General features: G+C 40.9%; 1 protein-coding gene across 2 annotated transcripts; it reads left to right on the top strand.

The window, feature by feature from the left end:
• Nucleotides 1–7579: 7579 nt before the first annotated feature.
• On the top strand, nt 7580–211209 carry LOC126185223 (plastin-2). Of its 2 annotated transcripts, none has more exons than XM_049928103.1 (12): nt 7580–7698; nt 102390–102554; nt 118037–118299; nt 120650–120857; nt 136367–136521; nt 136677–136782; nt 151192–151405; nt 163739–163877; nt 177235–177374; nt 178677–178828; nt 187622–187723; nt 206335–211209. In XM_049928103.1, the coding sequence occupies exons 1-12, from the start codon at nt 7636–7638 to the stop codon at nt 206506–206508; spliced, it is 1881 nt and encodes a 626-aa protein (XP_049784060.1). In that variant the 5' UTR covers nt 7580–7635; the 3' UTR covers nt 206509–211209. The 2 variants fall into 2 exon arrangements, with proteins under 2 accessions (XP_049784060.1, XP_049784059.1); XM_049928102.1 differs by lacking the exon at nt 7580–7698 and adding an exon at nt 98891–99016.
• Nucleotides 211210–219132: the final 7923 nt, after the last annotated feature.

Here is a 219132-nt window from a genome sequence, read left to right as displayed (position 1 = left end):
CTGTGTTGAGGCTCTTTCACTCTCTAATTTTACCCTAAGACAGCGAGAATGCTCTGTGACTCTCATACGCAGAGAGATAGATAGTAAATTAAACACTATTCTTCGCGCTATCAAGTGTATTATTAGAGTACATGGATGGTGTCTTTTCCATCCTATCCCTGCATTGGTTAGCAGATAATGATTGATTGATATGGCTTGTTTGAGTTGGGTAAAAAGTTTTGGTGGATGGACAGCAACTTCTGGGGGTTGCTAGCAGTGAAACAGTGATCGCATACATGAGTGCAATATGTGGAATGAGAGGAAAGGGTACACATAGTCGTCACCTATTCCATCAGTGTGAGAGACTAGTCTAAATGTAGAGTTCATGAATCAATTTTGGACTATAGTTTGGAGACCTATGCCAACGCCGTAAAAGTCTTTGAGTTTGCTTATGTTGTAAGTGTCTTTTAGTTAAAATCAGCAGATGTGTGGCGTGTTATGGTTTTTTGTTGTAAGACACAGGAGCCAGTAGCAGCAGCAGTTTGAGTTGAAAATTCGCAGAGGGACTGTGTATATCGCTAGGAATGCTTGGCTGGCTGCACCCTGCGCTATTCTGGGGAGTATTGTGAAATCTCTTTCTCTGTGCTAGACCGCAGCACATCTGTGCGTCAGTGTGCCAGCATCGGTGCCTAGTTGACTTCTAAATGAGATGAGCTTTTATAGTTCGCAGTTTTTCTCTGTTGGGAGGTAGAGAATAACGATGACAGCATATTGGGCTGACTGATTTGAATGGGCGCGGATCTGTAGTACTTGTATGTAGTTTGGGGATGTACCACATTGCGCACATTTCCAATTTATAGATTAACTTAATTTTTTACATACTCTCTAAAAAGTGTGCTTCATACCGGAAGTCAGATGAATTCAATTGTCTTGATGATTAGGAGTTTAATTCAGACAGTCAGGAAGACATATTTTCTGTATAAGTATGTGAGTAATATACTTTAATTATCATTTCTCTCCAATGGAGAAGTTTACAGGTGAAACGGTAACAGAACGCTAATACCAAAGAGACTGCAGTGTATGTAATTTACTGAAATGAAAGACTCTAGGAGAGTATTCTAATTTATATTTAAAAGCTTATGTACTGTTACTGGTTGATGTGTTCAAAAACTTTTGTAGCCTGTGTCTTAGAATATATTAACTGGTTGCTGCTCATTACATTACTTCACCTGGATTGGCATTGGATACTCTTCCGAAAATTACTAGAGCAGAATTACTGATTATTACCGATATTGAACAATTGCAGTTCAATGAATGAGGCACAAGAAGTGAAACTGTTCACTCCTCTTGCAGACAAGCTGTTGGAGACAATAGTTTCATGGCTAGTTATGACGATAACACTGACGAATCTTACATTACATACACGGTCCACTCACATAAATGTGACCACCAACTATGTTCAACATCAATGTGCTCCCCACTCACAGATGGCAGGAGGCAGCACTAGTGTTGAAGGGTATATAAAACATGTTGGGGGACATGGAAAACAGTCAAGTCATTGATGTAATGTGGAAATGGAGTGATTTATCTGACATCTAAAAGGGCATGATCTTTGGCTTTCAGGCAATGGATGGAAGCTTTTCCGAAACGGCTAAGTTTGTAAGCTGTTTGTGTACCGCTGTGGTTGAAGTATGAGGTGGATAGTAAAGTGGCGGTGTTCAAACCCGGTGCCGAGGCAGCTGTGGTGCACTACAGACCATAGACGATTCTGGTGAATGACAGTTGTGGTGATGTATATCAACGAATAGATGTGTAGATGTTGAGCAACTGACTACCCAGATGAACCAAGGGGCAACCAGCAATGTCTCCTCAATGACAGTTCAGTGGACGTTGCTGTGTATGGATTTACACAGCGAGCGCCTGGTTCATGCATCCATGCTGACTGCTGTCCATCAGCCGTGAAGGCTAGTCTCTCACAGTGACGACTATGCGTACCCTTTCAGCTCATTCCTCATATTGCACTCATGTACGTGATCACTTTTTCACTGCTAGAAACCCCCAGAAGTTGCAAGCCAGTATCACAGCTGGATGTCTACTGAGATGCGACAGCTGACTTTTCAGATGAATCACGTTTTGTACTCCATCAGACATAATATGAGACGTCTGAAATCAAACTAGGAAAGAGTGTAATGGTCTGGGGAATGTTTTCATGTCATTCCCTGTGTGATCTTGTCATTCTGGAAGGCACAATGAATCAATATAGTATGCATCTACCCTTGGGGACCATATCCACTCCTAGATGCAGGTTTTTTACCCTCAGCATCATGACATTTAGTAGCAGGGCAATGCAACGTGTAACACAGCTCACAGTGTATGTACTTGGTTTGAAGAGCATCAGGATGAATGTACCATACTACTCTGGCTACCAAACTCCCTGAATTTAAACCCAACTGAGAATCTGTGTCACCAGCTCAGTTGGGCTGTTCACGCCGTGGATCCTCAAGCAAGAAACCTAGCACAGATGGCCATGGCACTAGAGTTGACATGGTTCCACAGCTATGTCAGTACATTCCAGAACCTTGCTGACAGTCTTCCTGCATGTACAGCAGAGGTGGGCACTGGAAAAGGTGGATATTCAGGGTTTTGACAGGTGGTCATGTTGTTGTGACTGGGCAGTGTATCTGGATGTGAATAGTCTTTACAGCTCAGCAGTGTTACAATGCCTGTAGTGCCAAGTTTTGTATGGTTTTCTACACAGAGAGATGAAACTTTTGATATGAAAAATGTACTAGCTGCTTATGACAATGAATACATTTGTAAGTAGAATTCGAATATCCTGAGAGTATTCACGATTTTTATTCATTTTTGCCGATATTTCTTGAAAAAAAGAAAAAGGTTTCACTATCTGAAAGTAGCAAACCAAAGAATTTAATTTCGATTTTATATGATAAGAACAACTATGTCATTCACTAAATAAATTTAAAGAATGTCTGCATCATAAATTAGTATAAAAAGCTTCATAGAATTTTCTAATTTAGGCAAATTCTTTGGGTGAAGTCATACATTGAGATTAATACACATAAATATATGAATGCAAGCAATGATTTTGAAAAAAATATTTTCAAACTGATAAATAAACTTTTGTTCAGAACAGTATGAAAAATGTGCAAAAGCTGAGGAACATGATACTAGTAACATCCTGTGCAGGTAGGTAAGAAGCAGCTGCACTGATTGTAAGCCCTGATTTATGAAGGAGTGTTATTTTAACGAAAATTTAGTTGGTACTGAATTAAGCATGATTAATGTAGTGTTTGATAAGTGCATAGCAGTAGAAATGGCTATTTTATATATTTCAAAGATCTTCTTATAGACATTCATTATGGATACATACTAAACAAGTTTGCTGGCAAAGTATGGAAGACATTGTTCCACACAAAGCTATAGCTTAATTTATCATATTTAAACTTCAGATATTTATGAATATGTCAAATGTGATTTACACACATGCTCTGTTAATTTAGGTATCCTTGTAAATAACAGATATAACACTCCACATGTAAATAAAACGGAAGTTGATTAATGAAAGTTGAGTTGAAAGGTGAACCTATTACCGGTATCGAATTTGTTGGTCTATGAGCTATAATTTATGCACTCGAGCCTGTTTCAGGATGTATAATGTAGCTTGGAAGTCGCTAGCACTGGAAACATGACGATCACTAATTTTATTATGTATGTGTGAGATGTAGAGCCATTAAGTGTGATTCATAACTGATTTTATTGTAAAAGCATTATACGATTTAAACTCTGAATATGTTTCATCATAGCTGGTGTCTGTAACAGGCTATAGTGAATGGCATATGTAAAGGTGCTTAACTGGAATGCAAACCAGAGTTACTACTTTGACTTCAAGTAGCAACTGTTTCAAGTATGCTTTCCATATCAGGAAAAATTAAGAAAAGGCAAATATAGTTTGCTGCTAAACTTGGTAAATGATCTACCCTTCCTTACCACTGGTTCTGTTACAAATGATTAGCTTAAACTGTGTGCAGTCAACCAAATGTGCTTCTAAATTTTCTTTGTAATGTAATGATGTTGTAAAAAATGAAATTTGTATAGAGAGTATTTTTGTTCGGATTTTTTCGTATATTTCCCTCTGTAATATCTCATATTGTTGATGCCTCAGTCAAGTAACTATTGATGAAATTTATTTCCAAGGGACTGCAGTATTTGTTATAAACATTTTTAGAAAAGAATAATACATAGGAGAGTGAGACGAAATTAACTGAGCTAGAACAGTACTTTAGTTTTTTTAGTGATGTATAAAACAGAGAAAGGTGAAATTTACTGATCATGAAGCAGATGTGGAAATGCTGTAAGTTACACATTTACAAAAATTTTTATGCCATGAGTGTACGTGTGAGGTGTGTGTGTGTGTGTGTGTGTGTGTGTGTGTGTGTGTGTGTGTGTGTTATGTATTTTTGATATAATATCAAATACTTTTCAACAAAGAAATTCAGGATGTTCAGATACTTTTGAATATGGCGCCACCTAGGATTGTAGCATCAGTGTTCTGTCAAAGTGTAACTGTGCATATTATGCCATCTTGGAGTTTTTTATTTTCCTGCCATTGCCATCTTGCTTTTTTAAAATTTTCCCACAAATATGAGATCATTTGATGATTATTATATCACTGAGAACGCAGTGTGGCTTGTGATGTCATGATCATTACATCACAGATAAGGAGATGACTTATGACACCATGATAATGATGTCACAGATAAAGGGGCCATCTTATCTTGATGATTTTTACACTGCAATAAAGTGAACCAGAGTCGCCATAGCCATTCTACTATTGTTCATTCATCTAACGACCTAGCGATTACAATTACAAACAATTTGAATTGTAACAATCACACAGAAAAAGTTGTGGGAAAGTAAATCAAATACTTTGTTTTCTTGGACAAATTGATACATGGAATTCACAGAGGACATTGAAAACCTTTAGAGAAAGTTAGCTCGTTTCGTATTATTGCGACATATGGGAAAGAGTATCACGAATCTGATATGCAAGTTGATGTTGGAGCGACTAATATGAAGGCGTTTGTAGCTTTGTCGAGATGTTTTTACGAAATTTCGATCACCAAGTTTCTCATCCAAATGCGAAAGTGTTATGCTGACTCCCAACTACAAGGGTATGATGAACAGTAATGTCGTAGAATTTATTTATTCTTTTCAATATTGGTTGATATATACGCATATTGCTCAGTCAACTTTTACGCTTTGCTGTTCCAAGCTGTAACCCTCTGCTGCTAGAGGACTCTGAACTGTAGGGTAACATGGCGGTGTAGAGCATAAATTTGTCGATGCATGAGGAATGGCGTCCTCTAATCCCTCAGAAAACCGAAAACCTAACTTCAAAGAGTTCATCCTCACATGGATCACTCTCTCCTTCAGCATGACTTTGCCTGAACACAAACACGAGCACTTCGACATCTGCAACAATACAATTTTTTGTGTTCACTGCCATTGACCATCCTGCATACAATCCCGAATTGGTCACATCAGATTTTCATCTGTTTCAAAAACTTAAAGAACACTTTGATAGTGATGAAGCAGTGAAGGCAGAGGTGAAGTTGTGGCTCCATCAAAAAAATCAACATTCTACAGTGATGGTATCAACAAACTGGTCTTTAAATTGGGAGAAATGTTTTCATTGCCAGGGTGACTATGTCCTGAAATAAATATGAAGAATAAAAATGTAAAATGTTAATACACTTTGTTTTATTGAAAAACTATATGTGTTCACATGGAAGATTCTGAGGCATTACTTTTCAGCACATCTTCATTCAAAGGGAGAAATGACCATAATGATAAAATATGAGAAATCGGAGATTGCACGGAAAGATTTAGGTGTTCACTTTTCCCAGATGCTATTCGAGAGTTGAATAGACGAGAAATACGCTGAAAGTGGTACTATGTATCCTCAGCCAAGCACTTAAGTGTGAACTGCAGACTAGTCATGAAGATGTAGATGCTTATTTAACTTTAAATAAGTTTTGATTTCAACTACACAAAAACTTATAGCAGCCTCTGTATGTTTTTCCCCTCATATCAAGAGAAGTGGTGGCTGAAATATTAATGAATCAATGCAGGTAAGTGGAGCAGCTGGAACATCGTGCTACCAAGGTCCCACTTTCTCTTCAGACAATCAACTCAATGTGCAATTGCCACAACACAAAGAGCGATGCCCTCACTTTGGCTACTCATACTACAAGGTGGTCATCCCTGAGCACCTCCACCAGTAGATGTTGAAGCTGTATCACATGTCACATTGAGCATATGGAGTGGTGGTATCCACATTTGTCAGGCATCAATTCAGCAATTCAAAAGAGGAGTCATGCAGGCACAAAGTGTGCATGAAACTAGTCCTTACCTCCATGACACTACTCACCATGCTTCACCCTTTTAGTGAGGTGATGTAGTAGACACTGGACTCGCATTCAGGAGAACGGTGGTTGAAACCTGCGTCCGGCCATCCTGATTTAGGTTTTCTGTGATTTCCCTAAATCACTTCAGGCAAATGTGGGATTGGTTCCTCTGAAAGGGCACGCCCGACTTCCTTCCCCACCCCTCGCTAATCTGATGGGGCTGATGACCTCGCTGTTTTTATAACATAATCTTCCAGTCAATTTTTCTCACGACGCCATTCTGTGCATTCCATCCACATTTCAGCCTTGACTTCTTTCCTTAGTACAGGTTTGTCATTGAGGGTCTTAATTTTCATAAAGGGGCCTCTGTTTCCTACAATGGTTTCTTTAATTTTCCTATACGCAGCACCTATCTTTCCCTGTAATTATACATGATTCTGTAGCTTTACAAATTGATAATGGATGATATATGTCATGAGAGATGCTGCAACTGAATTAATGTTTAACAACATTTAATGCAATTATATACTTTGAAACCAGAGACAGCGGTTATGTGTGTGTGTGTGTGTGTTTTAGTAGAAGGTCTTGTGGCCGAAAGCTCTAATGTATAGCTGTCTTTTTATTGTGCCTATTTGTGAGTCAATGTCTCCTCTGTATGGTGAGTAGCACTCTGTCCTTTTCATAATACTGTCGTTATTCCATCCTGCCATTGCCTATTGTAATTACTTAATAGATGCTTATTAATTTTTTGATAATTAATTCTTATGAACGTTTTACTTTTACTTTTTGATCTGAAGATTATCGTTGAGTGAACAGAGCTGGCTAGTTGCCGTTACATAAATAGAAGTTCACCTACAAAATAGATGGGAGTTTTCAAGGAGAAACTTTTTCAGTTTGTTTTTAAATTTAATTTTCCTGTCTGTCAAACTTTTAATACGATTACAAATTTTGGTGGAAGCAATGGGCACCCCTTTACGTGTTAATACGGAATAATGAATGTCGTAAGTACGTATGCGCTTTTCGTTCACTTCACGCTACTACCAGTCTTGACTGTGTTGTGCTTTTCAACGGTTAGGATATGACTGTTCACCCGGAAACTGACTACAGTCTGTTCTGGATACGGGTTGGTAGTTGCTGGAATACGTTGTGGTACATCGTTGCCTAAGAAACGCGAGGAATCTTTGGTTCGAGGGTGAAGAAACAGTGTTACAGTAGTAGTGAAGTAGCTATGGCGTCGCGAGGTCCGTTGACGGAAGAGGAGCGATCTGAACTGCAAGAACAATTTACTGCCGTGAGTTATCTTATCAAAAAGAATCCAGTAGCTGTATAATCTCACAATGTTTGTGCTTACTTGTGGCGCGTGGTTCAAACATTTGTCATTTGGGTAGATTTTCAGAAGTTGCGTGAAGGGATAGCCTCCTCAATGTCTTGTGTGTGTGTATGTGGATACGGTGTCGTATTTACATTAATAAACGTGTAGGCTGAGTAGTGTACTGTGCAGTTTTCGGATGGTTTTTGTAGTGCATAAATTTCACAGAAATAACATTTTGTAATCAAAGTCTTACGGTAAAGCAATAGAGTAGTTTCAGGCATCTTATTTGTCATCTTTTAGTGATTTTTGACGTTGCAGAATTAATGCATATCACTTTCTTCGTATTGTTTGTCGGCGTTCGTCTCTTTGATTACGTATTAAAACTATATTATTGTATTCGTTAAATATAAAAGCAGTGTTGTGATCAGAATTTTGGCTCGTCAGTCACCGAAGTTAGGTAAAGTATTGTACAGCCTGAGAATACTTAATTTTCGAAAACGATGCAACAATCTGTGATGTATGTCCGTCAACCACTGTCGTTTCAATGAAAAGTCCTCCCAGGAATCAAAGCGTTTTTGTGCGTACGGCATTGATTCGTGCCGTAAAGACTCGTGTTCTAAATATTGCTATATCTTCAGTGTTTAGGGTGCATTTGAAATTAGTATTGTGTACTTTCTGATAGATACTTTTTAAGGTTGTATCTACATACCTTGCTTGGTGTCTGTATTGTGAATTAAAGAGAGGGGGCGTTGGCCAGCGTATGATACAGTAGTTCAGCAGGATCCTCCACTTTGTTAATAAATGGAAGTGTGAAAAGCTGTTCTGCCCGTGCTTGATTTTAAAACATAACTTTGAAAATATCGCACAATCATGAAGTTTTCATTGCGCAAATGTGGTGTGTTGATGTAATGTGTGATATTAATGTGTTGGTGATATGTTTGGAACTCTTCAGTAAACATTTCTTTTGATAGCAACTGATATGCAATGAAAACAATATTGTAGTTCTTCTTGTTATCCTGGTCAAAGAAGCAGTTTGCACTTGGAGGCTACCTTCTGTATCAGGGAAGTAGTAAAACAATTTTGTCAAGGAATTCGTAGCCTTATGTGAAACACTTTGGCATCATACACTTTATAGAAGTATTTTGCATTGGTGTTTCCCATTGTGATAAGATATCAGACGACATTGCTTGGTTTTCTGGTGTAAATTCTCAAGACGACATTTTAAGCACAGTCTTACTGGACAGTGTCACTGAATTTTTCTGTTAACAAGGACTCGGACCTCAGAAAATGTAAAGTAAAAAGAAAAGTACTGAATTGTTTTTTTGTGCTTTTGACTGAACTAGAAATTTTCAGGTTGATGACTGATTTATGATGCCTGCTTCTTTATGTCCCCCTAAACTACACTAGGCCTGCTTTGTTGTTGTTTTGCCTCACACATGTGAAGGTGTGACACTGTGATTGGAACTAGAGAAATCCGCAATATTTATATATCATAAGCTTTCACCCCTATAAATGTTCAGTATGTCGACAGAGGACTGAGTAACTGACTGGTTCTAGGTGTCAAGTTTGCTATTGTACAAATAGTTGAAAATTCCCCCCCCCCCCCCCCCCCCCCCCACACACACACACACACACGGAGGATGAGTACAGAATGGTGTCATTATTTGGACTACAAAGAGCCAAAACGTACCTATAAGAGCAAAAGAGTTATAAAAGGATATTGCATGCAAGTAGCACACTTCGCTCCAACCATTGATGACATTGGACTCGCATTCGGGAGGATGACGGTTCAATCCCGCGTCCGGCCATTCTGATTTAGGTTTTCCGTGATTTCCCTAAATCACTCCAGGCAAGTGCCGGGATGGTTCCTCTGAAAGGGCACGGCCGACTTCCTTCCCAATCCTTCCCTAATCCGATGAGACCGATGACCACGCTGTCTGGTCTCCTTCCCCAAAAAACAACCAACCAACCATTGATGTGGAAAGATGGTTGTTAAAGAGAGAAGGTGACAAACTTCAGATGGAGCAGATCAGCAGAGACTTGGGTAATACCTCACATCAAGGAAACTTAGTTTTGACTAGATTCCATGATGGCTCTAAGTCAGCACATGTCTTCTAAGAATCCTAATAGTTTATTTCCATGTTTTAATTATTTCAGACAGTTAATAAGTGCAAACGTAATGGGGTCTGGAACATTTCTTCATAAGTTTGTACGTGTTGAAACTGTGACATTGTTACTGTTATTAGCACACTTGAAGGAAGTGCCATTGCTTGCGCAAATTTCTTAAAATATTCTGTACTATGCTTTTTTTCTAAAACAATTGTTTCTTTATGAATTTGTTTTCATTTGGTTTCGATATTGTGGCATTTTTTCCGTGAGTAGATTAATGTCTGCAGTTATTGCAACATGCAAAATGAACAGTTTAGGTGGAAGATGTGGCTGAACCAGAAAAAAATGCATCACAAGAGCAATTGTATTACTAATGCAGTTGCATTGGAGGCTTTTACAGTATATTCAGTGGTTAAGTTTGATGTGGAAATTTTCTGAGTAGATTGGTAACCAAATGGTTGGATTTTACAATTTTATTTGTAAAGTCATGTTAATTCAGGGCATTTTCTGTTATATGGCTTCAAATGGAACAAAAATTATGAAATAAATGAGCACTCAACAGCCAGTGTTAGATGTAGTAGTGATGTCACTGGAGAAAGACTTGCTGTATCCTTTGTGTGCTAAGTGGCCTGTTGCTTTGGGGATAGCTGTACAGTTCTTGTTGCTGTTATCCAAGACCAAACTGTCAGCGTTTCAGACATGGAATCCATGCTGGAAAGCCTTACTATACTTCCAAGTAGTGACAATAAGATTTGGAAATAAAACCTGTGGGAAGCATGAGTAAAAGATCTGCATTAACATTTAACTTGTTGGAATAGTGCATGCATAAAGTAATTACAGAAAATTATTGAAAAATGTAGGTAGGATCACTACATGATGAATATACATAGTGAGCAAAGGTTAATTAATTTTCGTGGTGGTGGTGGTGGTGGTGGTGGTGGTGGTGGTGGTGGTGGTGGTGGGTGTAGGTATGCTCTTGAGGTGGTGGTTTTTCCTAGTGCTGGTAATGTAACAAATCTTCCTTTCCTTTTTTAGCTGGGGATTCCTTTATCTTGTGATTCAGCAGTTTTTTCCCCAATGTTGTGCAGGCAGTGCCACAAGTTATCAATTGCATTATGTTAGTAGCACTTTTTCATCTGACATTTGTTAAAGGCAAAATATAAATTCCTCCCTAATATCAAGAGTGAGGTAGGAAAGCAGGCAGCATTGTATCATTGAGACTGCTGGAATGGACATAGTTTTATTGAAGGAGTAAACAGTGTTTACACCTGAAGTTTACATATTTGGTGTGTGTCAGGTAATTCCAGTGTTGAATTGCCATTCTCTAAAAGCTATTATGAGAATTGTATTGGAACATCTTTAAGTCTTGTTGGGTTAACTAAACTTACAAATATCGTGTGTAGGCTTTGTCCTGGGTGGTGGTGTGTGACGTCATAGATGCGCAGTCAGGAAGAGAAAAGTGTACTAAAAGTTTATTTTGGGTCTATATTATTTTTTGTAATACAGTTTGTTGGACACTGATATGCAGTGTGAACAGGGGTCTAGATTAGGTTGATAGGTGACAGTTTGGTTGTGAGCTGGCAAAGTGGTATCGAACGCTTCAGTAAATCCATGTCGTGCTGTTGATTCAACCTGTATCCCGTCCTATGCTAAAGTTTTGTAAACTCAAAACTAGTGGAAGGAGACATTTGTTTAACGAATGGTAAGTGAATTTTACTGATGTTGACATTGTTGCTCGTAAATGTTTGCTGTACCTTTGTCTGTCTGCTACTACGTCACTGAATGGTGTGAAGTATTGGTTTCGAGTCGTGGTTTGGACAATTGCAGGATTCGAATTCGCTTTAGTCGACCTTGATGTAGGGTTTACGCCTACAGCAATTTCCAGCCCCGCCACTGTTCAAATATGCCTTAAATAATGCCTTTTAACTGTAGGTACCCCTTTGGATTTTCTGGGAATGTTCTTTCGTGACGTTTCATCAGCGTAACCTGGGAAGATAATCCCGCCTTCAGTCACCTTTACTATTATCTCTCCCCCCCCCCTCCCCCAAACCACGATTTGTAAACGATGCTTTAAACATAACAAGGTCTTGCATGGAAACGCTGCGTCACTCTGTAGCTTTCGTAGACACCGTTTGGAAACTGTAAGAGGTTCTCAAAGTTGTTCCCATGAAGTCATTAGAGCGAAGTACTGAAAGAAAGAAGTGAGTTGTAATGTAGTATTCGAAGAAAAAAAGATAGGGTACCACTGTACGTTCACTTGTTGCTGATATATTTATGGTGTCTCGTCTTAGCTGATTTGTCCTGTATAAAGTAATATTAAAATATGCTGTTTAATTCGTGAGGAGCTTATTTAGCCATATCTGATGAACAGTTCAACCGGAAAGGGTTAGGTTGCTGTAATTTGGTTTCTCCATAGTGGCCCGACCGAGATGGGGCAGTGGTAAGACACAAGAGACCCTCCTCGGTAGTTGCGCGCTCAGCTCAACGGAATGCTAAGCGAAGGGGCCCGGGTCTGATTCCCAACCGGGTTGCATAGTTTCTTCACTCGGGGACTGGATGTTGTATTCATTACTTTCGTGTTGTTATAATTGACATACCACTATTCAGATGGCTGAATGGGCACGTCCTGAAGGCCAACAAAAAGGAAATTCCATTCTGGATGAAAGCAGTTTAAATCCTTGTCAGGCCATCCACATTTAAATTGTGCGATCTTCATGCACCTCACCGTCGTTAGTTTATGGCACTGAGACGTTGCTCCCCTTCGTTCCCCACAGTTGACTAATTAGACCCGCAGTCTTCTACATGTGAATGATGTGTATGCTACTAAAACACTGTTAGATTCATTGTCATGTTCGCCAATAGCCTAACATTAAAGTCAACGCTTTCGGATCTAGTCATAATATGACGTGATCTAATTGTAAATTAACTTTGCGTGCGGAGTGGTGCAGCATTTGACGCTGGCCTTGTTATGAAATAGCGATTTCAGATTTATGGCTGGTCTTCGAGGTTTTTTTTCCGTAACTACGCTAAGTAAAAGAGACGATAGTTGCTATAATACTGCCCGGGCCAATGTACTTCCTCTGTCTTTGCTGGTGCTCAGTCAGTAGTGCCATCGACTACTATGCAAACACATTTTGGTATCCAATAATTATGTTTATGTGGAAGGCAAACCAAAGATGGTGCTTTATTAGCAAAAGTCTTAGAAGATAAAAAAGGTCTACTATATACCTGTTCCATCTTCTAAATCTTTTGCTAATAAAGCACCTTCTTTGGTTTGCCTTCCACACAAACATAATTATTGCACTGCCAACACTACGCTTGTCCGTTCTCTTCTGGAGTTTTGCTGGGTGGTGTGGGACCCTCATCACCTCATCAGATAATACTGACGGAGGACATAGAAAATTTCAGAGAAAGGCACCTCGTTTTCACGATACAGAGGGGGGGGGGGGGGGGGACGAGTGTGTGCGACGGATATGATAACGCGAATTGGAGTGGCAATCATCAAAACAAAGGAAGTTTTCGGTGTGGCGGTATCTACTCATGAAATTACAGTAACCAACTTTCTGAAACTTCCTGGCAGATTAAAACTGTGTGCCCGACCGAGACTCGATCTCGGGACCTTTGCCTTTCGCGGGCAAGTGCTCTACCATCTGAGCTACCGAAGCACGACTCACGCCCGGTACTCACAGCTTTACTTCTGCCACTACCTCGTCTCCTACCTTCCAAACTTTACAGAAGCTCTCCTGCGAACCTTGCAGAACTAGCACTCCTGAAAGAAAGGATATTTCCCGCGAAAGGCAAAGGTCCCGAGTTCGAGTCTCGGTCGGGCACGCAGTTTTAATCTGCCAGGAAGTTTCATATCAGCGCACACTCCGCTGCAGAGTGGAAATTTGATTCTGGAACCAACTTTCTCCTCTGAATGCGAAAGTGTTTTACTGTTGCCGATCCACATAGGAAGAAGTGATCATCATACTAAATTAAGGTAAATCAGAGCTCGTACTTGTAGATTTGTGCTCATTTTTCCCACACGTCGTTAGAGAGTGGAATGGTAGAGAAAGTTTCAAAGGAGTTCGATGAACCCTCTTCCAGGCACTTATGTGTGAATTGTTGGGTGTCATCTAGATTTAGACCTAGGGAGACTGTCTCAATAATAATATGTAAGAAATGTGCTAACTGCGTTGTTCGTTTGTGTACATAACTTCTCTTTATGGAGTGTACAAAAGTCAAATAATAAATATCGTGCCTGTAGCGGATAGGACAGGCCTCGGCTTTTCACGGCGAACAAGTTGACTCAGTGGTAACACATTTTTGGAGGACAGTTTTTTTTTAAATCGTCAACCGGCCATTCAGGTTTAGGTTTTTGTGTTCTTCTTTAATCGATAAGAGAAATACCAGGGTAGTTAGTCTGAAAAAGATATTGCAGATTTCCCAATCCGAGCGTGTGGTTCTTCACTAATGTCCATCTCTTTGACGGGATATAAAACTTAATTGATCTTTCAGTATTGTCGCCCACAAATTATAAGCAGATATTATGAAACATTTTTGGTGTAATAGTGTGGTTTTACCCGAAATATTAGTAAAGACAATGCCTGTATTTCGAGAACGACCACCACGAGAGACATTACAAAGTGCAACCTGAAAAGATTCGTATCTGGTTCCTTGTTTTGGCAAATTGTCAATCATGCGTTGCTAGATAGACACTGCGTTATTAACATCGTAGTAGTATTTCTATACACAGTAGACATGGCAACCAGCTATAGGGCCTTCCACAGCAAAGTTGGAACAGAAATGCATTACGATTTTTACTGTCAAAATGATCTAGCAAAAACGAGTGTATCATACAGAAAGCATCTTTCTCAGGCGCCATAGAAGGAAATGCAAAATTGCACGGTTCCCCAAATCTTTAGGCAGGAGCTTTTTACACGAGAGTAGTAATTGCAGTGCACGTATTGTCTGTAAACTTACCAGAATCGCCTCCAAGAATTATAGACTGTATCGTTGCAAACACTGAAGTTACAGTTTTGAGAAATAGTATGGATACATGTGCTTGACACGTCAAAAGTTAGAGCGGAATGAAGTCGAGGACTCGAAGGGAGAATGAAATCGAGGACTCGAAGGGAGGTTGCTTCTGAGGCTTGTCGGTGGCCTATGAAGTAAGGCCAGCAGAAGCCTTGGCAATTGTTTTCCACTCGTATGCGACAGCTCTGTAGGTTAGTAGGTAAGAGGACATTGTACTCTCTGTTGGCTCAGAAATAACAGCCTGGAGAGATATATGGGTGTAGTACCAAAAAAAATTATAAGCTAAACGGAGATGTTTCAGCAGCAGCGGACATAAGAGGAACCGGGAGAGTATTATGTAGTGGAACGCAAAAAAAAGTGAAACAACAAACATAAACATGAGAAGTGACGAAGTTCTTAAAGCAGAATGAATGTTGCCCCACATACTTGTACAGAGTTTTGGACAATAAGCGTCAAAGTACTGTAGCCTGACTAATCTCTTATTACGAATGAGTGTTTAACATAACGAATCTCTCTTCTAAGTTTGTTCCTTAAGTCGTCCAGCAAGTGAAAATTTTGTTTTTTACGTCCACGCAAGCAATTGCTGATCTGAAAACAGCCATTCATGAGGTCATCGACAGCATCGATGTTCCGACACTTCAGCGGGTCATGCAGAATTTCACTCTTAGTCTGCGCCACATTATCACCAATGATGGCAGGCATAACGAACATGTCATAACCTAAGTCCGAATATCAGTAGTGACGTTAACATGTCGAAAAAAGTGTGACTGTGGTTTGTAACTAATTTAAGTTTTTTCATGTAGTTAAGTGTCCTGTATATGTCAGTTTGTCAAAGTTCTGTAGAATTCCAGTGCGGTATAGGAAGAGCTGTTAAGGCGAAACCATTTCAATCTGTATTTGAAAACAAAAAATTTAGCCGTCTGTCAAACTTTTTATTTCCGTAGCTACATTGTTATACAACTGCGTGTTTAACTCCTTTCTTTGCTGAAGTTAAATACACTAGAGTTCACTAAAGGTAATTTATTCCTTCTAATAATGTATTTGTTAATATCACTTTTTATTGTTGTACCACTTTTTACATTTCTCAAATACAAGAAGTTTTAGAAGTTTCGTGACAACGTAGGCTAAACAGCAGAGAGATCTCTAGAAAACTTAGTAGACGAATCTAAATACCAGCCAAACATCAAACCAGTGAAATATGGGCTGAAGAAAAGTATCCAGTTAGCTAAGCAAACGGGAATTGATATTGTCAGGTCAGACCTTTGCTGAAAGGACCTGCGCCTTTAACTGTACAGATTTTCTGTTGTGCAGGGCTGACGCATTCAGACCAATCTGCATGTGTTCAGTTCTGTTAGTCACTTTTGATCGACGTGCCATCAGATCATTGGGCTCTTTAGTTTTTCATGGCTTCAGGTGAAGCATGGTTTAGTCAACTGTGGTATTAGCACTCGCAGAACACCAGTCATTACGCACCAGAAAATTGACATCAATGCTTTGAATAGTCGTGGCATTATGTAGAGATTTGTATTTGGTGTGCAGTTTTTAGTGCGGTTTTATTTATGCCATCCTGCGCCGAACTGTTGGCTGGCTATGGCGAAACTGAGGGCTATTTCGTATGTTGTTTGCAGTTGCTTTTATTCATCTGTTGCTAAAAGTTCTTACGCGATTTCATATATTGTCTTAAATAATTCACATGTACCGGGTGATCAAAAAGTCAGTATAACTTTGAAAACTGAATACATCACCGAATAATGTAGATAGAGAGGTACAAATGGACACACATGCTTGGAATGACATAGGATTTTATTAGAACCAAAAAAATACAAAAGTTCAAAAAATGTCCAACAGATAGCGCTTCATCTGATCAGAATATCAATAATTAGCATAACAAAGTAAGACAAAGCAAAGATGACTATCTTTACAGGAAATGCTCAATATGTCCATCATTATTATTACAATAGCTGTAGTCGAGGAATAATATTGTGAACAGCAGTGTAAAGCATGTCCGGAGTTATGGTGAGGCATTGGCGTCAGATGTTGTTATTCAGCATCCCTAGAGATGTCGGTCGATCACGATACACTTGCGACTTCAAGTAACCCCAAAGCCAATAATCGCATGGATTGAGGTCTGGGGACCTGGGAGGCCAAGCATGACGAAAGTGGAGGCTGAGCACACGATCACCACCAAACGACGCGCGCAAGAGATCTTTCACGCGTCTAGCAATACTTTTTTTTGTTCTAATAAAACCCCATGTCATTCCAAGCATGTGTGTCAATTTTTACCCCTCTATCTACATTATTCCGTGGTTTATTAAGTTTTCAAATTTATACTGACTTTTCGATCACCCGGTATTTTGATAGTGGTGTCATCGCACTTTGGTTACGTTAAATTTCATTCGGGATGACATAGAACTTTGCTTTTGAAGACAACCTCAGCCTTGTCGCCAGATTTCCCAAATATGTCAGTCGTGCGTAATGCATCAAAGTATAGCTTCGTGGAAGTAGCATATAAGGGGACGATCAAAAAATGTGCTATAGGGCGTTGCAGCAACGCATACGCAACGTACCGCTACGTGTATATAAGCACCGACATGTAGGCAAGGGATTAGTGTGGCATTCGCGTCTTTCCTACGTGCGTGCCGTTAAATGCGGAAACGTGAAATATGGCGGTGTTAATACCAAAGGCGTTCAAACACGACCAACGTGCTGTTATTCTTTCCTTAGCTGTCGAAGGAAAAACACCGGTAGACATACATCGGACAATGAAGAATTTGTAGGAAGTAGTAGGTCTGTTAAAAAGCACTGTTGTGAAAAAGTAAGCGTTGCTGCTGCTTCATGAAAACGCACGTCTCCATATCTCAAATGTTCTGCCAACTCAAGTGGGAAGCACTCGAGCACACGCCCTTTAGCCCTGATCGCTCCCCATGCGATTATCGCGCCTTCGATCTCTTAAAAGAAGCCTTGAAGAGTCGACGATTCCTGTCGGACGAGGATGTGCAGAAGGCAGTTAGCGACTTCTTGACGCCAGCAGGACACGATGTTTCATCAAACGGGTGTCTTCAACCTGGTGCGTCGGTGGGATAAATGCCTCAATGCTCACGACGATTTTGCCCGATTGGTATACCGATTCTGAACTGTACAGCTTTCGATGGGAAACAATTTAATCGCCCCCCTTGTGCATATATATCCGTTACTCCACTGCTACTAGCCTCCCTACGATGCCCATTTTGATTGATTTTTGTTTTGAGCCCCAAAACAAGTCACCATATTATGGATCAAAAATTTTCAGTAACTGTCCATGTAAGTGAAGTGGCTGTATAAAGCTTTAAATAGCACAGACAGTTCTAGAGGCTACTCGTATTTGCCAAGTTAGATATGCCATGGGAGGTACCAGTGAAGGACGTTAAATTCTACCCGTCTCAAGGTAATTTAATTTAGGTACAATTGTACTTTCCTTAAACTTCTTGACCTTGACTGCTTAGGACAGTTTAAATTCAGAAAGTCAACAAACGACAGTGTCGTCGTACTTCTGTAAGGTTGCAGGGATTATTGTTAGCTCAAGTTTGCACGTGGCAGTCTAAGCAAAAGCACTACAGCTGTAGATGGCAACCCAAAATTTGTGATAAATTCCAGCTGTAACATTATGAGCAGTTTATAGTAGCGAGTGGGTTTTAAACGTAAAAACCGCTATTGTCTCGTGGAAAAGTCTGCGTGGTATGTCTGCACGATGGGACCAAACTTTGGTAGAAATCTCATGTTGAGCTGTAGCCTCTCGGGCACTTCCCGTCTTCTGGGGGCTGCGGTTATCTTATCTTCAGTAGCTGAAACGACGCAGATGGAGGATATCCTCTTTATCGGGAATGTCCCCAGTTCTGTTTTCTCGCTATGCAAGATGGTTGAGTCATGGCTGCTTGTACTGTTCTGGGAAGTACTTGAAATGAGTTGGGAGCATTTACATCTGTGGCGCGATTACTTGCGTGTAGTTGCTAGACGTAAAGAATTTACCATCATTCATTTTGGTTATTATGTCCAACGATCACAAAATTTTATGAAGGACAAATAAATGAATATAAATTAAGAATATAATCATACCGTCAGTCGGTGGCTGTCCCTGTCTTCATGATAGCTTTGCCCTGCAGATAGTAACTTAGCTGTGGATTCTAAGTGTCGATGAAATCTGTCGATTTGTTGTAATTTCGAGGTTCAGTAGCCTCTCGCCTGTTCCACAAAGGTGCCAGCGCGTCTTGCTTCCTTAAAAGGCAGTGGTTTAGTGCCGTGTTCATAGGTAGTGTAGTACACGGTACACCCTTCCCGGTGTACAGGTGCACATTGCAACTGGCCCCCTGCGGGTCCGGGGATTAGAATAGCCCCGAGGTATTCCTGCCTGTCGTAAGAGGCGACTAAAAGGAGTCCATCCCCCTCACGGGGGTAGTTAGCGCCTGCGTCCGGAGACGGACGGTTCCACGACCTATAATTGTGGTCTTTTTGGTTTTTCACTTCTCGTTTCTTCCTTCCTTTGGTTGGTTCCTTTCTTTGCTCTTCTCCACCTCACTGTCTTCCTTACTCTTTCCCTTGACTTCTCCTTGCCTCCTCATTGCCTTCTTCTCCTTGCCTCCTCATTGCCTTCTTCTCCTTGCCTCCTCATTGCCTTCTTCTCCTTGCCTCCTCATTGCCTTCTTCTCCTTGCCTCCTCATTGCCTTCTTCTCCTTGCCTCCTCATTGCCTTCTTCTCCTTGCCTTCTCATTGCCTTCTTCTCCTTGCCTCCTCATTGCCTTCTTCTCCTTGCCTCCTCATTGCCTTCTTCTCCTTGCCTCCTCATTGCCTTCTTCTCCTTGCCTCCTCATTGCCTTCTTCTCCTTGCCTTCTCTGGTCTCCGCCTCGGCGTTTGAGACAGTCTGTCCTCTTTCTCCCTCTCTCTCTTCTTTTGCCTCTTCTTCCTACCTCCCTGTGCGTGCCTGAAGGCCGACCCACGCGTTCGCACACGTAGCCGGTGACGGGGTAACGCGTAATTCCCCGCCCTGGGTAGACAAGTAAGGCACGCGCGTACCCCCTGGTAAAGGCCAGGCCCGGGGAGGGGTGATTGCCTGAGCTGATACCTTCTGACCATGCCGATTGGTCCCTCCGTCTGTTTCTCGGGAGGTGTGACCTGAGGTGTAAACATTCACCTAAGGCGGGAGTGCCCTCTGAGAGGGTCTCCACAAGGAAGGAGCGCGCCATCGGAGACGCTGGCAATCATGGGGGATTCCTCCGCAATGGATTCTACTCCATCTCTTTCGACTTCTGCCCAAAAACGGAAACGTGACCAGCCACCAGTGACAAAAGTACTACCCCCTGCCCCACAGTTCCTCGTCGTTTCTCGATCTGAGGACGGAAAGGATTTTTCCTCTGTCAACCCTTTCGTTATCCAGAAGGGCGTAGATGCCATAGCCGGATCTGTCAAATCTTGTACCAGGTTGCGTAACGGTACCTTATTACTAGAAACTGAGAGTGCCTTTCAGGCACAAAAACTGCTTCGGGCCACACTCCTGTACACGTTTCCTGTCTGGGTGGAGGCCCACCGAACTTTGAATTCGTCTCGTGGTGTAGTCTATACTAGCTCCCTCGACGGATTGACTGACGAGGAGATTCAATCTTTCCTCGCTGAGCAGGGCGTGACGGCTGTCCATAGGGTCATGAAAAAGGTCAACAATGACCTTGTACCGACCCGGACACTTTTCTTGACCTTCGATAGTGTTAAGCTGCCATCGCGCATCAAGGCGGGCTACGAGGTTATTTCTGTTCGCCCCTATGTCCCGACACCTACGCGCTGCTACCAGTGTCAGCGTTTCAATCACACTCGACAGTCTTGTTCCAATGCGGCTAAATATGTCACTTGTGGCAGGGATGCCCATGAGGGTGACTGTCCACCTCCGTCTCCTCATTGTGTGAACTGTCAGGGTGACCATGCCGCATCCTCCCGCGACTGTCCTGTCTATAAGGAAGAACGCTGTATCCAAGAAATTCGGGTCAAAGAGAAAGTGTCCACCTCGGCTGCTCGCAAGCTATTGGCTAGTAGGAAGCCCGCGCTGCTCCTGCGCCACCCAGCGGTTGCCGCCCCAGGCCGTCATCCGTTTCGCCTGGCCGCACCGCTGGTAGCCGAACATCTGGCCGTTCACCGGCGGAGGAAGCTCCCCCTCCCGGCCATCCTCCCGAGATGGCCGATGAACCTATAGACCCAATGGACGATGACTGTCCGCCTACTGATAGCGGCGGCAGTGCTCGCTCGAAGCCAGGCCCTCAGCGGCCTTCGAGGTGACCCCTTCTTTCATCTTCCTTTTCTTACGATGGCACTTATTCACTGGAATATTCGCAGCATTCGCTCCAACCGAGAGGACTTGAAGTTGCTGCTCCGCTTGCACCGTCCGCTCGTCGTAGCCCTCCAGGAAACGAAGCTACGCCCATGCGATCAAATTGCCTTGGCACACTACACCTCTGTGCGTTTTGACCTACCCCCTGTGGTAGGTATCCCAGCTCATGGAGGGGTTATGTTGCTGGTCCGGGATGATATTTACTACGATCCCATCACGTTGCACACCGGCCTGCAGGCAGTTGCCATCCGCATTACTCTCCCCACTTTTACATTTTCCATTTGTACCGTTTACACTCCATCGTCATCTGCCGTTACCAGGGCAGACATGATGCAACTTATTGCTCAGCTACCTGCACCATTTTTGTTAACTGGAGACTTCAATGCCCACCATCCCCTTTGGGGCTCTACAGCATCCTGCCCGAGGGGCTCCTTGTTAGCAGACCTTTTCAACCAGCTCAATCTTGTCTGCCTCAATACTGGCGCCCCTACTTTTCTTTCGGACACATCTCACACCTATTCCCATTTAGACCTTTCTATATGTACTCCCCAACTTGCACGCCGGTTTGAGTGGTATGCACTTTCTGATACATATTCGAGCGACCACTTCCCGTGTGTTATCCATCTCCTGCAGCATACCCCCTCTCCGTGCTCCTCTAGTTGGACCTTCTCCAAGGCAGACTGGGGGCTCTTCTCTTCCAGGGCGACCTTTCAGGATCAAACCTTCACAAGCTGCGATCGTCAGGTCGCCCACCTCACGGAAGTCATTCTCGCTGCTGCTGAATATTCCATCCCTCACCCTACTTCTTCTCCACGTCGCGTACCGGTCCCCTGGTGGACCGCAGCATGTAGAGACGCTTTACGTGCTCGTCGACGTGCTTTACGCACCTTTAAACGCCACCCTACAGTGGCGAGTTGTATCAATTATAAACGATTACGTGCTCAGTGTCGTCGTATTATCAAAGAAAGCAAGAAAGCCAGCTGGGCTGCTTTCACAAGCACCTTCAACAGTTTTACTCCTTCTGTTGTCTGGGGTAGCCTGCGCCGGCTATCTGGCACTAAGGTCCACTCACCAGTTTCTGGCTTGAAGGTCGCGAATGACGTCCTTGTGGCCCCTGAGGCTGTCTCCAATGCCTTCGGCCGCTTTTTCGCAGAGGTTTCGAGCTCCGCTCATTACCACCCTGCCTTCCTCCCCCGCAAACAGGCAGAGGAGGCTAGGCCACCTAACTTCCGCTCCTCGAATTGTGCAAGTTATAATGCCCCATTCACCATGCGGGAACTCAAAAACGCACTTGGCCGATCACGGTCCTCCGCTCCAGGGCCTGATTCTATTCATATTCAGATGCTGAAGAACCTTTCTCCTGCGGGTAAAGGTTTTCTTCTTCGTACATACAATCGCATCTGGATTGAGGGACATGTTCCCGCATGCTGGCGCGAGTCTATTGTTGTCCCGATTCCTAAGCCGGGGAAGGACAAGCACTTGCCTTCCAATTATCGACCTATCTCGCTTACCAGCTGTGTCTGTAAAGTGATGGAGCGAATGGTTAACTCTCGATTGGTTTGGCTGCTCGAGTCTCGACGCCATCTTACCAATGTACAATGTGGATTTCGTAGGCGCCGCTCTGCTGTTGACCATCTGGTTACCTTGTCGACCTTCATTATGAATAACTTCTTGCGGAAGCGCCCGACCGCGGCTGTGTTCTTTGATTTGGAGAAGGCTTACGACACCTGTTGGAGGGCGGGCATTCTCCGCACCATGCATACATGGGGCCTTCGCGGTCGCCTCCCTCTTTTTATTCTTTCCTTTTTAATGGATCTACAGTTCAGGGTACGTGTGGGTTCTGTCCTGTCAGACACCTTTCGCCAGGAGAATGGGGTGCCACAGGGCTCAGTTTTGAGCGTCGCTCTCTTCGCCATAGCGATCAATCCAATAATGGATTGCCTCCCAGCTGATGTATCAGGCTCCCTTTTTGTGGACGATTTTACCATCTATTGCAACGCGCAGTGTACACGTGTCCTGGAGCGCTGTCTTCAGCGTTCTCTTGACCGTCTTTACTCCTGGAGTGTCTCCAATGGCTTCCGTTTTTCTGCCGAGAAGACGGTCTGTATTAACTTCTGGCGCTACAAAGAGTTTCTCCCACCGTCCTTCCGACTCGGTCCCGTTGCTCTCCCAATCGTGGAGACAACCAAATTTTTAGGCCTTACATTTGACAGGAAACTTAGCTGGTCTCCACATGTGTCATATTTGGCCGCCCGTTGTACCCGTTCTTTAAATGTCCTCCGTGTTCTCAGTGGTATGTCGTGGGGAGCGGATCGAACCGTCCTACTTGGTCTATATCGGTCGATCGTCCGCTCCAAGCTGGATTATGGGAGCTTCGTATACTCCTCTGCACGGCCATCCATCTTACGCCGCCTCAACTCCATACAACATCGGGGTTTACGACTTGCGATCGGAGCATTTTATACTAGTCCCGTAGAGAGTCTTCATGCTGACGCTGGCGAATTGCCACTCACCTACCGGCGCGATATACTGCCTTGTCGGTATGCCTGTCGGCTACTGTCAATGCCCGACCATCCGTCTTATCGTTCCTTTTTTGACGACTCTCTCGACCGTCAATACGGGTTGTATGTCTCTGCCCTGCTACCCCCTGGAGTTCGCTTTCGTCGCCTCCTTCAACACCTTAATTTTTCACTCCCTGCAACCTTTCGAGTGGGCGAGAGCCACACGCCACCTTGGCTCCAGGCTCAGGTCCGCGTTGACCTTGACCTCAGCTCGCTCCCAAAAGAGGTTACCCCCGGTTCGGTCTACCACTCCCGTTTTTTGGAACTTCGTTCGAAGTTCATCAACATGACTTTCATTTATACAGATGGCTCTAAGACCAATGACGGGGCCGGGTGTTCCTTTATTGTCGGGGCACAAAGTTTCAAATACCGGCTCCATGGCCATTGTTCGGTCTTCACAGCTGAGCTCTTTGCCCTCTACCAGGCTGTTCTTTACATCTGCCGCCACCGACATTCTGCTTATGTCATCTGCTCCGACTCCCTGAGCGCCATCCAGAGCCTCAGTGATCCGTACCCGGTTCACCCTTTCGTACACCGGATCCAACACTCTTCAGCAGCTGGTGGACGTCGGTTCTCCGGTTAGCTTTATGTGGGTTCCTGGCCATGTCGGTATCACTGGGAACGAAGCTGCAGATGCCGCGGTCCTCCAGTCTCGGACAGCTTCTTGTTGTGTCCCTTCGTCCGATTTTAGCAGGGTCATTTGTCGGCGCATTTTATCGCTGTGGCATGCCGATTGGGCTGCACTTACAGACAACAAGCTTCGGGCCTTAAAACCTCTTCCCGTGGCTTGGACGTCCTCCTCACGCCCTTCTCGGCGGGAGGAGGTAGTTTTGGCCCGGTTAAGAATTGGACACTGCCGGTTCAGCCATCTGCTGACGGCTGCGCCGGCGCCGTTCTGCCCATGTGGGCACTTGCTGACGGTTCAACACATTTTAATGTCCTGTCCAGATTTTAACACACTGCGTCTAGATCTTAACCTGCCAAGTACTTTCGATGCCATTTTAGCGGATGACCCACGAGCAGCTGCTCGTGTTCTTCGTTTTATCAATTTGACAAACCTCTCTAAGGACATTTGATGATGCTGTTTTTTAATCCTATGCCTGTCAGTCTGTCTTTTATCGTGTTTTCCCTTTTAGTTGTTGTCAACTTGTGCCTCGCGGTGCATTCTTAGAGTAGTCAGGGCGCTAATAACCATTGAAGTTGTGCGCCCTAAAACCACAAAAAAAAGAAAAAATTGCAACTGCTGATACGCATATCTACTGATACCTAAAAATGGCCTTTAATGACACGGTTTGGGCTCATTGTCAAACTGCTGTAACCACCACTGTAAACAAGTTTAATACAGTTGCAAATCATTGCGTCACGTGTGCATAACTTTTGAGTAGTTTTTAGGAGGGCTTCGCACACTTTTTTGCATGACGTATGTATCAGGTAGCAACAAGGGGAAGTGAAAATTCAGAAGTTTTTTGGTCTAACGCGAACAAAGGTACTGTTGTGTGAGTGGCAGGGCCGAAAAATTGTATTTTACCTAAAAGTACGTTGAACCACGCCTTGGACTTAAATCCTTCGTCATGTACGGGAGGGGGGGGGGGGGGGCGACATTGTTTGTGAACATCACCTGTATCATATGATGCATTTGATGTACTAAAATGTCCAAATAATAATTGCCTTCATAATCATCTTCAGTTACAAATAGGTCATCGGAGTGCCATGAAACTGTGGCCCACAGCATCGGTTACTCCGTGTTCACTGTAATACGCTGGCATATGCTCAACGGCTCACTTTCGCGACATAGTGTCCCTAACCTACTCCAGTTAGCCAAATGGGGAAAGGGGGCCTACAATTAAACGTGGAATCCGAACCACATGTCGTGTCTGGAAAACCTTCACGTAATTTAGAGGTGATGGCTGAGTTAAAAGCAAACTGAAAAGAAAACCGTCGTCGGGCCATGATTCGATTCCGTGCCCTTTCGGTTTCCAGACTCGCGTTTTACCGGCAGACCACCAGGTCAGACAACGTAGCTTATTTGTAGATTCGCTTTCCATAAGCCATGAGCGTAGGTGGAATCAGCGGATATGACTAATCGGATCGTACTAATCTTAAATTATGCATGAACTCTGTACCATTTACGTACGCCGTGTCGGTGCGTTCTTAGGTCGTGGTCGGTAGATGGGAGAGGACCTCCTAGTCGCGGGTGCTACTGTAATTTTGACGTCACATTTGCTCACCAGTTGTTGGCGACAGTTCTCTTCATAGTCCGCAGATTCTAGTTAGTAATCTTCCAATATTAACCTCCCCTTTTATTTTGTTAAGTTTGAAGTTTGTCTCAATTGCGTTAACCCCACACCGAAGTTGTACATTCAACTGCTTGCGCCTAACCACGCTGCATCACTGTTCTCGTTGTGTATCAGTCAAATCTCTCTTAGAGTTCATTGGACACACGAGTAAGTATTTTCCCCTGTTTAATGTATTGTAGTCTACGCAGTTTCATTGCAGGATTAGACGAGAGCCGCAGTGTATGAATTATACAACGTATCAATTGTGCTGTTTTCCAGAATATAAGTATTTCCTTCATTTTGACGTCCAGTGCATTTGGTAATAGCGTTTCTTCGCTAGAACCGCTCGTGACTTCGTTGTAATAATCATTGTAACATGTGCAGTTCGAGGCTTCAATTGATTCTCAGGAAACAGTTTTTCTTTATGTAACTGCATCCGCCAGTTCTGCTATGTGAATGTGCGTAATTCTAAACTTTCACTGGATTTCAAAATATCAGTATTCCGGCCACTCTTCAGGTGTAGAACCACTACTTTGGTTCTGGTGATAATGGTTTCACAATCAACGGCATCATCTTTAATTGGTATAATTAATCGCATTGTCATTTATAGTGCTTATAGTTCGTGAAAAGGCCGCCTTTTATATGAGAGATATGGTTATCACGTTTTAATGCATTGATAATTACTTGGGATAAGACGCCGATATCATAGGTACTGACAGGTGTCCTCTACATAGTTTTCCTTGTGGTGAGAGCTGATAGCTACAAGAAGCTCGATAAGCACGTAGCCATCTGTCAGCGTCTGATAACGAGGTGATTCCTCTAGGTCACAGTAGTGGAGCACGCTGAGATTCAGTGCTATTCTTTCGGTCTTTAAACTTTACCTGCCAGAGGTATCGTGGCGTGGGAACTGTGCTTCCGCACATTTACAGGAAGTGCTGTGTGTGTGTGTGTGTGTGTGTGTGTGTGTGTGTGTGTGTGTGTCGCGCTCTCCCGTTGAGTCGTCACTACCATCATGGTAGTCTGCTGATAACAAGAAAGTTTCGCGTCATTAGTGTAAGGAATCCCCATGGGAGTTTGGAGATATTTAAGCACTTTTCACAAGAACGTCAACCTGTATAGTCTTGGATACCACATGGCGTACCTTAATCTTTTGAATTCTACGGCACGAACTACTACTAAAATAGAAGCGTAGTTAGGTTTATACTTATTGAACGTCACTTTAATTCGACAATTTTCGTAAGCTTCAGTGTACCAAGCCGGCAGTTGATGAAGCGTTTGTGAGAATAACTGGCGTGTACGCGGCAAAACTATTATTTCAGTGCAAATAATTGAAAAGTGTTTATTGCAGTGAGATACACTCAACGAAATATAGACGAGAATATTAGTTTGAAGGAGTGGTGATAGCGTGCAACAGGGGCTAGTCGCCAGGATGAGAAGGGTCCCTGTACTGTGTTACAATGTTGTTTCACGTAAAGAGAATATAGACGTTACTGGCGGAGAGATCATTTCTTATTATAGCTCGCAGGACCAATCGTGTGATTTCTTTGTATCTTAACAGATCTTCCAAAATCTTTTGAAATTGATGGGGGTCTGCCCACTGTGAGGACAGGAGTCCGAAGTGGACGTTGAATGGTTCCTTTTTGGCAGCGCCCTTCCATATGGCTCGGGCACCGTTAAAATATCTCTTTCTCCAAATGGAGCCACATACGTTTCTGGCGTGTTCAGCCACATTTATAATATTTTTATGGGTTTGAGATCACGTTCATACGCTCAGTCGAAACGCATTCTATTTTGTAAAGGAGTGAGTGTAGGCTACTAGCCTCCATGTAATCTACTTTTACATCCTGTGTAGTATTAAAAGTGCACCAGAAGGTAGCTGGCAGACTGCTATAAGCTCACGTGCGCCAGAAATGACTAATATTTAGGGCTAAAACAGATAACCTGGCACCATGTATACACGTAGTCCGGTCAGAACGAAGATCTGTCGAAACGATACATTTCCAGTTCCGAAGTTAAGTTCCAGTGGGAGCTTTCGTTGAGGGCCGCACGTTTCGTTTTAGCACAGGTGTTCGAAGCCAGCCAAGAAACCCGAGTAGCGTTTATAATACGATCTGTGCTTAAGAAATACTTCGGTTATGGTATATTCAGTAGTTCCGTATTGGAGAGTGTAATATAATATCCAGAAGTCCACTGCCATGATGAAAGTGGCTGGACTTAAAACGAGGTTGTGCATGTATGTGACTGTCTTAACTTAGGTTGAATGATGTGCCTACAATAATGAGCCATCGTATTCTTTGTCACTTTGCGCATCTAAGCAGTCATTTTATGTGTTGTTATATCTAACATAAACATTTGTATTTATGGCAGTTGTCTTCAATTACTGGATGGACAGCAGAAGAAATAAACGAGAGAATAAAAATGGTCTACAATCTTTAAGAAAAAACTAAATAGTTTGATCTCACAAGCAAATTAAGAACGTTTGTGTCTTGGGCTATGTAAATATCTTTCAAAACTGCAGAGTGATGTGGCGTAGAGGTAAGCCTTGCATCGCATTTGGGAGAATGGCGGTTCGAATCCATAGCCAGCCAACCAAATTCAGGGTTTTCGTGGCTTCCGTATTAGTCTATTGAGATAATTGGAGCGATGGTCACTTTGAAACGGACGTAGCCATTCCCCATCTACATACTTTCCCTGTCCGTGCTTTGGCTCCTTTTCTAATGATCTCTCCGTCGACGAGATGTTAAACCCCAGTGTCACTTCATTCACATCGGCGAAAAAAAAGCTGTCCGCCCCCGATAGCTGAGTTGTCAGCGCAACAGAATGTCAATCGTAAGGACCTTGGTTCAATTCCCGGCTGGGTCGGAGATTTTCTCCGCTCAGGGTCCGGGTGTTGTTGTCCTAATCATCATCATTTCATCCCCATCGACGCGCAAGTCGCCGAAGTGGCGTCAAATCGAAAGATTTGCACCCGGCGAACGGTCTACCTGACGGGAGGCTCTAGTCACACGACATTTACATTTTTTTTTTTTTTTTTTTTTTTGCGAATAAGGTAAAATAGTAAGCACACGATATGCTGTACATCTTCAATCATAGATTACTAAACTCTCGTAAAATTTAAGATTGCGGTTGGCATCTCTTTGTGCTTATTGCCAATATGGACACGTTACTGACACTTCCTTAGTACCTTCATGGAAAACATAGTAGTAAACAGTGGCTGAATTATTTGACTCCAGCGGTCTGCTATCACTGGCACCCTTTCTTAAATATTACGAATATTTACTAATGGGGTGCCTGTTTTTTAATAGTCGGCATATTTGTTTTATCGCGAAGAATTTGTGTGGCATTGTAGATGTAATATCAAGCAGTCACAGCGTTAGCTTATATCGTTACATTAGCCCACTTCAGTGCTAGTATTATTTGCTACTGAAATTAGCACAAATCAATGGACTATTTAATGAAGAGGAAGATTTTCAAGAAGTCATTGTTGTGTGTGCAGATGACAGTGATGTATACCCAGACTTGAAGCAGCAAATAAGGAGTCGTATAAAGAATCCCTGGGTGACCATGGAAGAAAGTAATGGCGCTCTACTCATTTTGTGTGTAAAATACACTTGGAGTCATAATTGCAATAATTTGTAACTAGTGCATAGCGTAACTTATGTCTTGTTTTCCGATAACATTTTGAGCAGTAAAATTGTCAGTATGGTGTATAAAACAGGATTTCTGTACTTATTTTGTGTGTAGCATACCACTGGAAGTCTAATAGTTGTAAGTAATAAGTGCATAAAGTATAAATTATGACTTCCTTTGAACATAATTTGGAGCAGTAAAATTTACGATGGTTTAGTAGGCTTAAAGTACGTCAGGACAAGATAGCCGTATGGACGCACAGCGAAGGACAGCATGTAAATCTGTTGGTAATACTAGTATCTCTGCAACCTTGTAGCAATTGTACAGAAATAACTAAAGAGCGACGAAGTAGTTCGGAACACGAGTGCAGCAGCATTTCAGACATTGGTATGAGAGTGTTTGGTGTACTGACGCCGGACGCGAAGAAATAATGCTACATCATAAATTCAGAGACTTGGTTACTCAAAACTACATTTTCAATATTAAATTTATTAACATAAGAAGTTAGTACAGATATTAAAATAGTATAGAGTAATGGTTCCAAGCTGCTTAGCCGTTTTTCCCACATAGTCTTCAGTCTCCCTAATGTGTTTCATGCTCTTGATGCATACATTTGCGTAATTCGGAAGGACGTGATCTGATCAGGGGCCGAAATTGCTTACATGTATATATTTGTGGAATTTTCTCCAGACGATTCAGCACAGATACCCAGTAGGCAAAACAGTCCATAATATCAAGGACACCCTTCTCCAGTTTGCCCTCCTGCTGTATGCTGGTACACGTTGGAATGAAGCAAAGGATACTGCAGCTAAGGAGGTATATAGAGTAATCAGTATGACTGTGTACTATGCATCAGCGTGATCTAATGATGAATAGATCCGTTTTATGCTTGTAGCGTGGAAAATGTCTAGAGGTGATGGATAACAGGTTTTCGGTAAAACCTGCTTAAAGGAGGCGCTTCTCTTTCCGGCCTCTTGACACGATGAAATCATCTTGACACGTCTCCAAGTAGGACACACCTCAGTGACGCATCTTCCCTTCTCTGGCCTAACGCCCTTACCAGGCGCACGTTCTTGCGGTGTACTGATACCAGTACGGCACATTTTGTGTATACTTCGTATCCTAAGAGGGCAGCTACTGGGTCATCGTCTCTATTCCAAATGACGTTTATTGACGTAGTTCAACATTGCTAATACCGAAACTATTAGGTGGAAGATCGGATTGCATAATTCAGGCGGCTACCTCATCTATTTATAATACAAGAGAGAAACTAGCAATCGCTTTGTGAACATGAGTTTGAGTTTGTATTTCAAAATTGTAAGAAAGAAATTGTCTGTTCCAAGGGTTTCTGTCTCATCAACGTACTAACTAACCATATTTCTTTTGTAATTATATGAACAGTACATTTTAAAGTAACGACTACGTTTTATACGGGAAGATAATTTTTTACGAATATGAAGTTCAGAGAGTGAACGCGATTTTACTTAATTTTGTATGTCATTGTTTTAATTTTAAATGCCGTAACCATATTACTCGTGAAAGTAGTTGTAAGGCCAATGATAACTAGCCGGTTGAGCGACCCAAACAAATATATCAACCAATTTTATATTGTTTACAAATAAAACGTGATTGAGATGAATTTTTTCTCATATGTGTACGTCTAATGGTAAGTTATTCCAGTGGCAAGTTTCCATTACATTTTTCCAGAATCCAATAATAAAATTTTAGTGTCAGAATTGAGAAGCTTCTCATCAGTTACCCCACAATGATTCACCAATTGCAGAAGTAGCCGCACCCTGACTCTTTAGTTTCTAGCCAGATAATGATCATCGTTATCATCTGATCATGGATTAGTAACAATACGTCGTAAAAATGGAGGAAATGTTTCATGTTGTAGAATTCAGGTGTTTGGGCATCATATACACTCAGTTTTTGAACGAAGACATCGTAACGCTTGTACCAGAAGACAGTCGATTTAACCGGCATTAAAGTGCGGGGTACTCCACAAACTTCATAGTAGATATGACAACGACCAGTCATTAATAACTACCCAAAACTGCATCGCAATGAAATTACTGGTACTCGGAGCCGAACTAGAATTGTCATTTCACAGATTAGAGCACAGGAGTCATAGATACATCTTTTGAAAGGGTAGTGTTGTACCGCTTTAAAAGATTGTATGTTGTACACAATGCCAAAACACTGAAGAAAACATCTTTGTGGTAGAACTGAATCCAAAATTGACCACACCACTAATTCACGATTTTCCTTTGAAAAGTTTTGTTTAGTTACTGCAGAGAGAACACATGCACAATTTTTGTTACAATCCTCCAAAGTAAAAAAAAAAGGGCAGAAATATAACGTTGCTTATTAGATTGCGTGGGAAAGGTGGCAGCCTGAAGAGTCCCAGTCTGCACCTTCTGTTAAAAATAAACATCCACTGAGGATGATGATCCAACTGGTACCCAAAATTCGTCCATGTGTATAAAGTTTGGGCAGTACACATCTTGTATACTTTATTAGGGTGGTGTTGTGAGATAGTCAGTACAGGGTGTATTAAATATTTTTAGTATTATTTGGCAATTGCAAACTTTTGACAGTTATGCTACGGTCATGTATTAACTTTGATATTCCAAAAAAGTTCCTTACCCGGGTATGGCTTACTGTCTCGTGATTTACTACCATGTTAATATTTTCTGATTGCGAAGTTCATTTTCTGGATAGTTAAGAGTTACTGTGGCACTTAATTCCATATCAGTCAGTTGGTTTATCTAACAAATTACAAATCTTACTGTTGTTTGGATGCCGTTTTACCCTCCGCCTCCCATTTCGAAACGCTCTGCTTGAGTCTGTTCTCACTACAGAGGAAGATAAGAGCGCATACTCTAGTAAGACCACATCAATAACTAATGTAGTTTTATAGTAAAGCGACGTACAGTTTGACTCCAGATATTCGTGCAGCCCGTTGTGACAAGTTAACATCTCAACTGTTATGGTTATTTGCTGTTACGGCCTGTTTGATCGAATTTTCATGTGGCAAAGGAAAGATTTTTAACTCTGCGACATCTCAACAGTAAATGACGATAAATTTGCAACGGTCATCATTGGAGCTAGCTTACGTTGATAGCAGTCAGTACGACGATGGTGGTGGAGATAGGACAGTCAGTTTCTTGTCGTTGTCGTTGTTCATTCTTGGTGTCAGATTCGGACCTTGTAGCCTTCTGTCTTTAAACCTAGAGGAGGAGAGGTTCGGAATTCAATACCGAGAGGTATGGCGCATAAACGAGGAGCGTTCGTAGCATATACGACGGCAGTACACGTTATTGAGCAAACAGATTTCTACGCATTAAAACACAATAATTTGAAACGAATGCCTAAGCCCAACGATAGTTTCGGATCAGTACACTAGCATATATAGTAGTAAAACTGACTCAGCTTTCTAGTGCTCGGGTAGGCTATGTTTCTTCGGTACTCAGTGGTCTTTGTAGGCAGGAATATACTTCAGCTGATTATGAGGGTAAAAGCCAGTTAGGGAGTTAATATGTAGTCGTTAGGAGAAAAGTTTCAGCACATGAATTTCTGAAACTACAGTCAGAAGTACAGAACTGGAGTTAAAAGAAAGGGGGGGGGGGGGGAGAGAGAGAGAGAGAGAGAGAGAGAGAGAGAGAGAGAGAGAGAGAGAGAAAATGGAGTTGCAAATTTTCAACTGACAATGTCGCTGAGGTGACATAAATTCAGCAGTGATTTATTTTGACGCTATTTAATACATAGTTTGCAATTTGATTTGATTGCACAAAAGAATCTTGAAATGCATATAGTATATATACTTGAAACTTCCTGGCAGATTAAAACTGTGTGCCGGACTGAGGCTCGAACTCGGGACCTTTGCCTTTCGCGGTCAAGTGCTCTACCAACTGAGCTGCCCAAGCACGACTCACGCCCCGTCCTCACAGCTTTACTTCTGTCAGTATATCGTCTTCTACCTTCCAAACTTTACAGAAGCTCTCCTGCGAATCCTGCAGAACTAGCACTCCTGAAAGAAAGTATATTGCGGAGACATGGCTTAGCCACAGCCTGGGGGATGTATGTATACTGGTAATAAAAATGATAAAGAGGCGACAGATACTTGTATGAAACACGCAATCTACAAACGCTCTTAAAGTGAAAATTGTGTAGGCTGATGACAGTTGATACTTGTCAACCAGCAATTTAAGGGTTTTGGGAATTGTGCAACACCTTCGGTGCAGCATTGAGGAAAAATCCAGTGAGAAGTCAATTGTAATGCGAATTAGCAACTGCTTTACACGAATTATGTTTTGACTGAATATATACCATGAGATTACGTTACTTTATCTACGCATCTTGCCAGAGATGGAAGGGCTCCCTTAGTTTCTTTCGTAGTAAAGTGTATTAGTTTCTCGGCCCACCAACCTAAAATTTAGTTGACTATTTGAAGCGAATAAGGTTTCTAATCAGTGCATAGCAAAACAGAACTTGGGTACGTGAAGTACAGTAGATCTTGCCCAAAAGTTGTCATCATGAAGTATTTGGTGAATTTATATTCCTCACAAGTGTCTTCTAACCACACTGCGTGCCTATGGAATATCGCCTCAGCTGTCGACTGGATTCGTGATTCCCTGTCAGAAAGGTCACAGTTCGTAGTAATAGATAGAAAGTCATCGAGTAAAACAGAAGTAATATCCAGCGTTCCCCAAGGAAGTTTTATAGGCATTTTAGTGCTTCTGATCTATATTGATGACGTAGGAGACAATCTGAGTAGCCGTCTTAGATTGTTTGCAGATTATGCTGTCATTTACAGTCTTGTGAAGTTATCAGATGGCCAAAACGAATTGCAAAATGATTTAGATACGATATCTGTATGGTGCGAAAAGTGGCCCTGAATAAGAAAAAGTGTAAAGTTATTCACATGAATACTAAAATAAATCTGCTAATTTCGAGCCGCGCGGTTAGAGGCGCCATGTCACTGATTGCGTAGCCTCTCCCGCCGGAGGTTCGAGTCCTCCATCGGGCATGGGTGTGTGTGTTGTACTTAGTGTAAGTTAAAGAGTGTGTTAGTCTAGGGACCGATAACCTCAGCAGTTTGGTTCCTTAGGGATTCACACATTCGCTAATTTAGATTACGCGATAAGTCACAAATCTGAAGGCTGTAAATTCAACTAAATACTTAAGGGAATACAATTACAAATAACCTAAATTGGAACGATCATGTAGTGTTGTGGGTAGAGCAAACCAAAGACTGCGAATCACTGACAGAACACTTAAAATGTGCGACAGGCCTACTAAGGAGACTGCTTACACCACGCTTGTCTGCCCTATTCTGGAGTACTGCTGTGCGGTGTGGGATCCGCATCAGGTGTGAGTGACGGATGACATCGAAAAAGTTCAAAGAAGGGCAGCTTGTTTTGTATTATCGCGAAATAGGGGAGATTGTGCCACAGACATGATACGTGAATTGGAGTGGCAGTCATTAAAACAGAGGCGTTTTTCATTGCGACGTAATTTTCTCATGAAATTTCAATCACCAGTTTTCTCCTCCGATTGCGAAAACTTTGTTGGCACCCACCTACATAGTGAGAAATGGTCATCACGATAAAGTAAGAGGAGGGCTCGCATAGAAAAGTGCTAGTTTTTTCCCGCGCGCCGTTCGAGTATGGAACGGTAGAGAGACAGCCTGAAGGTGGTTCATTGAACATTCTGCCAAGTACTTGATTGTGAATAGTAGTTATCTTGTAGATGTAGTTGAATGTTATGCAAAATGTGTTGTTCTTGCTTTGCTGTTACCCGTGTAATAGCCCACCGTTACGTTAGTTTGTTTGGGATGGGTGGTGGATACTGTATTACGGTATTAGATCTTCACTTTGCGAATGAGTACTTTTCAAATCTAGAAGTTTTGACAGAGGTAAAAGTTGTCAGTCCTACTTCTAGCTGTAAAGTAATTCCAATGGATTTATCAGAATTAAAAAATTGTGAACTAACATGCTCCAAATATGAAGCATGTTAAGGTAGAATTTTGCTTTGAGAGCTTTACAGATTTTTGTAACTGATCAGTGAACAATAAGTGTACACTATGGCTTAGCTGATCCACGTCGTATTTTTAGAAGGGCGAAGACTATGTGATCTTCACATACCAGTTACTTTTGCAAAGTGGATTCGAAGTGAAGCGTTAAAAATGAAAGAATTCGTCGACACCTATGATAATTCCTTGTACCAGTAACGTTAGTCAGGCCCCTAATGTGATTTTGCTTGGAACTCTTCCTTACATTCGCGCCTATCTTGTGACGGACGTATCTTGAAAACTGTTCGGTGTTAAGTCTTCCTGTTCCAGATTTCGTAGTTGGAAAGATTGCGATTTAGGCGGCGGCGTAGTAGTAGTACCCTGTGTGGTTTGAGCAGTGCTCCACTCTTAGTAAGTCCTGGAATGCAAGCGATAAAGATAACCATGGAATGTTCCCAACTACAACCACCTCTCTCATAGTGGAAATTTGAAGCTGCCGCCTAGTACAAAGAAACGAACACGGAAGCGAAGCGTAGTGAGCTGGTGACACACAGCAGCGTTCCCATGACGTATGCGCTGCGCGGAAGTGCTGCGGAATGAGTCAGTACGGCAGCCATGTATGGTGTTAACGTAGCATGGGCGGGGTCAGCTTACATAAATAGCGCGGTCGCTCTCCGTCCGCGACGCGCTTTTCAATTAATTACGTCAGTGTGACTGCGGTGGATTCATTATTGAGGGAACGCTAAGCTTCAGATGGTTGTGGGCATTAAAATTGTCGGGCGGTAAACAGCTTTGTCATTAGCGCTCCTCCACATGTTCGTCGTACGCACGGAAAGCAAAGATCATATAACGATAGTCACAACCTACACAAAGACCCGACAAACAAAGTAGCTCGCGCGAGTTACTAAATGTTGCTGTTCAGTAGCAAGCGAAATTGCGCAGCTCTGACAGTCAGAAAGCGTATTTCATAGGACTAAGCTGCAGGTATCAGCCCGGCTTTTGTGACTGACATTGAGGGTTCTCATCGCTCCTGTATTGCAACTGCAAATAAGAAGCGGGAAGACCGGTTCTCTAAAAATACTACCAACCCGCCTTGCCCCAGAGAACGTTCAGTGAAGAGAACACCCTCAGCGGTGGCTGTCAATCGACCTGCTACAATACTTCAGTGTTGTGCGCATTTCCAAAATGGCTCTTGATGATTTCTAATTTATCGAGCCGCGAGAATGTCGAAGCCTGTGAACTCAGAAATAATTATTTTCTAAAACCATCACAATGGTCTGCACTATCAGAGGGCGTGTGTCAAAGTGATGTTACAGAATTCTGGTAAAGATTCGTCATTCTCACTCATTCACTCGAATGAACGCAAAGTTTTCGAATGTTTCCTTCTCCTCAGCCACAAACGAGTGAAAAAACTTTAAATACAGGGGCAGTCAAATGAAAAGACAGATGGAAAAAGCAAATAAATTTAGTATTTCAGAAGTAATCGCCGTAACTGTTAATACATGTACCCCACTGTGACACAAGACTGTCAATTCCTTAACGGAAAAATGCAGTTGCCTACGGAACCTTGTTTGTACCGAGGCATGCACCTTTCGTCCCAAGCAAATTGACGGCCGCGAATGTCCATTCAGAGAAATCGCATGGGAGAGATCGGGACTGCATTTAGGATGTGCGAGGGCTTCCCATCGAAACTTCTGCAGCGTACTCGAAACGGCCTTGGCAACATAACATTATGGACGTGCATTATTCTGAAACAGAATGACGCCGTCCTTCAACCTTCCTGGACGTGTGCACTAAATGGCGCTCTTAAATATTTGCAAAGTGTCCATGTACCGCTGTGCGTTAATGGTGGTGCCGTGTCCCAGAAAGTCAATGAGCTGCGGGCTCTTGATGTCAAAGTCGTCATGACTTTCCTGAAGTTGGAATGCCTGTTGTTTCCACTACGCTGCAGAAGCTTCGCTGGGAAATCCTAACACATCCTACATATTGTCTCGATCCCTCCCTATGCGGTTTCCATATTTTTGGATGCCTGGAGAAAGGCGTCAGTGGCCGTAGATTTGCTTCGAACGAAGAGATAAACGCCTGTACTCTCTTGTTTGTGTAAGCAACCGTAAACATTTTTCCATATACGCATTGATCGTCATGTCTCACAGTGGGAAAATATATATTAACAGTTACGGCGATTACTTTTGAAATGATAAACTATTTATCTTTTTCTATCTGTCTCGTTTTCATTTTACTGTAGTTTATACAATGTTTCATGATGCGTCCCTACAGGCATGTACGCCATGGCATAATGATTCGTACTTACGAAGATACAGACTCAACGCTGGCATGAATCTTTATCGATGCAGGCTTGATCGCGAGTAAATTGTGTTTTGACAATTGTGGGGGACTAGGTGACTGTATTTGTAAAGACTGTAGCGCATATAGGAAAAAGGCAGAAATAACTTGACGTAACGCTTCCTCATAGTTTAGTACTGGAACACAGGTACTCAGGTGAAGTGTCATTGGCGAAGTACTATATTGATGCGTATTGGCGACTTCTGTTTAGTTTGGTCTGTGGTCTCTGTCCTGGATGCCGTACGATGCTCGACATTGCAGTGATGTGTTGTTAGAAACTCGGAAGAACATGTGGACACATCAGATGACAGATTACTTCCCTTCGGTACGATATAGAAAGTAGTTCATCTACTGCTGATACGGGTTTGGACCAGCCTGACATTGAACTCTAGCCGTGCCCATCATACCGTTAATTGTGCGCCCACAGATAAACGCTCTTAAGATTCGTAGTGGGCTTCATGGATCTACGTAAAATCTAAGCTTGTCAATACTTTGTTCCTGATTTTGTAAATGGTACGGTCTTTCTTGGTTGTAGGGATTTCGAAACAAAGTTCATATAAAAGGGTTATTGGCGTTGGCCCTGGAATTGGTGAGACTAATTAGATTTGATGGATATCTGTTGATATACATAAAAATTCGTTCCAAACGGGGCATTACGACGGCACGAATTTGCCAAAACGTTTTTCTCAAATAAATTTACAAAAGAAGATTGATTTGCGTAAACAGGCGCAACCCAATTCCCATAATATATTATGAAAACACGGCTGCTGTTGGAGCATAAAAAACAGAAGGGTGTGAAATAGGATTCGACACTCCTGCATTCATTATACAGGGTGTTCGGAAATTCCCGTTGCAAACTTGTAGGATTTGTAGAGGGGAGTAATACACAGTTACAGGCCTTGTCGCCTGTAGATGTATGTATATACAAGGTGATTCGGAGGAGGTGGTGGTGGTGGTGGTGGTGGTGGTGGTGGTGGTGGTGGTGGTGGTGGTGGTGGTGGTGCAAACTTTCTAGGATGATCAAGGATAAAGTATCAATTTGAGGTAAGGATCCCTGTACCGGAAACGAACGAATCGGAAGTTATAAGCAAAACCGTTCTGATGTCTGACGGTGGAATCCATGTACTGGTACTGTTGTTGCTAAGACTGTAAGGTAGGCAACTTTCAGAGGTGGTGGTATGGACCAAAATAAGAAAAAACTGTCCAGTTAACATGGGCTCTAAAATGCATACGTTGATAGCTATGAGCACTTCTTCAATAGAATAGATGTTTCACATTAGCGAAGATGTAGTGCTCATAGCTCCACAGACATGCATTTGAGAGACCACGCGCACTAGACATTTTTTCCACGTTTTGGTCCATGCTAAAACCTCAGAAAGTTGCCTACTCTACAATCTTAGCAACAACAGTACCAGTACATCCATTCTGCTAGTCGCAGGTATCAGAAAGATTTTAGCTTATAACTTTAGACTAGTTAATTTTCGGTACAGGGACCTTTACCTCAAAAACTGATACGTTTATCCTTCTCCGTCATTCTAAAGTTTGTATCATCTTTACAGAATCACCCTGCATATACATACACCTACAGACGGCAACGCCTGTAACTTCGACGCTCTGTAGTGTCGTTGGATTACGTTTCCAGACACGGGTTCCTATTCAAAATATTATGTACTCGCTTCCCTCTACAAGTCCTCCATGTTTCGGAACACTCTATAACTAACGGCGGCCGCACATCATGGGGGTGAACACCACGCACCACTGAAACTGTTGGGGAACTAGCCTGATCAGTGTCCACAACTTTTTGGGGGTTATGGATTGTCTTGCTAAAGGTACGAGTTAACTACTGTGCTGTAAGTAAACAAACGTACAAATGATTAGACCGTAGCTTCCTGTGTTGTCAACCAGGCTAAAAGCACACCAGAGGCTCCATTTAATCTCATACAAACAAACCGGCCGCCTCTGGTCCCGACACAGGCCACTGCCCAATGCGTTGCGAAATTTGGAGGATTGACTATTGGTTTGCTCTTCGACGGAAATTGTGTAGGGTAAGCAGAATAAATACCATGATGTACACGTGAGATAGAAACACAGGCGCACGATCCGCTTTTGAGGTCTATGAAGGGTTTCACGAATAGTTTCAGCTGCCTGAAAAATGTAATGAACTATATTTTTCCACAGTTGACTGAAGTTTCTTAGTATGGAAGAAAATTCGAACTTAGTTTGAATCACCCGTGTCAGAAAAATTTCGAAATGCAGTGACAAGGTGAGTAACGTTGAGAGTTGTTCGTGCAAAGTGTTATGTAAGTAATATCTAAATGTATAACTTGCGATCACTTCAAAATTAGAATAGTGTCCTCTTATTAGCTTATGCAGTGTTTATTTAAAAAAAGGAAAAGTAACGACAGAAAGTGTGCTTGGAACGTCATGGAGTAGCAAGAAATTTACTCTTTGAATGTAGAAACTGTATGTTCCTACATGTAGGTGCATGTAGCATTGCAGGACTAAAGCGGAAATATGCAAATATGACGGTGAATCAAATTGCGTTTCACGAAAACAGGAGGCTGTATCGGCTGCTGTGGAAACAGAAATCCAGATATGAGTAATTGCGCTATTGCTGCTTATACATGACATTGAATGGTGGTTTCCAAAAGATCTCTGAATTGTATTCAAAATCAGATGTCGCTACAGGAAATTACTCGGTAAAGCGAGCCTCGCCCATGAGTCATTTAGCTACAAACTGTCTTTTGAAGCAGTCTGTTCCTATAGTTAAACTTCAATAATTGTATAAATATTGTTAACCTAAAATGAGTCGTTGGTATGAAACTCCTAGCGATTACATTAGAGCAAACTCTACTGACAAAGAGATTGCGTAGGCTTCTCAGTTTGACATATCTCAGTTGATGGAATAGGTTGCCCTCACTGTCTCAGAATATTATTCCAAGCTAGACATTATTGTAGCTTTGGATAAAACCCGATGCTGTAAATCTTTTAGTACTCGTATTTTGTTTCTTCAGCTTCGGGTCTCATGCCCAGTGCTGGACAGCGCGGACTCTGCTCAGCAGCGCGAGCCACTATGATCCGCGCAAGAAACAGAGCTGCTATGGAAACTTATTCTTCCTGTTTGAGGCATCTTGGGGCAGCTCTGACATTTCTCACTAATACCCAGGTGTCACTGAATTATCTGGCCACTTAATAATTTTTTGCCAAACAAATAAAATATTCAGAATAATTGTAGCTTCAGGCTCTCATTGAGTCGGTAAATATTTTTCCACTACAGGAAGGTCGTTTCACACGTAAATTAAATTGATCCTTTATCTTTCGCATTATCTGAACATCCAGTCATCTCTTATCACCGTTCAAACAATTCATTAGCAATAGGCACTCTGTTCGCCTTCTTGTACGAATGCTATTTTAATAGTCGATAAAATCTCGCAGGAGGCCCCAGTACTCTTGTAATTTCTTTCTGTTCTTTTAACTAATTGCAGTAATTGTTAAAGAATTTCCGGGTCCAGTGACTTGAGGATTTGACAGCGAGTGAAGATCAATACACTGATGAAGATACAGCAGATTGAAGGATAAATGCGTGTGACCAAATATTTTAAGGCCCCCTTGAATGCAAATAGAGGCGGAAAAGTGATGATTTTGTGTGCATGGAAAGGGGAGAGTGGCCTTAAACGAATGAATCACCACCTGGACAGAATAATTGATATTGCCTGTAATAGAAAACGAAGAAAATGTGATGGACTCAGTTAAAAGTAAGATATTTCGACTTCTGAGCATGAACACTAGGGTCAAACTTAAAAAGTTATCAGTTAGTGTGGAAATGTTTTTCGTAAAAAGTCTGTGGGCGCAGTACACAATACTAAAAACGTTCGTTCGCGTTGAAAATTCATTTAAATGAGAAACAGTTGTTTACTTCATGATGGCTAGTGATTATTGTAATTAGATATAGAATCTCTGCAACCACATTGGAAAACGGGCATATCTCGAGTTGTTAGTCCTTCGCAGTTCTTGGCCATTACTTTGACATCCTCAAATTTATATTGCATCACTTAGTCGCAAGTTGAATTGATTCCATATGAATGAGAACAGTAAAAGAGAATCCTGTATGTTCCTGTATTTGTATCAATGTAAACTCAAAAACCATGGTCTGAAATTGTGCATATACTGCAGCCCATAGCTTAAAACAGTAATGAATAATTGGATAAGTGGCTGAGATTTAATAAGAAACGCACCTTCTCGTTCTTGTTTTTCATAATGACGAGTTTTGAATTGAGAGCTAAAAACTCTCACATTCTGGTAATTTTTAAGTCATTTCAGCCACTTTCACACTACATGGCCTTGAATTTCTGGAAAAGAGAGAAAAACAGCAAATGGAAGTACTTGTTATCATTCAGCAATATTCTGTGGAATTACATACTAGTATAATTCATTTTTAGGAAAGGTAAATCACAAAACATGTTAAAATAATAAACTCATCTTAGACAACTGCCAGGCCTTTAAAGAGAAGTTTGTAATATGTAATTTTTGTTTCGGTTCGGTGTTTCAATTAGATTCAGAGAGGATAAAAAATAAATGTAATCTTAGAAGGGAAAAATGAACTTCGCTGAAACGGAAATTACCTCTAAATCGGAAAGATGGTACTATAAGTCTTAGTAACTCGGCTAGTATGAAAGGCGTAGCATATGGTACAAAAAGGTAAGAAAATGCTCCGTGTGAGAAGTCACAGGATGAGCCAGCCACTTTAAACGCTCAGATTCCTGCGTTTAGAGCCATATTCCGTTTTGAGTCCAGCTTGACACAGTCAAGTCGTTGAAATATCTGGGTGTAACGTTGCAAAGCGATATGAAGTGGAACGAACATGTGAAAACTGTGGTAGAGAAGGCAAATGGTAGACTTCGGTTTATTGGGACAATTTTAGGAAAGAGTAGTTCACCTGTAAAGGAGGCCGTATATAGGATGCTGGTGCGACCTATTCTTTAGTACTGCTAGAGTGTTTGGGATCCGTACTAGGCCGGATTGAACGAAGACATCGAAGCAATTCAGAAGATGGGTGCTACATTTGTTAACGGTAGGTTCGAACAAAACGAAGTGGATCGGGCACTCAATGGGAATCCGCGGAGGGAAGGCGGCGTTATTTTCGGGAACCGGCTCTGAGATAAAATGTTCTCGTAACTTTACCTCTCTTTAAAAGCTTACTCTACTGCTACAGACACGAGAGACAGATAATATTGTGATATCTTCTGGAAATTATTCCTCCAACAATTACTGCTGCGATACTTTGAAGATTACATATATGAGCACAACACATTCATATGGCACGCATCTTTCTGAATTCGTCTTCCAATGGTGGAAACATCGTCAGAGACTGTAATGACTCAGAAGATAGTTATAATCTGTCAGTTTGGCTTGCTAAGCTTGTTTGAGGTTGTAACTGCTTTGTCATCGTAGCCTCTGATCATTGGAAGACGAAACGTTAGCCAGAGACCTATGCCTTGGACCACGGCTTAATGCCCATAAAATAAAGTCACCAATATAGCAAACATAATTGAGCCTTGCCTTTTAACCCACAGTGCATCATAACTCTAGTATGTGGGGTGAGATTGCCGCCCCCCCCCCCCCCCCCCCCCGTGATTGCAGTACTACTTCTTTTCAAGTGATGCAATCATGCTCTCCGAATGTGTGGTGTGCTTACTCAGACTTGATCTCTAGGATAGATTCCTTGCTGTCAACCTAGGTAGCTCTTAGGACATAGATTATGGCTTTTCCCACTTTTTTCTATATTTTGCACGTTTCCGTTAACTCGTGTTTCGTCCTCACATCTGGGTTTTACCTCACCGTTTCAAACACTTCTACAACAGGGTGGGCCATGGAGGGATAGTCGCCCGTTACCCAGCATTTTAGCTAAAATGTCCGTTTCCTGAACTAAAGCGTAATCTGTAACCAAGCCGAAGTTGTCGTGAGCTGGGTAGAAGGAATAAGAAAGTCTATGGAACTGCACACGCTTGTAATTCCGTTCCATTGTGTCCAACGGGCACAATGTTTTGGCGATCAGACATGTTGCCATCGTTATGTGCATTGACAAACTGAGCTCCTGAGGGCGCGTGGCCAACTTGCATCCTCTCCAGCCGCGAGCCGTTACCGACACGATCCGCGCCGACGGCGCGCATCGGCAACAGCAGAGGCGATGGCATCGGTATCTGTGGTAGCGGAGGTGTAGATACTTTGCCCGCCCCCAACTACCAGATCGTTGTTTTCTGTCTTCTTATTTAGACCTGGTGCTGGTTCTCAAGCCTTGTTGGGACTACAGTTTGTTGATGAGTTTGTCCCTAGTGCGAATTTCGATGGTCTCTCTAACGACGCTGCTACAGTATTTCATTCTACGCTAAAATCCTGGTACGTTCATATTCTACTGTATAATTTTCCGACAAACAATGCTGTTATACCGCCGACTAGTTTGGACACATTAGTAATGTGTGCCACTGGTGTTCTCGACATCGATTTTCGATGGTGCACACTATTTGACCAATATGTCTTGTTACTGTGGCATGGAGTCTGATATACGCCGGCCTTTCGCAAATGGGTCATCTTTGGCGCACTCCAGTACTTCTACCGGAGTTTTATTGGGAGGGGAAAATACTGTTCTTACCCAGCACTTTTCACTATGCGTCCGATTTTTTCCGAAAGTGCGCCAGTGTTCGGTATAAAGGCAGTGGCTACCTCTTCATCCGTGATTTCTTGCATCTCCACAGTTTATAGTGTAGTGGTGGGGTGGAGAACGTGCCTCATGTGCCATTCTGAGGAACTGTTGTTTTCTGAACACAATTGACTTGTTCTAGATCGTGAAGCATTCTGTGCATCTGAGATGGTGCACTCGCAGGGAACTAGTGTTTTTAGTACCCCATTACTCCATGCAGGATGGTAGCAGCTGTCTCCATGCAAATAAAGGTTATTGTGCATTTTTTTTTTTACATACGCTGTGGCCCATGGTTCCATAAGCTCTCACGATGACTAAGAATGGTTAGTTTTCTTGTTTTGTTGTCCATAGCATATTTGATGTTGGGATGTATGGAGTTCACTTGTGCAAGGAAATAAAGAAGTTCGTTCCTTCCGTGGGGCCATTTGATGAACGTGACATACATGTAACAGAAAAATCAGATGGGTTTCCATTTGGACGACTTCAAGGCTTCTTCCTTAAAGTGCTCCATATACAAATTCACAACCACGGGCAAAAGTTGGCAGCCTATTGCAACTCCCTTACTTCGTTCATAATATTCTCCATTAAATAGGTAATTGGGGGGTGAATCAGTCGTTTCCTCCATTTTTATTAGCTGAAATAAGGTTCATACAGGTAATTAGAAATATATGTACTATTCTATGTACCTTACACTATTTTTCCACATAGTCCCCCTCTTGGTTCAGGCACATGTCCCATCACGGCACTAAATTTGAGAAGCCCTGGTGATAGAATCTGCCTCACGTACTGTGAAACCAGTCAGACTGTTGTCTCAGCTTCATCATTGCCCATGAGTCACTGTTGTGCCAGGAACTCTTTCAGTGGACTGAAAACATGGAAATAACTGGGGTTGAGATCCAGACTGTATGAAGGGGGAGGGGTCCAGACTATTCCAGCAAAATGACTGGAGCTTGTCACTTTTTATGAATGCCACATGAAATCTCACACTGTGGTGGAGGATAACTACATTGTCCACATCTAGAATCCCTCAGTGTTACTTCCTGATAGCAGCCCTCAAATATGATGGTGTGGAGCAATAACTGTCACAGTTGATGGTTGCATCTAGTGACATGAAATTCAGGAGGATGGTGATCCCAGAAGACAGCTAACATTACTTTCTCAACAGATGGCACCGAACAGAATCTTTTTGTCACTGGTGAACTCAGATGTTTCCACACCATGCTTTGCTGCTTAGATTCAGACTGCAGCATTGTCAGTAACAGTGTGGTCCAGAAACTCGCACTCCTCAGCATACTGTTCCAGGTGATTCAGTGAAGCAATCATTTGCTTGTCTTTCATAATGTCATCCAACTGATTAGGCACCCACCAACATGAAATCTTCTGGTGCTCTAAGGATCCATGAATGATGTGAGCATTTCCATACGAAATAGTAAGCGCCCAGAAATGTCCTTGAGCTGCACATGCCCATTTGCATTCACCATTTCATCCATGTGGGAAATGTTGTCACTCATCAACGAACACAGTCTCCACAAATGATCAGTCGCACAGATCTTCAGGTCCTTTTGTGAACGTGCAACAGCACCACCTCGCACATCGCAAAGCGAGACATGTTACCTCACATGTGTGATGCGTTTCTCCTCTGGATTTCTGAGGGTTCGTCACTTTCTCTGTAGAAAACGAACCATGCTTCATTGTTCGTTTGCTGTGTATGTGGGAAGCACAACCACCATCTTCAGCAACTGACAGCAACACTGTCTGCAGAGCTACTGGCAGGTAAGGCTGGACTGGTCCAAGAAAGAGCAACTCCTGGAAATGTGTATTTTTAGTTTGCATTTACAACCATAATTTGGCTAAAAAAGTAGGGGCAAAGACTTTATTTGCCCTCATACATATGGGCCAGGACATGCCTGAAAAGGTTGGTGGTCTTCCCATCAAATTTCAAAGTTCTAGTGACTCTCGTGGAGGCAGTCCGGTGAATAACAAAATGACAACCAAATGTGCCAGGATATCTGAGTCTTTCAGCATGAAGTCTTTCGGGCACTGATAACCTCGCTGTTGTGCGCCCTAAAACACTAATAATCATCATAATGAAGTCTTTGAGGCGATTTACAAAATTGCTGATGTGATGCATTCATTTACCTGTATAAGGACTTAGTCTTTCTATTGGGCATTTTGCCAATAATTGTATAATCCCTTAATGGTGCTGACAATGGGGTGTAATGGCACCCCACTTTGTGGACATTGGGAATCTCTTAAGCCTTGACTGTGCGGGTCCTTGTAGTAACAATTTCTTGATGACCCCCTTGTGGCAAATCAGTCCTTGAGAAGTGCCCTGGTCTTTCTCTCCACATTGTTGGTGGTTTGAACTTAGGGGTGGGAGCAAAGTTAAGTTCCCTTTCTATTGCCACTCAGCTGCGTCTGTCAGATTGATGACAGCCCTGCTCAAGGCCTTCAGTGATGGTAAATTTTGTACAAAATTTGATCTTTGATGTCTGTGGCCTTCCTGTGTACAGAATTGGCTGTCATTCATGTAACACCATCAGTTGAGGTTGTTTAGAGATTAGTTATTCACCACCTGTAAATGTACTTTGAGTTGTACTTAAGGCTCTGGCAGGTAAAGTATACCCACTCATGTACCAAGGCAAGGCTGGCCCACTTCTCAAGTATCCTGGCTGCTGCTGCTGAATGGATGTGCCAAACTTCGCCATGGTCATGTGTCACAACCTGCTCGGCATGACACCTCTTCAGAAATGCAAGAACATTCAGCATATGGCATTTTCAGTGGGATAGCTTGTCAAATTTCTTCATGCTGAAAAAGCACCAAGTCAGAACTGTCTTTTACCCACCCAATAAAACTCTGGCGTACTTCTGGATCATTAAAGCTGATCTCAGTTTGCAGATAGCTGGATTATATCGGATACATGCCACTGTGGCAAGACATATACTGGGCAAGTAATACACACTGTCAAAGAAAATTGCTGAGAACACCAGCAGCACACTGAATTAATCAGTCCCAACAAGACAGTTGTCAAAGTTTGTCCCAGAATTGTGCAGTGGAATATGAATTTGCTTGGATTTTAGCACAGACGTCCAAATACTGGGGCAGCGTCAGTAGAGGCCATTGAAATTCACTCCAGGGACAGTCTCATCAACAGGAAAGGGGTTTATAGTCTCAATAAGACCTGGGAACCTGCACTGTGTCTAATTTAGAAGCCACTCAGTAAAAACGATGACCTGTAAGTCAGGATGGAGCGAGTACATGCACCTATGCTACCACAGATGGCAACGACATCACCTCCACCTCTAGGGAAGAGACCCGTAGGGGAGGGGCGACTGATAGTAATGTGCTGCAGCACACTGTAAGTATTGCACTAAAACTATACCATTTCTCTTTGAATGTGAGCTGGAAATTGCACTAAAATTATGCCATTTCTCTTCAGTATATTCAGTTCTCGCTAGTATGCAGACAAAACATATGAAAACATGGTTTGTCGCACTCTCTTCATGATAACTGGAAACTAGTGTTGAGTGCTGAAATGCTTTCAGCTGCACTGTGTTCCATTCAGAAAAGAGAGGCAGCTGTCTGTGAATGACTGCGCATACCCCAATTTAACTGTGCTATAATCCTTGCAGTGCCACGGAAATAGCATGGTGTCTAGCAATATCCCCACAATGCCAATTACCCACATGCCTGCCCCCCCCCCCTCCTTCCACCCACAGTTAGGGGTCTTAAAACTCTTCTGTGAGTACGTACTTGGCTGCCATGAGCTTCCAGCCTTCGCAGTGCTGATTGTGCAGGGAAAATTTCCCAGTGTGATGTATGTTCCACCTTTGTGGCTTTGCACTGTGATAATACACTAAAAACCCAGCACAGCTGCTATCCTGTTGTGGGTTGGGGGGGATCATAAAGTACCTGCAGGGTGGCTGCCACCTGACCATGCGGGGATCATACTGTTTGTGCAGGAGCTGATACCTCCCCCTGTATGCTGAGTATGTGTACATTGTGCCTGGCCAAAGGAACTCTAAGCAATGGATTATTGGCCATGTAGCCATTGCTGAGGCTGGATGGGGTCCATGGGGAGAGCTCCTGTTCGGACTGGGTGGCTGCATGGCAGACGACTTGCATATGAAGTGGATGGAAGCTCTCTGCCACTGGTGCTCATGGAGCCCCAGCAATCTCTTCAGGAGGAAAGAGCATATTCAACACAGACATTTGACCCCAAAATGTTTCCTTCCCTTGCTACATTGTGGGAATAACATAGGGCTAAGTGACAGAAATGCTACCTCTCCCCCATACATGTTTGTACAAGGGGAGATGGAGGAGGGACCACAAAGCTTGTATTCATTGTAGAGAATATAGAGGACAAGTCTGGGGAAGTGGCAGCCATCTCCAAAATAAAGAGTGGGTCAGTTTTGATAAAAACAGTACCCCCTGCCCAGTTATGGGTGTTCCTTGCTTCTGACAAGCTGAGTAACATTCTGGTGACTGTCCCTCCCCATAATACTCTAAACATGGTTCAACACATCATTTCCATCGTGACCACCTCTTAAAGTCTGACTTGATTGGTCGCGTGTTTTGTCCATAGTGTCCCTAGAGCGCCATAGTACAATAGGGTTGCTACCCGGACCTTCATCTTGGCCTTTGAGAGCTATTCACTGCCTGAAAAGGTCAAGATGATGATATACCGATATGATGTGAAACTGTATGTCCTCCCCTTCCCATATGCGGTGCTTTGAACATTTGAAATTTAGGCACATGTCTTCATGTTATGACACCAGTCCAGTCTGTAGGGAAGGTGGACAATGGTTGCACATGAATGCCCTTTGTGCACCTCCCCATGTCTGCATCAACAATGGACAGCACCATTTTCCCTACTCACCAGACTCTGCTGTCTTTCACAGAGGGAAAAAAAAAAACAGGAAAGTGAGACTCTTGAGTGACTGAAATACCAAGAGTTCAAGAAAAAATAAGAGCATCTAAACGTATTGACAGTGTTGTAAGCTACAGCTACGACATCCTCCCCTCTGATGACAGTACTCTCACCCCTTACGTGTCCTACAGTGAGCCCTCAGGGCTGCCCCCTGATGGCTTGGGGGCTCTCCTGCTGCTTCCCCCACACCTAATTTTGGAACAATTGTTCCCCATCCACTGGGGATACCAATACCTATCTTCAGCCAGAGATGAATCACCCTCATCTGGCTTGGTCCTTTCTCGTATCACTTACACTGTTGAATGATTAAAGTTCCAGAGTTTCTGATTTTCGGTCTGTGTTATGTAGCCCTTTTAGATATTCTTCCCCTCTCTGGAAGACATCGTCACAATCTTTGTACACTACCTCTATGTCTTTACTCAAAATTTCCATAGTAGCACTTCCTGCTCTGTTTTGATCCAGTGTCATAGTCTTTACTCTGTTGTATAGTAAGTCGTATCTTCTCTTCCTGCTGCATCACATTCCTATTTTAGCCATTTTTTTTCCTAGCCTGCTCTTTCTCTTTGCAGTTCGTTATTTAACCTTGGGTACATCTTTCTTGCATCTTCAGTGTTCTTGTTTTTAAATTTTCTTCTGTCCTCCATCTGGGAAATCATTTCTTGTGTGACCCATGGTTTTTTTTGCCCTTTTCCCTTGGATATATCCTATATTTTGGTGTCCTGCTTAAATGATTCATTCTTTCAGCATATTCCAGTGCTCGTTGATATCATCAGGTGGTTCTTTGTCTCGTAATGTGTTTAAGACCTCAAGTGACAGCATTTCTGTAATTTGTTCTTTGTTGGACCTTCTCTTCTCTAGATCCCACTTCTTCACCATGGTCGCCTACCTTAGTTTATTCATTCTAATTTCTGTTTATGCCATAAGTAAGCCGGCCGCGGTGGTCTAGCGGTTCTGGCGCTGCAGTCCGGAACCGCGGGACTGCTACGGTCGCAGGTTCGAATCCTGCCTCGGGCATGGGTGTGTGTGATGTCCTTAGGTTAGTTAGGTTTAAGTAGTTCTAAGTTCTAGGGGACTTATGACCTAAGATGTTGAGTCCCATAGTGCTCAGAGCCATTTTTTGAGCCATAAGTAAGCTATGGTTGCTATTAATATCTCCACCTGGTAATGTGTGTACCTTCTCGATTCCATTCCTGTATCTTTCTTATACCAGTATAAAATCAGTTTGGTTTTTGTATTTATCCCCTGGTGATTTCCAAGTGTGGAGCCCCCTCTTGTGGATCTTGAACCATGTGTTTGCCACTATAAGCTGCCTTTCCCTGCAGAAGTCAATTAGCCATTCACCTCTATCATTTCTCTTTCCAAGACTATGACTGCCTGACAACGATAGTCAGTCAAAATATGCTGTACCTCTGAATGGGGATGGGTATCCACCATTGGTGGAGATGCTGGTCAGTCCATATGGTAGCCCCCAACATCACAAGGAATACGCTGTTGATGCTCAAACTGTTACTTCCTTGCCAAGGATTAGATGCCTGTCCATTTAGGGACACCAGGATTGTGGGCAATGGTGATCAATCTGGCCATTGCTCTGGCTTTGATGGGCTTTGCTGGCACCTGTGAGGAGAGCCCTCAGTATGAGTAAATGGCATAATTACGAACATCTGGTGCAGTGAAAAGACCAAAATTACCAGTGGCAGTGAGGGTCTGGCAGTCTCTTCGGATACACAGGAATTCTTCGGTGCAGGTTATTAGTACTGTACGAATTTTCACTTCTTGGTCATAACATTGAGGTAAGCAAATTCAAGCAAACTGAAGAAACCATACTAATCTCTGGTCTTGTTTGCAACCAGACAGATGATCATTATCTATTGTTGTTTGTTATTTATGGAGAACATTAAAAGTTTAGTTGGAGAAATCTCATCCCTTGTTAAAGTACAAAGTGTTTCCGTCTCTCTTAAAATATCAAATCCTACCCAGTTGCAGGCATCAGTCATGGATAAAAAAAACTTCATGATGTACCTGTTACCACAACACCCTGTAAGAGACTGAACTTGGCAGAGAGTTTAATTTTTCACTGGGACTTAATGCTGCAGATGACTGAAGAACTACACAAACACTTGGTTAAGCAGAGGATCCTCTTGGTATGTTGTGTATTTTAAGCCTGCCAGACAACAATTTTCTCACTGCAGCAATCCTCATAACGTTTGATGGGTCGCACTTCCTGAGAGTCAAAATTGTGGTTTACTGTTTTCATGTGTGAACCTTATTTTGCACCTGTGATATGGTGCTCGAAATGTCAACGCATTGGGCATGTCTTTCCAGTGTACTTGGGAGAACTGTGCTCAGCCACTTCATGAAAACTTATCACATGAGCTTCCATGTGTCTGTGTCAGTTGCAGAGATGATCACCCTCCCTGAAGTGTGCCACTGTAATTAAAAGAAAACGCGTGCGAATGCGCGCGCACACACACACACACACACACACACACACACACACACACACACACACACACACACACACAAACTGAATATCTCCAGTCACCTCTCGTATTTTGAAGTCTGGTGAAAGTGTAATACCTTATATCCCCTATCAGTGATATCAACTTTCTCCACTACTGTGACCAAATCATTAGCAGTATGTCATGCATTTACTCTCACTGTCCCCTAAACATCAGCCTCTGATAGTCGTGCAAGTAAATTAGCTTATGGATCGAGTAGACTCACCAATTGAGGTTCCTGAAGCACCATTTTCAGAGACCTCAACTCGCATCCACCCAGAAAAGCAGCAGTCTACTCCAGAGTCTGTCAGTGATGGGGCTCCCTATAGACAACTCCTCATGAAAACAGACCAATGACCCAACACCAGCCAGTGGCTGAATCATGGAATGTGGGTTCCAGGGCTGCCTACTCTTCTTAAGTTCCTTCTGCCACAGTGGATAAGCTCTTGCAAGAGGCCTGCCCTTCTAAAGTAATTGAAGAAAAAAAGAATAAATTTTGGGATGAAGCTACTCCAGTGAAACGTGATGCCATATCTCGTGCCATTGGACTACAGTCCATCAGTATCGTTCCACCCCACTGATGACAAAGTGATCCTCACACATGATTTGCCTGGTCCTTTCACATCTAATCAGGACACCCTTAACATGATAAAAATGGAACTGTGCAAGAACGAAAACAAATAATTTTCTCCTGTTCTTCCATCTCTGTTGATCTCCAGGAATCGCATTTCAATGATGACCATTCAACTCCTGGAGGTGCCTTCTGTCAGAACTGCATTGGCCCTGAGAGCATCTGGAGGGGTCTATACTTTGGTTCATACAGATGGTGTCAGTGAGTGGATTCCGTTCCATGACAGCGAGAGTGTAAATGACCCCATTGATAACCATTTGTAACACTGATCTCTCGCTAAGCAGGGTATTTACTTTCTTGAGATGGGCACCAAATCGGACAACTTTTGCACTCATCCTGCCCTCACCCCCTACCATTTTCTTCTACTTCAGAATTTCAATGCACACTACCCCCTTTGGGGAGTACTACGTCCTCTCGTAGGTATCTTCTGATTGACACACGTTATGATAGTATATGTGTCTCATCAATGGAAATACCCAGACTTTAGTGGACCTTTCCTGTTACTGATCTTTCAATCTCTTCCCCCAATATTATAGCTTCCCTACGATGGATGCTAAACAATAATCCTTGTGACAGTGACTGCTTTTCAGTGATTGTCACTTTTCACCACCTGAGGGACCAATTACTACATTCGGCAGTAGATAGCCAGCTAGCATTTGTTGACCTCTGCTATCGCTTTTGTACCTTTTCTGTCTGATTGCATCTACGAGGTGACGTGATCACTTGCTACATTGTAACTGTTGTCGCCCTTTCTGCAGGTATCCCTTCACCAGCGACTGGTGCTGTGGTAAACCAAATGCAGTGTGAGAGGTAGTCAACACTCTGAAGGGCTTTACAATGTCTTGAGTGTGACCCTTCACATATTGCCCTCATAACTTCTAAGCAGTTCCATGGAAAGTCTTGCCTGTCTCCTCCTAGGGAATGTATGCCCCTTCATCCCAGGTCTGAACCATACTCCGTAGACTACTGGGTTGCCATGAATCTGGTATTAGAGACTTCCTACTGATTTTCATTAGCCAGTTTTTATTCCACAAATTGTTTGTGGCTACAGTTAAATCAACTCAGCTTCCCACAAGTCGAAGAGAACTCTGTGATGAGTGTGTCTCTTAATCTCCATCAGTGGGCTTTTGACCTCTGTCAGGCAAGTGGTTAACATGTGACATATGTCAACGACCTTTTCCCTTGATATAGTTCGCGATCTGTAGGCTCAGCTGAATGCCAGCACCAAGGAGCCACCCGAAGGACCTCAAGTTGGACAGTTGTCCACTGAATCTAATTTTCTTGTGAAAACACAAATTGTGTATTTGTAGCACAGTTCATCCTAACACAGCACTGTATTTGTATACTCAGCACTTGGCTGTTGTTGTGAAATATCGGTTTATGGGACTTTACTTTGACAAAAAGATTCGTCAACTGAAGACCAGCTTTATGTGAAAGTTAAATGCTTATTGTTTTTCACCCATACCTCTTGCACTACATATTACACTACTCTAATCCATATTTAGTGTGCCCAAATCCCATACTGACATGGGTATGGTTGTCAGGTTTATGGCTCAGTGACACCTACAGCTTTGAAATTGTTGGACCAAGTTCATCATTGTGGAGAAAAATTGGCACGATCACTTTCCAGGCTGATCCTGTAGACTCTCCTTGCTCAAGTGGGGTTCTTACCTGTTCAGTGCCAAATCTTGCTCACTTTTGGAAACACCATACAGTATTCTAATTATCCAAATTATATTATTATTATTTTTCATATAAGGGGCATTTTCTCTGGGTCCAAAATCGTGTGGGTATCCTGGGAAATGAACTACAGACTGGTTTGATTAGAAATAAAAGTACTCATCCGATGTTCACTTTGAGAGTTCCAGGCACAGATTTGCAGTTGCGAAGCAGACTTCTACTTATTTGCAGACGGAAGAGTAGATGATGGGCTACGCCCCTCTAATAAATGCCACACAATGAGAGACTAGGGTCACATGGTGCTCCTCCTCCTGTTCCTAACAGAAGGAATCCTCCATCCTATGTTTTCCACATTAGCCATTGCAATAACCCGGAGTTTAATCTTATGTAATGAGCCTTCCTCACATTTCGTTTGCAGAGACTTGCAGACAGTAGCTCACATTCTGGTGTAATGCCCTCTCGTCCTGGCTCTCCATACCAAGCAAGGCCTTCCAGATTCTTGGCCAGTAATATTGGCAGAGAGTTGAACTGGTTCTTCGTTTCCTCTGAGAAACCTTTTTTTTCCCCCTTCAGTTTTAAACTCGTTTTGGTGTGGGAGCAGTGTGGTTGGAGCTAGTGTGTCTCCCACTGAATGGGGATCAGTGGTGCCCTTGACCCTATCTTCACCATCACATGCCTTGATCATCTCCTTTTCTCTTCTTTAATGTTTTTAGATGCAGTTAGCATTTTTCCTACCTTATCTTATTTTACTTCATAGGCGGAGAACACCAGTGAAGACATGAGTGTAATGATTCCCTGTCCTTGACACTGATGGCAAAAAAACACAGTTAAAAAGGTGTTTAAGGTTTCTCTCTGAGTGGGTTCTATTCCCATTGGGTTGGGGGCTGCAGTGATTGTGGAAGGGATGCCCTTCCACTGCTTGCTGAATCCTGGGAGACATTAGACTGCACGCTTACTGTCCTGATTATTTCTTTCACCTTTTTTCTGTTGTCAGTCCTACTTACATTTATTACATTTTTAAGCTTCTCACTTCTGCTATTATGTAACCCTCAGCTAGAAGGATTTATTTATTGCATTTCTGTCCTAGCCCTTCATTAGGTTGTTGGAGGAACAGATGTGGGAGAGGTCTTTCTCGCCACAGATCAGCGCTGTTGTGTAGCCCTTGTCTGCTCTCTGATACGCATACTGATACAATCCGTTACTTAAAACTCCGTCAGTTATTGCTCTTCTCTGGCATCAATATTACTTGCAGTGCCTCAGTTTTCTCCTTTCATGTAGTAGAGGAACGGAGCTGGTTCAGTAACAGTGGGACTATTCTCCTTATGTAAACAAACCAGCCACATTGTCTAGCTTCTTTATGTGAACAAACAGCACCCCAGTAAGCTCCTCCATTGTTTAGGACAATTTATAGCTTTAGTCTAGTGTAAACAAACCACTCACTTGTGCTCTCAAGTTACGTTTATGCTACGTTAATTTATGATCAGATACTTTTAGCATTATCTTAGTTATCATAATTTGACCCAAAATGGCCACCTTCAAAATCCCCACACTCCTAGGCCAAAATTGGTTACCCCATCTGTGGGATTTGACCCCCGCCACCAGTCAAAGTTGTCTTACCCCCACCACTCATCAGGGCATAACAGCCATAATCACAAGCTGGACTTGTAATTTGTGCTCTGTATGTTGGTCGATCAGCATAATGTTTTGGTAACAACAACAGAAATCGGTTTCGAGGCAATTTCTTACAATTTTTGCCCAATTTTTCATTTTCAAATGCTTCTCAAGGTAGTCACCCTAAGACCACATAGATTATTGTAAATGGGAGACTTCTACTGTTTAACACATTACTACAGTGCATTAATCAAATACATTGTTGCGATGTACAGATTACACTAGTACACAAAGTTTAATCAATTTGCCACACTTGGGCCACCACCACCACCACCACCACCACCACCACCAGTATAAGATACGATGAAGACAATTATGTCTTCATCTGAAACAAAATGTGGGAAGGATTCCCAACAATCCAGATTGCATTACGTTGGAGAGGTGATAGACACATTACTATACTATTTACACCTACATCATCAATTCTATGACACAGTAACCCTATACTGGTTTTAGAAATATATGGCTTCAAAGTTTTACAAAATTCGTTTTCAATTAAAGTTTTGCAGTTGGTATTTTTCCCTCATTCCAACAGAATGATTCTCAATGAATGTATCAATCTAGGTACAAAGACTCCTTTTTTCAACTGTCGCATACCAATTCTTTCAACTTCTTTAGTGTTTGTTTTTGTAGAATTAAACATTAGAGCTATAAATTATAGCTTAATATCATCTTTAGTCAGGGTACTTAATAAATTTGGTAATATGATTAGCACATGATAAATAGTGTTGTTTCCACATAGTCTATGTGTAAGTTAACCACTCTAGCAAACAAATTGCTGGAAACTTTAATTATTCCACTAGTTTTTATACCACTTAAACTTCCTCACACCCACTGCCGTATATGGCCACAGCTTGGTCAGCATCAAATATGGATCACACTGCCATTAATCAGTGGTTAATTATTGGTGTAGCTATTAAAGTGTTGTGGAACAAATATGCTAATTGGAGGCAGACCATTTTGTCTTATTCACCAGATGGTGCTATTGTCTGTACTGGAAATAAGACTTGCAACACCTGTGTACCACTTCAGTGTATGGTGTAATTTCTTGAAGTGGTCATTTCGTAAGACTTATGTGGAAGTAAATAATATATTGCCTGGAACTTAGTCCCACAGATTTTTCAGTAGTAAACATCTGAGTGACAACACCTATCTTGTAGTATCTAAAACTGGAGTTTGTTGGTTATCATCTCCATAACAATCTCACAATGAAGTGTGCTACTATTTGTTATCTCATCTCATTTATTAATCCAATATCGTAAAGGTCCCCGGCTGATTAGCAGTACTGACAAATCAGTTGAAAAAGTGTTCTGCTAACATACTTATTTTTGTGAATTAATTTCATTTCCCTAAGATTCTCCCAGTGAACCACAGCATAGAATATGTGTTTCCTCCAAGTTGTCTTATAAGTCATTCAAATTTAGGTCGATCTGGACAATTACTATTAGGTATTATAAGGTAGTTACTGTTCTCAGTAGCGTGTTGCCAATAGTGTAAATGTTCAGTACAGGATTTCTTCTCCTGTGTGTATGATGTATTATTTATTGATATCCAGTCTCTGTACCAACTGGCATTCCTCTGAAATTCACTGCTATTCTCCTACAGACAACCACATCGTCTCTGACCAGTCTCATGGAGCTCTGACATTTAGGTGTACAACTTCCAATCCATTTAGATACAGTGTAACAGCCATTCTTTAAGCAAATCTAAATATTAATGGGATATTTATAAAAACAATGTGTTCTTTAATATAGTAAATGTCCATGGATGCACTGACTTGTGAAAGTACTCCATTATATGTCCACTTTCCATTGGTATTAACAGTAGACACTTGATATTCTGTATTCCCAAGTCATAGCCAAATTTTTTAGATACACTGTATTCAATATGTAAGCTTCGCTCGCACATCTGCAGTGGCTTGCTCTTTTACCAGTAGTAGTTTATATCCTTCCATTATGGTGGTTACTTTCGCTTTATACTTCAGTTTCAATTGTTTCCTCTATTTCCAGTTTCGCGTATGCATTACACTTTAACTGCACATAAACGTCTATGGCAGGGACGCTGGGTTGGGAATAGACTTGTGGGAAACTTTCCTTGCATTACCCCCGTAACTCTTTCAAGTTTCCATGTGCCCATAGCACAGTTGATATATGTTTGATCCTTTTTGTAACTTCGTAGTGGTACGCTAGAAATTTAATCAATGTGACTGATTCTTTTCAAAAAGGCCGACGATGCGCTAATGAGACTCAACATGTAAACGTAATTTGTACGTAGCATGAGTAGTATACCTGTAACTGGGCTATACTCACTAGACACTGTAGTTTCTGGAGAATACGATTTAAAAATGGGGATGTTTGCCTTCCGTTAATGAAACGCAAAGTTTCGTAGGAATGGGATATTTCTTAAGAGATCGTTTAACATAAAATGTCCCATTTCGGCTGATGTCATTCATACATTTCCGCATTCTGATCGGTGGAGATAGTGGTGGGGAATGAGGCGGATATATATCGTTACTACTAGGTTGACGCGTAAGCTTTTGCATGTTAGTATTCCGTTTTCTGTGTGTTTATTTATACATTGCAATTTTTTATTTGTAGTTCTGTTGCCATTTGAGTTCACATATTGTCATTTGGTCGATAATGAGTGTAGCTATGGACGCTCCGAACATTTCAGACATATTCTTCTGTTTGATAGAGGGGTGACAGCGGAAGCAGCCAGAAATATTTGCATCGTGTATGGGAATAATGCTACTGGACAGAGCATGGCAAGAAAATGATTTTCTCGTTTTAAGGAGAATCGTTTCGGCATTAGTGGCTCTACACGTCCAGGAAGACCTTCGGGGTTTGATGATCGTTTAAACGCATTAATCCACAATTATCCACGAGTGTGTACTCGAGGATTGGAAAATGTGTTGTACTGTGATCATTTCGCCTTCGTGCGACATTTGCATGCAGTGGGGAAGGTTCAAAAATCGGGTGTATACGTACCCTATGCTCTAAGCCAAACACACAAAAATCAGCGGGTGGCCATATGTGCATATCTGCTTGCACGTCATCAGTTGGTGCGTGAACAACACCGACCATTCCCGTACTATATCGTTACTGGTGACGATATATGGTGCCTTTATGCTAACATAAGAAGGAATGGTTGAGCCCAAACAAAGCAGCAACTTCCCATACATAGCCTGCACACATACTCAAAAGATAAAGTTATGCATCTGATGGAGCAATGACGGTATGGTGTACTGAGAATTGCTTTCCCGAGGTGTAACCATCACTGCTGACATTTATTGTCAATAGTTTAGACATCTTGCCGACGAAATCAAAGAACAACGACCAGGAAGTGATGCTACTCCACGATAACGTCCGTCCGCATTCTGCTAGACTGACAAAAAAACACTGCATAGGAGTTGGGGTGGGAAGTAATTCCGTACGCACATTATTCGCCTGATATTGCGCCTTCAGATTTTCACATTTTCCGCCCTCTGTTGAACTACCTTCAAGGAACTTTCCGGATGAAAATGCACTCCGAACATTGTTCGACGAGGTCTTCGCCTCAGAACCATGCGGTTTCTGCAGTCACGGAATCGAGAGTTAAGTCTGCTTTGGCAGACTGTTGTAAGTAGTAAAGGACAATATATTATTGATGACGAAAGTCTGTGTTATGTGTATATGTCGTGCTTATCAAACTTACGGAAAACGCTACGAACTTATGCACCAACCCAATAGTATGCGAGGTTCAGGTATGCAGATAAGCTGTTTCTTCATGAAATTGAAGCTTTACGACAACTCAACAGTAGCAAGGAAAATAAGCAAAAAATTTAGACTTACTACAGTAAATAAATGGAACAGAAACTATATTTACAAGAAGAAAACGGTACTGATATGTCCCTTCAAATCGGATAGCTTGCATTGTCTGTGTTCTATGCTTCCATAACTACTGAAGCTTATAAGTGCTTAAGTGTTTCCTTTTGCGTACGCTTCGGTCACATAATAGCCATGTTACTTGGTTTCCCATATTTTACTAACATAATAGTACTAAAAGTAAATTACCGGCGATGAACTATATTGATTAAAAGTATCCGTATACTTGTTAGTGGGCATTAATATGGAGTGTGTAGCTCCCTCCCCTTTATGAAGGCCTGACAGTGAGTTTTGAATTTTTGTGGAGGTGGTAGCCCATTATTTGTAAAGAGCCGAAACCAGAAAAGGTAATGATGTTGGACGCTGGCGTCCGGAGCAAACCGTCGTTCTGACTCAACTCAAAAGTTTCCTTTGGGTTCAGGTGTAGACTATGAGCAGACGAGTCCATTTCAGGAATTTTATCGTCCAGAAACCATTGCCTCGCAGATGCTGCTTTATGACAGTGTGCATTGTCATGATTATAAAATTATAGTCTCCGAATTGTTCCTGCGCTGTACACAGTACACAGTGCTGTTAAATGTGTTCATATCCATTCCCATTTAGCGTTTAATTAAGCGCTGTGACTACACCACATGTTAACTACGAAAACTCCACAAATCTTCCCACCGGATTGCCACTGGTTACAACGTGATTGATTACTCCAGATCACCAGTTTCCAGTCATCCACTGTATAGTGACGTCGCTTTTCAAGCGTCGCATAGCATTGAGTACAGAAATGTGCGGCTTATGAAGAGCTGCTCATTCTTATTAGCTCCCTACGCAGAGTCATTGAGCTAGCTAGACTTCCAGCTCAAAAGTGATTCCTTCCGCTGATTTCGTGCCATTTTTACGATCGTCCTCCATACTGACCGACGGTCGCTGTCCGTCAGTTCATGAGATCTGCCTGGTCTTGATGTAACTGTGTATCAGGAACTACAGAATTTGCGCCACGAGATACTATGCCTTAGCTCGATATCTATCAAATATTTTGCTCGCGGAGTGGATCATTATAAGCTTGTCGACCACTTTCTGATAGGGAAAAATGTTTGATTAGTGATGCAAGTACTGCCGTAATGCCTTCGAAGAATTACTGATAGTAAGACAGAAACCAGCCACTGTTACTTACTACTTTTATTTGAACGCAACAGAGCAATCACCAGTTTCGAAACAGAATTGTTCATCTTCAGAGGATAGTGCATGCTTTGTATGCAGCCTTCATCGCGCTGTTGACATGAAAGTCCGCAGCTCGTGGTCGTGCGGTAGCGTTCTCGCTTCCCACGCCCGGGTTCCCGGGTTCGATTCCCGGCGGGGTCATCTGCCTCGTGATGACTGGGTGTTGTGTGATGTCCTTAGGTTACTTAGGTTTAAGTAGTTCTAAGTTCTAGGGGACTGATGACCATAGATGTTAAGTCCCATATTGCTCAGAGCCATTTTTTTTGTTGACATGAAATGTTGATTCATTATACAATTTCCCTCCACTGTGAATAAAGTTTTATGGAGTGGCTGCGTCGTACAGCAAATAGTGTCATACGGTTTTTTAACAACCACTGTGAATAGGTTACATTATAGGACCCGGTAAAAAAGAAATCTTGCATATTTTCTTCGTAGGAGTTGCACAACTATAAGTAGAAAATGACCACACTGACGAAAGAGTTTACGTCCCACTTAGAAACGGAAGAAAGCGAAAAGTAGATCTTTATCCAAGATGATTCAAAAGTAACCGTACACTGAAAATTGCTTTGTTTCCGAGCTATGATACACAATGTCATTTGTGGTAGGCATTACACTCTTGACCAGTGCACCGTTTCGGTGTGTCTTATTCGAAAATCGACTGATGTTACTTCGTACACCCCTCTACACTCCTCGGTTGATTCTGGTACGAAATGCCGTTCACTTCGGTGTGGTCCATTGTACTCTGTGGCACTGTGGGGCACGTGTGGGTATAGGAGAATCCTCGCGTAACTACAGTACGATGATATCTATTGCAGTGAGCATTGTGTTATAGTGGACAGTCAGTTTGTCGGACCGCACGTTATTCCACAGCGCCTGACTGGCAGAGTATATCGACAGTTTTTGGAAGACGAATTGGGTGGTCTGCTTCACGTCACACTCGCTACACGAACGAACTTATGGTTGATGCACGACGGTGTCCCTGCACCTTTCCGTTGGGAGGCAGGAGTGTATCCCAGTGTTGCTTATCCCCGATAAGTGGATAGGTCGTGCGGGCCCAGTTGCTTGGCCCACCAGATCACCGGGTCTTAACCCCTGGACTTCTACCATTGGGGCCGTCTCAAGGAGCTCTTTATGGCGTTGGAAGCGATAATGTAGCACAAATACAGTAGTGAATTGAAAATAGTTGTGCAGCTGTGCCGAATGAGATGAACAGAGCTTGCAGCATTCAGAGAGCTGTACAATGTCGAGCACTTCACTCTCTTCGTCAACATGCACATTATCATGAGCACGTTCTACGGTAAATGTAAATAGTTGTACTGTATTTTGATTCGTTTCGTGTTGTTGCTTCCCAAGAATAATTAATTTTGTGTTTGTGAGGCATTTGTGGTTCCTACTCTACAGCATAACTCTGAAATAAAGCAGTTTCAGACAAAACTTAAACGTTTTATGCTTATTTAGATGCATGTATTACACCCAACTGAGAACTAAAATTTCTGATATGTGGCAGCAAAGTTTTCGACAATAAGACCTTTAAGGGAATAGTTTCAAACCAGAAAGTCGAATCTCTTCTAGGGTGACATTAGCGCATCATCGTCATTTTGGGAAAAATTATAGCCCATTTGTGCCGTTATCCATTTTGATTACTAAAATTGTCCTCTTAGATGAACGTATTTTTGAAAATTTGATTTTGTTATTATTGACCCTGTTAGCAAATATCGTAGACCTGGGGCTAATGGGGAGAGCAATCTGAGTTACAGTGGGTAGTCTCAAAGTGACCCATGTTTACATTTAGTGATTTTGCTGTTTCCCCTTCGTTTACTCTCACGTCAAATGAAAACAAAACGGATATCTGTGGCCGGGAACTATCAAGTGAATTAAAATACTTTCACCTAATTACGGAAGGCTAAAATATGTTATTAGTTTCAGATTTTATTTCCACCTTTCTGACAGGCAAGCATTAATCGCCTTGCAGAACAATGAATTTATTTTTGTCTGTCTGTTAAAGAAATTTGACTTTTATTAACCTTTTCCGCAGAGGCCGTCAATGTATTTGAAACGAAATGTTTAATTTTACAGTACTGCCCAGTTTCAACTATTTGCTGCATTTCAACACGTTTTCATCTTCTAGCACATATGGCATTTTGCCATAATAAAGAACCAAACATGATAGAATACTGTACTGGTGCTCCAAAAAAATTTACATCCCGAAAACCACACTGAAAAGCTTAATATCAGGTCGAGGTCTACTTCATAGGGACTCTGGATATACGAATGTGCGTTTTAAGTATGCACTTTAAATGTGCAGATTTTAGTATGGTTCACGAAATTCCGGTGCTCTTGTAGTACCCTCTGATGTCTTGTTTCTTTTATGACATAATATATGACCTTTCATGTTTTACACGTACGTACATACGGGCTTCCTACGTCATGGTAGCTGCGCAAGCGTTTCGTCACAGGGTTATTTGGTAAGCGTGATAGCGTTACGGAGATGTTTAGCAAACTCGAGTGGCAGACTCTGCAAGAGAGGCGCTCTGCATCGCGGTGTAGCTCGCTGTCCAGGTTTCGATAGGGTGCGTTTCTGGATGAGGTGTCAAATATATTGCTTCCCCCTACTTATACCTCCCGAGGAGATCACGAATGTAAACCTAGAGAGATTCGAGCGTGCACGGAGGCTTTCCGGCAGTCGTTCTTTCCGCAAACCGTACGCGACTGGAACAGGAAAGGGAGGTAATGACAGTGGCACGCGGAGTGCCCTCCGCCACACACCGTTGCGTGGCTTGCGGAGTATAAATGTAGATGTAGATGCAATTTGAAGTTACACTAGTAATTAGTGATTAACTGTGCAGCAAGTTGATACATCGTCAGAGCTGGGCTTGCGTTGAGACGAGAGACGGATTGTGTGCGTAGTTTGGAGGCCTGAGCGCAGACAGCAGCAGCGCTGTGCGGCCGGCCGGGCGTGACGCGCATGCCTGCAGACGGCGACGCCCAGTGGCGACGCACTCCGTTGTCACCTCTCGCCTCGCCTCGCTGCACTGCGCCGTACTTGACCTTGGCGCACCTTTTTTATCGCGCTCATTACTGATACCAGCCCTGTATAAAGCCTTCCGCCCTTTTCTATTGAGGAACCGTTTCTAGCAGGGAACACTTGTTGCCGCCGCCTTTTTTTTAAATTTTGGCTCCATCCGCGAGGCCAGGCGGCCTGTTGCTTCATTACTCGTTCTGTTTTAATTATCCTTAGTCACAGAATCAATTTCACACGCTTCTATCACATTGGAAAATAAGGTGTATGTGGAAGAAAGTAGAGTAACATTATTTGATGAGGCATAGGCTGACCATACTACAAACAGAGAAACCGGATACTTATGCTAACACTTACCTTTCTTATCGATTATAGTGATATTTTGAAATCGATAATAGGCCTATGACGATACCCCAGCTGAAAAACCCGTAGCAAGAATGTATCTCCGTTTCGTGAATTGGAAAGGAAAATGTAGGTACGTTACACAGGAATAAAATTCATTTTGCCAAAAAGAAAGGAACTGATAGATACTTCTGTATTGTAATTGCCTGGAGGTGTTAGGTGCTATGTTTAGTCACTTGCCAGGTTCTCAGGTACAATTTGTTAATCCTAAAAATTATGTAATGTTACTAACCAGTAATCAGATGCAAATTATACATTTCGTACTAAAATTTAAGTTTTCCTTTGACTGTTAGGGTAAGCGTGTAGACATGCCAAACAGTATTCAGTAAGCACTGGTAACACAAGCCGCATCAATCACATTCCTCACAAAGTTAACTCCCAGATGGCTGCATTTCCGTTAGAAGAAATGATTAAAGTGATGCTGCTTTGTACCTCCTTTGGTTTTGTTTTTGCTTGTCTCCATGGCCATAAAGTGGAAGATCGGCAAGTAAGAGGCGGTAGTAGACAGTAGCTACTTTTCTTTTCAAAAGATCTTACTGTTTCTTTAAGCATAAGATGAGATAAACCAAATGCGGTCGGCCTACATATTGCGAAAAAGTGTGTTTCTATAACGTTCTACTTCCAGGAAACTTATCTTTCACAAACATTTAATTAAATGAGAAATATTGTTGCACCCATTTTGTTTCTCGATTAAAAACGGAGACAATTGTGTGTACCGAATGATTTTTCTCAGGACACGAGCACATTCATGTGAAAACTGGGACGTCTGGTCAGCCTAATGAGGCACGAAATGATTTCAGGAAGTATATTTACGATGATACCGAAGGAAAGTGTGTGGGGGACCTTTAGTAACGCTGCGAAGTTCTGTAAGAGGTAGACTGTCTAAATTGGAAAAAATAGTAAATTAGACACCTTCCTTTACGAAGTGTTAATATGAAATATAACTATTCAGAGTGATGACGGCATAAATTACTTAGTACTGCATTTCTGGTATTGGTTTTTTTTCATTTTTAGGGCGTTGACCACGAGTCTGAAGCATTCATCGTCTCTTACCAATGTCACACGCTCCCATTCAGACACAAGACAGAGATATTCGCGATTTAACCCAGTACCTGTGATGAAAGTAACTTCACGCCATCGCGTTTCCTCGCCTTGCCGGTGAAATACTGACGTTAGACGTGTCTTCAGTGACGAGGTTTCGAATCTGCTATCTCAGAGTAGAGCACTACCGCATTAGCGGGCGTTAAAGACTTCCGCAACTGAGTCGCGTAGTAATGTTGGGCGTTGGAATTAGCTGTAATTTATGATCCATCAGCTAGTTTTGTTATGCCTCCTGGTCGCTCTGGCAGTATACAGTAGTCTTAACCAACCTCCGAATGGGGCGTTGACCGATGACTCATGCATTCCTTCTCCAACGAATATAGCCACCAGTGCTCGATGCCTGTGGCGTAAAATTTCGGTCAAATATACATTCAGTTTATACACTGACATGATGGCAGCCACCAGATTATCTGATATATGCGTTGTATTTTAGATAATGATGACACATGAATTAGTGTTTGACCTAAACACTATCCTTAATTGCTGGTGATAACATTTCCACGAACGCTGGTTCTTCGTCGTTAGTAATCGATGATTTTTTCCCTGATTTACTATTATCCTGTTACTCTGACAATATTTTATCAGTATATTTCACATAAACAAATTGAAAATTTAGACTATGAGTAAGACATGAAGGTGGCTGGGGGACGGGAAAGACGGGAAAGGTGTTTTATAACGAAGGTTTTAATCTCGGGTTATTGTCTTGGATTTACAAAACTTGGGTCTCACATTTGGCGCAAATAACGGTGCTGTTGAAGGCGTTAGTACAGCCACAGTCAACATAATCAGCGGTACCATGTGGGTGAAGTTGCGTTTGTCAAATGGTTTGCCCACAACCACTGGTCCACAAGACCTGTTTTAAATGTTGGCGACGTGAACGCAAAGTGACATACAAAAGTTACATTTTAAAATCGCTCAGTAATTAGTAGCAAATGGATATGGCACTGTTGATGGAATTTCGAAATGGGATGCTGTTGTAAACAGTTACAGTGTATTAGGCACAAGCACTTCGGCTAAAAGTGCTATATTCATTGTTAATAATGCAATTTTTGACAAAACCATCCATATGGTCGAAGTGCTTTTTTTTTTTTGTTCCATGGGATATGAACTTCTTTAGCAACATTCAAATGTCATAAAAAGACGCAGGATCTTAAGATTGCACGTGGAACACCCAGGAAACTTTCTCCACAGCCGGAAACAGCACACTTGTTGCGTGCAGCACAGTTTAAATGAGAAAGAGTGATCGTGTGATGACCCTGTCGGCTCGAAATTGCCAACGACGCTATTTTTTAAATAAATACTATCAGTAAAAGGAGGGGTTTGCAGTTATTTTTACTTTGGATTAGAGTTAACGTGCATTTTGACTTTTTTTATAGAAATTAGTTTTATCAAAACATAATGACCACCAAATGGTTTTAGATATTAAGGCTGCAGGGACACAGAAAACTTACGTAGGTTTTACCAAAAACTGCAGAGTGTAGTATTAAAATCAGAAATATGGACTTTTTGGGGATTATAAAAGCAGTCGCGAATCGTGACAAGACTTCAGTTTGGACGGACACTGTCTTTCTCGATAGTAGAAATCGGGAGGAGTTGTGTTCGGGCATGCGAAACACACATAAGGTACGTAAGGTTTCGCGTTCGGTCCCGACGGACTGCCGTGTCATCCTCTGTCCATAGCATTATCGGGTATGTGATGTGGAGAGGCATGTGGCCAGCATACCGCTCTCCCAGTCGACATAACTTTCACCGTTAGCCCAACGGAGAACTGAAGAGGGCGCGAATTAGCTGGGACTGCCCTACCTGTTAAAATTTTTTCTTATCTTTACCACAATTAGCAAATCTGAAGTGCGGGGCATTCTCGTCTCCTAAACCACCAAGTGGCTGAGGCATTAGAACTGTAGTGAGACAAAAACACTTGCGTTAATTTGATCGAAAACTGCAGACTGTAGATCTAAAGCTGTAAAGGCACATTTTTCTCCATTGACGAAAACCTGCGCCTTGTAACGGGACATCCTCCTCTAACATTACTTTTCCTCAACAGTAGAAGTCGATACCATTATTATTTTTCGTATTTTGGACAGGTCAGTATCTCAACTGCTTTTCTGAAAACTTTCATGTAATTTTATACACAATATGTTATATTTGAAGCTAAAATTTATAAAAAGGAATTACTTTATTTTCGATGTTACAATCGGTACCTAGCTCTGAATGTACAATTAAATTATTTAGAAATATTTGAAATTACGAATTATTTGGCACACTTAAAATTTCTATTAATAATTACGCAATCTAGTACTGTTTACTATGTTTATTTCTGGGTTCAGTTATAAAATAATAATCGAAACTAGTCAGAGATTCATTTGTCAGGAAAACTTTTAAACCCTTTGGAATACGGTTACTACAGCAGAGTCAGGTGGTAGTAAGCATGCTTCTGATGTGATCGGACATATTTTTGTATTTTTGTAATTTCGGCTTTGTTAATGTGAAAATTCAAAAGGCTTTAATATACTAAAATGTGACAAAATATATTAACGTAAAAACAAAAATTCTGCAACAACAATCTTAAAATTTTAGATCAGTTCAACCATGAGTACCTAAAATGTGAGAATTTCAGCTTCAAGACTCAGAACCCTAGACAAGGAGAACTGGAGCCAACCTTACATGAAAAGCTGAGTAAACTAGAAAGTGTATTGTAATCTTCGCTCCTTTCAAATTCTTTATAAAGGACTTTGCTTATTGTGGACAGTAGCAGGAATTAGGAAGGAGGGGGGGGGGGGTGGATATTACAGCATGTACCAACAAAATCGGTGATACAGTATTAACGCCCTCCCTTTTACAGTTGTGTCGCGCTTGGGTCGCATACTACATCCACCCTTACCTTTTTTTTTTTTCAGTCCCTTTCACAGCAATCGGCAATACGAACCACACGATTATTTTAATTTACTACGCTTGGTTGATCGTAATTCCAGTCACGAATCGTGACAACACTTCGCGTGGACACTGTTGCTCTAGCTACACCGAAGACACACACAACCTACGACGCAGTCGCTCAAACTTACTGTCAACTACGGCAGCTTTTTGAATGTATTTGCCTCATCTTTATCTTCAGTTTCATAGATTACTGTGTAATACATTGCTTAGCGTACTATTAAAGGTTACCTCACTCTAGTGCCGAAGTATAGTCAATGCACGAGTAGTCAGATTGTGGTTAGCAGTAATACTGTGTTGTATGTCATTGGTGTTCCTATTATTTTGAGAGCTTCCTACACGTCCATTCCTGAATAAAGTACTCGATTACACTGACATTGTAGATGGATTTTGTACCTGAATTCTTGGAAGCAGCTGGAGGATGGACCTTACGACTGCTCTAAAAGCAGCCATTGGCGCAAGGAAACCGGTTATTTGTTGGACAGTTGAATTAAGGAATGCCTTACGTAAAAGAATGATGTAATGATCACTAAACGTACGCATTGCCTCCCATCCCCTGAGAGGCTCAACTCTTTCGTGAGTATATGGGTGGCGAGCATGGGTTCCCAAGCCATTCCAGTACTTCCATTTCTGTGCAGCGGTTTTTACTCTCTATCTTTTCTCCGAATTTTCTTCTAGGACATATTCTCCGATGACAACGTAACTCGCTCGTTGCACTTTATTCTGGCTTCTCCCACTTTCTCTCTTATTGCACACCACATATTTCGGTTAACCTACGTTCAGCCTTCATATCTAGGTTTGACCTATACTATTTCAACTTTTACTTACCTATTATGTGGGCAGTGCTGGGAAGGTCGCTCAATATCCAGCATGGTAGCCAGTTCTTGTAGGGAGTGGGGGAGGATGGGGGCGTCAGGTACTCGTACGGCAGTATCCCTTTGATCACACATGGGTTTGCACTATTGATGCCTGAGCTGCTACCTCTCCGCGCATGCTGAGGGGTAGGTGCCTGCCTGCTTGGGAGCGCTGCGACTCCGGCCACTGGCCAGCATGCCAGATGGCCTGTGCTCTGGCTGGGTGGCGCACGTGGGGACGGTCGTCGTTCAGAGTTAGCGGTATCGTGGAGGAGGAGGAGCAGGAGATTTGATGTGATGAAACGATCAGTTATCAGTCGGGTCTTTTCTCTCTGCTAAACTAACATTTTTGTGGAGAATGTTGGAAACGTATTTGGTGAAAGCTCTTCACTTAGCAAATTATGAAATTGTACGATCTTCGTTCTGACCGCAAATCCTACCCAGTCTCAGGCGGTATCCTCTTGTAAAGAAAGTGGTGATGCACCCCAGAACTAAACATGATGCAAGGTTTTTCACCGGAACCTAACGCTGTAGACGGATGAAGAACCACGTGAACAATTGCCCAAGTGAGGGATCTACTTCGTACTTCATGTACGTCTAGGCCCACCAGACGATATGGTTGAGAGCGGAATAGGCATCCTCGTTTCTGAGAATATTTGGCGTCCAGTGGTCATGATTTACTGTTGAGACGCGAAGCGGCATTACCCCCCGCCGATGCGGTGCTGTAAATTCCAGCGCTTTGTGCATGAGTCTTCGTGGTGTACATGCGACCTGATTCGTCTAGAGATTTTGACCGGCCACTTCACGAAAATCTACCGTGTACACTACTACCTGTCTTGTGTCAGTTGCAGGAACAACCACCCTCCCAGATCCCTGAAGTATTTTGCCATAATTAATAACGCAAAATTCAGGAATTGAAGGTCGCCGATCGCCTGCCGTATTCTGAATCTGGGAGAAAGCATGATATTTAATATCCCCTCTGTGGCATAGACCTTTGTCACTATTGTGACCAGATTGTCGGCAATGCCTGGCGTATTTACTTCCTCCACGTCGAGGGCGATAGGCTCTCCCATCTCGTGGTTCCTGCACCATCATCTTCGGTACCACGTCACGCACCCAGCCGAGAGGCTGAGGCTGAATGAACCAGCGACTTTGGGTCCAAGCGCTACCTCCACCTCTGCTGCTCCATACCCACAGCGGATAAGCCGTCGCAAGATTCGCGACCGCCACAAGCGCAGAGAGACAGCGACAGAGAGAGAGAGAGAGAGAGAGAGAGAGAGAGAGAGAGAGAGAGAGAGAGAGAGAGGGGGGGGGGATGTCGGGAGAAGGCTACTGCAGTCACCCCGGAGACACTTGAACTCCCCACGCCATCAGACGGCGAACCTATGTTCGCCATGTTGTTCCACACCCACTGGTGACAATGATCCTGGAGCGTGACGTGACCACCTGACCCCTTCAGGCCTAACCAGGACAGCCTCAACGAAAGAATTAAATGGATATGTTTTGGATGATATTAAATGCCAGAAACACAAAAACTAATATCCCCCTGTTTTGCCGTCTGTGTCGATATCCAATAAACTCACTTCACTGTTGACCATTCCCCAACAATTCATGGTTACCGTGCATTCTGTCGGAATCATGCTGGCCCTGGGAGGGCAACTGGAAGGTTCTGTTTATTGCTTCGCACAGATGTCGTTAGTGAATGGATTCTCCTCTGTACTATATCGGAAGCAATAGTAATGAAAATGAAAACCACCCCAGCGATCACTATTTGTAGCTGTAAGTTTACACCCAGGCAGGCGTGTCTTAAGACCTTAATCCAACGACCCCCCCCCCCCCCCACGCATTTTCCTCCTACTTGGGAACTTAAGTGCGCATCACCCTCTGTGGCAATGTACCATGACCTCTGGTAGTGGCCTTATGATTGACTAGCTTCGTTCCGATTTTTGTCTCCTCAGTGACTGTACTTCACTAACTTCAGTGCCGCTAATGGTGCATTTCCGGCCAAACGATCACTCCCCCTAATTTCACGGCTTCCCTACAGTGGCCGCTACATGACGATATTTGTGACAGTGACCACTTTCCAGTGATCCTTTCACTTCCTAATCATCGTTTGTTATTCAAGAGAGATTTTGAGTATTTATGTATAAACGACCCGTTGTCTTCGGTGTCTCGATGTAGAGGAATAATATAATTGATTTATTGGATTTTTTTATCCGAGTTATGTTTCATTCTGTGAGAATGACTACACAGCAGATAAAGAGCCAGTAGTATGCAATACAAACTGCGTTGGGAAGTCGCGTGTTCTGAGGCACCTTGCCACGGTTTGCGCGGCTCCCCTCGTCGGAGATTACAGTCCTCCCTCGTGTGTGTGTGTGTGTGTGTGTGTGTGTGTGTGTGTGTGTGTGTGTGTGTGTGTGTGTGTGTCTTTGTTTTGTTCTTAGCGTAAGTTAGTTTAAATTAGATTAAATAGCGTGTAATCCTAGGGACCGATGACCTCAGCTGTTTGGTCTAATAGGAATTTACAACGAAAATGCAATCCTAAAACGCAAGGATCTGGTTTCTCGTAGACATGTGTACAAATGCAAAAGTACTGCGATGTTGTTGCCGTCGCTGTGGGAAGGGCTCAAAATAGCTTAGTCGTACTGATTTCCAATTTAGTGAACCCCTTCACAAGGGGTGTTTGCCGGCCGGTGTGGCCGTGCGGTTCTAAGCGCGTCAGTTTGGAACCGCGTGACCGCTCCGGTCGCAGGTTCGAATCCTGCCTCGGGCATGGATGTGTGTGATGTCCTTAGGTTAGTTAGGTTTAAGTAGTTCTAAGTTCTAGGGGACTGATGACCTCAGTAGTTAAGTCCCATAATGCTCAGAGCCATTTGAACCATTTGAAGGTGTGTTTCTGCCACCTAACCTTATTGCTGTGTATGTCTGTTAACGTAAATCTAACACTGCGGGAAAACAAACCATACCCGAGAAGTACTGAAAGAAAGGAAGCCTGAGGACGAAAATTAAAGTAAGACATTTGTCTCGTGAATAAATGTAAAAAGCTTGTTTGCAAACAAGACACAGTGCATCATACTATCGACATTTGTACTGTTGTGCAGATATTTTCAATGCAGTACAGATACAAAGATAAACGAGTAAGTCATTAATTCTATCTATACCGACGTAAAACGAGCATATTAGAAGTTGTCAGATTTTGGTTTTTCCCCGGGGAAAACTGAGTTGTGCGCGCCGTCCGACTTGCGTGGCAGCGTAGCCAGTTGCCGCAAATGGTAAGCGCATTGAGAACGACGTGACCGCGGCCATAAACATGCGCAGAACCGTCAGCGTGATTCACGCTGGCCTGCATATGTCATTTAAGCCTGTTATTTTTAGGTCGACTCAACAGCGTTGTATCGTGTCTCACCGGTGCCGTAATATTTCGCCTGCCCGCTACAAATTGTAACCCTAATAAATTTTCCGTATGAAGGTTACTTAAGAAAGGCATACTGACCTATTAATGTTTGCTATTCTTGTGATAAACTATTTCGTGCATCTATATTATAGAAATGAGTGTTCATTTCCCTTTAAATTGTCTTTGGGATCGCAGTTTCGTTGAATTGTTCATTGACACCTACGCCATCGACTGCACTGTTCATTGAAATTTCCACAATTGCATTTCGGCTTTTACATGATTTTCAAGTGACACGTGCCATTGTTGACAGCTGATGTCTTTAGCATCATAACGACTTGAAAATGACTTGAAAGTCGAAATAGCAACTGTGGAAATTTCGGTAAATAGTCAACTTTGATTCCATAAGGAATTGTTGCGCACAGCGACTGTAGACTATTATAAGAAAGGATAGGAACACAACCGTCAGTCGTAGTCCCACAGAGTTTTTTAGTCTTGCATATCAATATTTCAGCTATAAATAGCCATCTTCAATGCTAAAATACAAGGACATTACAGAATCAGAATTGATTTATGAAAACCACCACGTTACCCAATAGCAGTGTTCCATTATTGTCGACATACCATTTGATCGAGTCATAATACAACGAACTCGCAGCAGTTAATGTCGCCGTATGCTTCTCAGTTTGCGTCGTATAGTGTCAGTAACGCGCTCAATATTGCAAGCTAATCACCTTGTTTCTTTCCGATGTAGTAGGCAAAAAAAACCGGTTTTAATAAAATACCATCAGCGAAGATAGTCGCATATCACCTTTAAACTGCATCAAGAAATGTTTGTTCAGCTTGAGGGAGTTATCCACCAAATTTTATGCAAAAGATCATTAATTGGCTCATAAAACTTACCTATACAGAACTGTTAAATCACAATAAAAGTAAAAAAAAAGAAAATCGTCGTGATAAAATATGGCTAATACGTACCCATTTGGTAATCAAGACGCTAAAATCTAGCGTAGTCGCTCGTGCCGTACTGGTTAAGCGATCCATAAATAATCAATATAAAAGAAATACAAGAATTCATACATTGTTTTTATGTAGATCTGTTAACATCATGGTAAATTACGGAAGGTCAACATGAGAATGCTAATTTAGGCAGGTACAACTAATAAAACCGTACTATCGTCCTCTACTGACGTATATTCCTTACAAAACGTATGGTGTAGCTCCAGTTACTATGTACTGTTTCCAAAGAACGATATAACAAATATCCTTATACTCAATCGCTAAGGCTATTCGTTCAGTAGTTTCATATTTCGTATGGTAAAACCGATATAGCACTTTACAGTACCAACAAAGTCGAATCGATCCACTGATAACACCCTTTACTTCTCTTAGTGTTTCGTACTGGCCAGTTGTCATAATGTTTTGGCCCATCAGAGTATCTTTACTATAATACTCGGCATCTCATTTTAAGTATTTAAGGCCTTAAATTTCATAGATTCAGTTATTACACCAGTTTGCTTTCAATGTCCGGTGGCCTCATCTCCTTTTCACTTTAGAAAGCGTTCTGCGAAGAATCCATGAAGATGATTTTGCACAAGACGTTTTGATTCAATTTCTTGCAGTAGTCAGTCAAAATCATCAGTGTTAATCTATTGCACCAGTAGCGCCAGCAACATCTTTGCTGTTTAGTCAGTGAACTGTTACCTGGACCTTAGTTGCTTCTGTGACACGCCTCACAATATCTCGTATTTATATTTTATTCCGAAATTCGTGTAGTTAAGCTGCTAAGCCCATACTCGTAGCTTCATAAGACCTTGAGGTAATTTCTGTTACAGATAACTTGCAGAACGCCTTCTTTTGCAACATAACTTTTTTTAAATATATTTGTATCGGTAGAGAACTGTCAGCTTTATCTTTTATCTAATTGCTGTAGTTTTTCATTCCCTTCATTGCACTTCTTCATAGTTTCCGACACATTTTAAGCAGCGATTCGCATCGATTTCATGACATAGTGATGAACACAGACCGTTTCTGTATAGAAATTTCGTACTCCAGCGTGTTAAATTTGGACTATACCTGTACGACCAACGAGACTGAGAAATAAAAAAATTCTGGTGACTCTGTGAACTCCTAATTATTAGACTATTAATAGCAGCAGAGTATGGACTGTTCCGTGTAGCGTTTTATTTTTCTATGGAGACGTGAAGTGAATTCAGAATATTAAAGGTGCGTGCATGCACGTAAATGTTCTGGGGCTTAACGGCCAGTAGGTGGCTAGGAAGCATACGTATTTTGTGCATCTGACCAAACTAGCACACATACTGAAGATTTGTTCTAAGCAAGAGAACCATGAAACGATTTGCGCTGATGTAGATGTTTCACATATCTCGCGTACTGGAATAGAACTCCCAGCGTAACTTCGTCTGGATATTAGACTTTTTGGGTGGTCTGCTCTCATCCGCACTACTAGTGTTAGAATTTGTGTACTCTGGATCCCCGATAAATCTCACCACGTATTTAAACACTGGGTGTCCCAGGAGAAATGGTCAATATTAAAGGATAAGACAAGAACGATCGTCCGAATCATAAAGTCTAGTAAACATGGGCTTTTGTTTATCTTGCTACTGTGAAATACACCACTTCTACGGAAAAGTTGTTTATAGCTCGTAAAGAATGCATGCCCATGTTTATTTGACTCTTTTTGTTTCGCGTGATCGTTCGTGTCATATCCGTGAATATTGACAGTTCCTCGCGGACCAACCTGTGTAGGTTCGGGACCAGTGTATGTGAAGTATCATACAATAATAAAATGTGCAAATTATCATTCCATAATTTGTCACTGATAACACACAACTGAAAACGATTCATAGACGCAAGCACGTCTTTTACAATTCACCTGAAAGCCCCCCCAAGTACAGCGTCTAGAGATTCCATAAAGCGGTGTTGGAGACTGTCATCGCTGAAAATGTTAAAGTTCGATGATATGTTCCTCTACTTCAGAAGTGAAGATAGTGCTTCAGAGAACGATATCACAGCATTCATAACATTGGACTGGAATTACAAGAAATAAGAGAGCAAAAAGATATTAAAGAAACAAATTTTGACGCACATCATGTTACAAAGAAGAGGAACTTAACTTGATTCACGGATTCAGACTACAGAAATAAATCTTCATATGCAGTTATATAACAACCGACTTTGGGATTAGGGAAATAAGCGATTTTCACGTACAAAGTAAATTAAGATTTTCTGCGTAAAGTTGTACAATTTAATAAAAAACTTAAATTATTACGATGATGTAATTAAATATAGTATTGATTATATCAATCGTGTATTACGAACTGCGACTGGTTGCATATTACACGTACACAAACAGCCAGAATATAAGATAGTGTACTTACTCGAAGGAATGTGGCTGTACGTTACCGAAACGGGCGCATCCTATTCCAGAGGAGTTTTTTTTTTGCATGGAATTGAAGTGAAATCGCTCTGATAAATTTCATGACTACACGACCTCTGCCTGTAGCCAGAAAACAAAATTTCTTAGACTGCCGTTTCATCAGTAGTGGTAGTCCACGTGTGCATTTCTTTCTTTTACGGGGCGTATCATTTATTTCAGTTAACCGTTGATTTTTTTGTCTGCAGGCTCTTGAGCCGTAAGGTATGCAACATCTTTGCGAGGCAACCTAAGTCTTTCTCGTAACAGTTCTTTCATTCATAAGCATCCTTTATTTTCGTCTTCATTTAAACATAACACCAGAATTTCCCCTACGAATTCGTGAGAGATAAGTGGCGCCACTTGACTGGGCACATGATGGGGTCGGTCTGTCGATCCGTCTCTCTCACAGCCAGACGGGTTAGGGCTGTGGAGAGGATGGTTGATGCAGGCGCTGTCCCCCTTGTGAATGGGCCCGGCAGACCGGTTTGACGGCTGATCGCTTCGATCGTCGCTGCGACCGTGGGGCCACCGCCGAGCAGTTGGCTATACCGTACCACAGCGAGCACTTCAAAAGTCAACATTATCGAGCGCTCCTTCGAAAGGGCTGACTAGACAAAAGTCAACATTACGCGAGCGCTCCTTCGAAAGGGCTGACTAGACAGACTTGATACAGACGCACGTCCAGCTACACGCTGTTCGAACTGGTAGACCACTTGCACCGTCTGGTCTTCTAGACATCCGCGCCCGTGAAAAGGCACCTTAACGCGGAAGGTACACATTGCGGCACTGCTGCAGGAGCTGAACTGATTGTGGCCATAAGTTCTTGACGAGTGGTAAGTTCACGTATCAAGCATTCCTTACGAGAACGCCACTGGGAAACTTTTTTTCTGGCGATTATAAGATCGCTCGGCATAGACCTATCTAGTGTATCGGCATTTGCTGCCGACTAAGGACAGCACGGATAGTACCTGCTGAATTTCCGTTTTTGACGTAATGTAGTTTTTCAAAGTTATTTTAAACCTATGAGTCTTTCACTTTGCTCATGCATAGTTTTATCCCTAAGAAGTAATGAAGTGACCAGTAATCTCTCTTGCAGAATGGTTGAAAACTGAGTTAAGTAATCTCTTTCAAATATCATAGTCTGCACTACGGTACTCCGTAAACAAGAGTCAGCCAATATACAGGGCTATATCCCGATAGTAAATCCCCAGTCGCAGGTGGGAAGCAGTCTTGCCAAGGATATGCCTGGTTCAGTGATACAATCAATGCTTTCCAGATATCTGGTGACACCTGGTTGTAAAAAGACTCGGAGCTACTTGCGAGTTTGCACATGTCGAAAAACTAGAAGGTACACTAGTAGAGACGCTCCCGACAAAAAGCCTCCGTTAATTGGATTTATCTGTCTATCGAGAAACACATTAGTCAGCAGCCAAGAACGATAAACAATTCGTCGTAAAACCCAGTCGACGGAAGAAGGAACTAAAGTATCACCTGCGACTTTATCTGCCGTGATTGCTCCCTCAAGGTTGTCACCTGCTATCATCCACGTATGATTAGACGACATTGAAAATGGAATGGCATCACAATCAAAGAAATATTATGTGCTTAATTTATATTTATTAGTAGAGGACGAAGAACAGCTGGATACGTGATGATACATGCACAGTTCACAAGTTCATTTCCTGAATTTCTCGCAACTGGTACTTCAGACTTGCTAGGAAAAACGATAAGATTCCTGAAGCTAAAAAGTATCAGAAATGGAAAGGACGCTGCTGTCAGATGAAGACAACCTTTCATTTCAGAACAAGGAACAGACTGACAAATGTGACCACATTTGTCGATACGGCTGCATCTGGATCAGATCACTTCAGACGACAGAAACTGGAGACACTTAAAATCTGCAAACTGAAATGCCTTGAGCGATAATTTGATTCGAAAGAACAGATGCCACTTAATGACCATTAATACCTCAGCAACATATAAATGCCGGTATAATGAACAAAGATATAGTCATACTTGAGGATCGGCAACCATCTCGGGACCTGCATTTTGTAGTACATTGCGATACCGTTGCTGCTCGGAGCTCAACGCGAGTGACCAGTGGAAGAAACTGACACCTAGGAAGATCAGTAGCTTTGTGCCGGGTGGTGAAAGAGGTTACAACCCTGAGAGGGGAGAAATATAAGGGGCGTTCAAAGAGAAACGAACCGGAGGCATAATTACACAAAGCAGTACCTATATGTTAAAGTATTGACCCCGGCTGGTGAATGTCTGTCTCATAAAATTCCCGGGGCTGCGATGTTAACTAGTTCCGCATGTACGGCTGGACGTCGCCGTCCACACGAGTGCAGGAAAGGTTATGTTGACGTTCTTCATTGACAAAGATGGCCTCCTTCTGATTCAATGCCTGCAGCACGGACGGGACAACAGTGAATGCCCAGCGTTACTCGCAAACCTTGACCACCCTTCGCCAAGCGATCAAATCAAAACGACCACACAGTCTCACCCTTGTGGTCATTCTGCTTCACGAAAATGCAAAGCCTCATACGGCCAATACAGTCGCGGCACTCCTGCAGAAATTCAAATGGGAGGTTCTCGGCCACATCCATACAGTCCGGACCTCTCTCCCCGTGATAACGCCATTTTTGGTCCCCCTAAAAAGGCTCTGAGGGGCAGACGATTCACCTCGGACGACGTCGTCCAGCTGTACGCGCGGAACTGGTTAACATCGCAGCCCCGGGAATTTTATGAGACAGCCATTCACCGCCTTGTCACAGTGGGACAAGTGCTCAACAGTCAGTGTCAATACGTCTAACATATAGGCTTTCTGTAATTATGCCTCTAGCTCGTTTCTTTTTTGAACACCCCTTATATAAGGCTGGAAGCACGTGTGAATAGTAAGAATTCAAAGAGGATGAAACGTTATCAGGAAGTACAGAGTACACGCCCTGCGACAAGAGCGAAAGGAAACACCGAAGCAGACTGAGTATTCTTTAATAAAAACTGTCTGCATTATGCGCGGACCTCCAGACACAAACCGGAGCGTTGACCTTCTTTCGATTTCTACTAGCCCTGTAATTCGGAGAAAAACTTGCATTAAGAAAGCAAGGACGGCAGGAAAAAAGTAGCTTTCTAACAAAAGAGCGAGTAATTACCTTTTGGAACAGGTAGCTGGCAACGTGACATTCATCATTAAACACTCGGATAGCTTAGGTAAGAACAACAATTAAAATGCGTTTAGGAGGAACTAATGGATCTGATTATCATTAATCTCGAGAGAATCGAAGAAAGGTACCTATTGCCTGACTAGAGGCGTGCACGTTGCGCTGTCCGGTGCGCTCACGAAATTCGCGGCGCTGCACGAGGCTTCCGGCGTCGTCCTTCGAAGCAATGTCATACAGAAGAGAAAAAAATGGCCAGAATTTTCGGCATCGTACAGCTACAGGTCTGGAGATGTCTTAATGCCACAGTGGCGAGTGACAGCATCCCCACCAGAGATGGATTGTCTGCTTCATCCTGTCTTTTAACACTTGCTTTCTCAGAACTTTCCGTACATACCTAGCTCCCCCCCCCCCTTTTTTTCGAATCAGTATGTACATGCTCGTACGTCCCAGCACAAAGAATGTATTGTGAATGAATAGAGCATCATGATAGTATTTTGTACAGATCACCATATTGCACCAGCAATTAAACCCTGCAGCATGCCCTACATCTAGTCAAATACGGAAAGACTCTCACTCAATTACACTGCTCTCTCACTGAGGACAGGAGCTTGAATATTAGAACACGAAACAGATCCCCAACCCGTCAAAATATCACCACATACCGTCTCAATGTAGTAAACATACAAAATCGCCCCTTTTACATCATTTGTATATATACCACTAAGACAGACAGCATTGTATGCACTCCTTACAGCACTAGGTATTCCCCTGTGAGGTCGGCGGCTATCCATCCCCGGCAGGTGACCAGAGCGCCCTCAGAACTGCTCCAGAAATTCGGCCTCTCCCTCTCCCCAACCTCCCCCTCTCCCCAGCACATATGCGTTACTGTTTCTGGTCTGGACATGCTTCCCTGCTTGCTTGCTTGCTTTCCTACACCAATTTCCAGACTCTGGGATTAGAAGAACAAATATATTTTCGCATAGTTTGCACACAGCAGTATCATACTGATAGTTCCCAAGATGTAGACTGGAAATTTTCTCTAGAAACCCGAAACATTAGCTAGGTGTGTCATTCTGTAAACCACTGACTAACTAGAAACTTATCCCGTGTGCAAAGACATTTACTCGGAAACTCGGAAAAAAAGAGAAAACGAATATTTCTACTCGCGAATGCCAATATTGGTGATCTAGCAGATTCTAAATCATCCCTAAAATTTACTAGGTCAACTAAGGTGTTTCTCATGTCTAGAGAACTGGAAAACGTGTCTTCCACATGCTAGATGCACATACCTCAATCGATATTCTCTCAACTAAATAAAGGCGCGAAATGTGCAGAAGCAGTCAACCAAACAATTTACATGGGAGGGAATAATGGTTCAGCGCAAACACACCTCCTTATTCAATCTTCTCAAATTTCCTCGCTATCACGAAAGCTATCCAACACATTCTAAGTATTAGTTCGCTATTTGGTCGTCTAGAGGACAACACGGTTAATTCATCTACATTCGTACACTCCAGCAGGCCTCTCCACTCTGACAGCTCCAACGGTTAACGGAAAACATGAATAATTTGTGCACAGGTCACCTACTCTGCACACAGAGGCAGAACCATCATCCTAAGAAACCAACCTCACAAATATTTTATGCATGTACTTACAACTAAATGTCAGGATTGCGGTCTCAATTGAAGGACATTAGACAATGAGCGAAGTATCAGAAATACACCCTGCTGAGGGCAGTGGCTCTGGAAATAGAAATATCTGTACCATCGTTATCAGTTTAGATACTCTTCCCTCTGCTATCACAGTATTCCACAGTCATCTCCTTTGCACATGTCTGAACTCTCACATACATTATAAGCCTGGTGCTCAAGATGAACCTATCACGCATCCCCTATCACAAATCACAGCTACCAATTATAAATTTTCACCAATCACCAGAAATTTTATCTCCACCAAGTTGTATCTCAGTCCTAGGTAATTGCATTGATGAATTAAAGTCACCCAACCCAGTTGACATAATCTGCCTCTCTGAACACCATGTGACCACTGGTATAGGAACTAGGCCTAAGCACAATGAGAAACTCAGACAGGAGAGTACTGCAAATGTTAGAATAAGGAAAGGTTCTCATAAAAGTATAATTAAAAATAATGTAAGTATATTTCCTCAAAATATTGGGAGTTTAAAGAATAAAGTAGATGAGCTTCTGGTTTGTTAAGAAGATTTAGAAGCTGAGAATGAAATAGATATACTATGCCTGTCTGAGCATCACATTGTTACTGATATGGATCAGGTAAATGTAAGTGGTTATAAGCTCTCTGCACATGTAATGAGAGAAAATATGGAGAAAGGAGTAGTTGCCATATATGTCAAAAGTTATCATTGTGCAAAAAGTAGAGAAACAAAAAAGTTTTGTGTAGAGAAACATATAGAAGCATGTGCCTGTGAGCTTAAATTAAATAAAGGCACATTTATAATTGTAACTGTATATAGGTCCCCATCAGGAAATTTTCATCTATTTCTGAAAAATTTGGACTCCTTGTTGTGCTATCTGTCAGACAGGGGGAAGCAAATTATTATTTGTGGGGACTTCAATGTAGATTCTCTGAAAGAGGGTAATAGGAAAAATGACCTTGAAGTATTACTCGGTTCTTTCAATGTGACACCCGTTATTGATTTTCCTACTCGGGTGGTAAAGGATAGCAGCTCACTGATAGATAACTTCTTTGTAGACCAAGATAAGTTTAACCAGATAAATGCTCAGCCTGTTGAGAATGGTCTTTCTGATCATGGTGCACAGCTAGTTACAATATATGAAATAGCTCCATTCAGCAATACTAAACAGTCCTCCAAAGTAGTACGTTCAGTCAACGATTTAACAATTGCAAATTTCAGGGAAAGCCTACAGCAGTTAGACTGGGATGAGGTGTACCGTGAACCTGATGCCAATTTAAAATATAATTTATTTCATGACATTTTTGTAAATGCATTTGAAAACTGCTTCCCCAAGAAAATAGTTAAATATACTCGTAAGAAACCTTGTAACAAACCATGGCTTACTAAGGGTATAAAAATATCTTGTAACCGGAAAAGGGAAATGTATCTGACAGCAAGAAAGAGTAGTGACCCAGAAACTATAAAATTTTTTAAAAACTACTGTGTTATATTAAGAAAAGTTATTAAAAAATCCAGGAGTATGTGTATCATGTCTGAAATCAGCAACTCTGATAATAAAATTAAAACAATTTGGAATATTATTAAAAGAGAAACAGGTCAACCAAGAGCAGAGGAAGACAGTATTACCATCAAATTGAATGAAAGCTTTACGAACAAAAAGTCAGAAGTTGAAAATATTTTTAATAATCATTTTCTAAATGTTGTGGATATAGTAGGATCCAGGTGTTCATTAGAAGATGCTAGGCTGTTAATGGAAGAGGCCATACCTATGCAATTTGATACAATTGAAATCTCACCCACTTCTCCCTCTGAAATTAAGAAAATAATAAACTTGCTTAAAAGCAAAAACTCACATGGAATTGATTGCATTTCCAGCAAAATACTAAAAGCTTGTTCTCAACAGATAAGTAAGATTCTCAGCCACCTGTGTAATAGCTCTCTGGAACAGGGCATTTTCCCTGATAGACTGAAATATGCTATTGTTATACCTTTGCATAAAAAGGGGGATAGATCTGATGTCAACAATTACCGCCCAATCTCCCTTCTAACAGCTTTATCCAAAATTTTTGAGAAAGTAATGTATTCAAGAGTAGCTTCACATATCTGTAAAAATGAAGTACTAACAAAATGTCAGTTTGGTTTCCAGAAAGGTTTTTCAACAGAAAATGCCATATATGCTTTCACCAGTCAAATTTTGAATGATCTGAATAACCGAAAACCACCCATTGGGATTTTTTGTGATCTCTCAAAGGCTTTTGATTGTGTAAATCATGAAATTCTGCTAGACAAGCTCAAGTATTGTGGCATGAGTGGGACAGTGCACAAATGGTTTAATTCGTACCTAACTGGAAGAGTGCAGAAAGTTGAAATAAGTAGTTCTCGTAACATGCAAAGATCAGCACATTCCTCAAACTGGGGAACTATCAAGAATGGGGTTCCACAAGGGTCAGTCTTGGGTCCTTTGTTGTTCTTATTATATATTAATTACTTGCCATTCTATATTCATGAAGAGGCAAAGTTAGTTCTCTTTGCTGATGATACAAGTATAGTAATCACACCTGAGAAACAAGAATTATCTGATGAAATTGTCAATACTGTCTTTCAGAAAATTACTAAGTGGTTCCTTGTAAACGGACTCTCACTGAATTTTGATAAGACACAGTACATACAGTTCCGTACAGTGAATGGTATGACGCCACTAATAAATATAGACCTTAATCAGAAGCATATAGCTAAGGTAGAATATTCCAAATTTTTAGGTATGTCCATTGATGAGAGATTAAATTGGAAGAAACACATTGATGATCTGCTGAAACGTTTGAGTTCAGCTACTTATGCAATAAGGATCATTGCAAATTTTGGTGATAAACATCTTAGTAAATTAGCTTACTACGCCTATTTTCACTCGTTGCTTTCATATGGCATCATATTTTGGGTAATTCATCACTGAGGAATAAAGTATTTATTGCACAAAAGCGTGTAATCAGAATAATAGCTGGAGTCCACCCAAGATCATCCTGCAGACATTTATTTAAGGATCTAGGGATATTCACAGTAGCTTCTCAGTATATATACTCTCTTATGAAATTTGTTATCAACAACCAAACCCAATTCAAAAGTAATAGCAGTGTGCATAACTACAATACTAGGAGAAAGGACGATCTTCACTATTCAAGATTAAATCTAACTTTGGCACAGAAAGGGGTGAATTATACTGGCACTAAAGTCTTTGGTCACTTACCAAATAGTATAAAAAGTCTGACAGATAACCAACAAGTATTTAAGAAGAAATTAAAAGAATTTCTGAATGACAACTCCTTCTACTCCATAGAGGAATTTTTAGATATAAATTAAGAAAAAAAAAATAAAAAAATAAAAAATAAATAAATAAATAAAAATAAAAAAACACACAAAAAATAGTTGTTATATTAACTTAAGTATGTTGTTAAATTAACCTAATTATGTCATGTATTGGAAAATTCGACTCGTTCCACATCATTACGAAATATCGTATTCATGATCCATGGAACTAGTATTAATCTAATCTAATCTAATCTACTTCTACTACTACTACTACTACTACTACTACTACTACTACTACTAAGTATAGTACTTTGCCAATAAATGATTACATATGATACAAAATAATGCTGACTACCACTGTGTCTTAGAAAGAGAGGCATAATCAGACAGATGTTAAAAAAAATCGCAACGACTTTTATATGTTACTGTCACAAAAAGTCTTGGTTCTACAGGTGCACACAAGTATCCATGTTAAAAACTATACTGGCTTTATAAATCAAGGTATGGCATTACCTCCAAATGAATTGGTTTCTCCAGACAAATACCGGGACGGTGATTGTAGGAGTGTGTGTTATCACACCAGCAGTGCGGTTACACATAGCCCCAGATGCGCCCTCGTAATAAAATTATCGAATTTTGAAAGTGATTCGGCTAAGGAGCGTGGTATTAAATAGGTATTTGCAGCCCCCCCCCCCCGCCCCCTCACGTCACCGCCACTAGATATTTCTCCAGTATTTGTTATGCATTCTGTCTCATTGCCATATCATATTTCTGGGACTTCCATATCTCGAAACGAGTCACCTTTCTCGAACCTATCTGCTACAGTAAAATTCCAATGTGGTTTCAATCAGTCCCTACGCATCCTGCAACTGCTCCCATTTCTGCAGCTTTGCGCATCTGATAGTTCCAATTTAAGTCTGAACTGAGCAGAAGTCGGAGAAAGCCATATCCAGCACCTTCTGCAACCCGTGTAGAAACAGAATGACGTGAGTTAGTGCAAGAGGACAGTGTTTCGACCATTCGGTGGAAATGTGCACATTGTGGTGAGTCTTCAAACCAGATACAGATACTACAGTCAGAAGAAGACCAAAGGCCATACACATCTATCAGCCCAACATGCTATCATCGTTATTCTGTACCATCCAACAGAGAAAAATTATGAACTATAAAAGCTCCACTAACTTCATCTGATATAGACCTCATCTAGGCGCTGTTACTGACGCGATGACGCGTAGTTGCGACGTGGGTCAAGTGGAGAGAGAGAGAGAGAGAGAGAGAGAGAGAGAGAGAGATATGTTGCAATGCTTCCCAGAATAGCATTCCTCTTAGCAGTCCTAACAGTACACCCTGTCCGTCATTGAATTTACCTGTGAAACTGCTGCTGCTGCTGCTGCTGCCGCTGCCGGTGCAGAACGATCCTATTAAATATACAGCTTTTGATCCACTGCAGAGGCTAGTTAAAGGTTTCATCGCCTGTACTGCAGGAGGATGATCGTATCCCGTAGACTATACTGTAAATAGTAACAGATGCTTCCTGTGGCCCTGTCTCGTTGTTTGAAACATTAGTTTTTCTGCTGTAACACGCTTTGTACACTGCATTACATTTTGTTTTTCTGCCGTGACTTCGATGTCTGTGTCACGTTCTAAACTGACATTGACATTCTGATTCACAGCCTCTCGCAGGGAACTAGATGTCGCACAATGTAAATCATATCGTTACTATGGCTACCATAACACACCACAGACAATGGATGATTTTAAATAATAGTGTTACAATATAAGCAAATTGGAGTTTTTGCAGTCTTGTGGATGGTTTCAAAACTACAGTCTGAAAGTGATTCACGAGCTCTACATTTAAACTCATCTGTCAGTCATGGAATAGCTGATGACTGTACGTTCCATTTCGACTGATTCATCATATTGCAGTCATGTACGTGATCCTGTTTCGGTGCTATCCACCCCAGAAGGTGTTCTCCATCCCCCAAAACTCTTTCTTCTAATCAAAGAAGCGATGTCAGTCAATCATTATGTTGTAACCAACAGCATGCCAGTGGACGGATGGGATGGAAAAGACACCGTCGATGTACTCTAATAATAAGCATCACAGTTGATAGTGCGAACAACTTTAGCACTTTTACAGTAATTTCAACACAGGCTAATGATGCGACAGCATGTTTCCCAATTCCAGTATCATAGCTAAACCACCCCTTCTCCACTTTGCGAGTATCATTGCAAAGTTGATAGATGACTATGCATTACATCTATTCATTGTTAATTCTCGAACGCATCCACCATCAAAGGATATCGGGCAGCACTCTATAAATTAAGCACTATGCTCGAGGTGTCAGAAATATGTAATCTCTCTCTCTGCGTATGGGAGTCACAGAGCATTCTCGCTGTCTTGCGGTAAAATTAGTGTGAAAGACCCCCTCACACTGTCACTGACTAACCCGCCGTGCAGCACCGTTACCGATTAATCTGCAACCAACCAGAAGTAGGCTGTTACACTCAACGTCTCGTGAATGAATGGAGCTAGCAGAGTCTTCACCCATCAAAGTACACAAGATTTCTCAAGATGTGCCCATACTGAGGAGGTTAGCACCCCTTATCAGTGTATAGTAACAGATTTTAAAGTGTCGTGATGTAATAGCAGACGGTTAAGAACAACAAGAAATACTTTATTTTTATGCAAACAGATGGAGTTCGACGCATTTTTATGTAAATCAACCAAGCTATCAACTCTAAAAGTATTGTTCTAGAGTCTAGGATTATTACCTGGAAGGTACTGGTAAGAGAGAACATAAACACATGCACTCCTAAGGCTACAACTTTCTGCACTTAAAATGGGCCATAATATTAGATCGCTTTCATTTCTGACCTATCAGTCGTATGGAATGTAGCGCTGTTCCAGTGTAAGACATACATCCTTCTTGCAGGTTTCTCTACCATAAACTATGGTAACGAACTGTAAAACAAATAAAGTACTTCCTTAAAACAGTGGCTCTGTGTGGTAAGAGTACAATATAGCTTTCCGGAGAAGTATAACGTCCACTGTTCACATCCGATCACATTTCGAAAATTATACTATGCCTGCATCAGCCCTATATAAAATGATCGTTAGTAACGGCGAATACCTCTTACGAGGAAACAGATAAATGCATAGCAGCAGCGTCCGACATGTGAATATTAAAAGTACTTGCGCCACTAAGTCTGTAAATAGCATGTCTGTTGGCAAATGTTTACACGGGTATTGCAGTGCCTCACAAGCACATTTTGCTAACTTAGTTATGAAGCTGAAGTCCCTATTTTACACCCAAGTTGCGACAGTGGGATGGAGTACATATCATAAATCAAAGTTCGTTTAGAGGAAAATGTCACGTTTCATCACACATGAGATGGAAGTCCTCTGATGAACGACAGGTTTACCGTTAAGGATCGCAAATACAGTGCTTTAAATCAGATACAAAACACATGACTGCACGTAGGCTATGTCACGTGACTGACGCATCTTGACAGAACAGTGGAAAAATTGACCTGCAGCAACTTCCCCCTGTCTAGAATGCACCATCAGTCTACCATTAAAATGGGGGGGGGGGGAGATTTGTAGTGCTGTAAGGAGTGTGTACGATGCTGTCTGTCTTCCTGGTGTAGGTATGAATGATGTAAAAGGGTCGATTTTGTATGTTTACTACATCGAGACGGTACTTCGTGATATATTGCTGGGTTACTCCTCCCTGCCGGCCGCGGTGGTCTAGCGGTTCTGGCGCTGCAGTCCGGAACCGCGGGACTGCTACGGTCGCAGGTTCGAATCCTGCCTCGGGCATGGGTGTGTGTGATGTCCTTAGGTTAGTTAGGTTTAAGTAGTTCTAAGTTCTAGGGGACTTATGACCTAAGACGTTGAGTCCCATAGTGCTCAGAGCCATTTTTTACTCCTCGCTATTTTCGTAAACAGTTTCTGTTAGGACAAGAATTTCCATGCATATAAGCGGAGACATCAAGAAAGCGAGCATTAACTATTTCTGGGACACTACAATTTCCGAGAGGTCGACTCTGTTCGTATTTTACATAGCCATGTGACATCAGAATAACATTGAAAACCTTTTACATGGAGATTCGCCACGCGGACGTTTTGCGGTGAGGTGTGAGTCATACTGGGGCAGGTACGCACGGCTGGTCACGTCTCGTATGTTTCGTTAGGATCACTAGGGAGAAAGGGAGAAAGCAACCTGTGCTATTCTGGAACAATTTCTATAGCGCGGTCTGTGATGTCAGTATCGATAGGTATAGCGTCAGCAACAAGAAACACTTGCTGCCCATAGGCGTTTCGTGTGTGGGATCTGTGAGAGCCCGCCTTGGAGTTTGTGGCGAGGTGGACCGGGGTGTGTGCTGTACCTTACGTGATCGGCGAGAACGTGATGGCAGTGGCGGAGAAGCTGCAGAATCGGGTTGCTGCAGCCCTAGCCCGCTAGCCTGTGGGAGTGCGGTCCGTGGACGCCAGAGCGATGCTGTGGCGGCGGCTGGGATGGGGTCAGGGTCAGGGCCAGGGGCAGCGGCGCGCCGGGTGCCGAATAGTGGGATGTGTTTTTTTATTAGCGATCTTTTGTTTAAACTGTATTCCATTGATTTCACCGACCAATAAGATGCTGCGAATTAAAAAAAACTACCCCATGCAAGTGAAAAATATCGATTTAATTAATTTGCATAAATTTTTTACATCAATTTGGTGTTAGGATTACAATTGTTAAGGGGGAAGGTGTGCGTGATTAGGGAAATGGAGCAGAACAGCAGCTTAAGTGCAGAACACTAGGCTAATTTGCATACTTTTTATGTAAAACGCAGCACAAAAGTTTAAGGGGTGGGTGACAAAGAAGAATTCGCCAGAAATGGCTTTCAAAAGCATGTGAAATTCGAAAAGTGTACCAGAAAATGGTGGGAGGACAACTAATTACTTAATTTGGTATCAAAGGCGCAGAATAGTTTAAGGAAATGGGGGTGACATGGGGGCTCCATGTAATTACTTCTTACAAGACCTACATATTTCCTAATAGCAGAGAATGATGAACAAGTGAAATCCAACCCCCACAAGCTGATTTTTTTTATAAATAAACAATATACACTTGAATTTCCTGTTATGAGACCCTTCCTCTCCACCAACAGAACGCCATCTTGGATTAAATCATGGAAGGGATGACAGCGCCCTCTGGTGGCGCTTCCGTGTACTAGGTCGGTTGGATTCCGGAGCCCATGGTGATCACATTGTTTCTTGCCATTTTCCCCGCCGTCTTGGATTACATCACAGAACAGGCGACTGCACCCTCTGGATGGTGGTACTGCCTCTAATTGTGTAAATAAAGACTGGTGAATGCAAAATGGAGTAAAGTCCATCACAGGTCAAGTTCTTCCCCACCTATCGCTAGGAAGAGGTGGCAGTTGGGTGACTTAGGTTAGTGGAGGTAGCCCAAGTGCCCTTTCTTTCCCGCCATTTTCTTAGGTTTGTAGAGGTTTCCAACCTGATGGAATTTGAACTTCCCTCCAGGGGGGCATGGCACTTTCCCACCAGAGAGATTAATTAATTGATCAACTTAATTAAGTAGCCAGTCAAATTGATAATAGTGAGAGTGGAGTCTATTAAATAACTGACCTGAAAGTGTACCTGTAGCAATGAGGGGTGGGGGTTTCCTGAGGGGATGGGGAACAATAGATTAAGTGCAGTGACATGGAAAACCACTTAACAGAACAATAGGTCAATGACCTGTCAATCCAACGAGAACAATAGGTTTGCCTCTGAGTGCATACCTGCCCCAGATGTAGGCAACCCGCGCAAACAAAATGTGCTCGCACCCCTGTAGCACTACTACTGACGTCTTACCGCTTGTTCCACCCTCTGGAGACACTGAGTCAGCTCCACCCCAGTGTAGATATAAACTGCAAGTCTTACCTTACTGTACTAGGAATCTTAGAATTTGTCCTTATCACTTAACAGTGCATTAAATTTTTCTTTTTTTACGAGTTCGGTGGAAATGTGGGAAAGAAAGTGAGCTGCCTGATACATGTTCTGCACCACCTGTTAATGTGGGGAAACCTGTACCCACAGTCTACTTCCCATTGCTGTATCTTCTCCTTTGCATATTCTTTTTTTTTTATTGATTCTCTCTGACTTCAATGTTCTCTGTAGGTCATTATTTGTGACATGCACTGCTCTTGATCAGACTGTGTATTACTCGTGAAACTTTTCTTTTGGGTGATAAAAGGATGAAGATGAAGGGACTAATGACAACGATGTTGAGTTCGTTGGATAAACCGTCCGTCATCTTCAGCAGAATAAGGAACAGGCTGGTCCGGCGAGTAACCACAGAGTGTGACCCACTGACCTCAGGAAACTACTTGCCAGTGAGGCGCATCAAGCTGCCCGGACTTGCCCTGAATGCTGTGCTTACCTGTATCGTCCCGCCAGCCTGTGTATCGCATGGGCATGGAGGGCTGAAACTCTGGGTCTGATATAAAGGCGCCACACATCTGCTCCTCAAAAATACACAAAATCATCAAGGTCCTCCAACATACCTTCTCAGTACCTGTCCACGGGCTTACACAAGATAATTACTACTTCTCCTCCTCCTCCTCCTCCTCCTCCATCCCGCATTGGCGCTGGGTCAGCATGGTTATAAATGGATTTGCCATGTTTAATTTAAGGGGTGGACGGATACCTTTCCTATCACCCACCCCTGTTCCCTCCCTCCCCAGGACGGAGTGTGTGTACCTTAAAAGTCTGCCTGTCGTGTTATTCATGTGAGTGTGAGCATAAGTTCCCTAAAAACTGTTAGAATGTGTAAATTCCTAAGAGACAAACAGCTGAGGTCATCGGTCCCTAGACTTCCACTCTACTTAAAGTACACACAACCATACCCGAGGGAGGACTCGTACCTCCGGTGAGAGGAGTTCCGTAAATATGTATCAATCGTGCAGAATTTCGGAAACTGCCTAAAATCTACATCCAGGCTGGCTGGCATACCGACCCTCGCCATTTATCCCTCAGGCGGATTCGATCCAGGGTTGGCGAGCATCCCTGTCCAGAGAGCGGCACGTGACCCACACAGCTATCCAGCTAGATTTTTCTGTGGGATTATTACACCGTAATATCATTATGTCTAAACTACACAAGCCACCTTATGGCATGTGGCAGAGGATACTCCTGGTACCACTATATCCCTTCCCTCCCTCCCACCCACACCAACCCTTCTTCCCTGTTCCACTCCCACTTGTGTGGGTACAATGATTGTTGGTAACCCTCCCTGTTACTTCTAATTTTTCTGACTTTTCGTTGTAGTTTCACGAAACGTACATGACAGAAGTAAAATATTGTCTTAATCTTCCCGTACTGTCTTAAAATGTCTGGTAAATGTCTCTGTGATGCACAACGGCTGTCTAACAACGTCTCTCTCTTTCTCTCTCTCTTTCTCTCTCTCTCTCTCTCTCTCTCTCTCTCTCTCTCTCTCTCTCTCGTATATATAAACCACTTCTTTCGTGGATGAATTATGTTTCCTTAAGATCTTTCCAATGAATCTCAGCCAATCAGCTCCATTTCCTACAGTTTGCCGGATACTTGACAAAAACTTTTACCAGGCCATCTGTTTGACTGGATTGAAGAGTGCTTAGGGAACAGAACTTAGTATGTTGTTCTTAATGGAGAAAAATCATCAGAGACGTAAGAGCAACTTCGGGTGCATCCTAAGGGAATGTTATACAATCGTTAATTTTCAAAATGTAGATAAATGACCTAGTGTAGAATGTCGGATGCTGTACGGGTCGTTTCATGGATGACGCTGTTGTCTGCAGAGAAGTCACAATGCTAGAAAACTTAAGCCAAGAGCAGGAAGACTTGCAGAGGACCGACACCTGTTGCAGGGAGTTGTAATACGTAACATTCGTTTACACTCAGGATCAGCTGCTACTCACTGCATCAATCATCGATGCTGAGCATGTCTTCCTGCAGGTTTGCTTCACTTTCTGGCGTTTGCTACCTTCTTAGAGGCAACTGTATCGTGTGCGAACAACCTCATGGAGCTATCAACTAGCGCGCGTGCGCTTTTGTGCGCGCGCGTGCGTGCGTTTTCCCCCCAAATTAGTCTAGCCTATATATGCTTCATTGATATGTATTAAAAGGGGCAGTAAAACACGAAGACTCCCGCTGAGAGTCTGCGGGTTAGAATAGGCCTGGATAGGCGTCCGTGAGCATGACGCTGGGGGAGTGACAGGAAGATGGGGAAGTGGTCGCTACCACGCAGGTCGTCATGTGCTCTTCAATGCATAGATGGGAGGAATCCTGAGCTGCAAACTGAAATCAATAGCCGAGTAACCTCGAGCCACAATGAAATGTGTGGCGGCCCCAGTATTTAAGAGGCAGAGGTCGAGTTGGGCAGTAAATTATCGGCGTATCTGCCACGGCCAGTAAGCATGGTGCTGCTCCACAAGGGGTTATGGGCGTTAAAATCTCCCAAAAGTAGGAAAGGTTTAGGGAGTAATTGTATCAGTGCAGCCAATACATTCAGGGGTACCACACCATCTAGAGGGTGCAGACAGTTATTTCCTGCGACGTCCGTATCCTGACAGCCACAACTTCAAAAGGAGTTTGAAGGGGTACAGGTTCACTACATACCGAGTTCAGGACATAAACGCAAACTCCACCTGACACGCTATTGTATTCGCCACGGTTCTTGTAATTCAGGATTCAATCTCCCCCACATGGTGCCATCGATGTTATGATTGAGCAGGTCACTACAACGATAATTTCTGCGGCGGAAAACGCGATCCCTCGTTCTATAGAGTGCCTGCGGTGAAAGACAGTGCCTTGGTGGTCGCCGGAAATCGTTGATGCAATTAAAGAGCGTCGGCGAGCTGTACAGCGACATACGCGGTACCCTTCCCTAGAGCACTTCATAGCCATTAAGTGGCTCCTTGCCTGCGTTCCCCTGCTTATAAAACGACGGAAATAGGAGTGTTGGGAGAGTTACTTGTCGACCATTGCGTGCCATAAGTAATCTTCCCAGGTCTGGACGAACAGATGTCTTTTTGGGTACCAGACCCCAACAGGTGTCACTGGCGTTATCATCAGTGGCGTGCTCTGTACCGACGCAAACGCGATTGCCAAGCACTTTGCTGAGCACTGTGCTCGAGCCTCTGTGTTGGAGAAATACCCCCCAGCCTTCCACACCCTAAAACAGCAGATGGAAAAGAAACTCCTGTCGTTCACTACACACCGCAGTGAACCTTATAACGCCCCATTCACAGAGTGGGAACTCGTCAGCGCCCTTGCACATTGCCCTGACACAGCTCCTGGGCCAGATCGGTCCACAGTCAGATGATTAAACATCTCTCGTCTGACTACAAGTGCCGTCTCCTTGTCATCTTCAACCGCATCTGATGCGATGGCGTCTTTCCACCGCAATGGCGGGAGAGCACCATCGTTCCGGTGGTCAAATCCGGTAAAAATCCGCTTGATGTGGATAGCTGTCAGCCTCACCAACGTTATTTTAAACTGCTGGACCGTATGGTGTGTCGGCGGTTGGGTTGGGTCCTGGAGCCACGTGACCTACTGGCTCCATGTCGGGGAGGCTTCTGCCAGGGTCGCTCTACCATTGATAGTCTTGTGTCCCTTGATTCTGCCATCTGAACAGCCTTTTCCAAACGCCAACACTTTGTTGCTGTCTTTTTTGATCATACGCAAAGTGTATGACACCACCTGGCGACATCATATCCTTGCCCCATTATACGATGGGGTCTCCGGGCCCACTACCAATTTTTATCCAGAATTACCTGTCGCTCCATACTTTCCGTGTCAAAGTTGATGCTCCCGTAGTTGCCCCCATATCCAGGAGAATGGGGTTCTGTAAGGCTCTGTATTGAGTGTATCACTATTTTTACTGGCCATTAACGGTCTAGCAGTAGCTGTAGGGCCGTCTGTCTTACCCTCTCTGTATACAGACAACTTTTGCATTTCGTACTGCTCCACCAGTACTGGTGTTGCTAAGCGGCGCCTGCAGGGAGCCATCCACAACGCGCAGTCATGGGCTCTCGCCCACGGCTTCCAGTTTTCGGCCGCTAAGTCGTGTGTCATGCACTTCTGTCGGTGTCGTACCATTCATGCGGAACCAGAACCTTACCTTCATGACGATCCACTCACTGTAGTGGAGAGACATTGATTCTTAGGACTGGTTTTCGACGCCAGATTGACTTGGCTACCTCACCATCAGCAGCTTAAGCGGAAGTTCTGGCAGCACCTCAATGCCCTCCGCTGCCTGAGCAACACCAAATGGGGTGCAGATCGCTCTACTCTGCTGCAGCTCTACAAAACCCTTGTTCAATCGCGTCTTGACTATGGGGGTGTGATTTATGGTTCGGCGACGCCCTCAGCGTTGCGTGTACTCGACCCAGTGCACCACTGTGGCGTTCGCCTAGCGACGGGAGCTTTTAGAAAGAGTCCGGTGACCAGTGTCCTGGTGGAGGCCGCCATTGCAGATCCGACGCGCACATCTGCTCGCCAGTTATGTTGCACACATTCATAGTTCTCCTGCCGAATTACTTTCACTTTGTTCCACCCACAGCAGTTCATCTTCCGCATTGGCGGTCCAGGTCAGGGCTAACGATTATGGTTCGCGTGCGATCCCTTCTGTCTGAACTGAAGTCATTCCCTTTGCCACCTCCCATCCAGGTCTGTCTGCATACACCTGCATGGTGTAAACCTAGGCCGCAGTTTCGTCTGGACCTTTCGCATGACCCTAAGGACTCAGTTACACTTGCCACTCTCCACTGTCACTTCCTCTCAATTCTTGACTTGTTCAGGTGCTCTGAAGCGGTTTACGCCGACGGTTCGATGGCTGATGGTCATGTTGGCTTCGCCTACATCCACAAAGGCCATTTTGAACAGCATTCCTTGCCCGCTGGCTTCATTGTATTTACTGCAGAGCTGCTGCCCATCTCATGCACTTCAGTATATCCGTTCATGCCGCGGGGAATAGTTTTTTCTGTGTACTGACTCCTTGAGCAGCCTACAAGCTATCGACCAGTGCTACCCTCGCCATACTTTGGAAGCGTCAATCCAGGAGTCCGTCGATGCCCAGGACCGGTCCCGTCGTTCAGTGGTATTTGTGTGGACCCCATGACACGTCGACATCCCAGGCAACGAACTTGCCGACAGGCTAGCCAAACAAGCTACGTGGAAACCGCTTCTGGAGATTGGCATCTCTGAACCTGTGTTCTGACTTACGCCGAAGGGTTTTTCGGCTTTGGGAGACGGAATAGGATAACAGTACACACAACAAACTGCGTGTCATTAAGGAGACTTACGAATGCCTTCCATGTGGGCTTCTCGCAGGGAGTCAGTTGTCCTTTGCCTGCTCCGCATTGGCCACGCTTTGGCGACCCACGGTTACCTCCTGCGCCGTGAAGACCCGCCTGAGTGTCAGTGCGGCGCCCGGTTGACAGTGGCCCATATTCTGGTGCACTGTCCCACTTTGACTGCCCAGCGACGAAATCTTGGGTTACCGGACTCGTTGCCGCTACTTTTATCTGACAACGCCTCATCGGCTATGTGTAGCGGCGGCAGCAGCTTCGACCAGTGGCTGTATAAATGTGTTTACAGGAGACTAAAAAGATCAGATGGGTTGATTGTTTGCAGATGGCGCTGTCGTTTATTGACTAGTAAAGTCATCAGAAAATCAAAACAACTTGCAAAACGATTTATAAAAGATATGTATATGGTGCGAAAATTGGCAGTTGACCCTAAATAACGAAAAGTGAGGTCATCCACATGAGCGCTAAAAGGAATCCGTTAAACTTCGGTTACACGATAAAGCAGTCAAATCTAAAGGCCGCAAATTCAACTAAATACTTAGGAATTACAATTACGAAGAACTTAAATTGGAAGGAACACACAAAAAATGTTGTGAGGAAGGCTAACCAAAGATTGCGTTGTGTTGGCAGGACTCTTACGAAGCGTAACAGATCTTCGAAGGAGACTGCCTACACCACGGTTGTTCGTCCTCTTTTTTAGAATACTGCTGCGCAGAGTGGGATCCTTACCTAATAGAATTGACGGTGTACATCGAAAAAGTTCAAAAGAGGGCAGCACGTTTTGTATTATCGCGAAATACGGGAGTGTGTCACTGTAGTGATACAGGATTTGGGATGGAAATCATTAAAACAAAGGCGTTTTTCGCTGCGGAGGAATCTTCTCACGAAATTCCAATCGCCAGCTTTCTCCTCTGAATACGAAAGTATTTTGTTGACGCCGATCTACATAGGAAGAAACGATCGCCATGATAAAATAAGGGAAATCAGAGCTCGTATTGAAAGATAAGTGTTCGTTCTTTCCGCGCAGTATATGAGATTGGAATAATAGGGAATTGTGAAGATGGTTCGATGAATCCTGTGCCAGGTACTTAAATGTGATTTGCAGAGTATCTGTGTAGATGTGGAGCTAGGAATGAAGCTGTCCTGGAACGCTTTAATTAGAAAAAAAATGGCTAATAAAGAACACAATGACTCGACCAGATAGAATGGATGGACACTGATAATTGCACGAGTCGTTTCTGGAAATGCTTGTAGATGGGATAGGTAGGAACCACAAGAGCAGGTCTGAGTGAGAGTGCGTTGGGACGATCGTTGGTGAAACAGCATGCAGAAGTTACGTTGAAATGAGGATAGCTGCCAAGCTAACTGCATCTAACCAGTATTAGGGTTAGTAATTTTTGAGAGAATTTCTCGTAGAGAGCATAGGTTTTCGTAGTACTTCAAAATGATCGTAAACAGTCAGCCGCAAGAACCCTTTTTGTAGTATTGGTGACCGCAGTAGTTACAGACGAGTTTGTACGGTAATAAATATTTTCCTCTGTACGTTACCATAAAAATTCGTCTGCATACATAGTCGAAGTTGTTAGGAACAAAAAGTTTTCAGTTCACTAGTTTCTGCATATTTTCGCACAACCGTTCACAAAATGCGTAGTCGTTTGTCTTAGGGAGTTGTCACTAGCACCGCCTTAGCATTTACTGGGCTCTCACATTTTGCTGTAGGCTGACTGGTTCCAGAATTAGCAAGGTTGCTCCCTTAATTTCTTCCGGCGATAAGATTTACAGCTTACTGCAAATGCCTAGCTAGCTAAATGCCTCTCTGCTCTCTCGATGCACAGTTTACTATATGAGGAAGCTTTAAAAATGTGTTTGTAGCTATCTTCCGACGTTGTACACAATGCGTGCGTCTTAGGAATATATATTTATGCACACGAAATTAATTTTTCACTTTTTACACTCGCTTACAGCGGTCGGGGATCCAGTCGTGTGCAATATAGCGGCTGCAGCGCGACCCTACAGTTCGCCCAGCTCGCGTCTTGTTAGACTGCTCCTAATTGAACATGTACTACTCCCTTCAACATTTTCGAGCATTCGTGAGCGCCTGTGCAATCCGACGCAGATACCGTCCCCTATCATTGCTGGCGGAAAGGAGTCTAGCACTGCATGACGAATGATGCGCATTTCTCCTGAAAATAATTATGCACGCTATACTCGTTCGTTCAGCAATGAATCGGAGCACATTATTTTAATCATGTTAATTCAGATGTTTACATCTGGATGTATTAAAAGCCATCTATGTGTTCCCACATTAACAGTTAAAACCGAACACAGTTATGCCGTCATCTTTCAGTCATGCTTCCGGGACAGCAATATTTCTTCTTCCAGCGTTTGGGCTTAATAATCGTGGAGCCATATATAAGGTGAGTCGGTGACATGACTCGAGGAGTGTAGTTAACTAAATAAATAAAATACCGGAAGAAGAAATATTATTGTCCCAAGACATCGGAAAAAGTTAGAGAAATACATCACAAGATGGTTAGTTGGACTGCTGCTGTCTTTTTTTTTCCATAGTCGTTTTAGTGGATGCTCCATTTTTACGCGTATTCTCATAGCTTTCCTAGTTTATCACTTACTTTATGATCAAGCTAGAACCAATTTAGTTCCACTGGTTACTAAATTATTTGATTTAGTCTTCAGTAACTGAAATTATTCTGTGGATTCTAGCAAATGTATTTTTCCTGGTTGATGTTATGTATCTTCAGTAATCTACGCAGATCTGGAGAGAGAATAACAATTTGATTTGTAGACTACTGAGACAGCCTCTCATAAATTAGCCGAAATATTAACACCTACTAATTAGGGAGAAACAGTAATTTCTCGTAGTGGTACTGCCGACAGTCGAATTATTTCTCAAACAAATTAATTTCCATTTAGAGTTGGCAACGGAAGGGACAGTCTGTAATCGTTCATAGCTATAGCGGAAAAAATATGAAAGATGCATTCCGTACAAAATCTGCTATCGTGACGTCGCCTTTATCAGCTTACGTAAGTGGTTATCAGCACGGGACGAAATACCTGTCTCAGAAGCAAATAGGTGGTAGATGGCAGTTCGTTGGGCACGATGGAAAGCAACGGTTACGTTTCCATATTCGACGAGCTAGACGAAGACGCGTACGAATTCTTTTCTCGCGTGAGTTAATTTTATTACTCAGCGCACGGAAAATGCGTGGGAACCTTTCGGTTCAGATCAGGAAATGCGTTCACATAACGTTGTCGTTAAAATCCTTCAGATGGTTCAGTCATATTTACTAATTGACCCTTGTTCATCAGAACCAGTTTAAAATTTATTCCTCACACATATTATATGTGGTACAGTCATGTTTCGTTCTTGATATAAGTTGTGTGGCAGAACTAAAACTTGGTATCGTTTTAATTTGGACTGCACTTCAGATATTAGTTTTACCATAGTCATCACTAACATTCTTTGCAATGTGACTAGATCATTTTTGCTACTACGAAAAACAACACTGTTAATCAGAACGTGTGCAGTATGATAAATAACTGTACTTTAAGTAACATATATCATCCACCAAAGCCTTTAAGAGTGAGCTTGACACTATGATTGATGTAACATTTTTGTGTCACATAATGTATTTTGGCTTGTGCAAAAGACAGTCAAAATGTGGTTATTAACCTGTATAACAGTATACACCCACTACAAAAAGAGCATTGTTATTCATAACCAAATTGAAGTAAATGTATTTCCCACTACAGCAGTCTAGTACAACTTTTATGTAGACTTTCATTTAGTTACTCTTTGTATTCGTGCTTTTAAATCTTCAGTTTTGATTGTTGTGTGTAGAAAAATGTCAGTTACTGAGAAAAATTTTGGGAAGGATGTTAGATAAGAACAGTTCATATAAAATTGATACACAGTTCATTGAGAGGAGAATGGCAGAATTGTGGGAGGTTCTTCAAAATCCTTAACAAATGGTGGATTGGATCAACCAGTAAAACTTTAAATGTTTGTTAATATGGGATAACCACCCTTTCATGACGGGTATCTGTAAAAACTGGATGCTTTAATGCTGCTGTCTTATTCAACATATAGTGGTATCATCTGAAATATTTGTCAAGTTTTCAGTGTGTATGCAGAAGTCAGTTTGTAAAGAGATTAAAGTTTTTAATATTAAATTTGTGACAATTAACCTAAAGTTATGTTATTGCTAGAATCCTTAGAAGCATTTGTGAGGTCTGTGAAATAAACGTATTCTTCTAGTGGCTTGAGTTCGAGCTAAGCAAGTCTTATGTGACTTCAGAATTGAGTTAGCATGTTGAACCACTTTGTATGATGCCAAAGAATGGGGACAAGAAGACAATTTCTGCTGACTGCAGCTGATGAGTATCTTCACTACTCTGATGATGCTGATCTTCAGATGATTTTAAATATAGCACTCCAGTGTAACCCTCCTATGTATAGTTAGCTGAAATAGGGTATTTAACTTTACTTTTAACCAAACTACACTAGAGGAAACAATTAATGGATTTGAAATGGTTTTGCACATTTTTAAAGATTATCTTTTAATTAATTTTATGACTCCTAAAACACATTATATTCAGCTTCAGTTCTATATACTAATAATTTCTCAGATAGTGTATCTGAGACTTGCTGCAATACTTTACACAAGCAAATTCTAGGCATGTTGGTAGGAATCTCTTGCTCTCTGCTCTCATTCTGTCTCTCACGTGCAAATCTATACCTCACCAACCTGATTTAATAAATGTTCCTAAATCAGTTGGGGCAAATTGTGGAATAGCTCAGGCAATGACATTAAAAAGGCTAATTGTAATTGCTTATGTGTGTTTCGTTCTGATCCAGTACTCTTTCTGTGACAGTGTCACGGATACATTTGCTCTGTTGTCATTTCACCTTTTCTTCCAGGTGTAAATGTATGTGGTGTCAGTATTATTACTTGGATTTAGTGAAGCACTACTACTTTCCTTGTAAATTGTACCCACTAGTTAGATATAAAAATACATCTTGAAGGTAATGCAGACTGTGCAAAAAGGATAATGAGGTGACACTGTAATAAGGTCCACTATTTCGAAGGAAAGGAAAGGAATTCGGGGAAGTGAAAAGGCTATAAAGTTAATTTCACAGAAAACCCGTTGTAAACACGAATGATTGGTTCTGTGACACAACTCTTGCTGTCTTAAAGACTGTAATAATCTGAATGGATATTTTCAGAATTTTTGTGAGACTGCGTAAAATATCAACTTACCATTGTCACTGTTGCATCATCCACACTTTGACTTACCTGCAATTTCTGCCTCAAGCTTAAAATTCTTCTGCCAAATAGTGATTTCTGATGGCCCACGTTTAAACTTCAGGTATTAAATAATTCCAGAACTCTTCTATAGATGGTGTTGTGATAGCCAGTGCAGACCATAAAAGGCATTCACAGTAATTTTGATGTGTGTTGCCATCCAGAACCTGGTCTTTGAATGCGTTACTGTTCCACGAACCATCAGTGAAATAGGCAGCACAGAATTATATTGTGATCCATATGTGCAGCACTCCATGAATGCTGTTCAGCTTCATGAGCCCTACAGTGCAACCCTATAAAATGTACCTGTAATTGTGTAACAGGAATAGGTATGCTTTGTTCTGGTGTGATTATATGCTATTGTGACGTTTGACTCAATCATTCAATCATTCCGATCAGGCAGAAAGTGTCGGACATGGCTGTTCTGCAGCACTTAAACTCCATTTTGTATAATAAATGGCCAAACTTTCTCAAAAAAGGTGAAGGAGAAAGTCTGAATGGAAGTCACCGCATCTTAAAGTTCGTTTCTTTCTGGTTTGTGACAGAGTGAAAGTTCACAGTTGTGTTTATCCATTAACCAAAATTACTTAAAATGTTCAGAAAAACATTAGTTTTTGTCTACTGGAGTTTAGCCATGGATGCTTCAGAAGCAGTGCACTTTGCTACTAATCATATCATGCTTACACAATTATGAACCATCCACAAATTTATTGTGTTTACTGTATTCAAAGTATGGTTAAGTTCACTTCCTTGGTAAATATGGTTTCCTATCATTTAAGGAGAAATAATGAGCGTTGAAAATCAGGACTACAGAAAGATTTCTCTTTTATAAGCAGAAGATAGCCGGAAACATTCAGAATAGGCTAATAAAATAACAAATGTATTTTTCAAGAAGCATGTATGTAAGTCAGCCAATCAGACTTTTTAGAAAGAATTTAAAAATTTAAAATTCTGTCTGTGGTTTGAAACTATATTGCCTTCATATTATTATTAACTAAGTGCTTTATTTCTGAAACACTTCCAGCCAAACTTAAGTAGGTAAAAACAAGTAAAATGTAGAGGGGAACAGATTAACCTCACTGTCATTATGCCTTAGTAACAGTTGGCTTCATTGTCTTTCGGAGTTGTTGTCTTGTTCTTGTTTTGATACAAAACAAAGTATTACATGATATATAATTAATCATTAAGTTAAGGTTTGTACATTAAGTGATTTATAATTTTTTGGTGTTGTTACAGATCGACAAAAATGGAGATGGTTTCATTGATTTGTCAGAGTTACGAGAAGCCCTGGAGGTTTGCGGATTCAAAATTCCTGGATGGGAAGTTAGAAAAATAATAGCAGAATTTAACAGCCGTGGATCTAACCATTCTGGCCGCCTCTCCTTTGATGAATTTGAGAAGGTATTTGTACAACATCATTATTTGTTTGTTGCTGTGATTAGGTGGCTTGTGGAAAGTCGTTCATAAAATAATGCTACAATGCAGAGTGATAAACTATGTAGTTGCGACAGTAGGCAGGTACAAGCAGAAGTATCCTCCCAGTCAGACTGTTGTGACATTTCATTCCTGGTTATGCAAGTTATAATCCTGTGATTTAAGTGGATAGATATTTCCGTAAAAACGCATCTGTGACATTGTTCTTTTACTCCATGCTTAACCACAATTTAGTGCCCTGGTTGCTCTTCGTGGTTTCATAAGGCAAATCTGCTGGAAGACCTGAAATTAATTGTAATTTAATTAACCATGTAACTTACCTAATTAATGAAAGGTAATGCAATTTTTCTGTGGCTACTTCAGTTCATAAATAAGTAAAAGTTTGCACAAGAAATAGTGGGAGTTTGAACCCAATAGAGGTTACTTGATAACTGTAGTGTCATTTCTAGCGTTATGTATTGAACAATTCGTGGCAGAAATATAAAGATGATACCAATCACTGGTTTGAAAAATGAAAATGGTGTTTTTTGGATTTCTTATGTATTTGATGTTCATTTATTGTTTTAAGAATTGTCATAGGGAGTCACTGGTACCTATAGTCGGCAAGGAAAGGTGACTGAGGTTGTAAACAGCGTTCAGTTGCCTTGTGCGCTCTGAATTGATGCTCTGATCTTTTAATTGTAGTTTAGGTGCAGTATCTGTAGAAAACGGTGGATTCCAGTGTGAAAGTGTTAATGCTTGTTTCTCACTTCACAAATTGTGCGCCAAATGACATTTATGACTGGATGCCAAGTGACACAGTACAAACAATTCAGCAAAGTATGGCTGGTAGATGCTTATTAAATTCAATCTCTGTACATTTTGAATAACACACCACCCTTGAATGATGCTGTAGATTCATCAACAGCTGAATACCTATATGGTTCATAAATTTTGAGAAACTTCAGAGACAAGTAATCGCATTCTTCACTTGACTCGGAAGTGACCGAACCTAAGTGTTGACATGTGTAGCACTCTCTAGATTAGAAACATGAAGTGCCCAGAAAAATTGCATAAATCATCTGCAAGTGAAACAATCTGAAAATAAGTCAGATGATTATAACCACTGTCTTGAAAAAAGTCCTGCAAGTTCTTACACTTCTGTTCATTTTTATTTTACGTGTGTAGTTCCATAGGACCAAATTCAACAGCAAATCTCCAAGTTCATAAAATGTTCAAGTACATGAATTACAACATAAAAGTAATAAGATAAAATAAAATGTTTATGAACCCAAAAAGAGACAAGTGATAAGTTTAAGTAAATGCAATCAACAATATAACATAAAAAACAGCTTAATTTTTCAAGGATCTCCTCGATGGCATAGGAGGACTGATGCATGAGGAAACGCTTCGCTTTTGATTTGAAAGTACGTGAATTACTGCTAAAATTTTTGAATTCTTGTGGTAGCTAATTGAAAGTGGATGCAGCAGTATACTGCACACGTTTCTGCACAAGAACAAAGGATGTGCAATTCAAATGCAGATTGGATTTTTGTCTAGTATTAACTGAGTGAAAGCTGGTAACTCTTGGGAATAAGCCCATGTCATGAACTTATAAGTATGAACTGCACTATTTGAAACAGAGCCAATGTTGCACTCAACATCAATAATGACGTTTTGCTGTCTGTTGCTAAAGTAAGAGGTGAACCAATTGTGAGCTACTCCCATATTCCATAATGGTCCAACTTCCGGAGTAATATTTTGTGATCAACACAATGAAACAACTTAGTTAAATCATAAAAGATGCCTTGTGTTTGAAAGCTATTGTTTAATCTGTCCAGTACCTCAGAGAGAGAAGAGAATATAGCACTTTCAGTTGTTAAATGACTTCTAGAGCTGAACTGTACATTTGATAGCAAATTGTCATATAAAATAATCAATTATCCTTACATATACAGCCTTTTCAATAACTTTAGCAAACAATGATGGCATAAAGTAGGTCTAAAATTGTCTACATTATCCCTTTCTCCCTTTTTATAAAGTTCCTTTACTACTGAGTACGTTAATGGTTCAGGAAACTGACCATTCCCAAAGGAGAAATTACAAATATGGCTAAGTACAGGTCTAACATGTACAGCGCAGTACTTCAGTATTCAGCTAGGCACTCCATCGGATCCATGAGAGCCCTTAGCCTTCAGTGTTTTAATTATTGACTCACTTCCCCTTGTCAGTATGATAGAGGAATATTTCAGACCTCAATCTTGGTAAGGCATTTTCCAAGGGAGTTATATGATTCCCTGTAGAACCTTAAGTTTTTATTTAATTCACCAGCAATGCTCAGAAAATAATTGTTAAATATTGTACATATATCTGACTTACCAGTAACAGAAATATTTTTACTACGAACTGACTTTATATCATTGACCTTGTTCTTCCTTCAAAACTGACCATATTGTTTTAATTTTATTCTGTGAATTAGCTATTCTATTTGCATTCCATATACTCCCTTCCTTCCTAATAACATTTTTGAGCACCTTACAGTACTGTTTGTAATAGACTACTGTAGCTTTATTGCGACCATTTCAAAAATTTTGATATAATTCCCACTTCATTTTGCAAGATATCCATATACCACTAGTCAGTCACCCAGGCTCTCTATTAGTGCTAGTATCCCATTTAGAACACTCTAATGGAAAGCAACTCTCAAGATCATGAGAAATGTGTTAAGGAAAGCATTATATTTGTCACCTATTTCATGGACATTATAAACATCCTGCCACTCTTCTTCTGTAATGAGGTGTAAGAAACTCTGTTGCCATTGGATTAGCCTTCCTACATAGTTGGTAATTATATGTGACATTTGTTGGAGTATAAAAGCCTTTTCATATTAAAATATGTGCAGCATGGTCTAAAAGGCCGTTCTCCCTTTTATTAACAGAATGGCCATCTAGTAATGAAGAATGAATGAAAATATTGTCTATGCCTGTGCTACTGTTCATCTGCACACTGGTTGGAAAAAACACAGTCTGCATCAGATCTTATGAGTTTAGGAGGTCTTCCAACATCCTTTTTCTTGCACAATCACATAGAAAATTAAAATTTAAGTCACTATGTATAACTAATTTTTGGTACTTCTTATAAGGTGAACAAAGAACCCTCTCTAGCTTGGACAGAAATGCTCTGAAATCAGGGCTAGGGGGCCTATAAAAAAAAGAACAATAAGTAGTTCAGTTTCACTAAATTCAACTGCCCCTGCACAACATTCAAATACCTGTTCAGTGCAGTGCCGTGATACGTTTATGAACTCAAATGGAATACTGTTTTTTACGTACATGCCCACTCCCCCATTCTGCAAAGAACTCCTTGAGAAACAGCCAGCTAATCTGTATCGTGGTAAAGGAAGCATATGAATTGTCAAATTATGTAAGTGGTGCTCCAATATACCAATAATGTCAGTCATCATCTATAAGCAGTTCACTAACTTTACCTCTAATACCTCTTATATTTTGATGAAATATGCTAATTCCTTCTCTACTTGGATACCTGACCTCCTGTGAAAGTGATTCCTTTGTTAGAGGGCTTCTTTCAAGCAGATATACCTATCAGCTGACTTAAAGCTAAAAAAGGTGCAGCTCTAACACAAATTACTACAGGATTTTTTCAGTGAGTGCTCCCACCACCACCCACTACACTGTCATCTATGAGCTTTGCCAGCTTCCCCTTCCCATACCTTTTGAGGTGCAGGCCATGCCTAGTGAAACCCGATCTATTGATAGACGCAGCTGGCACCCTCTGCCATCTGTCCTTTCTCCAGCCCCATGTTAATACACCTAACAGCAGCATTAAGATTAAGCCAATCATGATGCTGAAACAGTTGGTTGAAGTGCACATTAGTGCCACCAGTTTGAGTAGCTATCTTTACCAGGTCACCACCTAAATCATATTCCCTGTCCAAATAAAGACAGTTTCTCACTCCATCCACAGTCGCTACCTGATCCTCTTTTGTAAAATTCCTATATTACTCAGCTATGCTGTCAGTCACCTAAGCCAACCCTACACTTGGCTTCACAATGCTGGTCACCTGGTACTCACTACTCAAGACTTCCTGCAACTGCTGGCCCACACCTCTGCCATGCGAAGTACCTAGCAGCAGAACTTTCTTCTTTCTGTTAGAAATTGCAATTGACTAAGGCTTCCTAACTGCTGACGACTGCTACAGGTTTCTTACAGCTACAAGAGGCTCTTCCCCACTCAACTCTGACAGTTGGTCAAATCTATTGGTTATACGCAAAGTACAACTGTCTGAATAACTCCTCCTAGCTGCCTTCTTACAAACTGCCAGTTCTCATTCCACAGCACCCTTCACCCTCCTCGACCTATCTAGTTCCTCCTTTGTGTCTTGTAACTGCAAGTGAAGGACACAGATCTTACTCTCCTGCTCTTCTATCAACTTATTTCTGCTACAAATTGTACATTTCCAGGAAAAATCTTGCTAGGATGCCCATTGGCTTCCCGACTGCATTCCCCCCCTCCCCCAAATGAAAATTCTTTGAACAAATCCCACACAATAACCCTTTACTCACAAACCTACAAGAAAGCCCACACTTCTCACTCATGAAAAAATTTTAACATTTACTGAAAAAAACTGAATCTGTTACCTATGTTCAATTACAACAGTAGAATTGTTTAAAGAACTTACAACAGTGGTCTCAAAATTCTCTCTACTAAGAAAGCAACAACTTCTATAAATACTACTAAACCACAATTAACACCAGTATCACCAAAACTTCACACAATTTCTTAGCTACAACCAAAAATTCAAGGTGCCACTGGAACACTCAACGAAATTAAACACAGTGAATGAAAATTTTACCGAAATATTTGTAATGCCATATTCAGTAGCGCACCGTGGCAGAATTTTATTTCTTCCTTGGTTACACCACTCAGAATGTTGTAGAAGTGGTCATGTTATGTATTTTGGTGTGCTATGCGTTGAAATAGGTTGTCTGTAAAAATTAACAGAAACGGACTGGCAGTGATGGAACATTATCAGTTTCAGTGATAAAACCACACTTTGAATTGTCAAAAGGCAAAATCTGTAATGTTGGAATCATTTTCGCCTCACATTTGCCACAAATCTTCTGCTGAATTACCAGAAAAATGCACATATTCAATGTTTTCACTGTCATCTTCTCTAGAATTGTTTAGAAATGAAAAACTCTCATCATCAAAATCACTGTCACTATCACTGTAACTTAGAGATTCCTTTAAAAGCTGTAAAATATCTTCTTCAGAACTGAACATGAGCAATTAGCCACTGCACGTAGGCAAACTTGAATGTAATAATTCAAACATTCATTTAAACATAACTGCAGCAGTTTAACTCATAGTTAACAGATTCCCCTACATGGCAGCACGAAGCACCATTGATAGATAGTACTGTCAGCTTCGAGAATTGAGCACGTGAGAACTGCAAACAATCATGTTGAATGAAGATCAACATCGGAGCAGAAAACAAAATTCACAATGTGTAGCACCACTCGATGCTGGAGTGGGAAGAGTTATATGTAAAAAAAAAATGTGGCTGTCGGCGAGGGGCAGAAGACTTCCCATGGCAACACTACCGGACAGTCCAAACGTCTTAGGGTTAAGTAAAGAGAGAGAATGAGTGAGCGAGTGAGTGAGTGATCCACCATCTAATGGACAAATAAACACCTCTGTTATCATATCTCTCTCACTCCATGAGACTCTGCAGAGAGGTTTGGAATTTAGAGCAGGGCATTGGAACCTTGCCAGGCCAATACTTTTGATGAACTTTTTTTTTCTAGCGCAAGGATTTGAACTGTGTGCCTCGTAGTGGATCGCCACAATGCAAGTGTGCATGTGCTTCAGCAATTTGAGCAACTTCACAGCATAGAAACAGTACTAAACAGCAGATGTAGAATTACACTGTGACTGTAGACAGCAACTAAAGATGTACCCAAAAAAATTCAAATGCATTTGACATTAAATACCTTTTTATGACTGAAAGTGACACCTCACTGGATCCAGATAGTTAAGGCTCTAGTATCTTCCATCGTGACAAATATGTGAAACAATTTTTGATTTCAGTTCTGTTCATAGTGGAATATGAGTATAGCAAGAGATATTTCTGTAAGTGCTTTTGTGCAAGTTGATGAAGAAAAATGAGTGTTTATGTGACAGCAGTTCATATCAGTCACTTAAAAGTAAAAGAAAATGACAGTGTCCATTGACATATATACAAGGTGGTGACTACTGTGTGTAAATACAGAATTCTTGCTTGTCAGAACTGGTTGGCTTCATGTTACAGATGTAGAGGACAGCGACTTGAACCCCAGTTGATGCCATACATGCTCCCTTGGACTGATACATTTTTCCTTATGTAGAAATTTTTCAGCTCATCTCCTTCAGAGCATGAATGACATACCTCACCTGATGACTTTATTTCTGGTTTGAGGGGGGTTCCAGGTATCTTGAATAAAGCTGGCAGACAAATGGGAGATATAATTGAATATGTAAAAGAACTCTGAGCAACAGTATCAGTCTGAGTACTGCTTAAATCAGAGAAATAAATTAAATATACCTGCCCAAATAGGGTTTTCTTGTAGGATGTCATTCATGATTTTCAATGGAGTAAATTTCTTGTTGGAGGTTTAGCACTTCAGAGCTTTAAGTTGTACCAAATTTGGTCCTCTCTGTCTTTGATGTTGAATTCATACTGTTTCATTATTATCGACTGAGTGAAGTAGTGGAGAGGGCTACTACTACTCGGTAACATGTGATCGTGATCAGTTATGGCAACAACCGTCAATTGATGAAATTAACCACAGGTGGTGTAATTCTTGTATTAGAACAAAAAGCAGAAACTCACATTTTTCTGTGCTCCTATTGTGTTCTGGCTGAATAAACCACTGTGTCAGTTATTTGTAGCAACTGCTACTGGATGCAGAGGGGAAAATTCCATGTTGTGCAGGTAGTGAGAAAGATAAAAGTGCAAACAAGATAAATATGATTGAGGAAGGATGGGTTGTTAAGTGACATGCGAGGACAATGGAAAATGTTCAGTATGATACTAAATTGTAGGTTGAAGCATTACAAAAGTAAGTAGAATGGCTAGCCAGACAACATTGCTAGAGTGAAAGCACTTGGTTCATATTATGCAACCATCTGTAGGTCATGTGCTATGTATACAGTCTCATCGGGAATACTGTTAGAGAAGAAGAAAGTTGATGCACTAGTGCTTGTAAATGATTTACTATACTGATTGAGATCATATTGCCTGTGCTATGCAAATACCTCGATCACATAAAAAATTAAAATTCGAGAAATGCAAAAATCTGTGGAAGAATGTGAATCATTGAATCTGTATGATCGGTCCATGAGTGCAGCAGTAACACATGCAGTGTTCTTGTCACATACGCCACTACTGGATAGCATGTTTTGTAAGACAATATGTCGTGGTCTGTCATTATAAATGTCATTTACGTGTGACGTGTGGTGTTGGTATTTGGTAACAATGCATTTGCCAATAGGCAGTTTGTCAGTGCATTTCTACATGATCACTTATTAAGGTAGAAAACCAACTCAAGTGAATCCTACATCTAATTGTCCTACCTTGTTTATTCATGAAATATTTATCATGTATGTAACATTTCTAATGAATTGTAACTGACCAGCGAAATGTCGTGTACGACAGATACAATTATATCAGTGGAGCTGTTAATGTTTACAGTTCATTCTTTGTATGTGGTTCAGTTTCCCCCTTAACAGAAGAAAGACCCTCCCTTCAGAGGTAAACGGCCATTATAGATTATCAGTGAAAGATTTAAAGGAATTTTCTTGATGGTGACTGTGTTACTAAGTGACTATCCCAGAACCCATTACCAGTTGCAAGTTGCCTACCCAAAAGCTTCCAGGAGCAACAAAGATTTGATTTTCAGTATTTCACATTACTGACCAAATTTAAAAATTTAAAATGTTGTCATAATCTATTCATTAAGAGGTATAATCTTATGTTAAAAGTTTCAAAACAATAAGACAAGTATTACAGCCAGAAACCATTTGTTGTGAGGCAGCATAACTGATGGCATGCAACTACCTGGACTTGATTCATCCAGTATTTGAGAATGAGGGCACTTAGTGATTTCCAACAAACTTCACACAAAATTTGAAACCTTTATCAAACTTTGTGTCACTGACATCTTCCTCAGAATGATGAAAGGAAAAAGATTTTATCACTTAACACATTTTTTTTGCTGTTCATTCAATAAAACTTCACATCAGACACGTTTTAATTTTTTACTTCTCTATTGCCAACTGTGTTCATAACACAGTTTGCAGACAGTATCCACATATACAACTGAATATATCTGCAAAATTAGAACTTCTTCCAATCCATATGTGGCATACAGCAAACCAGTGCTTAACAGTATTGGTTAAAAATAGTCTTGGTTGCAATTTTAGTTTATTTTTCAACGATGGGTGCAAGAGGCATCAAGATCTGCATAACGCATTCCCATTCACAGGAGCGAGTAACAGAGTAAGATGGGGGCTTAATCTGTTACTTGCTCCTGTGAACGGGAACACATTATGCAGACCTTGGTGGCTCTCGCGCCCATCTAGAAAAAATAACCTAAAGATGCCTGAATAAGGCAAAATGCATTGTTGAAAAATAAAAACCTAAAATTGTAACCAAGATTGTTTTTAACCAATATCTGCAAAATTATGTCACTGTAAGATACCTGGTGCAGGAACTACGATGTCCTGAACACTGACGTGCATGAAAAACTTGGTTTTGCTTAAAATGGAGCGCAGTGAGGGCACTTAGCGACTTCCAATAAACTTTAAGCAAGCATAATTTCAAATATTTTTACGAATTTTCTCACTTAAATGGTTAATGTCGAATATTTAACACATTAATTTACATGTAAAGTAATCAGACATTTGAAGCTGTTTTATGCATGGTAGTTTGATTCTTTAAAGAAGTGGGGTGTATTGGTTTTTAGTTCGTATTAATAACTCATTTCAAAATCATTATTTTCCACAGATCTGATCACAAGGTGATGATTTTTTTAAAGTCATTAATATGGAAGAAAAAGGATTGTAATAAAGACATTTGCATGTATCACTGAGTGCAAAACTTTTATTTACCCAAATACGCTGTTTGATGATGTAGTATAGGACTTGGAATGATGTATTATAGGCCAAGTTCTGTCATTGAAATCTGGATACATAACATGGGCCAGGAAACTACTTCAAACAGTTCTTATAAAAAGTAAAACATTGTAACAACTACATAGGACTGCATTTTCATATAGTTCTTCTTCAGTCAACATATAATGTTTTTGGCTCTGGTATTTATACAGCAAATATCATGCGAACCATTGTCATGCTACTTGTAACAAGTATTACCAGTACTGCTGTCTTGGTAAGTTCTAAGCAAATACACTCCTGGAAATGGAAAAAAGAACACATTGACACCGGTGTGTCAGACCCACCATACTTGCTCCGGACACTGCGAGAGGGCTGTACAAGCAATGATCACACGCACGGCACAGCGGACACACCAGGAACCGCGGTGTTAGCCGTCGAATGGCGCTAGCTGGGCAGCATTTGTGCACCGCCGCTGTCAGTGTCAGCCAGTTTGCCGTGGCATACGGAGCTCCATCGCAGTCTTTAACACTGGTAGCATGCCGCGACAGCGTGGACGTGAACCGTATGTGCAGTTGACGGACTTTGAGCGAGGGCGTTAGTGGGCATGCGGGAGGCCGGGTGGACGTACCGCCGAATTGCTCAAAACGTGGGGCGTGAGGTCTCCACAGTACATCGATGTTGTCGCCAGTGGTCGGCGGAAGGTGCACGTGCCCGTCGACCTGGGACCGGACCGCAGCGACGCACGGATGCACGCCAAGACCGTAGGATCCTACGCAGTGCCGTAGGGGACCGCACCGCCACTTCCCAGCAAATTAGGGACACTGTTGCTCCTGGGGTATCGGCGAGGACCATTCGCAACCGTCTCCATGAAGCTGGGCTACGGTCCCGCACACCGTTAGGCCGTCTTCCGCTCACGCCCCAACATCGTGCAGCCCGCCTCCAGTGGTGTCGCGACAGGCGTGAATGGAGGGACGAATGGAGACGTGTCGTCTTCAGCGATGAGAGTCGCTTCTGCCTTGGTGCCAATGATGGTCGTATGCGTGTTTGGCGCCGTGCAGGAGAGCGCCACAATCAGGACTGCATACGACCGAGGCACACAGGGCCAACACCCGGCATCATGGTGTGGGGAGCGATCTCCTACACTGGCCGTACACCACTGGTGATCGTCGAGGGGACACTGAATAGTGCACGGTACATCCAAACCGTCATTGAACCCATCGTTCTACCATTCCTAGACCGGCAAGGGAACTTGCTGTTCCAACAGGACAATGCACGTCCGCATGTATCCCGTGCCACCCAACGTGCTCTAGAAGGTGTAAGTCAACTACCCTGGCCAGCAAGATCTCCGGATCTGTCCCCCATTGAGCATGTTTGGGACTGGATGAAGCATCGTCTCACGCGGTCTGCACGTCCAGCACGAACGCTGGTCCAACTGAGGCGCCAGGTGGAAATGGCATGGCAAGCCGTTCCACAGGACTACATCCAGCATCTCTACAATCGTCTCCATGGGAGAATAGCAGCCTGCATTGCTGCGAAAGGTGGATATACACTGTACTAGTGCCGACATTGTGCATGCTCTGTTGCCTGTGCCTATGTGCCTGTGGTTCTGTCAGTGTGATCATGTGATGTATCTGACCCCAGGAATGTGTCAGTAAAGTTTCCCCTTCCTGGGACAATGAATTCACGGTGTTCTTATTTCAATTTCCAGGAGTGTATTTAAGTGTTCTGTAATGCTAACTGATATTACCAGTGTTTTGAGGATTTTGGTACTGAAGGTAAGCAATTACTGGAGGTAAGCAATGATGTATGTGAAAACAGTGCTGGAAGTGAGTGGGAGGGAATAAATTGCACTGATTAAGAGCTGATATTATTAAGATGGAGTGTTCAAATAAAAATATAGTGACCCAGTAGTGTGAGGATTACTGCAAATGAGTCATTTTAAAAGAACGTTTTTCAGAAATTGATTGGGCCTACAATCCTTCCTCTGCCTGATTTAAAATACACTGAAATATGTACCATTACAGGAATAACAACTTCAGGAGCAGAAAAAGGGGCATGAGGGGAGGGGGAGGTATAATCAGGTTTCTTAGGTCAAAATTATGTATAAATCTTATTTTCATACTTTTTTAAAAGAAAGCAAAGAGGTGGACATGCCTTTAATATATCTGTGTAGGCTCTGCTCATTCATATATATGTCATTCTCTTTTTAACACTTCGGTAGTTAAAAAAAGTACTCTGGCAGTGAAGACTGGCATGTGTAATGTCCTTGAATAGTGTTAATTATCTGAACGGTAAGTTAATTAGGTCATCTTCCAGTAATGGCTACATTCAGCTAACTACACCTGTAACTCTGGTGTCTGTTATTTCGGACATGTCGCAAAGAACAGACACCATTTTGATCCTGCAGCCACTATGAATTGAGACGAAAAGGAATAAAACAAATTAGCTGCCAGTGGCCATTGACTGTGAGTCAAACCCAAATCTTCTGTTCACCAGGCAGATGCACTGACTACTATGCCATCTGGACACAGTGTTCACTATAACTGAGCAGGCAACTCTAGCACGCCTACCGTCAGACCCAAATTCTCAACTTATACCATACACTACTGATGCAGTGCCCCTGCTCATGAGCCTCATTACTTGTGGCATCTCGTTGATTCCCTTAAGAATTTGAGCTTGGTGTGCATCTACACTGAAGGCCAGTGACAGCCAGTGAACCCTTCTGTGCGTGTGCACACAAAGCTCGAACTGCTTCAGGAATTGCTGAGATTCTGTTTTTTGTTTTCTTGTTGTGATATTGTATTTTTGGTCTACATTTACCATCTTTGAAGTTCCAGTATTTGTTGAGTACTACTGCAGGTTTGACTGTGAATGTGCTTCAATATACGGATTTTAACCCTCTATTTACTGGAATGCTAAAAAATATAAAATCAGGGCTCAAAATTTTTACTTAAATACTTCAACTGCTATTGAATTAATACGAAATTAATTTCAAAAATCATACAAAGTTATTAAAACACACAAAAGTCTTGACAGGATTATACAGGCGGAAGTCCCAAAAAATCATACGGCTAGTGGTATTGCTTTTGGTGATACTTATAAAAACATTATTATTATTATTATTATTATTATTATTGACACACAAGATGATATTACACTTTGAATGAGGTAGAAATTCCACTTTTGTAGATTGAACAAAGGTCACATCTGCCTCTCGAATTGACAAATGTTGGCCAATGAGATCCAGTATTCTGAAAACATATGTCATTTGGTACTGAAAATGCTACCTTTCTTCTATTTGGAATGGAAAGAGGAGAAGTTTGATCATATTTTGGCCTTCCCCATTTTTTGGACATTTGCTTTCCAAGTGTGAGTAGCCCAAGTGTAGTTTTATGTTTCAAGCCAATCAGTGGAAGTGTCCCTTTTGTGTCACAGTATGAAATACAGGAATTCACAAGGGTCATTTCTACCATTGCACAAAACAATCCGTACAAATACTTTTTTGACTTTGTCTTTTTCATAAAGACATCTAAACATGTCAGCTTTATCTACACCACCCGTGTGTTCATTATAATCTCGTACAGCTATCAGTGCTCCCACTTAAATCTTTGTTCCCTCTTTCTGGGTTCTGGATACAGTGCATATTTCATTTCCATGCTAATTTGAAAGAAAGTGAACTGCACGATTGTCCACCCACTTGACAATCAAGAGGTCCGTGTCTGAGAATCTAAAATAAAACTCTCCTCTCTTCAGACACTTTCCTGATACAAACTCTGGAAGTCCTTCACGTTTTGGTCATACAGTACCACAGGAATAAATGCCAACATCCTTCAGCTGCTCAAAAAGTATAGGAGAGGAAAAATAGTTATCCATCATAATGACTAGCCTTTTCCTTCTAAAGATTTTGTCAAGTTCAATACGACAGAATCCTCTAAACCAACATTATTTTTGGAGATTTTAGTAGAATTTATTCTGCTTTCCTTGGTATATTTCAAATTCATAAATATACTGAGACATGTCTGATGATGTGCACCAGAGTTCATATCCTCTTTTGATGGGCTTCATGAGATTATATTATTTGATTGGAAACCTTCCTTTGAACACCACCATACTTTCATCAATACATTGTACTCTTGCTGGATCCCTAAGTTTCATGAAATTCTTGTTCAAACTCAATACTAGTGGGCACACCTTATACAGTTTATCAGAGTTGGTGACTGGGATTGAAAGATTGTCATTTACGTGGAGGTTGTCAAGAATTTGGAAATATTGCTTGTCATTGTATGCTTTACTAGTGGAACACCTAAATTTGGGTCACATGACCAGTAATCTCGGATTCTGGGTAAACGTTGGTAACCAAAAAGAAACTGTAGGCCAAGGAGTGCATATATGTCATTGGAGGTTATTACTGGTATGCATCTTTGTTTCTGCTGGGAATGTAAACTGCTTTGGAAAACAAGATTTTCCACAATGTCGATGTCAAAATAACACAGGAAAAAGTAACTGATGTATCAGTCCTCAAAGTATTCTAAAACTACTCCTGAATGTTAACTAAAGATGGGTATTTTTGTGGAGAAATTCCTTTTCTTCCACTGCACAGCAGACACAGGTACAGCTTGAATATTTTCTTTTCATTCTCCTCCTCTTCTTCATTTGCATTTACTGTAGGTATTGCTGTATTTTGTGCAGAACTAGCACATGCCTGAAGAGTTTTTGCATTATTATTCTTTGAATTACTAACCATTGTTTCATCTTCACTGCCATCACTACATTCAAATGGTGTCAATATCATCTGGAAAATGTTCTAGTTCAGTAAGAATTTCGTCGTCTGTAAGACCTTTTCTGTAATAGGTTGCCATAGCCTAAAACAAAATAAACAGCATTTTTATTTTTGTATATAAAATGAATTGCCTTACTGTCATCATCAACGAAACATTTTTATTTTAGAAGAATATGAAACGCGAAAAAGCTACATATGTCAAAAGTAACCTAACGTCAATACAACCTCAGATTGTGACTCCTAAGTACCAGTCATATTTCACATTATGATTGAGTATTACAATGGCACTGTACAGATATTTTATCAGAATTAACGTTAGTATTTATAAAAGTTACTAAATCAATATTTTCACTCACATCAGTGTATCAATAAACCTAATTTTTATTTTCATAACTTCACAGCATTATTTCACACACAAAGCAGCCATTTGCAGCACAGACATTCGTATTCGAGTCTGCTGTGTACGCTTTCAAATGGCACGTAGTCTGTGCTAACATCTAGTGTAGGAAGCATGAACTTTTAGGAATGTGACCTGTGTGTCCCTACAGGTCTAACGGGCTGTTGAGTTACATAATTCTGCACAAAACATGCCGGGACAGCTAAGTCCTGCAAGTAAATAAAGGGTTAAATGACTACCAATATCACCCCTAAAACAGGAAAGCGTTCTCTGTAGCATGTGTTTGTAATAAGAAATGTCTGTTTTCTGGACACTTCTAATTTTTAATTAATAACAAAAAATGATACCGTCATTAAGTTGGTGAAAAAGTCAAAGGATTGTATAATTTACAATCACATATTTTAACAAGATATTTTGGCATTCTTGAGTTCTTATTTCCAATTTTGTGATTATGTTGTAACTATATGTTGTCCTTCAATTTTTCTTTGTCACATTCAATCAGGAAATGAAACGTGCGACAATTATAAAGATGGTTTTTTAGGTCACAGAAATGACTTGTCACAATTTGTATAAAACCTTAAGAATTACTTCATGGTATTGGGGGATGAAGTAGCTATATTCCAAGAAATAAGTGCAGCTGTTCGTCAGTGATAGCTGCAGTCCTTGTACTACAGTGTCTCGCAAAAGGCTTTAATCGAAGTCCACTGTTAAAAATTGCACAGTCTTGGACTTGTCAGAATGCATTTTGCAGACTTTTACTTTTCCACAATTTACTTTTCCACAATGATCTTCACCCTTGCTACACTAAAATGTGTTAAATTTAAATTCTGCTCATTGGAAAGCTTACCTATCTGATACGCTCAACATGTACATTCCAGATAACACGAACACCATGCAACCTGCCAGCACCACAGATCTGCTCAAGGGCATCCATGGACTAGATTACATTCTGAATAAAAAAGATTTTCTGCTCATTCTTGAGACAAGAAACTTGACTTGAATAATCAAAAATGCCATGAATTGTTGCATATGTTGAAAGATTGTCATTTGCCACCTGTATAAATTTTACTTTATGTAGTATAAGATTTTATTAAACAGCATGTTATTTGTTTTCTGCAGCTCTGTTTAGATCTAAAATCAAATGAAGTTGGAAACACATTTAAGAAAGTTGTGTCAAAAAAAGAGAATTTAGAAACACTTGGAGGAATGTCAGATGCATCTAGTGAAGGTACAACACATTCAGTGAGGTTGGAGGAGCAACTGGCATTTTCTGATTGGATTAACACAAATCTGAGGCTTGATCCTGATCTGAAGCACTTACTACCAATTGACTCAGAGGGCAAGACACTTTATGAGAAAGTAAAAGATGGTATTTTGTTATGGTAAGTAATGTCCTTTGCCATTTTCTGATATTATTGTATATTTGCTGTGGTGTGCTTCTGTTTGAACACCAATACATCTTCACTGGTAAGATAAGTACTCAATGAATAATTTGAGATATAGTTCGAAACTTACTCTGGTTACATAAGACTGTAAATCATTCCTTGATGGGAAGAGACCAATCGCCTTTCATGAAAATATGGCTGTAAAGTACAACCAAATGATTATTGTGATTTGATTGTTGTTAGCTTTTGTTATTGCTATTTGTAACATTTGTAAAGTAGTTTGTAACCTTTATGTGTAAACTGTTAATGATAGTGTGCTTGCAAAGATGTATGGTGTGTATTTTCTTTGTGTTTTCTGTTCTTGGTGTCATGCATCCCCCACCCCACCCCTGCTCGACCATCACCTCGCTCCCTCCCTAGATTTCGGGGATTATTATTAAGAGGTTAGCTGAAACTCTTTGCTTGGGTATGATAAAAATGCACTGACTTTACAAAACTTAATTTATACAGTGGTTGGTAATTACATCACCACTTGACAAATCCTGAACATGGTTTTGGAAGTTCAGTGTTTGGCATCTTGTTTCTCTCGTAGTAGTAGTAGTAGTAGTAGTAGTAGTAGTAGCTGCAGCAGCAACAGCAGTAGCAGTATTATTCCTGATAGTTTCATTTTCCTAAGTTCGTTGAACTAAATATCAATAAATTGCTACAGTAAAATATATTGAAACTATATTTGAGGTGTACTGAGGGCTTAAAAAACCCTGCTAGCTAGCGTTTAATTATAGTAATATAACTTCTATGTCAATAGGAGGTTGCAGATTGGAAATGTGTAAAAGTGGGCATTATCTTGTTGGCTGGAGCATTATGTGTGACCAGCAATGGAAGTTTGCATAAGAACACGTGGATTTCATCATATAATTCTGCAACCACTGCCTTGTGGTTGACAACCAGTGTGAATTGTGTCCTTAAGTAGAATGTTATAAAAGTTTTAAATTCTCACATTGTTAATTGCAGTGTACACTTGACTACAGGGCAAAAGCAAGTAATCATGTTAGTAGAAATGTTTAAAACTGTAATGTGTGTTCTCAAAGTTGCAGTTAATTGGTCATTCATTCATTCAGTAATGTCTTCTCAAGAGTGTAGAAGACACTTTCCGAGGGTTCCGAGTAGAAGTCCAAAGATGCTGCTGTTGTTTCTAGTTGTGAATGTATTAGTCTAAGATGAGAAAATCAGTTACTATGCTCCTTTCTTATATTTTGTATTGAGATTTACCTTCACAGTGTAAGTTTTCAGTGCCTTACTATTCTGCTGTGTGACTGGACATATTGTTCTTGTAAGCATTTATGTAATGGAGCATTCGAGAACTCTGTGGGGGTCGGGGGGGGGGGGTCTTGAGTTAGACTAGAAGATGATGATTCAGTCATCATTTTGGTGGAATAGTTTCATTATACTAAGTGAAGTGAAATGTTAGTGCTTTGATTGTTGTCATTGATGCAGCAATATCTTAGATCACAATGATTTTAGCTTGCTGCACAAATAGTGAATGCATTATTTTTTCTTTGTGTATTTCTAGTCACCCATATCACAAATGAAAGGAGTTGCCCTTTCTTGTTGTTCTAATAAAAGAATGTCATGTTCATTTACATTGCCAATCCAATTTGTCTGTTGACTGGAGTGACACAGTGGTAAGACACACGAAGGTGGGTTCATATCCCCATTTAGCCATCCATATTTAAGTTTTTCATTACGTCCTTAAATTAATATGTATGGGTGATCTACTAAGGCTGTGTCTGATTTGTTCCTCATCCTTGCCCACTTAAGACAAATCTCAGTGCCTAGTGGTCTTGGGGAAGGGATGTTAAGATTTTAACCTACCTTCCTTCCTTTCAGTCTTGTGTTGCAGTGCACTGCAGAAATCTGAATTATGTTGTATCTGAGAATAACTGCTCCCTCCCTTCCTCCCACCCCAATCCCCTATTGTATGTTGTTATCTTTCAAGTCCATGTGAAACTTTAATTGTTTGTTCAGCTACTAGAAAGATGTTTGTGTTGTTGTAAGGTGTGAAATAATTACGTTAACATGAAGCATTCATGTTAATTGTGAAGTATTCATGTTAATTGACTTTCATTGTGGAGATAGCTTGCTTTGTCCTCAGTTGTTATTAACAGCTTGATAGTTCTGTTAATGACCTGAAGGATAGTACTTAGTGTTAGATTTATTAATCACATAGATTGATAAAAATGTCACAGAGAGGTGTGCAGTGATATAAAGCTTGTATTTTAAAGATTGTGCATGTTTTACTCAGAATAATGGTTTCACTAACGTAGCATGTAACCTTTCCTGTTTGCAGTAAGATAATAAACCATTCTTGCCCTGATACAATTGATGAAAGAGCCATAAATAAGAAGAACCTGACTCTGTACACAAAGCATGAAAACTTAACTCTAGCGTTAGTATCATCCCAAGCTATTGGTTGCAATATAGTAAACATTGATGCACATGACCTTGCTAAAGGAAAACCTCATCTGGTCCTTGGTCTTTTGTGGCAGATTATAAGGGTATGTACAATATGTTTTTGTTTCTTTCATGAAAACTGTTGTAGAATGTGAACTATATGTAAAAGATGTGGTGTTAAGACTGTGAAAAAGTACACTACTCATAAAAATTAGAGGGACAAAATTTTAAACACCTGTGTCATTCAGGAATGTTTGGAGTGAAATACATTTGTCATGGAAAACGAAACCTTTATTTAACGGAAAAATGCGTATCCCGTTCTCTTCTCATCACACAATTCGCCACTGTGACCACAAATTCAGTATACTGTCATAAACGAAGTGGAAACTCTTTCAGTTAAGTCACGTAAGGCATAAAAAGAAACATTTCGGTATCTGGTGGGCCTTCCACATGCCACTACTACTGCCTCACGTATTCAAGGCGTGCACCTGACAAGTCTGAGAACATTTTCTTGCAGAATTTTTTTCCCACTCCTCAGGATGGACCTCTGCAAGAGTTTGAGGTGCTACAGGACGGAATATCCCATAAATATTCAGTAGAATTGAAGTCGGGACTGAGAGCATGCCAGTCGAAAATTTGAAGTGCGATGTCCTGTGATGTTTGCATGGTGGCTGCTGGTGAGTATCATCTCACATTGTCTTGTTGCAGGATAAACTGGGGACACATTACAGCTGCAGTGGGCACAGTGTGACCCAGTACAATCTCATTGATGTACCTTTGAGCACTAAGTCAGCACGTGAGTATCTGAAAGTCCAATCGCCTACGAGTTCTAGTGCCCCTTCACACCATGACTGAGCTGCAGCTAAATCTATCAACTTCCTGGACTGCTGCTTCACTATAATGTTCACCACGATGGTGACATATATGTATATGCCCATTACATCATGTTAGACGAAAGCAGGACTCATTTGCAAACAATACATTGTGCCATTTCTGCAGCTGCCAGTGCCATGCCTATGTACCTCAGCAAATCAAAGTTGATCTGGCGTGTGCCGATCAGTTAAGCGAGGGATGTGATGAGGTCTTCTTGGTCTTAAACTGGCTTCATGGAGTTTTTAGCATATTGTTTGGCCACTCCCACTGCAACTAATTGCTGCTCTTAGATTATTTTGTAGGTCCTGGCCACGCTGTGTACTGGCAGAGAGAACTGTTAACCATACATCAGTCATCTCTTGTTGATATTTTTCCCGTGCCCTGGCTTTGTGTATATACAGTGAAACCCTCCTTTAACACTTTTCAAGGGACTTCAAAAAAATGATTGAAAATGTGGGAAATAACGTTTTAAGCTGTAAAAGTTATATATAGGATACCCCCTTGCACTTTATGCATGATATATGTACATAACAAGCATCAAAAGACTTGTCAGGGACATGTTTATTATCTAATGGAGGTTTATTATCGAATAAAAACTGCAGATGTAACTGGCACTTATAACTGTCTGGGAAGTAGGAACATTGGACTCAATTTCATATGTAATAATAAATGTTTTTGAAAGCCTGCAGCTGTCATTCATTATTTAAATAATAAAATATTGCACTAGTTACATGTTTTTCTATGCTTAGCATGACAAGTTTTGACAATTTTTTCTCATTGTCAAGTGCAAATATGTAAATAAGTATTTTGTGTGGTGTTTGAATATGTGTTGTTCAGCGTCTCTTGCACTGTAGTTGTCTTTTTGAGGTTATCTGCACTTGACAAAAAGAATAAATTCTCAAACCACGCTTTGCTCAGCATGAATAAAATACATAACTGACGCTGTGTTAAAACTAAAGACATTTGAGTGATGAAAAGTATATGATGGTGTCAACTAGTGCTCCAAGTGGCCATACGCTGAAACATGCTAAATATGGTTCGATAAAGGTGTCACAATGATCACAACCAACACGAAACTGCATTTGTGCAGTAAACACAGTTTGGAAATGGTTGTAACTGATCATGATATCTTCATTCGAACGAACCTAGTTACTCCCATCAGCCACCGTGCCAAGTAGAGCTTGGCGGCTGTGGGAGATACGTCACGAATTTGTCCAACTTTTACACGTTTACCAGTTCAAATCTGCTGAGTAGAGTGGCCCGGTGTCAAGAAACTCAACCATGTAATACTGGGAAACACTACTGGACGGCCAACATCATTTTTTTTCTCTGCAAACATTTCCTGCCAACATTTTTTTCTCTGCAATCTTTTTCTTTTTCCTTCCTCTCTTCAAACGTTTTTCTTTTTCCTTCCTCTGTCCAAACGTTTTTTTTTTTTCCTTCCTCTCTTCAAACCTTCCCCCCCCCTTCCTCTCAGCAAACGTTTTTTTCCCCTCTGCGAACGTTTTTTTCCCCTCTGCGAACGTTTTTTTTTCCCCTCTGCGAACGTGTTTTCTTTTTCCCTCTCTGCGAACGTGTTTTCTTTTTCCCTCTCTGCGAACGTGTTTTCTTTTTCCCTCTCTGCGAACGTGTTTTCTTTTTCCCTCTCTGCGAACGTGTTTTCTTTTTCCCTCTCTGCGAACGTGTTTTCTTTTTCCCTCTCTGCGAACGTGTTTTCTTTTTCCCTCTCTGCGAACGTGTTTTCTTTTTCCCTCTCTGCGAACGTGTTTTCTTTTTCCCTCTCTGCGAACGTGTTTTCTTTTTCCCTCTCTGCGAACGTGTTTTCTTTTTCCCTCTCTGCGAACGTGTTTTCTTTTTCCCTCTCTGCGAACGTGTTTTCTTTTTCCCTCTCTGCGAACGTGTTTTCTTTTTCCCTCTCTGCGAACGTGTTTTCTTTTTCCCTCTCTGCGAACGTGTTTTCTTTTTCCCTCTCTGCGAACGTGTTTTCTTTTTCCCTCTCTGCGAACGTGTTTTCTTTTTCCCTCTCTGCGAACGTGTTTTCTTTTTCCCTCTCTGCGAACGTGTTTTCTTTTTCCCTCTCTGCGAACGTGTTTTCTTTTTCCCTCTCTGCGAACGTGTTTTCTTTTTCCCTCTCTGCGAACGTGTTTTCTTTTTCCCTCTCTGCGAACGTGTTTTCTTTTTCCCTCTCTGCGAACGTGTTTTCTTTTTCCCTCTCTGCGAACGTGTTTTCTTTTTCCCTCTCTGCGAACGTGTTTTCTTTTTCCCTCTCTGCGAACGTGTTTTCTTTTTCCCTCTCTGCGAACGTGTTTTCTTTTTCCCTCTCTGCGAACGTGTTTTCTTTTTCCCTCTCTGCGAACGTGTTTTCTTTTTCCCTCTCTGCGAACGTGTTTTCTTTTTCCCTCTCTGCGAACGTGTTTTCTTTTTCCCTCTCTGCGAACGTGTTTTCTTTTTCCCTCTCTGCGAACGTGTTTTCTTTTTCCCTCTCTGCGAACGTGTTTTCTTTTTCCCTCTCTGCGAACGTGTTTTCTTTTTCCCTCTCTGCGAACGTGTTTTCTTTTTCCCTCTCTGCGAACGTGTTTTCTTTTTCCCTCTCTGCGAACGTGTTTTCTTTTTCCCTCTCTGCGAACGTGTTTTCTTTTTCCCTCTCTGCGAACGTGTTTTCTTTTTCCCTCTCTGCGAACGTGTTTTCTTTTTCCCTCTCTGCGAACGTGTTTTCTTTTTCCCTCTCTGCGAACGTGTTTTCTTTTTCCCTCTCTGCGAACGTGTTTTCTTTTTCCCTCTCTGCGAACGTGTTTTCTTTTTCCCTCTCTGCGAACGTGTTTTCTTTTTCCCTCTCTGCGAACGTGTTTTCTTTTTCCCTCTCTGCGAACGTGTTTTCTTTTTCCCTCTCTGCGAACGTGTTTTCTTTTTCCCTCTCTGCGAACGTGTTTTCTTTTTCCCTCTCTGCGAACGTGTTTTCTTTTTCCCTCTCTGCGAACGTGTTTTCTTTTTCCCTCTCTGCGAACGTGTTTTCTTTTTCCCTCTCTGCGAACGTGTTTTCTTTTTCCCTCTCTGCGAACGTGTTTTCTTTTTCCCTCTCTGCGAACGTGTTTTCTTTTTCCCTCTCTGCGAACGTGTTTTCTTTTTCCCTCTCTGCGAACGTGTTTTCTTTTTCCCTCTCTGCGAACGTGTTTTCTTTTTCCCTCTCTGCGAACGTGTTTTCTTTTTCCCTCTCTGCGAACGTGTTTTCTTTTTCCCTCTCTGCGAACGTGTTTTCTTTTTCCCTCTCTGCGAACGTGTTTTCTTTTTCCCTCTCTGCGAACGTGTTTTCTTTTTCCCTCTCTGCGAACGTGTTTTCTTTTTCCCTCTCTGCGAACGTGTTTTCTTTTTCCCTCTCTGCGAACGTGTTTTCTTTTTCCCTCTCTGCGAACGTGTTTTCTTTTTCCCTCTCTGCGAACGTGTTTTCTTTTTCCCTCTCTGCGAACGTGTTTTCTTTTTCCCTCTCTGCGAACGTGTTTTCTTTTTCCCTCTCTGCGAACGTGTTTTCTTTTTCCCTCTCTGCGAACGTGTTTTCTTTTTCCCTCTCTGCGAACGTGTTTTCTTTTTCCCTCTCTGCGAACGTGTTTTCTTTTTCCCTCTCTGCGAACGTGTTTTCTTTTTCCCTCTCTGCGAACGTGTTTTTTTCATAATACGTAAATCCTGCTAAAATTATAAATATGTTGATGCGAAATCGGGTGCAAATTAACATTGTGGGCATAGGAAATTTGATTGGACCAATAAAAAAATCTCGTAAATGGCAGGAAAACGTTAATTCCGGGATCGTAAAAGTGGGGTTGTACTGTATCAGTTTCATGAAATCATTTCCAAGCACTCCCAACAATATATAAAGCCACATAAAGTCCAACCTTCCTGCCGTAACGTCACTGCCCACACATTCTGCCTCTGTCAGAGGCCTAATATTGACTGATGAAACAAAACAAAGAGTATAAAGATGAACTCGTTACTTGCACTCACTAGATGGCAGAGTGAGACATTGCTCGTCCACGTTATTCTTAGGCATAGCATGATACATTTTAATACTGCCACTAAGCTATGGCTTTCAAATGTATTGTGGAGGATTGTTGTCATTATTAAAACTCATCAGAATACTAAGAGCAACAGTATATATCTTAATCACAAACTAAATACGTGCTACTCTCTGTCAAATTTTTGTCCTTCTAATTGTGTTGAGCTGTGTATATCTTTTTCTTTTTTATATTTTCTTCTTATGTTTTCTTATATAATTTCATAAATGCCTGGATGCCACCATCCTGTTATCTTAATTTAGTTTGTACTTAGTAGATATTAGTTTCCTGTTATTTTAATTCACAGTAAATCACTGATTTGAAACATGGTTCTTAGAGAGCGGACATCTTTTTAAGGTGTGGAATTTGACTTGAACAAGTTATTCACAAGCAATGATATTCAAATCTTAAATAAATCTGGTCACCTCATCACATTCAGGCAGCTTGAAGTAAAAAAGAACAATACCAATTTAAACTCTAAAAATCAATGTAATATGTGGTGGTGGGAGATGGTGGTGGTTATTCACAGACTGTGCCAAATATCCAACAGATTCTAAGTCTCTATAATATAAATATGGTCAAGTTGAAGTACCTACATGAATCAGTCAGAAAGTGATGAGCACCCACTTAATAGTGAGTTCCTCATGCAAAATATCTGTACTTTAAGAGGAATGTGAAGTAAAAAAGTTGTATTTGTCCACTGGTAAATGGTGAGGTATGGCAACTGCTGATTTATGAGTGAGTTTGTGACCACCTTGCTGGCAGTGATCAAATAAACCCACTGCATCTTACCAGCATACTCACCATTCACCATTAATGCTTGCCCTATGGCTTGTTATGATCAACACCAGGCATTGATTTCAAGCTGGTTTGTGTTTCATTTTGCAACCATCGCTGTTAGTCCTTTAACTTTTGCCTTGAGTAGCTGCTTCAAGGTCATTAGAGTGCTGCGTGAGGCTGCTCCTGACTGTGCAGTTTCTCACACAGCATATATATGCTTTACATCTACAGCTACATTTATACTTGGGAAACTATTGTGAAGTGCATGGCAGAAGATAGTTTCCTTTGTACTATAGATTAAGTTACGGAGTTTGGGAGAACTGACTTGTTAAATGCCACTGTGCAAGCTGTAACTAGAGTAATGGTATCTTTATGATCACTGCAAGAGCTATAGGGAGCTGTGTCGTGTTCTAGATTCCACACTTAATACTGATAGTTCAGACTTTGTTTGCAGTCTGTTGTGGGAGAGTTTGTGTGTAATTTCCCTGTATCCTACCAATGAAACCACCATATGCAGATAGTAATGTTCTGAGTACTGTAAGTGATGATTTCAAACGGGCACTTAATTCAGTTGTTTCTAGACACAAAGCTATCTGGGACCGTAGAACATACAGATTGTCATAACCACTTCATGATAGGGCTAACATCAGGAGTAATAACTTTCAGAAATTTGTTCCTAAAGTGGCAGTTGTAATGTACAATGTAGGTGTGGATAAAAACTGACAAAATATTGTTTCGGAGTGAAGAGGACTATGAATCGCTCTTCAGCAGCAATTACACAAATATTTTTGGGTAGAATCTTCATATTTTAAACATATTCTGTTTCAGTAATATGTAAAATAAACCAGAAAATTTGTTAAGACATTCATAACAGTCTGAAAAATGCTGTGAATAATTTTTGAATTCTTGATCGAACTGGGAAAACTATATGCAGTGTGGATTATCTACATTCAGAGGGTGCCTTATTGTCTATAACTACATTTTTGGCAGAAGCAAACCACTTACTGTCATCAGACAATGCACAGAACATAGTTTTTGATTTATGCACTACAATTAATCCACTGCACTAGTGATGTGAACAGCAGCAGGACAAAGGTTCCTGGGAGGAAAGTGAGGTGCTGTGTGAGCAGTGATGTGCCGGCGGCGAGCTTGTAATGTAAATTTAACAAGGCTCCTAGGAAGTAAGGAGATGTAATGTGCTAGCAGCTAGCAGCAAGGGTGCAGCATAAATGTACCCAAAGATGGTCCTTCAGGGTGCTGCCATATATTGAGTCACACAAGTAGTTCTGTCTCTTAGTGTCAACCACCCACTTGGAACTAACTCAAAACACCAACACAGGGAAGGCTCTGTGCTCATAATACTAAATGTGACCAGCTGAGGCAGCTGCATTCCTCACTTTCCTCACCGTTCTCATAAGGGTATCAAAGCATTGGTAGTGAAGTCACCTGGTGAACACGGAGGTCTCAGTACTGTTTTCCAGAAGTTTCCCATGATTATTTGGGGCCAGTAAGTCATTCAGAGGCAGAATTGTCTTAATAGAGGACGTATTAAGTGTTTTAATGTATGATGAAGGGTTCACTGGCATCTTGAAGTGTTGGAAAGGTGACAGCTTGATGTGGTAGAGTTGCTTCTTCCAGTCCACCACATAATGTGGATATGTAGTGTACATATAGGAAGCACATATTGTAACCATTGTCACTGGTATTGATGCCAGATAGTTGGAATGGAGAAGAACAGGTGTAGAAGTATCTAGGATTTGACATGTGGAGAAGTTCTACTGAGCATTCTGTAATTGTCCTGTAAAACCTTAAAAATAAGAACAGCGGAACTCCTCGGTCCTAAACTTAATTTGCAATATTAACAAGTGGGCTAACTGCTCCACTTCCTCATTAGATTGTATGTATGATTATTGGACAGTTTTGTTTCATGTAATTGCAGGCACAGAAGCCTTGAAGTAACGCAGAGATCATTTGCGGGCTGTAGTTGGTGATACCAAAAATTGTATATCACAATGTTTTTGGTAAAAACCAGTGGAGTGGTTTCTGTATATGTGGATATTTGGCTAGAGCATCCACCATCACTATCTATTTATTTAATTTTTTTTAAGAAAGGCCAAAAATCTACGTAGACATAATCTGTTTATCATCTGGAAGTACATGTTTGTGGGTGAGGAATTGTGCTTTTTGTTTTACACTCTTTTTTTTTTTTTCTTATATGTATCAGGTGGCAATCTTGTTGTTGGTATCTTGTCACTGCAAACAGTAGTATGAAGCCCTTCTTATGGGTCATTCTCTAGTGGCTTTTGTATAATATATAGGGTGTTCAAAAAAAAAGTACCTATATTTGCACTAGGGATAGCACTGGTCAAAACTAGAAAAAAGTGTGTAAACATACTTAGTGAAACATGACCCACTCTACTTCTATCAAGAAAGGCCAGTACTCGCTCATGGCAAGTCTTCCTACTACCTTCATTGTTCATTTCTTATTTGTTATGTTTGGCTCTGTACTTATCCTCTGTGGTGCTGTTGTCAGAAGAACTTAAAATGGTCTTCTAAATCAAGCATGTTGAGGTTGTGCAGCCATCAGTATAAGATCGGTGATTAAGTGTGAATAATGTAAATAGTGAAATAGCCGTATCATTCCACACAATAAATTGCAGACAGTGTTTTGCTGTGGTTTAGCCAGCAGTGTAGATAGGAAGGCACATGTTATGTACACTAAATAACATCCACAGTACCACAGACTCGGGGTGAAAGAGGTTCAGAAGGTTGATCCAGCAACCCACAGACATAGGATCATTCGCGACAAGGACAAGGGATGAAGTAGGTTTGGAGGAGCAAGTGTTAAGATACTAGAGGATCTTCCTGAAAACAAATGTGCAAAGAATTGACAAAACATTCTTGTGTGGTAAATTCTACACAAGCACTTACTTTACTTTATCACTTAGTGTGTGAAAGCTTCCGGGCAACAAGACCACCATATCAGATTGCAGTTCTGTCCACGAATGCTAAGACTGAACAATGAAGTTCACAACTTGGTTTTTATTCATAGATCAGGCATGATTCACTCAGTGGGGTAGCAAATTTTACCACAATTACCACAAATGGGCTGATGCGAATTCAGAGCAGTTGTGGAAACGACATCAGGTTCATTAGGAAAAAATTAGTTTGACCGGACTAAAATTCAATCCTCTTAATTTTATAATACCATGACTGATTTTTAGGCTTCTCTCATTAGATATATGTGATACATGTGTACAAGAGGTGTTGAATAAGTAACACAACACTCTTTTTTCCTCGGCAAGTTTTGATTGAGGAAATGCAGAATTTGTTGTGGGAGCTTGTGGAATATTCCTGCATCAGCCTCTGTAGTTTTATGAATTGCAGATATTCATAGGCACTTGCAAAATGTCTATGGAGACCTGGCAGTGAACAAAAGCATGGTGAGTTGTTGGGCGAGTTATCTATCAATGTAACAGGGTCACAGTGACCTGTCGGATTTCCTGTGTGCTGCCTGGCCACACACAGTGGTGACTCTTGCAATGTTGGAACTTACTGACACTACCATTAGAGATGGTAGATGAATTGCAATCAAACACCTCACTGCTCAGCTAGATGTGCCTGTTGGTAGTGCTGCTGCATTCATCCACCAGTTGGGATAGTCAAAGGTATGTGCTTGTGCTTGCTGGGTTCCTCGCCGCCTAACAGGTGACTGTAAAGAGCAATGAAGGACCATCTGTGTGGAATTGCTTACATGTTAGAAGGCTGATCATGACAATTATTTGTTCATCACAGGTGATTAAACATTGATTTATCACTTCAAACCAGAAACAAAATGGCAATCCATCGAGTGGCACCACAGCACCTCTCCTTCAGAGCAAAAAATTCAAAGCCACCCTGTCAGTCAGTAAAGTCATGGTGACTGTCTTCTGGGACTCTGAAGAGTTTCTCTGTTTTCTGTCCTGTCCCATAGTGCAACGATCAACTCTGAAATGTATTGTCTTATCCTCAGGAAATTGAAGAAACGACTTCAGCATGTTTGTTGCCACGAAAATGCAAATGAACTTCTCCATCTCCATGACAATATAAGGCCTCACACAAGTCTGTGCACCCAAAAGGCGCTCGCAAAACTTCATTGGACAGTTCTCTCTCTTCCACCCTACAGCCTGGATCTCGCACCTTCAGACTTTCATTTGTTTAGCCCATTGAAGGATGCACTCCATGGGAAGCAGTACATGGATGATGATGATGATGATGATGATGATGGGGGGCTATTGATATATAAATTCAGTGAATGGCTGAAGAGTAATGATAAAAATGTTCACACTTTACAGGTGCATGTGTACCACACATGTCAGCAAATACAAGGACAACAAAGCGTGTTCAGATGAGTTTGTGATTCTGTGTAGAGGAAGATGAAGCCTGTATTTGAACTAAAAGCAACCTCATTGAACACATTCTGCAACCAGCCATTAAGAATGTCTGTTCATTAGTGGCACTAGGAGTACCTGGTGTGACAGTATGCATCAAAATTGTCTGTAAAATTTAACCCTAAGATGAAAATACTGCACATTTATTAAATGTAAATCGTTGATGATGCTAAGAGCCTCAAAACTGATTGTGATATAATAAAATGAAGAGCATATAGTGACAGTCTAATGCAATTTCCTTTTTCCTAGTTAATCATATGACTGGTTTCCCCATAACCCCATCAGTGGTGGGAAGGGTTAATATACTTCGGGTACACATCAGGACAAGTTAACACCCTCTGTTTATCATCAGTTTCCATGTGACAAATAGCTTGCATTATTAGAGGACATAATTCTTCCAGGAAGACACTGGATGTGGTGTATGCATGGTGGACATTCCCCTGTTTTCTACATTTTTTTGACGGTACCTAACACAGACTTTTAATAAGTGATGGATCGGTTTAGCCTGTGTAGTGGCATAACCTGGCTGTGGAGACATTTAAAGAAATCTGTGTGTTTCACATCTGCCAACAAAGTTTACACTTTATATGAGCACCCAATTGAAGAACAGCCAGGTGTGTTTGCATGAGTTTGTAATTCTTTGAGGAGGGGGCTGAAGAACATGTAAGAATGAGTGGAACCACATTGCACACCTGTTGATGTGTCAACAGACAGTGGACTATTATAGGAAAGAACAGTCAGTATTTAAAAAAGTATTTCTTTCAGCTCTATGTTTACAGGGCTTCTTTCCTAGTGTTGAGCAGTAACCTCCCATGTAAGAATATAGGACACTTTTGTAACTTTGTGTAAAATATTATGAGCAACTGAGCTTTGAGGGAGTGTGGAGTAGTGTCGTGCTGTTCTTAGTTAGTTTACTTGCAGTTATCAAGATATTGTGGTATAGTCAGTAATAGTTTGTTAAGTCTTAGTCATGGCTGCAAAGGTTTAAGAACCTGTGTTTTACATAGTGGTGTGATTACAGTTGGTGGCCTAACACAGTAAGACATTATTGGCAAATAGGAGACCGAACAGCTTTTTGTACCCCAAATCCAACACTATTGGTTTCTATTAAACTTTGTAGTTAACCATGACATCCTCTACTATGGTGTGTTAAAATTTTAATACAACGTGATGAACTTTTCAGTCTGAAGTAGAATTGGGCAACTGGGTGTGAGGGGCTGGGTATGGCATGTTGATAGATGTTGTTTGTTAACCTTGCATACTATCAACTGTATCAGCAATGAGTGTAATAATTCCAGTTACTTGGATTGATGTTGCCAGTTACTCTTATGTTGGTGTGGTTGGCACTGTTGGAATATTAATATTTCTAAATATGTTGTGATCTGTTACACACAGAGAATGTGACTGCTCTTATTGTGACTGAACTATTACGACCACAGTGTTCATTTAACTTACAGTGAATCACACAATAAGGAATAGCCATGAAAAAGTCCAGAAAAGAAGCAACATTCGTAATTAACATAGAAAGCAAATTGCCAGGAAGGCAAACAAATAGCAAAAATTCATGTGTGCATGGACAGTCAGTATTTCTATGTATGGAATGAATGAGGGACTAAATTAGCCCATGAACGATGGAAGTGTAACCCTGGCTGCCTCAGACTTACTGCTTTTTGGTGCTGGATACATCCTCCTGGCACATGGTGCAGTAGATAAGAAGTCATATATAGTGATGCAGACAGTCAATATTGGACATTACGACCACTGGTTTTGTGTTGTAAAATAACACGTTCAGTGGGGGAGACACCAGCCATAAAGTAGTCAGTAATAACAACACTCCACTGGTTTGTCATTGCTGTCTGTAACAAGTCCCACATTCTTCACATAAGTGGTACAACCTTCGGCAGCCCAACAATTAGCACAGTTCAACAATAGTGTAAGGGACATCAATGCCATAGATAGCGCTAACAGTGTAGAAAGTCTTCCAGTATTGAACATTGAGGCACCAGAGGCCATACAATGAATTAAGATAGCACAAAATTACTTATGCAGGCAATGGAAAACTAGGACTGTGTCATTAAAGAACCTGAAAATTATTATACAGGGTGATTCAAAAAGAATACCACAACTTTAAAAATGTGTATTTAATGAAACCTTCTGTTATACATCATTACAAAGAGTATTTAAAAAGTTTTTTTTTCACTCAAAAACAAGTTCAGAGATGTTCAATATGGCCCCCTCCAGACACTCGAGCAATATCAACCCGATACTCCAACTCGTTCCACACTCTCTGTAGCATATCAGGCGTAACAGTTTGGATAGCTGCTGTTATTTCTCGTTTCAAATCATCAATGGTGGCTGGGAGAGGTGGCCGAAACACCATATCCTTAACATACCCCCATAAGAAAAAATCGCAGGGGGTAAGATCAGGGCTTCTTGGAGGCCAGTGATGAAGTGCTCTGTCACGGGCTGCCTGGCGGCCGATCCATCGCCTCGGGTAGTTGACGTTCAGGTAGTTACGGACAGATAAGTGCCAATGTGGTGGCGCTCCATCCTGCTGAAATATGAATTGTTGTGCTTCTTGTTCGAGCTGAGGGAACAGCCAATTTTCTAACATATCAAGATACTGTAGTCCAGTTACAGTAGCACTTTCGAAGAAAAAGGGACCAAAAACTTTATTGGCTGAAATGGCACAGAAAACGTTCACCTTAGGCGAGTCACGTTCATACTGAGTTGTTTCCCACGGATTCTCAGTGCCCCATATACAGACATTGTGACGGTTGACTTTCCCGTTAGTGTGGAAGGTTGCTTCATCACTAAACACAATCTTTGAAACGAAAGATTCATCTGTTTCCATTTGAGCAAGGATAAAATCACAGAAATCGATTCTTTTAATCTTATCAGCTGCAGACAGTGCTTGAACCAATTTCAGACGATAAGGTTTCATAACTAACCTTTTTCGTAGGACTCTCCATACAGTTGATTGTGGAATTTGCAGCTCTCTGCTAGCTCTGCGAGTCGATTTTCCTGGGCTGCGAACAAATGCTTGCTGGATGCGTGCTACATTTTCATCACTCGTTCTCGGCCGTCCAGAACTTTTCCCTTTGCACAAACACCCATTCTCTGTAAACTGTTTATACCAACGTTTAATACACCACCTATCACCATACTTCGTTCGAAATGCACGCTGAACAACTGTCGTCGATTCACTTCTGCCGTACTCAATAACACAAAAAGCTTTCTGTTGAGCGGTCGCCATCTTAGCATCAACTGACGCTGACGCCTAGTCAACAGTGCCTCAAGCGAACAAATGTACAACTAAATGAAACTCTATAGCTCCTTTAATTCGCCGACAGATAGTGCTTAGCTCTGCCTTTTGTCGTTGCAGAGTTTTAAATTCCTAAAGTTGTGGTATTCTTTTTGAATCACCCTGTATAATTTGTGCTGCAAATTCCAGTTGAGTAATGCACAGAAACTTGCTTCATGCCTATTAAGACAATGTTGGGCAAAGTGGTGCTTGCCACAGAATGTTAAGGAAGTGGGATGTACCTGTGTGCATCAAGTAACATGACAATGCCAACGCAGCATTTTTGTAGACATTTGTGGTCTTGGAGGTTTTTTTACTTGGACGTTTAGGATCCACTTGGGTGTGTAATGGCCTGGAAAGTCTTAGATTTATGTGCATGTATAAGTAAGCGTGATTCTGCTGTGAAACTTACTGTTGCCTCCTCTGCTTTATTGGGTGGGCAAGCATCTTCCCATGGTAGAGAAGTGGTCATAATTTTGTGGCTAACTGCTGTATGTATAGAGTAGTCAGAAAGGATCAATTCATAGCGAAGAACATTGTTGTTGGACTTAAAAATGTGGGCATTAAGGTATCTAAATTTAACTTCATTTTGTGATGATGGGTTGGGGGACAGGAGGTGAGAGCGAGAGGAAACAGAGTGTCATACATACAGATGTTGAAAATATTGCAGCTCAGAGGCATGCAAAGCAGAAGTACTTTCTATTGGCAAAATTAGAAGAAGGATCTTTAACTGTGTCACCAAACATCCACGAGTAAAAGAAGTCAAAGGAGCTAGAAAAAGGTGGTAACAGGAAGAAATTAGTGGCTTGTAATATACAAGGTGTGTTCGGGAGAAAGAAAGAACACAATAAAGCATTTTTGAAGAAGGGGAAAAAATCTAGAATGCCACGTTTGTAGCTTTGTCATCGTATTGATGGATGGGCAAGCCAACACATTACACGGTGATGAACTATAATTTTTTCGATAATTTGATGTTGGATGGGTCAACATCCTTTATGTAATTATTGACCATAGTTATTTTCACGTACGAATGGCAGATAATTATTTGACAGTTGTAACTAGGAACCAAAGTGTTCAATAAGCATTTCAGTACCACAGTTAAAATATTACACACACATGATTCTTAGTAGGCCCTGTTTTACCATCTGCATGTTTCTTGGATATCTTTTTGTATGTTCACTTGCACAATGAGAGGTTTCTGTGTGCACATTCAGAGAAAGGACAAAAATATAATATTCTGCTGCCAATTTGCATCACGTTGAAGGACCATATGCCACAATACGACCCAATAGTGTCATGACTGAAATGGTGCAGGGGCAAAAACATTTTGTTCTGTCAGCTGAAAGTGCATTCCAGGTATAGAAACTTTAAGGTGTGGAATGTCAGTCTTGATCACTTGCATTACTGCAAGATGTATTCACTTGAATTCCAAAACAAATGTCAGCAAAATCTTGACAGCCTAGTCACTTCATTTATCCTATTTGACACATAAGGTTGTTGAAGATGGCCAGTGTTGCATATGAGGACAAACAATGAAACGTGGGTGCATAATTTTATCCTAGGGTAAAAAAAGGAAGCAAAAGATTTAATATGGTTGTTCATGCAACAGAAGTGGTACAAAATGCAAACATGTTCATTCAACACTGAATGAGCCACATGCTGTATCATTTTCATTCTGTGAAGCTACAGCTACGAAACTAGGCAGGTACTTGGCCAGTCATGCAGCAAGACATACTTTTTTGACTTTTGAGGAAATTAAATATATTCTTGCCTCAGAGTTTCTGGAATTTGATATTCCTTGTTTGCCAGAAGATACACTGGATAGTGGCAGCATGCTCAGAAAACATAAATTTCACATTCTAGAAATCAGTGGTTACTTGAGTATAAATTGCATATGTGGGTAGCACATTCTCACAAGCCAGCCAGTGTTTGGTGGTATTTAGGACTTGTCATGGATGAGGCTGTTCAGCTCAGAATGTGCAGCAGTAACTTTGCTATAGTTTATTACACAATTTTCAGGGAAAAGTTACATGGATAGACTTCTCTCTGTGCCAAATAGAAACAAAACAGAAAAATTCTCCAAAAATCCCATGCAAAGTGCAGGACTCAGTTTAACAGGCTGTTGGCCCTGTCCTTCGTTGATTATGTTCCAGTGCAGTAACATGTTATTTTGTTTCCAACAGATTGGATTGTTCAATCAGATAACTTTGGAGAACTGCCCAGGTTTGACATCTTTATTGTCTGATGGGGAACACATAGAGGATCTAATGAAATTATCACCTGAAGCTATCTTGCTAAGATGGGTGAACCATCACCTTGAAAGGGCTGGAGTAGCCAGGTATTTTTCTCTGTTCAATATATTTATTTTTTATTCTAATGGTTTCATCTATGGATACATGTTTCTGTTGTTCATTTCCTTGGATTTAAAAATTGTGTGTAGACATCCATAGAGCATCCTATTAACTGCAGTTTTCCTACTACTTGTCCGTATAGGAGGTGTGGCAACTTCCAGGGAGATATTGTAGATTCAGAAATTTATACATACCTGCTGAAGCAGATTGCACCACCAGAAAGTGGTGTGACAATGGAAGCATTAATGGTAAGTTTCTTTAAGTATAATGGAAATAAAGTAAAGGATGTTAACCAAAGATTGCCAATGCTTTAACAGACTTCAAGAATCAGCTGCTAGTTGACACTAGTGGATTATTTAATTAAATGTACTCGTTAAAGCTGTGTAGTAATTTGTTTTTCCTGATGTAGCTTCATGAAAAATTCTGATTGCAGCTCTGTAAATTTTGAAATGTCAACAAGTGATAAGATTTTTTGTCATAGCATCACTTTAAGGCTAATAACAGCAGCATTTTAAAACCATTACACCATTTAGATTTAATATAATTGGATAAATAACAAAATCTACTAATAAAAGTTTCAGGGGGAGAAAAAACACATGAAAGTTTTTTGTGCCATTGGCACAAAGAATGAAGGTAAAGCACTGGTGAGGTTTGGAAATTGGGAGAGTTACGGAAAAGTCGCCCAGAATCCGGGATCTGAGGAGACTTACCAGATGGGATGAGAAGGAAAGAGTCTTTCCATATTGTTCTGTCCAGTAACTCACCCCAGATCGGGCATTCTGGGTGTCTTTCCTGTAAGTCTTTCCTGTAAGTATCCCCATTTCCTAAACTTTTCCAGTCCTTTTGCTTCACCCTTCTTTCAACCCTTCTGCCAAAAGGAGCCACTGGCTCCAAAAGCTTACACTTAGCCTAACTTTTGTGTGTGTTTTCTACTGCAGTCACTTGGTGAGTAGATTTTTCTATCCATCCAATTATATTTTCAAACATTGATTTTTTTTAGATACACAATTTAGATTGGTTGTCATAATTTCAAGTTTGGTAAATATACATTTATACTCCGAAAGCCATAGTATGATGTGTGGCGGAAGAAACTTTGTATAACACCTTCACTTCCCCTTTTCCCTTTTTAGTTGCAAATGGTGCCTGGGAAGGACAACTGTTGGTAAGCTACTGTAAGGCCTCAGATATCTCTAATTCTACCTTCATGATCTTCTCACGGAATATATGTTCTGGAAGAAATACCTTGGGTGAATCTTTTAGGAATGTGTGCCCTTGGAATTAAACAGTAATCACCGTGATACAAAATGCCTCTATTGTAGCATTAGTCACTTCAATTAGATGAGCATACCTATGATGCTTCAGCACTTCTAAGCATGCCTATGATGAAATGGGCTGCTGTCCTTTCAATTGTCTATATTTCTTATGAAACTTCTTGGCAGATTAAAACTGTGTGCTGGACCGAGACTCGAATTCGGGACCTTTGCCTTTTGCGGGCAAGTGCTCTACCATATGAGCTACCCAAGCTCGACTCATGCCCCACCCTCACAGCTTCACTTCTGCCAGTACCTCGTCTCCTACTTTCCAAACTTTACAGAAGCTCTCCTGTGAACCTTGCAGAACTGGTAGAGCACTTGCCCGCAAAAGACAAAGGTCCCGAGTTAGAGTCTCGGTCCGGCACACAGTTTTAATCTGCCAGGAAGTTTCATATCAGCGCACGCTGTGTTGCAGAGTGAAAATCTCATTCTATATTTCTTATGTTAAGAGGGTCACAGACTGAGGAACAATACTCCTGCACTAACCAAACTGTTAATGAAGGTCAAAGCAACACCAAAGAGTTGTGTGACATAAGTGAAAGTTGGTAGGCATGTTTTTATATCTGAATGACAATATCTATTCCAGTTTCATGCCAGTCACATAAGAGTGGTGCTGGTAATGCCACTATGATGATGTAAATAAGGGTTGCTTTTAATTAAAGCAGGGAAGCTTGTGAGCATTAGTTACCTTTGAAATTGGATGTGGTGAGTTGTTACTCAGACACCATTATCAACAGCTCACTAAGTTTAACTGAGATCATGTAATAGAGCTATGAGAAGCTGTATGTTCCTTTTGCAGTATTGCAGAAACACTTGGGAGGAATGTAGCCACTACACAACTGCTGGCACTGGGGGTCTTCAGAATGTATGATCGCAATACGACTAGGCTCAGGATGGCCATGTGGCACTACCAAGAGGGAAGACTATTGTGTTCAGCGTATTGTTCTGGCACACTGTACTGCATCTGCAGCAGCAATTTGAGCAGCAATTGGCACCACAGTGACAATACAAATTGGTTACTTCAAGGACAGCTCCAAGCCAGACTTAGCCTTCATTCCACTGACCGCAAACAACCACTATTTGCAACTTCAGTAGTGTCAAGCAAGAGCTCATTTTAGGGCAAGGCTGAGATCTGTTGTTTCTTCTCATGGAAGCTGGTTCTGCCTCTGTGTCAGTGACGGCCATGTTTTGTTTAGGAGGAGGGCAGTTGAGGGCCTGCAACCAGCCTGTATGTCTGCTACTTACACTGAACCTACATCAGGAATTAATGCAACATCTCAGTTGGATGATGCCGTGAAACCTTAACACTGCATCTTGGAATGCATCATGTTGCCGCCAAGTTGGTCTTCGTGCTTACAATTCAAGATGAGAGAGACCTTCGCCTCAAATCTGTTAAGAACTTTTGGATCGCGCAAATGAGAAAGAGATGTTCATTGAGAGAAACACATTTGGTGATGAGACGTGGGTCTACGGTTATGATGTTGAGACCAAGGTTCAATCTTCACAGTGGCTTGGAAAAGGTTCTCCAAGAACAAAAAAGCTTGTCAGGTCAGGTCAAATGTCAGTCATTCTGGTAGTTTCCTTTGACGTTGAATGATTAGTTCATCGTGAATTCATGCTACAGGGACAAAAGGTTAATCAATAGTACTATTGGGACATATTGTGATTCTTGTGAGAAAATATGAGAAGGAAATGGCCTGAAATAGGGTCAGAGAATTCTTGGCTGCTGCATCATGATAACGCGCCTGCACATTCATCCCTCTTGATGCATGACTATTGACCAAAACAATGAAATCACTGTACTCTCTAATCCTTCGTACTCTCCAAACCTGACCCCTGTGGACTTTTTTTATTTCCAAAGTTGAAAACCCATTGAAGGGATGAAGATTTGCAATGATAGATGAAATAAAAAAAGTAAAGAAATTTCACAGACGGCACTTCCTGCGATCTAACAAGAGGTGTACTAAGACAGCTTCCAGAAATGGAAATGGCATTCGGAGCGATGTATCAATTGTGGAGGAGAGTCTTTGGAAGGAGACCATGCACAGTAGGTGAAAGGTAAGCGGAGAAGACTTTGTGGACAAAGTTCCAGAATTTTTTGAACAGCCCTCATAGTACTGGCAATTTGTAAAGGACTTCTGTTCCAAGGCAAATCCCATACAGGAACTACTGTAGGGAAATCCCAAATTTTCCTGGAAAGAAGCGCAAGAAAGATCTTCCTTTGTCATAAGGAGGCACGAAAGTCTTTCCCAGTCTAACATTGTATGATGAGAATGTCAAGGTAGAAATTCACACAGACGCTAGTGGTTTTGGAACAGGTAGAGTTCTAGTGCAAATACAGGAAGGTGCTGAAAAGGTGATAGCGTATACTTCCAGACGACTATGATTTCCAATAGGAACTGCTCTACAACTGAGAAAGAGTGCCTTGCTGTTGATTTTTCGAGTCATAGTTATTTGCAAAATAATTTACCCTTGTGCTGGCTGGTTAGCCTGGCGAATCCATGGTGAAATGGGCACTGAGGCTTTAGAAGTTCATCACAGTGGTATCCGAAAGTGGATGCAAGCACAAGGCCCTGGCTGCCTTTCAAGGAATTGTATGGCAGAAGACAGGAATATGGATGTACTTTTAGTCATTGCTACATTAAGCCATTGGTACTGAATCAGCAGGAGATCCAGCACTGCTGAAAAGCATACAAGCCGTGAAGGAGGAGGAACTGACAAAAGGACATTTTAGTAATGGAACATTATATAAGAGTAACTATGACCCAGTGGGGCAGAAAGGGTTGGTCATCATCCTGCCTAAACTACGGCCAGCTATCCTGAAGTTTTTCATGACAGTCCCAACACTTGTTCACCTAAGATTCCTGAAGCTTCTAGATGTAATCAAACACAGGTATAATTGGCCAGATGTCTATGGATCTGTTTGACATTGAGCCACTGTAAGGAATGTCAATGACAGAATCATATGCTGCAATTGCCTCCAGGGCGTCTTGTACTAATGCCGCCTGTAGTAGTACAATTCCACTGAATTGGAATAGAACTCTTGGAGGTTCCTTAAGTTGACTAACGGGAATCAGTGAGCAATAGTCTGCACTGACTACCTCAACTGCTATGCTGTCGCTAAAGCTGTGCTGACTGCTGCATCTCCAGAAATTGCAGAGTTCCTTGTAGGGGGTGTCATTTTTGAAGCATGGAGCACCATGTGTGATCATCTCTGACCATGGAAAAATTTTCCAGTGTAGACTAGTATCAGAGTTAATTTCATATTGCGACATCACCCGCAGGTGATGCCTACCATTCACATACGAATGGCCTCATAGAATGCTTTAATAAAATGCTGGCAGATATGCTCTTGATATATGTTGATGTCAAATAAAAGGGTTTGGGGTATGATATAACATTGTGATGTTCACGTATAACACAGTGAAGCAAGATACTAAAGGCTTCACACCATTCTTTCTGCTCCATGGCCACTAGTCGAAAATGATAGTTTCAACTGCACAATGCTTGGGATGACTACATGAAACATTTCATCAACAGGACCAAAGAAGCAAGACAGCTGGATTGATACAGACCCTGAACACCCAGGAGGACAGACTGCACTACAGTGCCGAGCACTGACCTCTGAGATATATCCCAGGAAACTTGGTTGGGATTTTTATGCTTGTGTGGAAAGTAGCACTATCGGAAATGTTATAAAAGTGCTACTTTGTGCTGTATAGTGTCCTTCATCACATGTCTGAAGTTGCATATGAGTTTATCACCATCTATAAATTCTCTACACTCCTCATGCTCATTGTGATAGTTTATCCTTTCCATGTGCGTTACAGATACCAGATCTATTAAGGTGCAGGATGCTATGGTAAAAGTGTCTAGAAGCTGCCACTAACTTGAAGTCCATAGCTGCAAGTCCACAGCTGTCTGACTGTAGAGGGGACTGGTCTGCATCTCGCAGTCCTGTCTGATACAGTAGTCACTGACTTGGAATGGAGGCCAGGCCAGTCTTCATGGATGAAAACCCAGTCTGCTTACCTGCAGACTGCTCAGCTTAGCTGCAGGGCACCTGTGTCACCACTACTGAGACAGTAAAAGTACTGCTACACTGCGTCTGTACTGGAACTGCTACACAGGATGTTAATGTTACTGCTGGGTCTTCAGTCTACACACCATCTTGACAACTGATGAAAGTGGTATGCGTACTTCCTGGGCTCAGCCTAAGTGCAACTTCACTTTTGGAGAGCGCTGACGTGCCACAGCCACACCAAACTGCAGGCACGCATGGCTGCTGCACCCTCCTCTGACAGGACCGTAGTGCTGGCCACAGGCAGTGCAAGGATCTGTGCTCAGGAAGTCCATCGTGGGGCGCTGATGTGTCACCTTGGCTTATAAGCAGCGTGGTCGCTGCTAAGCAGTGCTGGGAAGAAAACGGCGTGACATAAAATTCTCACTAATAAATGATTGTTAATTGAGTGATATTTCATTAGTGCCCCAGTGCTTTACGGGATCACTCGACCCCACTCTTCACTCAATGTTCTGGTAATGTAATCCCGGCTCCAGTCTTAACAGTTCAACAGTTTAAGTGTTCGTGCTTAATGAATGCCACTGCCGGTGTATTTTTTTTTTTTACATTTATTGTGTTATACAAGCAATCTCTTTGAAAATCTTCAGGTTGCTTGCAGTTAAACAAAACAGGAAATTAGGCTGAAGCTACAGCATTTTAAAGAATAAAGTAGAGAAATAGCTCTGATAACAAACTTACTCTAAATCCTCACCAGGTTGTGCTGAAGTTAAGATGTAGGCGGTCTGGTTGTTGTATGTAATGTTAAGGACAATATCCTATAACACTGCTCATAAACATTCTGCCAACCGCTTAGTAGAAGTATGGAGAGCTGATACTGCATACAAACAGTAAACTGTCTAGACAGGGCCATTTCTTGACAAAGGTAAACATGTAACATTGCTTGCCCTCTGTCTAGTATGACAGTCCAAGGGTGTTTGCAACAGTGAGATATTGTGTTACTCTCATGAGCCAATCCTCTATGTCCTGAAGTTAGTGCTGAGATAAGGCATTTTAGAACAATACAGCAGTAATCGCTGTACTACCATCCACATACGTCATATTAGTCTCGCAGTCTATAGGTCGTAAACTGAATCCCCCTACCCCCTCCAAACCCTATAACATTATCAGAAAATTTATATAATACTTTCTCAAATTTTTCCATTGTATAGCTCTTGAGGCTGGAGCCTCGTAAAAAGATTCTAATTACCACATTTTAACCACCTTTCACACTTACTAAACCCAAATTGTATTGAATCCAGAATCTGTACTACCCTTTTAAGATATTATTGCATTATTTACAGCTATAAACACACCACCATCACTGCCATACTGCCTGTCTTTGAAATAGACATTCCAATCTGAATTTAAAATTTTATTTCTCTTCACTTGAAATTTCATACAGCTTTCAACTCTAGTTCTACGTGCACATTATTGCCGTTTATAAGCAAGACTATTTCTGGAATTTTTTCATGAATGCTGGTGTAGTTAACTACTACTACACTAACTTACTTTCTGACCTGCAATGTCAGTAATACTCTCCATAGTTGATGTCTCATCTCCAAAATAAATTTGCACCTTATCAGGCTTGTAGAAGAGTTTCCATTAAAAACATCCCACGTGTGCATTCCACACACATTGCTACCAGTATCCTAGTAGCCCACAGCATGTGAGGCTAGTTGTCTTCACCATTTCATCTAGCTATCTGCAGTAACAGAGGATGACAACTGAACCCCGATTTCAGGTGTCAGTCATGCTGTCATGAGGCAAGATTTGCAGTCAGCTGCTGTCAGTGCGCTCAGTAGTTACTGGCAGTGCCTCCTCCACATCTCTGACAAGATCTCACGGTAGACCTACCAAGTGAATGCAGGCCTTTTTCCTGACTGCCTGTAATTTCTCTGACTGAGCTCCATCATCTACCTAACATTGGAGCACACAGTGACTAACCAAACCCACCCTCTCTGTGCTTGTTGGGTCCATTCACAGAGATGAGCTGTAAATACATCAGGTGAGATGCCCTGTGACAGCTAAGATGTACTCAGATCAATGGTCAAGACCACATACCTGTTTCTAAAAGTGTAAGGGAAAGTCATGTGGTTTGTACTGAATTTTGCTTACTGCTTGGGGCTTTGCAACCATATTACTGTTGGCCATTTGCCTCCAGCTGATAATGAGCTCGCTAGGTCATTCACATCAGAAGTGATTGCAACATCAGAAAATTGTTTGATACTTTTATTAAAGACAAGTGGCTTGTTATCCAAAAATTCTGTAATTGTATTAATCTCTGTTGTGGAACATATCAATGTGCTGTGCTGGATGGATAGTGTGAGAGAACTTGAAAAACCTGTAAGAAGTGATCATCTCTGTCTTTCCCAAACCTGGAATGAGATTTGTCAGCTCATCTACTTCCAGCTGAATCACCCACAGTATTCTATTACTAGCTTCATTTCCCAAGGATGAAATATGAAATAACAAGCATTTGGAGTGAGAGCTGACAGTCAGATGTGGACAACTCCGTTCTGGTATGAGAGGAGGAAGGCTGAAAGAAAGCCTGTTAATACTGTGAACAACAAGTTTACAACTGTTGTAAAGTGCATGCTGGATGCTGGTAAAGTGTCACTGTTAAAGTGTGAACTAATATAGTTCGTGTGAAAGTGTTCAGGACACCAAAATGGAGGCAGACAGATACGAAAAAAGCCGCTTATACTGTCACAAACCAGCACCCAGCATTATGCTACTACCAGTAATGATGTAACTTCCCGGATCCTCCCGAAATCATCTGAAGATGAACCTGAAAGGGTTTGAAAACCGGTTAATGTAATAAAGCATTATTATTGAAAAAAGTGACTGGTTGCAGTTGTGTATAACTTATTTACATAAACTAATTATACATTAACAATTTGATGCAGACTTGACACTTACAAGCACAGTACTTTGGTAGTCAGAAGGCCTGACAAATACGACGAAGTAAAATGTTTTTTTATGGTGTTAAAATTCACAAAACTGTTACGTAAAATTTACACAGACCTCAATTTTACAATATGTAAGTGCAAAACTGGGCAAGTGTCATAATAAGGTGAATTAAAGAAGACAAAAAAATGTTGAATGAGGGAAGTAATTCATGCAGTCACTAATATTTGTACAGTAGTAGAAGGGAGTGCCATGAACAACATACTAGAAACCCTGAAAGATGGGGGCTGAGTGTGAGAATAGGGCGAGTTTGAAGGTAATTTTGTACATTTTTCTTGAATAACTCAAACTATGGCCTCAAGCCTAGTATACAATTTAAGTACATTAAATTTCATACAAAAAGGTCCTGATCATTTTTATTGTAGGACTAACAGTTTGCGTGTAGCAAGCAAGAAAATATGAAAATCTTGCATGTGGTTTATGAAGGCAAACTAGAACACTACAGGTTGCATAAAACGACAGCAGTAAGAGCAGCTGATTCACCATCAGTATCGTACAACACTGATGCTATTATTAAAAAATTGTGTATTGAAGTTTTAGCTGTGTATTTAAGATCCTAGCCATGTCCCCTCCCACGGCTTCACCCACGTATGTGTGTGTCACATAAATGCACACATCTCTTCCTCTCCCACTTGCAATTCACCTCATCCTTGTCCATCACCTCATTACCCCTCTCCTCATCAGCTGTCACCTCCGTGGCCTCCCATCAGGCAGTCATCTCTGTATGCTGCCTGCCCACCCTACCCTCCTCTCCCCCAGTTAGCCCTTCACCACTGTGCCTCTCCCTCTCAACCCACTGGCCCAACCCTTGTCGGCCTGTCACCTCCGCAGCCCCCCCCCCCCCCGCCCCTTCCTCCTCTCCCCCCACCCGTCTATCCCCTTTTGCATCTGTGCCTCCGCCCCCTTCAGCCTGTGCCTGCACATGCACATGCACATGCACATGCACATGCACATGCACATGCACATGCACGTTGCCATCCTCTTCAGCCTCTCACCTCAGCACCCACCTCTCCCTTCCCTGTCATGTCAGCCCCCCCCCCCCCCCCCCCAGCTCACCCTGTAGATTCCCTCACAGTGACTGTTCCCCCTCTTCCTATCCTCCTATCCTATTCCTTGTGCCAATAAATTCTGACATTAGTAGTGTACCCTTTGTCAACAATGGATTTTGGATAAATTTTAAGCCACTTGCTGATGTCTTCTCACTGGAATAAGTTGCCACTGGGATTTGGCTATTGTCAGGTTATATCTTGAATGACTTTTTAACTCTACAGCAGTTGCGTGCTACTCATTCTTTTGTTTTAAACCACAGATCCAAAAGTGCTAGAGATGTTGGTTGGTGGCAGATAGTGTGCATAAATTGACTCTATGGCTATAGGTTAATCCATGGTGGGATATTGATGAATCATTATTAGCTACACTGTAGCAATGTCTTTATGAGTCTGTTAAAGAAAGTGTCAGATTCCATGATTTTCCCAGGTTGAAACCACTATCTCTGTTATATTCTTTACCAAATGAATTTCTTTCACTTCTTTCACAACAGGGTCCCAAAAAGATGAAGCCGATATTAGAATTTAGACATTTTTATACCACATGTGTCAGAATCAATACCGTGCACTGCCACTGCTAATTTGTTGGGCTGTAAAAGCTGGGTGTGTCTATAGTGGTATGTATTGTTCCATGGACTGTAAGAGTCATCTGCCTGATGTACAAAGGCTACATTCTCAAAGGATCCTGTAGAGACCAGCCATATGGAGCATCAAATTGCATTTGACAGAACTCAAAAGTGCTGGTGTCTTCAGTGGAGCTAAAAAAATCACTTAAACTTTGTGCTTGGTGAGGATTCAACCTATTTTTGAAGATAAGTCTGTCTGTCTGTCTTCCTCATTCCTTACGTACACAGGTTTTATTCACAGTACAATACGTACACTATGTGATCAAAAGTATCTGGACACCTGGGTGAAAATGACTTAAAAGTATGTGGTTCTCTCCATCGGTAATGTTGCAATTCGATGTGGTGTTGGCCCACCCTTAGCCTTGATGACAGCCTCTACTCTTTCAGGCATACATTTAATCAGGTGCTGGAAGGTTTCTTGGGGAATGGCAGCCCATTCTTCAGGGAGTGCTGCACTGAGGAGAGGTATCGATGTTGGTCGGTGAGGCCTGACATGAAGTCTGTGTTCCAAAACATCGCAAAGGTGTTCTATAGGATTCAGGTGAGGACTCTGTGTAGGCCAGTCCATTACACCAATATTATTGTCGTGTAACCACTCCGCCACAGGCCATGCATTATGAACAGGTGCTCGATCGTGTTAAAAGATGCAATTGCCATCCCTGAATTGCTTTTCAATGGTGTGAAGCAAGAAGGTGCTTAAAACATCAGTGTAGGCCTGTGCTGTGATAGTATCACACAAAACAACAAGGGGTGCAAGCCGCCTCCATGAAAACACTTCCACACCATAACACCACCACCTCCGAATTTTACTGTTAGTACTACACACGCTGGTAGATGACGTTTACCGGACATTTACCATACCCACACCCTGCCATCGGATCGCCACATTGTGCAATGTGATTCATCACTCCACACAACATTTTTCCACTGTTCAATTGTCCAATAGAAACATTTACTGGTGTTATGTGTGGCTTATGAGCAGCCACTCGACCATGAAATCAAAGTTTTCTCACCTCCTGCCTAACTGTCATAGTACTTGCAGTTGTTCCTGATGCAGTTTGGAATTCCTGTGCGATTGTCTGGATAGATGTCTGCCTTTCACACATTACGACCCTCTTCAGCTGTCGGTGGTCGCTGTCAGTCAACAGACGAGGCCAGCCTGTACGCTTTTGTGCTGTACGTGTCCCTTCATGTTTCCACTTCACTATCACATCTGAAACAGTGGACCTAGGGATGTTTAAAAGTGTGGAAATCTCACGTACAGATGTACGACACAAGTGACGCTCAATCACCTGACCACGTTTGAAGTCGGTGAATTCTGCGGAGCGCCTCATTCTGCTGTCTCACGATGACTACTGAGGTCGCTGATATGGAGTACCTGGCAGTAGGTGGTAACAAAATACACCTAGTATGAAAAACATATGTTTTTGGAGGTGTCCAGATACTTTTGATCACATAGTGTATCTGACATGGAGAATACCCCTTTACTTCAAAAGCCCCGATAAGTGTAAAAGTTCATTCTGGAGAATGTTCTCATCAGCAATGCTCTGTGGACCAAGATTCTGAAGACATCTGGGAAAGATGGTAGCAGTTATTTGCATGTAAATTTTAATGTATGCGAGTTGACTTTGTCCAAACTACGTGTCCCAGTGTGTGCCATCATCTTTGCAACAAACCGAAGCATCAAAAAATGGAAGGCATTACTCCTTTTTGGTTTCTGTCGTAAGAGGAATTTCTTCGTGGATTGAATTTAGATGGTTTAGAAATTCTTTTAGTTTATCCTCACTATGGGACCACACTAAAAGTACGTCAACATACCTAAAAAAATACTGTGGATTTGTAACCAGCAGTTTCCAATGCCACCTCCTCAAGATCCCCCAAAAAGGAATTTTTGAAAGAAGGTGATAAGGGACTACTGAAGGTAATGGTCACTGTTCAAAAAATTTACTATTGAATGAAAAGAATTCACAGTTGGGACATGTTAAAAAGCTGAAACCTCTTAACCAAAACTTTTTCCAATAAGAGAGAGATTCTGAAAGAGGTACATTGGTGATCAGGGAAGCCGCACCAAATGTGACAAATAAGCCACTGAGAATGTACAGTGCTGATTTAAGTTTGCCAATAAAGCCCACATAATTGTGTATGTGGACAGCACGCTTTCCCACAGAGTATTAACAACAAGGCTAGCTATTTGGTTCTGTTGCTATTTGAAGCTTTCATCTTTGTTCAGACATGTTGTGAGCTCGACATACTACTTATTAAATAACAATATTTTTTTTTATTGAAGAGTGACAGTGTCACCTTGGGTAGTCCCTTGTTGCCTTTGGTGGTCAGTTTGTTTATGGAGGACTTTGAGGAAAAGGCACTGGAATCTGCATCTTTGAAATCTAGAGTATTTTGGAGGTATTTTGATGACATGCAAGTCCTGTGGCCGCATGCTGAAGGCAAATTACAGGAATTTTTAAACCATTTAAATTCTACCCATGGAAAAATCCAAAATACGATGGAAATAAAGAAGTACTGATGCCTCCCATTTTTGGATGTTTTGATTCATCAGAGATGACACCATGGGGCATGCAGTTTATCAGAAGCCAATGCCTACCGACTTGGGTGCATCAACTAGCTGTCACCACCCTTCCCAGATGATGATTGGCATCAGAACCTTGGTTTACATAGCTTTGCTTACAAGAACAGTCTACAGGATGAGCTCTGGCACTGACAGGACATTTCTGAAGCAAATGGGTATTCTCCTCAACTGGTACATAAGGCGCTATGAATAAAACCCTCGGTGGACATCAGGGTGAATGACAAGAAGACTGAGGAAGAAGACAGAGTTATGGTTTTCGTGCTGTTTGTGGGGGAAACCCACCATCAAAATAGTTTTTATCCTCATGAAGTGAGTGATTTTTCATCGTCCACTGAAGACAGCAGCACTTTTGAGTTCTGTTAAAGGTGACTTGATGCTCCACAAGGCTGGGGTTTGCAGAATATTCTGCGAGTCTAGCTTTCCGTACATCAGGAAGAAGACTCTCACCGTCCATGAAACTTGCATGGAACATCATAGGTACACTCAACTCGTAACAGCCCAAAAAATCAGCTGTAGCAGAGCACTGCATCGACACTGGTCACTTAGTTGTAAAAGAAGCAGCTGGAATTTATTTGGTGAAGAATTTGATAGATACACCAGTTTGAAACTGGACAAGTCATGAAGTCTGGTGTTATTAATAAATTCAGAAAGATGTTGCTGCAGTGCAGCCAATAATGATACCTCAGTATTTCAGAATGGCTTGACCATGTAGACACACACATTCTGTGCCACTGATCAATGTCTCTGGCTCTTGAATATCTGTGGTTTAAAACAATAGCTTGTCTGTTAGCTCACCTTGAAGATGGCTGAAGGATATATGGGTGAAATATTAATAGTAGTAATAGTTGTTTATGTGACTGCACTCCTGAAATTTAATGGATCAGTTAGTGTGCTGCAGAAACTGGAAGGTCAGAGGATATTGACTGTAACATTTCACCCACTATTTCAAATAATCCCAGACATTTTCTGTCGAATGAAGATTAGGTGATACAGTAGGTCAGTTAAGCTGTGATGTAGTGCCCCAATGTTCGTCAAACAGCAAATTTTATGCTTGTTGCACTGTGAACATGGCTATTGTTACCTTCACAGACTGGAGCTGTTACATTGTACAATTCGTGAAGATTTAGAAGAGGGGGCAACACTCAGTCGCTGGGAATCTTGAAATAAACATCCTGGTTCATGTTAGTAGTAACCTGAAGGTTTGGGCCAAAATAATGCTATGAAAAACATCCCAGTCACAGAATTATCTGTAGCTTAAACTTGAACCTCAACACATTGCAAGTTAGATGGGTCATTGGGCTGTTAGCTCACGTGACCCCATGATTGAATGAAAAAGGGACAAATTGTGACTCTTCAGGCAACATTAAATAGCTCATTCAGCTGCTGTCCAGTTGGCATTGCTTTGCTCATTGAAAACATGCTGATGTATATGTTGGTGTGAGCGATGACATGTTGCGAGGTACCATACTCCAAATGCCTATTGCATGGGGTTACTTTCACGGTGTTCACTTGGAAACTGGATGAGATAGATCTACATTCACTGACACTGCCATTTATGGTCAGGTTGAAACCAAATTTCATTGATAAAATATGACACTTGTCTCTGATCCGTGTTGGGTAGGATATTTTTATGGCCACTCTTCTCAAACCATGTTATAAAGAATCTGCAAAGAATGTGATGCATATGGGGGGAGGTGGCTGTGTGGAACATTATATGCCCATGCCCATTCCCATGCCCACATTCATTCACCAATAAATCATGAAGCTTCATTTGTGTTATGGTCATTGGAATATCTAATGTCATGTCTCCATGTGGAATGTCTTACTGTGGTGATTCCATAAAATAAACTGGTGCGCGCGCGCGCGCACACACACACACACACACACACACACACACACACACACACGTACTTCACTGCCATGACTTAAATCACCAGTAGAGGGCCAAATGAACACCTGTTATGAGAGCTGCATTATCTACATTTCTCCCAAGTGATCAGTATGTAATTTTAAGGGGGGTGGCTACATTAAATGTAATTGAATTGATTTTTGTTACAGGAGCCAGATCTTCTGCGACGTGCAGAAATAATGCTCCAGCAAGCTGGGAAACTGGGTTGTCGTAGTTTTGTCACACCGAGTGATGTGACTAATGGAATTTACAAACTTAACCTTGCATTTGTTGCCAACTTGTTCAATAACCATCCCGGTCTTGATCGCCCTGAAGGTGAAATTGAAGGATTAGAGAATATTGAAGAAACCAGGGAAGAGAAAAGTAAGTATTTTTGAGTCATATGAAGTTATGAAAGACTTCTGACTTTTAAGTTGAAAGGTCTAAAGTAATAATGAGTCAGTTTTGTGCTTTTGAGAGACCTCTTCAATCAGATGAGGGTAATTTGCTTTCAGCTCCGAAAAGATTAATTGGAGAATTGCTGATACAATAGGGATTAAGAGTTGTTTAACTAAAAGCCTGAGGAAAATGACAATGAGCAATAGATTAAACCTCAAGGTTAAACATTTACTGTTGAATTCGCAAAAGTAGTGATACTTTGTAGAAAAAATATTCTACTCTGTGTTTGCCTAATGGCCATGCAGGTTTGCTAATAATCAGGAAGTGCAGCATGCTTCGATTCCTTCTTACAATGTGATGCATATGTGTGGAGGTGGCTGTGTGGATCCTTACGCATCCGTGCCAGTGCGCCCCCTTGCCCGTAACACTGGGGCACACATGGGAAGGTGCTGCTTCTAACATTGGAAAAAATAATACATTTACTCGAATCTAAGCCGCACCTGAAAAATGAGACTCGAAATAAAGGAAAAAAAAAAAATTCCCGAATCTAAGCCGCACCTGAAATTTGAGACTCGAAATTCAAGGGGAGAGAAAAGTTTTAGGCCGCACCTCCAAATCGAAACAAAGTTGGTCCATTGTAATATGAGACTCAATTTAGGTCGAATGAATGACGATACAGCTACAGTAGTTTGGTTTGAGTCGTAAGCTTAGCAGTTAAGCTTTACCAGGTAGCCATTGCTATGCGTCAGGCGCTCCGTCCGTATTTATACGGGTACCCCTCCTTTTTCACGTGCCTCGGCTAGTATGAATCGATTGTTTATTTTGCTTTGATTTGATAAGTGCCGTTTTCTTTGTTATAGGTGTTTGCGTCACTCTTAAGCTGAAAATGCATTACTGCACCGTGTCATGCATTGTTTGTCGCATTCTGATAGTGCGTGTTTACGGCCTGTCGCGGCTCGCGGCATGGCTTGCTTTTGCGCGCGCTACCGCCGCGTACAAAAAAGAGAGAGAGAGAGAGAGAGAGAGAGAGAGAGAGAGAGAGAGAGAGAGAGGAATCGTCTCATTAGTGAAACAATGGCAAGAGATGTTACTTACACTGCTGCTTTCTTTGATAATGATCAACAAGAATCAAATAATAGACTGCGTATGATTGAACATGTTCTGAACGAGAGTTAGGCGAAAATTTTCTCCGTTTGAAAATCTTTGCGGCCGCTTCTTTATTACATCAAATTCTGCAAAGAAATTTGAGTCATCTTAGATTTAAAAATCTAGTCACTTGCCGTGCTTCATTTCTGACTGTATCACTATTAGGCATAAGAATAATACAAATATAAACATGACACGATACGTATATTCTTCCGCGTTTGCTGTTGTCTCACTCTAGTTTCGTAGTTTATTAGGCAGAAGGATTTAAATGAGATAGCAGCAAACACGAAAGAATACATGGCAAAATGTTTAATTCGTATTATTCTTATGGTGAAGAGAATACTGTATGTGATTCAAATTTCATCAGGTTCCTATTAGCAACCATCTCTTCTCACAGATAGGAAAAAATTCAGAACATAGAGTTGGCCATATTGACAAACATCCCAAACAGTCTTGCCAGTCAGATTTTCGTAGTACACTGAAATTTTGCTACATTCGAAGATGAACAACACGGAATTTGTATTTACTTCGTTGGATAATGTATGAAAATGCAGTGGTCGAAACTCGCAGCGGAGAAAAAAAGCTCGTCTTCCACTTTTTTTTAAAAAAAATTATTTACTGACGCAGAGGTTTTGGCGCCAGTATTTATCTTTGTGCCTACAAACTACAAAGCATGCCCGCGTAGCGCTACATATATTCGACGGCAGAAGTTAGTTGTGGTGGCACGTACCAACATTTTTCATAACTTCCGCTTGCTTTGCACTCTATTCTAAGCCGCAGGCGGTTTTTTGGATTACGAAAACCGAAAAAAAAGTGCGGCTTAGATTCGAGTAAATACGGTATGTACTGCTGGTCACTGAAACTGCAGTACCAAGGAGGTGGCACATAACAAATGTCAAATTGGCATGAGAGGTGTGCTACATGCTCAGATATCCTGATCAGTGGTTCAGTGCAGCCATACAGAGTACATAAGAGTAAAGACATCTACATTCTGTATATAAGGAAAATTGCACAATTTAGAAAACTGTGTGTTGGGGAGAGGGGAGAATATAAATACTGTGGATTGTGAAGCATCAGTTAATTCAATCACATTATGTTATGAAGCCTGCTCTGTAGCTGAGTTGACCTTCCGACAGCTAGGTGGTAATCATTGGTTTGGATCTATGCTCATTAGATGCTGTACATTGAAGTTGGTATGTGGTGTAACATGACTTTCATGAGGTAAGAAATGTCACTGACAGGGTTGCGATAAGAGTAGATGTGAGAGACAGATCTTGTAAATAGGTGTTTTATAGCAAAATGACCCAATATGGTTGGAAGTTCATAGCAGTATTAGATTTCTGTGTGGTATTCAGTGTTTACTCAGGGGTGCCCATTCGAAGCTGCTCAACAGCTGTGTGCAGCCACCCTCAGGGGCTCAGCATTTGTTTTTTGGATACAGGATTGGAGACCCCGGGGTTCCTGAGCTGGGGACTGATGAGTACCACCATTCCTCTTTCACTGTAAACTCTGGGCATGTTTCAGCCACCATTGTATGGCACAGCAGTGGAACGTTGTGTGACACAGGGTATGGAGATTTTTGTTTGACCACTGAGATCCCAAGGATAGTAAAAACCTCTCAAGAAAACCTCAATCTTGAGGGGTGCTGCTTGCCGGTGAGATGCGTGGTTGTTGAGATGAAACAGTCATTAGTGGGCAACCTCTAGGGAAACTACTGCACCTTATTTTTATTAACTTACTCAGGCAGTGGGACTCTTGAGTGGATCCTGAGTGGAGCTGCTTGTGGGACCAAGATGAAACCCTCAAACTCGGACTTAGCAACTCAAAGTGTGATGGGTCTACTGCTTGGGAGTACTCACATCCACTCATCCAAGACAATTAGGGAGACTGGTCCTCCTGATAATTAAATCGTGTTTAGTAACGGGGCTCTTGGAGTCAAATCCAAATGTGTTTGTAGGAGATAGGGTGTCCGTCAGTGTCTCCCTGTCTGTATCCATGAAGACTTAGAATTGCTTGCTTGTACCTTAGTCTATTAAGCAGTTACGAAATCATTCCTTATTATTTGAGACAAAAAGGGTAAAGCAGATGAAACTACTCATGAAGTCGCAAAAATTGGGTTACTGTGTCATAACTATTGAGTTACATAACTCCCTCAACTCAAACAAGAGTATGGTTATGTGCCATGATATTATGGACATCAACACTGCAGAACTTGAACCAGAATGGACACTGCAGAGGGTTAGTGGATGTGGAGCAGAGGATGCAAAGGAATAATGCAGAAATTGAGAAGACCACCGCCTTCGTGACCTTCAGTTCTCCAACACTACCTGAACATGTCTTGGCAGGGTTCCTCCGATAGTTAGGCATTACATACTTAACCGTATGCAGTGCTACAAATTCCAACATTGTGGCAGTGTGATGCTGGATTGTGGAGGTGAAGTGATCTGTGGGAAGTGTGGAAGGACACCCCATAAAGCTGAGACCGAATACCTGTTTCCATAACTCTGGATAAACTGTTCTGCACCCAGTCTGTAGCTGAGAATGCCTTGTTCTTTCTGCAAAATGCAAAATTCAGGAAATAAGTGAACAAGCTATACCCTGCACAGAAGTTGAAAGAGAGTATGAGGACAAAAACCCGTTGTTGCCACTTCATATGATTCCGTGTTGCAGAAACCTGTCCCCAAGTTAGACGCCTCAATGCAAATGCTGTCCAGTGCACAGTTATCCACCACCAGCACCTGTACTTGCTCCTGTACATGTCAAAGCAACGTGAGTAAAGACATAGCTATCCAGGCAGCTTAGACAGAAGATGCTAGCAACATTTTTTGCAGTGAGCATTGAGAGGGTACGCCAAAAGCAGCAGAGTGCCTCTCAACACCCCCAGTCTCCATCATCTCTGAAGGGAAAGGGACTAGGGAAATGGTCGCAACATTCAGGTCAAAATCTGTCTTGGGTGCCATCAGATGTCATTCCGGCACATCTGGCTGATGACAACATTATGGACTTTGGTGTCTTGTCACTGGACCTGGACAGACCCTCCACTCACCCTCTTTCCAAAAGTGCTTCACCACCCTGGTGTAAGGATAGGAGTAAATGAAAACCACACTGCTGAAATAGCTCTCATAATCAAGTGGAATACTAATGGGTATAGGAATCTTCTGTAGGACTTGAACTCCTTATACAGGATGGATCTTCTTGCCACTATCTCAAAGAGAGACATTTTAAATGGGCTGATGCACCAGTACTTGGAGGCTGTCACCTCTACAGAAAAGATGACCTTACCGGTGACAGGGCAGAAGGAGGGGTAGCAGTGTTCATCAAGGACATAGTCAACTTCTCACCCTTGCCCTTCACCACAAAACAGCAAGCTTTAGCTGCTCGGAGAATGGCCCGTGTTGCTGTCACGGTGTGCTCTGCATACATACCATCCCACAAGACCATTGCAGTGGTGTCATCATGCACATTCTTGTTGAACTACCCCATCCCTTTCTCCTTTTAGGGGACTTCAGTGCACATTGTGCTGCCTGATGGAGCATGTCCCGAAAGGAAGCATTAGAGATAGCTATTCAGAAAGGCTAACTTGTTGCTTTACAAGCAGTTGGCTGTTTTTGAGCAATGTGACAGCATCCAGGATTGGATGGGTAATGTTACAGCCATGATCCACCATGCCACGGATGCATCCATCCCGAAGTCAGTGGGAACACCTAGGCAGCAGCCTGTTCCGTGGTGAAAAATGAGTGTCATTTTGTGATCAGGGTCGGGAGGGTGGCTATAAGCAGATTCAATCAGTGCCCTATAGATGGGAAACTTGCAACCTTGTGGATGGTGTGCACAAAGGGAGAATAATTTGATAGAGTAAGCAGAGGTCTTGGTAAGATTTTCTGAAATCCATTAATAGGTCAACAACCACAAGTGAAGTATAGGAAACCATCAGGAGGATCCCCACGCAGATATCAGGACTGTCGACAACAGCTGCACGAGAGCAGGGGTGTCTCATAACATCACTGAGGATCATTGCTTGGACAATGGCTCCATCATCTCAGACCACCATGGCCAGTTCTAGCTAGGGTCCAGCTTTCATCATTATTCGAAACACAGGAGAGGCTTGACTAAGATTTCCGTTTCACCAGCATGGAGGGATACAACCACTCTCTCTCTCTCTCTCTCTCTCTCTCTCTCTCTCTCTCTCTCTCTCTCTCTCTCTGTGGGGCTTGCATTCTACATTGCCGGTAGCTCATGATACTACACCCAGTCATGACATGATAATATACAGCATGTTTAAACAGTTGGACCTGGAGGTGGAGGTCCTCCTTCAGCTGTTCACTGAAATTTAATGACAGGAGACTTCACCAACTTGTGGAAAGAATTTATTTTGATCCTAGTTTTAAAAATGGATCAGACTAACTGTATCATTAGTCATAAGCTGTGTAGACATTGGAGCATATGGTCAACTCGTACCTAGTGTGGGTTCTGGAAACAAGGTCCTTACTAAGTCACTGCCAGTGTGCATTGAGGATGTATCCCTCAACATTCGGTAACCTGACTCTGTTTGAAGCAGTAATTCAGCAAAATTTTCTTAATAAGAAACACCTTGTTTGATGTCTTCTTTGAATTGGGAAAGGCCTAGGATACTACACTGTTCAGGCAGAACATTATGACCACCTACTTAATAGCCAGTATGCCCATCTTTGGTACAGATAACAGTGGTGACGCATCATGGCATGGAAGCAGTAAGGCAGTAATAGGTCACTGGAGGGAGTGGGCACCACATCTGCATACAAGTCACCTAATTGCCGTATATTCTGGGGAGGGGGTGATGAGCTGCGATGCCACGTTCAATCACATCCCAGATATGTTAGATTGGGTTCAGATCTGGTAAGTTGGGAGCCAGAACATAAATTGGAACTCACCACAGTGTTTCTCAAACCACTAAGTCACACTCCTGGCCTTGTGACATGGCACATTATCTTGTTCAAAAATGCCACTGTTGTCGGGAAACATGATCGTCATCAAGGGGTGTATGTGGCCTTAAACCTGTGTATGATACTCATTGGCCATCATTGTACCTTGCACGAGCTTCATCGGACCCATGGATGTCCACATGAATGTTCCCAAGAGCATAATGGAGCTGCCACCAACTTGTCACTGCCCAGCAGTACAGATGTCAAGGAACTGTTGCTCTGGAAGACGATGGATTCAGACCCTCCCATGCCAATGGTCACATGCCCCTTTCAGTAATAGGAGCTGATGTGGTGTTCAGGTTGGCGCACACGTGGGTCCGTCGGCTGCGGAGTCCCATTGTTAGGAGTGTTCGGTTCACTGTGTTCACACACTCTTATACTCCGCCCAGCATTAAACTTTATATTAGTTCCACCACAGCTTGCCACTTGTCCTGTTTCACCAGTGTGCCCTGCCTACGATGGCCGACATCTGTAATGAGAGGTGGTCACCCAACCCCATGATTTCTGAACATGATTTAACCTTGGTTTTGCCACATGTTGAAGACACTCACCACAGTTCTCATCAAGCACCTGACAAGTCCTGCAGTTTCTGAAATGCTTGTGCTGAGGCTCTGGGCCATCATAATCTGACCTCAGTCAAACTCATATTGCGCACCTTCCCCATTCTACACACAGACAGCACACTCATTGATACTACATGAACTGTGCATCTGTCTGACTAGCAGTCATTCCTGCTATCGTGTGGACAGGCTTGTATCGATAGTAGGTTGGTGGCTGTAATGTTCTGGCTGATCAGTGTATGTTGTTTTAGTTCTATTATCAGTGGGGGGGGGGGGGGGGTTCAATGGATATCTACCCACTTTCATACAGTCCTTCCTCTGTCAGGTATTTTAGATACAAGGTTGGGAGTGTCCTGTCTATTTTAAGCAGGAGAATGAAGTCCGTCAGGGGAATGTTCAGATTGTCAGGGTATGTGCCATTGCAATCAACAGTATTAAATCTGCAGTATGACGTCTGGTACTGTTTCTTGTTTGTGGATAATTTCTCAGTCTTCTGTGCATCCTCCAACCTTGCAACGGCTACTCAGCAATTGCATTTGGCAATCAGGTGGTTGGAGGAATGGGTAAACACCACAGGTTTTAAAATCTCTTTGGAGAAAACTGTTTGCATCGATTTTAATTGTGCCCTCTCTTTTTTTAAAGTACCCATTTTAAAAACTGGGGATGCTGTTCTCACTCCTAAGGAAAAGGTGAAATATCTGGGCCTCACCTTTGATGAGCAGCTAATGTGGCTGCTATGCCTTATGAAATAAAACTGGTATTTCTCAAGGCTGTAAACGTTCTTAAATATCTCGGTCGTAGATCTTGAGAGCCAACAGGTCATGTCTGCACAAACTGTATAGGGCCTTTGTGCTAGGCCAGGTTTATTTATCAGCAAGGCCTGGACTTATTACACGAGTCTAGTTGCTAGCCTGTGTGCAGAGGTTGCTGAGCATCTGCTGTATATTTGACGTCTTTTTACATTGTGGTACGCGAAGCTTACAAGGCTTTGTCCATTCCGAAATTGCTAGCTTCTATCTTGGTTGCACAGCCACCACTGCAATGGCTGTTCAGTCCCTGTCGATAGGCAACTAGGCCATTAAGGATCCATGTGCTGGAGAGCTGTGAATTACTGCAGGTGGGGTCATTTTGAGGTCCAGAGCCAGGGATGGAGTAAGGGAGCCACCTGGAAACTAAAGGGTCCCAGGTTACTTTTCAAATTGACTGCTGACAGGAAGAATTCTACTACAGATTATTATTATTATTATTATTATTATTATTATTATTATTAAATTTAACAAGATTTTACATCGCCAGACTGACCAGCCTGGTTTGATTACTGTTTACGTGAGTGGGTCTAAGTAAGGGGATTTTATTGGCCTGTTTGTCACATTCCCTGACATTTTCCTCGGGATAGAGCTAGCAGGATGTCGTCATCGTCGTCATGTGTGCAACCGGGACCATATGTGTGGATAAGGGCGTGTGTGGACATGTATTTATTGTTCTGACAGTATGGCTATCGTTTTACAGAGAAGATGTTATTTCAAGTTGCTTTCTCCTTTTTTTAAAAAAAAAAAAGTTCTGCACACAAAAATGCACCTTTTAGTGTCAACAGCCAGACAATGTGAACCACTGGTGTTGACACAATTCATCTGATTGATTGCAGGGCCATTGGAAAGTAAGTTCTGTGGAAATGTTTTGGTCACTGTGTGTTTCTTTTTTTAATCTAGGTCAAAGGTAATAAAGCAGGATCCATTTCAGATTACGTGTAACCGTTCATCACTTAAAAATAAGGAAATTGTTCTCATACATACGTTACCTGTAACCAGATAATTAAAAAAAAAACTAGGTCGGTGATTTAGGTCGGTGATTTAGGTCGGTGATTTAGGTCGGTGATTTAGGTCGGTGATTTAGGTCGGTGATTTAGGTCGGTGATTTAGGTCGGTGATTTAGGTCGGTGATTTAGGTCGGTGATTTAGGTCGGTGATTTAGGTCGGTGATTTAGGTCAGTTGGAGGCATACATGAGGAGGAAAGCCATCTCTAACTGGTTCAGTGGCCAAGTGGCACAAAGCCTGCGTTGGAATTAGTCAATTGTCTGTGCATGTGATTCGAAGTCACACTTTTTGCAATATTTCTGTACTGCAGGAGTGTTAAAGTGCAAAACTGATCAATTGTTATTTTACAGGAGTATATTTTATTGTGAAAAGAGATCTGTATATATGTCTATGAAATTAGGTAACTAGCAATGAGTCTGGATTCAAGTTACACTTCTGTAATTGTTTTCCTCATTGGCAAGAATAGCAACTGAGGGGAAAACCTATATATGTTTTTAACATAAAATAAATGTACTAGTGAACAACTGAGAAATTGCTCAGTGTAAGTTACTTGGTGCAAATTCCATGGTTTTTTATTTCATTTTTTCTGGTATTCTTACAAAATACATTCTAATTTTGTAGGGAAGATGAAGATGATAACATGAACAAATGTGTCCAGCACAGGGCTTTCCTGACGGATGGACTCCACCAGCTGTGAGACACGAGCACAGCCACCTACAATCCTTGCTGCTGTTACCCTATTCCATAAACACAAGAAGACCACCAGTTCATCTTCAAATACCTAGGTCTATCCCAGAACTTCTACCCTGAGTGTCTCTCTCTCTCTCTCTCTCTCTCTCTCTCTCTCTCTCTCTCTCTCTCTCTCTCTCTCACACACACACACACACACACACACACACACACACACACACACACTCTTTGTTCTTGCCGTGGTAAGCCGTCAGAGTGTATAGACTTGCCTACTTCATAGAACCCCCCTAACCAAGCACACTAAATGATAGCCATTTTCCGCTTGGTATATGGTGGAAACAGACTTACTTTGTATGTGTCAAGACATGATTCTTTGTAGTTGTTTAGACATGTACCATACATACAGTAGCACAGTGTGACACATTGAATCTGACTAGTACTTACTTGCAAGGCTACAGATCTTTATAGCTTCAGCTACATGCTACAATTCTTGCAGCATTTAGAGAAGTGTGTAACTGTTTTGACTACTTTGGTACATGTGGGCTACTACTTTTTGTATCTGAAATGCATTGTTAGTGGGACTTGTATAAATATTTTTTACTATTCTATTCATTTGCAATTGCATTCTGCATAATTTGTGAAAAATAGCTTCTAGTCAGGTAGAGAGATAGATAGATAGATAGATAGATAGAGAGATAGAGAGAGAGAGAGAGATAGAGATAGAGATAGAGATAGAGATAGAGATAGAGAGAGAGAGAGAGATAGAGATAGAGATAGAGATAGAGATAGAGATAGAGAGATAGAGAGAGATAGAGAGAGATAGAGAGAGATAGAGAGAGATAGAGAGAGATAGATAGATAGATAGATAGATAGATAGATAGATAGATAGATAGATAGATAGATAGATAGAGAGATAGATAGAGAGATAGATAGAGAGATAGATAGAGAGATAGATAGAGAGATAGATAGAGAGATAGATAGAGAGATAGATAGAGAGATAGATAGAGAGATAGATAGAGAGATAGAGAGATAGAGAGAGAGATAGATAGATAGAGAGAGAGATAGATAGATAGAGAGAGAGATAGATAGATAGAGAGAGAGATAGATAGATAGAGAGAGAGATAGATAGATAGATAGATAGATAGATAGATAGATAGATAGATAGATAGATATCACAGTAATAATTGTTTAACATTTTTGGTCACCTTTTGTATTACTTAAAAAAAAATTACTTTGTGAGAAGAAATGCATGAAATATAAAGGCAGTCTATACAAATGATCAAACATGTTGTCAAAGTTGATAGGCACATATGCTAATCACTTACATCATTGTTCACAACAAAATATTTTTCATGTAAAATAAGTTTATAAATTTTGTGACAGCTTCCATTCTCTTCCAAAACAGTAAAAAGTATAGTAAAACAAGTGACATGAAACTGCATACGCAGGCAACTGACTGTTATCTGAATGTAGACTTCATACCGTGTGGCCATTGTCCTAGTTATAGTTGCCAGAATGTCATTTGGGATGTCTGTAGTGTGTGCTTTGGTGTACAAAAATGAGGAGCAGTTAGTGTAAATTTACATGTTAGTTTAGGTATGGTGAAGGTACTTATCCACTGTAATGTTAATTACAGAAACGTGACAAGTGTTACATTAAGAAGCAACTGATACAGTTTTCAGAGTGTGTAAATTTATTTGGGACAGCCAGAAGCAGAAACAGTAGCCCAATATAGTGCTTCCTCTCCAGTGTTGCCAGCCAACCAGTTACCAGGCTAGTTGATGGCTGGAGTGTGTCATGGAACAAAGAGAGAACACAACTGGTACTGTCACCAGATACGCTCCACCCCTCTGCACCAACTGCGTCATGCATCTGCCTTCTTACTTGCACACCATTATTGCAGTCGGTTTTTTCTTTATGTATACTGGCAACCAATTGAAATTGCTAAATCTTCCATTTCTTGGTTTCTATTAAGTTTGAGCATGAATGTATTAATAAAATTTTCTTAGTTTTGAGTGTACTAACTTTCATGAAAAACAACTCCCATTACTAATAATAAATTTATTAAGGCCATAACTAGTTCTAGCCTTTACATTTGGCCATTTTCAAGTGGATCTGAAACTGCCAACTGCCATTGATAATACATAATACAGTTGTACATCCCACCCTCCTACCCCCTGCATTATTGTCGACTTCCGTTATACACTGACAGAGAAAAAAAATCTAACATCAAAGAATAATTAATGTAGAGTAATGGGAATACAGGTGTCTTGGTAACGTATTTAAGTGGTTAACATTGCAAGATTGCAGATTAATGTGTGCATGAGATAAGCTATTGCAAATGGGAAATGCTGAAACATTAATAACTGGTGTAACCACCAGAATGTTTGAATACAAGCATGCAAACTTGCATGCATTGTGTTGTAGAGATGCCAGATGTCAGTGTGTGGATGGAATTCCATGCTTGATGCACCTGTCAATACACGGACAGTTAATGTTATTTGTGTATGATGCTGGAGGTGTCATCTGAAGTCCCTTACATGCTCGTTTGGAGACCAAACTGGTGATCGAGCAGGCCAAGGCAACATGTTGACAGTCTGTAGAGCATGTTGGATTGCTACAGCATTATGTGGATGAGCATTATCTTGTTGGAAAACACACACTGGAATGCTGTCAATGAATGGCAGCACAACAGGTCAAATCATTAGATTGATGTACAAATTTGCATAACCACGAGAGTGCTCCTCCAGTCATATGAAATCACACCCCAGACCATAACTCAAAGTGTAGGTCTATTGTGTCTAGCACACAGACAGGTTGGTTTCAGGCCCTCAACTGGCCTTCTCTTGTGCCAATTAATGCTCAAATTGCTATTGCAGATGCCCTGTGATGCGCCAGAGCCAAAAGCTGAACACGATGGCCTTATGTCTCAGTAGTGCCACGTGGCTGTCCAAATTTTTGTTTTTTCTTAAGTCTGGTACTTCTAGGATGGCTCTTGTACCATGTATATTTAGCCAAATAGCAGTTAAATTAAATTGTGTGGTATTCAGTGTAATTTTTACGTTAATATAAATAACACTTACATTATCTTCTTTCACGTAATGCTCTTGAATACAAATGTTCATAGAATAATGTGCTTTCACCAGCTTACAGGAACTGGATGAACTCAATGGGTGTGCAACCATATGTCAATTGGCTCTACTCTGACTTGGCTGACGGTCTTGTCATCTTCCAGCTCTACGATATTATTAAGCCAGGAATTGTCAATTGGAACAAGGTACACAGGTATGTTAAATGTATTTGTCACTGTACTGAGAGATTTTTTTATAATTGCTACAGTTTTTACCTTTCCTGAACTCTTGCTATTAGCAGTAGTCCACAGCTTAATACATCTGCCATATTAGAGTTGTTCATATTAATGGCAACTGATTGGTATGTCTGTTTGGCTAGTAATTCATACCATTTTTATAATTAGAGGAGTTACAATGAATCGGAGTCTCAGAAACGAACACACACAATATTTTATTAGATTTTACTGAGTGAGACACTTGTATTCAGGAGTTCAAATTGTTGTCTTGCATCCAGAATTATGTTTTCCATGGTTTCTTTAAAGTTTTGTAACAGGAAGTGTTTACTTTTGAAAATGGAATAGTTTTATAAATATCCTTTTGTATTGGAATTCTGGTCTGTTGTAGTTTGCTAAAACATCAGATTTTACACAAGTTCTAAATTGTGTGGTGTGCTGTAAAAGTAGAAGACAAATTCTGGATGGCTGTAGCTGAGGGTTAGTTAATTTTTTTTTTGCTCCTCTTCCAAATCACGTATCCTCTAGAAAACACCACTCTGTCACAGACGATATAGAAATTTTAGATGGTAAAATGTCTCTAATGGATGTAAATTATCTGTGACACTTGGTTTTGCCAGTGTTCACCTCCTGTAAAAGAAATTAAATTTCTATGGAATTAACAGATCGTGACATTACAGGTTTGATTTTAATTCTAGAAAATTGAAACATACATGATTTTATGCTAACAATTTCATTAACAAATATTAGAAAGTATCATCTTCTACATGAGCAGAAATTACAGACTGTTGCTCCTCTGTTCTTTCTCTTGTATGGGAATGAGCTACCATTTTGTTGGAAGCAGGAGGTGGTGGTGATTTTTGTATCATAAAAGCAATGACATTAACTCTAGCAAAGGAACATCAAAATGGAAAATACTTTATACTTTTTGTTTTCTTTTTTTTATAATACTCACTGTATCTAACGAGATATGATAGATGTTTAAACGTAGTATGTTAGAGCCAGAGAGAGAACATTTGAGAACAAGAAAAGAGAAAAATAAAAGGAACAGTTCAGTGTTAAGATGTTTGCAGTGAAGCTGAGAAAGTTGTATCAACAATGACTGCAGGCCTGTTGCAGTATATGTTGTCTTCAACTACATAAACAATATGATGCTCTGCATCATCTGCATGTCTTCAACACAAAAACAATGGGCCTATTTAACCATTATTCACATGATAAAACTTCACCATGGAACAATCATGTTGAGGAGGAAAATCTGTAAGGAAAGGACTATGGTGTTGGTAGGGTGCAATTAGGATTGATCTGTGCAGTACGGATTGATCTGTGCAGTACTCTCTCTCTCTCTCTCTCTCTCTCTCTCTCTCTCTCTCTCTCTCTCTCTCACACACACACACACACACACACACACACACACACACACACACACACAAAACAGTATTAAATTAAAATGTACAAAGCATGTATTTTACCTTGAGATTCAATAATTGTTCTACAATCCAGTGATAAAGGCATTACTCAAAACCTGAAACTTGACAATTTAACAAAAAGATTTTCCATTTGTTTGTTACATTATTACATGTGTTCCATTGTGTGGGGATTTCGATGATTCCAAAGATGACTGAAAATTGTTTTTGCTATGCAGAATTCTTTGGTACTCTAAGCATTTTCATATAGTGCAACTGAGCTGACATTTAGTAAAATGTTTGGTAGAGTTCTTACATTGTTTGAGTGTCCTATAGTATCAGTAGAGGAATTTGTTGCAGTTTGTGACTATGTGTACAGCATAGATTGACAGAGTAAGACATTTTCAACATCAATCAGAGCTCAGAAGATGACAATGACGTTTAAATCAGCATTGCAGTTTCTGATCCCATTTCACCAGGAATACTAAACATCATATAAAGTGTTTATAGGTAGTTAGGTGCAGCACCAAGAAATTTTGTCCAGTGCATAAGTGACATATCGATGAGGGTATTCAATAATTAAAGAGACAAATTGTCTGAAGAAACAAACATTTATTTATACAAAAGAATACTTTTCTCCTTCTCAACATAATCCTCTCGAACATTTATGCACTTGTTCCAGTGGGGTACAAGCTTTTTTATTGTGGCTGCAAAAAACTTTATCTTGATGTTTGAACAAATTTCCCACAAACTTTTTTATGTCCTCGTTGTCCTGGAACCTCTTCCCATGTACTGCCTCCTTCTGTGCGGCAAACAAATAGAAATCACTAGGTGCTAAATCAGGACTGTAAGGGGGATGAGGCAGTATTTTCCAGCCCATTTTTGTAGATGGTTTCACTGGGTTGGTTCAGCAATATGAGGACGTGCCTTGTCTTGCTGGAGCTGGACCTTCAGCATCCTAAAACATCAACATTACTTTTCCTGCTGATGCTTGGGTTTTGAATTTTTATTGACAGGTGAATTGGTGTGCTTCCACTCCATGCCTTGTCTTTTTGATTCTGGCTCATAATAGTGAACCCAAGTATCAAGTTAAAATCTTGTTGGGGAAGTGCTCACCTTCTGTTTCATGACGTTCCTCTAGTTCTGTGCACACCCTCAAACTTGTATACTTGTTTAGCCGTGTCAGCTCCCTTGGGACCAAATTCATATTATTGAGGAAAAAGATCTTGTTTCACAAAGCGCCTAGCATCCAGCGCACGTTGGTCTATCGATTACTTATATGATTTTGAACACATTCCTGTTGGTTTTTGAACTTTTTTGATCAAATTCTAGGTTGATTTTTGAATGAATCGTAAATTGATTTTTGAATACGTGCATAGTGTACGTGATGTTTCTGCCAGATCCCCATCACATCTAGAAGAATACTTTCCTGCAGACAAAAGGGGACGGGTCTATACGAGCTGAGTGAATAAAGCAGATAGGGTGAATGACAATCGCTGTAAACTGTTCCTGGTTGACTGGGTTTGCAAATCATCAGCGGCGTTATAATTACTAGCAAATTCCATCGATTCAGGCTACCAGAGTGGAAATAAACGACTAACAGGAATAACAGGCCACTAAGATTACGTGTTGTCTTCTCCGTGTATCCAAGAAAATGAAATTTCGACAGAAAATTTTTGGCCGCACCGGTACACTACAGTCCCCGGCTAGCAGCCGCTAAAGTTCTATCCTGAGAGTAGCGCGGAATACGCATTGTACGAGCTCCTAATAACGCATAACTGGAGAACAAATGCGGGATAACTAAACCAGTGATTGTGGCAGGGTTAGTGAAGTTAACCACAGAAAAATTTTGACACTGGCAGGAATAGTTACAGAATTAGTGATGACAAGATTGTTTGTTAGAACGAGGAAGGAGAACAAACAGAGACTGTCACAAATTACGGAAGTATATGACGATTCCAAATTTATATAAAAATTACTTACTACTACTTTTCGATCTCATGCTTCTGAAGCTAGAGAGTATGAATGAAATGTGAAATTATTTCCTAACATAAAACTTTTTGCTTGTAGTAGGCCTAATGGGCTTTTGATATTGGTGCTTCCTGAATTATATTCTGTCGTGTTATAAAAATGACCATTTGTGACAAAACAGTCTCGTTTAATTGGTGTGTGTAACAACTGCTGCAATATTAGGCAGGCCTATTTCATTTTATCTAGCAGACAGTGACAGATCGAGAAACCACACCAGTCTTGGGTACTATTTGTATTAACAGCTTTTCTGATATTAGACAACGACATTTCGTTTTTTCATGTAGCAAAACGTTGACGAACTTTGATGGCGTAATAGATCCTTTCCCAGAAAGGAAAGTACGCCATATAAAGCTGCGGCAAGATTAGAGAGGAAAAAAAAGCTAGGACTTAAGGATTGAAGAAATGTGTACTGTCTTGCTTGTCTCTTGTCTGTACTCGTTTTATGTATCCTATGTATAATTTTATGTCACACAGAACAGCAAGTTATTAGCTAATAGGCAGTTAAGACTGCAAATTTTCTGAAGTGTTCTTGTTCTGCCGGTCACAAATAATCCCTCCCAGTATTAATTGCGAGGGTGTGTTTTTTTTTAAAACAGTTAAGATGTCAAACCGGTCGACTGGGATCAGAAAGGCACCACAGGGCATTTTAATTTCCACTGTCCTCAATACAGGTTTGATGACATCCCTTACAAAATATTACACGTTTGAATTCCACAGAGCGAAATACATTGACGTGGCGTAGAAGAATGCTGTATGAAGAGGCGTGGCACTGCACTTCGACACGCTTAAGACCAAATAACGTGTCTTACGTTGCCTCGATCACTTATGTTTTATGTATCACACTTCAGAAAGACACGCGCTACAATATGAAGATATTTTTGAAAAGTCAATTTTTTAAATTTTTGGCGTCCTACCTCAAACGCTTGAGGGATGGGGAGCGCCACTATCTAATATTGGCCCGGTTTGGAAATATCGTAGATCCGAACCTGGTGCACAGAGCAGTCTAAGTTGTAGTGGGGAGGTGGTAGCTTCCACGTGACCCGTGTTTACGTTAAGTAATTTTGCTGTTTCCTCTTCGTTTATTGCTATCACGTCAAATGAAAACAAAACAGATTTCTGTGGTCGGGAGCTATCAAGTGAATTAAAATACATACTCATAATTACGGAAGGCTAAAATAAGTTACTAGTTTCAGATTTTATTTTGTTTCTACCTTTATGACAGTCAAGCGTTAATCGCCTTGCAGAACAATGAAGTTATCTTTGTTGGTTTGTTAAAGAAATATGACTTTAATTAATCTTTTCTGCTGAGGCAGTCAATTTATTTGAAACGAAGTGTTTAATTCCACACTATTGCCTAGTTTCAACTGTTCGCTACATTTCAAGTGCACGTTTTCATCGTCTAGCAAGTATGGCATTATGCCATAATAAAGAACCAATTATGAGATAATACAGTACTGGTACATATGAATCTGGACATACAAATGTGCACTTTAAGCCGAATTATGAATTTTAGTAGGGTTCACAAAATTCCCATCCTCTTGGAGATCCTCTAATGTCTTGTTTCTTTTATGACATAATGTAAGATCTTTTAATGTTTTACATGTACGAACGTATGGGCTTCCTGCGTCATCGTAGCTGTGCAAGCACGGTGATGCTTGTCGTCTGGCGTAACTGCTGAAACAAATGTAATGTTGCGGGAAAATATTCCAAATGGTTGTTTGAAAAGCGTTACTTTCAAGTAAAGTAAATTTCCTTGTACACAAGATGAACTCGGTGCGCCAATGTCCGATGAATTTCTTACAACAGAGCATTTGACTCTCATTCAAAATTCAAATCTTTGAAAATGACCATTTAGAATATTTTCGAGCCCAGAAGGTCAGACATTTATGTCATTGTTAAAAAATTTACTGGCACATTTCTGTGATGTATCTTGAAGTGAAACACGCTCAAAAAAGATCAACATTACGTGTGAAAGTCTAGCTTCTCTTGCAGCTTATTAATCTTAGAGGCCAATATTGTAGGGTACGTGAAAGCATTTCTTTTCTCTTAGTAACACTATTTTTATTAATTTAAACCATTACCTTTCCCGATTTGTGTGTTTGCGCTACTTAACAGTGATGTTGCTATTGGTTGTCTACATCACGTGTCCTATGCTCTGAATATCCGCCGTCATCGGCTGACGAGATCGCTTGACATGAACTACGACCGGCTTACAAAAGTGCATTGCAATCTCGATTTCAATTCTACAGAAAGTAACATGCGGTGTTTGGTGGAATTCGAATTTATACTTTCGTAATATGAAATAAGCAGTGTACATGTTGCTGCACATGAGACACCTTTCCAAAACGTGTTTTTTCCCCCTGAGTTTAGTTTTCTAAAGTGCCGGGAAATTCTACGCCGGTGTAAGACCACAACCACTGAAAGGATTGATAACTTCTACAGTTCTGAGGAAAAGTATACTGTTACTTAACAAGGAAAAAGTGTATTTTCATCTGGGAGAAAGTGTATTTTTAACTGGGAAATCCGGGAATTTTTTTTTTTCGTCGTCCATGTATACACCCTGTTTTAGGAATGCCGGTATAGTGTTAAAGCTGTTTTGTACCCACATGTGGATTCATAGCAATGGAAGCGAGAGCAGATGTGAAATAAGACCCTTGAGGAAAACTGTACAGAATAAAGCTATATTTGGATTAAAAAATATAACCACTCCCCAGTGATTGAAAATAAACAGATGCCTGCAAAAGATACATAGAGACATGACTATGCCTGAAGTAGGAAGGCCAGGCCACCTAACAGCCGATGTAATGTTACTGAAACTGCCAGCATGCAGTATGCCTTGGAGAAGTAGCCAACAGGAAGTATTTAAATGTGCCGCTAGAGAATGCAAGGATGGAGACAGAAGAAACACAATTACGTACCAACCGAAGGCTGGGAATTATTACAAAGTAAATTAAGGTGGAAAACCACAGTGAGAAATATGACAAATAAATAGAGAGAAATTACTGGGCATGCTGTAAGAGCCATGTTGTGGGCTGCTTCTCTTGGGCACACTACTGCCGGCAGTTTCAGTAACATTATATCAACTGGGTTGTTCAGTGGCCTGGCCTTTCTGCTTCAGGCATCTGTTGATTTTCCATCACTTGTGAGTCCTTAAGTTTTTCTATCGAAACATGGGTTTATTCTGTATAGTTTTCCTCTGAGGTCTTATTTCATATCTCTCTCTCTCTCTCTCTCTCTCTCTCTCTCTAGTCCATACCCACAGTTCACAGTGCTCGTGTACACTGCCTGTGCCTGCCACCCATTGGAATTTAGGTAGTTCTAAACGTTGGGAGACCATGTATTTTAATGAACCAGTGTTAAGTTAGTTGTAAGAGTATTTGTTGCCCTGTATTTCTGGTTAATTGACTTACTTCTGCCATTAATATACCTTCTAATTCATATCACATTTTTTCATAGATGTATACACCTGACAATGTGACTAAATCATCAAGAAAGTGGTTGTGTATGAGCCTGTAATAAAGGAAAAGCTAATATGGCTACCAAAAAGTTTAAAGAAGATTTTAGTAGTTTAAAAAAATTAAATTATTATATTATATGTCTAAGCTGTGGATGCCCAAACCTTAAAATCAAATGTTGAGACATTGCAAAAAGCAGTAAGTTTTTTTTTTTTTTTTTTTTGGGGGGGGGGCAATGTTTTTTAAGTACTGTAACAACAGTATTGAAAGGGCAGGTTGCTACTTGCCATATAGGTGAAGCATTGAGTTGCATACAGGCTCAGTGAAAAAGAATACTAGATATATTCATCCACTGTCTAAGTTTTTTTTCTCAAGCACAGGAACTGTCGTCTATGGGCACTGAGGCCCAACTGAAATGTTGAACTCTACCTGACTCAATTTACTCATCCATCTGTGATTCAGCCGCACTGTTTCCAAATTACTTAACATAAACTTGCCAGATTTCCTAACCTTGAACCTTGCCTCACCAAAATTCCCCAAAGGCCTCAACATGGAACTGATTTCACAGCTCGAGAAAGAACTACAGTCCACCATTTAAAAATTGATCCTGACCTTTTAATCATACATGCTGACGAAGATTCCACCGCTGGCCATGCAGCACAGAGATTTCCTGACAGGTGGACTCCACCAGCTATCATATGAGAGTACATCCACCTTTAATCCTTGGCGCAGTTACTGTATTCCAAAAATACAGCAAGATCACTAGTCCCTCCTCAGATACATGGGTCCATCGCAGAACCTCTGCCCTGAGTCTCCCCCCCCCACCACACACACACACACACACACACACACACACACACACACACACACACACACACACACACACAGTTTTATTGTTGTTTATACAGATGGATCCCAGCAAGAGAATGTCCTTGGTTGTTCTGCTGTTTTTCCTGATAGGGTTTTCAAAACACATCTTCTGGAACAATTTGTGGGATTAATGGCATTATGATGGCACTGGAGAAGATTCACAGGCATCACCGTACAAGGTTTCTTGTTTGTGGCGACTCACTTAGTGCCCTAAAAGCTCGTCACCAAATGTATCCAGTAGTCCAGTTGATTCAGCTCATCCATGACTCCTTACAGTGGCTCAAACACCATGGCTAGGTGGTGATCTTTTGATGGGTACCTGGCCACTTCAGGGTACAAGGATAAGACATGGCCTACAAAGTAGCTGAGGAAACATGTCGAGATGGTCTTGTCCATCAGTGTCCCATCCTGTTGCATGCTGTCATCTCATTTTCTGACTGACACATCATGTGTCAGTGGGAGATTGAATGGTTGAAGGTGTCAGGAAACAAATCGACCACACGGGCATGGTGGACTTCATGTCAAGCTCACCGCTGGAAGGAGGTTCTTTTTTACCAGGCTGCACAATGGACATAGCACTTTAACACATGGCTTCCTCCTTCTGGCGGAAGGATCCACCACTGTGTAAGGTTTGTGGTGTGCCACTTTCAGTTCAGCATATTTTGCCAGCATGTGTCTTACGTACTGATATCAGGCCAGCCCTCAGGCTTGATTGAGATCCACCCACCATCCTCGCCAATACCGATTCCAGTGTTAGAAGAGTGGTGAAAGTTTGTGAGCTGTCAGGCCACATCTGTAAATTGGTAGGAAAGGGAGGCAGCCTTTAATGCATTATAAACTGCTCCGCATGTGGGGATAGCCTTCTTCCCCACCCATGAGATTGGCATGCTGACTTCTCATCAGGGTGCTGATGACCATGATGTTTGAGTGCCCCCACCTAAATTCAACATAATCATCAGTTTTGTCCTTATGCTTCAATGAACACACAATTCTTTTAATACGAAAAAATGTTTTGATCTCCTCAGTTTCACGGTGAACATTTTTCACTGTACTAAAAATATTCTCGCAGTACATGCAGATAAAATATCTGGTAATCTACCCATGGATGTAAAGTATCAGAGACCGCACTCCATCAGAGTACATAGCATATTAGCCAGTTTTAGCTATAGTTACCTGCATTTAGTCCTCACCAGTAGTATGTTCAACACTGTCAGTTCTTCAGATTTTCTGGTCAGATTCAATCGGTTGTCTTCTAAAGATTTTGCTGGAGAAATAAGTGTTGAAAGAGGCTCAACTTGTTCCCATCTATAAGATGTGCCCCAGGACAGCTGCATAGACATTTTTCAGTGAAGTCTATTTCTTATAGTATTATGACATAAAAATTGTGATCAAATATGAAATCATATTTGGGCACTGAACTACTACTATGTGGGAATAAAAATGGGTTTTCAACTATCATCATTAGCAGAATCAAATGTGTTCTGCTCCTTCACATATTTGGAAGGCAATAGTTTGTTGGGTCCAGATTGTTGTTCTTGACTTCCAGAAGTGGATGCAATTAAATGTTGTCACATGGTAGATCAAAGAATTGTCATGGGATATTCAGACATGTTTGTGGTTGGATTGAAGGCTGCTAGTAAACACAACACAGTAAGTCTCCAGTACTAATGTACTGGAACCCTGCATGTCATAGTAATGTAATGAGAGCCATACTGTTCATAATAAATATATGTTTTGGCAGACAATATCTTCACCTTCGAGGCAGTTTGCAGAGGACAATGTGTAAGGGGAACAGAGGAGTGGGGATGTATATGGTTTTAAAAAACTGGATTTGAAAGGCACATATGATGATGACTGGCACATGGTGCAGATACTAGTAGCTGAATTAAAATGTAAATGTTAAGTAAGGCCTGTGAATGTTTGGTTACATGTTCAACAGTAATTTGTAGGGAAGGCTCTTAAAAAAATAAGATTTATTGCAAGAATCTTAATGCACTCATGAATTGTGTAATTTTTAAAGCCAAATTCGTCTACTCCCATAAGAATTTTTTGCATCAGTCTTATGAACTTAAGAAGTTGTTCCAACAGAAGAGACAGAAAATTCAGCAAAGTTTTTTTTTAGAGAGTATAAGTGTGTCACAGAATTGCTCAAAGAACCACAGTGAGAGATCCTAAAAGGAAAAAAAATCTCCAGAGTGCCCACATTCCTAAACAATATAAGAAATGTATTAACTAATCCCATCCACATTTTATAAAATGAGCAGTATGGTAAAATTAGAGAAACTGAGATCTACACAATGAGGTATTGATAATCTTTCCTCCTGCATACCATTTACAAGAACAGGGGAAGTGATTCTGGTACACCCTATATGGCTCTGAAAATTGTTTTGAGAGTACACAAGTAGTGAACATAGGATGTTGAATCTATGCTGTACTACAACCCCTTCTTTGCCTCTAGTCTAACTGTCCTACTATCTTCTGTATTTTTTGTGGATTGTGTTGGGAATAGGCTTGCAGCAGTTTTTGTCTGTTAAAATAGGTGATGGAAAAGAGTACCAACATAGCCAAGCCCGACAACATGATGATTTGGACCTCATTTTGTTTTAACTATTATGCAAACTTACTATAGCCCACCGACCATGCAGAGATTGCATTACTGCTGCTGCCAGTCACTCACCTTGCATCCTGTGGAGTCAGTATCCATTCTTTGTGGAGTGCAGGGCTCTGGGCAGTGGTAACTATGCAAAGTGGCACTCATGAGGGAAACCTTCAGTTAGAGTGAACAAAAACTGGACTGATTGTTTTTTGGTTTTTCATTTTTAAACAATCTGGCAGTTCTGTTTGATCTGGACTGCTCATTGAATATAGGTGTGCCCAGGTGGATAGCACACCAACCCAGCAGGATCTCATAATGTGCATCCCTAGCCTTCAACAATGACAGTGTAATATGTGTGGAGTTTTTTTGATTATGACATCTGAATTATATTGTACTTACTGAAATGAAGAACTAAAGAACTGACCTATGAGACTCCACACACCATACTCCGAAGTATAGACAAACCTCAGATGCATTTGCTGTCATTGTCTACACATAGGAATCCCTGGAATATATGCTAATGGAGACTCTAAGACAGATCCCATGAGTATTACTGAACTTCTGGCAGAAGTCTTTGCCACAATGTCTGCCTCTAGTAATTACCATTTTAATTTTAAATATCACACACACTTGGCAGAAGCAACACTTCAGCCTTTCCCTCTCAACCACTATGAACTTGAAACTTCCTTTTAATGACTGTGAACTAAATAGTACTTACGATTTGTTGATGACAGACCCCAAAGACATATCAAAATACATGCTCTAATGCCACACCACCTCACAAGAACAGTAATATGATGGAGATCCTCAATTAAAAATGACGAGGAAATGTATTAACCACACTTGCAGTAGCAGAGAATTAAAATACTCATCTTGAAACTAGAAGAATACACATTAACAAATAACTACAAACCAGTTTATCTACAAATGGTAATTGTTGGAAACAATCTTAACAGGTGCTTTAATTGTTGCATGGAATTCAAAAGCTGTTTGTGTAATTTCCCCTGTGTGCAGTTTTCAAACATCCTGGTCTTTCACTGATGCTCTTCAGCATCTAGAACCTGTCATCTGAGGCACTGTTTTACACAGCACACACTGGGTCAGTGTTCTACATAAAGCATACGGGCTATCACATTGTGTCCATATTTACACAACTGAGGTTTTCTTGGTGCTTATTGTTTTTATAGAACTCTGTCACTCATACTGTTCGTGATCAAATTGGCTATGGCCCTTAGCAACTATACTTCAGGAGAACAGGATTCGGCTGACTCCAGTGCAGAGTGCTACCCTCCTTGTACGATAGCGAGAACTGATTTTGTACTCACTATGGCTCCCACAGTATCTCTAGCATGATGTAAGGGGGCTTTCTATTCATATTACAGTTCTACATCACTGCACACAAGAAAATAGAAACTTCAGGAAGCTATACAGAAGGCATGAGAAGAACCGGTAATCAAGGTATCAGTTCTCATCAATGAAATTCCATGTTGTGCAGTACTGCACATACCCAGCTTGAGGCAAACTGCTTTAAACAGTGTGTTCCCTCATACAAGGCACCCAGTTTTCTCTTTTAACCTATCTGGCATAGGAAACACATGGCAGATATTAATTAACACAGTAAAGCTTCAATGATTTGAAACTCGCTACCACACTCTTCCTTGCACCATAAGTACATTGAGATCGTTATATTATTCTGGTACACTACATAGCTTCTAAAATACTTCATGGGGGCTAGTGGAATAAAAATGTGAAGGTAGGTGTATCAGAAATACATTTAAATTCAGATTGTATTTTATCTTGCGCAACTACTTCTTTGTCTTAAGATTTCTCGTATGGAAGTCAGTAGTCACCATAGAGGTACCAACTGCTGGTGCATTGTGACTTACGATGTGTCAGAGGGTGCTACATCCAATATTCTCTGCAAATGCTATATCAGTCAAACTATGTACGAAAAGTTCAACAGTCAGTTAACAATGAATTACCAATGTAAGTAGCAAATTCTCATAAAGAAAAATCTACAGAATTAAAATAATAGTAAGTTTTTCCTTTTGTGTAAAAATATTCCCCCCCTCTTAGCAGTGTCATTATAAACATTGCTCATGTAAGAGATTTTAAACTCAGATTACTTTGTTAATAACATTTACCTTTTTTGATAATGACCAACATCTACTATCTCCTGATCAAAAAGCAATTGAAAGTTAATTACTACTGATTGTAGGGAATTTGCTGCTTCAAACTATCATATACAAGGTGAAACATACATAGTTGTGGAAAAAATATTAACACCACATTCCAGTGAGATCTATTGTTCTGTGATGGCTTTGATGCCTGGTACCTGGAGAACAAACTGATTTTTCATTTTCACCTTTCATGAAAAATTGCAGATCTAAGGTAATGCACTCGGTCCCCCAAATACCCTCATGCACGCAAACACCCGTAAGACTTTCATGCGTGCATTGAACAGGTAAACTTTGTCAGTTTAAAGCCAAGGAAATCCATCTCACTGTGGTCTGGTTGCCGATTGAATTATGTTAACAGAAATTTAAGTACATTTGAAAATAATTGACATCAGTGGTAGTTCCATAGACTGAGCAGAGCAGAGTGGAGGTGGGGTGGGGGCATACGTTATTGCTCATGCTTTAAAGTGTTAAATACTATGATGAGCAAGCATAATTCTAAAACAGATGTGCACTAACTTTCTGTGAAAAATATTGTAATATTTTTTAATTCATATTTTCATAATACACACCACATCACACCACACCACCTGTTACTGTGCACCCATTTTTGTGTGAGGTGGTGTTGGAGAGAATTCTCCCATCCCCCCACCCCACCCGTCTCTCTCTCTCTCTCTCTCTCTCTCTCTCTCTCTCTCTCTCTCTCTCTCTCTCGAATGAGGAATTTCACCTTAAACTGTAACACCACAAGATGATGACTGTACTACTAATATTGTATGAACAATTCTCCTCTTATTTTCCAGGAAATTCTCAAAGCTACGAAAATTTATGGAGAAATTAGAAAACTGCAATTATGCCGTTGAGCTTGGTAAACAGCTTAAATTTTCTTTGGTTGGCATTGCAGGCCAGGATATAAATGATGGAAATGCTACTCTCACACTAGGTAAGTTATGATATTGAAAGAACGAATTTTCTAAAATCTTGTACATAAGGTTAAACGATGGATATACTGTTAGTCTCTTGTTGCACTTCTCTAGGTATCTCGTGTTATTTATATTTTATCCCTTCTTTTTCGAGATACTGAGTGAGATAATTTACAATCCCACACAGGGTTATAAGGAATGACAAATCAGAGCACCAGGGACCTACTGGTGAAGGAGGTAACAACTCTTTAGAGCTTTGAATTGTGAGTTTTTGTGATTTTTACCAACTGCACATTTCCCTTATAATCATTGTGAGCACAGATTATTACTGTTTCCTTTTCCCAAGTTGATTATAGAAGGCAGAATGGCTTAATTAAGTTTGGCCATTCTAGCACCAACCTTGAATAGTATGTAGATCTCTGTATATTTTAATCCTTCTTTGTCAGTCCTAATTAAGACTTCATGGTTCCCCAACTCACTTTGGGCAAATTCTGGGATAGGTCCGTATAAAGATCACCACCTTCTGTCCTCCCATTGGGCATGGGTACTCCCATATCATGCTTACAGGCAGCTGCAGGTAGTGTAGGCTACGTGGGAGATGGCTCTATTGTGCACATTCTGAAAATGCGCAAGATGCTTTGCCAACTCTGCCCACATATGTTTACCTCGTGCTCTGTAGTCATGCAAGCTATGCCCTGGCTGTTCCCAGCTGGGCACATGAGGTGGCACTGTCATCACTAGTAACTATCTCAAACCCCCTAGTAAATACCTCACTTCCTCCCCACTCACTGTCTCTTCCTTGTCCTCATATTCAACCTGTCACTCTCTCCACCACCTCCTTGCTCTCCCGTCTCTATCACTGTTTGCCTGCTCCCTTCGTCATTTAAAACAGGTTTTTATTAAGTTTATAGCAATTATGCAGTTTTGTGCTTTTGTTTTTGTCATTTTGTAGCTTCATACTGACCTAATAAAGATTTTATACCCTAGTTTACAATTTAAAATTCTTTGTACCTGTTGTTCACGCCTTTCCAGCAGTCACTTCCCTCTTTATCATTTGACATTACTGTAGGATTTTTCCTGTGTGCACATTTATGTAATTAATTAAATGTGTAATGATAGTTGTGTGGCTTACTAAAATTAGATGCCAAGTCATTTAAGCTGCAAGATACCCTTTTGAAAAGCTACAGCTAGTAACCTGTATTCTGTAAATGTTTCAACCTTTTTTTATAATTTAATTAATATACTGTTTTTAGAGATGCACAGCTGAGAGCATTTCAGAGGTATTCAAATCACCCTCATTTAACTTGTTTTGTTTCATATAGCTCTTATATGGCAGCTCATGAGAGCATATACGCTGTCTATATTGACCCAGCTGGCTAATACAGGAAGTCCAATAGTAGAAAAAGAAATTGTTACGTGGGTCAACAATAAACTTTCACAAGCTAGGAAGAAAAGTACACTGAAGAATTTTCAGGTAATCAGATATAAGACATTGCACTGTTTCCATTAAACAGATATGCTTGTGCACATACTTCTTTGTTATGTACTGAACTTAAGCTTTACAGACATTTATTGTCAACATTTTATGGGAACTGAGTAACTTACAGCATGCCAACTATGGAGTAACAATACGATATTGCAGTGCCTGTGTTCACAAGTACAATGCAATGCTCCTTTGGACATGTACGAAAGTCCAAAGGAACAAGCACTGTGCCAACTACAGCCATTATGAAATACATGAGATGTATTCACAGTTGTGAATATGGGCAACCATGAGCTGTAAAATGGAATGATGGCAATTAAAATTTGTGCTGGACAGGGCCTCAAACCCTAGATTGAGCGATCACCTCACCCTCAGGCTCTGAGTATGCTTCATGGCCAGACCTAAACTTCCATGTGTCTATAACCTGCACTATTACATCCATTATGTATATTCCTGTAAAAGGGAGATATTTTAATTGAAAGTTGATTGCCTGGTGTCGAGCGCAGGTTGTAGACAAGTGGTTGATGTCATGTGGAAGTTTGGGTCTGGTGTGAAGCATGCTTTGATAGCTTACTGGTTAAGGTGACAGTTTGTGATAAGCAGGAAATCCGGGTTTGAGCCCCAGTCTGGCACAAATGTTCATTGTTGTCATCCATTTCACAGCTAATGGTTGTCCTTATTCTTAACTGTGAATACATTTCATATATGGAGTGACAAGTAGAATTTTATTACCAAAGTATGGATAAAACCTTCAATTATAGGAGTAACTTCACAACTTGGGATATTAAAATGAGAATAATGACACATTTTATTGGTTTATAATTTCACAATTGTACAAAGAAAGCATCATGCAATCAAAAGCATTGTACACTGTGTTCAGGCTTATTGTTCTAGATCACCTTTCATCTACTGAAGGATCTGTTGTGGTCAGTTGAAATGTGTGACACTTAACAATTACTTTTATACAGTCTTGTTAGAGATCTTGGGAAATAAGCGAATCTAAAATCAGTGAAATAAAGAAAGAAAAAAAGTGCCATAATGGCTTCACCTTTCAAACTGATCAGTAGTTGTAAGTTATAGCCATTTTTCTCACCTCTTTCAGCATAGATCTTAAAGCTTGGAGGTATCATACAATTTTATTATGCAACCTTTAATGAGGTCATGCACTGCACAAGCATATTACTGCAGTTATGGCCACTTCATGTGGTGGTGGTGGTGGTGGTGGTGGTGGTGGTGGTGGTGAGATGATTTATACTGTTGATAAGTATAAATGTGCTGGCACATGAAGAGACTAAGGGAATGAAATTTACTCCAGAAGTTATAAAGATTTTAGCATATAGCCAGTAGTATTAGGAACATTATCCTAAGCAAAGCATTTTGAGATTCAGGCTCCCATCATCTGGCTGTTGAAGTAAACATGCAGTACAAAAGCAAACATGGTCAAAGTATAAAGCAAGTAAAATTATTTGGAAATGAAGTCCATGCCTTACTTACAAAGAAAAGAAGGAAATAAAGGGCAACACTAGATCCTTTGCTTCATTTACCCATATTAGCGCCCGTCCACTAAAGTGTTCCTTTTGTAAAGTGGTACACTGAGCACATCAACAGCCTCTTTATGCACATATATTTCATAAACATGTGTATGGTTCTCACAGACTGCATTGAGCCATCACCCATTCTATAACATTCCAAAGATGTTAAAAAGGACATGGGGAGACACTATACTAATCTGTGCAAAAACATTCACATTTATTGTACTAATGCCAACCATAAAAAGATAGAGAAAACCTTTTCTTTGTTGGCTATAGTAATTTCACTACATTTTACCTTCTGTTATGTCTTTATACTGTCACAGTAAGACATCCAAAAATAAATACTTTTCAGCTGGGGAAAAGTTTTAAGATCACACCTTTTTAGGCTTACTTTTTTCCATCTTTATAACATAACTACTTCCAGTAATAAATATTGTGTATCTACGATGTGAGATTAGTATCTCCAGTTGAAGTACAATAATTGTATAGGTAGCTGATTTTATTAGTGTTGGCAAGCACATTACAAACTAATTTGGATACACACTGATCATTGTTCGCTGGATCAAAGTTTATTGTGATATAGTAGTGTAGTCCTGAACTAAGGTCAAAATTGACCTCCAGTCAGCAAAGTGTAAACAATCGCCCTTCAATGTTTCTGCCACTGGAATTGATGCTTTCATGTTTGATAAATGAACCTGTGATGAAACATACTGATCTTCTACATATCTCTCTCTATACCGGTTGATCAAAAAGTCAGTATAAATTTGAAAACTTAATAAACCACGGAATAATGTAGATAGAGAGGTAAAAATTGACACACATGCTTGGAATGACATGGGGTTTTATTAGGATGGCGCTCCATCTCATATTGCTAGACACGTGAAAGATCTCTTGCACGCGTCATTTGGTGATGATTGCGTGCTCAGCTGCCACTTTCGTCATGCTTGGCCTCCCAGGTCCCCAGACCTCAGTCCTTGCGATTATTGGCTTTGGGGTTACCTGAAGTCGCAAGTGCATCGTGATCGACAGACATCTCTAGGGATGCTGAAAGACAACATCCGACGCCAATGCCTCACCTTAACTCCGGACATGCTTTACAGTGCTGTTCACAATATTATTTCTCGACTAGAGCTGTTGTTGAGGAATGATGGTGGACATATTGAGCATTTCCTGTAAAGAACATCATCTTTGCTTTGTCTTACTTTGTTATGCTAATTATTGCTATTCTGATCAGATGAAGCACCATCTGTCAGACATAAGAACTTTTGTATTTTTTGGTTCTAATAAAACCCCATGTCATTCGAAGCATGTGTGTCAATTTGTACCTCTCTATCTACATTATTCCGTGATTTATTCAGTTTTAAAATTTATACTGACTTTTTGATCACCTGGTATATACATGCTCCACAAGTGAGCATATGGTGCATAATGGAGGGTACATTTTACGACTGCTGGCCACTCTCTTCCCTGTACCACTCGCAAACAGAACGAGGGAAAATGAATGTCTGTCTTCATATGAACACTACCGTATGTACTCGAATCTAAGCTGCACCTGAAAAATGAGACTCGAAATGAAGGAAAAAAAAATTTTCACGAATCTAAGCCGCACCTGACATTTGAGACTCGAAATTCAAGGGGAGAGAAAAGTTTTAGGCCGCACCTCCAAATCGAAACAAAGTTGGTCCATTGTAATATGAGACACAATTTAGGTCGAATGAATGATGATCCAGCTACAGTTGTTTGGTTTGAGTCATAAGCTTAGCAGTTACGCTTTACCAGGTAGCCATTGCAATGTGTCAGATGCTCCAACTGTATTTATACGAGTACCCCTCCTTTTTCATGTGCTTCGTCTGATTTAAATTGATTGCTTATTTTTCTTTGATCTGATACGTGCCGTTATCTTTGTTATAAGTGTTTACGTCACTCTAAGCTGAAAATGTATTACTGTACTGTGTCGTGCATTGTTTGCCGCATTCTGATAATGAGTATTTACAACCTGTCGCCGCTCAAGAGACTGCTATTTGCTGTTACTTACACTGCTGCTTTCTCTGATAATGATCAACAAGAACCAAATAATAGACTGCGTGTGAATAGAAGATGTTCTGAACGAGAGTTTAGCGGAAATTTTTCTCCATTTGAAAATCTTTGCAGACGCCCCTCAGTACATTACATTCTGCACAGAAATTAGTCATTTTAGATTTAAAAATTAGTCAATTGCTGTGCTTCATTTCTGTCTGTATCACTGTTAGGCATATGTTTATTTTTTGTGCAAAATTAATTTCGGCTATTTGCTTTGCATAGCCATTTTGCAATCCTCTGCTGGATTTTTCTTCATCTGTATGTTGTGAGTGCTTCTTAGCGAGCATCTAGACGTATTGTGCAGATTCTCTCGATGAGATCTCTGTTTGTTTGTTTGTTTTTTTTTTTTTTTTATTTTTTATTTTTATTTTTTTATTACAGAGGGTGGATGATATCCGTGCACGATATGAACATTCATTGTCCAGTTGAACGTACTTGGCTCTATTAGTTGAAGTATTCGATCCACTCATGTATTTGAGAACATATTCCATATGCTGAGACTTTAACAATATGCATTGAGGCACTGTTCATACTTGTTTTGCAGGATGTTGTGCAAGAAAAGAACAAGCGGGAGTTTTACACGAGCAATGCTTTTAAATCTATGCTGATTGCTGGACAGAAGCTTTTTTGTTTCAACGAAATTTATTATATTCAGACTTAGAATATGCTCAAGAATACTGAAGCGGGCTGACTTAAAGGATATTGGTCTGTAATTTTGCGAGGCCGTTCTTTTACTTTTCTTATTTACATGTGTTACCTTCACTTTTCTCCAGTGACTTGGGACTTTGTGCTGGGCATGAGAGTAACAATAACTGTGAGTTAAGTGTGGAGTCAGTGACACAGAGGACCCTCTGTAAAACCAAACTGAGATTACACCTGTATGTGATGACGTATTTGTTTTCAACGCTCAGTGGCTTCTCAATAACAGTGATGCCTGTTTCTTAGCCTCCATATATGGGAATGAATGTCACAATGAAACAATTATATGTAATCCTCATGCATGAATGAGTTTTTAAATACAAAATTTTAACCTATTTTCATTTTCCTGTCTTCTGTTTCGACACCAAAGTAGTCGACAAATGACTGAATACAATCAATCTACTCACATAGTCATTTTACATAGGACCATAATTTTCTTGGATTCTTGGCAAGATCTTCCACTTCTTCGGATCTTCTCTACCTCCATTAATCCCATTAGGTAGGTGACCCATACTAGAAAGCATTATTCAAAAGGTTGTATCTGGTTTTTGTAAGCTACTTCCTTTGTGGATGGATTAAATCTTCTAAGGAATTATCCAATGAATACGTGGGGCCTGCTTTTGTTAAAACTGTTTTTATGTTTAAATTGCTTGTGATGCATACTCCTTAATAGTTTATGATTGTAAATGTTTGTTGTGAATAATTTACTATCAACCATGTAATAAAATGATAAATGGTCTTTCTCCCTATTTTGTCATTGTATGCAACATTTTGTTTATGTTGACCATTCTCTGCCAATCCCTGCTGTAAGTATTGGTCATTTGCCGGGTCTTCATAAATTTCGCTAAAATTTTTCATGCAATGCAACTTTGCTATGTACAGTAGTGAGAACAGTAACAGCCTTGTAACACACCTTTACGGTACGGTATACCTAAACTAGCTTTGATGCCCAACAATTTCTTCTCAATGTGAATGGCATATCATGTTGTTGTTGCTAGGTATTTCAGTCCAGTCTTGAAACTGGCTGAAATTCTGTAGGCTCTTATTGTGTACAGTAGGCAGCAGTGTGAAACCATACTAAAGTCCTTCTGATAGTATAGGACCATGGTATCAACCTGGGCACAACCTCCACTGCTGCCATCTAGATCTTATGGTCAAACAGAGTGAACAGAGTCTAATGAAGAAAGCTTTTTGTGGACTCCATGTAGACTCTAATAGAGGAGAGTTCTGTCTTTGAAAATGCCATACAACATGAGCATAAAAAATGGTCTGTAATTCTGAAACACATTAGTGTATGTATTATAGGTACACTAATGCAGTGAATCAGTCTGATAACCCTTCTTTGAAATGGGAATTTGCTGCACTTCTTCCAATTGCATTTGATATTTTGTTGCTCCAGTGATCTGTGTAAGCTGTGACAAACTCCTGCCAAAGGGGGGAGCAAATTATTTTGCATGATGTGTGTGGAATATACAGATATCCCATCAGGCCTAGCCACCTTTCCTGTGTTGAACAATTCCAGTCAATTTTCCTTTCTGAAAGTACATATCTCAATGTCTGTCTGTCCTGGGATTTCTGTGACTATTGCGAAGAGAAACCGTAATATGATCTGATGTTGTGAAACTACTTTGGAATACCAATTTCAGTATTTTGGTCTTCAGTTTTGGTAACCGTATGATAACTTTCAACCTTAGGACTTCAGGTGAGATCAAAAAAATCTTAGAATTTTTCATCAGATTGGTTGGCAAAACTTTGCTTTGCGACTCATTAAACACTTCTTGCATTGATCTCCTCCAGTTTATTTTACTTTTGTTCAGCTTTCATTTATTTATAAAGTTTAAACTCATACATTATAAATCTCTTTACTTTTGTAGCAACATTCTAACAAGGCTATTGAACTGCAGCAGGTCTTCCCCATCTCACATAACCTTACACAGTACATAAACAAGTCTAAAGAATATTGTACAATATTCTTGAATTTCTACATTGGTACTCCACATTTTCAGTCTTGAAAATGAATGTTTGATTTTCTATCCTTTGGTGATTTCCAGACACACATATATGAAGTAGTAACATTTTCCATTCTTTTGTAACATTCATTTCAATATCTATAGTCGTTTGTGCTAAGATACAAATGTAATCAGTGAATTATTGCCTCTTGTTAACTGAATCAAAAATTGCAGGTGTGACTGTAACTGGAAGATCCAAGGTATTGCCCTAAGCAGCTAATTGTGTAACTGCTCAAGGTATATCCATGAAAAACTTACCATGGTAGATAAAGTCTAGGATAAAATGGAATGAGATGTGTTTTTTCATTGATTGAGAAAGTAGGTGATGGGAAAAATTTGCACAATCAATGCTGCAAAATTTTAACATGGTATGTAATTTAATGAAGAATGAAACTGATAAAGGTCAGGTTATTAAAGTGGGGAGTGTTCAGGCACAGGTTGCTGCATCGTCAGACTTGACTGTGGACGGTTTGAAACACACTGATTGGGAAAATTGATCATCACCATGCCAAATGCTGATGCTCTAGTAATTATCTGGTAAATTAAATAGATGATTGAGGTAAATCTGTTGCTGAACAGAGCATTTTTCTTAAACCAAGTTGTGAATACCCAATGGTGAGATTACTGCTAATAGTTTCGAAAGGAAATACAATGCTTTATATAGCCCAACTAGTGCCAAAGACTTTAGTTTATCGCCCAGTTTTCTTGAACTAAACCCCAAGTTACTTCTATGAGTAATGAAAACAATGAGTTTAAAGTCATCCTCAATTAATAAAGACATTTCATTCTTAGATGCTCCTTTGCATCATATGTTATTTAAATGCAGTGGAATTCTTTTGGGTTAGAATGAAAGGATACTTATAAAAACAATCTTTTGATAAAAATTATGCTCAGAGTAACAGAAAAACCAATATGATAATCAGCAAAAATGCTGACAAGAGGAAAGTCTAACTGCTATTCTATATGACAGTAAATGACTAAAGTAGACATGTGTAGCTGTCTCTCACACAGGCAGTTCAGAACTTGTGCTAAAATCCGACAACTATGAATTATAGGTATTACAATATTTTTACGTCATTCAGACAAGCCACAGCATGGTGTCTCACAGGAGGTGCTGATAATTGTTACAGTATCTGCAGTAAATCTGTAGTTGCTATGTAAAATACTGAAACACTGTGGTTACATTTTACCAGATGTGTTTGTTGTTCAAAGTTGGTAAAAAGCATGCAGTGGGAAAAGATTTGTATTTCCATAATTCCATACATGAAGACAGGTAACAATTCTTAATTTTTGGATTGTTGTTTTACCTGCAAGTTGTCTGAATTGGACTGACTGTGCTTTGTTTTGATTTTGTGCAATGTAGCATCTGTGGTGGCATCAAATGTGTTGCTGACAGAGTTCCATAAATTTTAAGTTCTAACTTGTGTGTATTGGATTTGAACTGATCATTGAAGCAGACGATTTGTGGATTAAAATGTAATAAAAAAAATAGGAGAGAGAATTCAATTTAATGTGTGGTAAATAGTATTGGTGAAGAATAGTCAGATAAAATTTAATTTCAGAAATAAAAAACAGTTGCAGTGTGACATCGTAGTATTGTACACGTTTGTTATATTTCGAAGGATTTGACCTAGTGTCTTGGCACACAAAATTATACATTTGATTTACAGAAGGTAGTAGTGTCAGCCCTTAGAGATATCATCTAATTGGAAATGCATTATGTCCAAAAAAAAGTGAAATTGTGAGTGGATTTGTTGCCATCTAGGTCTTAATTTTTAACAGATACAGTTTTCAAATCAATGAACAAGAGAATATCTCTTATGAAAAAAGAACTTTTTTTGTGAAGTGCTTTTTACAACTTAAAATCTCTTTCATTTAGTGTATTTTAACTCTTGGGATTTCAGCATAACATGCACCTTCGTTTCTTTATACGTTGCAGTTAAAATTTGTTATGAGTAGTAGCAGAATACTGGCTGCAAGAGATTGAGAATAAATAAAAAAAGTACAAGGTTTCAAAACTACAGATTCATTTCTGAGTAAAATGTGGTTATAATGAAGAGAGAGATTCATTCAGCAATTTTATGCCTGTCTTTCAGATTCAAAGCACTGTTGTTATATTATTTGTCTTGCTAAGTGTTCTACCTGGCAGACTTAATGTCTGTAAATTATACTGTCCATTATATCTGTATCTATGCCCATACTACTATTATAGATACTGCTGAGGCAGCAGCAGTTACTTTTACCACATAATAATTTCATAAATGGAGTGACGAAAGTGCGACAGATAGCAGACTTTGAGTGCAGTATGTTATCAAATGGTCAATATGAAATAAAAGTAACTTATTTCAGTAATAAAATAAATTTAACTGTATGTAATGGCATAATCATTGTTGGCACAATGTTCAAAATCACTTTTCTTTGTACTTCATTTCAGCAGAGGATCTTATTATTTGTTTACATTACAGGATTCATCTTTAGCAGATGCAAGAGTAGTGATTGACCTCATTGATGCAATTAAACCAGGAACTATTAACTATGACTTAGTACGAGAAGGTGGCACAGAAGAGGTAAGGATTATCTGCTCGAGCAACTGTGAGAAAATAGGCATGCTTGTGTGAGGATAAGTTATGTCATCTTACAAAATATTCTTTAATGCTGTATTACATGTATTCAGTGCTACCATTTAGATTTTTGTGTGCAGAAAACAGATTTGAGTACGGTTGTATAATGTAACAATGCATTTTTTCCCTTTCAAGGCAAAGTGTGTACATTGTTGCCAAGTTGTCACCGTGCAATTAATCTGCATTCTTTATTTCCTGCTTGTGAGGGCTAGTAAAGTGTAGAATGATACAGAACTCGCTGTTCTTCTATTCCTGAAACTTGGAAAATGTACATGTTGCAAATATGCATTAGGGCTTGTACTTAATCGTTTTCATGTGGACTTCTAGTATCATAATTTTACACGAATGAATAAGGTTGCTATTTCACAGCTCTCCGTTCAAAACAGCATGCACAGCCAACCACCTGCTAGTATCCAAAGTAACTGTCACCTGCAAAACCTCTATTTACAAACAAACAAAAAAAGTTCTCAAGGTGTGCTGTATATTGATGGAATGAATGGCTGTTGAGGCCAAGCAATCATTAGCAAGCACTCTCTGGAGAATATTCTAAACTCGGTTATATGAGGCTTACTTGCGCAAGTGTGGACCTGGCTGATTGAATTGTATAGACCTGTAGCATACATATGCCACTGACCTAAAAATGGGATTTGAATTTCGGGGGTGGGGGGACCGTTTTAGGCTACACTTCAGTCGAAATAAAGTTGGTTCTTCCTAACACGAAATACAAATTAGATAGAATGGATAAAGCTGCAGCTACAGTAGTTTGGTCCAAGTTGTAAGCCTAGCAGTTGAGCTTAAGCAATGTTATTTACTCTTTCAAACATTTAAAACCACATAACTTGTCTGCACAGAATTTCTAGTCATTTAAGATTCAAAAATTGATACTAGAAGTCAGTTGCCGTGCTTCATTTCTGACTGTATCGCTATTCAGTTCAAGAAAAATATGAATGAAAACATTACATAATACGTGTATTCTTCCACGTTGGCCGTTGGCTCACTCGAGTTTGTTAGGTGAACACGATTTAGATGATATATCAGTGAATGTGGAAGAATAGATGGTGTAATGTTTGCGTTCATATTATTTGTGTGGTGAAGAGAGTACATGATTCACATTTCTTTGGAACTTTTTTGTCAGTAGTAGGAAAATGTCAAAGACATGGTGTCAGCCATATTGACAGAAATTGAACTGAGAGGCTTTGCCAGTCTGCTTTTCATAGTAGGTGTTTAGTGAAGTCTTCAAATGTATGACGAGCAACACTTGTGAAATTAAGAGCAAAAATATAAAACAAAATTTTATTAGATTTATAATACAAACTTTACAAAATATTTCAAATATCAATTAGATAATTCTGAATCACTGTCACTCGGTTCGTTCTTGCTCAGTTCTTCATACAGATCATCCTCTTCCATTCCATCTAATGCATTAGATATCAAACAGTTGTTAAATGCCTGTTGCATTGTAGGATTTGGATGGTCTGCAAGTCTGAATATACGTGGATTGTTCAGTCTCCACCTCTGGATTCTGTTGCTTCTGGCTGCAGCAAGCAGCCTTGCTGCTGGTGAGTCCAACGCTGCGGACTTGGTGCCCTCCAACAACACCTGTGGGCCTACCTGTGTCACTGCCCACCCCCCCCCCCCCCCCCATCACCCATTTAAGCAAACTCCTTGCTTCCTGCCTCTGCTCATTTGGATAGACACTGCTGCTGCTGTGAGCCGTCTCATCTATACTGGAACCATGGTGTGATTCTGCGTGCCCCATCTTGTGCTGCTTAGCAGTCCGTAGTCTGAATTGCAAGCTGCTGCCCACTACTGTGATCAGCATGGTTGCACGATTGCTGCCACCAACACCCATTGGCTGCACAATGCTGCAAGCTGTCATACCATCTGCACACAGCCACACCTCCTCGCAGGGAGTGTGCCACTTACATCTTGATGGTGCTGTTTTGTCAGCACATCACCATGATTATTGTAGTTGCAATAAAGTTTTGTTAGACACTGACTGAGATGTCACTAAATGGGACCTGTCTACTGACTAGGCAGCAGTGTCATAACTGAATGTTAGCACAGGAGGCCCGAAGTACAAACAAGATATGCACTCATTTCATCAGATTCTGTGAGATGAAAGCCAAGAACAACTGATTCAGAACTTTGGCAACAATGTGGAGCGGACAGAACACCATCTGTAGTGAAGCTAAATGTAGCAACACCACTTAGAGACGTCATAAGAACATCCTGAAACCCTGAAGTTAAACACTAGAGCAGCTGAGAGGCTCAGAAAACTGGCACAAATTCAGTCACCAGTGTGGCGGGAGGGCATCGTGTCATTGCATGCTATAAAACCTCTGTCCCCCTCAAGCTCAGTCTCAATCTCAGAGTGCAGCCATTCCATCGGCATCACGGATACCAATTGAAAACAAGCTCTGTTAACTTGCAGTCTGTTTCGGTGAATTCAACAAGTGTCTACAAGCTGCTGCCAACTTGTAGCCCACTGCTACACTGAAGGAGACTGTTAGGCAAGTTGAAGTCCTGCTGATCACAATGGTGACTGACTGAGGATAGGGAGTGGGGACTTCTGGGGCAGTATTAGAGCCACCTTAGTGGGAATATGCTGGGACCACCACTCGGTCTCTCCTCCGTGTTGCTGTTAAGTCTTTCACCATCTCAACAACTGACTACAGGGATATGCAGTATTCCGGTATTGATCGTAAGCGCAACTTCACTCGTGGAGAGTGCTGAGGCTCCAGCAGAGGTCCACAGTGATGCCAGGCTGCAGACACACATGGCTGCCACACTCTTACGGGCCACATCACTGGCCACAGACAATGGCAGGACATGCGCCTAGCAAGTTCCTCTCCAGGTACTGAAGTGCCACCTTGCTGTTTCAAGCAGCACAGACTCAGCAGGGCGACTGCGAGGCAACACCAGGAAGAAGATGGAGCAATTGTAAAACTCCCACCAATGAAAGATTGTTTAATTGAATGGTGTTTCATTAGCACCCTGCTGCTCCACAGGATAACTTAAACCCGCTCTTCACTCGACTTCCTGATAATGCGACCTCGGCTCGGGTTGTAAGAGATGGCTACCAGGCATTGACTTACCACTCCATTGCTACCCCACCCAGGGTGATGGATTACTGGCCTCCTGACCCTACCACCCCCCATAGAGGCCTGCTATCCTGGCCTCAATAATATCAATGTTTGTTATTTTGTCCTACATTTTTTCGTAGTTGGAGGGCTTCTGCAGCTACCAGTACTAATTTTATTGAATGGCAGCTCCAGTTGTGTGTTTTCAGAGCATTCCAAATGACAAAAGGACTCTTGCTTTTCAGTTGTGTACACCTGAGGAAGATCTTAGGACTGAAACCAACCTTGCAATTTTTTTTGTGCTGTTGGTGCTCCCATTCAATAAAATGTCAGTGTCATTAAACCTATGGCTATGTTTAAAGCAGTTCCACTGGAGGTCGCTATCAAACTGCGGAGACAATTCATACACGCAACTGGACCTACAAAGCAGTTCAAACAGCATGAAGCGCAACAGAAAAGCCAAATTCTGTGCCCAAAATACACAAAATCTGAAGAAACCCAGCGTAGAACGATTTGATAAGAGATGGTTAGTGTTGACTGATCAATATTGCTTTGAAATGGAACTGGAAACACGCTGACAAAGTGGCAAGTATTACTGTGTGTCCATTGACTGCCCTACATGTACCACCATAAAAAAAAGTGGGAAACGAAAAGAAGCTCTCTAATTAATGGATCCTGTAATGCAATTAGTTGTGAAAGATTTTAATATACACATGGAACAAGTAAGACTTTTTACCTTGAGTGGGCCCTTCTGCTTGTGTGTACAAGGCATGTATTCAAACCTTCAGACAACCCTGTGCTTTAAGGTTGCACCATGCATAAGGAGGATTACCTAAAGATGGAGTTAAAATTTTCATCCTTAATGCATGCCTTCCTTAGTCTGTTACCTTCAAAACCCACCTTGAAGCAGTTGTTCAGGTTTCCACGCCACGAAGAATAACTTTGTGCACCCTGTATCTCTGATCTCATCAACTTGTGGATAACAAGGCCATTGGAAACTTCATTCACTAATTCCTCCATCTGTTTCTTCTCCTTGGAAGATTTCCATGTGCATCGCATGCAGTGAGGTGCTACATACCCTTGACCCAAAGCTCAAGCAGCGGAGAGATCATCCTTGTCAAAAGATCTCTACATCTTCAATACAGAGAAAGTGACACACTGTTAACACTGCAAATGGGCCATCCACAAGCATTGACCGGTCCCTTTGCTCTCCTGTGCTTGCTGATAATCTACTTTGGGCAATGGTAGAGGACTTGCATCCGTGTGAGTACTTCTATATTTGGACCCGTCTGCCAGATACATCAGCACCTGACACCAAGCCAGCTGAATAGATGTTAAACAAAATCAACTGAGTAATTTTCAATACCTGGCTGTATTTAAACACAAACCCAGCAGCTAGGACATGGTAGAACATAACACTACAGGGCTCCTGAAGTCATTTGCAAAACCTGCCAGACATTAAGTCCCATGGTGGACAAAGGAATGCCATTAAGCCGTCAGGGGCAGGTGGGTGACATTGTGAAGTCCCATTGCAATCCGTCTGCTTACAGCCTAGCAGCCTTCTGCATTGCTTGTGTAAAAGCTCTTTACATAATCAATGAGACAAAAAAGCCAAAGTCTTCCATTGTATTAACCATTTGACACCAACAGTCAAAGTATATTTGCACAATAAATGTGTGCAAAGAAATGAAAGAAAGTAAATTACAAAAGATAAGGGAGTTTGTTGGAGGATGTATATTAAAGCACCATGTGGTACTTTGTGATATGAAATTCCAACTGTTTAGGATACACTGAATACCTCATTGTCAAACAGCAGAAATGTTCAGCATACTTGCAGCAGTTTCAGAATTGGCAGTTAAGAGCAGATCAGCTTTCCAGTGAGCATACATGGTGGGCTCGTACACAGAAAACATGTGTACATGATAAATGATTCAATTCACTTGTTTAATATGTAATTAGTTGTTGTGGTTTACAAATCTTTGCTGCCATGAATAAGCCCCTGATCTGTTGAAATGTTTACAGGTAACTCTTCAGACTTGTTTAGTTCATTCTGCATAATTTCTGCTTATGATTTGCAAGGCAAACAACTTAGTTGCAATACATGATTTCTACATCATAGAGTACCGACATGTTTGCTATGAAGGAAGAGTTCTAACTGACACATCCTGGACATAAATATTGAGAATAATATTGTGCCACTCTTGGCCTCACACTTTCGTGCCATACATTGACCCGTTATTAAATAAGACAGAGCCCCTTTACACCAGAAGCTTAGCCAACACAATTGTGAAATACTTCAAACAAATAATATCTAATAGCAGTCAAGATCCCACATTCCAATGCAAATGGAATTACCTGAGAGAATGTGGCATGGTAGGATCTTAGCTTCAGTAACACTGAACAGACCAGCTGCCTATTTAGTTCGGAGGAGTTAAAACCAAACTAACTGTGGCTCGTAATAAAATACTAAGACCAGACAAAATATGTAGTGATCTGCTATAACACACAAATGTTCAGTTAACCCATTATGTCCCTAATTAGTTTATAAAAAAAAAGACGAAAAATGTTGGTAACCATAACTAGAGAGAAGCCTGTAACTAAAAACTATCAATTTTTTTTCCCACGCTTCTCACTTTCTCCTAACAATACATTGCCATATGGCAATGCTGGGTCATACAGAGGAAAATAAGAGTACAATGCATTTTTCATTCCATACTAGCTATTGTGTACAGACATAAGAAATTTAATTATTTGCATGAAATATGAACATAAAATAATATTTTACTTGTGTTCAGTACGTTTTTTAAATGGTAATTTAGAAAACATTTTATGCATAGTCCAGTTTCACACTTTGAGCATGGACTTTGGTCAGTTGTGGAGCAGTTTCCACCAGCACATCTCCTTTTCTTCTCAATTGGAACTGGCCAGTGGTTAAGTCCATCATAACGTAGATCTTAATAAGGTATATCTTGCAATGCACAGTTGCCTCCTGGGCCTTTTGATTTTTCTCCATAGTGATTGCAGTAGTAGATAGCAATGTGGCGGTGAAATTCTAAGTGAGATATGGTAGGGTGGGCAATTCTATGTGCATTATGCTTGCGCACATCAACCAATCATGTAAAGATGCAATCCAACATTTTTTACCACGATTCCCATTTCGATAAAAGTTTATATTCAGGTCTATTCAGTCCATTGATCTGTTGTATTCGTTGATAACACAGGGCTGGCTAGCACTCATTTTATTTCTGTGTTCTTTGGAATAACGCTGCACCAGTGAAACGGGATTCTTTCCGTATTATATCAATCCAAAATTTACAATAGCATTATCTAACTATTTGGTGACAATTATACCAGTATCCTCCATTTTGATAGAAGTAACATACCCTCTTGGCCTTTTCTTTAGAACTGCTTTGCTTTCAAGTGGGCAGTTTTTCGGAATTCTGTTCTCGTGGATAGTTCCTGTTCCAGAGAACTCAAGAGATTTCAGTACCACTAACAATGGAAATCCAGTAAATAAATTATCAAAATAAAATGAGAAAGGGAGTTGCTGGACATACGTTTCAAACTCGTCAATCATAGTCACAAGTGGAGCTGCCGATTTTCCAAATCTTTCTTCATACTCTTGAACTGTTCGTGGATTTGTACCCTGATAAGTTTTGAAATTTATTAGGTAACCTGCTTGTGTGCATAAAGACCAAACCTTGTATCCAAATCTCAGTGGTTTTCTCTTTATAAACTGCTTCTTTAGATCACCATCATTGCTCCAAAATTATCGTTCATGTGGGTGATAGTTGTATCCAGTTAAAAGTAAAATGCCAATCAAGACTTTCAACTCTTCCACGGTAATGTTTGGATTAGGCTTCCCAAGAAATATAACGTACTTTCCTGACTCGTCACAAACATGTTGTTATAGAGTGTTGTCGAAAAATTTCTTGAAATCTTCATTGGGTGGCGTTCCAAAACAACCCTAGTAATTAGCGGGAAGAAATGCTGCAGCAATTGGTTCTGATTCTTCTTCCACACATTTGAAATCTGTGTTCTTGTTGAATGATGGCTGTCTATATGTGTCTGTTCCATCTCGACTATCTCTTACCTTTATGGTCCTTTATCGAAATGTACGATAGCGGTAGTAAAATCATTCTGCATTCAGCTTCGAATGCCAGTTCTCTAAATTTTCTCAATAATGCTTCACAAAAAGACTGTCACCTTTCCTCCATTTCAGTTCCCTAAGCATTTTCATAATACTTGAATGTTGATTGAAGCTACCAGTAACAGAATTGCTTCAATGTCTTCTTCCTGTAATCCAGCCTCATGGAGGTCCCAAGCAGTTGAAAAGTACTCAAGAATGGGTTGCACTAGTGTTCTATAGGTGTTCTTCTTTACAGACAAGTGACACTTTCTCAAAAGTCTCTCAGTAAACCAAAATTAACCATTCACCATCCCTGGTACAATCCTTGTGTGTTCATGCCATTTCTTATTGTTCTGCATCATCACACCTAGGTATTTAACCAACATGACTGTCTCAAGCAGCAAACTACTAAAGCTGTATTCGAAACATTATGAGATTGCTTTTCCTACTCATTTGCATTACCTTAAATTTTTGTACATTTAGAGGTAGCTGCCATTTGTCACACCAGTTACAAATTTCATTTTGTATCATCCTACAGTCACTCAGTGATGACACCTTTCCATACACTACAGCATCATCAGCAGATTGATCCTCACATTATCTGTCAGACAATTCATGTCCATAAAGAATAAGAGCAGTCCCATCACACTTCCCTGGGGTGCTTTTGACAATACCCTTTCTGATGAACGCTCGCCATTGAGGACAACATACTGGGTTCTATTACTTCTGAAGTCTTAGAGAAACTCGTGTATCGGGGGACCTATTCTGTATGCTCAAACCTGGATTAACAGTCTAGAGTGAGACACAGTGTTAAATATGGAACCTCGAGTCTGATTCCATAGGGAAGCAGTTGTACCCAGTGATTCTTTTCATTTAAAGTAATAAAGGGTACAGCTATCACTTGCAATGATGATAATTGTTCGGTCACTGTGTGGCCATCTCGTGCATTACTGGTGTTTAGAGAATCCCCACTGGTTATGGAAATTTGACCGATGATGATGACTATGATGATGATAACACAGCCCACCTAGTGCCCAGGCAGAGAAAAATCCCCGAGTTGACCACTAACGTCATTCTTTGGTTAATGTGTGGTGTGGAATCATGGGGAAGAATCCCATTGGTCCATATTTTGTCGATAGCACACTGAATGTACACAAATATCGAACATTTTTGGAACAGAAACTACTGGGTCTGCTGCTGCAGAAAGTTGCCCTGGAAGTTCGACAACATATGTGGTTTCAGCATGAATGTTGCCCAGCACGTTACACAGGAGGGATTAGACCATGTTAACACTTTTCGGTGGATTGCCAGAGGTGGCTGTATTAATTGGCCTGCTAGGTCGCCTTACTTTTTTCTATAGGGATATTTAAAAGATAAGGTGTACCAGCAAGTGCCAACATGTCATGAAGGCATGATCAACTGCATTAGAAATTCCTGTGCCGACCTACCCACAGATCTACTTCTGTGTATGGTCATTTGAAAAGTGGTTCACTAAGGGTATTGAAGTTGGGGTACTACATTTGAACACTTACACTTATTCGAAGAGTAGAGTAGTGTTCGCCTCAGGCCATGGCTGCCGAGGCATGTCGAGTAGTCCACTGTTAGATACGTTGGAGGAATGAAGCATTGTGAATCAGAGATGTGGAGGATGCCTTGTCTGTGGCTATCGAGCATGCAGGGTTCAGTCAACTGCAAATTCTAACACACGTTACCACCGACGATGCGTATCACTTGGGTTCTGAGGCTGTCCTCAGTTTGTACAGGTGGGTGGCAGAGGTGGTGAAGACTGGTGGCCTTGGTTGTGGGGGTGCAAGTGGAGCTTGCAGTTTGCAGCATTGTTCCTGGGGTCGACCAGGCTCCCTGTGTTTGGAGCCACATTGAGGGCCCTCAACCAAAAGGTGCGTCACCTGCTTGGCGCGCTGCGGCCTGAGGCGTAATCAGTGTACTTGCGCTGCGTGCCCGTCCCTCAGAGTCGCCGCTGGGACCGCATCAGTCCACTGCCCAACGCGCCCTGTCCTGAAAATTTCTTGGCTGAATACGACTCGTGCAGAGCCAGTGGGAAATTTTGCTGACTTGGAGCTGTAATATCTCGGACCATAGTTTTTGTAAAAAATAAAATTTGGCCATCTTGTACAACTTTATGCATTCTCTTAAGAATAATAATGAAAAGAATTTTACGAGCTATATTGAGCTAGAAAATTGTGGGTAAATCGGCCAAAAAAATAGGCGCCCGAAAGAATTTTGAAGTTTGGCTTCTTGCATCTCCTGAACTAATGCTATGAGGAATGTGAAACTTGGCACATAGTAACCTAACAACACAAGGTTCTTAAATAGAAAGTTTCATTTCCATAGCACTTTTCAGCACTGAATGAATTAAGCGCAAAACTGGAGATTTAGTAGGAACGTCAAAAATGCGGTATTTTCGTTCAGATTTTGCTAAAAAACTATGCTTAGTAAAACATACCAAACTGTACAACTGGAATGAAAGTTGGGTGCAAAAATCAGGCCCAAAAACAATGTAAACTTCAGGTTAGCATATCTAGTAGTGTGAATGCATGATGAAAATGAAATTTAGAGTGCAATAGATTGACTGCACAATGATAAGGAATAGAAATTTTTATTCCCCCACTATTTTCCAGTAATCTACAAATTAGTCGAAAGGATGTTGATTTTTATGAAAAGATGAAAACAGGGTATATTTGATACTTGTTTTTCAAGTACCATTTTCTGTTACAGCTTCAAAGGCTGTCTCATTCGAACAACAAATTTTAAGCCCCTCAGAACAATGAGTTTAATTTTCAATATTGGCTAACAACAGAGGCAAGATAGCAAGAAAAATTGCACTGAGAAAAGAGTTTTGACTTTGGCATGTTGTTTCTCATTGATCAAAGGCATTTAAATCAGTTATGGAAAACATGTTTTGTACAAGTAGATCGAATGTAATCTACATTTGTACTACTAAGGATAAAAGAATATAACTGGCCATGTTACGTGTTAATAATTTAAATGTATCATGCACAGATTAATATATGGTTTTTTTTATACTTGGCCTAATCACATTTGCCACAGTTCAGCGATTGCGCCATCTCAATCGTGAAGTCCATTCATTTGCCAGTAAACTGCTACATATGAATAAGTCAGGTTTTGTTTGAATAATTTTACACCTGTTGCGTCTATTTCCCGTCCTTGTTTTTGATCCGGACTTTGGACCGGTACTGGCAAAGTTAAAAATAGATTTATATATGTATTTGCATTTTTGTTGGTAATTCATTCAGAAGCATCAATAAATTTTCTCAGATTTAGTTCCCAATAATTAGTAATGCTTCTTTGTGTGATAAGTCTCAAAGCAGGATGCAACACATAATGGAACGTTGCAAGTTTTGCATTGGTATCTAGTTTCCCGGCCCACTTTCTGTTTCATGCAAACCATGTGTCTGCATGTTAGTGTAATTTTCTGCAAATGTTCACTCACGATAACAGCCAGAAAATGTCTCCCTGTGAATTGCAGAGGATTCTCGTCATCATAGCGCCTTCCCCTACCAGCTTTTCTCCATTCTGTGGCATATTTTTCTACAATCTCCCTTACAAGAGAAAAGTGAAACTCTGCGAGTTCCATTTTTTGCCCTGTTACCGACTGGCGGAGAGCATGAGCATTTAGAATGCACAAATCCGGAATGTGAAAAAAATATTTCTTATACCATTTCATAGTCTTACGCACTGATCGCACCGAGCTCAGTGACATTTCCCAACAGCCAACTGCACCAATAGTCGAATTGTAATCTACAATACATTGCGGTTTCTTTATTTTTTCACCAGTATTTCTGTCAGTCTTCTCCATTTCAGCCATTTGTGTTGTGTGACTTGTGGTCATCATGTGCACCTCTCTTATCGCACCACTTGATAGCAAGGACCTTGTCACTAGACCTAAACTCAGTTTCTCCTTGTTTTAATTTCTTCTACAGTTTTGGCAGGTTGCGCCAATTCTTATGAACAGTGCCACATGCGGCTGTTCCATGGTTGTGAAGCCAGAGGCACAGGTGTGAGCTGGAGTACAAATTATCGACATATAGGATATGGTCGTATGATAGTTGCCACGACGTTGCCACTTTTACCCAAATTGTGGAACCCAATTTCTGTTGTTGCGCCTGTATATACAATAAAATCTAAAATATACCCACTTTGAGAGTCACACAGTACAAATTTCTGTATTCCGAATCTACTTTGCTTGGTTGGAATAAACTGCTTAAAAGATAATTGTCATCGAACAGCACGAGACTTTAATCTATACAAAGCTTGTGATGTGGGCGAAATGAATTACGAAACGTCTTACGAACTTTGTCAACAATAGTCCCAATTTATTGTCGCCTCCAGTACTTGCAGATTTATCATTGAAGTGTCACGTCCTCTGAAGTAGATAAAAACGGTCTCGGGACATAATGCCACTGAAAATTGGTGTGTTCAAGAGTGTATCTCTGGATCAATAATCATTTAATTTTGACTTCTTAATTTGTGCCATTAGAAGTCAAACAGCAACAAAACAATACATTTCCTCAAATCCAGTGTCTTTCCACTTAGACAGTCGAGAATTCACAGATTCTATAGTATTTTCTCTGGTGTAAACATAAAAAAGATTTATTTTGTCTGCAATAAATTGCAACAGTTTTTGAGACATAAGATTCACAAAAAATGAAGGAATTCTTGGGTCAGTATTTAATTGACATTTGTGTCCAGAACTCAAGTCATTGAAGTAATGGTTCAACGGCTGGAAATCTGTTTCTTTCCAGTCAAATGTGTCACTTACGCGTGCTCTTTTCCGAACTGTTTCACTGTCACTTTCTGATTCCTCGGATTCAGAGGAACTGCTGACTGTGATTCTTGCTCTCCCTTGTGATGTAAAGGGCTGAGGACTACAGCTTCGAGAGTCTGTTGAAGACTCATCACTGTTAGCAACGTCAGATAATTCACATTTACTTTCACTCTTAGTGAGAATATCCAGGATTTCTTTGTCTGTGCAAGCACGGCGACGTGGCATTTCTCATGTAGAAAACAAGAAAACTGATAAAAATACAGGAGTCTAAGTCGAAGTCTGCAAAGAGGGAACACAGCAACAAACATTTATGCACTCTCTGACTATACAGTCAGACCACTGAGCAGTTACTGGAAGAGCACGGCGGAAAGACAGCTCTGCGTGTATACACGTCTCTAGCACTCGAATAGCTGTGACTCGGCACACCTAAACTCATCCCTAGCGGTGGGAAGGCCGGTGGCGCGGGACGCGTAAACATGTCCTTAGCGCTGTAGGGAAGACCCAAGGTCGCACATATACACATCAGGTACGCCAGGGGAAGAACGAGGCATGACGAGTTTACATGTTCCCAGCAGTCAAAGGGTTAACCTACCAAGTATAGACTGGGATGTCTACGGAATCACTGCTGGGGGTGCAGACAGGCAGGCTTGGGGAGTTCTTTCGAACATGTTTACCGAAAACTGTCTCGAGCAGCTTGGTCAGCAACCCACATGCAATGGAAATAATTTAGCTATCATAGCTGCAAGCAGGCCTGATCTAATCGAGGGTATCAGTATAGACAGGGATTAGTGATCATGATGTCATCATAAGAGGCTTAATAACCGAAGTTAATAAATCAATTAAGAAGGGTAGGAGAGTATGTCTGGTAGAAAGGGCATATAGACAGTTGTTAGCAGCCCACGTAGACAATGAATTGACATCATTTAGTTCCAGTATGATGGAGGTACATCAATTAAGGTCAAAGTTCAGATGGATTGTAAATCGTGCTCTGGAGAAGTATTTGCCAAGTAAGTGGATTAATGATGAAAAACTCCCACCATGGTGTAACAACACAATATGAAAAATGTTGAGAAAGCAAAGGCTGTTGCACTTCTAGTTCAAAAGACTGTGAATAAATTACGCAGGTGAAAGTTAACAGAAATTTGTGTGCCTTTAAAAAGATTATTGCTCAAAGCTGACAAAAACTACCACAGTCATGTTTCTGGTCCTACATAACATTGCTAAGTAGATATAAGGCTTCTATCCAGTCACTTGTTGACCAGTCTGGTGTGACAGTAGAAAATAGCAAAAGTAAAGCCGAAGTTTTAAATTTTGCATTTAACAAATCATTCATGCAGGAGAGTCGTACAAATATACCATGGCACACATTCATATGGAGGGCATAGTAATAAGCACCGCTGATGTAGAGAAACAACTGAAATGTGAAAGCAAATAAGTCAACAGGTCTGGATGGAATCTCAGTTCAGTACACTAGAGCATTGGCCCCTTACTTTGCTTTCATTTATCTTCAATCTCTCACCCAGTGCAAAGTCCCTAGTGATAGGAAAAAAAATGAAGGTGGTTCCTGTGTATATTAGGGGAAAAGAACATAACCAAAGAATTACGGACCATATCTTTTAATATGGGTTTGCTGCAGAATCCTTGTATATATTCTCTGTTTGAACATAATAAATTTGCTTGAGAAGGAAAGGCTTCTGTCCACAAATCAGCAGCATTTTAGGAAGCATCGCTCATGCAAAACTCAGCTTGCCCTTTTCTCACGTGAGCTCCTGCGAACCATGGATGAAGGAGAACAGGCGAATTCCATATCTGTAGTATTTAACATGGTGTTACACCACTGACTGTTAATAATGGTAAAAATGTATGGAGTAGTTCCAGGTACGCGAGTGGCTTGAAGACTTCTTAAGTAATAGAACCCAGTATGCTGTACTTGACGGTTAGTGTTCATCACAGACAAAGGCATCATCATGAGTGGCTCAAGGAAGCATGATAGGACCACTGTTATTTTCTATATACGTAAATTATCTGGCGGACAGGGTAAGCAGTAATCTGTAACTCTTTATGGATGGTGATGTGGTGTATGGAATATGGCATCGTTGAATGAGTGTAGGATGATACAGAATGACTTGGAAAAAATTTCTAGTTTGTGTGGTGAATGGCAGCTAGCTCTAGATGTAGAAAAACATATGTTAATACAGATGAATAGGAAAAACAAGCGCCTAATGTTTGAATACAGCATTAGTATTGTGCTGCTTGACACAGTAACATCAATTAAATATCTAGTTATAATGTGAAAATTACCGAACAATCAGTTTAATAAGCCACAGCTGCAAAATACTAACACGAATTCTTTACAGACGAATGGAAAAACTAGTAGAAGCCGACCATGGGGAAGATCAGTTTGGATTCCGTAGAAATACTGGAACACGTGAGGCAACACTGACCTTACGACTTATCTTAGAACAGAACAAAGATTAAGGAAAGGCAAACCTACGTTTCTAGCATTTGTAGACTTAGAGAAAGCTTTTGACAATGTTGACTGGAATACTCTCTTTCAAATTCTAAAGGTGGCAGGGGTAAAATACAGGGAGCGAAAGGCTATTTACAATTTGTACAGAAACCAGATGGTATACTGTAACGGCAAGAGGCAGAAGTATTTTTCTGGTGGATACTGGGCAATTTAGGAATCCAGAGAAATAAGCAGTGAGACCCCTCACCATGGGACTCTTGCAAGGAAAGTAATGTGCTATCCTGTGCTGTCCCCTGGGTGCCATTACCACATTTTGAGGAAGAATTGTGTGTCAGTGAGAGGCTCTGTATTGAGTCTCTCTCTATGTTTAGTGGTCATTAACGGTCTAGCAGCAGCTGTGGGGCCCTCTGTCTCACCTTCTCTGTATGCAGCTGACTTAAGCATTTCGTTCTGCTGCTCCAGTACTGTTCTTGCTGAGCAGTGCCTCCAGGGAGCCATCCACAAAGTGCAGTCATGGGCTTTAGCCCACGGCTTCCCGTTCTCAGCCGCAAAGTCGTGTGTCGTGCACTTCTGTCGGCATCGTACCGTTCATCCGGAACCCGCACTTTACCTTAATGATGATCCACTCACTGTAGTGGAGACACATCAATTCCTAGGACAAGTTTTTGATGCTCGATTGACTTGGCTCCCTCATCTTCGTCAGCTTAAGCAGAAGTGCTGGTAGCACCTCAATGCCCTCCGTTGCCTGAGCAACACCAATTGGGGTGCAGCTCGCTGTACGCTGCTGCAGCTCTACAGAGCCCTTGTCCAATCCCGATTTGACTATAGGAGTGTGGTTTATGGTTCGACAGTGCCTTCAGCATTGCATTTACTCGACCCTGTGCACCACTGTGGGGTTCGATTAGCGACAGGAGCTTTTAGGACATGTCTGGTGACCAGCGTACTGATGGAGGCTGGTGTCCTTTCACTGCAGATCAGACGTGCGCAACTGCTCGCCAGTTACACAGCACACATTTGTAGTTCCCCTTAGCATCCGAATTACCATCTCCTTTTCCCGCCCACGGGAGTCCATCACCCGCATCGGTGGCCCAGATCGGGGCTAAGGATTGCGGTTCGCTTGCGGTCCCTTCTCTCTGAACTGGAGTCCTTCCATTTACCACCTCTACTTGTGGCCCGTTCACGTACGCCTCCATGGTGTACGCCTCGGCCGCAGCTTCGTCTGGACCTTTTGCATGACCCTAAGGAGTCCGTTAACCCCACCGCTGCACTGTCACTTCCTCTCGATTCTTAACACGTATTCCGAGGCACTGAAGTGGTTTACGCTGACGGCTCAATGGCTGATGGTGACGTAGGTTTCGCATATGTTCATGGAGGACATATTGAGCAGCACTCCTTGCTAGTTGGCCGCAGTGTTTTCATTGCAGAGCTGGCGGCCATATCTTGTGCTCTTGAGCACTGCTCATGCCCTGGCGAGTCATTTCTCCTGTCGACCAGTGCTACCCTCACCACCCTCTGGTAGCGAACATCCTGAAGTCCATCTTTGCCCCCGGAACAGTCCCATCGTTCCATGGTGTTTGTGTGGACCCCAGGACACTTCGGAATCCCTGGCAATGAACTTGATGACAGGCTGGCCAAACAGGCAACACGGAAGCCGCTTCTGGAGATCATCATCTCCGAAGCTGACCTGCATTCTGTCTTACACCGCAGGGTTTTCTGGCTTTGGGAGACGGAATGGCATAACAGCACGCACAACGAATTGCGTGTCATTAAGGAGACTAAGAATGGAAGTCTTCCATGCAGGCATCTCGCAGGGAATCAGTTGTCCTCTGCCGGCTACGCCTTGGCCATACATGGCTAACACATGGTTACCTGCTCTGTCACGAGGACCCACCTCAGTGTCCCTGTGGCTCCTAAATGACACTCATCCACCTCTTGCTGGACTGCCCACTTTTAGCCGCTCTGCGGCAGACTGTTAACTTCTCAGCACTCTGCCTTCAGTGTTGGGCCACAATTCCTCCACAACAGCTTTAGTTTTACGTTTTTTCCATGAGAGTGGGTTGTTATACTTCTATGTAGGTTTTAGTGCATGTTTTTTGTCCCTCTGTGTCTTCCACCGTAGTGCTTTTAGAGTGGAGGTTTTAATGTGTTCCAGAGTGACTGGCTTTCCCTTTTTATTCTCGTGGTTGGCCAGCCACTGTAATCTGCTTTCATGTTTTACTCTCTTCTGTTTCTAGCATCTCTCTGTTGTTTTCTTTTCCTTTTTTGTTCCTTTAAGTGTTCGTTGCCTTCCATTCGTTCTTGGGGCTTTTCCTTTCTTTCTATTTCATGTTATATGTTTTGTCCATTTTATTCTCATGCTTGTGGCATTGTTTTATTAGGAACAAGGGACCGATGACCTCGTAGTTTGGTCCCTTCTCCCGCCTTTAAACCAACCAAAGAACAAAATAATAAATTCAGGCTGGTGACTGCAACAGTGTTTCCATATTAACAGAAACAAAAAAAAGTGGCTTTGACATGACTGAAATTAGGACACTATCCACTGACACGTGGGCACCTCCTGTGCTGAGAGGATCCACCAGTGTACATTGTTTGTGGTGTATCAGTATCTGTGCACCATATTTTATTTCATTGCATTTTATGTTATAAGGAGGACATAAGTGTTTCTAGATAATGATTTCCTTCACACGTCTCCCATGCTGTTCTGACCTGCCATGATTGTCTTGTTGCATTGTTGAAAGATAAATCCTCAAAGACCTTGAAGGAGGCACAGACACTGGCATTAACATGTCAGAAATGTAATGACTTTTGCCTGAATTACTGCCTATGCAAACCAGCAGTGGGAGGAGGGCAGTACGAACAAAATGAAACTGTGCGATGCTGGTATTTGTAATTCATATAATTATGTATTTAAGTATTAAAAATTGCACTCGACGTAAGAGAAGATTTATGTATAGTAAAACATCAGAATATATGGAAATTGTAAATTAAATTGACAATCACAATAAATTAATTAGAGATGGAGCGTCTGAGAATAACATATGGAGTGTGATACAGAAATAAAGTAAAATATATCTTAGATAACTGTAACATAGTTGGGAATATATAAACAGTTGTGTGTGTCAGTGGGTACAAAGAATTAAGGTACAATTTGAATGCATTGGCTGAAATGACTGCAGGTGCACAATAAGTGCTGCACATTCAGAGCAGCCTGTGTGAATTTCATGGCAGTGCACCACATCAGAAGTACCAAAGAGGCAACTAGATAGCATCCTTTGAAATGTGTGAAAGTTGGGTCAGTTTAAACTGACTGATGAAATACCAGTGCAGTACAGTGATAGATGCTTCTCATTAGCCCATTTAGAGACTAGTCAACCACAGTCACAGTTACCAGTTTTATAAATGAGGTCAAATATGTTTTTTTTCCTTTCTTTTTTATTTAAATGGCGTCCAACCACCTTGAGACTCAGTTGCCCTGAAGAGGTCACTAAAATTGGCAATTCTTTTTTTGTGTGTTTTCCTTCCATATTATTGGTGGACTTGTGGCACCAGCTAAAATGCTTGTAAGCCCAACAACTGCCTTATAATATGAAACTGCATGGTTGCTAGTGTAGGACGTAGAGCCGTCAAAACAATTGGTCCTGTTACCTGTGCCTAAGTATGCACATAGAAGAAGTTGGTGTGTATTATATAGTTGTGAATCTTTAGATAAAAACTTAAAACTAATTATGATCAGTAATCTTCCTTCAGTGGAATTCTTGTGGGTCTGTTTATCTGCATTGTCCATATGTGTGTACTTGCACTGATGGATACAAAACACTGCCATGTGTTTTGTAGGCCAACTTGATTCTGTGCAGTAATTTCCTCCGTGTGATTCTGTTCCCAAAAACGTTGGGTTTCCTATTATTTTTGAAGACAACTTTTGTTTTTTCTCTACATTGCATTCTTACATGATCTTTTGTAAATTTTGTACTTTGTTCATTTTTTGTGAATGATTTGGTACATGTTATTAATTATTAGTTTGTGCATTGTGATCGACATTTGTAATTGTGTACACACATTTATTTTCAGGACAATTTGGCTAATGCGAAATATGCTATTTCTATGGCGAGGAAGACAGGAGCGAGAGTGTATGCGCTTCCAGAAGACATTACTGAAGTGAAGCCAAAAATGATAATGACTGTTTTTGCTTGCCTTATGGCTATGGATTACATCCCAAACATGGATGTTAAACAAGATTCATAAGTTTATAGCTATCAGTAGGCGCTTGTAAGTGAATTTTGTGATTGCAAAAGTACCTAAAGTTTTATTTTTGAATGGTTGTAAAGTAGTTTATATTTCATTCCATATTGTATACAAACACTTGTAATGTCATCTTTGAAAAAGTATTTGTGTGTATGTGTGTGTCAAAGTAAAAAGATGATACAGTGATAATGTACAATATTCATCACATTTTTTAAAAAAAATGTAATGTTGTTCTTACAGGATGAGAGGTGGGGAGGAAATTTAGACATTGAAGTCCTCATAACAGATAACAGAGAATAATGGGAAAGTTCTTTACTAGTGGTCTTATTCTTTGTCTTATGTGAGAGAACATTTTTGTCAGCATTATTGAGTGGTAATGTGAACATATTCTCACTTTATCCATATTTTGAATGGGCAGAAGACACACTTCAGACTGCATAAATGAGTTACCTCATTTCTGTAGTTTATATATATATATATATATATTTTGTAATATATTTTATACACAGCCATTGTAAAGGGTCACTCCTTCAATGTAATCAGATAGCCCCAGTATATCCAAAAGTGAAACTGAACGTGTGATGCTGGGTTTCTTGTATTGTAAAGATCCCCAGTACTCGTTCTATAGCAGGCGAATAGATGTGGGGGCATCTTGGAAAGACTGTAACAAAGAAAAATCCCCCACCCTATCGAGGATTGAACCCAGGACACCCAGGGTCGGAGTCTAGTACTGTACCTATTAGACCACCTTGGCCAAGAGGCATTGTAGAAATAAAGTATAATGTGGTAACCTATTCCATAAACTTACCACAAAACAATTTACGTTGCTATATTCTCTTCATAATTTTTGGCAGGATGCTTACCTGAATATAGCTTTCAAAACTATCATTTGTCCACAAAAATGCATTTTTATTCATTTGATGGTAAATCTGTCTTGATATCGTTTCCATACAGTACCATACAATGTATAAAATGACGCCTGCTGTGCCAAGTGAGGACTAGTAACCATATTAACATCTGTATTTTGATGTATAAAGAAAGTTGTTCATTGACTAATACATAAATTAGACAATTTTGTCCATGACATTCCATTTATGTAGTTTACCAAGGCACTGTATGTGATTATATGTTTCTATTGTTAAAGGGCACAATTTGTATCTGATGGTTTTAACATCAGTATATATATGACTGTCAATAATATTATTTTAAACTAATTATGAAATTCTGTGTTACCAAAATTTACACTGAGCTTAAGATTATTATGTGAAAGTGTCGCTAATGAAGGAACATTATTTTATGTACTCACGTGGAAGAGGATGAAAATACAAGACAAAAATCACTTTTACGTTGATTTCGCATATTAATTACAGATTTGTATTGTAGTGTCTCTCTTCTGTTTCTGTCCACTTTGATGATACGTCCACAGTTTTCCTGAAATGTGGTCAGTCAAAATAGTAGTAATGGTACTACCACCGACTTCTTCCTCCTCCTCCTCCTCCTCCTCCTCCTCCTCCTGCTGCTGCTCCTGCTCCTTTATTGATTTCCCACTGTATTGCTTTCAGCTGCAAAAGAATTTGATAGTAATGATTCACCCTTTATCTCAGTGTACTGTGTAAAACGTCAATGATGTATGCAACATATATAGACACTAGATTACTTCGATATTGTAACGTAGTCTTTCGAAAATGTTCGCTGTAGATGATGAGATCCTGTAAGTTTTTCAACTTTAAATACTCCTGGCTCTGACTGTATTCTCATTTCAGTTTACAGTTTTCTTGACTTTTATTGCTATAAAAAATAGTTTTTCATATTTGTCTTTACTGTCATGATACAACTTCTTTGTTGAATTTTACCTGATTGTCATTTCACAATGTTCGGGCTTCTTGAGCTTCCTCATCAATTTCTCTTGCATTTTTAATTCTACTGCTCAAATTAATTTTTTTGTAATCATGTCAGAGTTGTGAGCAGTCTGTGTGAGGTGGCACTTTTTTTGATTCACACCACTTCTTTCCTGAAAGTTCCATAGACTTCTGCTGTTTTACTTGCAGTTATTATTTACACACTAATTACTTTCAGGAGAAAGTATAATAATCAATGTAACTGTGGTCATCTCATGCTCCATTGGTGACCATAAACATATGCCATGTGTTTACTTTTTAGGTTGAATCATTCTTGATTGTTTCTGTAATCTGTAATGTCCTGCAAAGCTTGAAACTATAGAAACACTCTTGAGATTTATTATTGTAAAGCACTGACTGCCAAAAAATTGTTAAATTAATTGTCGAGATTGAAGAGTATACGAAATGGATGATGAACAGTATTTCTCTGAAAGTTTCTGTAGAGATATAAACTCAAATATTTGTAAGTCATCTAACTTCGATATGATTAAGGGACAGATAACAACATTAATGAAATTCCACATAATGCATTTGGAATCAGTTTGCAGTTGTATGACGAAAATTTGTTGATATACTCATTTTTTCATGCTGTAATTATTCAGTGAGTAGCATATGAAAGTATTACAGTCTAATTTCTCAACTTAACAGTTTGTAGTTTTGAAATGTTGACCTCACATCATTTCCCAATAGCGAAACTGTAACAGTACATCTGAGCTTTGTTTGGAACGTGTTGTCCCCCCCATCCTGGTCTGTTAACACTGTTTCAGTATTTTTGACAGGAAACTGGAATCCTGCAGTAACCAGTGGTCCCACATTAAAAGCCCGTTCCACTTTTTCCATCATCTTTCCCAAAGTGTAGATGAAATTTTCAGTCATTTTATCTTCAGGTTCAGAGTTAGAACACAGGGATTCAAAATATCTATTACCCTGTTTAATAACTTGTATCTATCTTGGAGTGTCACGATGATGATTTAACAGAATATCCTGAGCTTAAGACAATAAACTCTCATGGTCAGGAAAAAACAAGATTTTCAAGTTTACTTCTTGTCTGTTATTATTATTATTATTATTATTATTATTATTATTATTGCTGCAACTACTACTACTACACTAAAGTGAGTGAGTGATTCACCAACTAGACAAGTCGTGAAACGGTAATAATTACTACTGTCAATTGCTATATCCTAAATGTAGGTAGTGTGACACTGTCCACATTTAACAACATAAGTTAGTAACAGAAAACTTTGTCAACATTATTACTTTTTAAAGTTCTCTCTGTCTTATGTTAAAAAGTTGACAGTTAGGATTATAATCAATCCTGGCCATAATTTCCATAATGGGATGACTAGCTGAATCAAGTCCATGGATACACAGTCAGGATGTTGGAAGAAAACTGCCATTACTTGAATTTAAATAATTGTTTTGCATTTTCTGCATAGTTTCAGTTAACTATGAGAGGTTGTATCACACTGAAGTTACAGTAGCATCCCTTATTCCCCATAAAGCAGTTTGAATGAGAAAGTGCCTTAGTATATATTAGTTGAGAGAGATCCTGTTTGAATGATGATAGAAAATCTGTGCAATAGTGAAGAAAGAAATTGGTTACTCAACAAGACATGTTGGGCTGTGAATATGTGGGGGAGAGAAATTTGGCTTGTAAAACAGTCACCCTTGTCAAACTCATTGTGACATGGAAATGCTTTCCATAAGTGTGTCACAATTATTGACTGTAGCAAGTCCTTTTCAGGTTCCTACTGGCTCTGTTGAAATTAAACATCAAGGTTTTGGGAGCCTTGCTTTATTGTGTGTATGGTCTTCATAAATATTTGTGTAGTATCCAGCAGTGAAAAAAATTCTTTGGTATTCACAAATTATTAGTTAACTAAAGCAAAATTGTCGTAAGATTGAATTTGAGAAAGGACCAAAAACTTGATTACCTTACAAGCTAGCAGTTGTGCCGGTGACTAGTTGCCTCGGTGTTTGATACTTGGGAAATTACTTATAGTTTTACAGGTTTTATAGAGGTGACAAACCCACTTAACATATTTTTGTAACCTATGTCAAACCATAAAATGAAAGACTGAGATAAATGTCAGTGCTGCATTTAAAATTGTGTTCTGTATTAATCATAAATAATGAAATGCTTTAGGTCATTTTAAACAGTGTGCTGAACTGATATAAAGGACTACTAATTTTTGTATAGCATTATTAGTAGTAGCTTGAAACATTTGGTAAACAGTTCCATTTTGATAAAGTTCTTTTCTATAAGACTGCATTTGTGGCATTTGATAGATAAATAAATGTAGAATTTTTCCCACGTACACACATTTCCATGTTTTTCAGAAGTTCTATGTTCGGCCTTTACCAGAGATTTCGAATGAATTGTCACTAAGTTGCAAGAGACCTGGATATTGAACTTCATCTAATCTTAAGCTATCTGTTGTATGTTTGTAACTCATACATTAAGTTTGTACAATATACAAATATTTGTATTTAAGGAAATAATTATCCTGAAACATAAATCATTCACAAATTATTAAATCTAGGAGAACACTGTTAAAAGTGTATGTTTTTACAATTGATGTTTCATTTTAGTAAAAAATTTATTAATAAAAAATTGTATTTATTTCAGTTTTAAAATTTTTATTGTATGTTAATTTTTCTTATTTTATAAAAGACTTGCAGTACTTATGGAATGCCTTATATATGAGACTTAAACAGTTACATTAAAGTTAAGCAGCTAGAGATGTAGCTAGTTCTTTTTTATAGTTAAAATTAATAAAGTAACTTTTTTTACTCAGAAGTTTTGACCTTTTATATACTCTTCCCTCCCCCCCCCCTCTCTCTCTCTCTCTCTCTCTCTCTCTCTCTCTCTCTCTCTCTCTCTCTCTCTCGTTCAGTTGACATTCCTGTCAGTGTAACATGTCATCTCCCTTACCAACTATGGTCTGCACTTACTGAAGCCAAGTGTAGGATAAAAATCCAACAGTGAACAAGTCATAAAGATTAAATAATTTAGAGATGTACCACAAGTTGTATGAGGGAGCAGTTACACTGAACTTACATGTACACTGGACTACAGATCAACAGGGATGTACTATCTTGATAGAAGTTCCAGTTTTGCTAGCAAAGTGAGAGCAAGTGTGTGTGTGTCATTATGCAAAGCAACCATTATCATCCATTTAATAACCTACAAATAAATGCTTCTGGATGAGGCAGTGTCTGTGAGGTTACATATATTTAATTGGATGTGCTGCTTGCCATGTGTTTGCACATGTCAGTATCAGTGAAGTGACCCATAGATATGACATAATTGTTTATGCCTTATATTTTAGTAGGTATTGTTTTCATCTCACACGATACATTTGTGTGCATAGAACTAGTTTTGTAGTTGAATATTTTGAACAGCAAAAAATCAGCACCCTCATTGATGAACTGGATATCCATATGAAATTCCGTTAAGGTATGTTCAGGGTATTATGATGATTTTTTTTTTTTTTATTATACTGAGAGCAGCTTTGCAAGAGAAATGGCATTCACTTTCTGTGCAGCTGATGGGCACATTCAAAAACAGCATAACGAGTCAGTGTATTGATGCTTTGAGTAAGTGGATACACGTGCTATGCAAAACTTTCATTTTATACATCTAAAATAAAATATTAGTTAAAGTGCATGTTAAAGTGACATGTTCTACATTTAGCAGCAGTGTCATGAAATTCAATATTTATTTTGCTTGAGACTAGATCACCATTCTTCTAGATTAAGTCAGTTACACTGACAGTACTGTTTAACAATTACACTTGAATTTTCACAGGTATGGCAAATTATAAATATCGCATGGCTCAGAAGTTATTACTATCTGCACGTTGCATTTTGCTAACTTTTATCTTGCAGGAAAAATCAGTTCAAGTAATTGTTCTTTTATTTTATAAATTTGTAGGATTAGGATGTTTGGAGGCTTAGCAAGTGAGGTACAGTCTACTGTTTTGGCAAGTAGTGTTGACAGATGAGCATTCTTCAGTCAAACATAATGTACTGGAGATATTTAAAATCTGTAAAGTGACAACTATCCATAGTGCAGTATGAAACACTTCAAAATAAATTACAGTTAATACTAATATGAAGAGGCCAGCACACTGCTAATACTGCTCAGCCATTATTCTTACTTTGTAACTGACTGACCAGTGCATGAGGGTATGACAAAGCTGCTCTGAAAGCAAATTATGCTGTGGCATCTGACAGAGACAACATTCTAAGGCTGTTGCCCGTATGGATCATGGAGTATATTTAGTTGAATCCACTGCCAAGCAGCAAACCTGACAAGAATGTAGTGCATGCTGTGGCAGGGAAAGCTGTACAGGGTGGTCAGGAACAGTCTAAAAAGCAGGGTTGGTTGTGCTGAGAAATAATTGTTAAGAACAAACTTCGGTAAGTTCCTGTTTCTGAGTAAATTAGCTTTGAAGTTAGCCAATCGGGCCATTGTACACAAATTTGAGGTGACCTGCCAGGTAAATTAGTGTTAGTTGTTCTCGTAGTGTAGATTCGGGCGCTGATAACCACGCAGTTGAGCGCCCCACAAACCAAAACATCATCGTAGTGTAGACAATAGCACACAAGACTGTTCAGCCTTTGGCTCAGGTTTGACCCTTACTACTGTCTCATGTCCAATTTTTGCATCAATCTCTGATTCAGTTTTAGGAAATGAAATGGACATATTCAGTGTAACAGTCTGGTAGGCCCCTTGAATTTACTCACGTGTGAATCACTGGTTATGCTGTAGTCTTCGTAGGCTCTGGAAGGGATTACGTATGGTCAACTGTTACAGCAGCTGACTAGAAGGTACCCATTTCCTGATAAGATTTCACTGAGTTATGATGGATTAATTCACAGAGGCTTTAGAGATTGAGTCCATGGTTCTACATATAGGTGAGGTTAATGGGTGGCAGAATTTCAAAAGGAAGATATGGTTTAGCTAAAGTGAATGGTTCATAAACATCTAACCCAGTTGCTTTTTAATTAGTAAGTTCTGCTCACTATCAGTAGTTCACTGGTAGTGAACCCCCCCCCCCCTTTCCCTGACTGACCATTATTAAGGTGTGTACCTGTCTAGAAACTTGCTTGTGCAAGCTTGCCAGTATACAACTGTACACGTGCCACGGTGTGCATAGTATCATCAGTTCTAGGTTGTGCAATTTTTCTCCACATTATTTAGCCTTATGGAGACATAAGTTACTGGGTGTTCCTGGCCATTTGCTTCTTTGTGTGGAACACACCCTATAAAACTGCTAGCATTGCGTGAAGGATTTTTGATAATCCAGATACGTAAGGACCAGACATTAACAGATAATAATTAACCATGCACAGGAAGGATTGCAGCTCCTTCACTGTTGTAGGTGTGTGATCTTTTTGGTGTATATACATGAATGCCCTCAACAGTTAGAATTCTTCTTGAGACACTAACCAAGGACATTACCAAGTGTAAATAAATGGTCTTGATGAAACTTGGCAGGTATGTAGAGGGGCAAAATGAAGCAGTATGTATTTTTTTGTTTGTGTCCAATTTCACTTTTAAAGCATAAAACACAACCTGAAAGTTAATTTGGCATCGTATGTTTAGAGGGAATATCTTCAAAAACAGTGATATATAAAAAAATGTTTTCCATATAAAAGTTTACATTTAATTAATGTTCTTGAAAACTGTATAATCAACTTTCATAATAATTGAAATTTTGCAAAGCAAACTGAGTAACTAATAAATCAGGAATATTTGAACCCTTCTACAGCACCTCAACTCACCTGTTGGTGATATGACTGAAGTGGAAACACGAAGGAACAACTACAGCTAAACGAAGACCAGACAGACCTCATGAACTTGATGGGCAGGGACTGTGGAGGGTGGCAGTAAAAGATTGCATGAAAACAGTGGCAGGAATCATGTTTGAGTTTCAAAATGATACCAGCAGTTCCATTAGCTCAATGACATAAGGAGTTAAAAAGAATAGGGTCAAACACCACCTCATAAGCTACATATTTCTGTAGTCAACATTGTGTGACATTTGAGGTGGTGTAAAGAGAAACACACTAGACATTGAATGACTCGAAACAAATGGTTTGGAGTGATGAATCATGCTATACCCTATATCAATCCAATGGGAGGGTTTGGCGAACACCTAGAGATGGTTACCTGCCATCATAGTAGAGCGAAAAGTGGTGCGAGGAGGAGGAGGAGTTTTTTTTAGTATGTATTCTCCTTATTGTACTTAAGAAAATGATAAATGCAAGATACAAACACATTTTACAGTACTGTGTACAGTAGAGGAGCAGTTTGGAGATTGTATCAGCATGACAATGCACACTATCATACAGAAACATCTGCAAGGCAACAGTTTGTGGACAACATTCCTAAAATAGACTGCCCAGCATCCCAATGGAACATTTGTGGACAGGGGGGGGGAGGGGGGGGGGGGAGAGAGAGAGAGAGAGAGAGAGAGAGAGAGAGAGAGAGAGAGAGTGCATCAACTTCACACAAGACCCCAGGATCTGAAGTCCCCACTTTCTCTGGTTTCAGCTCTTGAGTGACAATGGGCTGCCATTTATCCACAGGCAGTCAGACACATATCTGACAACATCTCCAATAGATGTCAAGCCGTCATACCCCATAATAATAAACGATATTAAACTCCACCCATAGGTATCAGGATACATGTGATCAGATAGTGTAATTATCAGTATGCCTGTGCATTTACATTTTGGATGCAGTCTGAATTCCTACAACTCTTTCTTGGGCTTCATGTTAAAGCTGGCTAATCTTTCCTTGCAACACTGTCATGTTTTGTTGCTAACCACAAATTCTATGAGGGAGTGTGGGTACAAGTATGGCAATTAGAATTTCAAAACACTTACCTCTACAAAGTTCACAAACCAATATAGCAGACTGCTCCAACAGCCCATTCCTAAGTGAAGAATATTCTTTTTGAATGCCCAGAGATGCTCAAAAATTTGATACTGTGGTATATAATGGAGTGAAACTATGCGGAGTAAACATGCTTTCACATTTCATTGTCAGATACAGTGGGGATTATTCTCACAGTGAAGGTAGCAGCATCTATTTAAAATAATTGAAACAACTGATCAATTGATCACCTTATGACGATAAAAATTCTCTTCTACCCATTAGAAACTGGTTGCGTTGTGTGGTAGTTAAGCATCAATTTGTTTACTGTTGAATGTGAGCTCTGATTATCTAGCTTGCTAATTCATTTAAATTACATTCCAAGTCTTTCACAATGACACTTGGACCACCCGGGAAAAAAAGGGAGGGGGGGGTGAATCACCTGTCATTTCTGGGAACCCTTTATATCACAGGTAACAAGCATATGGCACTGCACTTCATAAATATGCTTAAAGCTTCATCATACTTATGAGAGTCCTTACACTTCAGTGATTTAGTAATCAATTCCATTCTCCTGTAGCTGCAGCTTTTGAAAGACAAGCATACTTGCCTGTACTAATAATGTGTAGGTATTTATTAACTGTACACTTCATTTAAGGCACTGATACTTTATTTCCTCAATCGTCTACAATACAAGCTGATCGACAACAGTATTAACATGGTTACTACATGTAGCATGTTTCCGACAACCGCACACACTGATGCTCGCGCCGCAGTAGGTAGAGGCGGATTGGCCACTGGAGAGCACGGTCTTCTGGTGTTCGCCGTTCGTGATGTTGCTGACTGGTTAGTGTGGTGTGACCAGCAAGCTGGGATTGCTACACCACATCCCTACCAGGGAGAAAAAAAAGCAAGTCAGTAACATATTTCTTTCCTCCTCGAACTGCGAATGTCCACTGGGTCAAAACGGAAAAGCACTTTTTGCCCGTATCGGGTTTCTGTTATGGCTGGACATTGGTGGGTCGGCTGGTGTTGTGGAGTAACCTCTGCATCTGGGTGGCCGGTAGCTGGTTGGTTTCCTGGTGGCCAGGACTTCTATGTGCGATGTTGCTGTGCGGTCGACTGTGGTTCGACAGGTGCCCTGTGACCAGTGGTGCCCTGCATTTCGGCGCGAGGGTTCTGTCATTCCGTCCCATGACTGCGTATGGGCCTTTGTAGGGCAGTTCCAGTGGGCCACGTCGGAGGGAAATGTGCTTCGTCGTTGCCAAATCTTTGAACACGAAGGTAGCCTGTTTTCCATGCTGTGAAGTTTCACTTGGTCACACATCCTCAATTTGCCTGTGGAGTTCTGTGAGGAAGTCTCGAGTAGACTCCAGGGGTCCAGTTTGTTGTGTGGAAAACACTGCTGGTAGATGCAGGGGTTCACCATACACTAGTTCCGCTGGAGATGCCTGTAGGTCTTCTTTTAGTGCACTGTTCAGTCCCAATAGCACTACCGGGAAGGCGTCAATCCACGATTCTGTCATGTGGCATATTATGGCAGCCTTCAAGAAACGGTGCAGATGCTCCACACCACCATTTGAGGCTGAGGGCAGTGAAGTCCTTGTCAGGTGTATCCCATACAACTGGGCCATTGCACGGAAGATGTCCGCTTCCCACTGTCGACCCTGGTCAGATGTTACTTGTTGGGGACAGCCAAAATGTGAAATCCAACCCCCGGTGAAGGCGCGTGCCACATTCTCGGCTGTCTGTTTTTCCAGTGGGAATACTTCTGGCCACCTGCTATACGTGTCTATTGCTGTGAGGCAGTACCGGTAGTTACGGGCGACTGGGAGTGGTCCTACCAAGTCCAGGTGGACATGTGAGAACCGAGCCTCTGGGATGTCAAATCTTCCTAGCAGAGCTCGTACGTGCCGCGTTACTTTGCACTTCTGGCAGGGAACACAGGTCTGAGACCATGTATGGCAGTCCCTCTGTATACCAGGCCACACAAAACGTTGCGTTACTAGTGCCCTCATTGCGCGTATTCCTGGGTGGCTGAGTCCATGTGGATAATCGAACACCCTTTGTCGTAGAGGGGCAGGTACGTATGGCTGCTGTTGACCTACTGACTCGTCACAATATAGCAGCTCCTCAGTACCTGGCAGTGGTACGCGATGCAAGTGCAAAGCTGTCTTGCCTTTGAGCAAGTCCTTTAACTCTTCGTTGGCATTTTGTGCTGCAGCTAGTTCGGCGAAATTCACGGATGCGGAAATGCTTTCCACTCTAGACAAGCCGTCAGCAGTGACGTTTTTTGAACCATTTATATGCAGGATATCTGTTGTGAACTGGGAAATAAAATTTAAATTGTTGATTTGCACTGGGGGTAGTTATTCCATGGCTGTGAAAACACGAAAGTCAATGGCCGGTGAGCTGTGTATATATTGAAAACATGCCCTTCCACCATGAATCTGAAGTAACTGACTGCCTCATAGGCTGCTAACAGTTCAGTGTAAAATTGTGGCCAAGAGCACTGTTTCTCCATGATCTTCTTGGAGAAGAAACCCAATGGTTGCCAGCACGCATGTACATTCTGTTGTAAGACAGCGCCAACAACACGGGATGAGGCATCTGAGAAAATGACTAACGGGGCATCAGCGATTGGGTGCACAAGGGGAGTGGCCACTGGAGAGCGCGGTATATAGTTGGCCGTTCGCGACGTTGCCGACTGTTTAGCGTGGAGCGACCAGTGAGCTGGGGTTGCTACAAATGTTTATTAACTTCCCAACAATCCATAGGAAAGGGTTATTAATTACTTGTATTTTGTAAAACTATTATGTCACTAATGGTATCAGTCTCCCATAGAACTGATGCAACACGTTGAGCACCCACATTCTGTGAGCTCCCTATTCTTTAGGGGGTTATGGATTGTTTTGGCTGCCCACTGGCTTTGTTCACCATTTTGAAGTGTTGTTTTGTAGTGGAAATTCTGTAAAGTGGCTGTGACTGTCCATAATACTTTACAGCTCAGTCGAGTTGTCTTTATTGTAGATTTACTGCCAAATGCACCCGTAAAGATTAATAAGTATCTACATTGCAAGTGGACATTGTTTTAGTTATGTTGTTATATTGATAACTGTTGACAACTGTGCAGGGTATATAGTTGACCAACAGTTTTTTTACTAGACGTTTATTGCAGTCACATTCCATCTGTAAGGATACCAAAGTATCACTCACTCACTCACTGTGGTAATGAGCCTTGTTTTATTATTAATTTCCCTCCATACCATTAACAGCAAGGTCTGATTAGGGAAGGACAGGTAAGGAAGTCTGCCGTGCTCTTTCAGATGAACCATCTTGGCATTTGCCTGGAGCAATTTAGGGAAATCACGGAAAACCTAAATCAGGATGGCCATATGCGGGATTAAACTGTTGTCCTCCCAAATGCCTAAGGGATTAAAGTTTTGCATAGTTGTAGTGGCTGTTTAACTTCCCCAACAGCAGATGTGACCACATTTTTGTTTGATATGAAAGGGAGATTAATTACTACTGGTAGCAGGTACAACAAAATTGATGACCCGATCAGTGGCAGTAATTTGTGCCATTATAGAATACTGCTGCAGTGCAAATAACTTTTTTACTAGTATGAGAAAATTGTTTGTACAATTATACTCGTTTCCACCAGTGGAAAATACTTTGTGGTGCACTCAAATCATTTGCTTAGTGCTTATTCAAAACCACTGGCCACTATGAAAGTCCGTAAATGTCATTCAACAGGCAAACACACAAAATGGGGCCAATACATGAACGTCCAAACTTGAGTACACCTGGAGAGGGGATGTTTGCATCTCATTG

This window comes from Schistocerca cancellata, chromosome 4 (assembly GCF_023864275.1).
Source record: "Schistocerca cancellata isolate TAMUIC-IGC-003103 chromosome 4, iqSchCanc2.1, whole genome shotgun sequence".
Lineage (NCBI taxonomy): Eukaryota > Metazoa > Arthropoda > Insecta > Orthoptera > Acrididae > Schistocerca > Schistocerca cancellata.
This window is presented reverse-complemented; position numbering and strand designations above follow the sequence as displayed.

Excerpts from the sequence above, each read along its gene's own strand:
- LOC126185223 (XM_049928102.1), top strand. The coding sequence starts at position 98,948 with ATGGAAAGCAACGGTTACGTTTCCATATTCGACGAGCTAGACGAAGAC. Across the intron at positions 102,555-118,036 it reads CCTTTGATGAATTTGAGAAG|CTCTGTTTAGATCTAAAATC; the intron begins GTATTTGTACAA and ends TGTTTTCTGCAG. Across the intron at positions 118,300-120,649 it reads AAAGATGGTATTTTGTTATG|TAAGATAATAAACCATTCTT; the intron begins GTAAGTAATGTC and ends TCCTGTTTGCAG.